The sequence below is a fragment of the Rattus rattus genome, chromosome 7 (genome assembly GCF_011064425.1).
Source record: "Rattus rattus isolate New Zealand chromosome 7, Rrattus_CSIRO_v1, whole genome shotgun sequence".
NCBI lineage: Eukaryota > Metazoa > Chordata > Mammalia > Rodentia > Muridae > Rattus > Rattus rattus.
The window spans coordinates 44,495,105-44,739,241 of record NC_046160.1 but is presented as its reverse complement, the minus strand read 5'-3'; the positions used below and the strand labels follow the sequence as shown (position 1 = coordinate 44,739,241).

The 244,137-nt window shown below is 44.0% G+C and overlaps 2 protein-coding genes and 2 pseudogenes across 2 annotated transcripts; 2 read left to right on the top strand and 2 right to left on the bottom strand.

Annotated features, from left to right (window-relative positions):
- The first annotated feature begins 20,636 nt into the window (after positions 1-20,636).
- Dld (dihydrolipoamide dehydrogenase) lies at positions 20,637-37,988 on the top strand. The gene is made up of 14 exons (XM_032907593.1): positions 20,637-20,774; positions 22,431-22,509; positions 26,853-26,932; positions 27,989-28,057; positions 28,606-28,675; positions 29,927-30,027; positions 30,400-30,543; positions 31,242-31,343; positions 33,861-34,051; positions 34,729-34,899; positions 35,459-35,648; positions 35,946-36,083; positions 37,101-37,190; positions 37,286-37,988. Exons 1-14 carry the CDS (start codon positions 20,736-20,738, stop codon positions 37,349-37,351), a joined length of 1,530 nt encoding a protein of 509 aa, XP_032763484.1. The 5' UTR covers positions 20,637-20,735; the 3' UTR covers positions 37,352-37,988.
- A 2,026-nt stretch (positions 37,989-40,014) lies between these two features.
- Positions 40,015-104,681, bottom strand: Lamb1 (laminin subunit beta 1). Its single transcript, XM_032907592.1, has 33 exons — positions 104,347-104,681; positions 103,038-103,213; positions 100,610-100,745; positions 97,516-97,589; positions 91,330-91,518; positions 91,181-91,244; positions 87,263-87,465; positions 84,190-84,310; positions 82,588-82,776; positions 82,159-82,338; positions 81,926-82,038; positions 80,862-80,941; positions 72,366-72,501; positions 71,176-71,334; positions 70,125-70,252; positions 69,853-69,976; positions 68,900-69,104; positions 67,363-67,506; positions 66,945-67,176; positions 65,464-65,627; positions 64,187-64,411; positions 62,984-63,198; positions 62,299-62,395; positions 50,815-51,184; positions 48,751-48,935; positions 47,507-47,748; positions 45,816-46,019; positions 45,148-45,292; positions 42,997-43,204; positions 42,666-42,807; positions 41,582-41,758; positions 40,420-40,579; positions 40,015-40,300 (listed from the first exon to the last, which is right to left on the bottom strand). The coding sequence occupies exons 1-33, from the start codon at positions 104,525-104,527 to the stop codon at positions 40,164-40,166; spliced, it is 5,505 nt and encodes a 1,834-aa protein (XP_032763483.1). The 5' UTR covers positions 104,528-104,681; the 3' UTR covers positions 40,015-40,163.
- Positions 104,682-127,507: 22,826 nt separating this feature from the next.
- LOC116904982 lies at positions 127,508-127,701 on the bottom strand (annotated as a pseudogene).
- Positions 127,702-179,805: 52,104 nt separating this feature from the next.
- Positions 179,806-180,444, top strand: LOC116906044 (annotated as a pseudogene).
- Positions 180,445-244,137: the final 63,693 nt, after the last annotated feature.

Sequence of the window (244,137 nt, the reverse complement as noted above, 5' to 3'; positions counted from 1 at the left end):
AAAGTCATTGTTTTTGATAGCGGAGTAGTATTCCATTGTGTAGATGTACCATATTTTCTGTATCCATTCCTCTGTTGAAGGGCATCTGGGTTCTTTCCAGCTTCTGGCTATTATAAATAAGGCTGCTATGAACATAGTGGAGCACGTGTCTTTTTTATATGTTGGGGCATCTTTGGGGTATATGCCCAAGAGAGGTATAGCTGGATCCTCAGGTAGTTCAATGTCCAATTTTCTGAAGAACCTCCAGACTGATTTCCAGAGTGGTTGTACCAGTCTGCAATCCCACCAAACAAATAGCGAGTGTTCCTCTTTGCTCCACATCCTCGCCAGGACATCTGCTGTCACCTGGAGTGATCTTTATGCCATTCGGACTGGTGTGAGGTGAAATCTCAGGGTTGTTTTGATTTGCATTTCCCTTATGACTATAGATGTTGAACATTTCTTTAGGTGTTTCTCAGCCATTCGGCATTCCTCAGCTGTGAATTCTTTGTTTAGCTCTGAACCCCATTTTTTAATAGGGTTATTTGTCTCCCTGCGGTCTAACTTTTTGAGTTCTTTGTATATTTTGGATATAAGCCCTCTATCTGTTGTAGGATTGGTAAAGATCTTTTCCCAATCTGTTGGTTGTCGTTTTGTCCTAACAACAGTGTCCTTTGCCTTACAGAAGCTTTGCAGTTTTATGATATCCCATTTGTCGATTCTTGATATTAGAGCATAAACCATTGGTGTTTTTCTCAGGAAATATTCTCCAGTGCCCATGTGTTCGAGATTCTTTCCCACTTTTTCTTCTATTAGTTTGCGTGTTTCTGGTTTGATGTGGAGGTCCTTGATCCACTTGGACTTAAGCTTTGTACAGGGTGATAAGAATGGGTCAATTTGCATTCTTCTACATGCTGACCTCCAGTTGAACCAGCACCATTTGCTGAAAATGCTATCTTTTTTCCATTGAATGGTTTTGGCTCCTTTCTCAAAAATCAAGTGACTATATGTGTGTGGGTTCATTTCTGGGTCTTCAATTCTATTCCACTGGTCTATCTGCCTGTGTCTCATAATCTCCTTATAACCATGCTGTCGCTGGAGTTTTTGATCTAAGCCATTCTGACCGGTATGAGGTGAAATCTCAGGGTTGTTTTGATTTGCATTTTCCTGATGACTAAGGATGTTGAACATTTCTTTAGGTGCTTTTTGGCCATTCGATAATCCTCAGCTGAGAATTTTGTTGAGTTCTATACCTCATTTTTTAAATAAGCTTGTATGATTCTCTTGAGTTCTTTGTATATATTAGCTATTAGTGCTCTTTCAGATGTAGAATTGGTAAAGATCATTTCCCAATCTGTTGGTTGCCATTTTGTCCTAATGACACTGTTTTCTGCCTTACAGAAGCTTTACAATTTTGTGAGACCCCATTTGTTGATTCTTGATCTTCGAGCATAAGCCATTGGTGTTTTGTTCAGGAAAATTTTCCCAGTGCCCACATAATCGAGGCTCTTCCCCACTTTTTCTTCTATTAGTTTGAGTGTATCTGGTTTGATGTGGAGGTCCTTGATCCACTTGGACTTGAGCTTTGTACAGGGTGATAAGAATGAATCAATTTGCATTCTTCTACATGCTGACCTCCAGTTGAAACAGCACCATATGTTGAAAAAGCTATCTTTTTTTCCACTGGATGGTTTTAGCTCCTTTGTCAGAGATCAAGTGACCATAGGTGTGTGGGTTTATTTATGGGTCTTCAATTCTATCCCATTGACCTACATGCCTGCCTCTGTACCAAAACCATACAGTTTTTATCACTATTTTACTGTAATACAGCTTGAGGTCAGGGATGGTGATTCCCCCAGAAGTTCTTTTATTGTTGAGGATACTTTTCGCTATCCTGAGTTTTTTTATTATTCCAGATGAATTTGCAAATTGTTCTTTCTAACTCTAGGAAGAATTGAGTTGGAATTTTGATAGGGATTGCTTTAAATCTGTAGATTGCTTTTGGCAAAATGGCCATTTTTACTATATTAATCCTGCCCAATCCATGAACATGGGAGGTCTTTCCATCTTCTAAGATCTTCAATTTCTTTCTTCAGAGATTTGAAGTTCTTGTCATACAGATCTTTCATTTGCTTGGCTAGTGTCACACCAAGGTATTTTATGTTATTTGTGACTATTGTGAAAGGTATCATATCCATAATTTCTTTCTCATCCTGTTTATCCTTTGAGTAGAGGAAAGCTACTGATTTGTTTGAGTTAATTTTATATCCAACCACTTTGCTGAAGCTATTTATCAGGCTTAGTTGTTCTCTGGTGGAACTTTTGAGGTCACCTAAGTATACTATCATCTGCAAATAGTGATATTTTGACTTCTTCCTTCCCAACTTGTATCCCTTTGACCTCCTTTTGGAGTCTGATTGCTCTGACTAGGACTTTGAGTACTATATTGCAGAAGTAGAGAGAGATTGGGCAGCCTTGTCTATTCCCCGATTTTAGTGCGATTGCTTCAAGTTTCTCTCCATTTAATTTGATGTTAGCTACTGGTTTGCTGTATATTGCTTTTACGATATTTAGGTGTGGGTCTTGAATTTCTGATCTTTCCAAGACTTTTTAACATGAAGGTGTGCTAAATTTTGTCAAATGGTTTCTCAGTGTCTAATGAGATGATTATGTGGGTTTTTTTTCTTTGAGTTTGTTTATATAGTTGATGGATTTCCATATATTGAACCATCCCTGCATCCCTGGGATGAAACCTACTTGATCATGATGGCCGATTGTTCTGATATGTTCTTATTTTCAGTTTGCGAGAATTTTATTGAGTATTTTTCTGTGGGTATTCATGAGGGAAATTGGTCTGAAGATCTCTTCTTTGTTGGGTCTTTGTGTGGTTTGAGTATAAGCATAATTTTGGCTTTTTAGAAGGACTTGGGTAGTGTTCGTTCTGTTTCTATTTTGTGGAATAGTTTGGACAGTATTGGTATGAGGTCTTCTGTGAAGGTCTGATAGAACTTTCCACTAAACCCATCTGGTCCTGGGCATTTTTTGGTTGAGAGACTTCATAACTGCTGGTATTTCTTTAGGAGTTATGGGGTTGTTTAGATAGTTTGTCTGATCCTGCTTTAACTTTGGTATCTGATATTTGTCTAGAAAATTGTCCATTTCATCCAGATTTTTCCAGTTTTGTAGTAGGATCTGATGATTCTTTGAATTTCCTCAGATTCTGTGGTTATGCCTCCCTTTTCATTTCTGATTTTGTTAATTTGGATATACTCTCTGTGTCCTCTGGTTAGTCTGGCTAAGGGTTTATCTATCTTGTTGGTTTTCTCAAAGAACCAGTTCCTGGTTCTGTTGATTCTTTGTATGGTCCTTTGTGTTTCTACTTGGTTGATTTCAGCCCTGAGTTTGATTATTTCCTGCTGTCTACTCCTCCTGGGTGTATTTGCTTCTTTTTGTTCTAGAGCTTTTAGGTGTGCTGTCAAGCTGCTAGTGTGTGCTCTCCAGTTTCATTTTGGAGGCACTCAGAGCTATGAGTTTTCCTCTTAGCACTGCTTTCATTGTGTCCCATAAGTTTGAGTATGTTGTGCCTTCATTTTCATTAAATTCTAAAAAGTCTTTAATTTCTTTCTTTATTTCTTCCTTCACCAAATAATCAGAGTTGAGCATTGCTCAACTTCCACATATATGTGGGCTTTCTGTCATTATTATTGTTATTGAAGATCGGCCTTAGTCCGTGGTGATCTGATAGGATACATGGTGTTATTTCTATCTTCTTGTATCTGTTGAGGCCTGTTTTATAACCAATTATGTAGTTAATTTTGGTGCAGTGAGGTGCAGAGAAGAAAGTATATTCTTTTGTTTTAGGATGAAATGTTCTATAAATATCTGCTAAGTCTTTTTGGTTCATAATTTCTGTTAATTTCTCTATGTCTCTGTTTAATTTTTGTTTCCATGATCTGTCCATTGATGAGAGTGGTGTTTTCAAATCTCCTACTATTATTGTGTGAAGTGCAATGTATGCTTTGAGCTTTAGTAAGGTTTCTTTTGTGAATGTAGGTGCCCTTGTATTTGGAGCATAGATATTTAGGATTGAGAGCTTATCTTGGTGGATTTTTCCTTTGATGAATATGAAGTGTCCTTCCTTATCTTTTTTGATAACTTTTGGTTGCAAGTAGATTTTATTTGATATTAGAATGTCTACTCCAGCTCGTTTCTTTGGACAATTTGCTTGGAAAGTTGTTTTCCAGCCTTTCACTCTGAGGTAGTGTCTATCTTTGTTTCTGAGGTATGTTTCTTCTATGCAGCAAAATGCTGGTTCCTCTTTCTGTATCCAGTCTGTTAACCTATGTCCTTTTATTGGGGAATTGAGCCCATTGGTGCTATGAGATATTAAGGAATAGTGATTGTTGCTTCCTGTTATTTTTGTTGTTAGAGGTGGAATTATGTTTGTGTGTCTCTCTTCTTTTGGTGTCGTTGCAAGGAGATTACTTTCTTCCTTTTTCTAGGGTGTAGTTTCCCTCCTCGTGTTGGAGTTTTCCATCTATTATCCTTTGTAGGACTGTATTTGTAGAAAGATACTGTGTAAATTTGGTTTTGTCATGGAATATCTCGGTTTCTCCATCTATGTTAATTGAGAGTTTTGCTGGATATAGCAGCCTGGGTTGGCATTTGTGTTCTCTTAGGGTCTGTATGATAGCTGCTCAAAGTCTTCTGGCTTTCATAGACTCTGGTGAGATGTCTGGTGTAATTCTGATAGGCCTGCTTTTATTTGTTACTTGACCTTTTTCCCTTACTGCTTTTAATATTCTCTCTTTGTTTTGTGCATTTGTGTTTTCAATATTATGTGACAGGAGGAAATTCTTTTCTGGTCCAATCTATTTGGACTTCTGTAGCATTCTTTTATGTTTATGGGCATCTCTTCCTTTAGGTTAAGGAAGTTTTCTTCTATAATTTTGTTGAAGATATTTACTGGCCCTTTCATTTGGGAATCTTTGCTCTCTTCTATACCTATTATCCATAGGTTTGATCTTATAATTGTGTCCTGTATTTCCTGGATGTTTTGGGTTATTAGCTTTTTGCGTTTTTATATATATATATATATATATATATATATATATATATATATATGTGTGTGTATATGTGTGTGTGTGTGTGTGTGTGTGTGTGTGTGTGTGTGTCAATGATGTTTTCTATGGCATCTTCTGCCCCTAAGATTCTCTCTTCTATCTTTTGTGTTCTTTAGTGATGCTCGCATCAATGACTTGTGATTTCTTTCCTAGGTTTTCTGTCTCCAGAGTTGTGCCCCTTTGTGATTTCTTTATTGTTTCTATTTACATTTTTAGAACCTGGATAGTTTTGTTCAATTCCTTCATCTGTTTGGTTGTGTTTTCCTGTAATCCTTTAAGGTTATTTTTGTGTTTCCTCTTTAAGGGCTTCTACTTGCTTACCTGTGTTGTCCTGTATTTCTTTAAGGGAATTATTTATGTCCTTCTTAAAGTCCTCTATCATCATCATGAGATGTGATTTTTAAATCCAAATCTTGCTTTTCTGGTGTGTTTGGATATCCAGTATTTGCTTTGGCGGGAGAATTGGGCACTGATGATGCCAAGTACTCTTGGTTTCTGTTGCTTGGGTTCCTGTGCTTGCCTCTTGTCATCTGGTTGTCTCTGGTGTTAGCTGGTCTTGCTGTCTCTGACAGTAGCTTGACCCTCCTGTAAGCCTGTGTGTCAGCACTCCTGGAGACTGGCTTTCTCTCAGTGGGATCTGGGTACAGAGAGTTGTGGCACAGGGTCATCTCTGGGCATAGGCAGAAACCAAGAAGGGTCTTGTCCCAGACTACTCCTACGTTCATGTGTCCTGAGGGCTCCAGGAGGGTCCCTTGCAGCAGAAGTGGTGGTCTTACCTCTGCTCTCAGGTGTGTCAGCGCTCCTGGAGACTGACTTTCAGCTCTGGGGGCAGGCAGAGACTGGAAGGATCCTGTCCCTGACTGCTCCTAGGTGCCTGTGTCCAGAGGGCTCTAGGCCGGTTCCTCTTGGGTCAGGAATGTGAGCAGAAGTGGTGGTCTCCCCTGAGCTCTCAGGATTTTCCTGCACTTCTGAGAGTCCAGCTCTGTCCCTCACAGGATTTGGGTACAGAGCGCTACCTTTGTTTTTAACTATTTGTTTGCCACTCCATTAATGCCAAGGTGTACTAGTTAGGGAACTTTCTGTTGCCATTGACAGAGTTCCCACCCCCTCCCATCTTTTAGGCAAAACGATGTGTTAGCTAGTTAGAACTGAATAGTGCAGAGATAGAACCAAGCACAAGCATGGCTTCCTTTAGGACTCTGAATTATCACGATGCCATATCTTTCTTTGGATTTGCTCTAAATTCCTTTTAATTTAACCTATTCTAATGATGCGCTTGGAGCAAAACAGTGCAATGTCTCTCATTTCTGCAAATCTAAAGAGAATAAACATTTCTTCTTCTTCTTCTTCTTCTTCTTCTTCTTCTTCTTCTTCTTCTTCTTCTTCCTTCTCCTTCTCCTTCTCCTTCTTCTCCTTCTCCTTCTTCTCCTTCTCCTCTTTCTTCTTCCTGTGTTTTAAGTCTGTGAACTAATGAGTGTGGCCATGCTTGAGTAACAAGTAACAAGCTCTACTGGTGTAAGAATGATACCCTGGACACAAATAGTATGCAAAAGCAAAGTGTTTTATTCCACAGAAGTCCAGCATGCTGAAGTCTACCATTACCATAATGGAAGTGCCCCAATGAGTGCATTGTCCTGATTTAAAACACATTAGGGGAATTCCAGGGATGGGTAGGTGACTCCCATCTTAACCTTTTGGCTCCATCTCTAGAGATTTTCCAGAACCATTGTTGGGATGTGGGTGGTGGGAAATTGTTGCTGAGGAAGTATGGAAACTGCTGCTGACCCATTGGCCTTGCCTTAGGCCAGCAGGGCACGGCCTGGACTTGCCCGGATTTGCCCATTTCTTGGAAACAGAGATGTAGGCCTAGTCTCCTGAACTGCCAATTTGAAGCCTGTCATGGAGTTAGCCTGTCTCACCCATAGTTTTCAGAGCAGAGATGTCCAACTCAGATAAAGTGATAGCCACAGATGAACTGACAGATAAAAGCCACATATATGAATTTAAATTATTCTAACTGCCATTTTTTTTTTTTTAATAAAAAAAAGTACGGGGTCTTGGGTGTTTTTCTTTTCCTTTTTTTTTTTTTTTTTTTTTTTTTTTGGAGCTGGGACTGAACCCAGGGCCTTGCGCTTGCTGGGCAAGTGCTCTACCACTGAGCTAAATCCCCAACCCCCTTGGGTGTGTTTTCACACGTGTAATCACTACACAGCATTTGGGAGGCTGAGGCAGGAGGATTATGAATTCAAAGCCAATGAAGGCTACACAGCAAGATGTATGCGCGTTGGGAAGGGGGGAGATTTTTAACTAATTAAATACAATATTATTATTTTAACATGTAATCAACATTTCTGAGACATTTTACATTACTCACACTGAGACATCCCAAACCTATCATCTTAACTGAGCTTTCAAACCGCAGTCTGAGGATATGAGACATACTTTGAGAAACAGTGTCCTCGAGACACCTTTACCTCGGTGCTTCCACTCACCTTTGGAGTGATCAGAGGAGAAAGGCCTGATGACAGGTTTGAGCTGTCAGGAGTGAAGGCCAGATCCGCCCTGGTGAAGCCCAGGCTCTACAGAGCCTGCTGTTACTGCTACACTGCTGCCCTCTGCTGGTAATAATACACACACACCCATATAGGGCGTTCAGGATCCCTTGGTGTTTCTGGTATCCTTCTTACACAGGCTCTTGAAGTGACCTTCTCTTTGGAATTCTGATGCATCACAGAGCGTGGGAAATCTTCATAGGGTTATTGTGGATAACCCCATGCCCATCAGGGTTCCCTCCTGTGAGTTACATCAGTCCTTCAAACCCACGGTTCATGTCAATCAGCAGTAGCTGCAAGTTTCTGTTTTCTGCCTATTTTCTACTTCTTCTAAAGCATACAAATGGAGCAGAGTCTTTTACACCCTAAGCCTTACTTTCTTCAGTCGTTAAGTACTGGATGATAATCTCACCTCAGTGGCTTGTAAAGACACTGCTTTGTGTATTTGAAGGACCTTGTAATGTTATAAAGCAAATCTTAAAATTTGAACGATGACACATTATTTGCTGACATGTAAAATTTAAAGTTTGTGCTCTTTTTTTATAAGTCTGGTTCAAAATTCTTCCCCTTTGTAGTTGTATCCTGAACTGCTTGTGCACAAAAGGTCTGATGACTGGGATTTCCCCCAAAACAAAACAGGAGGACAGCTACAGATAGTGGCAAGATGAAGAAATATTGGTCACAGTTTAGTCACTGTTGAAACTGGGGGAGAGACGCAAGGGACCATTATGCTAGTTTGTCTCTTCGAAGTATGTTTTAAATTATCCCCAAACAGTAAAAAAGCAACAAAATGGCATATTCTTCACAGCACTCTGTGCATACTGTGCACACTGTGGCTGCTACATGCTGCTCTGTTAGCTACTCCTGGGTTAGAACTCCATCGGTTCAGGGCAGGTTATAATTGCCTTCTTAGAAGATAAACTCAAACTTAAAAGACAAAGAGGGCATGCTGGCTCACTCCTGTCACCCCAGCATTTGAAAGACAGGAGCAAGCAGAACACTGCAGATCTGAGGCCAGCCTGTTCTACACAGTGAGCTCCAGACCAGCTATGGTGACATAGTGAGTCTCCATCTAAAGACAGAAAACAACACAACAAAACAAAAACAAAAAACAAAAAGAAAAAAATCCAAAAAATCAAAAAAACACCACCAACAAAAACCCAACAAAACAAAGCAAAAAGATAAACTTAAAAAAACATTGTCAGGGCAGGAGAGATGGCTCAGAGGATAAGAGAACTTATTGCTCTTACACAGAACTCATGTTCAAATCCCAGCACCCACCATATGATGGCTTACAACCATTCATAACTCCAGTTGCAGGGAGTGTAACAGACACGGTGCACATAATTCACATGCAGGCAAAACATCCATAGCATAAAGTATGATGAATACAGCCTTAAAAAGTAAAATAAATAATTGGCTATGTGCACTTACAGGAAGTAATTAGGAACATATTCAGTCAGAGACATAGACATCGAGGGGACTGGGTGGAGTGGAACACTCGGTGAGGCACTTACTGAGCGAGCATGAGAAACTGACTTTGGATCCCACATAAAAGCCTGGGCACGGTGGCATGACCAGCAATCCTAAGCCCCATTTTCAATCATGACTCATAGTTTCAGAAGTTTTATATTAGAAAACCCACTTAATAGCCCCAAGAAGATGTGTTTCTACAGTAGCTACAGCTCTCATATTGCCTCCATTTAATCTAATTCCATCTCGTTACCTTCTAAACATGCTCCTCTGTTCCTCTTTAAACCCCATCATGTCAAGAACATAATAACTTTTCTCTTTTAGAAACCATCATCACCACCATCACCATCATCATCACCACCACCACCATCATCACCACCATCACCATCATCACCATCACCACCACCACCACCATCATCACCACCACCATCATCATTTGGATGAGCATTTGCATGCATGCATGTTTGAGCACCAAGTACATGGCATGTCCACAGACATCAGAATGTCATATCCTCTGGATCTGGAGTTACAGACCACTGTGGTCTGCCATGCTGGTGCTAGAAATGGAATCTTTTGGAGCAGCCAGTGCTCTTAATCACTGAGCCATCTCTCCAGCCCCCTAATAGTTTTTCTGATACTTCCATTTTTCCTACACTATCTCTAGTTCCACTAATCCTGTGCACAACAATAATTGTCCAGTCTCAATGGTCATTTACTTATTTGTGCGACCCTAATGGTTTGATCATTTAACTTCATTTTTCCTTGCAGTGTCTTGGTGGCTAGGAAGAGCCCCTTCCCTGGACCATCACATGAAGCATACTGAATGGGAGAAAATAACACTCACTTTCAAGGGATTTACCCTCAAGTGCCTTTTCCACTTGGAGAGGTTTAATTCTGTGAGGACAAAGACTGTGAAGAGCCAATTCTTCCTAAGCTGGCAGAAAATGGTGTGAGAGACACACTTCAGTTCTCCAGCTCCTCTTATCTCCGATTTGCTGAAGGGTAGTCAGATTGGCTCTTTTTCAGTGGATGGAGCCGACCAACAGTGTAATTGTGTTGCTTCAAATCTCACGGGGAAAAAAAAAATGGCCGTGCTTGGAATCTGAAACCCTGGCTATGAAGTTGGCGTTAATCACTTATCCGACTCGAGAGCTTCAAATTGAAGCTTAATCTTATAAAAGCAGATGTCTCTAACTTTATTACCTGGGCTGATGATGTTGGCGGCAGCAGCACTGTGCAGACCGTGGCTAGTGTCTGCAGAATTCCACCGGCTGCTCTGAGCCCCCCCCCCGCCCCCGTGTAAACACGCTCATCTTTAGAAGCCCTGAGGGCCCTGCACTTCACAGCCACCCCCTCATCCTTTGTAGAATGCTGGCTACAGGACACCTGCAGAGAGAGACTAGTCAAGTGACTTAGGATTCACTTGGTAAACACTTCAACCAACCTGTTTGACAAGTGCCCACGTATATGATAGCCCTGCAATAGTAGCTTGTTTTTAAGCCTTTGTTTTTCTGAGTCAGATACATCATTTGTAAGCTTTCTCTAATTCTTCTAATTCTCTTTGATGGAAGCATTCGTATCATCACCATCACTACCACCACCATCATTGTCATTGTCATCATCATCATATCATCATCATCAACATCATCAATAATACCATCATCATCATTACTGTTATTATTGTTCATCATCATCATCGTTGTCGTCGTCATCATCATCATTTAGAAGGGAATCATTTAGAGAGACAGACAGACTAATCCCAGACGCAAGCGTAGAGATTGCAGGAAGTATATTTCTAGCTGCTGGTCTGATTGGAATGGCCATAGAGCTTCTTGTCTACCATGCTGGAAATTCGTATGCCCGTGCGCCTTACTTCTGTTTTCCTCATGCCTCCGTGCCTCAGATGCCACATTCATCTTGGTGTTTCTTCTCCATCTAATGAAACCCGTACCACCCTTCAAAGGCCTTCAGCCCATTGTGCACTTCCTATTCACTCTCATTCATAAGCCAGTTGTTTAAAACCTAACTGGGTGGTGGAGGGGAGGGGGGAGGGGCTCACTGGCAAGATGTCTCTGAGTAAAGACTCTGTAGCCCATCCCGATGGCCTGAGTCCTATCCCCAGAACCCAATGGTATAAGGTGAGAGCTGACTTTCACCAGTGTGCCTTCTGATCTACACATGAACTACACACAGCACCTCCAATAAATAACTAAAGTTTTTCAAAAATAAAGCATGCAATAAAAAAATGAGGATTAAAAAATGAATGACGCAGGATATTAGGAGATAATGATTGTCGTGGGAAAAGAAGCTGCAGGGCAGGGAGAGTGAGAATGCAGGGCAGAGACAGGTGTGCTGATCAGAGTGGTCCAGACAGGCCTCCCTGAGAATAACGAGGATTTGGGGCGAGGCTTTAAGAAGGTGGCAGTGGGGAAAGGGGCTGTAAGATGTGGCTCAGTGGTTAAGGCACTGGCTGCTCTTTCCAGAGGATGGACATTAGATTTCCAGCACCTCATGGCAGCTCACAGTTCTGAGAAATCTATTGTCCTCTTGTGTGCAGAAACACCCGAGCAAGCAAAACACGCCTATACACATAAAACTTTAAATGAAAAAAAGTCTCCAGGGACTAAGCCACTACCCAAAGACTATACATGGACTAACCCTGGGCTCCAACTGCATAGGTAGCAATGAATATCCTAGTAAGATCACCAGTGGAAGGGGAAGCCCTTGGTCCTGCTAAGACTGAACCCCCAGTGAACGTGATTGTTGGGGGAAGGGTGGCAATGGGGTGAGGATGGGGAGGGGAACACCCATATAGAAGGGGAGGGGGAAGGGTTAGGGGGATGTTTGCCTGGAAACTGGGAAAGGTAAAAACTATTGTAATGTAAATAAGAAATACCCAATTTAATAAAGATGGAGGAAAAAATGCTGTTACTGAACTTTTAAGTGGGGATTAAAAAAAAAAAAACTTCTGAAAATTAACCAAAATAAATTAGGAAAATTTATACATATTAAAAAAAAAAGTCAAAAGGAGCGAAGAAGTCAGTCACTTGGGCAATGCTGGGTGGAGGAGGATAGAGGGGTAGTAGCGTGGTTGGATGAGAATCCCTGCCCAGCCTGGCACACTGTCTGATACTCTAGACTTCTCGCAGAGATGACTGTCTCCTCAACAAGACTCTGAAGTCAGGGGGACTTGTTGGTAACGTTCTTGCATCCTTGACTCTGAATAGGACTTGTTGGTAACGTTTTTGCATCCTTGACTCTGAATAGGACTTGTTGGTAACGTTTTTGCATCCTTGACTCTGAATAGGACTTGTTGGTAACGTTTTTGCATCCTTTTCTGTGTGACAACCTACAAGATGCTCGGCAAGTGCCTGGCAGTTGTTGGTTTCTTGATTACGGCGTATCAGTAGCCTGATGTCTTTGGTTCTAGAATTATTTTGAAGCCTTATGGTAATCCTGTCCGAACACCAGCACACACGGAGTTGCTTTTTGAAGCTACTTTCCCTTCAGCGGTCATAAAGTGAACACATGGTGGAGGAACACTGCCACCTCCTGGGAGGTTAGTGCCATAGCCTTTGGCTAAATTCCCACTTACATGCTTAGACTGTTAACATCGTACTTATTTGGTCAACCAACCACCACTGCTTAGATTATCATTTTGATACAAATTTTCTTTAAAAAATTAATTGAAAAAGAGAAATATCTCAGGAAAAAGGAAAACGCTTCAGACATGAAGTATAATAAAGCTATCAGATGCACAGAACAGTGGGCTAGGTAGCAATTAGTCTGAAAGTCCCTGGACCTGTTTGTTTGTTTGTTTGTTGTTTTGCTCAAATAGGTGAGAGATATTTAACCTTGGTAAACCTGTGCTACAGTTAGGGTAGCTCACGCACTCAACTGAGAGCTCCAGGGTGAGTGAGAGGCCCTGTATCAAAGCAGAAAATAGACAGTGATGAGAAAGATACCAGATATTAACCTCTGGCCTCCACATACATGTGCATATGCCGCCCCCCCAAGGGGATCCAGACAACTGTGTTGCTTAGCAACTAGAAATGTGTCTGGCAAGAGGAACCAGAACATAGACTTGTTGAAAGAGCTGGAGCAGATGCACTGGAGTCTGACCTTCGCTGACCCACAACCTTAGGTAAGCTTTAAAAGTTCACCAGGCTCCTTTTTCCTCTCTTATAAAACAAGGTTAAACCATACTTACCCAGCAGTTATTATTTTAAGAGCAGCATTTCATGTAATGCTTGTTATATGGTAGCCTTTCCATAAGTGGCAGAATTGCCCGTCAGAATTCTGGGTCACAAATGACTTCTGAGAGATCATTTCGAATTCACTTATGAACAAAGGGGATAATTTATTGGTGTGTAGGGGTTGCCAATAACTACAGAATCGGTGTGAAGATCTGAGAAGTAGGGCTGTCAAACTGGCAGAAGTTGAATGTCCTGCGAGATTTTCTACAGGAAGTTTGGATAAGCCATTGTTCTTGCCCCATCAAGCCCCTGCCCTAGGATTTCTGCTGCTGCTAGCATGAGGTCTAAGTTGGCCTGATTCCTTCAATGTTTTGTGCATATGAGTGTTGGGGTGTGTGTGTGTGTGTGTGTGTGTGTGTGTGTGTGCGCGCGCGCGCGCGCGCGCACAGTCATAAAGGCTAGAGAAATGTAGGGTATCAAGCATCCTCTTCCATTGTTCCCTACCTTTCCCCCACTGTGATAGGCTCTCTCGCTGACTCTGGAGCTAGGCTCAGAGCACCAAGTCGCATGGACGGTACTGTCCATGTGTGTCAGTAGTGCTGGGCATTTGGATGTGTGAGGGACCAGGCTAGCTCTTTTGACGTGGGTTTGGGGGATTTAAGCTCAGGTCTTCACGTCTGCGCAGGGAGTCACTCAGCCATCTCCCCAGCTCCTTTCTGTGCTACACTCCTTTGGGTTCTGGTAAGTACATCTGATTGGTAGAGCCTGCCTATCTGCTGGGAATACTGAGAACCAGTGATGGCCCGCAGGGCTATATAGTGGAGTTTGTAATGAATTCCACCAGTAGCTAAAGTGGTTCCAATAGAAAACTCTCAAATATGGGGCTGGGGCATGATTTCAGATCCCCAGCACACATGTAAAAGCCAGGTGTGGTGGCACACGTCTGCAACCCCAGTCAGTGCTGGGAGGTGTCCGAGAGTCTGCAAAGCAAAATGATGGCTTGTTGTAGACGGCACACAGAAAACGATGGAGTGGCAAGACCAGAACTCAGGTCTCCATCCTTCCAGCATCCTTACAACATTGCTTCTCACTGGGATCCCCTCTGGGCAATGGAGATGATAGCAGTGTTCCTGCCCAGAACACCGCCTTCACCCTCCCTGCCAAGACAACCACGTGCCTGTTTGGATACCAGGTGTAACTTTCTGAGGAGAGCCAGCCACCACCAACTTGATGAGGGAGGCCCATGCTCTTCTCCCTGTCACATCCCGGAAGCATCTCATTATGGAACTGCATGCCCACTAGGCTCTAAATGCCACAGGGGCACAGCGTGGTTCTCTTCTGCTTCTCTGATCAGTGCAGGAGTAACTAGAGAAATGAGCTTGCAAACAATAGGGGACATTCAAGCTGTTGTCAATGTTGTCAGCACTCCTCTTGCTATTGGAACTCAAACTCCAGACAACTGTAGGGCTGCCCACTTCATCAGGCAGGGCACTTCATCAGTCTGGCTTTATTTTTTTTAAAGATTTATTCATTTATTACATATAGGTACACTGTAGCTGTCTTCAGACACACCAGAAGAGGGCACCAGATCCCATTACACATGGTTGTGAGCTAACATGTGGTTGCTGGGATTTGAACTCAGGACCTCTGGAAGAGCAGTCAGTGCTCTTAACCACTGAGCCATCTCTCCAGCCCTCAATCCAGCTTTCTATGACCTCCTGTCTGGCTCCTTCTTTTCTTTATGTCTATGCCATTTACCTGATGTACACTTGACATTCACTCTGCTCCATTCCTCCCACCCGAAGCCCAGGACAAGCCCTTCACTCACCCAGATTTTATTCCCTTGGCCAACCATCCTGAAGAAAATCCACTGATAAGCCATTACACAAGAAACAAACGATAAAGGATAAATACCCTCTGGCAAAGCGCTCAGCACATCTGCTCAACAGATGCTCCTTCTATCTGCCTCTTTTCCCGAAAGGAAAACTTGGAGCCAGCCACTGGACTTGAGAGAGAACATTTGGGAAGGAGCAATAGGAATGACTTTCTTAACGGGACGATTTCAAGATAGGAATTAAGGACAAGACTGGGTGGAGTAGAACTATTTTGGGCCAAGGGTCATGTAGGGAATTCCTCAAGTTCCACAATGTGGGCATCGCCTGTTCTGTCTTTGCCCACGGAAGCTTGTGTAACTGGCTTTCAAGGCCTTGTAGCTGGCTTGGGTGTTTCTGTTCTACATGGACGAGAACTGTGGGAGGGCCAGAAGCTTTTCCAGTGCTGGGAATGCTAAGCTCTTAAGTGCCCAGGGCCTAGAGGCTTGATGGCCAGACCCAGAGGCTTATAGTTCCTAAGAGCTAGGGGCCAGTATTTCTCCAGGCGTTATGCCAAACGCTTCTGCGTCTCTGAACTCAGAGACTTGGAGTCTTATTGTTTTGTTGTTGTTGTTGTTGTTGTTGTTGTTGTTGTAATTCTTTTTTTCAGAGCTGGGGACCGAACCCAGGGCCTTGTGCTTGCTAGGCAAGTGCTCTACCACTGAGCTAAATCCCCAATCCTGAGTCTTATTGTTTTATACTGTAGTCACTCACTGGTGCTCCAACACTCTCGGCTCACAGATCTCAGGTGATCCTTAGCTTTAGGCCGTTGTGCATGGTGGCAGCAGACAGCAGTACCCTACAGCAGGTAGCTGCTTCGTCTGTCAGTGCTTTCATACAGCCCTGAGGAGCTGGGACCCTCAGCCCTACAACAGCAAGTGTTACGGGTGCTGGATTCAGGGTTTTGTCATCCTCAATCATTAATAGCAGTGTGCCTGAGACTGAGCCCCTATGGCCTGGAAACCCTTCCAGCCACCATGGCCTACACTTTCTCTTCTCTTTCCACACAGCCTTTTATCTTTCTTCAGCCTTAAGTCTCTGTCCTCATCCCGTCTACTCCCGACACTCTTTGTCGCCTCGGCTCCTGTCATTAATGTTTCCATCCTGGCTGCTCTCTGAACTCGCCAGCTGCCTCCCATCACAGCTGGCACTGTAACCTCTCCCTGTCTCCACCGCTGCTTCTGTTATCCGTCTCGCTTTTCCTGTCACTCCCTCCCCTGCTTCACTAAGGATGAAGAGCAAAAGTGGGCAAGAACAGAACACTCCAGAGAGGTCCTCTGTTAGGCTGACATCGCAACATCAGAAAGGGAGTGATCATCCACGTTTGTAGCCAGATGGGTGTATAGCTAGAGGAGGTCTGCTCTGCTACTAGGAGAATCTCTGGCTCTGGCCTGCGTGGAAAAGGCTGGTGAAGGGGAAAAAATCACCACCATGTGCTATTGAAACAGTTGTGTGTGTGACGGTGCCTGGAGGAGCCAGGGTTGTGTTTCACCAGGAGTCAGCAACAGTGCTGCTCTATGGCTGGCTCCCTCGGGACACCTGTGGAGTGTTCAAAACTGCTAACACTGATACATGAGTAACCTGACAGGCGAGATTAAAATAATCCCAATCTCCAACACTTTACCTTACTAAAAGAAAAAAGTAGACATTAAAAAGGGTCATTAGCAGGATGCTGTAGCACACGTCTGTAACCTCCACATGGGAGGCTGAGGAAGAAAGGTCACAAGCTAATGGCCTGCCGGGACGACATGTGAGTTTGAGGCCAGCCAACACCACAGAACAGAACCCTGATTCAAAAAAACCAAAACCCAAACAAGGCAGTGGGAAGCACCTACTGAAGGCTACATGGTAAGATGACTTATGAGCTTTAACGCTGTCCTGATGATGTGTGACTTCTGCCCAGGGCCATCCGTTCAGCAAAAACCAGTTTAAAAAACTGAACAAACAGCAGGTGGGACTTTCTCTGAGCCTAGCGGTGTGCCAAGGACACCATCTCTTTTCCCCGTCCTGCGTAAGCCCCGCTCCCCTTAGGTGCTATTTTATTCACTTATTCTTAGATCACATGATCCAAATATCAGCAAACTTTCTATTTTAGTGCAATCTCCCCTTTGTCTTTCTGTAGGTGTGGTACGAGCGTGGGTATGGGTGCCCACACACAGGTCAGAGGAGGATGCCGAGCGTCCTGTCCTATTACTGTCTGCCTTATTCCATTCAGACAAGATTTCTCCCTGAACCTGGAGTTAGGCTGGTCACCAGCAATCTCCAATGATTCTCCAGTCTCCACCACCCACTCAACCGTGCCTGGATTCTTCCTCATTAATTGACTAATTAATTCACTTTACAGCAAGATTGAAGCCCCGCCCCCTTCCTCCTCTCCTCCCAATCGCACCCTGACACCCCTCCCCCATTCTCCCATCCTCTCTTCCTCAGAAAAGGGGAGGCCCCTTATGGGAACTAACCTACTCTGGTACCTCAAGTTTCAGCAGAACCAAGTGCATCCTCTCCTACTGAGGCCAGACAAGGGATCCAAAGGCAGGCAGGCAACAGGGTCAGAGACAGCCCCCACTCTAATTGCTAGGGGAAGTCACATGAAGAACAAGTTGCGCATCTGCTACACGTGTGCCAGGGGACTAGGTCCCGCCTGTGCCTGCTTTTGGTTGGTGGTTCAATCTCTCTGAGCCCCCATCCTACCGATCTTTGTACTGGGTTTCGCTCTATCCCAGTCATATAAAATAGCTCACCTCATAATTAGTTTTCGAGATACAAAGGTCACCGCTTGAAGGAGAAGAGTAGGGTTGGTGAAAGTCAGCGGTTTGAGCCTGTTAAGTCGAAGGATGGCATCGAGAGACTAAGGATATAAGGTAAACCTCCAAATCAGCGATTTTAAAAGTCCATCGAAATCAGATAAAGCTACAGAGCTGTATGTTCACAGGACAGCCATCTGGAGACAAGAGATGCCAGGCGCAATCTTGATAAAGGCAGAGCCAAAAGAACACAGACGTTAAGGAGCTCTCCAAGGGTCACATCTGCCAGAAATACCGGTTTAGGCTTTTATATGGGAAGAAATTAATCCCTGGGTCATTATTCTGGGAAGCTGTCTTCTAACTGCTGTGTCTTTATGTAAACGGAATTTGCATAGTCCATGCTGCTTTGGTGGCGGAATGTCAGCAGCTGTGGGGGGTGAACACTGTCTTTGTAACGAGTAGTGGCAATGGGACTGGCACCACAAAGAGATATTTTAATAGCACCAAAGGAGAGGGTGAGAGTAAGAGGATCCACAGTGGGGAGGAAAATCAGCTGTAATTACCCTGACTGTTGGGAGAACGTAAGGGCTTCATCTATCCTTCACTGTACAACAAACTGTCCTGAAAAGCTTAGTGGTGAAAACAATGAAAATATTTATTTTGTTCATAAATATGACAATTGAAAGGACTTAGGTTAGAAAAACTGCCTGCAGGGAGAGGGGTTAGGGAGAAAGGAGGAGGAGAGAGGAGGAAGAATGAAAGAGGAGGGGCAAGAGGGGGAAAAGAGGAAAGGGGGAGAGAAGAGAGGAGAGAGGTGGACGAGAGACAGATGAGGGCAGAGAGGAGAAGGAGCAGGGGGAAGAAGAAGAGGAAAAGGAGTAAGAGAAGGAAGAGTAAAAAGGGAGAGAAAGGGCAGAGGAAAGGGGAAGGAGAGGAAAAGGAGAGAGAAAGGATGAAGGAAAGATGAAGGAAGAGAGGAGTAATAAAAAGGAGGAGGAGGAGGAGGAGGGAGGGAGGCAGAGGAGCAAGAAGAGGGCTTCTGTCCCTAGCCTGAGAGTCACCCAATATCACTTTCGCCGTATTCTATTCACTAGAAGAAACATTTGCCTAAGGTTGGTCCATATTCAAGAGAGGGTGAAATCGAGTTTACATTTTAACTTGAAAAGTGTCAAGCTTTGGACTTGGTTTAAGTACACTGCAATGAGAGTTATTCCATCAAAGGTTGTCAGAAGCAATCTCACACACGCAATAAATGGAGAAGATCATTGGCCAGTATTTGATCATATGCCTACCTGTAGCTGTATAGAACCTGGAAAAGGTTGTTGCTGTTCTGAATACCTATCTGTCCAGAGGAACAATCTCTTAGTATATGGAAGGGAAAAACAAGGGCAGAAGATGTAACTTAGTTGGCAGAATGCTTGCCTGGCATACTAGAAGCCCTCAGCACTCCATCCCCAGCACTCAGCAACACATAAAATTGTGGTGGTACCTGCAATCCCGGCCTCAGGAGATGATGGTAGGAGGACTATAAATTCAAGGTCTTTCTAAGCTCTATATTGAGTTTGAAGCCAGCCTGGGACACATGAAACACTCTCTCAAGAAAACAAAAAGGGAGTGTGGGTGGGGATAAACATTTGGTGACAGCTAGCTCTCTTCATAACATTTATTCATGTCTTCTTCCCTGTAAATGGGCATAGATAGGTAAGGGGTAGTATTTGTCTAATGCTTAACTCTATGGAGCTCCGTACACTGCTTGGTCTGTAAACTTTTGAGAAGTGTAGACTTAAGGTTTACTTAAACTAGAGACTGGATGCTGGAGAGATCTCAGCGATTAAGAACACTGACTGTTCTTCCAAAGGTCCTGAGTTCAATTCCCAGCAACCATACGGTGGCTTACAATCATCTGTAATGGGATCTGATGCCCTCTTCTGGTGCCTCTGAAGAGAATGACAGTGTACTCACATACATTAAATAAATAAATCTTTAAACTAGAGATTGTTATTACAAAGTGGGAATCAGGCCCTAGACCGCCCCCCCCCGTGCTCAATCTTATAGATAATAGTTAGCGATCTTTTAGGTGCACACTCGATGAAAACCTAACATTTCACCACCCACTATCTCAACCCTTCTAGCTTGTTCTGCAAGAGAGGCGTGCTTCCAAAATACAAAAATAAAAGGTAGTTTGTTTTCTATACTTCTTGTTAAGGTAGTTTTCAGAGCAGGATGTAGTTGAAGAAAGGCTCAAGACTGTGGCCCATCTACCCTTACATTGCCTTTGAGGGCAGAGATTATACATCAGCAGTTAAAGCCAAAACGTTTGTCCATAGGGCTGCAGTTACCTCTCTTTTGCTATCTTCGTTTTAGCTCTCAGGGCTTCATCCAGAAAATGGAAACACTTCGTATAGTTTTTGCAAAGCTAGATAAAGCCACGAGTGCCTAGCACAACCATGAGCTAAAGTCAGACTTTTCTTTCTTTCTTATTTAAGCTTTACTTTCTGTAGGCTTTACAGAACAAACAACGTTTTTATTTAATTGGCCTTTCAATAATAACTTGCAACTCTCTACTCCAAACACTTTGGCAACAGTCCCCAATTCCCCAGCTGCCACAAAGCGCAACGCCCTTCACGACCTCGCACGACGCAGCGACCAGAAAGCCTCTGCCTCTCGGGCCAATCGCGCTGCTCCTCGGAGATGACGCGATGCTGTTGCGCACGCGCAGGGTGGGGAGACCTTGGATAAGTCTACTAGGCGTTCTGCGGAGGTGAAAGCCCTGGTGTAGGGACCGGAACGAGGGAAGATGCAGAGCTGGAGTCGTGTGTACTGCTCCTTGGCCAAGGTGAGGGCCGTCTGCGTGGCGGTGATGCTAGACTACAGCTCAGAGACACTCGCTTGCGGGCCCGGACGCCGCCGCGGCCCCGCCTCTATGCAGGTTCAATCCGGCCTTCCGAGGCAACGGGGAGCACAAGCCCTGGCTAGGGAGGGACCTGCTGCGGAATGACTGTCCGCTGCCCCACACGACACTTCCGGGCGCGGGTCGTGGGGCTTGGGCCTTCACCCGTGCACGGGGACGAGTAAATCACCCTTGCCACGCGCGACCTGCCACTTCATACCTTTTGCCTCATCCCAATGACCCGGGGATGGCCTACTTTCGTACGGTGGGTGAGTAACCTTGAGGCCGGACTGGCCCAGACGTGGTCAGCTCCAATGCCCAGTCCTGCGAGTTCCTCCAAGGCTCTCTTCATTCACATCTCTAAACTAGTGCACTCTGCCATCAGTCAGGCCCTGGGGCTTATATTTTTAATTGCAGCGGTCTATCGTCCAAACAACTTTCCCGTTTCACCTGCCAATCAAATTCTGCCAAATTGAATGTATGAGGCTTAGCGGCAGGGTAGCCTGAGAACTTTAGGGACACTACAGAGATGAGACTCTTCACATCTGAATTGTCTATGTCCTTAACGTAACACACACAATGCTATCGTTTTAGGAAGAAGGTGAGCTGGGACTGACTCTCAGTACAGACAGTTCTTTGTTCCTCTTTGGCTGGCATGTCTTGATCTCAGGTCACACAGAAGTTGCCTTCAAGTAAAAAACATTGTTGCCTTCCATTGTTTGCTCGCTGTGATAGGAGCTGGAAATCTCTAAGTGGCCCTGGTCTTAGGAAATGGTAGGCACAGGGCTAAGAGAATGTGAGACTATGATGCAATTTGTGAAACTTCCAGAATGTGGGGACACTGCATCGGTGGTACATTTTCCTAGTGTAGTTTTCTGACCATAGGTGGTGGCTCAAGAACATCTTTATAGATGTTATTAAGTGATTACATCTGTTATAATGATTATAGACTGTTAGGAATGTGATTACAAACTTGATTCATTAGGAAGTATATTACAGATGATGAATAGCATTAAATACTCAAATGTGTGAACTCACAGTTTCAGGATTTTTATTAAAATACTAAACTGACCCTTGACATTAAAATTTACCTGTGCTTCCTGAAGTTTTAATAAACCTGTAAGCCAGTGAGTATATTCTGACTAGGTCTAATATGAGATGGTTTGTTGAATGTTCATAATAATAAGGCAGATCTGGCAAGTTAAGATTGTGATAGTTTAATATTATGGACAAAAAAGTGAAATTGAAAAAAAAAAAGGTGAAATTGTTAGGTTACCCCTTTGTGGCACAGAAAGTCCGCAAGGTATTAAGTGTTTGATACATTTGCCCCAGTTGTCATCGACCTTTTAAATTGCATTTATTACTTCCGTACATGCACATGTAGGCATGAGCATGCAAGACAGAGTTCATGTAAGAATGCCAGAAGACAGCTTGTGGGAGTCAGTTCTCTTCTACCATGTGGAACCAGGGAACCAGGGATTGAACTTGGGAAGTCAATCTTGGTGGCAGGAACCTTTACCCAATGAGCTATTTCACCAGCCTGTTTTTAAAATTATATTTTACTTAACAGGAAAATTTCTTTTGCCTTTTTTTCTATTCTAGAAAGGCCATTTCAATCGGCTGTCTCATGGCCTACAAGGGGCTTCTTCAGTTCCTTTAAGAACTTATTCAGATCAACCAAGTAAGTACTTGATACTGCAGTCTTCAGTCAGATTAGCTGACAGTTCTTTCACAATTTTCTGTGAAGGAAAGTGAAGTTAGAGTAGCTGTTCATCTGTGCTCGAGTTAATCTATATGCCTGTTTACTGTTGATTGAACGCCCGTATGTTACAAGAGGTAAACATAGCCAAGCCCATTCTTAGGACAGAGGCTGGTATTAAAGGGCAGACAGAACATAGGTAACATAAGTGGAGAAGAAACTGAAAATTAAAGCAGGTTACTTGGAGGCTGGGAAAGGATGTGAGGAAAGCCTTTTGAGGAGATGGCGTCTCCTCAGAGGGAGTGGGGGTATAAAAGGTGCTTCAGTGAGAAAGGTCTCAGATGAACCTTAATTTGGGAACCTCCAGGAAAAGCCAGAAGACGAGGTGGCTGTGCAAAGTCCCAAGAAATAAAATCAGAGTGGTTAAGGGGATCAGATCATGAAGGCTTTCTAGGCCAGACAGTGTGGGTTTTCCTTCACTGGTGATGGAGAAGCACAGGTGGCTTTTGAGTTGAGCAGTTTTGCATATTACAGCTTTTAAGAATTAATTTTGTCCACTGAGTCAGATTGTGCTGGTTGTTTCAAAGCTGTGATGATGATTTTCGAAATCTTGCATGAAATTCTTTAAGACTACCATTATGTACATAAAAGGGAGCTGTGAGGTATATAATTTCCTTCTTAATGCTTTCTTAAACTTTTGAATTTTCTATAAAAGATACGTTTTGTTTTTCTTTAAGCCCTTGGAATGGGATAAATGGGTTTTTGATAAGGTATTTAACTTACAAAAAATGGAAGTCATCTATTTACCGTACCCCTTAAAATCTATATTTAAAAGTATTTTACTCTTTAATTTTGATCTGTGTTGTGTGTATGTTTAAGTGTATGAGTACCTGTGTGGAGATCAGAGAACAGCCTTGGGTGTCATGTAAAAGAATGTTATGCTATATCCAGAACCTTCTATTTTCAGTCTTTGCACAGGCACTTAGATTGTAAGTCATGGAGTGAGTCCGTGCTGGTTAGTTCTTGTCTACTTGACATAACGAGGGTTGCCTGGGAAGAGGGACTTATTTGAGAAATTCTTTCTGTCAGCTTGTCTTCTTGATGGATGATTGATGTGGAAGGGTCCAGTCCACTGTAGCAGGTAGCCTGGGCTATATAAAAAAAGCAAGCCAAGCAAGCTAGTAAGCAGCATTCTTCAGGGCTTCTGCTTTAGTTCCTGCATTCAGGTTCTTACATTGGCTTCCCCTGAAGATGAACTCCTTCCCTAAGTTGCTTTCAGAAAAACAAACTAGAGACAATTAGCTTTAATCAAGGGGTTTGGGTGTCTCTTGACATTGTTAAATTGTAAATATAAACTTATTATAATTTTAGGGTACATAAAATAGCAGTAACTTTATATACTTAACATGTAGCTGAATTATTTACTTAATAGCTTTTCCTTTCAAAGCTAGAAGCTTTATGTGGGCAAAAACTGATATTTCTTTAGTACCTAAGATGTCAGTAGGTCCTCCCTGCATGCTTTACTGAATAAAAGAATACTGAGGTTCTGTCCGTTTTAGTTACTATATCACAGAATATCCAGTATGGTCACCATACAAAACAGTACCAGCTAAAATGCCAGTACTGTTATCTGACATATGCAGGGCCTAGTTTTGTTCCAGACAGTCTTAAATTCTCATGTCTGCCCTACTTTGGCCATACCTCTTTGTTAGCTTTCCTGTGCTATGAATAGAGAAGCTCTTAGAGAAGTAGGAATGCTTTTGACACTTGACCCACTGTTTTTATTCTGCGTTCATACAAGTGTATTGGCTGACCAGCTTGAGGAACTCAAAGCTTGTGATGGGGTGTCTGTTATAACACCTAGGAGATGTTTGAATACCCTTATAAAGCACATTCATCAGGCTGTGCGAGGTCTTGTTCCTGTTGATAAGGAAGGAGCTTATGGTTCACAGCAGACAGATGTGTGTCAGTCACATCAGTCCCTCACTCACTGTCTTCTCATGTTCATTATTCCAGTGAGTATTAGTTACTGTCCTGTGCTGAGTTCTTTGGCTAGCTGCTTGGATATAGCAGTGATCTAAACAGACAAAACTAGCTTCTTTGGATTTCACAGCCTTCCTGAAGAAGACAAACATCCAGCAGATACGTGTAATCACGATACACAGTCCAGTGGCTGAGGAGAGGGATTTATGCACTCTGTGTGGATAGGAGATGGTTACATAATTCTTTCTTGAGGATGTTGTGTTTGTATGTGTAATGACTGTTGTTAATTGTTAACTTGCCTGCACTGGAGTCACCTAAGAGAAAAGTCTGGGGATTTACCCACGAGATTAAGTTAGCCTTTGAAGATCTCTTGACTACATTAGTTGATTGGAAAAGTTCATTTTAACTGTGGAGGGGAATTACTCCCTGGGAAGGGAATCGTAGACTATGAAATAGAGAAAGTGAGCTAAGCTCTGCTCGCTGTTCATGGGTGTGATGTCCTCCGCTTCTTCAAGCTCCTGCTATCCCCAGCATGATGGACTTAGAGTACCTGAACTGTGATCCTAAATAAACCCTTCTTTAACGTTGCTGTGCTTTGTCACAGCAACAAGAAAAGAAACCCAGACATTGTCTGAAGAGGGACGGATGGAAGTGGGTGACTACTGTAATGTGGAAAGAAGCACAGTCTATTTAAACTACTGGAAAAGTCATAGGGCCGACACAGTGAAGGTTGAGAGTTGGTTTCTCAGACAGGAAGTGTGGAGTCAGGAAGGCATTTTAAGCAGAGCCTTCAGAGGGATATTTATTTTAAACATCATTGCGGTGCAGGTTGGGCTTTGGGTAACTTTTTACTTTTCTCTGAGCAGAGTATAAGAGGCAAGGTAGTTTTCATGTGCATATATGTTTCAGGAGCTTAGTGTTGGACTGAAAATGCATGCTGTAAGTATGTAGTTTTAGATAATGAAACAATACATATATATATATATATGTATATATATATAGAGAGAGGGGGGGCTAGTATAATTCCATGCATAACTACTGAAGCTTGGTATTGAGGGTATGCAGAATGGAGTGGGAGATGAGATTGGAGAAAAACTGAAAAGATGCAGGTGCTATTCTGATAAGGTGGATTGTTTGAGTAACAGACAAGGGGATTAATGAAGACTGAAAAAATTAGATCTGAGCTGATTTGTCGGATCTGGCACAAACAGCAGTGTAGGCTGTTGCCAGTATGGGACTGAGGCTGGGTGCTCATTCTCTAAAGTATGGCCTAACAGAACCTGGTGGCAGATCTAAGGAGGAAAGCAGTGTTTCCTGAGCTTAGTAGGCACCCAGCACCTTCTGGGGTTCTTGACATGTGTTTTCTTTGGCTGTTAACAACTTTGGACTGTAGACATCATCACTATTATCCATATGTCGTATTTGTGCTCAAATAACTGACTTTTTTTTTTGCTTAAGTACAGTTATGATTGGAACTTATGTCATATACAATTAAGGTTGTATAGTTATTAAATAGATTTGTTTAAATCCTTATTTTATTCATAAAGATTAAAAGTTTTTAAGATTGTGATCAGAAAGTAAATTGTTTCAATTTAAGATTTCAGATAATGAGCACTTTTCGATAAGAATGAGTATAGCATATTTATGGGAGAAGTTTGCAAAATAGCTTGGAGATTAAGGCTAGTGACAGTTTAAACCATTTTCAGTCCCCAACATTCTGTATTATGACTATAAAGGAAGGTGTGTGTGTGTGTGTGTGTGTGTGTGTGTGTGTGTGTGTGTGTGTGTGTGTGTGTGTGATTGCAGATGAGGGGCTAGAGTGAAGTAGGTCAAATTATTCACCCAAGGTCACCTTGTTGGTGGTTTAAAGCTTTGTTCTTTGGGATTTTAATATATGAAGGCTGAAACTAAAGAATGGGATTGTATTAAATAAAAGGAAGAGTACCAGAGGCAGAGTCAGAAAGCTTAGTTTGACTCTGCTGTTTAATGACTAGATAGTTTAGACTAGTCAGTTCATTTCTGAACCTTTTGTTTCTTCTTGGAAATGTTATGTGTATGTCATCCTCGTCCTCCTCATGGTACAGGAAAGTTATGTCATCTGATATATGATAACCAGTAAGTAGCAGCTGGATATAGGGTTCATGTTCTAGGACTTAGTTGTATTTACATATCTTATAATGACTAGAAGATAAAAGTGGGATTTCAAATTTTGACCCTTTTTTAGTAGCATCAGAACACATCAGGTCTCTTACACAATAATGCTGCGGTGAACATGCCGATGATTTGGAATGCTTTGGTTAATGACTAATTTACCATTTTATATCAATCTGTTCTCGTTACAGTTGATGCTGATGTGACAGTGATAGGTTCTGGTCCTGGAGGATATGTTGCTGCCATCAAAGCTGCCCAGTTAGGCTTTAAGGTAAGATAGATGCAAAGTGGAGTGGAGGTTGCTTTGTTTTATTATGGGTCAAGTTAGTTTTAGTTACAAAATGCTTTGCAGGTAAAAGCATGGGAAATAATTTTATATATATCTTTTTTCTTTGTATTTGGTTGTTTTATATGCATCCATGTATGTTTGTGCACTGTATGCATATAGTGCCTAACACGAGGCCAGAAGGTGGTGTCAGGTCCTTTGGGACTGGAGTTACAGACAATTGTGCATTGCCATGTGAATGCTCAGAATTGAACCTAGGTCCTTTGGAAGAGCTGCTACTTCTCTTAACCAACTGAGCCACCTCTCCAGCTCAGGAAATTATTTTTTTAACTATTGACTATTTGTAAACCTGAAATTGATAGGCTTGATTCTAGTCTCCTAGTATAGAAAAGCCAGCTATTTTCTTCTGAAATACTTCATTTTGGTTTATAAATACATTTTATATAACAGTGTTAAGAGTAAAACACATATATTGATGTTGGACAGAATTCTTTTTAATAATTCAGTCTAGAGGTAGCCTAGTTTTTATTATTCAGATGATAGAATTCAGAGTTCTTTTTTAAAAAACTTTTTATTGATTCTAAATGGATTTTACATCATGTACCCCAATCCCACTCATCTCTCTTGTCCCCCCTCTGCCCTTGCAACCTCCCCCTAAAAGAAATTGAAAAAGAATAAAAAAAGAAAAAGAAAAACATACTGTGTCACAGTGTGTCCCACAGTATACCCTTCTGTCCACACATCTTCACTTGCAGATGATCATTGCAATGAGTTATCGGTCTGGTTCGAGGCCTCTGGCTTCTGCTACACTCTATACCAGAACCTCACCAAGACTCCTCTCAGATATCCTGTTGTTGCCCTGTGTCACTGAGATCCTGCAGCTTTGGATCTGCAGGATTGGCCCTCAGAGGGTGCTTTGAGTCTGAAAACACAGAAGTTGAGTAGCTTGCTGTGCAGAGCAATTAAGACATGTATTTGGGATCTTAGTGAAGTGAAACATGCATGTTACCTGTTACTAAATAATGCTGTCTTTGATTGTAGACAGTCTGCATTGAGAAGAATGAAACACTAGGAGGAACATGCTTGAACGTTGGTTGTATTCCTTCAAAGGTGAGCATGTGTTTCAAACACTGCAGACATTGCTTTTGATTAGCTGCTGACGGCAGAGGTTGTCTGAGACTGACTTGGTAATCTAATGCAGTTCCTCATAAAGAATCCGAATGTGTTATAAGACTTTTCCTGTGTAGACCTTGTATGCTGTGACCGTCTAGAATGTCATATACTCTGGAAACTCTCCTGTCCTAGACTCCAGTGTTTTAGTTTTGTTTTTGTTTCCTCTTTAGCTTTCCATTGCACTGAAAAGATAATTAGGAAAATTGTTGTTTTTAAAGTTCTTGCCTGTGAAAACAGGTCTCTTTCAACCTGCCACCTTGAAATGTGTTCTTACTGTTTTATTTTTAAAGAAAATAGCTTCGTTTTGTTTTTTATTCTTGTCTATATTTTATGTCAGTATTATTTATCTTAGGTTAATTGTGAGAGAAGGAAAGATGAATCTGTATGGTAGTGTGTACTATTTTAAGTAGAAATGTCATTTGGTAAGTGCTTTTTTGTTACAGCCTGTTTATGAGTATTTGGTAAATTTGCCTTACTTCTTTTAGGCTTTATTAAATAATTCTCATTATTACCATTTGGCCCATGGAAAAGATTTTGCATCTAGGGGAATTGAAAGTAAGTATACTTTTTATAGTTAGTACCATACGTGCTTGACTCTTCTTGCTAAATACTGATGTGTGTGAACGATGTTTATTTAAGGATACGTGAGATAAAAATCTTGAAATTTGGAGAGATTTACATGGGAGTTTCTAGTTCAGATTTCTACCATGACAGCTTCTATGCCTTTGCAAGTTTTTACCTAAGTTCTGTTTTTTGGGTGTCAGTGAAGACTCAGTGTTTTATTTCCCTCACAACTGCCTAGATTCCTAATTGCTGTGCTGTTGGCAGGTAAGACCGGAAGGAGGCTAGCAGCCACCTGAGTTGTGGAAAGAGCAGAGAGAGGGAGCGGGAACAGGGAGAGGCTCCATGAGAGACCATTCATAACATTTGCATGGAGTCTGCATTGTCTTCAGCCACCATGGTTTGGAGGGACTGCTTTTATCCTTTTCCCCTGTCGTATTTGAAAGACACTTCCATAAGACGGACTTAATGCATTTGTGGCATTATTTTACAGCAGTGGGTTTCTGAAAGAGGCTGTGTAAGCAGTCCAGTCGGCGTGTAGATGGTGTGTCTGCCTTACAGCAAGTATGTCACACCCCGTGACAGTACCCTGCTGTTAGAAGACATTGCAGTGTCAGGAGACATGCAATGTAGGCAAGCCTTACCTGTTAGCTTGGTGGCTTTTGTCAGTCAGAAATGTCTAAGAGTCTGTCTGTGTGTTGGCCTCATGGACTGATTGCTGTCTTCTTCTGCAGTTCTGTTGGTTGGTTACATTGTTGCTTTAGTGTTCTGAGTTAAATGAATTTAAAATCTAGTTGATTAAACTAAACTTATTAAGTTTTTTTGTATTGTGGAATGTTTAAATAGATACTTAATTGTTTTTGTTTCATGAAATTTTAACCTTTGTCTTTATTTATAATTTCAGATGATATTCTACTTTGCCATTTTTATTTTATCTATCTTCCAAACTATCTTCCAAACATCATGAAGTGTTTGTAGACTGTGCTACAGTAGAATAGGATATTTCTATTTTGGACTGTATTTTTGGCACAGATGCGCATTTAACAGTGCTTGATAATTTCTGTTACCGTGACCTGATGATGTGGCTTTGCTGGGTGTGGCTATGACAGTCATTAAGTTTTAGAAGTTAATGCTATCTTTTTCATAGTTTTATCAACATTGAGATGAATATTTTCAGATCTTGGTAACTATCACATATTACTCTCAGAGTTTAAATAATAAAAAGACTTATTTAACAAATTGCAGTACCAGAAGTTCGCTTGAATTTAGAGAAGATGATGGAGCAGAAGCGTTCTGCAGTAAAAGCATTAACAGGGGGAATTGCCCACTTATTCAAACAAAATAAGGTTGGTGTTCAGTGCTCAGATTTCTGTTTTATTTTACATATACATGAAATAATTGTTTTGTGCTAATAGCCATGTTTTATGATCTTGGCCTGCTGTGGGATATTGACTTAATTTAAAATAGTACTAAAACATTTAAAAAGTAATGTAATGCATTTATTATTATACAAACCCTACAAAGAGTAAAAGCCAAAAGAAAATCCAAAATAACACTACCCTGAAACAGATGTCCCTGAGATAGTATTTTGACTGCTACATGCATTGTATATTTTAAAGGAAGCATTTCATGTTCTGTGTTACCTAGAGTATTGTTCCTGTTACTCTTATCAGAAAAACATTTAAACATTGTGAATTTGTAAATATTGCTTTATAAAGGTTGTTCATGTCAATGGATTTGGAAAGATAACTGGCAAGAATCAGGTTACAGCTACAATGGCCGATGGCAGGACTCAGGTTATTGGTACCAAAAACATCCTTATAGCTACGGGCTCAGAAGTTACTCCTTTTCCCGGAATCACGGTATTTATGCTTTCTAATTCATCTCTTACAACCTTCCTTATAAAACAGGGTTTTATAAATTTATCCTGTTTATCAATGTTGACTAAAACACTAATTTGGCAGCCATTTATCATTTCAGTTATTTCTCATTATTTTGCAGTGATTATGATAAGATATAGAACACTTTATAATATATTTGAGTTCACATTAAGGTAAGCTAGGCACAGTGGTGAGTGTCTGTAATCCCAGGATTTGGGAAGCAGAAGCAAGAAGGTTGTTATACGGTCAGTGGTTAACAGGTTTGGAGCCAGGACTGCACAGGAAGACTGTCTCAGAAAAAGCTGGTGAGAGCCGGGCTGATAAAGTACTTGCTGTCCACCTGTGTGAGCACTGGGCATGGTGGACCTGTACTCCTAGCACAGCTGCTGAAGGATGGCTACGGTTGACTTTGTGCTTCCACACATGTAAACACATATACACACTTACACAACAACAATAAAACACAACATAACACAGAGTTAAAATTAACCATTTTAATTTCGAAGGTCAAATGGTGAAATTTCAGAGTAGCATTTTGAATGAGAGCTAAAGAAATTGTGATATATCTATAGATAACATTAAGCAAATAAATGACATAAAATTTTATTGGATAAGATCAAAATAATAACACACTAGGTTTCCACAAGTAATTCTGATTGTTGTTTTTGCTTTTTTTATAGATTGATGAAGACACTATAGTGTCGTCTACGGGAGCTTTATCCTTAAAAAAAGTTCCAGAGAAGTTGGTTGTTATTGGTGCAGGAGTAATCGGTGTGGAATTGGTTAAGTGTGATCTTCCTTTTATTGCTGCTGTGGGGTTGAAAGGGACTTAAAACTCTTCTTGGAGGCCAGAAAGATAGCTCAATGGTTAGCAGCAGTACTGTTTTATCAGGGGACTCAGGTTCAGTTCCCAGCACCCATATCAAACTTCTCCGAATTACCTGAGCCCCAGGAGCTCGCCACCTGTACCCACATAACCCGTCACATACCCACATGCTGCAAAGAAGTAAAGAGAATCTCTCTTTGAAAAAAGAGACAAGATTGAGAAAGTTTCAGGTAGTGTGTAAAAAGGAGAGATAGCTCAGTGCCTAAGAGCACTGGCTGCTCTTGCAGAGGACCAGGTAAAGTTCCCAGCACCCACAGTGATTTTCAATGCTCCATAGCTCCAGTTCTAGGGAGTCCGTACCCTCTTCTGGCTCTGAGGACACCAGACATGTATATGGTGCCCAGACTCCATCAGACAAACACCCATCTATATAAAATAGAAATAAGTCTTAAAGCAAAACAAAAATTAAAATAAAAATTGGTCTTAAAGCAAAACAAAACAAAAACCCTACTTGTATTTGATTTTTTGTATAACATTTCAGGTCAGTCAGTATTGAGTTCTGCTTAAATCTTACAGCAATAACAAATACACCTTTTCTTCCAACATAACGTATTTAGGTAAATCATTAGTCTTTAGTATGCCCTTTGTTTTATAGTCTGCTAAAAGGTTCTTGTTAAAGTCACAGCCCTCGTCATGAACCTCAGCCTGGCTGAGTACTGGTCTCTTCCAGGGCTGCTTAATTCCCCACTCACATTCTACCTGACTGGCACGGTGTCTCTCCTTTCCTCACGCGGAGCTTCCTGAGGAACAAGCAGGAGAAAGCACGGGCTGGACAGGACTCCCTTGCCTCGTGCTCATGCTTCAGATTTGAAAGTACCTTTGCCTCACAGTTCTCCTTTTGTTCTCCCTGCTACGGGGAGAGTATCACTTTCCCTAAGAGTAATGTCTTCACCTACTGTCACTTTATAGCATGTTCGTCTGCCATCACAGTGACTTAGTTCTGTGATGTTTGTTTCTTTTTTTTAAACTCATCTGCTTTCTACCTGCTATCCTCCCACTCCCTTTTTTTGAGAGAAGGTCTCATACAGCCCTGACTGGCTTAGGACTGGCTATGTAGATTAGATTGGCCTTGAACTTGCAGCAGTCCTCCTGCCTCTGCCACCTAAGCTCCTGTTTATTTTCCTTGTGACTCATAGTTGAACATGCCTGTTTATACCTCGGTGTCTCACATGTTCAGGTGCATTTCCTTACAGACACATGCTTATATTTATGTCAGTAAGCCTTGTCTGAGCCTTTTCCAAGTTACTAATTTCCTTCTTTCTTTTTTCCATCTTATGCTGGATTTACATATACCTTCTGAGTTACCTTTTTTTTTTTAAAAATTGTATATTCAGATTTCTTTCTTTTATTGAGAATTTCTTACATGCTATTATTTTCATAACATCCACCCTCCATTCTTTCCACTCCAGATTTTCCCCTCCCCCTCCTACCACTTTCCCCTGTCATCTTCATATGTTCTCTCTTTTGACTCAGAGTCCATTTAGTGCTGTGTGCATGTGCATGGGGGTAGGGCTATTTACTGGAGCATGGGTAGTTTTTTGGTACTCCATTCCTGAAGAAAATTTACCTCCCCAGCACATCAATTGCTAGTACCTTCTCATCTAGAGGTGGGACTTTCTTAGTCCCTCCCTGTCCTTGCTAAGATATTGGTGGTCTTAATCTTGTACAGATCTTACACACGCAGTCACAGCCACTATAGGTTCCTAGTGTGCAGTAGCCCTGTCGTGCCCAGCAAATACTGTCTGTCTACTGCCTGTGGCTCTTACAGTCTTCTTGCCCCAGCTTCTGCAGTGACTCCTGAGCCCTGGGGAAGGACATGCTATAGATTAAGAGTTGGGCACTCCATAGCCTCTCATGTTTTCTGAATAGTGACCTTTTGTGTGTTTCTGTATTAGTCACTGTCTACTGCACAAAGAGGCTGCTGGGATGAAGCCAGTGCAAGATCAACATCATACTTCTTCAGTCTTAGGACCTTGTACTTCTCCTCTGCCATAGACACTCTCGTCTCAGTCACTGCTGTAGTTGGTTTTCTTCACTCCCACGTAAATGTTACTTAGACGGAAGCCTGCAGTCGTGCTATCTCAGATGGCCCTGGATCTGTTTTCTCCTCTTTATAGCACTTTGTTATCTTCCAGCATGAAGTTTATCTTTCCAGCATGTTGGCTTCCTCTACCATATTGTAAAATTTCCAGGGACACACAATTTTGTTTAATAACAGGCCTAATGGTTATAGTGGACCTGGTTATAGTAAGTAAATGTGGAATAGATTAATGAATAGTAGATAATCTTAAACGAGTTTCCTTTTAAACACTAGAGCTTCCCCTAAACATTTGCGAAAGAAGACAATGTTTGAGGTAATTAGTGAATGTCGCTATGGAAACTTAATTTTTTTTTTCTTAAAAATTAATTTTAGGGTTCAGTTTGGCAAAGACTTGGTGCAGATGTGACAGCGGTTGAATTTTTGGGTCATGTGGGTGGAATTGGAATCGACATGGAGATATCTAAAAATTTTCAACGTGTTCTTCAAAAGCAAGGATTTAAGTTTAAACTGAATACAAAAGTTACTGGTGCCACCAAGAAGTCAGATGGAAAAATTGATGTGTCGTAAGTATGATGCGTTTGTTTGGCAAGCCATCCTTGCTTTCAGATTAGCAAATGTAGTCTAGACTTTATAACTTAGAGTCATCTTAATGCTGTGTATTACACAGTATTGCCTATCAAATTAGCCAGTTAAAATTTGTGAATTAGTTGATGCTAAAAAAAAAAAAATCTTACCAGATAGTCTCAGTGATATATATTTTTCATTGTATATATTCATAAAATTTGAAGCCCCTTGCATTTAGAACAATTCATTTAGCATTTTTGTACAGACCATGGGGACTTTGATGATAGTTTACTTAAATTAATAATAAGTATCTGGCACTCATTAAGTATTTACCTAATTAACAAAGTAACTTCACCTTCAGACAGTCGGTAAGAGGCTTGAGCATGGATCTTTCTGAGATCTTTGGTTTTTTTGAGGTCCAGGGGACCAAACCCTAAAGATGTCATGCACGCTAAGCAAGTTTTCTACCACTAAGCTCCATCTCAGCCGTGAGACTATGTCCTTACCACTGTGTTACACTGCCTGGTTTTATGAGAGTTTAAGAAGAACTTTCAAGAATTTTTATGTTTAATTGTATGACTCATGTGTATAGTGAAATAAAGACACTAGAAATGTCATGACTGCTTTCAGCTGTTGATGGAGGTTGTGTTTAACAGTTAACACTGTGATTGTCTAGTGTTGAAGCTGCGTCTGGTGGGAAAGCTGAAGTCATCACGTGTGATGTACTCTTGGTTTGCATCGGTCGACGGCCCTTTACGCTGAATTTGGGACTAGAAGAGCTTGGAATTGAACTAGATCCCAAAGGTAGAATTCCAGTCAATACCAGATTTCAAACTAAAATTCCAAAGTAAGTTGAATAATTACCTGTTTTCTTTTTAAAAATGTAATATGGGTGATATTTTTAGCTTTCTGTAAAGATAAAAAAATGACACATTGTGAGGCAGATGTGCAGTAAAGGAATACCTAGCATTTCTATCCTAGTAATTTGATCAAGGTTGTAGAAGTGATAGTAAGGAAGACAGTTTTAATTATTCCTGGTTACTAATAACTAATCGAAAGTGTTTTATTTGCTAATCAACTACCTATCTTATTTAGAGATAAATTCTGCTCTATGGTCCAGGCTAGTCTTCAACTAGACTCAAGCGATCATTGTAACTCTCTCAGGCTCTCAAGTGCTGGGCATTTCCAATAATTTTAAATTTATTGTAGATACTGTTTTGAAAATAAGCTTGTTTAAATTAAATATAAGTAATTGAATTTTTCATGGCTCTAAGATTAGATCTTTAGCTCTGGTTTCTAAAGAGCTGCATTTGATTGACTGTGGCTTCCTAGTTAGACTGTGCTTCTGTGGTATAACTAAATTTCCTTTGCCGTTAGAAGGTTACTGTGTTTCTTTTTTCTGGTAGTATCTTTGCTATTGGAGATGTGGTTGCTGGTCCAATGTTGGCTCACAAAGCAGAAGATGAAGGCATCATCTGTGTGGAAGGAATGGCGGGTGGTGCTGTGCACATTGATTATAATTGTGTGCCTTCAGTGATTTACACACACCCTGAGGTTGCTTGGGTTGGCAAATCAGAAGAACAGTTGAAAGAAGAGGTAATCCTAAGGATAGGCAGATCTCCTCCATCATGGGATCTGAGCTAATGGCACCGGTGGCAAGAAAGCGTCTTTGCCTTTAGTAACTCTGTGAACATTACAGCTTGTGTCTGTTTGACTCTGGAATATGGCAAAATGGCGTTTGTGCTTGCTTACATTTCTTCCCACACTAAACTTTATTCTGTGTAGGAATAATGTCTGAACAATGACTTTTGTGGGATTTTCTTTCTAACATTTGGGAGATGATTTCACTAATGGGAACAAACTTACAGAACGCTTAATATATGTTCTCATCAGGGTGTCGAGTTCAAAGTTGGAAAATTCCCATTTGCTGCAAACAGCAGAGCTAAAACAAATGCTGACACAGATGGCATGGTCAAGATTCTTGGACATAAATCCACAGATAGAATACTGGGAGCACATATTCTAGGACCAGTAAGTATTGCAAACTCAGAAACCCCCATAAGACTTCTGGGAGTCATTTAAGAGATTGAATTTGGTACATTGCTGTTTCTAATCTGCTGGTGGTGATTATTGCTGAAGAAAGTGTGAGTGAGAACATTGCTGTGTTGCTCCTAGCAAGGTACCACAACAGCACTTGCACAGTCTTGCCTGCCACATCATCTGCTTGCACACTGCCTAGTGCACCACTAGTGCCAGGAGTGATGGTTGACAGCCTCAGGCTGTTCGGATGACGTCCTGCTGACTCTGCTCCCACTCTCTCTCCCTGCACTTCTTTCTGACCTCATCTTTCTGCTCTTCCTCTTTGCTCATTAATTTTTTTAAATGTTTATTTTATTTTATGTGTATGGGTGTCTGCCTACACTCATGTCTGAACTACATGCATAAAGAGGCCAGGAGAGAGCCTCGGATCCCCTGGAACTAGAGTCGTGAGCTACCATGCGGGTGCTGGGAGCCGAACCTGGGTTCTCTACAAGAGCAGCCAGTGCCATCTCTCCAGACCCACTCTTCTTTTCATAGCAGGCCAGGCTTGGTTTATAGTTTGGGGCCTGTACACGTGCATATTGTGCTCGTGGTGTAGACCACTCTGCCTCCAGACTTGTCACCTGAGGGAAGGCTTAGTTAGACATTACTGAGTCTGAAGTCCATGTCCCTGCTGTGCGGTAGAACAGTGAAGTTAACAGTATCTAAGTGCTTGCCGTGACACGCGTTATGACTTAAAACTCACTGTTCACAGGATTGTGGGAGAGCTGCTGTTTTTCAGGCAAGCATAAAGCATAGAAAAATAAAGTGTCTGCAGAGTTCAGGCTTCTCCTCTGCTACATCTTCTGCTAGGTTTTCCTTGACTGGGAAACTTTTGTGACCTTCTTCAACTGTTGTGATAATAGAGGTTTAAGACAAAGTGTGAAAGCCTAAAAGCCTGATTTATTATTTTTTTAAATCATAGCATGGAGTTATTTTTGCCTTAAAAACATATTTTTCATTTTCAAGGGTGCTGGAGAAATGGTGAATGAAGCTGCCCTGGCATTGGAATATGGAGCTTCCTGTGAAGACGTAGCTAGAGTCTGCCATGCACATCCGGTAATTATTACCCATGTACTCAGGCTTAAGGGTTACCTGAGTTTTCTTTTGATCCATAACTATTCATGTTTAATTGTCCATTGCTTCCCTTGCAGACCTTATCAGAGGCTTTTAGAGAAGCAAACTTGGCTGCATCTTTTGGCAAACCAATCAACTTTTAATTAGAAGATTGTTTTTCTTAAAACCTGGAAGCTTTTGTCAACATTACATTTTTGAACAGGATAATCTCCCAGGTCCAAGAATTTGTAGGATGAAATTATGAAACTTCCGGAAGGTATTTAGTAGGTTTGAACAGAATGGAATAACCTTGTATACCTGTATTTCAAGTATTTTGTTCCAGTGCATTAATGCAAACAGAAAGCTACATAAAGCAGCGTCCTGGAAAGTTTTTGACCTGTTTTCATACAGTCTACGAGATTCGACATTACTGAATTAGCAATCACAGATTTTACCTCTCATCTAGTGGAGGTCAATCTGTTGACAAGGAAGGAGGTGGAGAATACATGTGAACAACTTGAAGAAAACTGGCCAAGTTACTTTAAATTTGGTTTTCATATTGGAAACGAGTCAGTGACTAGAACAAGATTCAAATATGTACAAACAACTTATGTAAATAAAAGTGATTGTCTCTCATTTTATTTAACTTCCAAATTCCTGGCAGTTTAGAGGTAGAATTACATGTTTAAACATTGAGGCTATAGGTCAGTAAGTCTAAATGAAGATTCTGTCCACAGAACTATTAAATGGAGACTTATGATTATACCAGGGAATGAAGATACCAAAATAAATATGTCTTAAATATTTATTTACTGGTTATTCTGAGTGCGTATTAAGATGATTCTAGTTCAGGGTTGGAGATTTAGCTCAGTGGTAGAGCGGCAAGGCCCTGGGTTGGGGTCCCCAGCTCCAAAAAAAAAAAAGAAAAAGAAAAAAAAAAAAGATGATTCTAGTTCTTAACTACCTCTGATTACCTTTTATTTTTAATTGCTACATCTCTACCACTGAATGTTTTCACACTGTACAGCTGTATTAAGGTATTTTATGGTCATTACCCTTTCACTTGTTTTACATATAACTGTCCAATTTTTAGGCTGTACCTTTAGGAGTGTAAGAGAATCTGTAATGTCCTTTGTTTTCCTATGTAGCTTTCCTTGGCTTAGTAAATAGTCTACTTTTATGTAGATGAGTACACTGTAGCTGTTTTCAGACACACATCAGATGCCATTAGATGATTGTGAGCCACCGTGTAGGTGCTGGGAATTGAACTCAGGACCACTTAACCATTGAACCATCTCTCCAGGCACCCCTTTTTAATCTTTTTATCCTTAGTAAATGGTCAGTTTTTGAAAGCGTGCTTTGAAATTATATTTATTAATGTTGTTGAGTTCTATAATGTTAAAATGACTATCTCAACAAAGGCAATGAACTAAACGCTAGCACTTTATATATTACATCTAAATTTTCATTTCAATAAGAGGTACTGAATAAATGCCTGCTAACTACTTAAAATATGTGTATTCACTTTACTGCAATTTAAAGGATATAGTTTTAAGCCAAGTGGGAATAATATTGATTCTAACAATATTGTGTAAAGTACAGGCTAAACACTTAGCTATCTGTAAAGAAGTGGAAGGAGAGTGACCACTCAGTGGTGCTTTAATATTGTTGCACAACTGATCGTGGTTCAAAGGGAAGACTTTACTTGTTTCTAGACTTTAATTACCTCTATACACATCTTTTTTTTAAATCAGACAGTTAAATTGGCTCAACTCCAAACCGTTTTTAACAGTTTGCAGCTGAAATTGTTTTAGTTTGTCTATGCCTCAAGTCTGAGTTGGTACTGTGCAGTACCTTCATGGTTTTGTTTTTTTGTTTTGTTGTTCACACCAGGAGGGTTGGTGCTGTATGTGCTAATGTGTCATTAGTGGACGTGAAAACTGTATTTTTAAAATCTAAAATGTCAGTTTTAGGTTGGGTGATGGTTGATTTAAATTTCAAGCATGCCCCTCCTCTCTGGGAAGTCTGTAATCTAGAAATAGTAAAACATAATTTTATGATCTCCTACCTATGTAGACACACAAAAACAGCAGCTGTCCAACTGAAGGGTTCTCATTCAGTATGAGAACACAAACACATGCAAGGAGCTTGTAGGAACAATCCTAGAGCGTCTGCAGTTTTTTAAGATTGATGAACCAGACATGGCATGTGTGTTGTTTTGGTATTTACTCAGATTCTTACTTAGGTGAAAGGGGGAAGCGATAGCTTTAGATTAGAAGTTGCCTTGTTTTAATTATAGCTGTTTGTATAACCTGCCTCCCAGCCAGCTTCTTTTATACCTGTGTTGAATATTGGGGGGTGGAGAGGGGGCGTCTAAGAAGAAGGTATGAAAGCCAGGCTGTTCCACTGATTGAGCGGTCATTGATAGAACCTAGCATTTATATGGAGACGACCTTCACTGAGTTCTGCACTATACCTGATCTTGAAGTTACACTCATTCCACCGGCATGGACAGCCTAAGTCACCACAATTCTGGCCCTATTCTAGATGGCAAAATGTAGCTAGGGTTCTCCTTTTGATTCTTAGAAATGGTGGAGCAACCAATAAGATGCCATAAACTACCGTCTGTCCTTCCTGCTTAACTTCCTTCCACCAGGGATACCCACTGGGGCAATTAAAAGGAATATAGCTTTAGAAGGTAGATTTTTGACCCAACAAATGGGTATTATTAGCTTGTTCATGCATATAATAGAAATTAGTATTGTCTAAAGTGCTTTACAAGTTCATCTTCACAGAGAAAGTAACATTTAATAAAAGAAACATAGTATGTTTATATAAAACCAAGGTATTTTATTTAACTCCATACAAAAGTAGGTGGTTAAAGACATTAAATGAGGATGAGTTATCTGTAGGTCGCGGCAGCAGTTTGCGCATGTTTACTTTGGTCACTGAGCCACCCTACAGCCCCATCCTCTGTTATAAGCAGGTGCTGTAAACGGCAACTTTCTCACTTATGTCCTTAAGGAGTGAGCGCACCTCTCCTTCCAGTCGCACCAGTTCTTGAGCTTTATCTTCTAAGTACTTTTGATTGTCCTCATACTTCCTTTCTAAGTCTGTGGAGATAATAAAAGCAGTAAGAATGAGCTGTTTATAGCATATGATCTTAAAGTAAGACCATGGAAAACGTAAGTCTTTACCCTTATAAAAAACCAATTGGGAAGAAAAGACCCACCTTCCAACAGCTGAAGTTTGCTGTTGGCTTGGGCCAGGAGTGTTTTTGCTTCATTTTGTAGCAGCTCAGCTTTCCTCCTGGCATCTGCTGACTCTTCAGTTTTTTGGGCAATTAAACTCTCTACCTTCTTATATTTTTCATCAAGTTCGCCATCTAGAGTCTACGGATCCAATTTAAGACAGAAAGGTGAAACTGTTATGTCAGTAATTACATTCAAGAGCCTTAGATGAAAGACATTTTTTTTTCCCGGAGAAGCCAAGCATCTTAGATTAAGGAATAGCTTCATATTAAATTGTAATTTTAACAACAATGCAAGGAAAATTAAGAATTACAAGCCTGTTACTGTAGCACACAGGTGAGTGGCCAGCTGTGGTGCGTGCACACACTTTAATCCAGGCACTCTGGAAGGGGGAGGTGGATCCGAGTTAGAGGCCAGCCCAATCAACACCGCCCCCTCCCCTCCAAATAGAGAACACAGGGTTTGAAACAACAGGTACAAACTGATTATGAAAAATCACTTCTAGAGGTTTTAAATTTTTCAATAGTGTCATTTTTTTCCAATGCCTGTGGTAAACAGGTCAGGAAGAGTAGTCTCACACTGGCAGATGGTTTTCCTAGGGTTTGCCTCTCTTCCAACCCAGGGTGTGCTGAGATTATTCGTATGCACTACTGGAAAGCCATGACAACTTACACACTTCTCATGTGACAGACTTAACAATTCTGACTTCACTCCCAAGTTTAAAAAGCTGTCTTTGGAAGTACATTTAGAAATGAAATGTGTGTCAAACATAAAATTGCTAAACATAGTACCTTCCCAGTGAGAAACAAAAGGCAGCGATTTGATTTTCTACTAGCTACTCTCTGTAAGGGACTCCTAGGCTTTTCCCATCCCGTCTTACATTGTTCTCAAATGGGTGTGGCCAACTGCTATGCCAAAAAGACCTCTCTGTGACCCTACAGTACAGGATTACCAGTTGAGTGAGTATACCTCATAGTATCTAAGTGGTTACAGTTTTACCCCATAATCCAGTCTTTATTCATGTATCCAAAAGACTTTGTAGGTCATTGGACTATTCGTATCTTAACTAATGTCAAGGAAGGTAAAGAAAAAACTAGTTGCCTACTCATCAACTTAGCCATGAAGTTACAAAGATTTACTTACCTTCTTAACCTCGTCTGCACTCTGTTTTACACTATATACGACTTTTTCAATATAGTCTGCCTCCCCAGAGTTCTGAGCAGCTTTACGCTTAAGCTCTTCCACATTCCTCTCAAGCTTGCTGATGCGCTGGGAGGCGTTGGTCAGGGTTTCCTCAGACGCTGCTGTCTCAGATTCAATCTAAAGGTGTAATGTTAACCATCCAGACTTCGTTAGTCAAGTTCAGGGGAGGGGAGGCTGCCGTGCTAGTAGTCTGCACTAGATCAGAAGCACTGACAGAATTAGGACAGCTTAGAGGAGTGGTTCTAAACCTGGGGTTGTGACTGCTTTGGGGGCTGCATATCACCTATTTTCATAACAGTAGCAAAATACAGTTATGAAGTAGCAACAAAATAATAATATGGTTAGGGGCCACCACAACATGAGGAACTGTATTAACGCGTGTTAGGGAGGTTGAGACTGCAGCACACAACATCCTTACATCTGCTGTCTAAGCTGTGTTTAGCTAAAGAACATTCACAAAAGAGCCAACTGTGAGGAGGAGTTCCATTCTGTGGAAAAGTAAACCAGCAACTTGAGTCACCATTTTAGACAGTCCTGTCAGCTCCATGTTAGACTCTGGTAGTGAGGGGGAATTAGCTTGAACATGTGAAGACTCAGGACACTAGAAATACTGAGTTCCTCCCAGAGGAAATGCAACTGATAAGCGTCTATAGTTGGTCTCCTTGGAAGGATAGCACTGTCTTAAAAGCTAGCTCTGAGTAAGTGTCTGGCCTTTAGTTTCCCTTAAAAGTGAGCTTCACGGATAGGTATGTTCCACAAAACTACCTGAATAGCAAAACATTTATCAAAGCTAATGTTGGGAGAGACACAGGCCAAAATTTGTAAATCAAGCCAAAGATTCTCAGCCTCTTAAGTGTACCATTAACCTGGAAAACAATTGTGAATAATTAAAATTAATAATAAAATTGTTTAAGCAATACTGCTTAATCTCTGACACACTTTCACTTTAGAAAGTGCTAAGAGAAACAGTGTTAGAATAATTTGCAGTGTTACAGGGACTCTGTGTGTTTGCGCCGCACCTTACCGATGTTAGCAGGTTCTGGGTCCCCTGGATATCTTCATCAGCTTGTTTAATCGCCTTCTCTGCTGCAACCTGGGCCTTTTCTGCTTCTTCCAGCGCCTCCTTTACCATGTCTGCAGTGACCTTAACATCTGTTGCACTTTTGCTGCGCAGAAGAACAAACAATGCTTTTAACATGAAACCATTTTTCCCTTGGAAAAACAGCATGTTCTTTGAAAGCATGTCCACCTGAAAGGCCCTTTGTTAGTTAAAGAAGACTCTTACAGTATGCTGGCTACAGCAGGTAGCATCCCGCCCCATCAACCCCAGGTCGCCAGTGTGTATATTCAGATACCTTGCTCTCTTAGCTTCTTCCAGCAACAGCTCAGCTCTGGCAATGTCAGCAGCACTCTGCTGCAAAATAACTTCTACTTGGGAAAGGGTTTCAACTCGTTCCCGGATGTCTTCTGTTAGGTTCTGCAACTGCTGTGGGGTGCTAGGCATTTCCATCTTCAGTACTTCGTTCGCAACGGCTTCAATACTGTCAAGATCAGCGCTGTCCTCTGAGAAGCAGAGACCAAAACACCACAGAGCTGATTCACTCAGCCACATGCCAAGCCCTGCCATCTCAAGAGACACACCCTTGCTATTTAGAGACAAGCCCTTGGAAAAGGAGGTGCCAGTAGAGTTTGCTGTAGGCTACAGAGATCACATAAGATGGGGAACCAGGCAGGTTTTGAAGGACAATTCAGGCAGAGAGGGGGCAGACAGCATGCTGTACATGCATAGTTGTGGCTTCAGGTTACGGAAGATGAGAGCCCAGCATTTAAAGCTGGAGCTGCAAGGGAACAAAAAACCTTTACACTTAATGAGGTTGGTATACACGTTGTCCCAGACCAAGGGCAGCTGGGTCTACATAGTGAGTGGGGATAACTAGGACTACATAGAAACCCTATCTCAAAAAGGAAAAAAAGGATTGGTATTCCTTATCAGTTACCTATGTTTAGGGAATTCTAGAAGAGATTGGGTGCAGTAAGAACCAAGACTGTACCATCAGTAGAGGTTCAGATCTCTTTAAGGTGTTTTCATTTTTTTGACTGAAACATAAATATGGACCCCAGAGCACTTAAGCAGGGGAAAATATATGGTCAAGTCATGGCTTCCACATCTTGTTTCCAGTTGTCATTGGAAAACAGATCTTATAACTTTCTGTTAACAGAATATTGGAAAATCAGGTAAAATCACCGTCGGCCAGTTTTTATAGGCACATTCCACTTTCAGTGGGCATCTATGTATGGACTGACTAATTCCTGGCCAGAGGTGCATGGCAATCCCTGAAGGTTTCTATCCTCCTCAAAGGGTCTAGCAAAGGAGTAGGGAGGGGTCCGCTTCCCTCATCAGACACTGTCTTCATGTCAGACTACAACTTATGATGGGGCTGCGTCAAGAATGAAGTTGATAGGCTTAATACTGGCAAGAGATGTGGCAAAGCAAGTCCCAGACCCATGACATTACACTATTTTCTGGCCTGGCTATGTGGTATCATAATACCCTTCTTGACCAATTGATCCCCTTGGGACTTTTCTGTGTCTTCCACCAGTAATATCCATGGTGATAGTATGTACACTATAAACAAACCTTAAAAATCTAAACCAGACTCTAGAGATTTCTCCACAGAAAATGCTAACTGCTAGGTTCTGAACATAAAGCCGTGGGGCTACTGCCAAAGAAAACTCCTTCAAGATCCCCATGATAGAAACTCTAACTCAGTTTTCAGAGTAAATGTTTTGACTTCTGAATAGGCTGCTCAGACCCAGCAGGTATGGCAGTGCCTGCCCAACATCTGGAAAGTAATTCACAACATCTATTTCAAGAAAAGATGGGCGGGGGGCTGGAGAGACGGCTCAGTGGTTAAGAGCACTGACTGCTCTCCCAGAGGTCCTGAGTTCAAATCCCAGCAACCACATGGTGGCTCACAACCATCTGTAATGAGATCTGATGCCCTCTTCTGGTGTGTCTGAAGACGGCTACAGTGTATTCACATATAATAAATAAATACATATTTTAAAAAAGAAAAGAAGGGCTACAGAGAGGGCTTAGTATCAAGTACTTACTGGCCTAGCAGAGGACCAGAGTCTGGAGCCCAGCATTCACTTGGGCAGCTTACAAATGCCTGCAGCTCCAGCAGACCTGACATCCCCTCTGGTGTCTGGGCACCTTTGTACGTACATGTGCATACACAATTTTATTTTTCCTTAAGGCAGCCCCGGGTCTCCTCTAGTCTTTTTATCACTGATGCCCGATTTTGCTGCTTCTACCTTTCAACTACTAGGATTGCAGACATGCACCTACAAGTTCAGTTTGAAATGAAGATATTTCTTAACACTTTCTGTTATTTTATTTCTTGCCAGAAATTCACTTTACCTACATTCAGACAGGACTTCTTGCCTCTCAAACAGAATCTTGCAGACACCAGTGTCTGAAGGAGAAGTAAACCACTACTGACCGGTCAGAAAGTCTCTGATTTGCTTGATGAGGTTCCTCAGGTCCTCGTTGCTCCTGTCCACTTTCTCTCTGGTGGCATTTGTTTTCAACAGGACATCCTGAGCATTCTGCTTAGCCTCGTCCGCTCTCACTTTTGCTTCAGAGACCTAAACATGAAGAACAAGCCATCTGTGAAACCAGCTTGCTCTCTCTAAAGCAAGCCCAGCACTCTATCAACAAACTTAGAAACAAACTCCTCTGTTAAAAAGCATTAAGCTTTTACGGAGACTTAAACGCTCAGCATACACGTTCCTGTGGAATATTCTTAGCACTAGCATTTGAAATGTTTTCAAAGCTGATTTTGGCTCTAAAGCACCTGGTGGTCTAAGAATGCATCACTTTAAAACAGTGCCCAAAATTTTGTGTGGTAAAACAATTACATGTTCTCTCAAACTATTATTCATCTAAGATTTATGCTGCTTTCTCCTAACATAGTGCTATTCCATGAAGAGAAAGCAAATTCTTAGTCTGAGTAACAACCTCACCATCACCTTTTTGACCACACACAGAAGCATCAGCTTTTACACTGGACAGTGAATTCAGTCAGCATGTGGAACTGACTCCTTTTCAGAGCCTCCCTACAACTGCAAGCCAATAAGGAACAAAACCTAAGCCCATCCACTGACTTACCATCTTGGAGAGCTGTTCTACTTCAGCCAGGGCATTCAGGACATCACGGTCAAAATCCATGGCTTTCTGCCAGGCACTATGGGCCACAGTGACCAGACCGCCACAGCCAGGCCCTCCACACTTCTTCTCTCCTTCGTCAGTTCTGCAGTTGGGGCCGCCACATTCACTTTCAGAACAGTCAGCCCCTGGAGGCGTCCCACAGGTCTGTAGTAAGCCAAGGGTCAGGAACAGGGTTCAGAATAAATCAAGAAGGTGGCCCAGAGAACAAAGGCGGATAGGATACATTAAAAAGTGTTCAGAGATGCACGAACCATCCAGCTTGTTCCCACTGAACTTTACCATCTACCCAAACTCGGAAGGATAGCATTATCTGCTTTATCAGGTTCTGCCAACGTGAGAGTTCAGCAGCAAGTGCTCTGGTGAATGTGGTCTGCTGTCTGGTATGGAACTCATAAAGCTTGCATCATCCATAGGTGAGATGTAGGGAAAGATCTCTTCACAAGAAAATGGCAGTCGAGAGCCCACAGGAATAATCAGGATAATTAAGACAGTGAGAAAAAACAAGAAGCCGTCTTACAGAAAAGCCTGCATAGAGAGGGTACTCATCTGTAGGGCCAAAGCCACTCCTCCACACCCATGTCTCACTCTGAAGTTGCACTCTGTTAAAAACAGAATGAGTGTGTCCAAAAAACTGATCACAATACAGGACAGGTAGCACTCTTTTCTCTATTTCAGACTGCAAATGTGGTGGGGGCTAGAGGGGCGATGGCAGGTTCAGAATAACCGGTTAATAGAGTTTTTCCTATCTCCAGGACGCCACGGTTCTTAAGTGAGAAGCAGTTCAGCTTGCTAGGGAGTGGGCTGTGCTGCTCTACGGTGCTGTTGGGGCTCTGTGGAGGCATTCATCCTCTTATGCCTTGAGAGAGACCTAGAAATACTTGGTGCTACTCTTCCAGGTACCTCGGGCATAGGGCCCAGGGCAGTATAAATGAATGTCTTTGCAGGCTTTCCACCTGATCCTTAAAGGTTCCTCTGTCTAGGCTGAGAAAAACTAGAAAGTAATGTTGGTGTATATATACAAATACATCTCGGTTCTCTCAGGTTTCCTCCTATGAAAAACAATAAGGAAATTTCAGGGGAAACCTGGCTTGCCTTCCTTTTGGCCTTCTGCCTGATTTTCACTAAACTCACTACTCAATTTCATCTGGCTCCAGAGCTACGTTTTAAAAGCTTCTAAGAAATTAATATGCTTTTTAGGCCAGCTCAGGCCTTAATCTTTACCAGGTAATATTACTGGAACAAAGGAACATTTTAGCAAACACCAGAGGAGAGTCTGTCTCTGAACAATTTTGAATTCTTCCACTTGGATGCTGCCACTCAGAGCAGAATAAGCAAGTTTTTTTGTTTAAGGCCACACTATAAAAAGAATCTAGTTTCAGAGAGAAGTCCCTCCGCAGACACAGGAGATGGGGAGCGGCTGCACAGACGAACAGCTGGAGGTAGGAGCAGGCTGGGAAGCACATACTCTGTTCCCCGTGCTTCCCTCAAGCTTGGCTGTGTAGCCCAGCACCTTGACTGACTGGAGTCACCCCTACAGGTCTGCAAACAGTAATACTGGAGCAAGGCAGAAGGTTTGTGCTTGTTTTGTCTCCTAAAAACCACAGAAAAGGAGACCAAACTCCAAGCCTCACCATCTCTGCAGCAGCCGACAGATCTAGACTTTGCAGTTTGCCCGCCAGTTCATCCAGAAGGCGGGCCTGCTCCTCCTGCTTTTCCTTGAACTGAGACTCTCGCTCCAACATCAGATCTTCCACCCTGTCTCGGGTGAGGGCTGACTGCTCCACAGTGCTGTTGGGGTCTGTGGTGGAGGCGTTCACCCTCTTTTCTGCCTCAAGAGAGATCTGGAAATACTTGGTGATACTGTCCAAGGCACCTAGGACAGGAAAGGAAATTGCCCACAGTTAACCTCCTTGTCTCTGGGTCCTCACCAAACAGTGCCCATATTTGGTATCTTGTCCTGATTTGTACTGTAAGGCTTTAGGAGTCAAGGGGAAAAAAACTATGGAAGCAGAGTTTCCATAATGAACAATGAATCTCTTATGTCCCATCAGCACCTGGTCAGAATCTGGAGGACAAACCTGGTGTGAAAGGAGGAGTCAAGCCATTATGCACACGTTGTTTCTTTATTTAGGCAAATATCTAAATCCTGGTGTCAGGCAGCCTGGAGATGTCCAGGTGACTGCTTCTGTTTATCTGCTTGGGTCCATTCAAACAATTATTATATACATAAAAAGCACAGTACATTTTGGCTGTAGGGACCACTAAGACAAAATGAATAATGTATTAATTGTGTCGTTAACGTATTGCACCTTTGCTTTTGGGGGAGGAGATTATGCAGCCCGTGATATTAATAATTAAAATACTTTCTGGGACCAACGAGATGGCTCAGGGGTTAAGAGTGTAGACTGCTCTTCCAGAGGTCCTGAGTTCAATTCTCAGCAACCACATGGTGGCTCACAACCACATGTAATAGGATTAGCGCCCTCTTCTGGTGTGTCTGAAAACAACTTCAGTGTCCTCATATATATATAAATCTTTTAAAAAATATTTTCAAGGTACTTTCTAAGCAGCAGTAGTAATCTCAAATGCAAAAGGACTTGTGGAATTAACAAATTTTAGTAGTCACGGAGCCTAAGGAAAGGCCAGGGAGTTACACTGGGAAACGGACCACATTATAGCGCAGCTGGGCCTCTACTCTGTCTTGTCCCCAGGTCCCACTCTGGAAAACCAAGAACTTTAAGCCGCATTTGTGCCAAAGATTCAAACAGTAAAGACTTAAAACTTGGAACACGTTTTTAGAAAATACAGTTTTAAGAGGGTACACACAGGGTTATTTATTACTGAGGTTTGAGGACTCTGCACAGAAAACTCTCACCCTGAATGTCGGAGTTTTTGATAAACTCTAGCTGTTCTGCCAGCTCCTTCACGGTCTTGTCAAGGGCCCCTGCTTCTGCCTGCAGTGCGTCCAGCTCTCCGGCTGTGCTGTTACTCCGTGAAGCCGTGTCAGATAATTTCACTTCTACTTGAGCCATCTTTTCTGTGACATCTTTGGTTAATTTCCTGTAAAAAAGAAAAGTAAGCTTACCTAAAACCAGCCCGAACCGTCAAAGTCTGACATGTAGGTTTTCCACGAGTACAATCCCTCGCCCCTCATCCTCAGACTAGCCCAGGTACAATCCTCAAATACTTTGAAGAAAATTACCAGTGAACCCTCAGCTGTGCATGTGTGTGTGTATGTGTGTGTGCATGTGTGTGTGTGTGTGTGTGTGTGTGTGTGTGTGTGTGTGCGCATGTGCGTGTACATGGAGGTAGTCTAAGCCTCTGAGGTAAAATGAACAAGGGTGAGTGCAGGCTACCAGCTCTCAATGTAGGCAGCTGCAAGCCCAGTAAGCCCCAACTCAGGCCTCCAGTGTAGGACTGTCTCCCAGCCAACTGCCAAAAACCTTTCCTCTCAACCTCACCTCAGGGCTCTCCTTCAGACAACACAATGCTGCAACCCACCATAGAGGCAGCATCCTGTCAGATTCTATGCCAAGCAAAGCTGCACCAACTCCTCCTTCCACAAAACCACCGCCCCTTTACTTAGAAAAAGGCTGAAAAAGGGTCACAATCTCCAGTGAATGAAACACGTGGCCTTTACAGTGTTTCAGTTGGAATCTAAACCCCTCCTCTCCTTTTTCTTCCATGTCATTTCTCTGAGACTGAACTTAAGGAGTGTGTGTGTGTGTGATATATGATACCTGTGTGTACACATGCCACAAAGGAGCGTTGGAGAAGACCTGAGGGCTGGGTTTTACTGGTTTTAAATGCTCCTGAAGCTGAGAGGATACCACCGATGACCCAACACAGAGAACAGGCACTAAAAGGGGTTAAGGGATTTGGTAGAACTGAGTATATACAATGATAATTTTCTCTGAGTTTCACTTTTATTAATTGACTGATTCAAAAAGGCTTTCATTTCTTTTCAGATCTCAAAAATACTGCAGTTAAGAATAATGTCTAGCCTGGTGGTGGCAGCACGCACTTTTAACCCCAGCACTTGGGAAGCAGAGGCAAGCAGATCTCTGAGCTTGAGGCTAGCCTGGTCTACACGAAGAAATCCTGTCTTCAAAACAATGAAACAAACAAACAAACAATAAAGTTATCGTCTGTCTGGGGCTGGCGAGTTGGCTCAGCAGATGAAAAGCTGTTTGCTGCTAGGCCTGATGGGGACCCATCTTTTGATGCCAGGACCCACACGGTAGTCGGTAGACTTTCCAAGTTGTCCTCACTTCCCTTAAGTGTACATCATAGCAGGCACACGCCTACCCACATACAAATCAACGGTTTTTAATACACATGTAATACGTTTACTGGATTGGGGAGCAAACCCAGGACTTGATGCACTTTCAGTGTGTTAACTGGTAAAAACTAGCAGTATTAAAGAAATGGATACCCAGAGGAAGCCCAGCGAGGAAGCTGTTTCCATACAGACATTTCACGATGTTACCAATGATGCCTTCCATGAGACAACAGCTGAACAGTTTGGGAATGAGGGTCCTATTTGTGGTGATGGGAGTTCCCTAGTAAAGTAGCAATACTTAAAATGACAATCCAGTTTCATAATTTTTCTTAAGTGTAATATCCTTGTACTACACTTGTATTACAGTAAGAGAGAGCACCAGGAATCAACGTGCCACCAAGTTCAAAGCCTCACATGTGGCAAAGCCGAGACTCTGTGGATCATCCGTCAATCTCATTCCAGTTCTGCTGCAGCAGAGCAGGGCGGAGCACTGAGCCTCACCCTCTACCCTGCTCACAGCCAACACCGTTGACAAACAAGGGGCCCAGAGCCTGTGTAATAGACTAGAAAACCTAGCAGAGGTACTGCTCCAGGAAATCTTGGCTATTCAAAAGTTAAAAGCCTCCGTGAGTGGTTTTCAGCTCATTAACTACTTACTCTGCCTCCTCAAAGAGAATGCCAATGTTTTTCAGTGGTTCCGCTGCTGGGCTCTGGGCCAGGATGTCTTTTATTTCATTTACTTTCTTCTCCACAGAGTCCACGGTCTCTCGGTAGGGACCAATCACACCACTGATTTTCAAAGCCTTGGCTTTCTCCAGGAATTTGTGGGTCCTGTTGGTCAGCTCACCAATGATCACATCCCAGAGAGCAAAGCACTGGTGGCAGGGTGTGCAGTCAGGGAAGACCCCCGAGTACCCTCTGGTGCACTTGTCACAGCGTGAACCCTCAACACCCTCCACACAGACACACTGGCCCGTGGACTGGTCACACTGCGGTGTCTCAATGCCCCTGGGATCACAGTCACAGGCTGCAAGGGAAACAGAAATGCTAGTTGACTGACGACATTACAAGCTTTAGTGACAAGATCTGGTATTTAAAATCCCCAATCACGGTTGCAGCCTACATGTGGTTTGCACTAGCACACATGGCTTAATTAACCCACTGACCCTTTCTTAAGAGTAATGGCAATTTAAAAGGTCAGTAGATAAGCCTGCCTAACCACTTACTTTGTGCCAAGCACTGAACATCATTCAGCCCTCATACCATCCCTGTGTCTAGGCAAAATGGATACCAAGGTAGAGACATCGTATGGCCTGCTCCAAGTCTCACAGCAAGGAAATGATTTAGGAGTCTGCATCTCCAGAGCCCATCTTGGCCTCCATATCCCCACCTATGCTTCCAAGTCTGAGCTCCCACATAACACAACAGTCTAGACGGCTCAGACCGCAGGAGTGAGCCCTTTGCCAGAAGATACATCCTAAAGGACTGGCACCTAACTAATCAAGTCCACCTGCCCACAAAACGAAGTAACACGTGCTTGGTAAGGTCAACAGAAAACCAAATCTCAAGGGAATATGACTAAACCAAAGTCTCCAGCTTAAACACTTCCACTGCAGACAATCCACCTTGTGTCTGCCATTGTGACTAAATCCTCCCACTTGGTCCTTTTTCTATGACCGACTCAACGTAGTTGGTACCTCACCCACAGACAAATGGCAGAAGATGAAATCCTGCCAGGCACGGGAAAACCAGCATTTCTGGCCAACAGCTGACTGACATTGCTTATCATACATATGCCTCTCGCCCTTGCTTAGAATTCTCAACCACAGGTCAGAACCACGCCATCTGTCCATCAACACCTGCCGTGTCACAGAATCTGTAGAGTTTGAACAAGAATCTGTACAAAGCCTCCCTGGCCTTAAGCCCATTCCGGGTAAAGGTGTGGAAATAAGATAAATATGCCCTCTTATTTCCCTAGGCAGAGTGTGGACTCCCAGGGAAGAGGCCCGGCTGTCTTAAGTCATTTTCCCACACGGCACCATGCCGAAAACTAACTTGTACTCAGGAGTTCAATAGCCTTTACCAAATGAGCTCCTAACGTCACCTATTCATTCAAGAGGCATTTCACATATCAGTACGAGAAATAGGCAGTTAGAGCAGCAGTGCCTCTGTGACAAAGCACAAAACCCAACTTTCTCTACATCAACAGCTATGCTTTGCCACGTAAACGCTTTCTCCTGGAGCACCATCCAGATTCAGTTGGGCTGGCAGTCCCGAGGAGCACGTATGTCCAACTCCTCAACCCACAAAGGTGTTTGCAGCCTGGAGGATTTGGCTGGCACTTGCCACAAGGTGCTTTATATTATTCCCTTATCTGTCTATCACACTTAACAAGGAAGCCAAGCCAGCACCATAGAACAGAATGATGGGTGGAGGCTATAACTCTTGTCTTCCCCCAAACCCTTTGTGTCCTAGGGCAGGGAAAGGGGAAGGACAAAGGGGAAAAAATCCAGTCCTGGAAAGGAGTTGGGGCTTCCACATCTGTAAATTTTCTAAACCACTCATGAGAGCACTCCGTACATAGCAAGAACTCTTTACTAAAAGTTCCACAGCCACTTCCCTTGTCCCTCACTGTCCCTACGTGTTTGTGGTCTCCTCTCCAAGGTACCTGATCACACTTCCACTGGATAAAGGGAGAGACAGACAGACAGGCAGAGAGAGCCGAGAGAGAGAGAGAGAGATAGACAGACAGACAGACAGACAGATATTATTTGTCTTGGTTTTATTTCTGTAAATTTTCCAATAATAGCTCATTCAAAAATTTAAAACTTAGCATATTCTAGTAAATTTCAGGACTGTAAAATATGCTTTCCTTAGTGTACTTATGATTTAGAACTAAACCTTCCAAGCACCAGGCATTTAGCTTTTCCTGGTTTTGGAAGGCAACGCTTTATCAAACCAAACGTCACTTAAGCTGCCGAGTGATCTGTATACCAATTTGTCCTCTAGGTTCCTCGAAGGATCTCGTGCCGGGGTCAATCTGTGAGTTTATCTCCCCTTAGAAGAGTAAGGAGAGATTTCAGTCAAGTGTGGTGGTGATATAGACCTTTAATCCCAGCAGACAGATATCGGAGTTCCAGGCCAGGGCTACGTGGGGGGCTGAGAGGGGTAACAAGCAGCATATCAAAGTCACAGAGGACTGCAAAGGCCAAGCTCCACTTCGAATTTCTTTCACAGTGGGGCGCTGTAGTGGAATGTGCAGTGACAACCCAGAGAAATGAGGGAAAGGCCTGGCTCTGTCAGCTTTTCAGTGAGCAGGAAGAGCTCGGCTAACAGGGTGGCTGAAGAGCTTGCACTGTTAAGGTTTAAGAACGAGTTTATTTCATGTGGTAATTAATATGCAGCTGTCCCCCAAGCTCAAAACGACCTAAACACAAGAACCAAAATGAGCTCGTGTTTCAAAAGGGCCATATGAATTGTGGGTTTTGGGTGGGCTGGTGACAGCACAGCTGTGATGACAGAAAGTTCCTACTGAGAAAAGTAGTTAGAGGCTTTAATTTTGAGCAGGTAAAGAAGAAAATGTTTAAATGACAGTATCAAGAGTCTCCAGTAGAGAGGAAGAGACCAACTAAATACATGACTGCTGTCATCACATGGTCTACAAGAAGTCCAGCTTCTCATCAAGGATGGGTATCATCTGGGAAAGTCCTTTACTGATGGTGTAACTAAGTCACAGCCTAGGCCAGCAGATTATCAGCGTAAGAGTGTCATGGGTATTTCTCAGATGTCCAAAACTAAGTAACAAACAGAGGAACTGCTAGAGACACTACCGAACACCCACCAAGTGATGGCTGTATTCAAACATTGACATTTCAGGCTCTGGTTTCATTAAGAACTTTGGTTTCTGAACAGCTGACCGATCTCTTGGTAAATGGAGTTCAACCACCTGCCCCTAGAGAAAAACTGATTGGTGTTTCCCAGCACAGCTAGGGAAGCACGTGGGACACCTCCATTCCTCTATGCAGAGAGGATACGTGCTGCCTCTTGGAATCTTCAAGAGACTACGCCATGTAGGATGTTAAGGGACCATGAGACATGCTAATTCATCACCTGTAAAGTTTTACCCCTGTCTGGATACCTTCAAGGGCCTTTAAAAGGAAACCACACCGAATCCATCCATATACACCATACAAAGGTATGATACTCTGTAGAAGTGTTCCAGGTCACCAGAGAGAAAGTGTATTAGGTAAGTGCTTGCTGCATAAACATGAGGGCCATCTTTGGTCCCTAGTACCCACAATGAAAAGGTCCAGAGTGATGGCAGAGGTCCTAACTCAGCCCTTGGGAGGTGAGATGACAGCCCCTAGAGAACTATAGTGAGCTCCAAGTCAATGAGAAAGAAATCCTGTCTCAAAAAACGAGGTGGACAGCTCCTGAGAAAGAGCAGTGAAGGTTGTCCCTTCCCACATGCACGCCCACACTTGTGTCTGCTCCAAGGAGTACATAAAACGCTATGACAAACTGAACATCAGAGAGAGGGAATCCTTTAATCCAGATAGGATGAATGAAATAAAGAAATCTGAAGATGGATTCATGGAAGGTGGCGCTGAATCATGTCAATCAAGACTGTAAGTATCATGTCAGTTAGTCACAGGGGGTCTTACCTATGATACAGCTGACCTGGCTGCTCTTTAAAAAAATATCACAAAAGCCTATTTGAGGAACAAGCAGCTATGGTCCTCTCGGTGGCAGACAGTGGATGAGCTGCACTTCTAGGTAGGATCTGCTATTGCTCAAGTGACTGCTTTTGAAGTCTGACTCTTAAAATAACTCTAGGGCTTGCTCTTGTATGGTACCAGGGGATAAAGCAGTTTAAGACACATTTAGAAGGACGGCAGCAGCCCACAGTCTTGACTGTGGAGGAGTTTAAACTGCGCAGACATCTGCTGCCTGTAGCTATTTCAAAGATGCTGACCTTGCCCATAACCAGTTAACGACTGCATCTCCTTCGACAAAGGGCTGGACGAGGATCCACTGCACGCCTGTCATGACTGAAGAAGTCTGAAGAGATGCTCACACAGCCCACAAAAACAGCGTTTTGTACCACGAGAAGGAAAGGAATGGCACCTAGCAGTTTTTGCTTTCCATAGATTTTTGCAGAAGATTTTAGATGATATGTTCTTTCATGTTCTCTACTGAGTACATTTATAAGCTGGCAACTACTTCCACAGTATTCCCTGACAGCCGCTATCATGTGGAGAAAGGCTGACCTGCGGGGAATGTGCCAAGAGTGAAGGTGTGGTAGGTGTTACTATATGAGGTAGTAGCTGTTGTCATAGGTAAGGTTTCAATGTTCTGGGAGTAAAACCTGCTCAAAGGATGTAATCTGAGTGAGTGAGTGAGAGAGAGAGAGAGAGAGAGAGAGAGAGAGAGAGAGAGAGAGATATATATATATATATATATATATATATATATATATATATATATATATATAGAGAGAGAGAGAGAGAGAGAGAGAGAGAGAGAGAGAGATATCCAACTGGCTATTATTAAAAAAGTTTTAATCATGCATATATTTAAAACTAGTAAATATCATCATCATCATCAACAACAACAAAAACCCAACTCTTATTATTTCTAAATATTTTTTGTTCTGTCACTAAGGTTTTGTTTTCTTTTGTTTTTTAAAATCTACAAACAATATTGCACCAACTTCAGTACCTCTGAAACCCAGAGGAAGCACTAGCCAACTGCGCTCACAGTGGGACTTCACCTACACAGCTGTTTCTTATGCATGTGATGAGGTCCCTGCTTCCTCACAGCCTTCCCTTTCTTCTGGGCCTCCTCTGCCCACTGCAGAGTCCACCCTGGCCAACCTGGCTCTAAGACTTCTCGCTATCTGCGGGAACTGAACCTCCTCGTAACTCAAGCTAAAATTGTTTCCTGGGGGCCTCTCTCCATGGCACACTGTGACCTGACTGGTGTCCGTGCCTTCTAGCTAGGACAGTCATTTCCTCTTTCAATGTTGGCTGCCAACAGGAATGCCAGGCATGAGGCAAGAGCAAGGCCTGGGCCTGGTCTCTGGTTCTGCCCTTATTAGAGGCATGGCTTCGGGTAAGCTACTTACGCTCTGAGCCCAAGATCTGTCAGCAGTGACAAAGAAGCTATTCATCTGCACTGGTTATTTCACACATCCATAAAATTAAGAATATGTGTATTATATACCTAAAAAGTGATCGGTATTAAAAAGGTTCTCTAAAAATGCATGTGCCTCGTTTTCCCCGAATAACCCATCAAGTGCTTCTGGTTTAGGAAGGAATACCTTTTGAGATAAGGTCTCTTTTTTTTTTTTTCCCGGAGCTGGGGACCGAACCCAGGGCCTTGCGCTTGCTAGGCAAGTGCTCTACCACTGAGCTAAGGTCTCATGAAGCTCAAACTAGTTTCAAACTCATGTAGTGAATGAAGGATGGCCTTGAATCGCTTGGCCTCGTGTCTTTACCTCCCAAGAGCTAGGGTTACAAGTATGTACCATTAGGTCTAGCCTACTCACTTTCCACTGTACACCTGTAAGAACCTATAAGACTGTTCCCCTTTGCATTTGGAAACTGAAATCTGATTTTGAACACAGAGATGATGCAAAGTAAAAATCAGGTCATAGGTTATCTGCTGCTCCAACTTCCTACCATGACCCAGCCCATGCTACAACGGCAATGGCTTGCTCGATGAGGGTTGGCATGAAAATTTCTATTTCACTAAAAGGACGGGTATATAGGAATGACCGTGAGTTTCATATCCAGAAATTGTATGACAGAAGGCCTGAACAGACTCCTGTAAGTTGTCCACCAACTTCCTTAATATTAAGTTTCAAATTTGGGACAAATGGCTGAAGTACCTGCCCATTTAGCATATCAAAGTGGACCTGGCCTTCGGGTTCTCCCAGCATTCCTCAGTTCCTATTACAGGATATGGCTGGCATAACCCACTTTGTACCATGAGATCTCCAGCCCAGTTCTTCCTGATATAATGCAGCCATCTGGGTCATCTGCCTTTTTGTACCTTTGGCCTCCTGACTGCCAAGCCTGGTTTCCCTCTCTCTTTCTTTCCCTTCCTTTCCTCACATGGCTCAGGGTCATGACCGCAATGGGCTCTCCCAGATGTCTACGACTCTGGCTGTGCTCTCCCTTTTACCTACAATAAACTTTCTCCTCCACCAAACCTAGGAGCAGTCATGTGTTTTCCCTTTTAGTTCTGTTTTTCATTCACTTATGTGTGCCTTAGCCACCCCCAAATATTAAAAACTGTTTTGATAGCAAGGAAATCTTAATTCTTTCATCCTCTTATAGACAGCTTACATTTTTCTGACATTCCTATCCCTTCCTCTTTTTTTGTGACCTTGGCTGCAAAACTTCAGTTCTGTAATGAAGGCTAAAGGAGCCTGACTCGGTCCCCATGCTGTCTCTGGTCCACAGCTTTTAAGTGGAGACTGAAGAGTCCGCACGTTAGGCTCTGCTGCCTGTCCTGACTATCAAGACTGGCACTGGAGAACTAAGGAGCCATAGACAACCTCTCAGGAAATGAATGCAAAGCTCACACTCTGTGGGTCACATGCTTGCTAAGCTCCACACACGGGACATCCAACCCTAACTCTGTCAGTATACAACCAACTCCACCAGGGGTTGGGGATTTAGCTCAGTGGTAGAGCGCTTGCCTAGCATGCGCAAGGCCCTGAGTTCGGTCCCCAGCTCCGGAAAAAAAAACAAAAAAACAAAAAAACAAAAACAACCAACTCCACCGCCTGCTCTCAGGGACCTAGCCACTAGGTGTGCCGGATGTGTGCTGTGGATAAGAGGCCCCACTGGCTATCCCAGATCCATCCATCCATTCATCCCCCCCTCTCTCCCTTCCCTCCCTCTCTCCCTCCCCTCCCTCTTTTCTGCATGTGCTGTCTTTGTCTCTAACCCCAGTCTGCATGACAATATTCCTGGCCTCATTTTCTGAGACCAGTGAACCCACCCAAGAGCTGCCTGCAATAAACCTGCTTTTATACTGTTAACTCAGCTTGAACTGGCTTGTTTTGTCAACTCTACTAATGTTATTAGGATTATACAGGACTGCTTGTTAACTGGAGTTACCGTTCTTGAAAAGTTCCAATGCAGTCTTACTTCCTGATAACAATGAAAATAACAGTGGAAGTTGGACAGGCTAGACTTGACAGTGTACACCTGCAACTCTAGCACTTGGGAAGTCAAAACCTGGGGATGAGGAGTTCAAGGCCAGCCTGGACCAAATGAATTTCTATCTCAAAAAGGGCAGAGGGAGCAGGAGGCAGAGGGATTGTGCATTTCAACCCCAAGAAAAGAATGTAGGCATTCTAAAGATGAATATGTAGGCAAAGAATGTGTGGCTCCCCCCCACCCCCGTATTGAGAAATGGGTCCTCCCATATGGGAGGCAAGTACTTAGGTACAGAGTCACCCAGCCCACCACCCCAAGCCCTCACCTATGCCTTGGTGTTGTAGTTCTGCCGATTAGAAAGCCATTGGCCTTTCAGGGAGCCTGCGGCCATACATGGGCACTGCAGTCTTCCCTCTGCCATCTATGAATGGACAGAAAGATTCCTCCTGTGACCCCAACCCCTACAGGGCACAGAACAAAGCTTCAGGCTGAAGACTGAACCGGCTCGTTCAGCACTGGGTAGATGAGACTTTCCATCCCAGTACAGTGGTGGGCTTGTTCGGACTTGGCACAATAGGCCGAGAGCCCCACGCTGCCTGGACAATAGCAACATTCAACCGTTTGTATGCTGGAGGCTCCAAGCATTTGTCTTTCACATAACTGCATTTTTTCCCATAAGGAGACTACTTAGCTATGACCTTAGTCCTTCTATAAGCATACTGTTTCCTGGCAGCAGAAAGTCTACATTTGTGCCCTCAACAAACCATTTCAACTGAAAATATATCTGGCGATTGATTCATTCCAATGGCACTTCTTGTCCTAGCTGCCCTCTGGGGTCCTCCCACTGTCAAACATTTCAGTATAAACAGAACTCTGAGCTATGCCTTACCCTGTAGCTGTCCATGCCCTCAGCCTTGTTGCCACCCAGGCCACACACAACCCCAGGGCTAGCAATGAATCCCTTTCCCTACAGTTTCCAGTCTTCTCTATGGGGGCTTTGTAAATTCTGCGTATTTCTCATAGAGTGTCAACAGCATTTGGGGCCCAACATACTCTTGTTTAAAGGCCTAACGAGGGCCTACACTCTTTAGAACATGCTTTCCAGCTCCCGGACACCAAGTTCTAGCAGCAACTGACCCATCATGGTCATAAGCTCAATTCTCCCTTCTACAAATTTCCAAAACCCCTTCCCTGTCTAGCCTCAGACACTGAGGGGAGACAACATAGACCTTAATGTTCAAGATAGTGTGACATTTTATAACCAAACTGCCAATGTGGACAAGCAGGTCAAGGTCTTTTACCCTACCCTTTAATACGTTAGGAAACGGAACTTCCCGGCCTCCATCTGAAATAGAGGTTGAAATGATGGTATGGTTTAGGAGGAAGAGAGGAGGATCAGAATGTCTACCTTCAGGGCCTATCAATCTCAATTGGGTGTTTTTCCCTGAGCCCACATCCTAAAGAAATATTTCCAAGGGGCTTGAGAAAAGCTGTTTCGTGTTGGGCTGAAGGGATGGGAATCTAAGGGTGAAAATATGGAAAGAGCGGAGAGTAAACTTTTAGAAGCAAACTCTATGTGTATTATATTGAAAACCATGTATGTATAAGATGCATATATGAATGCACAACTAGAGAACCAGAGAGATGAATACCATACTGAGAGAGGTGCATGTAGGGTGGGGCAGAAGAGCCGGGATTCTCTTCTCCTAATATGGAGGCACTACCTGAATTGAAATCAGGAAGCTGGACCAAGAAACCCACTCTCTGCCCTCAATCCCTCCATTTTCCTGCCTTCCCGCTGTACTGGAGCCGCTGGGACCACCCCAGAACAATGATCTCTGTAGTTTCTTTATGAGTCTGGTTACTTTAAAGAGGAAAAGGAAATAGAGAAGGAACAGCAGGCAGGACAGGTACATCCCGTGACATGTTACAGTGGCTGGTCCTACGACTTTCAGGCCCTTCTAATGGAAGTGAAAAGTCACACTTTCTTACTAGGAAACCACACAGAGAACTATCACCGGAAATGTACTTACTGATGGGTGCAATAAACATCACCCTGTGTGAAACAGACTGTGTGACCTAAGATGCCCATATAAACCCCCTGCGAGCCTCCCTGAGAAATCAGAGCAGGAGCAATTTGTTCAGGTCCCTGCCACTGGTTCCCTCTCCTGCTGTTAAGGCTCCAGCTTCTGTCAGATACTGAGTGAGCTCGAAACTCAGGGGAGATCTCGTATTTCTTGTTATTGTAGCCAAGAGAGGAGAAGGTTATTCCTATATTTTGAGTTAAACAAGGACCTACAAGAAAAACATACCAAGGAGCATGTACGAAACTATAGGAAATATTTACCCAAAGATAGGCTTAAAAATAAGGAAGAAATTACCTAGATGCCCAGAACACATGAAACTCAAGAAGGATGACCAAAATGTGAATGCTTCACTCCTTCTTTAAAAGGGGAACAAGAATACCCTTGGCAGGGAATAAGGAGGCAAAGTTTAGAACAGAGGCAGAAGGAAACACCCATTCAGAGTCTGCCCACATGTGGCCCATACATATACAGACACCAAACTAGATAAGATGGATGAAGCAAAGAAGTGCAGGCCGACAGGAACCCGGGATGTAGATCTCTCCTGAGAGACACAGCCAGAATACAGCAAATACATAGGCGAATGCCAGCAGCAAACCAGTGAACTGAGAACAGGACCCCCGTTGAAGGAATCAGAGAAAGGGCTGGAAGAACTTGAAGGGGCTTGAGACCCCATATGAACAACAATGCCAACCAACCAGAGCTTCCAGGGACTAAGCCACTACCCAAAGACTATACATGGACTGACCCTGGACTCTGACCTCATAGGTAGCAATGAATATCCTAGTAAGAGCACCAGTGGAAGGGGAAGCCCTTGGTCCTGCCATGACTGAACCCCCAGTGAACGTGATTGTTGAGGGGAGGGCGGCAAGGGGGGGAGGATGAGGAGGGGAACACCCATAGAGAAGGGCAGGGTGAGGGGTTAGGGGGATGTTGGCCTGGAAACCGGGAAGGGGAATAACAATCAAAATGTAAATAAGAAATACTCAAGTTAATAAAGATAAAAAAAAAAATAGGGAAGAAAGAGAGGGAATGGGTGGGAGATGGTTTAAGCAGTGTATAAAATCAATTCCCTGGTTAAACAATGGCAACAGTACAGAAGGTAAGCAGTCCTTATGACTTACAGGGTTCAGTAAGCTGGGCTGTTTGTTTTTGCTTTTTGAGATAGGTTCTTGCTATGCTGACCAGCCTGGCCTAGAACTTCTGCTTTTCCTGCTTCAGACTCCTAAGTGTTAGCATTTACAGCTGAGCCACCACACCCAGCAGGAGGTTTGTATTATGAAAAAAAATCCCGTTTCTCTCAGCCTAACTGAGAATCTAGGCTTGAATCACACCGAAGAGAAAAGACTGGGAACTCCAACCATATCCACTTCACGCAAGGCTCTAAATCGCCCACTCCCTCCTAGTCTTGCTGGTGTGAACACTGCATTAGCATCCTGCTGCCAAGAGCCTGCTTGAGTTGAGTTGGCTGATCTTATTCGAGGAACCATATCTGTACATCAAGGAAGCCACCCACAGTACATCGTTCAGAGAAAGAAACAAATCAGTTGGCTGGCACGACTCATATAGCTTCACTTTGCTGAAAATCACTTTAAAAAATGGCTGTGTGTACTACAGAATGTGCACACGTTCCTGACTGACTGTGTGCCCAGACAAATGCCTCTCCTTGGTGTGGGGTTGAAGAAATGAGCACATCTTCTGTTTTAGTAGTCACATTTATCCAACAGGCTAGATGAGAAGTTCTGACCACCCCTAAAATAAGCACAACCTTGTGATATCATTCTGACTACACTTTATAGAGTTTACCAAAAGCCCTTGTGGACCTAAGGCTCCTCCTGGTCTCACCCATCCACCAAATCCATCAGCCTGGGGCCTGGCCTCACCTCGGCACTCCACATCGGGGTCTCCCCAGAAGAGCTCCTGGCACTCGCTGCAGGTTCGGCCTCCAAAGCCCGGCATGCACTGGCACTGCCCTGTGAACTGCAGTCCAAATACAGACCTGTCAGGTGGTCTCAGTGGAGAAGCCAGTTGGAACTTGCCCCAGCCCAGTTACCGGACACAAGTGGAATCTGGACACCTGTGGTGTAGACAGAAGAGGGCGCCACACCAGCACCTCCTAGCTGTTCTCTCACAAGGGGCCTGGAATAGATAGTCTCTAGCACAGCAGGATCCCTGCATCCCTCACTTTTAGTTTCACAGACTGAGATCAGTCCTCGGCCACCTCTGGCTCATCTAACTCTGGGCCAGTGCCACTTTTAGGCTGGGTCAGCGATCCTGAGAATGGCTACATAGTTTCTTTCAAGCTGAGCAACTGTAAGAACCATTTGATTTGGGGGCCAGAAAAGGGAAAGCAAGTAACACTTGAGTCTGCATCCACGGCTGGACACTGTACTGAAACGCTATGCATGGGTTAAATGAGGACTCCGTGCACAACAGCACCGCCTCAGTCAGGAAGGATGAGCAGTCTACACTCTGGCCTTCCTCCAAAAGGGGCAGTCACCTGATGAGCCAGCTCTCCCTGAGCCTCTCAGGGGCACCGTCCCCCGGCCACAGCCCCTCACCCCTCACCTCATTGCAGGATGGCCCGAAGGAATGCACAGCATTGCAATTGCACGGCTTGCAGCCAGTCCCGCTGGCCAGCTGCCAGGTATGGGGCGCACACCGATCACAGTTCTGCCCGATCACATTCGGAAGACACGAGCACTGACCGGTGGTTTTGTCGCAATGGCAGTCAGAACCGTTACAATGCTCCCTCACCGTGCCCAGGTAATTGCAGACACACTCTGAAATAGAACAGCACGATCCAGTTCACCATCTGGTCCCATTCATGGACACACAGCATGCAGAGGTTAGCGCCATGCCAACAGCTAGGCTTCTCCTTCTCCAAATCTCAATGTTGATGTACAAGGAAAAAAATTTAAGTAAAAAAATGCTACGATTGCCATTCCTTAGAAGTTCTCATGATACACACCGTGTATCTCACGCTTCCCAGGCAGGTGGCCTGTTCACACAAGCTACGGCTGCTTGCGTGTTTTGATGATACACGGACTCAAATGGGAGCCATTTCAAAAAATTTAAAAGCTTAACTAGAAATTATAAAAACCCACCAGTGGGGACTGAGACATCCAGTGATTTCAAACTCCTCACAGGAAGCAGCTATGGCATATGTCAGAAGCAGGAGCTAGAAACCCTATAAGCTAAAAAGACTTTAAGGAATCCAGTCCTACGAGTCCCTAACATTCCACACGTTTATAAATAAAAACAGAGGCCTGTGGGCTTTGCCGCCAGTAAAGCCTGGCTGATCTGATAAGACAGAGATAATAACGTCTGAAAGAAAGCTTTTACCCCTGTTAAAAGCTTTGTGTCTCTGCCTGAGGAGAGAGGCTGGATTCTGCCAATGACATCAGAAAGGCGAAGCCACCCACAGCGGGAAGTCAGGTCTCTTAAGACCCACCCAATCGGCAAGCTCGTGGGGAGAACACATCACCACGCACTCTACTGCCTGGCATTTATCTTGATGACAGCCACAATTTCCCCTGGCATGGAGCCACATCTTGAGACTTGTCTTGCTCAAAGAATGAAGATTTAGAGATTAAAAAAAAAAAAATTCAGTCTCATCTTTCATTTGCTGACTTGAAATTTTGCCTTGCTGAACAAGGGTTTCTCCCTGTCAAGTAAGTACTCCAATAGCAAGGTCCTGATAAAAGGGCGGGGGTGGGGGATGGGGTGAGAACCATCGTGGTGTGCACGCTACACGAACATTCGTCTTACTTCTACAGTCTTGTCGAAGAGCATCGCCGTAGTACCCATGCTGGCAAAACTGGCAATGGTCCCCCTCTGTGTGGTACAGGCACTTGAGACATCTCCCAGTCTCCTTGTCACAGGCTTCTGGGTCGGTAGTGTCAATGTTGTGGTGACACTGACAGGGCTGACATGAACCCCCAAAGTCCGAGGGATTGCCAAAATACCCAGAGGCACAGCCATCACATCTGGAGCCTATGGGAAGATAAAACCAAGCAGCTTAAGCAAGTCCCTTAAGTTTGAATGAGTTCACTCTGTCTAAAAGCCTGCTGACCAGCCCACTGGCATTCCAGTCCTGGGGGCAACCACGTAATGATTTGTTACTTTCAGTCCATAATTTACCAAGTCCAGTGCCCCTGATCTCAGTGAGGAGGAACAGCTAGCCTCTCGCTGTGAAGGAAAGGTATGAAAGGTATTCTGTGCTACCGACACTCCTACAGCAGCCTCAGAGGCTCCAGCTACAGTGGGTAGGAGAGCCTTAGCTTCTAGTCATAGTGGGTGGAGTAGGCCAGGAGCTGAACAGAGGTGAGATCACATCCATGTAGCTGGGTGCTAAAATCCTAACCCATGCATCGGCCATAAAGGGAAGAATCAGAGATCCTTTGTGAATGGCCAGGAAATGGAGCACCTCAGGGATGAGCCAGTTTCCTAAGAAACCCTAAAATCTCATGCATGGACTATCTCTTGGGCTGTGCATAATAGGTCTATCTAGCAGTCAATCAGCCGCTTCATGGCTAGAATAAAGGAGCCCCCACCCCCACCCCCCATGCACACAAATGGCCAACTTCACTGAATGTTGGCAGAAAACTGAGTACACATGGTAGGACATGTTCAGCTATGACCCATCCTGCTCTTGGCAATTCCCCATATGATCTTTTCTTTAGCCTACTGCAGGGCCACCTCACAGCTTCTAGACACTTGCTAGAGGTCAGGTTATAGGAAGAATATAACAAGGAAATTAATTTCACTTGTATTTAAAAGTGAGGAACTATTCCCAAAAGATAGTCATGAGTTCAAATGCCGGTGATCCTGTTGCTTTAACTCCATTATCTTCCGTATCCAAGGACTGACTCTACCCACCCATGCTACCAGGGAAAGGGCAGGATCGTCCTGAGTCCCTCAAATTTTAATGAAGGACTGCAAAGGTGAATTTAACTCGTTTGCTCTTCATCTTTTCCTCACTAACAATGACCTCAAAGACACATCTTCTCTCTTCTGACTCTTTGCTTCTTAAGTGCATGACTTACCAATGTACCCAGGATCGCAAACACATGCAAGTTGGAGAGTGACAGGATCTTGATAACAGCTCCTGGCAAACTGGCGTCCACTGTCAGGACCATCAGGACAAGGACAAGGGCGACAGTGGTCTCCTGACCCAATGATGGGATCACCATAGTAACCAGCCAGACACCTGCCGTGGGTGTAGGAGACAATGAGCCATGACCCAGTCGTAAGAAAAGGCTTAGAAACTGTGTCATTCTGCTGGAGGACATGATTCCCTCCACAGGACTTTGCAGAACAGCAACAAACATTCTTAAATTTTAGTCAGAATCCCACGAAGGACGTGTTTCAATAGGTTTTGGGGTTCCTCTACCAAATATTTTGATTAGCAAGGTTTTTGGTGTTGCTGATGCTGGCTGATGTGGGCAACACTTGCGCCCTGAATCAGTGTGATGGTCCCCCTTTACTAACTGTTCCTCAGAGAAATAGTTTTCCATGTGGACCTCCCTGCCCCATGGCCTGCCTACCTGCTCTGGCCATTGGACTTTATGTTCTCTTTGCCTTAAGGAAATGGGTTTCTGTTTACCCAGCTTATTCTTCTTAGCCTGTTTATGAATATGAACAATGGGGGGAGTAGAGGAAATGTACTCATGGCCATGGGTTTAAGACATCCGCTATCCAGCCTTTATCCAACAACACTGATAGGGATGCTCTCTACAGATGTGACCTAAGTTCCAAACCTGGACAGGGAAGAGGGGTGTTCGTAGCTCTCAAATATATCACATCCTGGTTTTTTTTTTTGGAGGGTATATTTATTTATTCATTTACTTATTTATATATTTTTAATTTGGGGCAGGTAAAGACTCTTACCCCATAAAGCAGGCCCTAATGTAGGTCACCTTTCTCAGTCTGCAATGAACAGCATATACTTGCACACTTTACAAATGGACTGAAACTGCTAGCATCGCTGGTGGCACACCCCGTGTCCTTGCCTTAAAAAAAATCTACCTAGGGTGGTGTTTAGCGTCCATGGTAATTATTAAGTTAACATTTGCTAACAGGAGGATAGCTTTACTTTGCTCATTTTATGTCTCTGGGAAACTGAGTGCATACAATGTTTTCAATAACAAAAGCCATTTAAAGTGACTAGTCCAATTTGGTTGAGGTTTCTGCTTTGACCCAAACTGGACAACAGTATTTCTCAACTCTCATCCAAGCCAGAAAGTACCAATGTGGGTGTTTCCTCAGTCCAAGTCACACATGTACTGGATAAATGAGTAAGTGTTTAGAAAATGCTGGGGTAGTCAAAAATGAAAGAGCTATTTGGAGCCCACAGGAGATTAATTCTGTGGTTTTTCCGGGATAATGTTTACTTGGCCAAAGATGAAGTCATTCTTTTCTTTTCTTTCTGAGACAAGACCTTACTATGTAGCCCAGGCTGGACTCGAACTCCCGATCATCTTGCCTATTCTATTATCTTTACTTTCGTGAGGTGGTGTCCACAAACCTTTCGCAGTTGTGGCCTGTGGTGTAGTCCTGACAGCTCAGACACTCCCCAGTCACTGTGTCACAGTCTTCAGCATGGCCATTACACTGGCAGGGCTGGCAGCTGGGAAAGCCCCAAAACCCAGGGAGACATCGGTCACACTGCCGAGCATATATGCCCTGGAAACAGTGGCACTGGCCAGTGACTGCGTCACAGAAGGCACTGACAGATCCTTGTAGATGACAGTCACAAGCTGCAGACAAGGCAAACAAAAACTCGTTAGCTAGATGGACGTGCCTTCATGTGTGCCCAGCCCCATTCACAGAGCCCCAGGGCTCATGCCATCCGGTTCAGAGCAGAGTTCTGCCTTTGAAAGTCAGGGATTCCCCCCCCCCCCCCCATCACCAGAACTCATCACAAAGTCTCTGAGGACACCTACGTTTGCATCCGTTGGGGCCAAACCCGAAGGTACCAGGTGCACACCGATTGCAGGTTCTTCCGACCACGTTAGGGCGGCACTGGCACTGGCCTCCGTTGGGGTCACACACAGAACTCAGAGAACCCTGAGGGTCACATTCACAAGCTGCAGGGAACAGAGCAGTGAGGTTGTTGCCAGAAGCAGGACATCACACCTCCTTGTAACTGGTCCTGTCTCCCTTTCCTACCCGGCTCTGAAAACTACAGTTTAAAAACATATCACCCCCGTGCTGACTGGGAGGGAACAAACCAGCTTCCCTGGAAGATCAAAGCAGTTTTCTAGGCAGGAAGTCATTAAAGTTTTCTCCCCTTAGCTCCAGAGCTCAAGTCTCTGATGACATTAAACCCCTGCGACCTTTGAAGCGGGTCTAATCTTTCCTAGAGAAGACTTTCAGTTAGCTAACGCTTCCCTGAGTCTCAGTCCTCGATGTCAACAGCCTACAGACAGGCGACATGCTCATAGTGTGTCTAATTACCTCTTGTTGGCATTTAGTCTAGGCTCTGCCCCACAGTTACCTGGCAACAGCCAGGTGTGCTGACTCACTATAAAAGGGCTGCTTGCCCCCTCCTCTCTCTCTTGCCTTCTTCCCCTTGCCCCTAACTCCCTCTCTCTCCAATCCCCTCCCACCCTCCATGTGCTCATGACCAGCTTCTGCTCCTCTACACTGACCCCCACCCCGTGTGCCCTCGAGCACGCGCTCGCTCGCACTCTCTCTCTCTCTCTCTCTCTCTCTCTCTCTCTCTCTCTCTCTTCCCTCCCTTCAACTCCCCTCCCCATGCCTGGAATAAACTCTATTCTATACTATACCATCATTTAGCTGGTCCCTTAGGGGTAAGGGATACCTCAGCATGGACCCCCAGAGGAGGCACCCCCTTTCCCTATACCTTACCACACCTACAGACATATTCCTTCCCTCTTATCTTTTTTTTATAACACAAAACACCTCTCTTGTATACATTTAAGATTTCTTAATTATTTTTAATTATGTATATGTCTGTATAGCTAAGAACACCATGAGATGAGTTCAGAGGTCCACAGAGTAGGAGCTGTTGGACCCCTGGGAAATGGAGTTACAGGTAGCTATGAGTTACCGAGTGTGGGTGCTGAGAACTGAACTTGGGACCTCTGCAAGAGCAGTGTGTACACTAAACCACATCACGTTACCCCCTTTGTGAATGTCTTCAATGCGGATTCCATCTTACTTTATTTTTCAAAACAAGGTTCTGCTATAGAGTCCTGGATGGAACTTGCTAGGCATACCAGGCTGGTCTCAAACTCAAACTCACAGATAATTGCCTGTCTCTGCCTCTCGGGTACTGGGATTCAAAGTGTTCAACTACCACCCCTGGCCCACTAAAACATTTATGACAATAAAGACAAACTCAAGATTCTACATCCCTCATGCTGGTGTGTATCCCGCTACACCTCCTAGTGCCTGATACGCTGATCTTTAACTGTACGCTCTCACTGTAGCCTCTGCGGTTGCTCCATCACCTACCGAGGCCTGCCTGGTGGATCAAGGCAGAAATGCTGAAGATGATGTTTCTGCAGACATCTGTCATGGGTGTTTTCACCACACTCCGGCTGTTCTCCAGACACCGGTAGCGCTGGAAGGTTTCCCAGGCACTGTTGGTGACCTCCCCATCTCCGGAGCCTCCAACAGTGAAGATGTCCAGCGACTTACAGTAGGGCATGAGAACAAGCTACGAGGGAATGAGAACCGCACAATGACCCCATGGATGTGCTCACATCGTCAACCACGGCAAGTAATCATGCCAAACCAAACAGCCTTCTGCTTTGGGAAGAGAAGCTGACGACACTCAGGACTTAAGGCAGAGAACCCTTCCCTAAATATTCTGGCCAGAAAAGGTTGAGACAGATTTCGTGCTGCTTGGTGGGGCTCTGAGACAACTACTGCTGAAGCCGTTCACAGATCTGTGGGGGAATGGTTTGAGCACAACCTTCCCAGAAAGGTAGAAACCTATTGTAAGTGTTATAGTCCTGTGAGGGAAGCGTTTCACGGCTTTGAAGGAAAGGTTTCTCTGACAGAGGAATTACAGTTCTAAAGGAAAAGGTATCTTGGTGGCTGGGAGCCAAAGTCATACTGCAGAACGTACCTCACTCAAGAGGTTTATTGTGGGAGACACAAGGTGGCAGCCGCTGCTTTGGGGAGAAGCGGTGGGTTAACTGGACAGAAGACAGGCTTATATACAGGGTTTGCAGGGAAGAGTTTTCCAGGGTAGAGACTCCAGGGTGAGAATTGGTAGGTTTTCATGTTCAAGGACTGGTGGTTTTTGGTCAGGGATTTTCTAGCTGTACACAAAGAAGCTCTACAGGCAGAGAGGGCCCATTCTGCTTCCCTGCCCAGCTCTGTCCTTCCACACAATACCTGGGTGGTGGCTGGGCACTTTCTACTATGCTCTCTGGTTTGGACAGGAGCCTGGTACTCACTGAGTCAATGAGAGTATAAGGGCTCTCCACATCACTGCCAGATGCCGTATACTGGGGCAGCTCCAACCGCACGGTGTAGTTCATCCCCTTTTCAAAGCATACTGGGCGAGGGAGGACAACGTATCTGTCCCCCAATGAGAGAGAAACACAAGAAAAAAGGCAGCGTTTAGGCTTCCAATAATAGCAACGGGAAGAAAAACAAGAGCTTATGGTGATCGTCCAACAGACAGCCTTCCATAGCCAGTGACTCAGTCTGTAAGACCCCCACTGACCTTGAGCCCGGTGACAAGGACACCACCTGGTTGTCATCATCAGGAACAGTGTTACCACATCGGCTGCTGGTTGGAATCCTCCCCGGCCGCTGTACGGTGATGACAGCTTTCTCCCAGTGGTCCGGCAGCTAGAGCAGGGAAACAGAAGAATCAAAAGGAGTATCTGTGTTAGCCCACTGCAACCGGTCCAGTTAGGAAGACCTCTCTCTCCACAGAGACTAAGCTTCATTAGGAGCCAGACAGTTTGCTTTCCGTCCCTAATGCTTCCTGTTACTACCCAGCCCCAACCCTAACACCTGCTTCCTCCCAATGAAGCTCATACAAGGACAACCTCCTGCTCAATACACAGTTGGAAGCCTGCTCTGATCCTGGTCCTTTCTCCAAGAGCAGCTCTGACCATATCCGCTGTCTAGCATTAGGAGTGGCTCTCAAAACCCTCCTCACATCTCCTTTCTGCCCTTCGGATCAGTTGATCACAACCCTGCTTTGCACACATCTCCAATCCCAGCACTCAAAGAGGCTGAGATTTGAGTTCAAAGGTTAGCCTCAGCTACAGAACAAGAAAAACACAAAACAAAACAAACAAAAAAGAGTTAACAAAAATTCCCACTCATAAAAACAGGCCGAGATCCGGGAAGTCCCAGTCCTGCCCTAGATCTGGGTCTTTAGGAAATACTCTGGAAGCCCAGGCTCAGTGTCCCTGTACATGACTCTCCCACCTTCCAGTGCCACTCTTCTATTATAATGTCACCTTGGGCCTTTTACTACACTAGGGGGAACAGCCACTGGGCAGCAGGCCTCAGAGGGAAGAAAGCTTTTGATACACGACCATTATATCCTTAACTCAGCAGGAAGTGTAAGGGACTGAAACAGGAGATCGCTGATTGAGAAGCTGGATTCAAAAAGGTACATGGAGAAGGTTAGAAAAACAAGTGGCTGGTACCTATTTCAATGCAAACTCATCGTCACAGAATGTTCTAGGAGTAACTTTTTTTGGTAACAACCCCTAGTGCCCCCCCCCTCCATGATATGCATTGATGGCTTTCTTCACCTGTGGTTCATAGCGAATTAGGATTTCATACTCCATGGAATATGGTATATTGTCAATGAAAAACTCCAAGTAAGCCCCCTCGGGCACTCGGACGAAGCCAGGTCCTGTCCAGGAAGGAATGCGGTCCTGAATGTACTGCCTTTCCACCACGACGACCCCCTGGGGACAAGAGGACACTAGTTACTCTTTGTATGAAATGGGATTCACCTACACCTCATAGCCAAAGAAGTCCAAAGATTCAAAACCATGCCTACATTCTGTCTCCTAGTTACACACTCCCTTAAGATAGTGAGTCATCTTTAGGTTTGTTATCCTTGACCCTCACATACACAGGTAATCGCTTTGTTTTTACTTTTGTCATGGAGTCATCTTGTAACGTTGGAGATGGAAGTCAAAAGTCTAGGATGCACCTTCCATGACGTACCAATAGCTAAACAAAGGGAAGAACGAAACAGCTTCTGGGCATGTCTGGAAGTGGTGAGGTACTCCGGCATCTAGCAGTTTCCTGGGCAAGACCGTCTCTCTCCTTCCCTCTTGCCAAGTACACAAAGGGAGTGTGATATGCTGGTGAGTCCTTCCTAATGAGGAGTCAGTCCATTCTGGTGCTGTCTGGTCATCTCCAAAGATGGCCACCACCGAGCCCTTAGCGTCTATGAGGAGTTCTGCTCACCCAGAGGCACTCCCCGTGAACAAGCCTAGGAACTTGTGACTAAAGAATATCAGGAGATGGCAGCCTAGGACTTTAAGAGTTCTGGCAGTTTCTTTCTTCCCTACTGCAAGTCAGAAGCCATGCCGTGAAGATGAGCAAGTCAACGAATCATGTAGGAAAAAGACCCAGAGCCAGCCCTGCAGCCAGTTAGGCTACAGGCCAGACACACATTCACATCACTCAAGTCTGGGATGGTAAGGGAAGTAAGCCTGAGCCTACGGGATGTCAGATCTACAGCAAACAACTCTGGAGCACAAATAGAAAATTCTTACTCTTGTAGACACACCAACCAAGAGCTTTGTAGGAGAACTCTCCAAAGTCTACTTGCGGGTTCCAGATCAACTTACATTTTAAGTATCACGGCATGGCCCAACCTTATTTTGGGCTGACGAGATCTAAAGGATACTTAAGGGACATCTTTACGAAGTGTGTAACGACTCCAAAGTGCTGTTCCACCAAGGTGCCGAAGCTCCCTACTTACAGGCCCAAGATTGGCTCCCTCAGCTTCGTAGATGTAGTGGTCCAGGGTGGTGAAGTAGTAGCCAGACTCCACCTCGTTACACTGCCGCCCAATCATGTGGGGCAGGCAGGAGCACTGGCCGGAGTCCTCGGAGCAGCTGAGGACGAGAAGGCAAACACTCATCAGGGCTCAGGGCAGGCAAAGACGAACACACTACAGGTCCTTCTGTGTTTATATTAGCCTTTTCATGGGTCATTATTTTCATATTTCATTCAAAAAACTAAGGTATGTGGGGGAAAATAATATCTCTAAATGAACTGCAAATCTGTCTAAACACATGGTCCTGAATGTTCTCTGGCCTGGACTCTCACTTTCTCCTCTTCCTGTAGGCTCCATCTACACCACATCAAGACTTTCTGCAGACATTACAAAACTGTTTGCTTTGGAGCCTAACTTACACTGTTTGCTTTTGTCGTTGTTGTTCCTTCATTTTATTTTATGCATATGGCTGTTTTGCTTGCATGTATGTTCGTACCACATACATGCATTCATGGTACTGAAGGCCAGCAGAGAGTATGGGATTCCCTGGGAGTGCAGTTTAGACAGTTGTGAACTGACATGTGGGTGCCGGGACTTGAACCCAGATCTTCTAGAAGAGCAGCCAGTGCTACTGACCTCCCAGCCATCTCTCTAGGTCCGCTTTTGCTTTGCTTTTCATTACAACTCCTTCCGTGACCTCGGATCTAAATACCCAACTCGCCAATGGACATCTTTGACTCAGCTGTTCCAGAGTTTCCTCAGAACAATAGGTCCAAAGAGGTCTCCCTCCCCTGCTGTGTTCTCTACTAGGCTGATGACATCCCACCCCACACTGAGTCTCCAAGAACCAATCTTTGTGTTCTTCCCTCCACTGGCCATGCTACATCTCTCAGTCAGCAAAGGCCAGTTTTCTAACTGGTATCCTTGTCAATTATGGAACCTCAATACAACTCTTCCACACATCTGTCCCTCACCACCTGCCTACAAGGAACCAACAATGTCATTTCCTGACACAACATACAAATGCAGGTGGGCTACCCCTTTAAATCTGGTCCTTGTCAGCGTGCCAACCAATCTGCAGGGCTTGCAATTTTCAATGCAGTAGTGACTGCGACCCCTCCTTTGGCTCGTGCTGTTCCTTCAGCCTGGATGACCTCTCTATCCTAGCAGAGTACCTACAGATTCAACTTCCCTGCTGTGCATTTCCTGACTGACAGCCACCCGTACCCCCGCCCCCCAATTCAGGCTTTCTCTTGCATGCCACTGCCTTACTTCTGTATGCTTACTGTTCACAAGGAAGCTTGCCACTTCCCTAAAGTTGAAGGCACTGAGCCCTCCAATCCTACTTCTCAGAGCCTAGACCAACTTCTAGAAGGCCTAGTTTCCTCCTACCACGGTCAATGGCATGTTTTGAGAATGTGATTCTTCCTTACTTGCATATAAAACCTGTTTGCTTTCTCCCTCAGCACTAGCAGATCTCTAACCATCAGCTGGACTGGAGACCTCAGGGCTGGGACCGAGCTGTCCACACCTAATTGCCCACATCTACCCACACCTAATGCTCTACACAGGGAGTGTACTCAGTGACTGTGGATGGACAAATGAAAGAAGGAAAGTTAGAATGAACAGAGATTTAAGGTAGATAAATTCTTACAATGTATTATGAGTCTAGATAATAATTTCATCTGTATAAATTAATGCGTTTGTTTTCCTTCGCTATTATTTCTTTTAAACTCTTCCCATGCTAGCATTTTATGAGTCAGGTAAAACCCAAACACATATGCATCCTCTTGTTGGCTTTATTTTCCTTAAGATGGGAGTCTCTGTAAATAGCTCATGCTGGTCTGGAAGTCATCATCCTCCTACCTCAGCCTGACTGCCGGGATTTCAGACTGAGACACCTGGCTCCAGGCATCCATTTCCACGCCAGTAAACGTCAAAATGTGATTTATAACCCTACTTAAGCCCACTCCCAAAGTCTAGTGGAAATCAAGCTCCAGGCAAGCTGCACAACTCCAGCGGATGGAACAGGCCAGGGCTTGATTGAAACACCTCACCTGGCTGTCACGGGCCAGTGGACATCCTTGCTTGCATAGCAAGTCATTACCCCAGGGGAATGGAGTTCTTAAAGCCACAGAACCAGTTCCCAGGAGAGGAAGGCCTGTTCTAATTAGGATCCATCCACACTTTTGGCCCAGGCCACCAACAACTGTCATCTTCAGAAATTCAGCCACCAGACATTACATTGAATGGACCCACTTCCTCTACAGCAGATGTGCCCCGAGGAACTGAATGACCCACCAAAAGTGACTAGCTCCCACTCTCATTAGAAAAAAAATCAATGGGAACAGACGAGGATGGAGATACTGGCCAACTCTCGAGTTGCTGTTACTGGGTAGCACAATTCTAAATGAACAACGATCCCAGGAAGACATGATGGCATGCAAGGAAGACCTTGCTTCTCACGGCTCTGTGATCGATCCCACGTCTCGTGACACACAGACTGCAGAGCTTCAACCCCACACTCCTGTTTCCAGAGCCTCCCTGTGCGGAATCTGGCCCCTCACAGGTGTTCTTCATCCTTACACTCAGGAGCCCGACTGATAACGCACGTCTGTCATTCCAGCCTCAGGTACGGCTCTCCCAGCTGCACCCAAACTCCTGCTGCCGCTCACACCACCTTCTCCTTCTTTCTTTCTTTTTTTTTTTTTTTTTTCGGAGCTGGGGACCAAACCCAGGGCCTTGAGCTGCCAGGCAAGCTCTACTGCTGAGCTAAATCCCAACCCCTTCTCCTTTCTTAAACACTCAGATTTTAAATCCTTTCTCATGGTGTTAGTTAACACTTCATTCTTCCTCAACCCAAACATGTAATCTTATTTCAAGATGTCCCTGAACTTAGCAGCCTCCTCTCTCCAGTCACTGTCATCATCTTAGACCACAATACCACCATCTATCTTCTAAATCTTTCCTCACCAACCTCTCCTGTGCTACATCGACACCCAGCCCACCTTCCCACCGCCCTGCTTCCACAGCCCCACAACGGTTTCTTCTCTGCACCTTATCACGCCCGTGACGATGCCTCTGCCCGGCTTGCCGCCGTTCCACAGCCCACCCTCTGTAAAGCAGCTGCTACTCATCCTGGCCCAGCCCTGTGCTTTCAGAAGAGCCACACTCCTCGTACTCTTCAGCAAATATTTACTGAACAAATATTGTCCCTAGAAACTGTGCATGCTGGCATGAGTGCCCTCACTCCATTCCGACTTGCTTATCAATCAACCCTTGCGCTCATCTGGTGAGGCCATTATTTATGGGTAAATAATACGGGTGGAGCATCGAGGAACGTCTCGCTCCTCAACTTAGAATTTAATTGAGAAGAGAAGCGATGAAGCAATTAACTTAGACAAGATGTAGCCGGGAGCAAAGCACTCTGGGTGTCTGATGGAGAAGATTAAGGGAGGCTTCTTTGATGATGTGGCCCTGAAGCTTAGAGGATGGTTCTGATGTGCAAGGGGAAGATTCGAATGATGAGAGCAAAGAAGTAGAAGAACATGACCCTTAACATTTAACCTCTGACCCATCCATCCCCACCCCCTAACCTTTACCTTCTGACTCACCCATTCCTCACCCCTTAACCTTTACCCTCTGACCCCACCCATCCCCCATCCCTTAACCTTGACCCTCTGACCCACTAATCCCCAACCCTTTAACCTTTACCCTCTGACCCATCATTCCCCACCCCTTAACCTTTACTCTCTTTCCTCCCAGCTAGAAGGCCATCAACCTTATTCTGCTTTCAAAATTCATTCCCAAATCCAAGTTCTTCCCCAACAGAAGATGACATGTAGCCATTCTTTACCAAGCTATATTAAAACCAGCAATTATCACCCGTCAGAAATGATATATGGGTTTTCACACTCCCACGCAAGTTTTCCTGTAACTTAAATACAGAGTCTATGTGTTGAATCAGTAACAGAAGATGACATAAGAGAAAACAAAGGCTCTGAGCCACCGGCTGGCCTCAAAAGACATCTGTTCTCCCTGGGACCTGCTGGTCCATGACCTCACATGGCAAAAAGCAGTTTGCAGATGTGATGAAGGGCAGGAAGCCTGAAACAGGCGTGACACGGTCGTGGATTATCTAGGTGGACTCAGTCAGTCCAGCTACATGGGCTCAGGGAAGTGGGTTAGAAAGCTATGGCGTCTGTGGCTTTGAGGAAAGAGGGAGGGGGTTGTGAATCAAGGAATGTGGATGCCTTTAGAGGCTGGGAACAGCCTGGCCTTTCTGTTACATCCAGCAGAAAACAGGATCACCTTATGACTTCAAGGAAACCACCTGAAACCTGAGTAAACAGGAACCCTTCTTCCCCATTGTCCATCGAAGGCAGAGCCAACACCAACACGTGCCTGTAATCCGCAGACGGCTGCCCCGCCCAGCCTCGGGATAATAAATCCAGCAAGTCTCAGCCACTAAGTGTGGTCATTTGCTCTGGCAGCCATCAAAAGCTAATATAGGCTCTAGGCTTCCCAATAGGTCATGGTTAAGATTATTTAGCACAGATTACTCACACACACAGATATTTAAAAGTCCTAATGGAAACGTAATTGCTTTCAGTTACAAATGAACGAGAAGGAAAAGTCAGACGCCAGCTCTTCTCTATAACAATGAAAACTTTTAAAGTATTAAAAAGTAACATTCAGAGAGAGCCAACTGCTGTATTCAACGCCTTCGACTCCTTCGTGATTGATTCCAAGTAAGAGCTGGTTCACCTGTGAGACCATGCCAGCCACTCCTCTAGGGAGTATCGCCTCCACTGTAACTATACTCCAGGAGGTACACTACCCTAACCCCCGTAGTGTCCACCCCTCACAGCAACTAACAAAAAGCTAGATACACGGCAAGAATTTAGAGAGCTGAGGAAAGTGTCTGGTGACCTCTGCTCTAGCCTCAGTCGGTAAATTTCAGTCCTTCGCTCATGGATGCACGCCTCACAGCGCTGGTGTCTCCAGGGACATGGTGGGTGGGGGTGGGGGGACATGAAGCAATATAAACAAAAGAACACCAGGTGAGTGTTGGGAACCTAGAGTAGGATACACCTTCTAAGACACAATGGAGGATGGAAGCTATACCTCTGAGCTCTTGCCAAGACATAGTGGGCCACAGGCCAGATACCCAGGGCCAACTCAAGGGCCAACATTTAACCTAGAACATTTGGAAAGCTGTTACAGAGATATTTTAAAGTACTGTTTTAACCACTGCCACTAATTCTTATTCACTCTTTAAAGCAAATAATCTGGACAAAAATTCACTAGCCCGGCTTTGGTTATATTACTTAAAACAATTAGATCTTAGTCCTTGAAATACTTAAAAATTCAGATTATTTGTCAGCATACTAGCTGTGGATGACTGAGTCTTTACTGTAACGACTCAAATTCCACTCGGCTAGCCATACAAAATGTTTTAAAGTGTCTTTTACTTGATTCTGCCCCTAGCTAAAGTAACCAAAGGGTGTCTTGAGTTCTATTCAGAGACTGCTTCACCTGAAACGTTATGTACGTAGTTACTAACATCTTAAAAACCCTTTAGCTTCTCGGGTTCTCTTACTCAACCAACCTTTATTCGATATTATTATGTGTCCACAGAAAAGGGAAAGGGACTGGTCGTGTGGATCAGGGGGTGGGAGCCTGCTGACCTGAGAGCCATTTCTGGGACCTACAGGTGGAGGGAGAGAACTAACATACCGAGGACCGTATGTGCGGCCTACACACAGGGGCAGAGTTTTAAGGGACAAGCCCAAGCAACTCCTTCAGAACTCCTATTGGAGGAAACACTGAAAATGACCACCCCAGGACTCTGTAGGGCTGTGGGACTGGAAAGTATGTATCGAACAAGGCTTCTTTCCCCTCACCAGGACAGTGTGTCTCATCCCTCTTGCTATCTCAGGGACCCCCTGCTATAAAATCCTCACTGAGAAAGAGCTTTTTGATGAACATTGTTCTGGTGTTTGAGATGGGCCAGGGTGGAGATGGAGATCAGACGTGTGTGTGCAATAGAGAAAAGCAAGAAAACAGAGACCGTGCAGGGAAAAGGAGTATCGGGCACCCCTGAATTAAGGGGGCCACTTCTATCTGTTCAGGAAGGGCTTGGCTGACAGCTGTGAGTGGAGGAGTCAGGATGTCACATGTGTCAGACCATAGTCTTCCCTCCCTACACCCAGGGAACCATCTCAGCTGCTTCCCCTCAGGAGAGTCTAAGAAAAGAGTTCTCTGGAGGAAGAGACCACAGGCCATACATACTGCATCCTCAGTAACTCTGAAACAGAACCCAAATAATGAGGCCGAAGGGAACACATTCTTGAGATCTCCTGTCTCAGGCCTTCCTAGCAGACTATGCAGCTGGAAATGAACTTGTCGGAGAGTCAAGTTCTGAGCACATGAAGGTTGCTCAATCAATCAGCATGTTCTCTAAGGGAAGACTGAGGCAACAAGGAAACATCTGTCCCTGCAGTCGCTGACACTCTCCCCGCCAGATGTTGAGTTTGGTTCAGTGACAGAGACAAAAGTTCTTTTTGGACTCGATTATGGTTAACTCAACTCCCACAATAAAGAACAACAACCAGCTAAACACTTATTATATATTTCCATAGAGACTCACACGTTTTATCAATTCAAAGAACACTAGCATTATTTCAGGAACTTACATATAAAAATAGTATGTAAAACTTGTGAATCGATTAAAAGTTATAAAGAAAAAAAGAACGAAAAGATTCTCACAACCAAATGAGAATCAATTTTCCGTCTATTAAATTAGTGAAAAAGAATTGCTGTTGCTACAGCTGAGTCTGGGGCCAGGGAGCCAGTGCTGCCGTGACAGACAGACAGAGGGAAATCAGCTGGTTTAATCTGTCCGGGACAATAGGACACTCTCTGGAAATGAAAACATGGACGGTCTCTGGCTCAGCAGTTTCGTTACTGATAACCTCGTCTACAGAGTCTACGCAAGTTCTCATCAAAACATGTCTTCAGAGAGCTTCCCTGCAGCACATTTAAAAAGGGAAGACGAAAATTACCAGGCAGACACTATTTTTCCACCCGACAGATATGAAAGCCATTGAAACTAGAGATGGGTATGAGTGTAAGACAAAGGTTCTACAAATAGAAAAGCTCCAAGTTTCTCATAACATGTTCAGGGCTGGCCAGATTGTTCCATAGGTTAAGGGACTTGCTACCATGTACTGGAGTCAGAGACTCAACTCCCTCAATTGTCTTCGAACCTCCACATGTGTGCTATGGTGTGTGCATACTCATGGAAACAAGTAAAGGAAAATAAAGGCAAGTGGAAAGTCATGGGCTGGTTTTCCCTTTGAAATTGTCCATTAAAACAAGCAAGCATACATGCATGCATACATACATACACACATACAGGGCTCAGTACTATGCAAGAGGACCTGAATCTGCATCTCCAGAACCTATGTAAGTGCTTGGCAACCTACCTGGAATCCTCGCCTCATAAGTCAAAGACGGGATCCCAAGGCAAGCTGGCTGAGGGGACTAGCCATATAGGTGAGCTCTGGGTTTGACTGGGAGAGCATGCCTCAAAAGGGATGGAGTGGGAGAGCACTCATGGAAAACTCCCAGGGTCAAATCTCAGGCTACCATTCCTATGTGCACACAACATACATATGACAGAAGAAGAAGAGGAGGAGGAGGAGGAGGAGGAGGAGGAGGAGGAGACGACACGACGACAACGATCAGACAAAGAAGACAACGAAGACGACGAAGACAACGACAACGACGACGAAGAAGAAAACAACAACAAGAACAAGAACAAGAGAAAGAAAGCAACAACAGATAAAACCTAACATTATTTAAAAACAGATGAGAAGAGAACATTAATTTTCAACAGGCATACTCCACTCTACTACTAAGTTTTAGGGAGCAACAAGAAGTTGCTAACAGAGGCACTTCTAGGAGAAATGTGAATAAGAGAACAGGAAAAAATATGTGTTTGCATTTCAGTTTATAGTTCTATGACCTGCCCAAACTATTCTTTTTAAAACTGTGGCCATGCATGGCTTCCATAACTTAATAGATATGGAGAAATAAAAGTACAAAACTGAGTAACAGAGTTATTTTTTTAAATTAAGACAAATTTCCTAGATTAAAAAAAAGTATCCTTTTCTGAGGTTTTAATTGTGTGTGTGTGGTTGGGGATTTAGCTCAGTGGTAGAGCGCTTGCCTAGGGAAGCACAAGGCCCTGGGTTCGGGTCCCCAGCCCGTGAAAAAAAAAAAAAAAAAGAACCAAAAAAAAAAAATTGTGTGTGTGTGTGTGTGTGTGTGTGTGTGTGTGTGTGTGTGTGTGTGTGTGTGAGATTGAGACAAATGATTGGCAGGTACTAAAACCAAGGATGAACATACTTTATGAACTTCCTTAAATGACTACAAAACCTTAGACTTCCTGAAGTTGGACATTCCACTTACCTATTGTTCAATGCCCCTCCAAGGTCACAGTCACAGGGTCGACATCCGTCCAAGTCATTGCTTAAGCCCCAGTGCTGCGGCTGCAGATCAAACGGTTAAACATGAGAAGGTGGTTCCTCTGACGGCACAAGCGACCCAGCACAGAACAAGCTTCAGCAGGCCCGGGTTATTCCAAGCCTTTCTTTCAACCAAGGAAACAGACCGAAGGTAGGAATATTCTCATTAAAGAAACTCAACTTTGTGTCATGTGAGAGAAAGAACTGCCCGGCTCTGAGTGAGCAGTAGAGATCACTTTCCTTCGTTCAAATGGCTCTGGCAGAAAAAACAATTACGGCCAGTATTATTGGTGTACTTCCTCCAGACTTTTGCCTGTCTTGATGAGATTTTTTTCCTACATAAAGTGTTATTCACACCGCAAGTCTGTTTTATCTGTTAATGCAAAACATCGATGTAAACACTTCCTTGCTTTAATGTCATTTTCCACAACTGAATATCACATTGCATGGAAATCCCCGAATTTATGCAACCATTTTCCCACTGTTGATGACAAGTTTTCTGCCTTAATTAACAAGGGTGCAACAAGAATCTTCTGGGAATGCAGTGAGGTCACTAGGTTAGGAATATTCCATTTTTATTAGCTCTGAGACGTCTCTCTGAAACACTTTTCACGGAGTTGACCTGTGTTCCTGTTAGTAGTTAACAAGTCCTAAGTCATTATGTCCTCACTAGCTGTTAGCAATGCCATTTAAAAAAAAAAAAAGACGAACTTGTTCGATTGTCTTCATAAGTAGTATTCAATGCAGTTTGGGCAAATCACTAGAAATACTCATTTTGACTTTTCCCCTTGGGTCTCTTAACATTAACATGTAAAAATGATCGTTTAAAAAAAATAGGAAAAATTCCTTATTTGCCAGGTATGGTGGCACATACAAGGACCTAGATGGCAGGGTTGAGAGGATTATGAGTTCAAAGCCAGCCTTGTCTATATACTGAACCCCTACATCAAAAACAAAAGCATGTCATGGTCACTACCTTCTCATCCTCGGAGATTAGGAGTTACCTACCAGGCACTGGTCACAGCGCTGTCCTGTCACCAGACGTTTACAGTAGCAGTAACCGGTCTCAGAGTCACAAGGATTCCCACCAGGAATTGTTCCCAGAGGATTGCAAGCACACGCTTTATGAAAAACACAAAATGAAGCAAAGAAACACAAACCAAGTGAGTCCAAAGCTGTGGTTTAGCTTGGGAATCGCAGTGGGAACCGAATCCCCAGGAGAATGCCCCACACAGACTTACATTTACAACCGAACGGGTCTTCAGCACTCAGGTCATAGAAGCCTTCTTTACAGACGTCGCAGCGCTCTCCCTCCACGTGCAATTTGCACCGACACTGACCAGCAATGAGACCCACAGAAAAATCAGTGTAACCGTCACAGATTCCTCCATTCTCAGAGCCAGCTGGGTCACAGGTACATGCTAAGAAGAACAAGTCCAGGTTAGAGGCATCGGACATCAGGCCTCGTTGTTTGCTTAAACACGAATGTGTTCTCTTCTACCTTCCAAACCCAGCGCATGAGGACTGAAGGCCCGACCAGCAAGAAAATGGCCCTCCCAGCATCCCGAACAGCAACTAGCTAACGACGCTGGCTACGATGCTCAGAGTCTGCGCTCCGAGAGAAGGATGTTAACAACAAACTATTCCATGAACGCCACTTCCCAACGTACGTTCGCAGAGATTGGGGTCCCGGATGTCCCTCTCGGGGTGCTGGAAGTAGAAGGGTTTGCACTGTTCGCAGTTGCGCCCCATGGTGTTGTGCTGACAGTTATCACACACTCCCCCGCTGACGTTGCCAGTAGCCAGGAAGACCGCCATGTCAAAGTGACACGAGCTGGAATGTTCGTTGCAGTTACACTCTGCATGACAAGACCAATGTCAAGAAGAAGAATTTTAAATCTGTTTACCAACGGAGGACGGAGGGGTCGGGAAGGAAGATCACTGAACAGAGTGGGGGGTGAGTCTGAGTGAAATAGCAGCAACCAGTGAGAAGCCTCTGGTGATGAGAAGCTAACCTGATTTGAGGTTTCAATGGGCAGGGCTACACAGAGAAACCCTTTCTCAAAAATTAAAATAAATAAATACTGTTATCATAAACAAGAAAGTCTTGGACAAAAATCCCCTAGGAATAATAGGACAAGGTTCATGTTTAAATGGCTGGGTTGGGAAATGACCAGATCATGAAGGCCCTGGTCCATGGGTTGCTTAATCCCCTGGTGGACTCATAATTTAATGGCGTTACTGGAAGAAAGTGAGAACTAGGTGTGGTCTGCCTAGAGAAAGTAGGTCCTTGGGGTGACCTCCAAAAGCTGTCTCTCTCCCAGCTTTACTCTGCTGTCTTCTACGATGCTTCTGCTTTCCCATAGACCTGAAGCAGCACAGCCAAGCATGGATCTTTCCCATTTTATGTTGATTTACTTGGCTATGTTATGAAAAGTGACCAACACGGGAGGAGGGCTGCCATTCTGCTGCTGAAGGTAGCTTTGGCCCCACCCAGGGAAGAAACTGATTGACTTTCTACTCTAAAGGATGTGCTGGTTGATGGATTCCTAGAAAAGCCTTTTGGGTTGGCTATTGGAAGACTATGACAGGATGTGCGGGGATGACAGTGGCAGGCAGGTGACACACCCTGTATTTCAGGCACGTGGGCAGCTTAGCAATGAGCCAGACTTCATTCCTCCCCGTGACCAAACACTTCAGGAGAACGACTTAAAGGAGGGTTTCCTTGGAGTCCACAGTTGGCCAGCTCTCGTTGCTGGCTCTGTGATAAGGCCAAATTCGATGGCAGAAAGGCATGGAATCGCAGTCAGGGAGCAGAAGAACAGTCAGAAGGGGTTGGGAAGAAGAAGCAGCATCAAAGGCGGACCTCTGAGAAGCACCTCCTCCAGGTGGGCCTAACCCAGTCAACCAGTCAGCTAGGAACTCACCACTGAACTAACCCACTGATCGAGTATTTTGGAGACCCAATTACTTCTCAATAGTTCAACCAGCCAAGTGCATGAAAGGCACTGTAGCTGTCTTTCACTTGCCCTGTCGTCCTCTTGTCTTAAAAGCAAATATAAAGTCACGACACCATTGCCATTTTCCCCAGTCAATGCCAAACGCACTAATTTTTATTACTTGACCCCAGTGCATACATATTATTGCTCTGGGACAGACACAGCTAGGAGAACAGCACAATGCCCCTCCCTTCTGCAAACAGTGTAATCAAAGACGACAGCTCCCCAGAAAATGGACCCCCTGCCTCCAACAGCCTGACCACTGCCACTTACTTTTGCAGGCGTTACTGTTCCGACCTTCGGCAGGTCTCCACGGCAAATCGTGGTAGAAATCCATGCACAGCTCACAGTTCAAGCCTTTAGTGTTGTGTCTGCACATGCAGTGGCCATGAACCTGGGGAGTTGCAAACCAGGACAGGCCAAGTCAGAAGCATACGAAAGGGGCACACTTTCTCCACAGTCTCCACAGGCAGAAGGTACCTTCTCCTTTCTCACAGTGAGGAACTGTCCCTATCCTCCTTCCCCGACTGAGCAAGTTCTAGCCAGGTAAGTTCATGGCTACCATCCTTGTCTCTAGGAGAGTTTCTATGATGTAACGGTCATTCAACTGAATATCAATGCAAAGAATCTAATGAGCAAAACTAACAACTTAAGAATTCTTTTTTAAAGGACTGCAGGGACGCTGACAACAGAAGTTGGTCTTCCCCAGGGAAGAACACACTAATTGGTTACCCAATACCAAATGATCATACCTGAAAACACACATACAAGTTAACATCATAGAGACTGAGCAGGTTATACTCAGATATTTAGGAATATGCATACATACATACATACATACATACATACATGTATACATACGTGTATGTATACCTATACACACATTCACATGTGTAACTACAATTAATGAAAAAAAGAGGCTATGTATTTAAGAGAGCAAGAAGGTTTTGGAAGGAAGAAGAGTGAAGTAATTATAATCTAAAATAATTAATTTACAAGTAATTATTTAAGAATTACAACAACCACCACCACAAAACTGCTGCTGCCCTGAATACCTGCGGTGCGTTTGATTCCCAGTACCCACGTGGAAGGAGAACCTGACTCCGTCAACCTGTGCTCTGACCTCCATACGAACTCAGTGGCACATGTGTGAGGACGCTCATACACACAAGATAAAGGGATTGCAAAGTGTAATAATATTTAAGAATAATTTCTGAAAGCTAGGAACCTGTAAGTCGGGGCTAGAGAGATGGCTCAGCGGTTAAGAACACTAACTGCTCTTCCAGAGGTCCCGAGTTCAAATCCCAGCAACCACATAGTGGCTCAAAATCATCTGTAATGGAATCTGATGCCCTCTTCTGGTGTGTCTGAAGACAGCAACGGTGTACTCATATATAATAAATAAATAAATTTAAAAAAAAAAAAAAAAAAGAAAGAAACCTGTAAGTCTTAATGGAGAACTCTGTATGCACTGCTCCCCGAGAACAATCTGTAACTAATGTGTTCTCTCCACTGTGCCAGGTGGTCATTTTCCTTGAAAGGTTTCTGCTTTTTTTCCCCTTTAAGCCCAGCACTTCATTTTTCTACACTATAATTAAAAAACATTTCTTTTAACCATTCACCATCTGTTTTCCTTCAAGGAAGGAGATGGAACTATGAGAAAGACACAAATTAATTTTCCTTTAATTTCCTTTGTATTTTACAGCAAGTTGTGCTTAAGCCCCTTGCAGCCCGAGAAGGATCAGCACATCAATTCTACCAAACAAGTGCGAGCGTACATAAGCCCTTCACCTTAACCCTCATTTCTACCAACTGGAATGCTGGAACAGGACAAACAGGTCCCGCCTCTCCTGCACCTGTCTTGACAGGAGCACACTTAGGTGGAGATTAAAATCCTCTCATTGCCAGCCGTCGCGCTGAACTGAAGAGCAGTCAGTCTCCCAGCCCACACAAGACACGCAGCATCTGAGAATGGCTTGGTGTCAAGTCACAAAGGTTTGTTACTCGGCAAAGTCAAGTCTGTCTGGAATTCTCAGAAAGATGTACCGATTAGAAACATATCCCTCCCTTCGGGCAGTTAAAAAGCTGACTTGTTTACCCAGGGAGACTTCCAGCTGGAGGAAAGGGTAGGCAAAGGCTTTAGAAGGGCAGTGTTGAGATCTTGCACCCTTTGGATGCAAAGACTTAACAAGTTATGAAGAGACAGACAGCAAACAAGCAAGGCATACCTGTTATCAAGAGATGCTCAGAGACTAAGGGGCAGAGGTAGGGACTAGGTTTGAAAGCCCAGCGCTAGTTACTCATTTACTAATTGCTAACTTTTAAATCTCCTCTCTCAAGGTTGGCTGAGTCCTGCCAGCTCCAGAATCCTGTCTGGTATTAAATTCCTAAGGGTTCGAAGAATTTTTCTGGCAGCCACTTAAGTGGATTAGAGTACAATAGCCTGGCTTCTCTAATTGCTATAGTTTGCTTCTCTGTTGTTCTGACCAAAACCAACTTGGGGAAGGCAAGGGTTTATTTGGCTTACATTTCCAAGTCTCAGTCTATCAACTGAGGGATGTCGGGTCAGGGACTCAAGCAGAGTTCATGGAGGAAAGAATGCTGCTTGATCCCCATGGCTTAGCTTGCCTTCTCCAGACTGCCTGCCCACAGGTGGCACCACCTACAGTGAGCTAGGCCCTGCACATCAACCACTAATCATGACAATGCCCCACAGACTTGCCTACAGGTAGGTCTATTTGATGAGACAGTGCCTCGATGGAGGTTCATTCCTTCCAGAGGATTCAAGTTTGTGTCAACTACTAGACAAAAACTAGTAGTTGTTTTAGCAGCACATTACTAGCAGTTGGAGAGGACAGAAAGAAGGCTCCATCTGATCTCTAAGTGGTGGCTCTAAGTGGTGGATGACAACTTCCAGTCTCCCTGAGCTGAGGCCACCTTGCCCTTGCCAGCATGAAGACTGGGTGCTTGTGGTTTTTAATCTTTCTTACAGGAAATACAGTCTGGATTGTTAGACAACTTTTTAATCCTTGGTAACTAAAATACATCCACAACATTCTGTAACAAGAGATTCCAAAAACAAATTCAGAATCTAAGAAACTAGTAGTCTCAGGACATGTTCTCATCACCTAAGCAACTCTCCAAGAGAGAAAAATCTGCATTCAACCACCAATATGTACCAAAAAGCAAAGTCTATTTTGGTAAATTAAAACCCCTAAAAAAAATACCGTGTCAGTCTTAAGGACAAGGTAGTGGGGGGTGTGTTCTTTTTTTGGGGGGAGGGTTTATTTGCTTCTTTTGGCTTTGCCTTTTAGATCTCCTGTATAAGCTCTCCCTGGACACTCACCATTCCTTCCACTTCTTCGTTGAATCCATCCACGGGGGCACATTCGCTGGCATGACCGTAGCAGAAGCAGTTCCCTCGAACCACCATATCATAAACAGCGTAATAGTACTTCTCTCTGATTTCCATTCTGGAGTCCAAAAGGTTATCTCCCAAGGTGTGCAGTTTCACGAACTTGATTCTCAAGTTGGTGATTTTTAATAGATCTATAAAGGTCACCAAGAGGAAAGGTCTAATCAGACAGGCAAGCATGCTGTGGCGATTCTACGTTAGGACTGTTCAGGTGAAGGACTGGACACATAACAGTAGCCCAAGTAAACTTCACCCCTCTTGAATGAACCAGATGATGGTTGTAAGGATTAACACAGGGTGACAGCCTCTGGAAGCAGGGAAGGCCACCACAATCTCCTCGGATTAGTAAGAATGTCAGTCATGACCAAGGAGTTCCAGAACCCACTGCCCCTTAATCTAAAATACTGCCATACCTCTGGCTTCCACAACCACTGCTGTCAAAGTCAGAAATGATTTTCAGGTAGAAAAAGATATTTATCCCAGGTGCCAATTCTAACTGTAAAAGGGACAGTTATGTGTTTATTTTTGAATGAGAAAACACTATTTGAAATTTCCTTCTACTTAAATCCAAGTTACCAGAACATTTAATAGAGAAAAGCCAACTTTCTAAGGGAAGAATGTCTCAACCAAGCTTGCCTTACAGTAGTTTTTAATTGTATGTATGTATGTATGTATGTATGTATGTATGTATGTACTGTATTTCTATCATCCCTCTCTTCCCTCCCCACTCCCCATCTCTTCCCTAGTCCTTCCCAGATCCCTCTCAAATTCACGGCCTCTTTCAAGCAAGTTTTAAGCAACATTGTAGTGCACATACTTTTGCAAAATGTTTTCATATTTATTAATTCAGTAGAGAGACATGAGGACAAAGGGGCTTAGTTCTAGGTTGCCAGGCAAATTGTTTCTCCTACATAACAGTTTCTTAGGAATCGGGTCGTCTCCTTTCCTCCTCCTCCCCTGGTCTGTAGGCCTAAGCTTATTCCAGAAACTGGCTGTCAGTCACATTCTATAACTAGACAGACCAAGGGCCAGTCAACCTGCTACTCAGGTGTCTTATCCTTAATGGCCAAGCAGTTCCTACTGAAGTGAACCCCACCAGATCTCGTCAGCCCATCAGCCCGACTCTCATTGCCCTCTGAAATCGCCCGCTAGTTTGACTTTCGTTTGTGCTAATGCATATTTACAACTTAGAACACAAGATAGAATGGTAGTAGCCCAGTGCACCAGGTCATTTCAGACACCAAATCCACATTTCAAACAGTTATAACACATGCATAGTTTTCAATGAAGACTATAGAATGGCTGGGGCTAAAAAGGGACAGTCCATGCATTAAACTTAGGCTCTTTGTAAAAAAAGTCAAATACAAAACAAAGAACCCACAATCTTACAGCGAATGGCAGCTGGGAATGGCAACATCTGCAAACCTCTCCCGCACACAGTGAGTATTATTGACTAGAGGCTGGAAACCGTGGAGGGCGGCTGGAGTATTTGGAAGCCCTTGAACTTCACAGAGCCCTCAAAAGAGCAAAGAGCTTCCCACTCTCTCCCTCCACAAGGAGCAACAACAGAGAGAGGCTCGGGCTGCCTGCTCTTCTAAGAGGCACATCACTTTGAAGTGAGCCTCCAAGGTCTCAGTGATAGAAATTCTGTTCCCTTGATTAGTAAGGAAGTCAAAGGCATGATCATCTAACATGGCCACTTCCTAGAAACAGGTCTCCAGATGCCACCGAACAAAAGCCACGGGGATTTAAGGCCACGAATTGGATACATTCTTCAAGTGCCACACGTTTCACCTGTGGAGCAGATGAGCCTTGGGTATCTTTCACAACCAGGTTTTGAGACCTAAAGAAAGAGCCTCGTGGCTTGCTCAGAGACTTCACGGACATGCCATTAAAAATCTGTTTTACAATAGAACGAATGAGTAAACTACAGACCCTAATAGTCTGGGCCACATTAAAATTAAGGTAAGTTGGAAAGCAGACTTTCTGTCCACATTCCCCGGGTTTTCTTCTACTCTGACCTCCAGTGTAAAAGTTCCATGAGACCTTGGTTAAAAGTAGGGTTACACATGACAAAGACCAACAAGAACCAGACCTGCCTCTACTCACTGATTGCGACCCCGTAGCAAGGACAAACAAGGGAGGCTATCCCCCTCTTGCACCCCGACACTGTGACTTTCACTCTGACAGGACAGACTCCACACAAGACCTAAGCTGCAGTTGTTGGCATCCACAGCTTCGATCAACCGCACACTGGGCTGCCCATTTATACGACTCAAACACCCCTCGGGTTGGTATTTCTGTCTCCAGGTAAAAATGGGGAGAGGGAATGGAAAAGTTTTAAAGGCACTGGGTCATGGAGCTGCATTGTGAAAGAATCAGAATTTAAACTGAGGTCTGACCTGAAAGCCAGTGAGTTTAATCTTGGAACATTCCACTTCCCGAGACTTACAGGTCGTGCTACAGTAACACAAACGATTGTCCAACAGTAGAACAAGCACGGAACTAAGAACTGCTGTGAGCCTAGCCTTTAAGGGCTGAGCCATCCCTCCAGCCCCTGAGCTAAGAACTATTACCATATGAGCTCCAGAATCACCTGCCGTTTCATCACCCCATCACCTGGTAGGCACGACTCTGCACTCAGGGTGTCCTCATCTGTCAAAAGGCTGCACAGGCCTCACCTCCCTACACCCCCTTGTCATGACGGGCACTTCTGATTTTTCTCAGTGTTGTTGTTTCCCATCGCCTGTGGATGAGAGCTCTTGCCAAGAGTTTTAGCAGAGCACAGGCCATCTTGCCAGAGACATTTCCCACCCAATATCTTCTGTTCTCCAGCTACGAGACTAATTATAGCAATACACAGAAGTGATATGACAACCTCCGAGTCTTATCTTTACTCTTGACCTCTACAGATCAAAATGAGGACAGGGATGGCGTGCTAACTCTGCTGGCGTAGACCATCCTAGGAAGAGGGAGAGTTTCATAGCTAGGATTGGCAGATTCAGCAAAGAATAAAGGATGCTCAGTTTAACTGAATTCATGGTAAACCCTCAGCTTAGGTCTAAGGCAGTCCTAAATAGTATACAATAAAAAAAAAATTATCCTAAGCGTAAAGCCATCTATATTGGATGGGACACACTTGTACCAGTTGAAATGTTACATGGGGTATTAAAAAAGAACATGTTATTCATCTGTCACTCAAATCTAACTGGGTATCATCTTGAATGAAACTAACGATGGCCAACTGGGCTGTAGTTCTTTGAGAATCCTTCCAAGCGCTGGAGAAATGGCCCAGTGGTTAAAAGCACTGGCTGCTCTTCCGAAGGACCTGGCTTTGATTTCTAGGCTACACAGTGGCTCCCAACTGTCTGTTATTCCATTTCCAAGGGATCCAATGCCCTCTTCTGGCCTACCGGAGCACCAGGCATGAACATGGCGCACATACACGCAGGTAAAATACCCATATGTGTACAACTAAAAATCCCTCCTGCTGATTTCATACAAAGGAAACATCTATTTCATTTCAGAAACTATATTTAGGAGGTGTTTTATTTCACAGCACTCTAAACTGCACTCTAATTTACATATTGAGCATCAACAATAGAAGGTGGCATGGTCAGTATAATTGTTGGACTTCTGTTGACATAGTCAAAATGTGTTCCTTATCAGCGAAGACTGACTGAGTACTGGTCATTGAAGCGGTTTTTTGGAAGACCACAAAGGGAGGAAGAAGATCTAAGTGAATGTAGGACTGAGTATCAAGATGTCGGGTAACACGGCGCTGGGTAGGATGAGACCCTCCATGAGAACTGTTTCCCACCTCAACATTTATTTTAAAAAGAAGCTTACTCTGTATCCTTGGACTATAAGGATCTTCAATTTTGAAAGCAGGATCTAAGGCACGAAATATCACCTAAAAATAGATAAGAGGGTTGGTATTTTTGCAATGATCAAAAAGCAGGCTAACAAGCAGAGAACTGAATCAGAGGCACACAAACCTCTCCTTCTGTTGAGGGCTCAATGTCGGAATACCGAGAGTCACAGATGATGTCATCCACCTTCTTCATGGGGCCAGTCGAAATGCCGGGGAATGAGCTCTCACAGTCGTAGGCGAAGTATCTGTACACGCCCCAAGTCTTCCCAAAGTCAGAAGACCGCTCTATCAGCATGGCCGCCGGACGGAATGTCTAAAAGCAGGAGAAAAGCCTCACTGGATGTTTCTGGTGGCTAATCTGTCCTTTTCAAAAAGGTCACTGAGTGTGCCTCAAGCTGACCTTATGTGGTTGCTTTTTTCAGACTGTGGCTGGATTTCAAAACCTACGTGCTATTCTGTGGAAGCTGCTCTTGCAAGGAAGCACTCGTACCACCTGGTAGATCAGCAAGCTGTTTCTCTTTGAAGCTGATTGATTATAATAAACAGGCATTTGTAACAAACACACTTTGGTATATTAACCACCATGCCCAGGAGAGAACTAAGTTTGAATGCTTGCTTTCTCACTTCTTTATTTAATCATTCCGTAGATGCATCAGCCAGTGGCTTATATAGCATCTATATGCTGTAGTCTAACACACACACACACATACACACACAGAGACATAAAAATCATAGTATAGTATGTCAAGCGCCAAGAACGGTCACACGAAATGTGAGAAAACAAGCAGCACTGTACACAAAACCAAAGAGTGACAACAGCCAAAGCACCTGTTAGCTGGTAAAGAACAAAATGTGAGTCTAGCATTACTGTCCTCCAGGCTCTACCCTGCAACCAATGGAAAGAAGCACAGAGACCACACTGTTAGATGGAGCTCGGAAGTCTTGTGGAAGAGGGGGGAAGGATTGAGGGACCTGAAGAAGATAGGGACTCCACAGGAAGACCAATAGAGTCAACAACCTGGACCCTTGTAGGCTCCCAGAGACTGAACCACCAACTAAAGAGCCAGCATGGGCTGAACCTAGATCTCCCCACCCCCCACATATGTAGTAGATGTGCAGCTTGATCTTCATGTGGGTTCCCCAACAACTGGAATAGGGGCTTCCCTGAACTTGCTGCCTGCCTGTGGATCCCATTCCCCAACTGGGCAGCCTTGTCTGACCTCAGTGAGAGAGGATGCACCTAGTCTGGCAGAGGCTTGATGTGCCAGGGGTAGGGAGTTCGGGGTGGGGATAGGGATGGGAAAATGATACTCAGAGGGGACCTCTGCCTTCTCTAAGAAGGGGAGGGAAGAAAGGCAGGAAGAGCTGGGGGGCTGGTGGTGGGAGGAGAGAGTGTATACTGGGATGTAATGGGATGTAAATTGAATAATTAAATACATTAATGAAAAAAGAACAAAACGCAATAAATACAGTATATCTTAGTGGAAGAGTAGATAGGAAAGAAACACAAGGCCCCAAAGCATGGGTGTCTGTGTTGAAAATGACATGGACGAGCCTCTAATGCTCGTTTGGGCCCAGTTATAGAAGAGCATGGCATTCAGCTGTGCAACGTGGATTTGGAAGTCACTGTGATCACTTAATACTTGAATTCCCTCCAACAAAGCCAATGGCAAGAGAAAGGTCAGCACTCTAGGAAAATGCCCAGCAGGCTGGACACAGGAGAATGGGAGCCGGCAACAGTCGCTGGCTTTTCCTTCTGCCTGTGTGCTCACGAGTGCATACCTTCCTCCAAGCCAGTCGGTGACCTAGCGGAGGAGTGAACAGGCAGAAGGTCAGGGAAATAGGAAAAAAGACAAAACCCTCAAAACATGGCGAAGACTTCAGGAGGCCATGAGGGACACAGTGAAGTGTAAATAAGAAAGCAGATGGAATTCTAGAAATGGGCCACGGGCAGATGCTTCACAGCCATGAACATGCTGTGTGCACTTTAGGAAGAGGAAGCCGGACTGCTGTGGAGAAAAGTCAAAGGAAAAGTTCAGCCAACCTAGAAAACGGAGTTTAAGTAAATGTGAATGTCTGAATTAAGTAAAGTCATCACCTGGCTGCAGGAACTTTTGCAGAGGCTGATGTTACAAACTAGCAAAAATCCGCTAACCTACCTGTTAGTGTCCTTGATAACCCAGACTGACAGATGCAAAGTTGCTTTTCTGCCTATCCAGGCACAGAAGAAGACAATGTTTTTTTTTTTTATCAAACTGCAGAGAATAGTAGACTAAGGATTTTAGACCAGGAATGGAGAAGTGCCTTTGACCACCTGAACCTGGTATGGCTGGTGTGCGGGCATAGCCAATCCCATGAGGCCAAGCACCCAGTTGGGAAGCCTTAAGAGGAGGCTTAGGGAGGGGCACACCTAGTCTGATATCTCTGGATCAGCAGGCAGCAGAGAAGAAACACACAGAAGCTTGTCCTGGCTGGGCTTCCTTGTCTCTCACTTCTGGAAACTTCTAAATCCCAGGGGCCGCTGACCAGTCATCTAATTTCCTGTGGAGTTAAGAAGCTGCTGGAAACCGGAACAACACACTTCACCTAAAGGACGGAAGCCTCTCCCCACTCCCACCGCCCTGCTTAGTCATCAACCTTCTCAGGCCCCATATTGCTGCACAGGGACTGCTGAATGCATGATGAACAGAAGAGACTGGAAAACATCTGTCTATAACAAAAGCACACTGGCACATGCACATAAGTGAGCTTTTCTAGTCTAAGAAAGCCAATCCACCTAGTAAGCAGCCATCTCCAGAGCCAGCTTGGCTGAGGATACACATGAGTTCTTCATCTTTGTCCCTGCCTCTGCTTCGGGCTTTGTCTCTGCTTTCCTTTACAGCGCTGCTAAGGAGACCCACATCTTCCTAAGGACTCAGACTTCTAGGCTATTTTGGACGCGGCCCTTTCCTTCCCCTGACCTGCCTCCGAGCTTTCTCCACTTCAAGGCCAGCCTTTGATTCTAAAGCACCCTAGTGACCATTCTCCGGAAGTAGGGCCTCCTCCTCTCTGCAGTGGTTCTCAAAGCAGCAAGGGCAAAGGGTAGTGGCGTGTAGAAGCACGTGAATACATAGTAAAGTGTTCCAAGGACAGGTGAGCTTCTGACATTTGGAAATTTAAAATGCTCTATAATCTAAAACCAAACAAACAAACAAAAACAAAACAGCTATGTATCCTAGTCTAGCCTGGAACTTGCTTTACAGATCTGGCTGGCCTTGAACCCACGGAGACACAACTGCTGGAGTGTGAAACTTGTGCCATCATGTGGGTTTCCTTGAGAAACTATTTTTGTGACCAACAGGTCAGTGGCTTCCTACTGCCTATAAGGTTTCCATTCCTCAGCAGAGTTGAGGTCCTACTGACTGAGACCTGGTTCTCACTCTCACTTCCCTCACTTGACCTTGAGACAAATGGATGCAGTACTTAATGAACAAGCCTTACACAAAGATCACATCAAGGGTCCACTGCTCTCAGACCAACGGTTGTTTTCCTTTATCTCTTCCCTCTGATAGCTTTCTCATCTCTCCTATGCCAGGTAAAGGGCAGGACTGGTCCCCACTCCTGAAGTTTTTTCATTATGACAGGTTTTGTGTAATACTTGCCTCCCCAGATTTAAACGCTCCATCCTGAAGGTAGTTTCTTAAGCAGGAAGGTAAACAAGCAACTCAAAACAGCTCCAGGAAGTCCCTGAAACTGATCAGATCCTCTAGGTCCCAATATAAGTTGAGAGGAGGAAGGTAAGGTGCAAAGAAAACTCTCAGACAAGACCAGCTACCAGATAAGCAGTAATTGGCTGAGCTGCCTGGGAGAGTTTTAGATCAACTGAGGCACATAGAAAAGACATTCTCTAATTTGCTGAGTGGCCTACAGACTATGCAGTGTGCTCCAGGTCTCCCAGCTTTTGTGAACTGTCACCAATGCTGAAGTGGGCCTTGGAGACGCAACTGTCTGAATCATTTCTGCTCCTGTAAGTAACCCCTCACCCATATTCCTATTAAGTAACTGATACTTGTTCATTAATTCCTGTAACTCCAATAAAACTCATCGGTTCACCAACGAATTGGATTTCGGTAGCGTCAGCATTGGTTCTTAGTCTGTCGGGGGTTTCATATCTGGGGTATGAGTAGTTGAGTGTGTTTTGTTTCACTGGGAAAAGTTTTCTCACAATATAAGCTAACATTAACATCACCACCTTCTTTTAAAGAAGAGTGAAGGGACTCTAGGCAGCCCCGAGCATGGCAAACATGGCTCTGGCAGGCCTTGCCCTCCTCCCCCATTCCGTCTGCCTTGTTAAAAACTGTTACATTACATTCCTAGAGCTGGCCACACCAAGGGCCATTCCCTTATTTGGGTCACTTCCTCCTCCTGAGGCTGACGACCAAGGTCCAGCTATCAACCTATTAAAGTCCAACAATCAAAAGCCCCCTTTGGTTCACCTAATTAACCTGACCAACTAAAATTAAACCTCTTATACTAACATGGGGGTTTCCCCTTTTCTCTATGACTGTCATTTGCCTATGGCCACATCTGTCTCCTCTCTATCCAGAGGCAGTCCTTTGTCCCCCTCTGGGACAAATACCCCTTCCCCCTCTCTCTTGTCCCCTTTCCCTTTTCCCTTGTCTTCTATCTCCTGTCTTAGTCTCTTATTCCCTGCCCTCTGTCCCTCTGGGGCAAGTAACTCTTTGTGCTGAGAACTTAGTCTTGGGGGTCCTGAGCCGATATCGATCTCTTCATAGAGAGCTTTGGAATGGTACCCCAAGTCAGAAAGGTTACCCCTGTTCCCTGAGCATGAGAAATTGCCACACAGCCTTTTGATACACGTGTTTTCCTTCCCATTCTACAGCGAGGAAGCCAAAGTTCTAGACACATATGCCAGGAAATGGCAGAACACAAATTAACACCAACCCTGCCCTAACCCATGGACTCTGTTGTCTCACAGAAGCTAAACCTGAAGGATGAACCTTCTCCCATATGCTGACATCCACATCTTGGACCCAGAGTTCACATCTCAGCACCTTCTCAGCCTAACCTTCAGCACCTAGGTGTAGAACAGAATTCCATCCCTGGCCCACTATTCCCTTGAACCACAGAATATGCACTCATAGGATTTCATATGTAAATGAACTCAGAGCCATCCATGTCTGTGGATGCTCTCTCCAAAGTAAGATGGTGCCACAAACATCAATAAAGAAGACTGTAAATATTTTAGAGGTCACGTAACATGAAGATGACATCTTTACATGAGGCAGTTTGAATTTAACCACTAAGGTTGAGTGTGACCAATGAAAGGCGAACCTAGGCAGCAAGGAGTCCATGATAAGCTGGTAATAGCCCTTATCCAACCACTGTCAGTATTAGTTGTCTCTATTACTCTTCCCGCCCCAACAGTCACAGTGGGTCATTTGGGGGACAGTAAATGGGTGAGCAAGGTACACAGGCCCGGGGACCATGGAGCTTGATGCCCCTCCCAGTCGCATTCTGACTCCTGTCCCTGCCCTGGCTCCTTTGCTTCTTGGGTACCAGATGGAAGCGAGGCTTCTGTGGTTCCTTGCCAGTGAGGTAAACCAATCCCCAGCCCTTTTCCTACCCTGAGAGGATGCCAGCAAGGCCCCAAGTCCAACTGAAAACTACTCAAAGGTGGTTTTAACCTGGGGAGCAATAAGTAAACTATGAGTTTTGTATGTGCTGTAAGCCCTGTGAAGTCTCATTTCCATCCAGGCAGCAGCTTAAGAAACAAAGGCATTTTGTACAGAGACATTCCCTAGCCCCAGAGTCATTTTACATCTTGAAAAGAAAAATGGAGAGAGAGAGAGAGGGAGAGAAAAAAAAATCTACATTTAAGAAGGCAGCCATGTTTCTTTAGGAACTGTAAAACTCTTCCCACGGTTTTTGCAAAACCTTGGAACCTAAGTTTTGCAGCACACTTCGTTTTCAGTTACCAAATTCAGCCTTAAAATATAAACATGAAGGATCAGAGATGCAAAGGTTTTATTGTGGTTTGGAAGGGAGTCAAACACTGCCTTTCTCTATGGCAGAAACACAGGGATCTCTAATAAGTTTATAGATAAATTAGGATGGAGACTCTACTTACTGACAGGAGGCATGTGTGAAGGGCAGTTATTCACATCCCTGTTGTAAAAGCTCCACCATCATCCCAGCTTATGACGTCAATAACATTTACGTTCTCGTTCTGGCCAACTCATTAGAGTTGGATGTGGCAGTCACAGATCTCTTGAGCCTGCATCTATCTGAGACGGCAGGGATTCCTTACCTTGAAAGTCATGATGAGATGCGTGAAGTGGAATTCTGCTTCCAGGTCCAGTTGGACAGTTACGTTCTCCACACCTGGATTTTTACAGCAATAAAGGAAGCGGTAAGACCAATGGGGCATGTCTCTGAACAGCTGACTCTCTTCCTAAGTGGGCGTTAAGCTCCTCATACAAGTTCCCTCTTGTGTCTGAAAGCTGGAGTTGACATTATTAAGGGGGGTCCTTTGCACTTATTTTAGCAGTGAAGAGCGAGTCAGAACAATTCTTCATAAATCACCCCGGAGTTCTGCTTACTGGGTTTGTTCGCTGCCACAGACACCTGGCAGAAGAAGGCCTCTCAATGCTGTTTGCACAGGAAGCCATAAATAACCACTGCCCCCCAACCCTCCAAGCCAAATGCAGCCCCTCCCCCAACACACACTTGCAGCACGCACAGTAGGGGATCAGTTTGCAGAGACATATAAAAGAATACAAATGATTACTTTCTCCCCGCTAATTGACAGCAAAGAAAGCAGGTGAGTATCACAAGTGTTAATATTTGCCAACTCAGGGAAATTCATCCATGATGGAAGCGGCCTTTGGCTACACTTCTGCATCTGAGGCAAAGAACCGGTCAGATAAATAAACCTGTCCCTGAACAAACAAACTTCTTTCCTTCCAGGGGGAAAGCCTGCACAAACAAAACTGCACAGTGCATGGTGCCCCAAGGGTCAGAGACCCACTTGAACACACTAAAAAAGACGCAGGAATTCCAGGGATGAGAAGCACCTCCCCCAATCCCCCAGAGACCTCTAAGACGCCTCCCTGGGTGAAGAGACTGTCCCTGTAGGGAGATGCCTTAGGGCCCATCTTCCCAAGCAAAGAAGCCTGGAAGACAGGAATGTGTCAGGATGAATCATGTTACAGCTGGTATACTCTCAGGAAGTCAGTAGGACCTTTTGAAATAAACTTGCCTGCTGGAAAACAGCCAAGTCGACTGAGGGGGAAAAGTGGTCACTGGAACGGATATGAGTTAGTTGGAATGTTAAAGAAAAACACCGCACTCATAGCATCCGAGCCTTATCTAATTCGCTAAAAAAGAACCATCGAACAAACTACTCTGGGCAGCTCCTTCTGAGTGAAGTATTAGCAACTACACATTTCTCCTCTTCTAGGCTTCTGAAAAGCTGTGATGCTTGTTCAGAACTAAGAGATAAAGCGGGAAAGCACAGAGCAAGACGAGCAACATTTCTGTAACAAAGGAACTGCATCCGGTATCCCCCAAAAGCCCATTCCATTTAGATTCACAGCCTAATAAAATTGGGCGTTTTCCTCTTACTATGGGAAGGAAAAAAAAATCTACAGAAGAGACTAAGATTATTTTACGGTGTATGACTTGTCATATCCAAGAACAGAACCCTGAGAAGAGTGAGTTAAAAGTCACTGGGCATTCCAGGCCAGTCCCGGAACCTGAGCCCTTGGATTCAACCTCACCCTTTAACCGCCCAGCTCCCACCCAACACTCAGAGAGGAGATAAAGTCAGAATCACAGTCTTCAATGGTGAGTGATCAGACAACAAGAGACAACAAGGTATAGTAACAATGGGGTGACTTTCTGGATGCCAAACCCCATCTGTCTAATCTCATCTGTGACAGAGCTCAGGCCCCCACTGTTTGCAAAATCTTTCTGGCATCTGGGACCTTTTGTTCCCCTCAATGCTATTGAAACGAATGAACTCCTGACACATGGAAGACTATTTTAACATTTCTTAACTTAAATGGGGCCATCCTCCCGATGTCCAGGAAGCAATGTATTTCTACTTCATTGCAGGGGTCACTCCAGAGGTCAGGAAGAGCGCCTACACTCTGCTCATGAAAAGGTTTAGACTGTTTCTGCAGTCCCTGTGACTCACACGGGTAGTCTTCCTTCATACTGAACCATATCACCTTGTGTGTTCCCTTGTAAAAACTACCCACCCTGAAAAGTTAGCTGCATGCTTTCAGAGGGGGCAAGTATGTATCCAATAGGATTCTCAAGACTGACCAATAAACCAGACTAGAATCAGAGTCCTTCTAAAAAACCTGCAATTCACAGCCAGTTACTGAAAGCCATAAAGGAATTCCTCATAACAGAGGGATGAATGACAAGTGCCAGCCTGTATCCGAAGATACAGGACAGGTAATGAGGAGATCTAGCTGTTTCCAGGTTGTTTACGGTCAAGCTTACGTTCACTTCCACAGGGACTCCTTCTATAATTAAAAAAAGAAAAGAAGATGTAGCGAAGTCCAGCACACGTGGCAGAATACACCTGTAATCTCAGGTTGGGAATCCAATGTAAAGACTGAGGTAGGGGGTTGGGGATTTAGCTCAGTGGTAGAGTGCTTGCCTAGCAAGCGCAAGGCCCTGGGTTCGGTCCCCAGCTCCGAAAAAAAGAAAAAAGAAAAGAAGATTAAAAAAAAGACTGAGGTAGGAAGGCTTCAACTTTGAAGCCAACCTGTGTTTCACATAAAGCAACAGGCTTTCAAAATGAAAAAAAATCTAAGATCCACGTTACATGGTTAGAAATAACCAATACACCACTGTACCTTTATTCCCTAGATTTCCGTCTTGGTTTTATACCAACATTAACATATCTGATTGACTCATTGATTGACTAGGAGGCACACTGCACAGTCTCGTCACAGTTCTTATTTTATGGGCCTATCAGTTGTTTCATGAATCTTCTTGTAGCTGGAAGGTGGGGGAGGGGATGTGTGTTTTTTGTTACCCACCCCCTTCCTTGAGGGCTCACAAAAAAAGTGCTATGTTCTTTCTGGGGAAGCCTGAGGTATGTTAGTCTTCCCATGCTCTCTCCTGACTCCCTTCAGTACACACCCATTCCCCTGAAGCCCCCTCAGGGCGAGGCCTGCAAACTCCTTTGGTCTAGCATCAAAGGGTGCCTCCAGACAGCAGGAACTTCGGGAAGGAGGGTCAGATTTGACTAAGCAAGTAATCCTGTCAGGGTCTCTAATCAGAGGACCCGGAAGCAAATCATAGCCACGAATACCCATGCGAACTTCTTCCCAGTTAACACTCAGACACACTCCACGAAACCTGTTCCCACACTAATCACGTACCATTTTCCGATTGCCACCAAATCTTAAGGCGGTTAGGAGCAAACGTCGTGACCACATTTTCAATGAGATGGCTGTCAGGATTGAGGGTCTCGTGATAAGGATCTCGGGAATCACATATGAAGCATTTCTTGTCCTCCTAAAAACAAAACAGTTGCATGAGCCTATGAAGCAAGGTCATTTAAAAAGAAAAATGAAGCATGAAGAACAGAAAACAAACAACCACGTTCAAGAAAGATGAATGTGGAAAAATTATACAATGTATGGCCCGTTTCTCACTTTTAAACTTACCGAACTTGTCTAAAAAACCTCCAGAAAACTACTACTTCCTACCTCGCAATTTAAGATCAAGAGTAAAATAGGGCATGGTTTCCATAAGCTACTAACTTAATCAAAATTAAATGTCTAGGCCTACATCTTGATCTCTGTCCTCAGCTTTCTCAGAAGTCAAATGCAGAAGAGGCATCAGAGAGCTTTGGCGGACTTAATGCAAACTGAAAAGGAAGGGAAAACGAACAAAAGCAACAACAAAACCCAAAAGAACAGAAAACAATTCAGCCGACCTGATTTTCTAGAGCCTACAGGAAGCAGGAACCATAGATGAGCAAAGGCATCCCTGGGAGCCAGGTTCTCAGTTTCTACTTTGTCCAAGGTTGGGAGACCAGGCTGACCTGCAAACTGCTCATTGTATCTGGGGCAGGAAGTCCTATGCTGGGAATCACTAGAAACTGAAGGTACTTCTGAAGATCCCACATGAGCATACGCTAGAATGAGGACAGACTCTGGTTTCCATGAAAGTAAATTCATTCCTTGTTTTCTCTTTTTTCCTCTAAATGGCAGCCACAGCCACTCCAGCAGAAGATCTCTCCTCTTCACAGCATGTCACAGAGAACCATAAACAACACTTAAGGGTTTCTGTTCCCATATGGAGCTTGGCTCTGTGCCTATGTTTTTTGCAATACAGATTTTTTTTTTACATCTAGAAATGATGTTAAGAATGAACATCTACAGACCAATAACATATCTTATAAACAGAATTTGGTCAGAGGTAGCCTAATGCCAACATAATCTGTACTTTTACATTTGCATTTATTTAATTAACTTCTGGTCGAAAGAGATTCAAAGATGGGGGTTGGGGGAAGGACCCCTGGGGCAGTCAGGGTGGAGGTACAAAGGGATCAGGAACTACAGTACCACCCTGTCATTCTATACTCCTCAGTGCTTCTCTACAATGTCACAGCTAATCATACAAACCAGGGAGTCGGACTTTACTTGCTTTTAAGTGAAGTTTTCACTGTGTATGAAGCTGCTTTCAGGATCTGGTGACTCACTGACAAGAGCACCCTGACCTCTGGAGTAAATGTTAGCAAGACGTTTTAGGTGAAATTAAAATGCTAATATTAGAAAAGGTAACATGAATTGCCTTCATTAACTTGTAGTCAAGGAAACTAGTTCTGAAGAACAATTACCAGAACTACAAAAAAAAAAAAAAAGGTTAATTATAGCCTCCCTTCTAATCAGGAGGAAGCAGTCTAGACAGCTCTGTATAAACCTGGAAGCAAATGAGTGGAATCCACTTTACCATGCTGTGGCTCCATTATGTTACATGTGCAAAGCCCAGGTCACCCCCACGCATGGGTGGACCGAGGGGGTTCTGCATGCCATCCTTGGAAGTTGCCCTGCACATGAGACTAACACCTGTCACTGTCAGAGACCCCATTCCATTTCCAGCCTCTTTTTATTTTTCCCAGACAGTGGGGGTAGGTGGTGTTGGGGGATGGAGATAAGACTGAACAAAAAGATTCTTCTTTGGAATACTGTATGACTTTTCCCCCTCACATTAGCTCTTATCTAACTAAATATGACCAATGAAATCTAAAAACTGAGACCACTTTTAGAAGCATATACTGCTCGGAAACTTCATTCTGGTCTTCCACTACCAGGATGCCATGACAACCAGAGCATTTTTCAATAAGGAAGTATGTCTGATCCTGATGGAATCTCCTTAAAAGACTTCAGGGTCTGAAGCGTCCTTCAGGGTCTCAAGCATATGATGGAAAATCCAGCACCAACGATCAAAGAAGAGGGCTGAACCATCTTCAACACCCAACTTCAAAAGGGGTTGACAACAAAACAAAACACACAGGACCCTACAGAGCACAGGACAGGAACTAAGTTCATCTGTAGCCTGGGCTTCTCCTATTGATGTTGGTGGTAGGTGGCAGGAAAATGTTTGGCGGATTCGACCGTGTAAATGGAGAGATTGGGATGGTAGGGTAAACTACGAGCTTAATCCCAGGGCTCTCTCTGCTGGTTGTATTTCCCATCTGGATTGACAGCAGGATGTAGAGTCTCCTGGGCAAGCCCCTTTGATCGGCCAGGAGGAAGAGGATGCAGTCCACAATACATTCACTAGCCAGACTCGCCTCACCTGCAGGTGGCTGACAATGCAGTAGGGCTCTGGTTTGTGCAGTCCGCATGTCGAGGTCACTGAGAGCTTTTGAGCTCGGCCGATGAGAAGGTCGCCAGTGGCGGGGTAGCAGCTGCCTTCCGCGCAGCCATAGCTGAACTCTGGTTCCTGAGCGCTCACTCCGGTGCCCCATAGGGCTACAGAAGAGAAAAGCAACAAGGTTAGGAGGAAGGGAGAAGAAAGCAACGGACAAGCCGGAGCAAAAGAAAAACAGCAGGAGGGGCAGGCAGAGGATTCAAGAGAAAGAATACATAGAAAAACACAATGGAGAGATAGGCGCAGAAGAGGCCTGGAAAGCTGGGACCAGGAGAGAAGGATGGGGGGGTGGGGTGGGGGAGGGACGGGACCCAGACTAGTCATTAGGTTTGACTAATAGTCGTCAGCTGAGCGCAGCACCAAGGAAATCCAACTGACTCTCTTGTCTACTCTGATCTGCCCCAGCCGAGCAGAGCCTCTCTATGAAAGGTGGACGTAGTGACCCAGTCACTTCGACGTGCCTGGATCAGGGCACAGTGAGGTTGACACCGACACACGCAGCACATTCGCTAAGGAGAACCGGCGTGCAAGCGGCAGTAGGTGCATCCTCGGTGTGTGGGAAACCTGTGGGCATGGGGGTGGGGTGGGGGCACAAAAATATGTCCGCGTGCTCGTGCCAGGGTCACCGGCGATAGCGCCGGGATGAGGCATCGTGTTTGCCACAGAAGCTGATTCCACGAGCTAGAGACCGCTGGTGTGTCTCTGTAGCTCTGTAGTGGCTTCAACGCTTCGCCATTCCAGCAAAGCACCCGGCCCAACTGTTCGTGGTGCCACCCAGAGACAAACAAGGATGGTTAATTAAAGCCACATGGCCCCAATCTGTTCCCAAGTCGAAGCCTGCTCCGGGCCCCTACACTTTTGTGCGTAATTGGTTTTTCCAGGACCCTTCGCTGCCTGCCCAGCCACACCAGGGAGCATGCCTTCCACGGAGGGGAAACAGCGTTTAACTGGTAAATGTGCAAAGCCCCGGAGCAATAGCCTCGGAAGCCAGCAGGAGCGCGAGCTCTGTGCGCAAAACCCAGGGGATGCGGGTCCGCGGAGCTCCGCGTGCGCGGTCCCCAGCCACCACCGAAGGAGAGCGGTGGCGATCGATCCCACGGCGTTATTTCCAACCACCTCTCTCTCCTCCGACCCCCCAAGATTCCTTCAATGCCGGGGCAAAACCGGTTTGGGTTTTTTTTTTTCCCCCCACCGCCCGAGCACACCCCTCCCCCCAACCCTTAGCTTGAGTTACCTAGGACACCAAAGGCGAACACCTGGAGCACCCCCATGTCCAGTCCTTGCAGGCGAGGGGACGCGGCACGGGAAGGAGGACGCGGCAGGCAAGCTGCCCGTCTTTTCTTCGTGTCTTCCTTTCTGGAGAGGTAGAGGGGGGAAAAGGCAAATGTTGGGAGAGAGGAGAGGGGCCTTTCCATTTCCTGCCGCTCCCACGGAAGCGGGGGCTGGGCCCAGGAAGGGGGTCAAGTCGCTTAAGTACTTTGTTCTCCTCACCCGGCTGGGCGAGCGCTCTAGTGGCTCCTGGCAGCCCACCGGCCCAAAGAAGGGAATTAGAAAGTTTCGCCTAGGGAGGAACCGAGGGAGGCGTCTCTGCTCATGCGCACATGGAGAGCGGGGGCGGAGGGGGCGGGAGACAGCAAGTTGGCTGAGGGTGGGGGTTGAGGTCCAGGTCCCACCTCCCCAGGCGCCTCTTTTGTTTTAAGGCAGTTTCTGCGGACGCTGTAGGGCTTTGGTACTGAGTTCCCTGCATGGGCTGCAGGGTCCATTTCTGGTCGCGCTTCCTGAGCGGAGCCCGTTGGGGAGGGATGCGTTGGGGCTGGTCCCAGAGGTAGGTGTGTAGATCGGCCGGTAAAGGGGACCGGTAGGACCTACCGCGGACTCATATTTTAACGTTTATAAGTAGTGAGTCACGAAATGTGCTCAAGGCTAGGAACTCTGGCAACTAGCGCTGGAGGGAGGTGAGTTGGGTTAAGCCCTTAGAAAGAGGGTCAACCTGTCTGGTTCTTAGGAACTTGAGCTCCCTACACCACTTCTCGGGATCAACGAGCTAGAGCTTTGCGTGGGTGGGTCCTACCTGTGCGGTGTCCTCATATTTCATAGGAAGGACACAACTAGCTGCTTATTCTTTGCGCACGAGTTCACTCGGGACGTACCTATAGTCTCTGCTACCCAGGAAGGCATGGCTTGGAATTCTCTCTTCTGTTCAAATACACACAAAATAACCTATGTGTTACCTGACCCGAGGTAATTTCTTGAATTCCTTTTCCCACCTCACGGTGGAAGGCCTGTGTCAACAGCCTGGAAGTTGGTGATTTTTGATGAGACGCCCTTCACCTCACTACAGAGTCCTGCAAGTAACTCCACCTTAAGCCTATAGAGAGGGGAGGGGCTCTAAGGAAGCCTCTCATAGCGCCGCAAGGTTAAATGGGGGTGAACAGAAGGTCCCCCGTACTGGGGGACCTTAGAAAGGAAAAAGGGGCTGGGGACCAGACCCCAGACCTTTGTAAGAGCCCAATCCGGTTGCCTTAAAGTGTTCCTTAGTCTGTCCCTGGAACGAGGGAGCTTAAGTCAGTTGTTAGACCAGTCAGATTTGATTGTTTTCCAGCCATCCCCAGGAGAAGGGATTAAGCGGCTGATTGGTCAGTTTTTAACTTAGCTGAAATGAAATTGGGCCTAGGGAAGTTTATAATCACTAGACCATAGAATACGCTGCCCTTCGAGTTTAGAAATGTGTGTTAATTATTCTCCAAATCAGCATTTGCCCTGGTGCAGTTTCTCCAATATCTTGAGATTCCCAAGGGCTGGCAGCACAGCCTGCAGGGCATTGAGAGCATGCTACTGTTGAAAGAGTATGGATGTCTATAGACATTAATAATAATAATAATAATAATAATAATAATAATAATAATAATAATAAAAATGCAAACCTCTTTTCTCAGCCTTTAGGGCCCTGAACCAAAGTTTTATATTGGTTGCAAATAAGTTGCAAATTCCATTCAACTCCTGTTTTCTGAGACTGGCCTTTGCAGACAAGTCCTCCTGGCCACCTGCCCCTCTCTTTGTAAAGGGTTAGTCTTCAGCACTTCTCAAGAGTGTGGCTGCTCTCCTGACCACCTCGCTCCAAGGAACCAACACTACTAAAAACAAAAACAAAATAAGGGTTTTAACATTTGCGTGTGATGCGTATGCGTGCGTGGGAGCCAGCAGTTGATGTCTGGCGGCTTTCTCTGTTATCCTCCTTATTTATTGAGACGGTGCCTCTTTGAATCTGGAACTCACTGAGCCCACCTCATACTTGCCTCCTCTCCTAAGAGCAGCAGGCTCACACAAAAACCTGCTGGATTTCTTTCATCTTAATTGGAAGTAAAAGGAGCCTTGGCTTTGCCTTGCCTACCCTGTCCTCCATTCCTTTCTATAGCCCAGGCTCTTGTCCTTAGGTTCTCCGCTTCCTCACAGCTCCTCATAGCTCCTCCCACCACAATCCTGCCTGCTTCCATCTCTATCATAACTCTTAGCTTGTCCAGCAACACACACACACACACACACACACACACACACACACACACACACACACACCACCTCTTTGACCCCTTAGGGACATAAGCTTCAAATGACCACACCCTTCCTCTTCAAGACCCCTCTAGTCCTGGCATCCAGGACACAATTCGGAATATTTCTCCCTGGATTTGACCTCTTCCATTTCTCTTCATCATCTCTGATCCCATAAACACCAGTGTTCCCAAAGGTCATATCTTCTCTATCCCCCACCCCCCACACTCCCCCCCCCCGCCACACACAGTCACCCACATCCAGGGGCTCCACCAACTGGCTTCATCCCCCTCCCTACCCACATCTGCATCCTTTATCTGACTCAGAACGTTCTAACAGGCCAACGTAGCTCCCCTTCGCCGATGAATCGAATCAGCAGGCACACACAATCGCTGCCTTCCCACCCGCCCTTAGAGAGCAAGGCGAGTGAACTTTCGTGTGGATTATTGGTGCCGTGGTTCACCGCTTCCCTCCAGATAGAAAGCCAGGGACTTTCATATGCTCTGGCATGATTGGTGGGGAACAAATTTGGAACTCCATTATTGTTAATAATGACAGTGACAGCAGAGTTACATGTCAATGAAGCCATCCCAGCTTGCAAATCATGGATACGTCTCCTTCGGCCACTCCTTTGAGCTAATCATGGAGTCCTGCTCTGGTTTCCAAGCATCTAGCTGCCATCTCCCCCACTCCCTGACATTCTTTTTTTTTATGATTTATTTATGTATATGAATACACTGTACACTGTCGCTGTCTTCAGACACACCAGAAGAGAGCATCAGATCCCATTACAGATGGTTGTGAGCCAGGATTGCTAGGAGTTGAATTCAAGACCTCTGGAAGAGCAGTCGGTGCCCTTAAGCGCTCAGCCATCTCTCCAGCCCCATCCCTGACATTCTAATTTCCAGATCTTGTCCTCTCCAGTCAGCTCCTCCCCAGGACTCACAGGAGTCTTCAGAGGTACAGCCTTCATCATCCTATTCTCTCGTTTAAAAGCTACACTGTATATCTTCATGACTGTTCCTGGGCCCCTATAGGGACTCAGTTGCACGTCCACACAGTTTTTTCCACAGCCTTTCCCGCTTCCAGCATTAAGCCTGATGCAGCGTATGTGACACAATGCTCTAACTATGTGCTTATGTGCTTATCTCTCCCAGGGGACAATGAGGCAAGGACAAGCACAACGTTTTCCCCACCCACCCAGACGCTGGCTAGCATACCACCAGGTCCATCAGAGGTACTCAGTAAATTGTGTTTGTATCCAAGTTAAGGCCACTCTCTGTTTTGAAAATATCCTTAATTCATGTATGTCTGCTTTCTAGTTACCTACTATGAATTTGTTTCTAGTCAGAGGACGTCACTACCCTATTGAGTTCATTTTAGGAATCCTTTCCAATTTTACACACGAACAAACTCTTGCAGCTTATTACATTTTATGCAACTTCCTCTTTTTTTCCTGAAAATGTTGCAAGTTGGGGAGGAGTGGTTGCCTTGTTAGTCAGCCTGCTCAGGGCTTCACTCTGGCTGGCTAGACTTTCACTCACACTCACCCTGGAGAGCTCTCTGATTTGGAATGGGCAGGTGGGATTGCAAATTATTGGTTATTGTGTCTCAAAGAATATGGGGCGGTTATCTCTTGGAGGCATTTATTATTCCTGCTTGAAAAACTTCCACTGAGAACCATTTTCAAGGTCATCCTCATTTCCCGGGACTTAAATGCCAAGTATGCGTCTCATTTTACATTCTGATTAACAGTGAGGCATCAAGGACTTTGCATTCAAGACTTTGATCTTTAGATCGGAGAACCTGACTGTTTACACAAGCTTGCTCTCTAGAAAAGTATTAGGTTTTGGCTGCTTTGAAAATTAGGTTGAAGTGTATTTTTCTGGAGATTCAGAATTGATCTCTTTCTCTCTCTGTCCTGTGTGTGTGTATGTGTATAAATTCTTACGTCTTAGATGTCTGCTTTTAGAAGAAAATTTTATGAATAATCACACTTTCTCTGGTTAAGGAGAAAAAAACAAACAAACCAACACTACCCGACTTAGTTCATTTCAGGAATACCAGAATTTCACTTACAAACCAATTCTTCTTGTGTATTGTAGTTCCTACAACTTCCCCCATTCCTGAATGTGTTGCCGAATGTGTTTGGAAGGCAACGGTTGGGTGTCTCAGAGTACCTTTGTGTACCTTAAAGTGTTTTGAATAAGAACATCTTCCGGGCTGGAGAGATGGCTCAGTGGTTAAGAGCACTGACTGCCCTTCCAGAGGTCCTGAGTTCAAATCCCAGCAACCACATGATGGCTCACAACCATCTGTAATGAGATCTGATGCCCTCTTCTGGCGTGTCTGAAGACAACTACCGTGTACTCATATACATAAAATAAAATAAATCTTTTAAAAAAAAAAGAAAAAATATCTTCCATAGACTTAAGTATTTGAACACTGGGTCCCCAGTTGATTGTCCTGTTTGGGGAGATCTTGCCCTGAACTCTGAGGAGGAGACAGACACATGAAAGTGAGAAGCCACGTGGCATGCTGAGAATAAATGATCATCAAGATGTGACCCAGTCAGGGAACAGAGCCAAAGCTATCGGCCTAAGCGTTTACTCTCTGAGTCGTTATTTCAGGGAACAAAGGTGGGAAGACGTGAGGTTAAGGATGACTATAAGCACATTCCCCCCACTTCCAGTTCCCTCTCTCTACTTCCTGATTGGGTGTGATTTGTGAGCCCGCTGCTCATTGTGTAGGTCCCCCGCCATGACAAACTCTTATCCCTCTGGAACCCTAAGCCAAAATAAACTTTTTTCTTGGTCATGATATTTTATCACAGGAACAGAAAAGTAACTGCTCTGCCCTGTATACTACATAGATCAGTACTCCACAGTTCTGTACTAAATGGTCCTGTCCCTGATTAACAATTTGAAAGCAATATCTGTATTTTGTCCAACTTTGTTTTCCCATTAGGGAAGGGATTCTAGTGTATTGAATATCATTCTAGATATTGAATATCATTTGTCTGTTGGGTGAATAAACAAGATTGAATAGCCTTTTCTTTGCACTGCTTACCAACCACACAGGCACATTACTGTTACCCTCCATCATATGGAAACTGTAGACCATGGCACGCAGTGCTATAGATTTTATAACAGAAGCTGTTGTTTGTGCTTGCATTGTAACGAACGTCTCTATTCCTCCAGTACCTTCCCTTGGATTGCCTCGAGGGACTAGTCCTCTTCATTCCAACCCAAATGTTCCAATGGTGGTCAGCCATTACCACCTCCCTCCTTCCAGTGAGCCTGCAATGGTGGGGGCTGCTTGAGCTTGGGGGTCAACACAGAAGAACGAACAAGGTATATCATTAGGACCTCCTTGGAATGTCACGATTCAGCTGAACCGGAAGCCAGATGTCTCCCCTAAGCTGGTTGATATGTTTGGATGTGTAACGTGAGTGACACATAACTTTGGTCTTAGCCTAAGGCTTAGGCAGCTCTCTTTTACTGAAACAGAGTGGCGTTGCAGTAACGACAGCCGAAGCTGTCAAGCCTTTATTAACACTTCCTTACAAATGGTTACCCATCTACAGAGCATTGCCAAAGAGGTATCTCAAGGGAGAGTTCCCAAGTCTCTACTGATCTGCTTTAAGACAGCCACTAAAGGCCATTTAGATCCCATCCAAGTGTTTCAGGCTTTGGTAAGTCTACAAACCCATTGCGTTTCACTTCCCAAGAAGATGGCAAGACCCAGTCCAGAGTAACTTTATTTTGGTCTTATTTTTCGAAAAAGATTGATTGATTGATTGATTGATTGATATATCTATGTGAGTGAATGTGCACAAACTCTAGCACTCTCTGCCCGTTAATTTGAGGCAAGGTCTTTCCCTCATTCCCCCCCAAGCCCCCCTGTTCAACTCAGAGCTAACATTTTTCTTGCTGGGCAGGAAATTATCAGGCCCTAGCAATCCCCCTGCCTTGGCTCTCCACCAGGCTGAAGTTACAGGGATGGGCTGGAGTTGTCTGGAAGTAGGGATCCTGAGGTCTCCTGATTGCACCGCAAGCTGAGCCATCTCTCCAGCCCACTTTCACGGCTTCTAACAGTGAATTCTATCACACACCCCCGCACCCCTGCACCTCCCCAGCTGAAAGTTCTAATCTTATGTTTACCAAGAACACCATAGAAACCCTATTAATGGGATGAGTTTCTTCAGTTCACTGTTTACTCTTTGATTATGGATTTAGGCACCTGGTTGCTAAGTTGGCTCTTTAAAAAATAAGTCACAGGGACTGGTGTTTGAGGTGCGGCTGGATAGCTGCAGGAAGCTCTTTTAAGAACAGCTTTAAAAGTAGATTCATAGCAGGATTAACGTAAACGTAGCCAGCTGAACACTTAAGACATGAATACAGCCATCAGCCCCGCCTTCACGTTCCCTGGATTCTATCCTTGCTCTTATGAGAGACTCTCCATGCTAACTGAGAAACATCCTCAGGAGGTCGAGCAGGCGGCTGAGTGTTAGTAAAACCTCGGATGCTAGGTTTTATAGAGGAACAAAAGCAACATAAAATGAAGTTTAGTGATGTTACCTTTTAAAACAATCCACCTAAGTTTTCATTTTAAGGGTCGTTTCCAAAATTTTTATTCTGGTTGATGTGACCTGCCTTTCCCAGCTCTGTAAGATTCAAAGACTCAATAAAAGCCTGAGGAGAAGAGGCCGCATCTCCTTATTTTCCTGTATTTAAAGTTTTCATTTTTCCTTTACTCTGCATTTTAATCCAGATCCTGTCTTTACTTGAAAGGTCAAGGCCGGGCTTCCCATGAGCACCTAAATCCTCCCCTCCCCCCTCCCCACAGCTTCAACTGCACAGAGGGAGAACTTAGAAATGCAAACAGAATTTAAAAAAAAAAAAAAATCTGCCTATGGTTTAAACTAGTTGTGTTCAGGGCATGTCTTTGTCCCAGAGGCTCAAAGTGACAGGTTTGTAACCAGGAGAGTAGATTAGACCGCCATGGAGCTCTGGTTTGTTAATTATTACCTAAGGTCATTCAGGAACTGGATTTCATTAACAAGATGAACACTGTGCTAAGAGTTTGTGGCTTCTCACAAACAGATTCTAATTCCCAGTCTAGTAACTGTTACCTGGGAGAGCAGGATCCCTGCCCCCAGCGTGTGTGTGTGTGTGTGTGTGTGTGTGTGTGTGTGTGTGTGTGTGTGTGAAGTGATGGAGGTGTCAGTAGTTCCTTTCTCAGGCATTGGTAGTCCTGTATCCTTTCCCTTCCACCACAATGTCCTCTCACCTTCTAGATGAGTCCAGACCAACCACAGTTCACCTGGAACAAAGCGTTAGCCCTCGGGAAAGAGTTTTCATTCACAAGTGATCTGCTTGTTCCTGCTAAGGCTGCTAATCAGACTAAGGAAGGGCAGCCCACCTCAGCCCAGTGCATGCATTTTTATCTCATCAGAAAATAGCCGCACCTGTGTTTCACCCCAGGGTTAGGTGCTGTTTCAAATACCGGCCTTCTGCTAACCCAGGATGGCACAGGGCATCTTCACCATAGCTAACAAAATACCTCCATTCTAGAGAGGGTACGACTCACTGACGTCTAAATGGTCCTGTTTGGAATCATGAAGTGTGGTGCTCATAATCCAGTCATCTACAAAGAGGTCCACCCTCCCCTGCCCCTGCCCCTGTAAGTGGTGATGTCGTCTCTATTTGGCTGACCTTTAGCTTTGGAAGCTCTGCCTACCTGGTTAGCACCTTAAGTCTACCAGAAGTGGCCCAGCTATCCTTGCTAAGAAGGCATTTCTTCAGCACCAATTATGATTGCTATACACTGCTATATACAGTGGCAGTCTATTCATAAGGAAGACCAGGCTTACTTTTAGTGTGTGTGTGTGTGTGTGTGTGTGTGTGTGTGTGTGTGTGTGTGTGTGCATATATATATATATATATATATATAATCAGAAAAATAAACAATGGCTCAAGTTTAAAATCATCATCTTAATTTAATGTAATCTTAATCTTAAGTAATTTTAGAAAGTAAATTTTTTTTTCAAACCTAGGGTTTCATTCGTGTTAGGCAAGGACATTACTAGTGAACTAAAAACATACATTTATATAAGAACATGATGTTAAAGGAGACACATTAAGTGTCAAGGCCTTTCCCTTGTAACTTTGTTTCTAAGCAGGGAGAATGTGTTTGTCTGAACCGGTAAAAATCAAAGAAAAATTCTAACGAGAAAGTCTGTTTCCAAGTAAAATAGTTGTTATACTTTGAAGGAAGTGGGCTAAGTTCTTACTCTGAAGTACAGATCCAAAGGCCCATGGAATGGAAGCGCACCAGTCACTACGAGGTGCCCTCACATCCACGCACATCAGTTCCTTTATCTATGAAACAGCACAGAGTTCAGATTCCTTCATCAGTATGCAGGCCCCTAGGGGTTGGGGATTTAGCTCAGTGGTAGAGCGCTTGCCTAGGAAGCCCGAGGCCCTGGGTTCGGTCCCCAGCTCCGAAAAAAAGAAAAAAAAAAAAAAAAGTATGCAGGCCCCTGAAATCTGGCTTTTCTTAGTTTCTCTATGGTCCCCACATTCCCCATGCCTCAGCCTCCCCTCCACCCAGCTTTACCTTCCATCACAGGCAGCTAGTAGCATTCACTGCTCACAAAACTAGAACCCTGCTTTCACCCTTCCCATTCCTTCCATCCTTCTTTCATGTGAAGGCTGCTCACCGATAGGCCTTCTCCGTCCTACCCCAGGCATAGTAAGAACCTGGTCGTATGCTTATTGGAGAGAAACGTTCTGGGCAGGTCTAGAACAGATGAACCATACATCCGGGAGTCTTAACCTCTGTTGTTCACTGTGATGTCCCTGGCACTAGCACGGGAGCCTAGCACACTACAGCTGTGCAGTGCGGATCTGCTAACTTGTCGGGTATCGTCTGAATACGGTGTTCTATGTGTTATGTTTTACGGTTTTTCTATGTGTTATGTTTTACGTGCCCTGGGAGCGTCTTAGCATAGACAGTGCTGTACATCCGGCTGTCGCCTGACAGATGCTTATCAGGTATTTGTTGAGAGCATTCAGGATGAGGAAATAAGTGCCTGGGGCTGTAGCCATGGAGCTTTCGGAGAAGTCCTTGACGGATGAGTCTTTCACCAGAACATACCATGGCGATTCACGGAGAACGATGTTTAATGCGTAGAGCAGATTCACTTCACGTAGTAGGACGGACAGAAGGCAGATCATTTGCTCTGATTTAGATACGCGGCATGCGAATGTGTGAACTGTGAACTCAGCATACATTTGTTCAGGGACTACTCAGTGCTGCACTGAAGAGAGTATAGGGTCCATGAAAGCTACTAACAGGTAATGTGGTCATTTTAGAAGCTCCCGTTGTAGCAGGTTCGTGGTAGGTCAGTGTTCCCAGGCACCAGCTGCTTTGTCTGTGATGAGGTTCACAAGGAAAACAGTAGAAACAGTTATGGACAAGATTAAACTATGCTTCCCAGGAAGGCGATCTGAAATACAGGTTCATTTAAAATGCTTTAGATCTGATCGGGGAAACGCACCAGATTACGCCTACAATATTGTTCCAGTACAGGAAAACCAACTAGTGCAAGCTGCCGATCATTAGTGGCTCATATCAAATAACTAAGTAATAGGTTATGCAACAGTTGCCGAGAAATATGAGACCTGTTTCCTTAAGAAACAAAGTAGCTCTCAATTGTGGAAAATGCTCAGTTCATGGTGGATTAAAGATAACCACGCCTGGGGTTGGGGAAATGGGTCAACCGTTAAGTAGAGACTCTTCTAAAAGACCCAACTTCTGTTCCCAGCATTAAATCTAACTCCGGTGGATCTGATGCCCTCTTCTTGCCACCACAGGGGCCCACATACAGATGGCGCATATATACATAGACAAATAGAAAAGCAAACAGAATAAACAAAAAAAACTTAAAAAAGAACACACCCCTAAATTTCTATATAGCCCCCAAATGTTAAATGATACCTGCTTACTTCTCCTGACTTCATATTTTTTCCTGCAGTGAAAACGTTCTAATGATATATTATTTCAAAATTAAAGCAAGTTCCTCTAGTGTTGTCTTAGAAATGGCCATTTCTGTTTAGAAGTGAGGATGACTTTGGAGATATTAAGAGAGCTCACATCTGAGAGGAGAGTCTGTCTTCTGGCCAGATAAAGGTAAAAGAAGACGTCAAGCTTGCTGGCGTACCTTTAAAAATGCCAGTACTTTTCTTTTCTTTTAATAAAAATTTGAGTTCGAGTATGGAGCGTTTTGGTCTGCTTTGGTTTGAATGCAGCGTAAATGTAGCTAAGATTGATTCTTGATGACTGAGTGTTTCACCTTATATTCCAGTCAAACTATAGAAAGTTGGGGTTAGAGCAGAGGCAGATTTTTCTTCTGCTCTGGGAAATATGTAAATGTAAATATTCAAATCTTTCATGTTGTTTGTAAATTAGTACTGCTCCCAAGGTAGGTTAATAGGTTTTCTGTTTTGTTAAGGAAATAAAGTATAGAGACATCTATACATTTCTATATATCTGCTCTATAGCTTGTACTAAGGAGACTTGATTATTCTAAACGTCAAGCCTGGAGCTAGGAGGACAGCAATTGTTTGTCATGCATGAAGCCTTGGGTTTAATTTCCAGCATGACAAAATAAATATACACATAAAATCCCCAAACCTAGGCGTTGAAGTTTGGTCTGTTGCTTTGTCTTGTAATGCTAAATTCTGTATTCCAAGCTCTACCTCAAGATGGGTGAATTCTCATGGGTGCCAGCTTTTGTTGTGAAAACCTCGATCCTTAATTTAAACCTATGGGTTGAATAAAGACGCCTGTAGCTGGGCAGAAGAGAGGTAGGCTTTGGTTCCTGGGCTGGGGGTCTGAGGCAGAGACCACAAGAGAAGGGAGGAAGAAGGAAGAAGTTGTCTTTGGTTAGGCGGATGGTGAGCAAATGGCCTGAGGACTAGCCTGTTGGAATAGGAGGGCCCAGGTAGAACATGGCAAGTGATATCTTGGGTTATTGACAGGGAAGTAGACAAAATAGCACAGAAGGTTGATATCTGCCCGGCTCTAATGCTCTAAGATATATACATATATATATATATATATATATATATATATATATACACACACACACACACACATATATGTGTGTGTGTGTGTTTTGTGTCTTTTATTTGGGAACTAAATGATCTAAGGTGGGGTAGAAACCCTCAAATATTATTTACCACAATAATCAGGTCAATCATGTGTAAAGAGATTGATTTAAATACCAACTTATAAGAAATGTTAACTTCCTGTTTCCAGTGAAAGCAGCTGCACTCTTAATCCTTACTCTGTCTTTTCCACTCACGATTTGCCTTCCTTAAATGAGTCACAATGCAGCAAGACCGACACAAAGCTGAACCTGGATGTCATAAAGATCCCCAGCTGTTTATCTCTAGATACAGAATGTTTATACAGCTTTCCCAAGCTTCGAGTTTCTTCCCATGGCACATATCTCTGGAATTCCCAAACACTGGCTTGGTTGTCAGATTTACAGGCTCCAGTTAACGTCTAGTTCTTTCCAGAGAGTTCAAAAGAAAGCGATACTTTAATTGGCTCAATAAACTAAGACTCAAGAGTCCGATTCTTTTACAGAGTCATAATCTGGATTCCTGTTTGGGTTTTAAAAAGTCCTAGGGATTTGTGCACACGATACATGGCTGCCGTGGGCTTGTTTTTGGAGACAGGGTTTCTCTTGTGTAGCTCTGGCTGTCCTGGAACTCACTCTGTAGACAAGGATAGCCTCAAACTCACAATTAAAGGCATGTGCTGGTGTGCTGTCACGCCCAGTCCGAGCCACTGTTCTTAATCAAGTAATTTTCTTAGTAATTGTGTGTGTGTGTGTGTGTGTGTGTGTGTGTGTGAGAGAGAGAGAGAGAGAGAGAGAGAGAGAGAGATCCATTGGACCAGGCTTGAGCATTTGAAACCCAAAGCCACTCCCAGTGACACACTTTCTCTAACAAGACCACACCTACTCCAACCAAGCCACACTTCCTAAACCTTTTAAATAATGCCTTTGAGCCCGTGGGGGGCATTTTCATTCAATCCCCCGCAGTATGTATGTGCACCAATACAAGCCCCGATGACCCAGGAGGCCAAAAGAGAACACCGGATTTCCTTGAACCAGAGCCACAGACAGTTGTGAGTGGCCATGTGGATGTTGGGAACCAAACCTGGGTCCTTTGCAAGAGCATCCAATGCTCTCACACGCTGAGCCATCTCTCCAGCCCCCTGCTGCTAGACTTTTAAGGGTTCTTTCCCCCACACTGGGAATGTTTTGTGAGCTAAAAATCTTAGGGTTCACTGTAGGAAGCAGAGGCTGAATAGCATACATGAAAACTGTTTTATTCCCAGCACTGCAAAGGAGGTAAAAAATTTATCTGTACTAAAGCGTAGTTTGTTTGTTTGTTTGTTTGTTTGTTTGTTTAAACTGGTGCCATGGGCAGGAGGTCTGGAGAGAGCTTTGGAATGCAATGTGTACACTCTGCTTCCTCAATCAGTGGTCACCTGTTGAGGGAGGATACAGTGCAGCCCTTCCGTCCACTGCCCTTTTGCATTTGTGAGGTGGAACCTCAAGACTTGACTGTTGCAGTAATCTTAGTAATCCTAGAATGTACACAATCACAAGGGTCAGAAACTCTGCATTCCAATTCAATAGGTTTGGTAGAGTCGAGTGTGTCGCTAAGGGTGGCAGGGTAAGCCCAGACAGGTTCTTAGAGAAGCAGAGCCCCTGGAGTGGTTCACTCACCATTTAGTGAGTAAAGCAAGAGATGACTGTAGGTTCAGGTTTCCTCCCTAAGAGAGATGCTTAGTGCTGATGGATCAGTGGGTGTTGCTTTCTGTTGCAGAAGTTGTGGGGTAGGATCACTTTCTTTAGCCAAGGCCTCCTGGGGAGTGTGAGCCTGCAGTTCCAAGCTATGTCAAGGGACTCCTGTGAGGCATTTGGTTGCCAGGGTTCTTAAGTTCGCTCTCTCTCTCTCTCTCTCTCTCTCTCTCTCTCTCTCTTTCTATCTTCCTTCTTTCTTCTCTCTCTCTTCTCTCTCTCTTCTTTCTTTCTTTCTTTCTTTCTTTCTTTCTTTCTTCTTTCTCTCTCTCTCTCTCAGGACTTCTGGAAGAGGAGTCATTGCTCTTAACCACTGAGCCATCTCTCCAGCCTGGCTCTTAAGTTCTTTACTCCCGCAAAGCAGCAGAATTAGGACTGCAAAGAAGTCTAGTTAGCTGTCCAGTGAGAAGGAACAAAAATAAAAGCATTTTATTGGTTTTTGATGGAGTGGACGAGTGAATAGGAGTGTGTACCCATGGTGGATGCACACAGAGAGGCTTGACCAAACTCTGTGTCAAACTTTACGGCTAAAGTCTACCGAGAGGCCTGCGTCTTATATTTATGTATGTGTAAACTTTACATGAAATCTTATAGGCATATGTAAATTTAAACCCTTGTATTTATAAATGTTTTAGATATGTCCTTTAATTTTCTTTTTCTTTGCTGTATAGGGCGATCCTTTTCCAGGATGGAGGCTGGGAATGGAAAGGAAAAGCTATCCATCCTGTTGGCTCAATAAACTCAGCCCAGGAAGTACAGCTGGAGCCTGTCTGAGGCTGTGACCTTGCCAGGGAACAGCTCCCCCTCATTTACAGTCAAGTGAACTGGGAAACAGCAACGGCGTGTTCACTTAACATACAGAGCAGTGGAGGATGAGCTGGCATCACGGGAAGAGGCTAGATCTGGGAAGCAAAAGGAAAAGGAGCAAGATGAGGACTTGTGTGGGCTTGGTCTGTGTGGGCTTGGTCGGGACCTAGAAGAGGGGATTTCAAGAAAAACAGTATTGTTGTGTCATCGTTGTCGTCGTCGTCGTTGTCATCATCATCATCATCATCATCATCATCATCTTGCAGGTGCATAGTACTTGAAATCAGGACCTGCACATTCTAGGCAAGAACACTGATTCACATCCCCAGCCCCAGGATAAAGGACATTTTCAAATTCCATCAATCTATTCAGCTATCTATCCATTCATCTATCTATCAGTCATGTATCTGTCTATTCATCTATCTATGTATTTATCTACCTATTTCTCAACCCACCTATCATCTATCTTACTATCCTCTATCTATTCATCAATCTATTTATCAATCTATGTATCTACCTACTTATCTATCTATCATCTATCTATTCATCAATCTACCTACCTACTTGCCTCCCTCCCTCCCTCCCTCCCTCCCTCCCTCCCTCCCTCTTTAGCTAGCTATCTAGTTTTTCAGTGTTGGGAGCTGAACCTAAGACTGGTGCTAGGGAAGTGTTCTAACAGTAAGCTATATTCTGAACCCTAGAAGAGAAGATTTTTAAATGGCTCCTGTAAGGCACAGCTTTTTAAATTGTGGGTTCCCACCCCATACAGGGTCATGAAATTGAATGTCACTATGATGAAAACTGAATTCCTGGTCAAACTCATGGTAAACCGAGGTGCTTCTGGCAGTGCCTCCCCATGTTGCATCACGCAGCTTCCGTGCGGGCTTCTGAATACGCACCATGTGCAGTTTACACTGTACTTGGCCGCACTCTGCAAGGTTCAGGACGCTCCCTGGAACACCTGGCCCAGATGTGAGATTGATGTGCATCTCAAATTGTTTGTGTGCTTTTATATACATGCAGGTTTTCTTAAATGTATTCATGTGTGTGTACGTGTTTGCATGCAGCCCCCCCACCCCCCAGGTATTTGGTTCTCTTTTGCTACCATGTGGGACCCAGGAATCTATCCCAAGTAGTGAGGCTTGACAGTTTCCTAGGCTGGGCCACCTCCTCAGTCCCGTACTAGGTCTCCTTCCTTAAAGAAACAATTGTTTAGTTATAAAAATAAAGACCTTCGCCATTTTCCTTCCCCATTCTTGAGCATGCCAGTATTGATTTGTTCCCATTTGGATTGCTTTTGCTAGAATGCTTGTGTTTAACAATCGCTGTTTGATTTGCACCCTTGAATGTCACGGGATATCTTTAAATGGATCTTGACTAGAGAATTGGAACCGGATTGGCAATAAATTTTGAAATTTTGAAAAAGAAGTAAAGTAAGTGTCTAACCATGCACTGGCCATTTTATCCCATGGATTTGTGAGAAGCGACATTCTCAGCAGTGATGGTTAAGAGTGAAAATATTGATCATCTCTGAAAAAAGTTGATGACTCCCTCTGCCCTGCAGTAGCACATGTTCAGCTGACATTCAACATTTTCCTCGTGGGTGTACGTGAGTGCGGGTGGCATTTGTGAGTCAGGTACATGTGAGTGTGTGTGTCAGGTACATGTGAGTGTGTGTGTCAGGTACATGTGAGTGTGTGTGTCAGGTACATGTGAATGTGTGGCATGTGTGAGACAGTGTGCCTTTGCCACCCTGCATGAGCAGAGGACAGCCTCATCCTCCACCTTGTTTGATTCAGGGTCTCTCCTGCTCATTGGCGTGTACACCAGACTACCGAGGCCACTCTGTCCTCGTCGTCTCTCATCTGCTGGGTCTGCAGATGCCTGCATTACTATGGTTAGATTTCCCTGTGGGTTCTGCAGACCCAAACTCAGTCTGTCGTGCTTGAATGGCAAGTGCTTTAATCTCCAAGCCATTATCCCCTGAGCTCACATTTAGTTCTTTATGCAGAAATATAGAATATATCTTGATAGTATTTTAATACTAATTCCTTTAAGATTTATTATCAGTAAATGTTTAATTTTTTGTAACTGTTTTATAGACCTGTATTCCCAGGGTTGTGTGAAAACTTCTTGGACACAAAGGGAAAGCAAAAAGGTTTTACTTATTGAGATGGGGGACATTTTTTGCCTTACCCATATATTCGTTCACACTTCACACACTGTCTCTGAGTGCTGAGAGGTTTTAATGGTTCTCAGTGTATAGAGGGACCGAAGCATGATGACCAGGTTCGTGGGACAGTCGAACATTTTGTTCATTGACAGTCTGAGGGCAGCCTGGCTCGCATCAACTTGTGATCAATTTCTCTAAGTGATTACCATCGCGTTAGAGTGCTCTGTGCTGACCTAACTTCTATAGGGGACCAAAAACGTGACTGAACACATGCCCTGTGTTATCTTGGAGCTTACTATCTACTCAGACACATCAGCCAGGACAATGGAGAGGGTTAGAGGCTTTGTTAGTTACTCAGTTGAATGCAGTGGCTGGGGTTTTCCAGGGCATTTTCTGTGGGGGTAGGTTTGTTAGACTGTAGAGATAGAGACGGGGACTACGAGAACAATAGCGTCAGGCAGATTCCTACTCTGGGTGTGAGTTACACTGTGTAACAATCGTGATGACTGAGGACCTCAGGCATCCTCATTCTCCCCAAAGCCTATCACATGGATTAGCTGCTCAGTCACCCTGGGATGGGACTGGATAGCATTTTCCAGCTGAAGGAAACACAGATACACAGGAGCCTCTGCTTCACCTGAGATCAGGGGCAGATAATCTGGCCCTAGGTCCACCATCCCCTCCCTCGCCAGAAGCAGGGAAGAGTGAAGAGCGTATGAGGCCCCTAAGACCCTGAAGAGACTCATGAAGATGCTGCTGTGGCTTTCAAAGAGAACAAGTCATGCAACCTGAGTGGGAAGTATGTTTTTCTCTCACATGCAAGCCTGCAGTGTCTGAGGGAGATTTAACCCACGTGTCACCAGGTCTCTTTTCTTCACAGTCCTGCTCTCTGCCTAGGAAGGCTGATTTGCATGGAAGAATCAGTCTGTAAGAGACTGAACAAGAGAGGGCATCCTGACCCCTGTGTGTTTTTTTATTGGATACTTGCTTTACTTACATTTCAAATGTTATCCCCTTTCCTGATTTCCCCTCTGAAGTACCCCTATCCCTTCCCCCTCCCCCTGCCTCTGTGAGAGTGTTCCTCCACACACCCACCCACTCCCTCCCATCTCCCCACCCTGGCTTTTCCCTACTCAGGGGCATTGAGCCTTCACAGGGCCAAGGGCCTCTCTTCTCATTGATGCCCAATAAGGCCATCTTCTGCTACACATGTGGCTACAGCCATGGGTCCCTCCATGTGTATTCTTTGGTTGGTGGTTTAGTCTCTGGGAGCCCCGGGGGTGTCTGGTTGGTTTAAAAAAAACAAGATGGACAGCTCGTGAGGAACAACACCTGAGGTGGACCTATGGCCTCTACATGCATAAGCTTGGAATCCTCAGGAAAGGTTTGAATCACCTGATCCAGTGAAGAGATGCTGGCTATAGATGGAGGAGCATAAATAAACAAAAGATCATTAAGCAGGAGCTAAAAGGTTACAGAAACAGCTACAACCTTGTCAGTATGCTACTTGTATTTTTGCTTTTTATGTAAAAGTCGTCTTAATTTCATTTTGTTTTCCTTCCTTCGAGAGTATTCTATAAGTCCTGCTGTTTGCTGGTGGATAACTGTACAGTGTTGATAATAAGGTGTGCTATAGACAGACACCTGTTACAGAATCATGAATGGGGCACAGACCTGGTCTGGGGAAGGAACCATGAGTAGTGAGTCTGTGGGTTGGTTTTCCTAGAAGATTAGGGGTGGGGGTCAAGGATACATCTGGTATGGTGGCAGGCATATTTACTTATTTTAAAAGTGAAAATGGGATAAAAATGTATTTGGCTTTAAGGGGGATATATATATATATATATATATAATTTTTTTTCTTCTTCTTCTCCTGATTTATAATCTCACTATGTAGCCCTGCCTAGTCTGGAACTTGTCTTGCACGTCAGACTGGCCTTGAACTCACAGAGACCTGCCTACTCTGCCTCCCTGCCTTCCTAGTACTTGGGATTAAAGGGAATGCCACCATGCCCCAATGATATGTGTAAATTTTTGGTGTCTGGCATGCATCAAATCTTTCTTTGGAGGATTCTAAAGACGAGTGGAAGCGATGCTCCCTACTACCATGAAAGTCAGAAGAGCCACCCGGGCACAGAGGGAGATGCAGCCGACTGGATGCTCAAGAATGTGTGGTCAGAAAACAGGGGCATGCATGGCCCACGCAGCTGCAAGTTACTGAGAAGATAGACAGTAGCCAGGACGCCATCTTTGGTGGCCAGGTGCGACCTTGGCTATATTCCCAGATGCACAGTTCTCCTTAGCTATACTTCCTTTAGCCATTCCTTTGGCTTTGTGTGCTATTAAGTCTTTTCAATTGATTCCTCCTTGCAACCAAGAACCAAATAGGCAGCATCTTAATATTTATCAGCTATTTTTACATTTTAATATAAGGAATATTGTAGTGGATTACCTACAAAACAATCACCCCTGTACTTAAGATTGTTTTTACTCAAGTTAGCTTATCAACCGACAGGTTTCACGGTGGCATTTCCAAACACACGTGTTACTGTCCTCTGTTCTTATTTACCCTCCTCTTTAAGACCATCTGTGGGTGTGTTCATGTATGTGCAGGTGCATGCGCGTGTAGGTATGCACAAGTGCATGAGTGGGTGGGGAAGTCAGAGGTCAGCCTCTGGTGTCAATCATCAGGTTGCTACTTACTTCGAAGAACTCCATGGCTAGTTAGTTTTGTCATCTAGCAAACAGATACTCTCTAGCTGTTCCCATACTCTGTGGCCTATTCCCCATGTAGACTTTGATCCCCGTAAAAGAAGGATAATGGAATAGTGCCATTGCAAACAAACTATTTTTAAAATAAAAATGCTTATCGCATTGTCTACAGTGGGATACCCATGTAAAGGCAGGTACCGTAAGGAGGAAGCTGCAGTGGGTGCTACCCTTACCACTGGAGTAAAGGATATAGGTTTTTCCTGAGGGCTGAGGACCTAGCTCACTGGGTAGAGTGTTTTTCCAGCATGCACAAGGCTCTGCGTTGTGTCCCCAAGCCACGTGTGACTGGCTGTAGCGGCACAGACTTGTCATTCCAGAACTCTGGAGGTGGAAGCAGGATGATCACAAGTTCAAGGTCACTGGCTACAAAGCAAGACTCAGGGCCAGCTACACTGCGAGAGACCCTATCTTCAACCAAACAAAAACTCCGAAACTCAAAACAACTTAGATCAGCGGAGATGGCTTAATGCAGTAAGCATTTGCCATGGAAGAGTGAAGACCAGTCTGGACCCCTAGAACCACGTAAGTCTGGATACAGTAGTATGTGGGTCTGCAATCCCAGTGTTCCTGTGTTAAGGTGGGAGACAGAGACAGGAGCAACCACGAGGCTCACAGGCCAGCTAGCCTGGTAGTGATGAGATTCTGACTCAAGCACAGCAGAGGTGAGAATCAGCATCTGAGGTTGCCTGTGACCTCCGCATGCATCATGGTAGCACAGGATCCCACACTCCATCAACACTGTGCTGGCTAGGATTGGTCCATGTGAAACAAGCTAGCATCATCAGTGAGGAAGGATCCTTGAGTGAGAAAATGCCTCCATGAGATGTGGCTATAGGGGGACAGAACTAAACAAAGGATTCTCAGCTGAGGAATATCAAATGGGTGAGAAGCACCTAAAGAAATGTTCAACATCCTTAGTTATCTTGGAAATGCAAATCAAAAAAACCCTGATATTCTACCTCATACCAGTCAGAATAGCTAAGGTAAAAAACTCAGGTGACAACAGATGCTGGTGAGGATGTAGAGAAAGAGGAACATTCCTCCATTGTTGGTGGGATTGCAGACTGCTACAACCACTCTGGAAATCACTGTGAAGGTTTCTCAGAAAATTGAACATGGTACTACCTGAGGACCAAGCTATACCATTTCTGGGCATATACCTAGAAGATGCTCCAACATACAACAAAGACACATGCTCTATTATGTTCATAGCAGCTTTATTTATAATAGCCAGAAGCTGAAAAGAACCCAGATGTTCTTCAACAGAGGAATGGATACAGAAAATGTGGTATATGTACACAATGGAGTACTATTCAGCTATCAAAAACAATGACTACATGAAATTCTTAGGCAAATGGATGGAACTAGAAAATATCATCCTGAGTGAGGTAACCCAATCACAAAAGAATACACATGGTATGCACTCACTGATAAGTAGATATTAGCCCAAAACCTCAGAATACCCAAGATACAATCCACAGACCACATGAAGCTCAAGAAGTTGGAAGACCAAAGAGTGGATGCTTCAGTCCTTCTTAGAAGGGAGAACAAAATATTCACAGGAGGAAATACAGGGACAAAGAGTGGAGCAGAGATTGAAGGAAAGGTCATCCAGAGAAGGCCCCGCCCAGGGGATCCATCCCATATACAGTCACCAAACTCAGAAGTACATGCTGACAGGAACCTGATATAGCTGTCTCCTGAGAGGCTTTGCCAGAGCCTGACAGATACAGAGGCAGGCGCTTGTAGCCAACCATTGAACTGAGAACAGCGTCCCTAATGGAGGCATTAGAGAAAGGATTGAAGTAGCTGAAGGGGTTTTCAACCCCATAGGAAGAACAACAATATCCACCAACCAGACACCCCCAGAGCTCCCAGAGACTAACCAAAGAATACACATGGAGGGACCCATGGCTCCAGCCACATGTGTAGCAGAAGATGGCCTTATTGGGCATCAATGAGAGGAGAGGCCCTTGGCCCTGTGAAGGTTCAATGCCCCTGAGTAGGAGAAAGCCAGGGTGGGGAGATGGGAGATGGGAGATGGGAGATGGGAGGGAGTGGGTGGGCGTGTGGGGGAACCCTCTCACAGAGGCAGGGGGAGGGGGGAGGGATGGGGGGACTTCAGAGGGGAAATCAAGAAAGGGAATAACATTTGAAATGTAAGTAAAGGGGTTGGGGATTTAGCTCAGTGGTAGAGCGCTTGCCTAGCAAGCACAAGGCCCTGGGTTTGGTCCCCAGCTCTGAAAAAAGAAAAAAAAAATGTGACTACAGGACATTTTCTTTCTTTTTTGGGGGGAGGGGACATTTTTCTTAATTAGTTATTGATGGGGAGGGCCCAGCCTATTGTGGGTTGTGTCACCCTGGATTGGTGGTGTTGGGTTCTATAAAAGGCAGGCTGAACAAGCCATGAAGAGCAAGCCAGTAAGCAGGATCCCTCCATGGCCTCTGCATCATCTCCTGCCTCCAGGTTCTTGCCTGGTTGGAGTTCCTGTCCTGACTTCTTTGATGATGAACAGTGATGTGGAAGCGTAAGTCAAACAAGCCCTTTCTTCTCTAAGATGCTTAGATTGTTACGTCACAGCAATAGAAACCCTAACTAAGACAGAGGAAAAAGAGGGGGCGGGGGAGGGGAGGAGAGCAAGAGAAAGGGAGGGGGCGGGGGAAGGAGAGGATAAAAATCAGACTTCATGGCAGTTATACTTTTTGACTCTCTGGGCATTTTGACAGTCCTTTTTTTTTTACATCTTCTTTGAATTTAATGAGTTTACATAAAAATATTAAGTAGTCATTTTACCTCTAAGGAATAAAAAACCTTTTAAAAACTACAAAGAAGGAAAGGATTTTTAAACAAGTTTACATTTCTTTTGGCTGTGGCTCTGAACAGTTCATTTCATTGTATCTTATCACAATGTGCAAATGCATTTCACAGCTCCTGTGACAATCATCAAGTTAACTCTTAAGCATATTCTCTGTCAGTATCTCCTCAGAGGAAACCATCTGCCTTCTAGGAAAAGCTCCACGGTACACCTCAGCATTACTCAAGGCCACCAGTCACCCATCCTCACAGGAATCGAAAAAATTGGTTGGAAATACGTCCACATAAGAAGTTAATATCTAAAAGGTGAAATGCTCCTTGTATTAATGTTAGTGAGATCTTTATTTTCTCGTCCCTAAGAAACACTTTGACAGGTTTAGAGCAAAAGCTGTTCAGGGTCTAGGGAGCTAAAGCCATACTCCTGAGGCCAAGCTTGCAGATGAATCTGTTGTAAGTAGTTCTCGAAGGATCCTCCCTCCCATCCCCAAGTTCTGCATTGTTTCTTACAAAACTTTGGTCAAGAGTAGAAATATATCCAGGCAGATGTATATGGCATACGATAGCAAGAACAGTAAAGCCCAACTAATGACCTCAGGTTTTAAAAATAGAAGGCAATTAAGATGTAGTCAAAGTTACATTAAGAAAAGCTTTCACTGGATAATATTGAAACAGTCACAAAGGTTAAGGAAGTACTGATATCAAAGTACATGTGACTACAATGTTAAAATAGATAAAAAGCTGTCGTGTTTATAAAAAGATTGTGATTGGTGGATGTGTAGTCAGGTATGGGGGAGGGGGTGCCTCCGCGGGCATGCTGAGGCATCCCTTCCCCCTGAGGGACCAGCCACAGGAGGGTATAGTATAAAATAGAGTTTACTCAGGGCATGGAGGAGAGTTGAGAGGGTAGTAGAGGCAGAGAAAGGGAGAGAGGAAGGAGACGGGGAGAGGGGAGAGGGGAGAGGGGGAGGGAGGAGGGAGGAGAGGAGGGAGAGGAGAGGAGGAGGAGGAGGAGGGAGGGAGGGAGGGGAGGGGGAGGGAGGAGGAGGGAGGGGAGGGAGGGAGGGAGAGGACACAAAGGGAGCCAGAAGACAAAGAGGAAGAGAGAACTGAGGAAGCTAGCAGCCCCTTTTATCAGGCACGCTTGGCTGTTGCCAGGTAACTGTGGGGCGGAGCTTAGACAAAATACTAACAAAAGCTGCCACGTAAGAGCCTCTTTTAAAATCAAAAAGAAGGAGCACAAGACATGAATCAGAGTGATTTTTCCTGTTCTACTCACGAGGTTTAGTCTCTGTATTTGTAAGGTTGGTTCTGTTAGCCTCCACAGAGCATCTGAACATCTGATGAGGTCTCATTCCAACTTCACAAGGAACCTCTGGATCCTGGCCAAATCTTCGTCACTGTACAATTTCAAATTAATGCAATACTGCCATGACGTACTCGGGCATGAAGATGTAGCCAGTGCACAACAGAAACCAGCATCAAATTGAACCCGGTTGGCTCCCAGCCTGTAGAGCTCAGTAACCAGCAGGTACTGGTAGTGGAACCAGGACATCTGCTTCCATGCTCGCACCAGCGCCATGCCCGCCATGCACCTCCCGCGATGCATCAGCGTAAGGCTGGGCCCGCACCGGCTCACCTCCTCCAGTCCAATCTATTATACTAAACAATAAGAACATGACTGCTACCCTTCATTTTAAAGCAGCAGATTTTTATAGCTACAGGAAAATTATGAAAAGTAGTTCAGTATTTACGTTCTTAAAATATAGCTCCAGTGGCTTTTTGGAGAAAATAGAATCCTCTTATTGAGAGGATTAGTGACTAGGGAAGTGTGATCCGAGGTACATTTTGAATTTCATGCATTTTATTTAGATTACAGTTTTAGCAGTAAAAAGCAAGTCCGAATAAACAGAAAACTAGATAAGCCACATATTGCATGGGTTTCATCCTAGCATTAGACATCTTTACTTAATGTCTTTCTCGCTCAATGGCAATGATTATTGGTAAGTAGAGAATTTACTTGGATTTTTACTTGGCAGACGAACCAATTGTTTTACGTTATGGAAAAGAGGAGAAGGCAAAGAGGGAAGGTTCTGGAAGCCAGAGACAGCCTCACTTTTTGTCTCTCTCTGTCATGAAATGACCTTGATCTGGCTTTGCTCTGACAGTCTTTTCCTTCAGTCGCACTGAGCAGTCCTGGTGGGGACAGCGAGGAGGTTGACCTTGGTGCTCCACCAGTTCACCACAGCTCTCGGGTTTGCCCTTAGGAAGCCAGAAACACAGTCACAAAGCTCTTGCACCTGGACTCCGCCTAATTATAGCAGGTGGCATGTTTCCTTTCTCGTCATTTCTGATGGTGACAACATGACTTCCAGTTGTCTCGGTAGGTCAGCCTTTTGTCTGCTCAGACCCCACATTTCTATCTTCTTTTCTAACTCTGAAAGGTGAAAAAAAAAATGATATACATCTGCTTCATAGGTCCTTCCTGGGCTTTATCATTATAAAGACAGATTCGTGTGTCTCTTCATGATGTGTTTTGATTCAGTGGGTATAATAAAATCTTTTTTTCAGCAGACTTCTCAGAATTTCCATATAAATCAGAGAAAACTGACACTTTTGTCCAATTTTTTTGCATCAAAAGGCATTTAAAGATGACATTTATCATTAGTCTGAGTTGATTAGTGTTGCACCTCGATACTTAAGGTCTAGGTCTATCATATCCTGACAGCTCCTCAGAGCTTGGCACAAAATGGAAGACTCCCTTTTCTAAGAGGGTATTCCTCTTCTCCACCCGTCTTCTACCTGAGGAATGTCACATAGTCCTTGGCAAACCAAGAGGTTCAACTACACACACACACACACACACACACACACACACACACACACACACGCATAAGTATTGGCCCAGTGGGGCTGGAGAGATGGCTCAGTGGTTAAGAGCACTGACTGCTCTTCCAGAGGTCCTGAGTGCAAATCCCAGCAACCACATGGTGGCTCACAACCATCTATAATGGGATCTGATGCACTCTTCTGGTGTGTCTGAAGAGAGCAACAGTGTACTCACATACATAAAATAAATAAATCTTTAAAAAAAAAAAAAAAAAAAAAAATTGGCCCAGCAAGTGTCTGGGGTTCCTGGAATGCCTCTCCATGCAAATGAGGCATTCACAGTGCTTTAAACTCCAGCCAATGGTTTTACACTCACCCTGAAAAACTGCTGTTTCCCACCCTCCAAGGTTCACATACAGCCCTTGATCACCCCAAATAAAGTGTGTGTACACCAGCTGTCTCACTGAAGATTGTCTAAGAGAGCAGTTTCTCTGAGAATTGTCTAAAGGAGTTAGAGCTGTTACTCTCAATTCCTCAGAGAAGCCAGCTCCCTCCCCCCAGCACACGAGCTCTCCCCGCTGGACCAGGATCCTGCAGACCCCACCCGTTCTGAACTCTGCTTCAGCCTTGCAGCCTGGTATGCAGTGTCACCTGGACACCCTGGGGGAGGAGACAGAGTACTCAGACCCACAGCTGGCCCCCAATACCCGGACCACAGATTGGAAACGAAAGGCCTTAGAGTGCACCTGTTGCTGTTTTTCCAATTATTTTGGTTTTACTACTTTCACTTGATAGTAAACAGGAGATCGTTAGAGATTTTCAATCTTTCAGAAATGTCCCCAGGACTGTGACTTTTTTTTGACTGTAACCATACTCATTGATCAATTCATTGTCAATCGATCCATCCATCCTCCTATCTATGAATTCACTTATCGTCCGTTCAATGAGGAATTACTTGGGAATTCTAATAAACCGTAATGAAGAGCCTACAGCATAAGGGATACAGGGAGATAGAACGCAATGGCTGACAACCTTGGGTAGCAGCAGAGCTTCCAAAAGCAAGGCAGTCAATGTGCCTCACTCCGTTGTTCAGAGAACACCTGAGACTGGGCTAGTTTGGAGGGATGCTAGTCAGACCAGCATGTGGGGCCAGCTATGGAAGCATCAGAAACTGTTCTCTGCACAAATGCTGCCATGATGTTTTATGTGGAGAGAGAGAAAAAAAAGATCCCTAGCATGTGACGCAACTCTTTCGCCAGTATTTGAGAAAGCAGCTTAGAAACCAGACAGAATATGATCTCTGTCATCCTGAAGAAAAAACTGAAGGGCAGCAGACGGATGTTTGATGAAGGAAGATCTTGTCTGTGTATATATATATATATATATATATATATATATATATATATATATATATGTATGTATATGTATGTATGTATGTATTTTGCCACTGCTACTCAAAACTAAAGAGCTGGTGTGCAAGTGGTGAGTGCTCTGTCACTATCTAGTTAAAAGGGGGACGTGTCCCTTTCACACTGTGTTTGAAAAGACATCCCTGGGTTTCTACATTGACTGAGCAGCCTACCTTTCATTCCCCTAACAGATCCAGTCTCCATCTTGTTCAGTGTCTCTGAAAGCCAGCCTCCATGATGACCCATCCGGCTTCCTCTACCTCTGCTTACAGCTCATCCAGCTGGAGGAATGTGCTGACGAGGGGTCATACAGAGACCAGCAGTCGGCCTCCACCCCCATTCAGCACCCGGCAGCTCCTTTCTCTCTCAGCTCCAACTCTTCCTGAAATGCCAGGGTTCATAGGGCTCCATTATCCAGTCCCCTGGGTTCTTTCATAACCTTTGTAGTTCCAACCTACAACCAGCAAGATGACTCAGCCCACAGGGGCACTTGCCTGCACATGGTAGGAGAGGACTGGTTCCCGAAATTGTTCTCTGACCTCCACATGCATCCTGTGACACTACCTCTCCTGCCTCCACACGCATGCGTGACTACATAAATACACGCAACAAAAATGTAGAGTTTTTGAAAAGATGCAGAATCTATTTTTCTTTCCCGCTCTTACACTCTTGAAGTCTGGGTTGACTTCGGGAGTTGTCGTGAGCAGTGGGAGCTGGGATAACGGTGTTGTTGGGCCTGGGGGTGGTGGGCGAGCAGCTTTGCATCTTCTGTGCTCACCCTCAGGGGATCATGAACCAGTCATGCTTGGATCCTAGGTCAGCCCCTGGTGTAACTGGCCCTCTGATCCACCGACTGATCTATTCCTGTATTCCGGATGATTCCTGCAGAACAACCCAGGCAACCCACTGGCAAGAGAGACACCGCTGCCGGTTTAAGCTGGCAACCTCAGGCTGTGGTAATGCAGTGAGTAGCTGACAGGGTGAGTCGGTTTTAAGTATCTCACTTGGGATAATGGCGCGGGGGTTGGGGGGGTGGGGTACTTTCTGTCTCTGGCTGGGACACTGGCTGCAGTCCTGTGGGCATCTGCTTCTAATGGGCTCATAGACCCTTCTCTAGTCCCAGGATGGAAAAGACAGGCAAATCCCTATTTTGTTTTCCTATTTGTTGAGCTGTATAAGCCTTAAGGAAAAAATGAAAAGGAAATGGGATGTGTTATCTCAGGTCCCTGAGAAGTCTGAGACCCTTAGATGCTCAGGGAGGGCACTCATTCAAGTTTCTCTTCCAGCCTAATTTCCTGAACTGTGAGTGTCCATCAGTATAGGTGAGAGAAAGCAATTGGACACGAAACAGAAGTATGCTTCCCATGTTTTTGCCTCGGTAGTAAGAGCTAAGGTCTGAGAACGTCTGAATTGACTTTCATGATATTGGCTACACAATGTAAGGTACGATGTCTCCTCCCCATTTGAAAACATCTTAGGAAACTGCTGAAAATGGTTAAAAAACATGAAACAAAACAAAACAAACAAACGAAAAAACCCAGAAACACTGCATTTCAGTAAACTTCAGTTTCCACTTCACCTAAATTAATTAATTGTGGTAGCTTAGTATTTCTTAGTTTTCCCCCAACAGTTATGTTGCATTTTAATGTTATCCGTGTCGTAGCAAGATATAAGTAGCTATAATCCTCGTTCTGTAATAAACATGTACTTATAATAAAGGAGTCCTATCTAATTCAACATTTTGAGAGTTGCTCATCCTGCAAAACTATCGTTAGTTTTAAAGTTTGGGGAGACCATAAATATGACCAGGGATACAAATAGTACACTGTGCTCATTTGATATGTTTTTTAGTTCAAGTATTTTAGGACTATCTGGAAAAATCACAACTATCGGGTGTGGAAAAGAAGACTATATCTCCTTCCTTTCACAGGTGTGTGTGTGTGTGTGTGTGTGTGTGTGTGTGTGTGTGTGTGTGTGTTTGGGGTACACCTAAGTGTGAAGGATTGATGCTGTCCTGTCAGGTCTCTTCTTCTGTTGCTTACCACATTGGTTTTTTTTTTCAACAAGTTCACCTAATGAACTTGGAGCTTGAGATTGCCTAGGCTGCCTACCCCCTTCTTAAGGTTGCAGGCAGCTGTCAGTGCCTGGCTCTTATGTGGATGTTTGGGATCTGAACTCACATCCTCATGCTTAGATAGGGTAGGAAACACTTGCCTGAACCATCCCCACGGCCCAGCTCTCTCCTGATCATCTTCATACATCAAGGCTTTCACTTCGATCAAAACCTTTTTCCAGAAAAGTATAATTCCTTCTGGATATCTACCATAGTCCTACGTTTGGTGATTCATGCCTAAGAATCTAGATAATTCGAAAAGCAAAAGAGACACCCCCCCCCGCCTCTTTTTTCCATAAGAGGGAAAATAATCATAACAGGTGAGCCCACGGGTGTCTCAGCCTCACGCTCCAGATGCAGTCAGCATCAGTGTCTGTTTTGAGGAGTTTCCTTGTGTTTCGTTTGTTTGAATGACAGCCTGGCCTCACCTTTGCCATGAAGCCAAGGATGACCTTGCATTTCTGATCCTCCTGCTTCTACCCTACACGGTACAGCCGTTTCATGCAGTGCTGGACATTGGACTGGGGTTTCTTGTGTGCTTAGCTAGCAGTCTACCAACTGAGTTGCATTTCCAGTCCTCGTCCTGTCCTGCACTTTGTAACAGCCTCAGCAATGTCTCTGACCTCACAAGCAAACATATCTTAAAATGTCTCAACTCTAGCTGGGAATACTAAACTGAAGAAAGGACATTTCAAGGAGACCCAGGTGGATTGCAGTTCTGACCAATCAAGGTAGTTTCTCATTCAAGCCTACATAAACCCGCACAGGAGGCTCATTACTTCACAGCCTTTCAAACACAAGACGAATGCACACTTTACTCCTCGGTGGACTAATGTGAGGCTAAGTCATGTTAATGGTAAATGTAAAATGAGTGTAAGTTCTAGCAGAGAGATTACTTACCATCAGATTGGAGTGTGGGTGAAAGGCGAGGTACCTGTTACCCTCCTTCTCTCGTCTTCTGTATCTCCGGCCGTCTTCTCTGAAGGTTCTTTAAGCCATCTCATTCTTCATAAGGTTTCCTTTGTCTGCCTCACAGATCTTGTCTTACGTTGCAAAAGAACATACTGATTTTTCAGCTCAGCAAACTCCTGTAACAGAACCATACCCGGTCATCAGGAAGTGCTCATAAAGCATGCCCTGTGCATGAAGAGTCTTCTATTACCTCTAGAAAAACACAGGAAACGCTAGTCCAGAACGCCAATGTTTTCCGGTCCTTCGTGTTTTCCTTTTTTTCTTTCTTTTTTCTTTCTTTCTTTTTTTCTTCTTTTTTCTGGAGCTGGGGACCGAACCCAGGGCCTTGTGCTTGCTAGGCAAGCGCTCTACCACTGAGCTAAATCCCCAACCCCTCCTTTTTTTCTTTTTTAAGATTTATTTATTATATATAAGTACTGCAGCTGTCTTCAGACACACCAGAAGAGGGCATCAGATCCCATTACAGATGGTTGTGAGCCACCGTGTGGTTGCTGGGGTTTGAACTCAGGACCTCTGGAAAAGCAGTCAATGCTCTTAACGGCTGAGCCATCTCTCCAGCCCCCTTGTGTTTTCTAAGAATGTTTTACTTGTATGCTTTTTAAAAAACAGTTTGGAAAAAAACCCCAGCTTTAATTAAAGTAAATGTTTTAGTTATAAAATATTAATTCTTATTGCATACTGAAGCGCTATCAATGGGGCACCAGTTGTTGGTTTGTGTCCTTCGGTATTTTATAGTGGGCGACACAGAACATGGAAGGACCTAACCTGTGCTTGACCAGTGTCTGGTTCAGTTCTGTAAACAGTCCCACGTCCAGGCTGAAGGAGGGAACAATGAAGGTTTAGAAGCAGCAGTGTATTTATTATTTGGTTGGCAAATGGTAAAGGAGAACTGTGGGAAGGTAGGAGACAGGAAGGAAAGCAGGGAGTGGGTGGCATGAAGCTCTGTTGCAATTCAAGTGGACATCTTTGACATAGCCTGTATGGTTGATAACCCAGAGGCAAGAGGGTGAGCGAAGGCCGAGTCGGGGGCGGAGGATGGAACTGGGAAAGCAGATGAGCTGAAAGCCCCTCTCTCAATGTCTGTTCTGTAGCAAACGCTCCCAGCCCCTCTAGCAATGGAAAGTTTATCCTGCGTGTTAGGAATTCTAAGCAACCGAACAGAGCAGCTGTAAAACCCCCAACATTTTCCTTCTGTGTAGGCTACCGTATTCACACAGCCAACCGAAGATTTCCTACTAGGAAGGTGAGTTGACAGGTCCTTTCGGCAACCTAAATGAGTGGACACTTTCCACAGGCAGCTAATTAACTCTCTCTAGTGCTTGTAACCGGATCTACTCTTCGGGGGTGGGGGGGTGACTTTCCTTTACTGTCTTATTCTATGCTGTGGGATTGAGTCAAAGGGCAGATGCACACAGTGTAGATTAATAACACACAATACTAAGGTTTGCACATTCAGGAAAACTGCGACAGATGGACTATGTGACTAGAGTAGCATTAAGCATACTAGGACAGGAGGGTGGGAAGAAAACCTCCCAACAGGATTTGGTCAGAGGCGGTTGTCTTCCAGTACACAAGACCTTCCCTATACTAGACACCCGTGAACACATACCATTCACTGTGCATTGGCAATAAAGGAAATGTGGGGTAATGGCCCAAGGATTAGACTGCAAAGAGGCAGGGGAGGTACTGGTGCGACTGGTAAGAAAATGAACCTTTTAGTGCCTGCAGCTGACAAACAGATTCAGCCTGAACCTTCACCCTGCTGGCTTACTCCTGCTTCCTGTACCACGTGGTCCACCCCAGGGAGACTCCGTTCTTCAGCTCTCTGCTTATTTTGTTGTTGTTGCTGGTGGCGGTGGTGGTTTGGTTGGTTGGTTGGTTGGTTGGTTGGTTGGTTGGGTTTTGGACTTTACTAAGTCCAGCTGAATCTTCATTTTCCTGCCTTCAGTTTTAACCTGTTGTTGGGTTAAAGCCCAGAAAGAAATTTAAATCTCTTTATGAACCAAAGCACCCAAACGAAACCATTTTATACAAAAGCATTAAAACAAAACAAAAGAACGAAAAACAAAAACAGAACAAATATCTGTCCCCGCCAGCAGTCAGTTTAGGGATATAGCGCTGACAGAGAGACGAACTCTTGGAGATCTGCTCCCACTTTATCTGCTTCCCGACCCAAGGCAACCAGCCCCTATGCTGAATTACATTCTTGTCATTCTTCCACACCCCTGCAGGCTTTATGTTGCTCCTGGGCCAGTTTCCTAACCATATTTTGTATTTAGAAGTATTCTGTTTCTTTCTCTTTGTTTTGTTTTCTAGATATGGCTGCATTTTATAGCTCTGGCTGTCCTGGAACTTGCTCTGTAGACCAGAGATCCACCTTCCTCTGCCTCCTGATTGAAGGTGTGTACCACCACAGCAGGCCAGACGTTTTTTTTTTTTTTTTTTTTTAATATTTTATTTATTTTTTATATTTGGGTACCCTGTAGCTGTCTTCAGACACCAGAATAGGGCATCAGATCCCATTACAGATGGTTGTGAACCACCATGTGGTTGCTGGGATTTGAACTCAGGACCTCGGGAAGAGCAGTTGGTGCTCTTAACCACTGAGCCATTTCTCCAGCCCCAGGCCAGACGTTTTAATCCTATGCAAAACATAATGTCGCATACCTTGTGTAACATTCTAATTCACAACTATGCCCGTGTGGTAGGTTGGATGGGTTGGGTTGAGGGTTTAGTCAGTACCGTGCTTGTAGCACACGCTTGAGGGCCTGAGTTGGGATTTTTACATTTTTGCCTACATTTAAAGCTCTGTGTGGTTATCATCTCAGTGCTGGGGAGGTAGAGATAGGAAGAGCACTAGAATCCACACAGGTTAGCCAGCATAGCGGAATCCATGAGTTCTAGTGAGAGAGGTCAAAGGGAAAGTGATTGAGGAAGATAGCTGATGTCAATGTCTGGCTTCCACATGTATGTGCACGCATGTGCATGTACACCCACATGCACAATTGCACGTGACCACACAACGAATGCACACACATATAGTGGATAACAATGAATATATATAAAATATTTAAAAATATATATTTATATTTTTATGTATGTATATAGATGAATGAATATATTTCTAATTTATTCATTTTACCCATTTTAATATATATAGTGTTTGAATAAAGATTACATCCGGTCCAGGCAGCATCCACATTTTCCTATACAACATTATCGAATATCTTATGTTTGACTCCCCTTACCCCTCCACCCCCTACACACACACACACACACACACACACACACACGCTGACTATATCTACAGCTCTTGTTTAATTGATTTGGAAATCCTGTATTCTGTTGAGTGGTCGTACTCTCTATCTTCTTTGATTCTAAGTGGCGTGGTTCAAGGCCCTTCAGAGGACATTTCTGCTTGCCACTGTCAGGCACCTGAGGACACGAACCAATCAGGACCATTTCTGTGACATTTTTACTTTAGGTTTGGGGACTACTTTGGTATGGTGATATGAGAGCTGTCTTAGTTACTTTTCTACTGCTCTGATGAGACACCATGACCAAAAGCGACTTGGGATGGAAAGACTGTATTTAACTTACATATCCTGAGTCATAGTACATTGAGGGAAACCAAGGCAGGAACTCAAACCGGGCGGGAACCTGGAGGCAGGAGCTGATACAGAGACCATGGAGGAGTGCCTCTCACTGGCTTGCTCTTCATGGCTTGCTCAGCCTGCTTTCTTACAGCGCCCAGGACCATACCCTAACAGTGGCATGACACTACTCACAATGGGCCAGGCCCTCCCTCATCAACTGTTAATTAAGAAAATGCCCTATAGGCTGGCCTATAGCTGGATCTTAGGGAGGCATTCTCTCAATCGGAGTTCCCTCCTCTCAAGATAACATTAAAACCTAACTAGCATAAGAGCCAACTGTGGATAACAATTCTTATAGGAGAGTGATTTCAGCCCTAGCCACAGGCAAGTTTATTGGCTAGAGAGAAAGGGGGAAAGAGAGAGATTGAGTTTGGCAGATGCCTTCTACCCTGGTCAGGGGAGTGCTCTCTTAGCTCTCTGGATTTATGTTTGTCTGTCATTCTGTCCTCTGTTACTAACTACATCCCATGCAACCTTTTTAGTTCTTTTCTGCTAGGAACATTCCTTCCGGTCTACCATCTTCTGATGTGAAAACCTACACCCTTAGGTGTATGTGGGAGTTCTTCTACAGGCAAAGATTGAGTGCTATAAAAGGGGAGGTGGCAAATGTTTTGTACTTTGTGGTCCGGGGAGCCCCTGTGGCTACTCTCTGACTCTGGGGCATTGCAGTACAATGCAGCCACAGGCAACACGGCCCTGGCTGTGTTTCTGACTTCTGTTCTAGAGTGTGCATCTGGTAAAGGAAAGCTGGGCCTCCCTTTTCCGCAGCTTCTTCCTACATGACCATCTTCATTCACGGTCTGCCGCCTCCAGCTCTCTTCTCTCCTGCTTTTCTTCTCAGGATGCTGGATCTATAAATACAACTGAGACAAGGGGACCCAGCAACTCTTACCTCTGTAAGGACGGACATAGGACAGAAGGTGGAGGACCCATTACACCATGGGGTTAAGCCTTCCTCGTCCTGCGTCATCCCATGGTTGAAACGGGGCTTGCTTCTATGAGAGATACCCTTTTAGCTTTCCTCAGGATAAGACGCAGCAACCTTGTAGCCAGGAGCCCTGTTTGGTAATATGATTGTGACTTTTCAGGCTTATTCTCAATCAGAACTCACAAGCCCTGTCCACAAGTCTACTGCTCAGTAGCTGTGTGACCTGAGAGTCACATAACTTCTCTGAGTTTTCATTTTCCTAAACTGACGGTAGCACCAGCTACATGCGTCCCCTGGCCCTGTCTCCGGTTCCGCTTAGAAGGGTTCTGCGGTCCAATAATCTGATGCATAATTCCACCAGTAACAACATTATCAACATTAATGTAGAACATTAAGTAAGCGTACAATCGCACCAAAATATCAAGGTTTCCTCATTACAATTCTATCAGGCGGGCGGGGCAAGAGTGCTATTCTCTTAGGCAAAGACAAAGGTGCTTCCAGGTTCGGAATCCACGGTCAGGTTAGGTTGGAGAAGATAAGATACCTGCTGGACATTCTTCTTTAAGTTTGTTATCTCAGCAGTCAGCTGTGTGGTAGGCGAGTTGGCCCGCCTTCGGAGATTAGGGCTTGCCGCAACAGTGTTTCCTCAAGTCTCAGCAGACCGTCAGCTGCTTTCCTAAGGTGAGATATTAACATACCAGATTAGATAAATATGCCATCCTTCATTTACTTCACCTCGAGGATTCCAGGGACCCAACCAAAGCCTTTACTGAATTATTTATGGTCAATTTAAATTCCTCTCAAGCAAAGCAAAGTGCTGAAGTGGTCGTTTTGAGAAATAGGATTTCTATGTAAACGCCATTAGCGGCGCACATATATATCCAGGATGTATAGATTTCACCAGATACAGGACACTTTGCACATAAAAGTCAGTTTCTGCACTCTGACTTTTCCTAGGCATGCAGTACTCTCTAGGTAATATTGGAGTTGGGGTAGGAGGGTGGAGAGGCCTCATGGAGGCTAGGAACAGGATGGGGGGTGGGGGGATGGAGGGTGGGGGATAGGGTGAGGGTAGTGTGTTTGTTCAGGGTTCTTTATCCCTGCTGACATTCCAGCAGCTCAGGGGCCCCAGTCAGAGGTTAAAATCACAAGCATTCCAAGTTTTACAGACCATTTTCAGAACACCTCAACACTCACCAGATACTTCAATGTGGGAGCTCAAAATAACCATGGGCAGCCCATTCCAGCTGAATGGAGCATGAGGCAGACAGACATTTGCAAAGTAGAAGTGTAGACTTGGCTGAATCTAACATACCTCCTGGTCACAACCCATTCTCTAACCCAGTGGCTATCTTTCTTCCTTTCTAAACTTCAGAAACCCTCTTACTTCCCAGTGTAACCCATCTTCCCACATTTCAGTAACATTCCCAGTGCACTAGCATTTTACACACACACACACACACACACACACACACACACACACACACACAGAGACAGAGAGAGACAGAGAGACAGACTTATATGGACATAGAGACAGAAAGCATGAGATAGAAATATACACAAAAAGAGACAGAGAGGAGAGATTACATATACAAGTTCTTTAGATTTTCAAAGTACTGATTATCATAACAAAATTTTAAGTACCCAACCTGTAAATATGGTAAAAAATTTACCACTAAACTTAGCACCTTTTGATCTTTTGACCCTTTGACTTAACGTCGTCGTATTCTTTCCATGGCTGAACTCTCCTCCAGGTAAAGTCTGTGACCTACATTACCATTCACTCGCTGCACCTCTACATATTAAAAAGGAATCTCTCAGCAGCCAAGTGCTAATAAACAGCTCTGCCATTTCACCACCTAAGCAATCTGCTTCACTTTAAAGACTAAGACCGGGAGGGGTGGGGCTCCCTGGGGCATTTAATCTGTCACACTCACACCACATTTGTGCAGTGGGTGATGGGGCAGTGTGTGTGGGTCCCGTCGTCTTAACTCTGCTCAACTTCCAAAAATGGTGGGTGTTTGGGCGTGGTGGCACACACTTGGAGGGCAGAGGGAGGACCTCTGAATTCGAAGACATCTTGGTCTATGAGGTGAATTCTGATCTGCCGGGGCTACATAGTGAGCCCCTGTCTCAAGACAAACAAAAATAAATAAAAAAAGAAACCCAAAATGCCAAAGGATGTTCCTGTTGCCAGCATCTATATCGCAAGAGGACTCTGACCCCCAGAGTCCCAAGCTCGTTAGAACATGGAGCTCATTAGAACCTTTGCTTTTGTTCAGCCGAGGAAGCAGGCTGAGTTAACTCTGTTCACCCTCTTACTCACATCCACCTCTCCTATTCTCCACAGTTATACTCACTTTTAAAATTGCCTTTTTATTAGTTTCAAAGTCAGCTACACAGGACTGGGTTTCATTATGAAGTTCTCCTACTTATGTGCCGTTCTGTTACATCCCTCTGTTCACAGCTGTTGTCTTCCCCACTGCCCGGCCTGCCTCGTGCCCTTGGTTCCCTTCTTTTCCAGACAGTCTCCTCTACTGCCTTCTTGTTACGTATAGAAGCTGGTGAGCCAGCCAGCCTGGCACAGGCACGTGAAAACAACAACAAAAAGGCACTCTGTCTTAAACAAGGTGGGAGAGACAAGGACCAACATTTACGGTTGTCCCCTGACCTCTGTGCGAGCCTGGGTATGTGTGCCCCTGCACTCACACGTGCAAACACACAGATACAAATAGGTAAGGAATGGAAAAGCACACCACACCCCAACCGCCTGTTAAAATGTTGGCATCTGAGTAGGTACCTAACATTTTCCTGGTACACACTGATATTCTGAAGTTTCAGAACACTAGAAAGACATTGTTTTGGTTACTGTTCTATTGTTGTGAAAAGACACCATGACCAAAGCATCTTATAGAAGAAAGTATTTAATTGGAGCTTCTTACAGTTTTAGAGATTTAGTCCGTGATCATCATAGACACTGGAGCAGTGGCTGAGAGATTTACATCCTGATCTGCAGGCAGCAGGCAGAGAGGAGAGAGAGAGATGGGGGGGGGGGGGAGGGGGGAGGGGGAGGGGGAGGGGGGGGAGGGAGGGGAGGAGAGGGGAGGGAGAGGGGGAGGGATATAGATTCTGGACCTGATGTGGGTTTTTGAAGCCTCAAAGTCCACCCCAATGACATTTCTCCTCCAACAAGGCCATACCTTCTTCAACAAAGTCACACCTCTAATCCTTCCCACACAGTTCCACCAACTGATACCAAGGATTGAAACATATGAACCTATGAGGGCTATTGCCATTCAAAGTACCACAGACATTTAGAGTCAGAGGAAAACAGGTCATGAATCCCTGCACTCTGCCTTCCCAGCAGCCAGCATTGTCTAGAATGAGTTCAGCCTCCAATATGGACCTGGAGCTCCTGCAGAATAATTCAATTGCATGTTATAGCAGCCTGGCCATACGTCTTCAGTTGGCCTCTTAGCAGATGATCTGTGGATGAGAGGCAAGAGTATTAACAGGGGATTTAGCCACGCTGTGCTTCACTGGAAGCGTTTGGGCTTCCCCTTCAGCTTTGGTGAGCCTCTTCTTATTTGTCCTGTTGTCTCACAGAGTTTCAGGAGTTTCTGTATTTTGTCAAGCCTGCAGGTTAGAATTTGTGATGCCATGTACATGATTTTCAACCTTCTCTGTGTCTTCTGCAGGCACACTTTCCTCTGAATAATAAGGTAGGGTTTAGAAACTCATGTTCCCTTAGCAAGCACTGCTTTTAGCAATGGAGGGAGATTGAGTATGTCCCTGAAGGCCTCTTCACTTTCAGCCACCCCTTCTCTCTGTGAGAAGAATTGTTTTGTAGTGCAGAATACTTGTTGAACAAATGCCTGTGAGACGCATGGAAAACTAAAGGCTTGGAACATAGCTATATTCTCCAAATGTCCTCTGAAGAACATAGATGTTCACATTCAAAATCAAAGGGTTGAGAGGCCTGCCATTTTAATCTAAACACTATAAAGGAGAATCGTGCATTTTAAGCTGACACAACTCCATTTTGACCCAGCACCACCATTAAAAGGTTTGCGACCTTTGTTTATCTACTCAACTGGGTAACAATTCTTTTTTTTTTTTTTTTCTCGGAGCTGGGGACCGAACCCAGGGCCTTGCGCTTTTTTTTTTTTTTTTCTTTTTTTTTGAGCTGGGGACCGAACCCAGGGCCTATTTTTTTTGCCTTTTTTTTTTTTTTTTTTTCTTTTCTTTTTTTGAGCTGGGGACCGAACAGGGCCTTAGCGCTTCTTCTTCTTTTTTTTTTTTCTTTTTTTTCTTTTTTTTTTTTTTCGGAGCTGGGGACCGAACCCAGGGCCTTGCGCTTGCTAGGCAAGCACTCCACCACTGAGCTAAATCCCCAACCCCGGGCCTTGCGCTTCTTAGGCAAGCCGTCTACCGCTGAGCTAAATCCCCAACCCCCTGGGTAACAATTCTTGATTCTACTCTCAAAGGCCTATTCTAAGAAAGCAATGTGACCACTAAGAATAACATAAAGACAGTTTCAAATCCAGGTATACCCTTGTGTGTGGTGCTACCCCTCCCCCGCCCCCCCGCCCCGCCCCCCCGACCCACCCCCAATACCATCAACCTGCCCAGATCTGCCTGCCTGTGGTCTCAAGGTGTGGAGGAGTTGGGGAGCATGTTCTCTGGGAGCACAGTGAGTATGGCAGGTATAAATGACCCAGGAGACTGTGCCAGAGGAATTGGCCGCCTTACTGAAATGGCTGCTTTGTGTATATGGTTCGAATCAGCCCAGAGGGGAGGAAAAAAGACGAGGGAGAAGATGCACTTAATTTGCATATGCGGACGTGATTGAAGGCGAACGTTAATGCTGTACCAATTCAAATTCCAAAGCTTAGTGGAGAGGCAGGGACTTTCGAAGCATACATCGATTAAATTAGCAGACAGCCTGTCACAGGATCTCTGAGAAGCCAGTTCCCTGGCGGGAATCAGGCTGGGGCAATCGGGACCTGGCTTTTGTCTCTATGGGGTGGTGGAGGCCCAACCTGCTTTGGGTAGGGAGTGGCCCCACTCCTGCCCTGCTCTCTGAGAGCTTGTCCCAGCTATGGGCAGCACTCTGCAGTCCCTCATCTGATTTGGGAACCTACGCACCTGGCTTTTCAGAAAAGTCAAACTGGCCCTGTTTGAAAACTGAAGTGGAGGACAGGCTATCCCTCCCTCCCTCCCTCCCTCCTCCCTCCCTCCCTAACTCTGGCTGGCCTGGGACCCACTATGCTTGCTAAACGTTGGGATTGAAGGCATGCACTTCCATGCTCAACCTATTCGTTTTTGTGTTTTGAGATGGGTCTGTATAGCTAAGATTGGCTTTGAGCTCACAATCCTCCTGCCTCAGCCCCACCCCTCCCAAGTTGAGAGTTTTGGCATTTGAGTGATATAATCTGAGTATACAACAGACCCTTTATGAAGTCATTTTTATTAGTTATTTTACTTAACAAAAAAGGAATATTTTATTTTTTGTTTTTGATATGGACAATAACTTTTTTGTGAATAAATTAAAACCAATTTTAAGCAGTTATTACTTTTTAAAGAAAGAGTAACTTTTAATTTGAAATTAATTCCAGTGGAAAGTGTACCTAACTGAATCTCTCTTTCATCAAGTGTGTTTTGCATTTATTATGAAATTAGAGATTTGCGCTCTACCACTGAGCTAAATCCCCACCCCACCCCCCCTTTTTTTAAATTGTTCTCTTTATGCCGAGTTTTAATAATTGTTATCTGTGCCTTGAATTAAAATAACCTGGTCACAGACTTTTTTCAGTTCTTCTGGATCAATCCATTGGACTTATTCAGGAACAGTAAGGATGCAGACCCAGAAGCTAGTAAGTTGGAAGGGAAGCAGACTGTCTCTTCTTCCTCGACTCCATGCTACCAGTTCATGCAATGAGCCTGACAATTTCGATCATTTGTTTTGGTGTTTGAATAGGCTTGCATCTGCAGAGATTCCCAAAACACTTCTCAATCCAAACTGTCTTGGGAACTGGGTTTAAGCCAAGCCCAGTCCTTTAGACTAACTCGTTGGCTGATTTTTCTTTTGAATAAACAGATCAAGAAGACTGCTTCCGGGACATTCGTTTCAACTGGTTGTGGGTCAAAGCTCACTTCTGCCTGATTTCTTCTCTGAGTGCTCATGTGTGTGCATGCATGCAAGCGTGTTTACATGTGGAGGCCAGAGGTTAATGTCAGATGCCAAGCATCCTCAGATGCTCTCAAACTCATATTCTGTAGCAGAGTCTTTCACTGGTTTGACTAGACTGGCTGGCTGGACAGTGAGCCTTGCAGTCTTCCTTCCTATGTATCCCCAGTGCTGGGGTTATTGTATTCAGTGCCGCCTTATCATCGTCGTCGTCGTCGTCGTCATTATTATATGAGTGTTGGGGATCTGAACTCATGTCTTCATGCCTGTATAAACAGCACTTTGCCCACTGAGCCATCTCCCCAGCGCCTGATTTCTTCTTATTGTAAAAACTTGAATTAGAAAATGCTAGTATGATTTCTAGAAACATGAAGCAGGAGAAAGGACTTGGGTCCTGAGGTCTCTTTAAGCATAAAAGCTCCACAGGTTACTAACTGACTGCAGGCCGTAATGGATACTTCAGTTGTCCAGGAGTCCACACAGAGAGTACTAAGCACTGAATGGGGAAATGGCTGTGGAAATGGAGGTCTAAGGTTTATCCCATCCCCTGATGTACTGAGCCTGCCTGCCTTGCTGGTGTGTGGTTTACCTTTCACTAACAGTTCTCTCAAGTTCAAAGCAAGTCTCTTCCAAAACACTGTACAATGAATACTGATTCTGTTTCTTTTCAGTCACAGCCAGCCAACTAGCAACTTGAAATACTCACTAATAAGAAGAAAAATTGAAATCTTCAGGCCATCTCATGGCAGTATTTGACATTGGCCAAAATTTGGCAAGTTTTGCTCTTATGTCATCTCTGTGACCAAAGAAGGTTAATGAATCTTGATATTAACACGTTGAACATTTCTTAAAGTAACATTAAATAAAGTCATTTGATTTGAATTTTAACTGAATTCTAGTATTTATTACTAGATATTGCATTGAAAGCACTCTGAGATTACTCTTCTTAAAGACTTTTAAGACTAACTGATTTAATTTTGTTTTCTGAGTTACTGTGTAATTTCTAATTATTATAATTTGGGATGGTTATGAATTTTGAGTTTTTTTCCTTTTTTTTTTTTTTGAGACAGGGTCTCACTATATATCCCTGGCTGGCCTGGATTTAGCTATGTAGACCAGGCTGGCCTTCAACTCATAGAGTTCTGTCTGCCTCTGCCTCTCAAGTACTAGGACTAAAGGTATTTGTCACAATTGCTCTGAGTACATTTTGCCTTAAAAAAATGACAAAACATATGTTCATTTAAAAAGTAATTTAATAAATAGTTTTCCACTTTTTTAATTACAAGATTCATTTGTTCTTCCTCAAATTCACTTTGTTTTTTCCTTTTTTTGACTTTCTTACTTAGCTGTAAAGAATTATTTCTGGAGACTTCCACAAGTTTGCTTCTCTCTCTCTCTCTTAAAAGATTTATTTATTTTATTTATATGTGAGTACACTGTAGTTGTCTTCAGACACTTCAGAAGAGAGCATTCCATTACACATGGTTGTGAGCCACCACGTGGTTGCTGGGATTTGAACTCAGGACCTCTAGAAGAGCTCTTAACCACCGAGCCATCTCTCCAGTCCATCCATTTCTGATCTGGAATAAGAAAAAACCAAGAAGGAATATACACAGAAATTAAAGAAGTTCAGTGAGAACTATTTGCTTGGCTGGGTCAAATAAAACCATCATTAAAAAGGAGATACAAGTCCACATAACCAAGCCACAGATTCACTTGAAAGGACTCTTTAACATGTTATGAATGCTAATTTTTTCATTATCATGTTTTCATAATAATGCTAATTTACCTTTTAAAAGATAGTTACTGATAGAAATCATTACTTGACTACACACTGACCTAACAGTATGTGTAAATTGTCTAATATAAATCTAAAACACAGACTTAATGACTAGGCACTGCTTACTAAGTGGTGGCCATTTTTAACAGGTTGAAACTAACGTCTATTGTATCCGTTAAATAGTTACTCTAAACGTTCCTCAAACTAAGCAATGCACTTTCTTTGAAGGCTAACAAGAAAGTATTTCTCCTTTCATCAATGAGCAGAGCTGAGAGCAGGCTGTGGAGAGGACCCCCTCACCCTAACTCGTCCTTGGGGGAGGAGCCGAGCTACTGATACGCTAGTGACAAGGACTGCACATTCTTAGTTGTGTGATTTGGAAAAGGTCACGGCTTCTTTTCCAACAAATTTGAGGCAGTGAATTAGACAAGATGGATGAAGCAAAGAAGTGCAGACCGACAGGAGCCGGATGTAGATCGAACCTGAGAGACACAGCCAGAATACAGCAAATACAGAGGCGAATGCCAGCAGGAAACCACTGAACTGAGAACGGGACCCCCGTTGAAGGAATCAGAGAATGAACTGGAAGAGCTTGAAGGGGCTTGAGACTCCATATGTACAACAATGCCAAGCAACCAGAGCTTCCAGGGGCTAAGCCACTACCTAAAGACTATACATGGACTGACCCTGGACTCTGACCTCATAGGTAGCAATGAATATCCTAGTAAGAGCACCAGTGGAAGGAGAAGCCCTGGGTCCCTAAGACTGAACCCCCAGTGAACTAGACTGTCGGGGAGGCGGCAATGGGGAGGGTGGGAGGAACACCCATAAGGAAGGGGGGGGGGAGGGGATGTTTGCCAAATGTACATAAGAAATACTCAAGTTAATAAAAAAAAAAAAAAAAAAAAAAAAAAAAAAAAAATAAAACAAGTGAAAAAAAAAAAAAAAAATTTGAGGCAGTGGAGGTGAGGTCCACAGGACAACATTGCTAAGTCGAGCCTTGTTGGGTAAATTAATTGTGACAGAAGAAGGGCTAATTAGGAGCAAACAGAATGGGGGGAGAGATCCCTTTTATTTCCCTACAAAAGTGACCTGCTGAATCCGAACCACACAGCTTTTGTGAAAAAAGAATTAAGTTGTAGTCATTAGCAAGTGCTAAAACAACAAAAAGACATCTTTACGTGTTGAAATCATGTGTCTTAACTTTCTGAAGAGTTTGTACAAATTCTCTAAAGCAGTTAAGATCAGAGAGTGGTCAAAGGAAGAGCCCAGACAGGAGCCCACGGGATACAAGGGAAATCTCAGAGCTCAGAGGACGATGCCATACTCAGACTGACAGAGGCATATGTATAAATGGGAGGGAGTGGGGTGGGGTGGGGGGGAGGGGGAGAGAGAGACAGAGAGACAGATAGACACAGAGAACTAGACATAGAGACCAACAGAGAGAGACAGACACACAGACAGAGAGGAGAGAGACAGATACAGAGACAGAGAGACATAGACAAAGACAGAGATAGAGAAACAGAGACAGAGACAGAGGGACATAGAGAAACAGAGATAGAGAGACAGACAGAGATAGAGAGACAGAGACACAGACAGAGAGGAGAGAGATAGACAGCTACAGAGACAGGAGAGAGGCAGAGAGACATAGGCAGAGACAGATAGAGAAACAGAGACAGAGACAGAAAGAGATAGAGAGAAACAGATAGAGAGACAGACAGAGATAGAGACAGACACAGAGACAGAGAGAGACAGACAGAAAGGCAGAGACAGACAGACAGACAGATAAAGAGACAGAGATAGGAAGAGACAGATAGATACAGAGACAGATAGAAAGAGGCAGACAGAGGAGAGAGACAGAGAGATAGAGAGACAGACATAGAGAGACAGACATAGAGAAGGGAGAGAGAGAGAGAGAGAGAGAGAGAGAGAGAGAGAGAGAGAGAGAGAGAGAGAGGAGAGAGCTGGGGGCATAAACTGAATTTCTTCACTTTACAAACATTTCTGCACTCCATCCTCTGTCTCATCAGATTCCTGAGACTCTGGCATTGTTCTGCCTTCTAATCAGGAGAATAATAGGCTATCATTTTGCCAGCAGGGCAATCTTGCTCTCATTCTTTCCCAGCTTCTGACTTACATGTGCTGATTAATCCGATTCTGTTACTGTGACGTTATCTCTGAACACTGACAGGCTACGTCATGATCTACTTAATGAGAAGAACCTAGCAGCAGTCAGGGCTCCTTTCAACATTGTGAGAAGTCTTGTTCTTGAGAAAGAGAAGAAGAATCATTTAAATATATCAAGAAATTGAGGACTCTTAACCACTGAGGTCTAAGATGGAGTTTTGCTCTGCTAGGATTTCCAACTAGATCTGACACACAGTAGGGGCCCAAGTTCTAGATCTACATCTGACACACAGTAGGGGCTCAGCGTGGATTTCTGAAGCAAGGGAAAAGTACATTCGAAGGCCAGGATAGTTAGAAATACAAAACTGATATCTTCTAAATAAAAATTTCAACATTTAGTATTGTGGGGATAGTTTCCAGATTGGCTCATCACAATCTGGAGTCAGGAGTAGGTATTCTCTTTCCTCCCACTCTCTCCTCCTACCTTGCCCCTTCCTTCTCTCTGAGTGAGTGACTGTGTGTGTGTGTGTGTGTGTGTGTGTGTGTGTGTGTGTGTGTGTGTCTTGGCTGTGGTCTTACCCCATTTCCACACTTGGCTTTCTATCTCTTTCTTAGTATAAGACCGATTTCCCATGTATACATTTGCTTTTTGCTTGAGCGTTGACTTCTATTCCCTAAAATTTTCTTTTAAGCAATTGTTCATTTTTATTGTTTGAGATTCACAAAACAACAACAACATACGCTGAAGAGTCAACCCTTGAATTTGTTCTAAGCATACTGTTGAAAAAGCAATATTTCATCCCTGTGTTTTCAAAACCAAAGAATACAGTCCATATTGAAAGCCTAAAGGAGGCCTGGAGGTGTGGCCCAGGAACAGAGCCCTTCCCTGGCTTCTGTGAGGCTCTGAGTCTGACAGCATCACTGCAAAAAACTTGAGACCTTAAAACTTTACAGAAATCTAAGTGATTAAAAATGATGCTCATTTGTAAACATAACCAGAAAAGTACAGTAAATAATTTCAAATTATTACAGATTCAGCAATAAGATTTTTCTTTTGAGACAGGGTTTCTTGTGTAACCCTGGCTGTCCTAGAACTCATTCTATAAATCAGGCTGGCCTCAAACTCACAGAAATCTGGCTGCCTCTGCCTCCGTGGTACAGAGATGAAACACATGCCTCACCACTGCCCAGCATTTAAATACTTTAAAGCATGTCGAGGAGCTGGAGAGGTGGATCAGTGGTTACGAGTATTTTCTTCTCTTCCAGAGGATCAAAGTTCAGTTCCCAGCACCTACATCGGGAAGCTTGCAATTGCTATAACTCCAACTCCAGGGGTCTGGTACTTTCTTCTAACCTCTGCAGGCAGACACACACCATACATTATCAACACCACACCACCACTACCAACACTACCACTACCACCAGCACCAGCACCAGCACCAGCACAAGCACCACCACCAGCACCACCACCACAACCACCACCACCACCACCACCACCACCACCACCACCACCACCACCACCACCTTAATTGTTAGTCTGTGGAGCTAGTTCAGTCTATAAAGTGCTTGCCATACAAGCATGGTGACCTGAGTTTGATTCCCAGGACCCAGTGAAAGTTGGGCAGAGTAGCATACACATCTCATCCTGGTGCTGGGAAGGTGGAGACAGGAGGCCCTCTGACTAGCCTGTCTAGCATATTTAGTAGGCTACATACAAACCAACTACTTGAGAAAGCAAGATGGAGGCCGTTTGGAGGAATAACAGCAAGATTGTTTTTATTTTTGTTTTTGGCCTCCATACACACTCACACGTATGTAACACAAGCATGCAAACTCATGTGCATGTCACATGAAGGTGCAAAGTGAGTTAAGAGCTCCTGCTGCTTTTGCAGACGACCTGTTTGTTGTTATTGTTTTTGGTTTTCCTTTTGTTTCCCCAGAGGTTCTATTCCCAGCATCCACATAGCAGCTCACAGCCTGCTTGTAAGACAGTTCCAGGGGATGTGATCTTTGTGGGTACCATGATGCACATGATACACACACACACACACACACACACACACACACACACACACGGAAGCAAATACTCATACACATGAAATCAAAATAAATCATAAATGTTTTCTAACAATTTCCTCCTTTACTGTTAATATCTCTGCATATCAGGCAAGAATAGACAGTATCTGATTTTTCAATAAATTTGGACTTTAAAAGACTCACTAGAATTTTTTAAACTGTAACTCCTTAGCTTAGGAGCTAGAACTCCAGGGACCTGAGCTTTATTTTCTGTAGAACCATAATTCATGAGTGAGACATCTGTGCCCTATGTTTAAAGCCCCTGACCCCTACACTGTCATTTTTAAAGTACATCGTGTTTTGCATGGATCAGGAAAACAGTCTAACAAAAACATGTTCCTATTGCTTGAGATTACTTTCTGATTTCATTTGTTTGCAAATTTCTCTCCCTTCCATCTGTCCCTAGTCTATTGCTATCCCGTCCCTGTAGTCTTTCCTAGCACAGCCAGAATGCTTGACTTACAACTGTGCTTCCAAAGAAGTAGTTAACACCATGCGCCGTGTTCCACCTCCCACCTCTCCCATGGCAGGAATAATGGAAGAACAGGCACTCACTGTACTCATTACTCATTTCTACTGCCCAGCACTAAGCATCTTAAAGATATCTTAGGAATCGCTGATGGACTGCAAGCTAGATAGAATTAGTATGGGACAGCATCACCTTACTCTGTTTGGTTTGGTTAACCTCAGATGGACCTTGAGTTCTTTCAGTGAATGCTTGGCTCTGTTACTTACTGATCACTGGTAAGAGATCATTGGAAGAATCTATTTTACTGGTTTAGGTATTCCTTTAGGGGAAAGGGCATTTTTTTTTTTTTTAAAGATTTATTTATTTATATATACGAGTACACTGCAGCTGTCCTCAGACACACCAGAAGAGGGCATCAGATCCCATTACAGATGGTTGTGAGCCACCATGTGGTTGCTGGGAATTGAACTCAGGACCTCAGGAAGAGCAGTCAGTGCTCTTAACCGCTGAGCCATCTCTCCAGCCCGGGAAAGGGCATTTTAAATTGCTATCTAATACATCTTTTTTTTCTCTTTGAAAGAGAAATGTATAGTAAGGCAGAGCAGCCCATAGTTAAGTCTCTACACGGGTTTGTGTCTTTTCCCCTTTACCCAACTCAGCAGGGTATGCATAAACAAACTCCATCTGCCTCACTTGGCAGCAACGGAGGTCACCTTAAACACATGAGCTAATCAAGAATTTCTCCAGACTTCCATTTCTCCTCCAACTTAGCCTTGGCTTTCATGTGGCTTAAATTCAGTTTTGAGAACTATACGCTATGCATTAATGATTTCCAGAATGCTGTGTGACTCCAGTTGCAGCAAGGTCTTATGGGAAATGGGGTGCTTAGCTCTTTTCTGCCTTTGCGTTTGTGGTTTCTGGAAGTGGTTGCTGGAAACGCGGCAGCTTCTACCCGGAAAGCAGAGAATGGAAGCCTTTTCATTGCTTGTGGGCACATTAGCGTCTCTCTAAATTAGTTTTCCGGGGCTGGGAATTGAACCCAGAACCTTGCATATGCTAGCCAAGCTCTTTGTGACCGAGTTGGCTTCCCATCCAGACAACTAGAATTACGGTTACTGACCACTCCTCGCAGGATTTAGCATTAGATTAGTTTGGGTGTTACTATTTGTTTAGTACCGGACATTGTTATTTTTATTTGTTATTTGGGGCAAATGTTATCTAGGCTTCCTATTGTTTAAGAAGTTAAGATGTTTCATTCTTCTGCTTGTGGACGCCCAGTTTTCTCAGCACCATTTGTTGAAGATCCCCCTCTCTTTTATCTAGCTTACGTTTTTTGGCATTTTTATCATGTATCAAGTGTCTGGAAGAATGTGTATTCATGTTTGTATTTTCAGTGCTGTTCCATTGGTGTGCACAGCTGTTTTGGTGCCAGTATCATGTTATTTTTAATACCGTGCTTTTATAATATATCTTAAGATCTGGGATGTGATCTCTCCATCATTGTCTTTTTGCTGAGGACTGTTTTGTCTATGCTGAGTCTTTTATGGTTCTGTACAAATTTTATTATAGTTTTTTTTTTCTATTTCTGTGAAGAATGACTTCAGGGAGGGTGGTGGTTTGAATATGTTTGGTCCATAGAGAGTGCTACTGTTAAGAGGTGTGACCTTGTTGGAGGAAGTGTGATACTGTGGGGATGGGCTTTGGAGGTCTCCTCCCATGCTCTGGCTCCACCCGTTGCAGAAGAAAGGCAGCTTCTTCCTAGCTGCCTGAAGATGCCTTCCCTGGCTGCCTTCAGAACAAGATGTGGAACTCTCAGCTCCTCCAGCACCGCTCCTGCCTGGAGGCCGCTGTGTTTCCCACCTTGATGATAGGAGGTCTCAAAGCAACCCAGTTTAGACTCCGTGCTGTGTTTTACTCTCATGAAGAATGTTTTGATCAAGTGTAGCCAACTTAGAAAGAATATTCTTGGTTCAAAGAATAGAGAGACACCAGGAATCAGAATCAAACTGAATCCTGTGTTCAAGGATAAAGAGATTAAAGGAGTGTTGACCTTGGGGCAAGATCCCGCCCAGCTAAGCATGCCTTTGCAGCTGTATGAGGGAGAGTTATATCGTGTTGGGTGTTATTATGACCTGGTTATTGTTTTCACTTGGATATAAGGAGACACGATTATGTGTCAAACTGACACGTGATGGATTGTGATGGCTGTTCTCAGTTTCAACTTGATTAAGAGCTATAATGAAAAGCTTAGGTCCAGGCATGGTGGTACATGCCTTTAATCTCATGCAGATCTCGGAGTTCAAGGTCAATCTACAGAGCAAATTCTAGGACAGCTAAGCTTAGGCAGTGAAGGAGTTGGAAAACAGAAAGCTGGTGATAGTGTAGTAGAACAAGGGGGCCATGTTCCAGCTTCAGCAAGCAGCAGAGCTCAGCAGCTTCAGCCATGTGACTCTGGCTTTAGAGTCAGGAATAGAGGGGACTATTGGGATAGTTGATACTGGTGAGCTGGAGCTAAGACATTAGCAGTGATTAAGAACAGACCAGTATCACTGAAGTGAAATCTTCTAGCAAGTGTTTTCTGAAAGCACAAAGAAGCTGTGTTCCAGAGATAGCCAAGATTGTGTCTTGTGCTGCAGCTGAACTTGGTAATGTGTATGAGTCACCCAGGTGGTACTGGTTTTGAAGGCATGAAGGGGTCATGGAGAGCAGCTGAACCTTGACCCTGAGAGAGAGGAGGGAAGGTCATTGGTGAAGGTACAGCCTGAGTTGCAGTTGAAGGCTCAGGATGAAAGGGTTATGCAAAGAAGTTGAGGCTTGGCACCATAAAGGGAGCCCATGAGAGGCCTAGCTGTAGTAGAAGACTTCATCAAATTGGAGACGCCAGTACTATGGGATGACCACCAAGAACAGCAGCAACAGTGGAGTGGAGTCAACCACAGAGCTTAGAGCGCTCCAGAGGGCAGAGCTCCAAGTGACGCAAGCCCTTAGAGGAGCCCAGACACTGGAACAAGAATCAGTGAAGTTGATGTTCCCTTGGAGATTCCAAGATGTTAGAGATGCCAGAGCCATGGGCTACTTGTCGAGGAAAGCTGCTAACAGGGGGCGGGGTCAGCCCAAGAGAAGTGTGTTGCAGTCATCAGGGTCAGACATGGAGATGCAGAGTTTGGAGTTTGCCCAGCTTGTTTCGGGTCTTGCTTTGGTCCAGTATTCCCTCGCTATGGCATTTTGTAATGTATATCCTGTGCCATGATATGTTGGAAGTATATGATCTGCTTTTCGATCTTATTGAGATTACAGTTAAGAAGAGACTATGAACTTTTGAGTTTTAAACATTGATGAGACTGTGATAGACTATGGGGATTTTTGAAGTTGGACTATATGTGTTTTGCATTACGCTTAGGTATGGCCCCCATAGACTCATAGACTCATGTGTTTGAACAAGCCTATGGGGGCCAGGGGTTGGAATGTAACAGATATCGGTGTGGGAAAGAACTTTTAAAATAGGACTCCATTTGAAGAATTAAGTTCAAGAATTGGTAACTAGAACTTTGTAAAACTAAAAAGCTCCTGCACCGCTAAAGAAACAACTAAGTGGAAAGGAAGCCATAGAGTGTGAATCTCTCAGCTACATGTCTAAATAAAAATTAATATCCAGGAGATATAAAGAACTCAAAAACCAGAGTCAAAACCACCAATGACCCATTCCAAGAAAGGGACCGGGACCTGAGCAGAGTATTGTCAAAAGAAGAAAAAACTGTGTTAGAAATATCTCAAAAAATGTTCATTGTCCCTCATAATCAGGGACATGAAAATCAAAACAACTTTAAGACTTTGTTTTACCTCAGTCAGAACGGCAAGGATCAGCAAAACACGCAACGCCAAGTGCTGGAGGGAGGTCTCGTCCACTGCTTGTGCGACTGCAAACTGCCCGGCCTTTCTGCAGATCAGTGTGGAGAATCCTCAAAAAATCTAAAAAGAAATCTCCCATAAGGCCCAGTTACATTGGTCTTTGGCTTCTGCCGAAAGGACTCAACAGATTACTCCTCAGATCATCACCCAGCCACGTTTGTCGCTGCTGTGGCCACAGTAGCCTGAGAAACAACTTATTTGTCCCCCATCCATGAACGGACAGTGAAAAAGTGGTAACACAAACTATGGAATGCTGTTCAGCTGTCAAGAAAAATGAATTCATTAACCGTGCCGGCAGATGGATGCAGCTGGAGAAGATCACGTTAGTGAGGCAACTCAGACCCTGAGAGACAATGCTCTCCCTCATCCTAGGCTCTTGGCTGCTGGTCTTCAGTTGTAAGAATAGTCCTCACTCGTCATCAGAGAAATTTCTCTCTGCAACAGATGGAGGCTACCGCAGAAAACCACAACCAATCAAAACGCAGAGTTGTGGATCCCAGTTCCCAACACAATCTAAACACAACTCTTGTACTTGAGACTCGGGGATCATTTTGGAAGGGAGAGAAAGCCAGTAAACACCAGAGGAACAAGGAGTTCGCTGGAAGATGGTTTCTCTTAGGAATGTTGGAAGCTGCACCCATAAAGTCTTACTATCAGGAGCAGATGACACCCTAGACCATAAGGAGCTGAAAGCATTTTTTGCTCTTACTCACGGTGCTTGCTGGATTGCACATCAGTTTCCTCCTGAAGGTCTTGGAAGTCTGTTTCATTCCTCATTCTCGCCAAGTTTCTTTCAGATGTTGAAATCCGTGCACCATTTTTAGTTGCCCACTTAGCAGCATGATTTGATTTCCAATGGGGAAAATGAGGGTACATGCCGTTAAGTTTGATGCATCAATGAAAACAAATGCCACAAAATGATCCTCATTGTCAGGTGTCCTCACTTAGGAGGGACCCCTCTCCACAGAATTCTTCATCTGTGTTTATGATTCTGTTAATGGCCCATCCCTTTTTTTCTTCCTTTGGCTGCCTGGAGTATTTTATCACACATTCAAGCTATAGCCAGAATGCACATATATACATCCTAGCAGAATAAACACACGCATCTTAAAGTATGTATGTCGACATGGTTCATTTAGACCAAATCTAAAAGATTTCTCTATTTGGTGTTCAATGCCTGCTAAGACACAATACTGGACTCAGCCTCGGGTAAAAGCAGTTCTTCAGCCAGACGACATCTGCTGTAGGTGAAAACGCAGGCATGGCCTGGCTGCCAGCCCACTTGGCACATCACAGTTCTAAATAAGAAGCACGGCACGCTGTGCCCCAGAAGTCAGCACATTGAATTCTGATGTAGTGCGAGCAGCCAGTAGCTGGCCTGCATCTGCCATGTCTCCATTATCCTGCCTCTTCCTGGCCCACCATCCAATCCAAGATAATGTGCTGATTAATCAAGGTCGATAGGCTTCCAGTACGTAAGCACTTATTCACAGGTGATACAGCAAATGCTGTTCTCTGAAACCATTGCCAGAGTGGTTTATCTCTGCTCCCTCTGCCAGTCCATGGGCTTGGCTGTCTTGGGGGAAGCCCCAGTAACAATGGCAGTCTGCCTTGGTGTCCTTAGTGCTACTGCTGTGCAGCCTTTTAATTTCCACGTATGGCAAGAAAGTCTCCTAACTGGTGAGCAGATGCTAGTTCTTTCCCCACTGGGCTGGCTGGTTTTGTGTGTCAGGTTGACCCAAGCTGGAGTTATCACAGAGAAAGGAGCCTCCTTTGAGGAAATGCCTGCATGGGTTCCAGCTGTAAGGCACTTTCTCAATTAGTGATCAAGGGGGTAGGGCCCAGCCCATTGTGGGTTCTTGGGTTCTATAAGAGAGCAAGCCGTGCAAGCCAGGGGAAGCAAGCCAGTAAGTAACATCCCTCCATGGCCTCTGCATCAGCTCCTGCTTCCTGACCTGCTTGAGTTCCAGTCCTGACTTCCTTTGGTTGATGAACAGCAATGTGGAAGTGTAAGCTGAATAAACCCTTTCCTCCCCAACTTGCTTCTTGGTCATGATGCTTGTGCAGGAATAGAAACCCTGACTAAGACACCCCCCACCCCACACACTTCTCTTGACTGGGTCCAGCATGTTCCTTCAGCTCAGGTGGGTAATGGATGCTCTCTTTCTGATGGGAACAATACACGGACAATTTAGCGGTGCAGCTGGGGCACTCTGAACATTAAACCATGCATCCTGGATTTTCTTCTCTTCCACAGACTTTTTTCTTCATTCTCCTGCTTTCAAGCCTGTACTTCTTCAGGCTAACAATACTAACAATAAAAGCAGCTACAGCTATTGTGACCACTTATGCTCCTCTGCACTTTCTTCTTTTTTTTTTTTTTAAAAAATACTTATTTATTTTTTGTATATGAGTACCTTGTAGCTGTGCTTCAGACACACCAGAAGAGGGCAGTGGATCCCGTTACAGATGGTTGTGAGCCACCATGTGGTTGCTGGGAATTGAACTCAGGACCTCTGGAAGAACAGTCACTGTTTTTAACCACTGAGCCATCTCTCCAGCCATCCTGAGTGCTTTCTCTGTGCCAGGAACCAAGCTTAGTGGCTGGTCTTGAGCAAGAATCCTGTGAAGCAGAGGCTGCCTTCCTCCTGAGGAAGAAACTAAAGTCGGAGACATCGTTTGTTTGAGGCCACACAGGATAGATTGCACCATGGTGCCTTGACGGCTACATTTCAGCTCAGGGAACCCTCACTTCCCTGACCTGATCGTCCTTGTCGGTTCATCTAGCAAAGAGCTCAGAGTTAGAGCTGACCCTGGGAAACAATCACGTGGATGGGAAAAAGTTCTGTGTGCCCTGCTGAGGCCTTGGTGAATGGTGGTGAAGAAGACAGGAGTCTGTTTTCTGGGGCAACAAGGGAAGGCTGGGAATGGGAGATGTTTGGGTGGCCGTCACGCCACACTTGGACTTCTGCATGCTGTCTGACCTAGGCCTGTGGTTGGATCCACTTGGCAGCTACCATTTTCTTATCGCCTCTGGTTCATGGGGCCTTTCCTCTTGCTGTCCTCTTAGGCTCTGCTCAGCGTCCTGTAGTCTTCTTGTTCACAATGTCTCTGTAGCTCATTCTGCTTTCTTGGTGCCACTTTGACATCTTCCTAATAGCTATAACCAGAGAGCAGCCTAGAGTTCACTCTCAAGTGTGTTTTCCTTGGGCCACACTGTGATTTCCAAGTGACACCAAGTAGCTTCTCTACTTCTCAGTGGGGGCTATTTTCATGAAAATGTAAATGTCTTGAAAGGAAGGGCAACCTGGTTATGCAGGGCCCCACTTCTGCAGGGTAATAGTTAGAGGGTGGAGAGATATATGTATTCTCTCTATATAGCCATGTGATCTCCCTAGGCCCTGTTGATGGGCTTACCATGTAATGGGCCTCAGCTATGTAGGTAGGCTGTTTCTTTTTGTTGTACAACTTTTAAGCAGGCTGTTGGGAATTGGTTCTAATGCTCTGTCTTATTTTGGGTCCCAAAAAAGTTGAGCTTCCAGACCTGAGGGTCCCTTCCCACAGCTGGCTTTGACTGATAATAAAGAATTGCTGTACAGCCAGTGGCTGAGCAGAAAGATGGATGTGGGACTTTTAGATTGTGAACAGGCAAGGAAGGGAAGAGGAAGAGGAGAATCATCATGACCAGGAAGCAGGAAGATGAAACTTAAAGGCCTGCCGGCATGTAAGAATCCAGGAAAGTGGCCCTAGCAGCCATTGAGTCTGGGGTAGCAGAGATGAAATATAGATTTTAAAAGATGTTTATTCAGGAATACCAGAGAGGAGGGTTTGCTAGCTGTGGGGAGGTTTAGAAGCCCCCAGCCATTGAGTTAGTCAAGGCATATCAAAATTAGCTGGTGTGTGTGTGTGTGTGTGTGTGTGTGTGTGTGTGTGTGTGTGTGTGTGTGTGTGTGTGATTTGCAAATCCAGAGAGCTCTTGAGCAGGTGTGCAGGTGAGACCCAATGGGAGTTTAACTAATTTACTGCTACAGTGGGTATCATACATTTCTAGGCTATTTTCCTGTTGATAATGTTTGGCTTATGTTTACAACTGTGTTGTTTCTTAATTCAAGAATTTATTTATTTATTTATTTTTGAAAAGAGGAGATGTCTGGAGGGGGGCAGTTTTGGTAGACTCCTTCTCTGTGAAGGAGAAAATATACACAAGTCATGTTAGTTTTTGCTTGGATCGGGTTGGCAAAGGCAAAGTTTGCTGCAGGTTCCTAGTGTCTGTCACCACTTGGCAACTCAGCTACTACAGAGAGAGCATCCACCGGGGGCTGTCACACTGTAATACAGGGGGCTGTCACACTGTAGCACAGGGGGCTGTCACACTGTAGCACGGTTGCATTTCCCTAGAACTTCATCCACGAAAGCGTGTGCTGGGCTGGATTTGACCTGTGGGCTGACCCGTTTACTGAGCCCCTGGCTCAGAGCATCCAATGTAATCTTGAGGGTCAACTGACAAATTAGAAATGAGTTTGATATTAGATGATAAAAATGATATTGCATTCTGAAGGAACGGCCACCCTTGGTATAGCGCAACAAATAATGCGTAGCTTCTAAATAAATGAAGAATATGGGAAGATTTGGCAAAATTTCCTTGAATGCATCATTGAAAATATACCATTTGTATTAGAAAGTATTATACGCCTACTCTCCCATGTCATAGGTAGAATGGTGTGTCTTCAGAGTATAATGGCTATAAATATCAGTGACATGACTTTCAGCTCTGCTGGGTTTGGGCTTCTCAGTAAACCTATTTTTAATTTTTTACTGTCTTTAGAGTGCCAAGGCTTAAGACATGGCCTTGTTCATTCTCGGAAGCACAATACCACAGCTACACTACCAGTCCCCACCATTTACTTTCTTTTTTTTTTTTTTTTTTTTTAGATTTATTCATTTATTATATATAAGTACACCAAAGCTGTCTTCAGAGATACACCAGAAGAGGGCATCAGATCTCTTTACAGATGGTTGTGAGCCATCATGTGGTTGCTGGGAATTGAACTCATGACCTCTGAAAGAGCAGTCGGGTGCTCTTAACCACTGAGCCATCTCTCCAGCCCACCATTTACTTTCTAATAGCTGCGCTTTTATAAAATTTAATAGCATCTGGAAAAAAATTAGATATAATCTTAACTGGGCAAGAAGAAACAACAAACTCAATTAAAAGCCCACTTATGGATCCCCAGAGATGGCTCAGGAGAAAAAGTGCTTTACACTCAAGAGTGGGGTTTGGACCTCCAGTTATCAATACAGAAGCTGAATGGGTGTGGCAGTTTGCCTTATTTCTAATATCAGGAGACCCCTGGGTCAAGATGGCTAGCTAGACTTCTCAAATGGGCAAACTCTGGGTTCAGCAAGAAACCTTGTCTCCTTTAACGTGGAAAGCAATAGCAAAAACCATCTGAAGTCAATCTCTGTCTTCCACACGCACATGCACATGCATGTGTCTGCTTGTATACCTGCACACGTGTCAATATCTGTCTTTCACAGAAACATGCACACATATTCGTAAACTGTACCCAGACCACATACACAAGCAAAAGGGAAAGCCTGGTTATCAGCTGAGCAATGATCAGTTCTCATAGCCAACAATTTCTAAGTTGAAGGTGAAGGATGTGAAACTCCAGCAGTAGTCAGAGGTCAACCTGGAGTTGGCTTCTCTTTTCCTTGAGTATAAATCTTACCTCACAGACTCTCACATTTTTCTGACTTTCTCGACAATTCAGAGAACAGGTTGTTTCAAAAATCTTCTCTGTGGTTCTCTGAGATCTTTGAACTCCACCTCACAGTCAGACTGGGTCTCTTTTATCTTCCCTTAGGGCAGACAGCCCAATTAACCCTTGCACTGCCTTGGAGAAGGAAGACACATACGGTCCCAGTGATCAAAGCACAGTTGACATTAAAGACAAGCAGGGAATTCCTGGCCGTGACCCCGGTGCCGAAATCACATCTATGGCCGATGACATCCTCCAGGCAGTGGCACATGCCAGGGTCCAGGTCACATACAGTACTCTGGGCTCCTTCCTTGTTGTCACTTGCTAGAAAGGAAGAGTGAAGAAGAAGAGAATGTTAACCAATCTATTTGTTCCTAGCTTAAAAATCAACCCTTCCCCCCTCCCCTGGGATTCTCCCCAATCCATGTTTCCAAGGCAACGATTTAAAAACAATATGATTTCAAAGATGTGTGCAAGAACATTAAAATACAACCGCCTCTCTCCGTTCTGTCAGAAAGTCAACTCATGGTTTCTAATGGAAAAATTAAATGCAGCTTTTATTGTGAGTGTGCACGTGGGGTCTTTATCGGCATGAATGAGGCCTGTGGGTTTAATAGTGGCCATCACAGCAGGACTAAGAAGTCCTATGGCCACACTGAAAATCCTGCTTGGGGGCGCTGGCCCTTGCTGTTTTTCATTTTACATGATTACTTTGTTCTTTAGGAGATGGGAAAAGGAGCTTTGTCTCTGATCTAATAAAAGAAAATGTCTGTGTTACACAGCACTTCATTTGAGCAGGTTTCTGGTCAAGACAGAGCCATTGATGTTGCAAGTCTAAAAGATTAGAAATTACTAGCTGAGGCTTTTGGAGTCACTGTAGTAGACATGTATATGATTTAAAAGGCGTTGCATAGATTGCATACAAACAGTGCCAATTATGAATTACAGAAATGATCCCTGAGATTACAGTCAATAATGTCAATTGCAAATAAAACTGCCTAACACTCTAGGCTCCGCTGGATGTCATGGAACATGCCGATGGGTCCATGGGTCTTCATGGAGCACTTTGGAACAGTGTTACGCCACACCACAGATGCAGGTCAAGCTCTGCCCACAACGGCTCTTACCCAGGAACTCAGTGGGCTCTGTAGTCCAAGCCAAGCATTTGCTAAGTCTCCCCCGGCTTCACTAACAAATGAAGTGTTTTCCTGAAGGAAGATGATTTAAATGTCAGAGGGCACAAGGAAAGAGGATAACAGACTTTGATCTATAAGCGCCAACATCCTTCATTTTTTTCCCTTGCATGCTAGACAAGTATTATATCACCCCAACCCCTTCTTCTTGGTTGTTAATAATTTTATTAATTTTTAGTGGGAGTGTATGTGTGTGTACACCACAGTGCCCAGGTGGAAGTCAGAAGACAGCGTGTGGGAGTCACAGCTCTCTCTCTCTTCCTCCCATGTGTGTCCCAGGGATTGAACACAGGTCGTCAAGGTTGGCAGCAAACCCTTCTACTGGGCTGTCTCACCCTCCTTCCCTTCCTGGTTTTAAAATAGCCAGTCCTTTAGAAGATTTATTTATTTATGATCTATAAGTACACTGTAGCTGTCTTCAGACACACCAGAGGAGAGCATCAGATCCCATTACAGATGGTTGTGAGCCACCATGTAGTTGCTGGGAATTGAACTCAGGACCTCTGGAAGAGCAGTCAGTGCTCTTAACCACTGAGCCATCTCTCCGGCGTAAAAATGAGTTAAGTGGGACCCGGAGAAAACACTTAAGGACACGCAGTGGAATAGAGCAAGGACAGGGTGACAAGGTTTTAGCCCGAAGCGCACACTTGGATAGGAGACAATGTAGGCGTCACCCTGATCTGTAGTCCCATCGTGTTTGATTCTTCTTTACACTGACTTTCTTTGGAAGTGTATTTTAAGTCGATATGTAAGAATGATGTCTTCTAGGAGCAATGCAGATACCAAATTTGTGCTGCCTATGGTTCTCACCGTATTGCATTTTTTCATAATATTTGTGTGTACACATGTGATATGGTACACATGTGGAGGTCAGGGGACCACTGTGTGAGTCAATTATCTCCTACTATGTGGTCTCTGGGTATCAAAGTCAGGCCATTAGGCTCCATCTACTGAGGTACCTTTATCCACTGAGCTGTCTCACTGGCCTCCTAGGTGACTATTTAAGGTTAAATGAGGAAAATTCAGAAATGCACACTCCCACCCCTCATTAGCTTTTTAAAATTAATTCATTGACTTTACATCCTGATCACAGCTTCCCCTCCCACCCTCCACCACCCTCTCCCTATCTCCTCAGACAAGTGGAGGCCTCCCATGCATATCAGCCTACATATCAATTTGCGATAAGATCTTCTTCTATTGAGCCTAGATAAGGCAGTCCAATTCCCAGAAATAAACCCACACACATATGGACAAAGAAGCCAAGACTATACAATGGAAAAAAGAAAGCATCTTCAACAAATGGTGCTGGTCTAACTGGATGTCTGCCTGTTAAAGAATGCAAACGGATCCACATTCATCACCCACGAACAAAACTTAGGTCCAAGTAGATTGAAGAAAGACTTGAACATAAAACCGGATACACTAAATCTGCTAGGAGCCAAAGTAGGGAATTGCCTTAAACACAATGGCACAGGAGCAACTGCCTGGACAGAACACTGGCAGCTCAGGCACTAAGATCAACAATTAATAAGTGGGACCTCGTGAAACTGAGAGGCTTCCATAAGGCAAAAGACACCCTCAATAGATCAAAACAACAGCCTACAGAATGGGAAAAGATCTACACCACCCCTATATCAGACAGAGGGTAGATATCCAAAATACATAAAGAACTCAAGAAATTAGATACCACCACACCGAATAACCCAATTTAAAAAATGGGGTACAGAGCTAAACACAGAACTCTCATCAAAGGAGTCTCTAATGGGCAAGGAGCACCTTAAAGAAATGTTGAGACTCCTTAGTCATCAGGGAAATGCAAGTCAAAAGGACCCTGAGATTCCCCCTCACAGCAATCGGAATGGCTAAGATCAACGTCTTCACCCCCATCTGTAACACCTATACTCTAACTAGTGATTTCTTCATTGGGCAGCGTAGATGTTGAATGCTTTCCTTACTGCAGAGTGATGGACTGAGCAGGGCTGCTTTGAATCCTGCAAATGGAACTCACACATGGCTGAAAGACGTGGATCTCCATGTAGCATCCGCACTATGCAGCAGGCATTCTGTGAACATCTGTCCAGTCATAAGTAACAATGTCATAAGCCCAGAGACGTGACGCTCTGCTTCGATTTTCCTCCACAAGCTTCCAAATAGTAGATATTTGGCTCTAATCAGTCATGACCACTCTAGATGTCTGACCCATTGCAATAATTCAGAGAAATTTTTAATAAAGGCTAATATTTAACCCAGGCTAATAGTTTTCATGTAAGGAAAAGGTCTTTTTGTATGATTATGACTATATTGTTTTCATAACTAGAATTAGGCCATGTGTACCTTCTAAGTGCACATTGCTTTTAAAAAAAAATAATCAAATAAAAGAAACTTGTGGGGGTTGTATGTGTGTGTGCACGTAGCATGGTGGATCTGAATGACTGCACCTGTGTTTTTAGCATTCAATTACAAACGCATCTTCCAGATGGATGGCTGTGATAGTTTTCCACACTGTAGAGTGTCCTGCTATGACCCGTACGTAAGCTGTGAGAACAGTTGTGGGTGGTGAATGATGAATTGACAAGTTTTATGGCCTAAACAAAACCAAAACCAAAGAATACAACACGCAGTGCATTTTCATAGGAAACAGTTTTCTCTGGTGAGTTGGAGCACAGAGTTGAGCAAAAGTCGAAGGAGGGTGATTCCCACGGTCAGCAGCCACCTCTGGAAGTATCAGAATCATAAATTAATGTGTTTTGGCTTAGTGTTCTCCACCATACCGCCTGTTTCCAGCTGTTTAGGGACAGGTGGCCCTGGGACTCGGGAACATACACAGATGTAAATGGAAACAAAGCATGCATTGGGAAACTGGCCACATTCTTTAACTCCACAGTGATGGGAGTTCCTCCGGAACTGACAGAGAGGCACAGGCCAAACAAAGATGTGGTCTAGCGTTCATCAGGCACTCTGGCAATAATGTTACCAATGTAGGATACACAGTGTAACTTCACCAACTGGACCAGAGTTTTGTCCTACTTTATCATTGGTCGCTTTGCCATATTCGTGCTTTTGACAGGAGGATGAATGTTCTGGTACCTTCCCATTTGTGTTCTTGAGTCTCTTCTGAAGACTGAAAAGGCTGGAGAAAATGAGAGGAAAGTCAAACACAGGCCGCTTGCAGGAATCTTAGACTGTATTTGACCAAGTATGCTTACTCAGCAGCTCTGTAAGTCGCTTCCAGCGCGCGGGTAGCTAGGCTCATAAAAGGACTCCATGTACCAACCTTCTCTGCACCCTTGGAGTTCCCACTGGTGTCTGCACCAGTAGAGGGGATGACAGGAAGTTGTTACTCCTGAGGTGTGTGGTAATGATGGCCGCTCTTGATTATGGAGTAGTGCTTTCCTGTCCTTGCGCTCAGTTTGCTTCCTTGGAACTGGTTCCCATCACCCCAAGCCCTTTCTTGTGGAAAAATAGGCCATCTCCTGATTCCCCAACCAATTTTGCTTGCCTCCGCTTCTGTGCTGTGGGACCATCCATTCTAATTACTTTAGGCCAGTGGTCCTCAACCTGTGGGTCGAGACCCCCTTAGGGGTAGCATATCAGATGCCCTGCATATCAGGTATTTACATTATATGATTCGTAATAGTAGCAAAATTACTGTTATGAAGTAGCAATGAAATAACGCTGTGTTTGGGGGCTCCACGATGCAAGGAACTGTATTAAAGGGTCACAGCGTCAGGGAGGTTGAGAACCATTGGTTTAGGCCCTTAAGACGCGATCGAGCAGTTTTACTCAGTATTCAGGTTGTCTTCTTTTAGACACATCCTTTAGAAAGTGTATGTTAACTGTGCTGTAATTAGAAGAAAGGAAAATTTCCATGTCCTCATTTACATGTAGTAGTAAAGTGTCCATCTTAGAGGAACACAGTGTATAAAAGTGTCTGTCAGGGAAGGGAGAGGGAGGGAAGGATAGAATACAAAAACACACAGCAGGATAGGAGGAGGAAGGTCTAGCATAGTTTATAGTACAGTAGGATGACCATGGGTAAAGGTGACCTATTAGCCATTTTAAAATGGCTACAAGTGAGGCTTTTGAATGCTTTTCAACACGAAAGACTGATGTATAGATAGGCTTCTCGCCCTGATTTTGATCATTAAATATGCACCAAAACATCACTGTATACTCTGTAACCATGCAGATGAAAGCTTACATGAAACTTTAAAAGAGTGCAAAAATGCTCTGTTGTTCAGAGATGACAATAATGATCCCGGAGTTGCACAGCGTGTGCAGCCAGTGTTGGTGATGGTCCTGCAGCTGATCACAGCAGGGAGGCCTCTACTCCAGCCTGGGCGGGCGTCACGTCTCTGGCAGCCCTGGGCACTGCTGGCTCACTTGCAACTTCCCACAGTGAAAATCTCCAGCTATTTTCACATGAACTGGTGCCAAGTGATTACTCTCACCCTTATGCAAATGATTTTAAATGCCTAGTTACACAACTTTGCTTTTACCCCGTTAACATTTCTCATTGCTTCCCGCCTACGCTAGCGCCTGCTAGGCTATCTGGCCCTGTGTTCGGTCTTTAACATATTAGCTTACAGTTTTACAGCATCTGAAAATCTGAGAAACTTGTTTCTCCAACCCCACCTAAACTGTTGACCAAAATATGGGACAACACAGCACAGCTGGATCTCTCTGTGGGAATGCACTGGAGACCACCTCCTGGCTGACATGGAAATACTTATCCGAAGTTATTTAAACAGCTGGGAATGTAGTTAGCCATAAGTCTTCTCTGTACTCAAATGAAAGTGTTTCCTGACTGTAGAAAGCAACCTTCCTCAAGGGATTCCCTCATGGACCAAACAACTCAAAGTAGCCTGTAGTGAAGGGATTTTAATTAAATTAATGCTAGCTGAACTTCGAGGTCATAAGCTGCTCTTGGCCTCCATGGTTGAACTGTATGTTGCAGGCTACTACAAATATGCTTTCCCAGAGGTCCAAGAAGCCGGCCAGATAGTGATATCATGGATGGTAGAAGTTCTACATGAGTTAAGAAGCCAACTATTTGTATGGAGGCCAATCCGTCTATTCCGTGGTCAGTGGCTGTAGGTATAGAGAGAACAGGGGAACGTGTCAGATGGGTGTGAACACCTAGGACACACACCTTGGTTTTTAACACCGTTCTTCAATAAAGGAACCAACATTTGTTAGAGCTGTGTCTAAAAGTGGGGCAGGAGTTGTATGAGTCCAGAACATTTTGCTCTGACTATAAACTGAGAGGATACCTTGAGGAATTCTATAATATGTGAGTATGAAATAGGTATAAACCCTAACTAAAAGAACTTACTATGGCTAAAGCCCGAATCATTTCAACAATAAAATAGTGTTGGGCCATTATGAGTAGGATAGTAAAACACCCATGAATTCATCCTGATCTATATCACTATGTGTCTGTGGTCCCCATTTATTCAAATATATATTCAAGTATATATTCAAACACATATATTCTTTTGAATAAATGGGGACAATGGACACATTTCTAATACAGAATAAGCCCAATGATTTGTGGGATATGACGCCTTTACGGAGGTTGATAAAGACTCCTTACTCGTAAGTGTGGGATGTGCATGGTGATGCCCCTTTCTAAAAGTGCAGTATGGAGTGAGGAAAAGAGTAACTGTATAGCATAGAAAACCTGACAGACACTTCTATAAAGCGACCGTGATTCACAGTCTGTGATTAGTCATGTTAGTCTTATGTGATGGGTCCCTGGTCATCTTCGCATATCCCAGAACCCCAGGCTAATGAGAAAAATCTTTGTGAAGTGAAGCACATTCGATAGATATTCTAAAACCTGTGACAGTTTTGAAAAATGAGGAAAGGTAGGAGGAGGCTAAAGAGACTTGGTAACCTCTTGTAAAGAGCTCTGGGTAAAAAACAGCATTCCAAGAAGATTATGAAGTGTAGTTAATGATAGTATATTAATATTGGGTTATTACTGTGACAAATATACCAGCCGATATAAGATGCTAAGAAGTGGGTGTGGTGGACATTTTCTTGGTACTATCTTTATAATCTCATGATATGTTTGTTTATTTAAAGAGTTTGTGCTTTTGCAAAGGGGGCATGGTGTATTTGTGTGGGTTGGTTAGAGAGGGTTGGAGCAGAAGCAAGGGAAGGGCAAACACATTCTGTATAGATGAGTCATTTTTATCAGAGCACGGTGGTGCATTCCTGCAACCCTGGCATCCAGGGGCCCATGGCAGGAAGACTGCAAGTTCCAGGCCAGCTTGGACTACATAGGGAAATCCCATCTTAAGAAATTTACTTACATAAGAGTTTGCCTTTGGGTAACAAGTTCAACAGTGGAATTGAAGTTAGAGATCATTCTCATGCTTACTAATGGAAACGGCTCTGGAAGTTGTATGTGTGTATTTATTTGTTTTGGACACCAGGCCCCATTTTATAGCCCAGGCTAGCTTCCAGGTCTTTCTGCTTCACTCTCCTGGGATTCCAGGCATGCAACTCCAAACCTGGTTTAAGACTCCAGTTTCTTAAATCAGGGTTTTGATTTCAATAAACCTGTGTTCCTACACCATTGAGTTGACTTTTTGCAAAATTTTATATTGTCGTATTTGTCTTCTCCCCATCTCTTTTCACATGAAAAGTATTTGAGAAAATACATTAATTAAGGGGAAAAAAGAGGAAACAAAACTACTAAACAGCTTTTCCACAAGTGGGTAATTTTACAGTATTTAACATTTTTCTGTACCTCTGGTCTGGTCGACTATTACAGGGGCTGTGGGTAACACTAAGTGTGCATTGAGCAGTGAATCATAGCCCATTCTCTTTAGGAGTCATCCGTGCTGGTCTGGAGAAGGTAGCCTAATGATTGCCACCGGTGATGGCCACACCATTTAAAAATGGCCTCGTGTATCTGGAGTCACCTATTTATTGATTATAGCTTCTGATTAGTAATTGTTCCTTGGCTCTTACCTGGGACTGTGTATGCGAGATAGTGTGTGTGTGTGTGGGGGGGGTTGGCTTGTGTTTGGCTTTCACCGTGTGTGGAGCCTGACTTCTCAGGCTTAGAGAGGCCTAGAGAAAACTGAGGTAGGCAAAGCTTAGCCCTGAAGCTCTCAGTCTCTTTTTTTTGGGCCTTTGATTCTTGGGAAAATAAATACCAACTCTGTCTTGTTTAAGGGGAGTCAAGTTTAGAACCACTGACCCTCCACAGCAAAGAAATAAATACACCATCCACAAACTTGAAAACCATGCTTCACCATCCATTCTTATTCCTAGTATACTAGAAAGTTCCAAAGTGCCTTGCCTAGTCACAGAGGCTACCTTGAGAGGGTGAGTCATAGTCACATTACTGACACACCTCCCAGGGATCAGATTCCAGTATCCATCAGTGCAATGGTCACAGACAAAGTCTGTGACCTGTGGCAGACAAGGGCATGCTCCTATGACAGGATCACAAAGGCAAACTTCCCCACCCAGGGGATGTGCAGTGACACTCACTCCAGAAGGAACACCTGAAGTAATAAAACCGTGGTTAGAGGTAGATTCCGTAACACTGGCATTTAAGGAATTGTGGAAAAGGCTTTAGAGAGATCTCTTATATGAGTTCTTTGAAGGACCCAGCCCAGAAGCTCTCTGGGCAGCATAGGCTTTCTTGAGGCATCCTCGCTGGTGCAAACCTCCAATCAGCTTTGATCTTCCCAAACATCAGTCTCACATGATGACTTACATTTCTCTTAAGCTCTTTTCCAAAATTAAAATTTAAGTAATCTGAAAAAAAAAAGTCTTTCTAAATTAGCGTGGATAAACTGAAACACTGGAAATATTCCCCTGGATCTTAGCACTTCCCTCCTTTACCCTTTACTTATTAGACCTTTGCCTTTCACAGCAGCAATGCTCATATTCCTGTGTGAAATCTGTTCATGAGTGTCTTACAGATGCTGGGGATTCTGATTCAGTGTGCACAGAGTACAGCCCAGGAATCTTCACGTTAACAATGACTATCGTGGTCAAAGAAACAGTCACAAAATGCAATGCTGAGGAGCACTGCCCCCCAGCACCTAGACCAGCCGCTACACCCAGTGAGCAACTGCCCCCCAGCACCTGAGACCAGCCGCTACACCCACCCCTCTTCTGCTGACAATTTTCATTCAACAACCTTCTCTCTTAGTGGGTGCTGCTTTTGCTAGCAAGGATCCTCCCAAATGAAAGCAGCCTAGGACAGCTAACACCACATTCACAAACTGCCAACTAGCAACCGGGTCCTCCTTGGGAGCTTTGTGAACTCACTTTTGCAGGTCTGATTGACGGCAGATCCAAAGTGACCGGGTTTGCAGGACTGGCAGCTTCGGCCCTGAGTTTCATGCAGACATGTGAGACATTCCCATTACCGGCTGCAGGATTCTGGGTCTGTTATATCTATGTTGTTGCAGACACAGGGCTGGCAGGGTGCTCCCCATATTCTTGGATTGCCATAGAATCTAAGACCACATTCTTCACACTAAACACTTGGAAGAAAAGAGAAAAAGAGGAAATGGAGGGAGGGGTGGGTGTTGGGGTGTGGAGGGGTGGGTGTTGGGGTGTGGAGGGTTGGGTTGGGGTGGAGGTGGGTGTTGGGGTGTGGAGGGGTGGGTGTTTGGGGTGGGAGGGGTGGTGTTGGGGGTGGAGGGGTGGGTGTTGGGGTGTGGGGGTGGGTGTTGGGGGTGTGGAGGGGTGGGTGTTGGGGTGTGGAGGGGTGGGTGTTTGGGTGTGGAGGGTGGGTGTTGGGGTGTGGAGGGGTGGGTGTTGGGGTGTGGGAGGGGTGGTGTTGTGGAGGGGTGGGGTGTTGGGGTGTGGAGGGGGGTGTTGGGGGTGGAGGGGTGGGTGTTGGGGTGTGGAGGGGGGGTGTTGGGGTGGAGGGTGGGTGTTGGGGTGTGGAGGTGGGTGTTTGGGTGTGGAGGGTGGGTGTTTGGGTGTGGAGGGGTGGTGTTGGGGTGTGGAGGGGTGGGTGTTGGGGTGGGAGGGGTGGGTGTTGGGGTGTGGAGGGGGTGTTGGGGGTGTGGAGGGGTGGTGTTGGGGTGTGGAGGGGTGGGTGTTTGGGTGTGGAGGGGTGGGTGTTGGGGTGTGGAGGGGTGGGTGTTTGGGTGTGGAGGGGTGGGTGTTTGGGTGTGGAGGGGGGGGTGTTTGGGTGTGGAGGGGTGGGTGTTGGGGTGTGGAGGGGTGGGTGTTGGGGTGTGGAGGGGTGGGTGTTGGGTGTGGAGGGGTGGGTGTTGGGGGTGTGGAGGGGTGGGTGTTGGGGTGTGGAGGGGGTGGGTGTTGGGGTGTGGAGGGGTGGTGTTGGGGTGTGGAGGGGTGGGCGTTTGGGTGTGGAGGGGGGGGTGTTGGGGTGGGGAGGGGGGGGGGTTTGGGGGTGGACGGGAGGGTGTTTGGGTGTGGAGGGGTGGGTGTTTGGGTGTGGAGGGGTGGTGTTGGGGTGTGGAGGGGGTGGGTGTTGGGGTGTGGAGGGTGGTGTTGGGGTGTGGAGGGTGGTGTTGGGGTGTGGAGGGGTGGGTGTTTGGGGGTGAAGGGTGGGTGTTTGGGGGTGAAGGGGTGGGTGTTTGGGTGTGGAAGGGTAGGTGTTGGTTTGTAGACTAAGGCTCTAACAGAGAATGATTGGTCTTTTTCTGGGGGACAATGTCAAAGAAAAGTAGGAGTTCAAAATTTAAAAAGTATTTATTTTTATCTCTCATTCACTGAGAAAACAAAAAAGGTATGCTAGATAGTTTATGTCAACTTGACACAAGTTAATGTCATTTTGGAAGAGGGAACCTCAACTAGGAGAATATTTTCCATTTGCCAGGGCTGGGTCTTTCTTTTAAAAATTTTTTATTAGATATAGTTCTTTACTTACATTTCAAACATTATTCCCCTTCCCGGTTTCCTGTCCATAAGCCCCCCATTCCCTCCCCTCCCCCTCACCCATATGGGTATTCCCCCTATACATCCCCCTTATTGCTCCCCCCATATCCCCCTGCACTGGGGATAAACCTTGGCAGAACCAAAGGCTTCCCTTCCTCTGGTTCCCCAACAAGGTTATTCTCTGCTACATATGCAGTTGGAGCCCTGGGTCAGTCCATGTATAGTCTTTCGTTAGTTTAGTACCTGGAAACTCTGGTTGGTTGGCATTGTTGTTCTTATGGGGTTGCAAGCTCCTTCACCTCTTTCAATACTTCCTCTAATTCCCCCCAAGGGGGTCCTGTTCTCATTTTGGTAGTTTGCTGCTAGTATTGACCTCTGTATTGGACATGCTCTGGATGCGTCTCTCAGGAGAGATCTATATCCGGTTCGTTTCTGCATGCATTTTTTTAGCTTCATCAATCTTGTCTAGTTTTGGTGGCTGTATATATATGGGCCACATATGAGACAGGCTCTGAATGGCCATTCCTTGAGTCGCTGCTCTAAATTTTGCTTCCAAATCCCTTCCTATGGATATTTTTTTCTCCTTTTAAGAATGAGTGGGAGCACCCGCATTTTGATCATCCTTCTTGAGCTTTCTGTGGTCTGTGGATTGCATCTTGGGTAATTTGAGCTTTTTGGGTAGTACCCACTTATCAATGAGTGCATACTATGTATTTTTTTTGTGATTGGGTTACCTCACTCAGGATGATATTTTCTAGTTCCATCCATTTGCCTATGAATTTCATGAAGTCATTGTTTTTGATAGCTGAGTAGTATTCCATTGTGTAGATGTACCACATTTTCTGTATCCATTCCTCTGTTGAAGGGCATCTGGGTTCTTTCCAGCTTCTGGCTATTTTAAATCAGGATGCTATGAACATAGTGGAGCATGTGTCTTTGTTGTACGTTGGGGCATCTTTTGGGTATATGCCCAAGAGAGGTAGAGCTGGGTCCTCAGGTAGTACAATGTCCAATTTTCTGAGGAACCTCCAGACTGATTTCCAGAATGGTTGTACCAGTCTGCAATCCCACCAACAGTGGGGGAGTGTTCCTCTTTCTCCACATCCTCGCCAGCATCTGCTGTCAACCTGAGTTTTTTTTATCTTAGCCATTCTGACTGGTGTGAGGTGAAATATCAGGGTTGTTTTGATTTGCATTTCCCTGATGACTAAGGATGTTGAACATTTCTTTAGGTGCTTTTTGGCCATTCAATAATCCTCAGCTGAGAATGTTTTGTTTAGCTCTGTATCCCATTTTTAATAGGGTTATTTGACTCTCTGGAGTCAAACTTCTTGAGTTCTTTGTATATTTTGGACATTAGCTCTCTATCAGATGTAGGATTGGTAAAGATCCTTTCCCAATCTGTTGGTTGTTGTTTTGTCCTAATGACAGTGTCTTATGCCTTATAGAAACTTTGCAGTTTTATGAGGTCCCATTTGTCGATTCTTGATCTTAGAGCATAAGTCATTAGTGTTTTGTTCAGGAAATTTTCCCCAGTGCCCATGTGCTCGAGACTCTTCCCCACTTTTTTTTCTATTTGTTTGGGTGTATCTTGTTTGATGTGGAGGTCCTTGATCCACTTGCACTTAAGCTTTATACATGGTGAAAAGAATGGATCGATTTGCATTCTTCTGCATGCTGACATCCAGTTGAACCAGCACCATATGTTGAAAATGCTATCTTTCTTCCGTTGGGAGGTTTTAGCTCCTTTGTCAAAGATCAAGTGACCATAGGTGTGTGAGTTAGGTGTGTGGGTTCATTTCTGGGTCTTAATTTCTGTTCCACTGATCTATCTGCCTGTCTCTGTACCAATACCATACAGTTTTTAATCACTATTGCTCTGTAATACTGTTTGAAATCAGGGATGGTGATTCCCCCAGAAGTTCTTTTATTGTTGAGTATAGTTTTTCCTATCCTGGGTTTTTTGTTATTTCAAATGAATTTGCAAATTGCTCTTTCTAACTCTATAAAGAATTGAGTAGGAATTTTGATGGGAATTGCATTGAACCTGTAGATTGCTTTTGGCAAAATGGCCATCTTTACTATATTAATCCTGCCAATCAATGAGCATGGAAGATCTTTCCATCTTCTGAGATCTTCCTCAATTTCTTTCTTCAGAGACTTGAAGTTCTTGTCATATAGATCTTTCACTTTCTTGGTTTTTGTCACACAAGATATTTTATATTATTTGGGATTATTGAGACGGGTGTCATTTCCTTAAGTTCTTTCTCAGCCTGTTTATCCTTTGAGTAGAGGAAGGTTACTGATTTGTTTGAGTTAATTTTATACCCCAACACTTTGCTGAAGTTGTTTATCAGGTTAAGTAGTTCTCTGGTGAAACTTTTGGGGGTCACTTAAGTACACTATTATATTATCTGCAAATAGTGATATTTTGATTTCTTTCCTTCCAATTTGTATCCCTTTGACCTCCTTTCCCTGTCTAATTGCTCGGGCTAGGACTTCGAGTACCATATTGACTAAGTAGGGAGAGAGTGGGCAGCCTTGCCTAGTCCCTGATTTTAGTGGGATTGCTTCAAGTTTCTCTCCATTTAGTTTGATGTTAGCTACGGGTTTGCTGTATATGGCTTTTACTATGTTTAGATATGGGCCTTGAATTCCTGATCTTTCCAGGACTTTTATCATGAAGGGGTGTTGAATTTTGTCAAATGCTTTCTCAGCATCTAATGAAATGATCATGTGGCTCTTATCTTTGAGGTTGTTTATGTAGTGCCTTACATTGATGGATTTCCGTATATTGAACCATCCCTGCATCCCTAGGATGAAGCCTACTTGATCATGATGGATGATCATTTTGATGTGTTCTTGGATTCGGTTTGCAAGAATTTTATTGAGTATTTTTGTGTCAATATTCATAAGGAAAATTGGTCTTAAGTTCTCTTTCTTTGTTGGGTCTTTGTGTAATTTTGGTATAAGAGTAATTGTGGCTTCATAGAAGGAATTGGGTAGTGCTCCATCTGTTTCTATTTTGTGGAATAGTTTGGACAGTATTGGTATGAGGTCTTCTATGAAGGTCCTATAGAATTCTGCACTGAACCCATCTGGACCTGGGCTCTTTTTGGTTGGGAGACCTTTAATGACTGCTTCTATTTCTTTAGGAGTTATGGGGTTGTTTAAATGGTTTATCTGTTCCTGGTTTAACTTTGATACCTGGTATCTGTCTAGGAAATTGTCCATTTCCTCCAGATTTTCAAGTTTTGTTGAATACAGGCTTTTGTAGTAGGATCTGATGATTTTTTTTAATTTCAGATTCTGTTGTTATGTTTCCCTTTTCATTTCTGATTTTGTTAATTTGGATACACTCTCTGTGACCTCTGCTTAGTTTGACTAAAGGTTTATCTATTTTATTGATTTTCTCAAACAACCAGCTCCTGGTTTTGTTGATTCTTTGTATAGTCCTTTGTGTTTCTACTTGGTTGATTTCAGCCCTGAGTTTGATTATTTCTTGCCTTCTACTCCTCTTGGGTTTATTTATTTCTTTTTGTTCTAGAGTTTTTAGGTGTGCTGTCAAGTTGCTGATGTATGCTCTCTCCTGTTTCTTTCTGCAGTCACTCAGAGCTGTGAGTTTTCCTCTTAGCACCGCTTTCATTGTGCCTCATAAGTTTGGGAATGTTTTATCTTCATTTTCATTAAATTCTAAGGAGTCTTTAATTTTTCTTTATTTCTTCCTTGACCAAGTTGTCATTGATTAGAGCATTGTTTAACTTCCATGTATATGTGGTCTTTCTGTCATTATTGTTGTTATTGAAGGCCAGTCTTAGTGCATGGTGATCTGATAGGATGCATGGATTATTTCTATCTCCTTGTATCTGTTGTGACCTGTTTTGTGACTGATTGATTATATGGTTATTTTTGGAGAAGGTTCCATGAAGTGCTGAGTAGAAGGTATATCCTTTTGATTTAGGATGGAATGTTCTATAAATATCTTTTAAGTTCATTTGGTTAGTAACTTCTGTTAGTTTCTCTATGTCTCTGTTTAATTTCTGTTTCTATGATCTGTCCATTGATGAGAGTGGGGAGTTGAAATCTCCTACAATATCGTGTGAGGTGCAATGTGTGCTGTGAGCTTTAGTAAGGTTTCTTTTATGAATGTAGGTGCCCTTACATTTGGAGCATAGATATTTAGGATTGAGAGTTCATCTTGTTAGATTTTTCCTTTGAATATGAAGTGTTCTTCCTTATCTTTTTAAAGACTTTTGGTTGAAAGTCAATTTTATTTGATATTAGAATGGCAACTCAAACTTGTTTCTTCAGGCCATTTGCTTGGAAAGTTGTTTTCCAGCCATTTACTCTGCGGTAGTATCTGTCTTTGTTTCTGAGGTGTGTTTCCTGCATGCAGCAAAATGCTGGGTCCTCCTTATGTATCCATTCTGTTAGTCTATGTCTTTTTATTGGGGAATTGAGTCCGTTATGTTGAGAGATATTAAGGAATAGTGATTGTTGCTTCCTGTTATTTTCGTTGTTAGAGGTAGAATTATGCTTGTTTGTCCCTCTTGTGGTTTCATTGCAAGAAAATTATTTTCTTGCTTTCTGTACAGTGTAGTTTCTCTCCTTGTGTTGGAGTTTTCCATCTATTATCCTTTGTAGGGCTGGATTTGTAGAAAGATATTGTGTAAATTCGGTTTTGTCATGGAATATCTTGGTTTCTCCATCTATGTTAATTGATAGTTTTGCTGGATACAGTAACTTGGGCTGGCATTTGTGTTCTCTTAGGATCTGTATGACACCTATCCAGGATCTTCTGGCTTTCATAGTCTCTGGTGAGAAGTCTGGTGTAATTCTTATAGGTCTACCTTTATATGTCATTTGACCTTTTTGCCTTACTGCTTTTAATATTCTTTCTTTGTTTTGTGTATTTGGTGTTTTGACTATTATGTGATGGGAGAAATTTCTCTTCTGGTCCAATCTATTCGGAGTTCTGTAAGCTTCTTGTATGTTCATGGGCATCTCTTTCTTTAGGTTAGGGAAGTTTTCTTCTATAATTTTGTTGAATATATTTACTGGTCCCTTAAGTTGGGAGTCTTCACTTTCTTCTATACCTTTTATCCTTAGGTTTGATCCTCTCATTGTGTCCTGGATTTCCTGTATGTTTTGGGCTAGGAGCTTTTTGCATTTTAAATTATCTTTGACAGTTGTGTCGATGTTTTCTATGGGTATCTTTCTAGGGATATCTTCTGCTCCTGAGATTCTCTCTTCTATCTCTTGTATTCTGTTGGTTATGCTTGTATCTACGGTGCCTTGTCTCTTCCTTAGGTTTTCTATATCCAGGGTTGTCTCCCTTTGTGCTTTCTTTATTGTTTCTTCCATTTTCAATTCATTCACCTGTTTGGTTGTGTTTTCCTGTAATTCTTTCAGGGATTTTTGTGTTTCCTCTCTAAGGGCTTCCACTTGTTTACTTGTGTTTTCCTGTATTTCTTTAAGGGAGTTCTTTATGTCTTTCTTAAAGTTCTCCATCATTATCAAAAAATGTGATTTTGGATTGGCAGGATTAATATAGTAAAAATGCCCATTTTACCAAAAGCAATCTACAGATTCAATGCAATCCCCATCAAAATACCAATCCAATTCTTCAAAGAGTTAGACAGAACAATTTGCAAATTCATCTGGAATAACAAAAAACCCAGGATAGCTAAAGCTATCCTCAACAATAAAAGGACTTCAGGGGGAATCACTATCCCTGAACTCAAGCAGTATTACAGAGCAATAGTGATAAAAACTGCATGGTATTGGTACAGAGACAGACAGATAGACCAATGGAATAGAATTGAAGACCCAGAAATGAACCCACACACCTATGGTCACTTGATTTTTGACAAAGGAGCCAAAACCATCCAATGGAAAAAAGATAGCATTTTCAGCAAATGGTGCTGGTTCAACTGGAGGTCAACATGTAGAAGAATGCAGATCGATCCATGCTTATCACCCTGTACAAAGCTGAAGTCCAAGTGGATCAAGGACCTCCACATCAAACCAGACACACTCAAACTAATAGAAGAAAAACTAGGGAAGCATCTGGAACACATGGGCACTGGAAAAAATTTCCTGAACAAAACAGCAATGGCTTATGCTCTAAGATCAAGAATCGACAAATGGGATCTCATAAAACTGCAAAGCTTCTGTAAGGCAAAGGACACGGTTAGGACAAAACGGGCAACCAACAGATTGGGAAAAGATCTTTACCAATCATACAACAGATAGAGGCCTTATATCCAAAATATACAAAGAACTCAAGAAGTTAGACAGCAGGGAAACAAATAACCCTATTAAAAAATGGGGTTCAGAGCTAAACAAAGAATTCACAGCTGAGGAATGCCGAATGGCTGAGAAACACCTAAAGAAATGTTCAACATCTTTAGTCATCAGGGAAATGCAAATCAAAACAACCCTGAGATTTCACCTCACACCAGTGAGAATGGCTAAGATCAAAAACTCAGGTGACAGCAAATGCTGGCGAGGATGTGGAGAAAGAGGAACACCTCCATTGTTGGTGGGGTTGCAGACTGGTACAACCATTCTGGAAATCAGTCTGGAGGTTCCTCAGAAAATTGGACATTGAACTGCCTGAGGATCCAGCTATACCTCTCTTGGGCATATACCCAAAAGATGCCCCAACATATAAAAAAGACACGTGCTCCACTATGTTCATCGCAGCCTTATTTATAATAGCCAGAAGCTGGAAAGAACCCAGATGTCCTTCAACAGAGGAATGGATACAGAAAATGTGGTTCATCTACACAATGGAATATTACTCAGCTATCAAAAACAACGAGTTTATGAAATTCGTAGGCAAATGGTTGGAACTGGAAAATATCATCCTGAGTGAGCTAACCCAATCACAGAAAGACATACATGGTATGCACTCACTGATAAGTGGCTATTAGCCCAAATGCTTGAATTACCCTAGTTGCCTAGAACAAATGAAACTCAAGACGGATGATCAAAATGTGAATGCTTCACTCCTTCTTTAAAAGGGGAACAAGAATACCCTTGGCAGGGAAGGGAGAGGCAAAGATTAAAACAGAGACTGAAGGAACACCCATTCAGAGCCTGCCCCACATGTGGCCCATACATACACAGCCACCCAATTAGACAAGATGGATGAAGCAAAGAAGTGCAGGCTGACAGGAGCTGGATGTAGATCGCTCCTGGGAGACACAGCCAGAATACAGCAAATACAGAGGCGAATGCCAGCACCAAACCACTGAACTGAGAATAGGACCCTGTTGAAGGAATCAGAGAAAGAACTGAAGAGCTTGAAGGCTGAGACCCCATATGTACAACAATGCCAAGCAACCAGAGCTTCCAGGGACTAAGCCACTACCTAAAGACTATACATGGACTGACCCTGGACTCTGACCTCATAGGTAGCAATGAATATCCTAGTAAGAGCACCAGTGGAAGGGAAGCCCTGGGTCCTGTTAAGACTGAACCCCCAGTGAACTAGACTTTTGGGGGGAGGGCGGTAATGGGGGAAGGGTTGGGAGGGGAACACCCATAAGGAAGGGGAGGGGGGAGGGGGATGTTTGCCCGGAAACTGGGAAAGGGAATAACACTTGAAATGTATATAAGAAATACTCAAGTTAATTAAAAAAAAAATGTGATTTTAAGTCTAAATCTTGCTTTTCCAGTGTGTTTGGATACCCAGTATTTCCTTTTGTGGGAGAACTGGGCTCTGATGATGCCAAGTAGTCTTGGTTTCTGTTGCTTAGGTTCCTGCACTTGCCTCTCGCCATTGGGTTGTCTCTGGTGTTTGCTTGTCTTGCTGTTTCTGAGAGTGACTTGGCCCTGCTGTAGGCCTCTGTGTCAGCACTCCTGTAGAACTGTTTTCCTGTTTTCTTTCAGCCTTTCCTGAGAACAGGTGCTCTGATTTCAGGTGTGTCAGTGCTCCTGGAGACTGTCTTCCAGCTCTAGGTGTGGGCAGGAATCAAAGGGTCCTGCCCCTGATTGCTCGTGTAGGTCTGCGCACCCAGCAGGCACAGTTGTCACTATGCGATTCCCTCTTGGTTCTGTACTATGGGCAGAAGATAGTCTCCTCGGACTTCTCAGGAGTATCCACACTTCTGAGGGTCCAGCTCTCTCCCCTATAGGATTTGGGTGCAGGGAGCTGTTTAGCTGGTTCAGTTTGGTCCTGGGTACAGACCAGAACTGTGGGCACTGGCGGCTGTCTGTTTGTATATCCCTGTATCCAGAGGAACTGTGCAGTTTCTCCTTGGACCAGGGATGTGGGCCAAGGTGTGTAGAGGTGGCAGTGTCTCCTGTGGTCTCAGGATGTCTGCACTCCTGGGTGGTCTGCTCCCTTGGGTCTTTTTCTAAGCCAGCCTCTGTAAGGACAAGGCCATGTTCAGCTCCACCACCAAAACTGTGAAGCCCAGTGGTGAGAAGCCAGATGAATTTGCGTCTGGCATCTCTCAGGTGAGCTTGTATCCCTAATCTCCTTGGTCTCTTGGCTCCCAGTCTCCTGACCTGGGCAATATGCCCATATTCTCTGTATTTATAGATACTGCTTGAGCTGGAGATGAATTCAAATCTCAAGGTTCAGCATCACCATGGCCAAGGAAATCAAAGTTGGTGGTCAGAAAGCTATCATAATTTTCATACCAGTTCCTCAGCTGAACTCATTTCAGAAAAATCCAAGTCTGGCTAGTTGGTGTATTGAGAAACACGTCTTCATTGCTTCGGGGAGGATTCTGCCCATACCAACCCAGGAAAGCTGTGTGAAAAACAAGCAAAAACACACAGAAGCAGTGCCCTGACAGCTGTGCACAGTGCCATCCTTAAAGACGTGGTCTTCCTAAGGAAATTGTGGGTAAGAGGATCTATGTGGAATTGGATGGCAGGTGGCTCATAAAGGTTCATTTAGACAAAGCACAGCTGAACAACTTGAAGCAAAAGATTGGAACTTTTTCTGGGATGTATAAGAAGCTCATGGGCAAGGACACTAATGCCCAGAGTCTCAGTTGTAAAGAAAATGACTGAATAAAGTGTCATTCATAGAAAAAAGAAAAAAAAGAGAGAAGAAAAAGAAAATTTTCTCACAATATTAGCCTGTGGGCAAGCCTGTGGTACATTTTCGTCATTGATAATTGGTGTAAGCGGGCAGCCACCCCTGACCTGATTGTCCTGTGTGCTATAAGAAAGCAGGCTGTGCAAGCCATGAGGAACCTGACAGTAAGCAGCACTCCTCCATGGCTCTTGCCCTGTTCTTGCCCTAGCTTTTTCTAATAATGGACTGTGATGTTGAACTGTAAGCTGAGAAAAACCCTTTCCTCTCCAAGTTGCTTTTGTTCATGGTGTTTTATCATAGCAGTAGGAACCCTAACTAAGATAAACATTATTTAGATCTAAAAAGCCTTTGGTCAAGAATGGATTCTACTCTGTCTTTAAAAACTATGGAGTTGGGGCAAATGACTTCTAGGTCTTTATGTAACTGGAGTCAGTCTTCTGGGTCTGAGGATCAAAAGCTGATCTGAGTCCCCATTCTCCCTGGGGAATCTTGGTTTCTATCCACCTTACAGATGAACCATGGTGTAAATGAAGCAGCCATAGTGGATAGTACCTAGCAGCTTGAAAGAATGCCTGAATGGATGTAGGCAGTGGGCTGATGCTAAGGTCCTGTTCCCTAATTGGTTCTTGATTGATCAATAAAGATGCCAGGGTCCAATTGCTAGGTGGAAGGAAAGAGGTAGGACTTCTGGTTCCCTGCAAGCAGGCTATGAGAGGCAGGAGGAGGAGAAAAGAATTTGCCATGCTTTGGAGGGAGAAAAAGCAATGAGTCATGTGAAATCTAGGGTGGGGTGACCATTGGCCACTTCCCCAACTGGGCCTGGGGTAGCAGATAGGATATTTTAAACATAATTAAGCTGAGGGCAAATACAGAGGGCTGAACAAGGAGAAGGTGACTGAGCAACTGAAGTTGAGGGCAGATTTAGGATGCTGAGCTGGGAGTGTAAAGAAGGTCGAAAGATAGCCGAGGGAGGCTTAGAAGAGCCCAGCATTGAGCCAATAAGGCAGGTTGAAAAAAGGGTTGTGTGTGTGTGTGTGTGTGTGTGTGTGTGTGTGTCTGTCTGTCTGTCTGTCTGTCTGTCTGTCTCTCTCTCTCTGTGTGTGTGTGTGTGTGTGTGTGTGTGTGTGTGTGTGTGTGTGTGTGTGTGTGTGTGTTTTATCCACAGATCCAAGGGAGCCTGGGTGGGGCTGCAGTATACCCAGAGCTTAAAGTGGGGTAGCAAAAACTACATGCTACAAATGATTCCATGCTAGTGGATTTCAGAGTGCAAGCCCTGCAGTATTTCTGCTGAGTCCTACATCAAAACACCATTGTTCTCCCCAACAGTTTTTGCCTTCTACCCTAAAGGCAGCTACAGTTCTTTGTGGCCCAGATGATTCTATTCTCCAAATTTAGCCCATCAACTGAAAATACTCTTAGTCTCTAAAACTGACCAACCAAGCCAAACTGTGCTACAAGAAAAGAGAAGAACAAAGATTTAACTAAAGCTATGTTGTAATCTTGATATAACAACCAAAAGAATCAGTCAGTGATTTGTGATTACAATGGTAATTACTATTGAAGGAAACAATGTGTGTAGTTTGCCATATTTTCTTAGTGTGAGTAAAATCAAGTAGACCCTAAAAGCATTCTAAATTGCTTACATTCTATACTCATAGTTGTTGGGGTCTGAGAGTTGCTCTACAAACCACAGGAACACCGATATCAGTCAGACAGTGATAGTTTATTGAATGCATACGTTATATACTGAGCAGATTAGGAATGTAGCTCAGAATTATCTAAGCTATGACAACAAACATTTCTCAGGGCAGGTTTATGAAGAAAAAAACCATGGTGAGCTCATATGCAGGTGCAGGAAGTGCTGGCCAGCAGTCAGCTCTGACTCAAGGTATTTTAGACACAGCAATTCATATTGACCTTTAACTTGATGGTTCCTATGTAAAGCTTTGTGGAATTTCTTAATATTAACAAACCTCAAAGAGAACGCACAGAACATAACCAGATATGTGATCAGCACCACCTTGCTCTGAGTCAAGTTACTTCTCTATGTTAATGACTGGTAGGGATTTTTCAGCAACAATATGAAATAGCTGGCAGGCATGGAACAAAATGGCTGCAGGTATGCTGCAGGCTGGGGTCAGACCACAACATTAGTCATGCTTAGGCTTTTTAAAATAAAAATTGGAAGCCAAGCAGTGGTGGCACATGCCTTTAATCCCCGTACTAGAGAGGCAGAGGCAGGCAGGTCAGGTAGGCTAGATTGGTCTAGAGAATGAGTCTCAGGACAGCCAGGGCTACACCGAAAAACCCTGTCTCAAAAACAAAAACAAAACAAAACAAAACAAAAATATTGATTGATTGAGCAACCCATGTAAATTTTATATTAAGACATTTGCAGTATCTACACTGTAGTACCCAAATCAATGTTTCAATAACTAAAAAGTTAGTTACATTTGTGAAATATCAGTTAAAGTGTTTAGAATTATGCAAAGGGGCTGGGGATTTAGCTCAGCGGTAGAGCGCTGCCTGAAGGAAAGTGCAAGGCCCTGGGTTCGGTCCCCAGCTCCGAAAAAAAAAAAAAAAAAAAAAAAAAAAACAACTAGAATTATGCAAAGAAAAGTACTTGGCTGATTAAAATTTTAACTTTTTATATAATTAATATGTCTGTAATATGATACTTGTTCATATATCTAACGTGATGATTATATTTTTGAATGACTAAATTTGACTCAATCTCTCTTGGTCAGTTAGTTTTATAAAACTTGAAGACAATTCTTTTTTTAATTAGTTATTTTATTTATTTACATTTCAAATGTTGTTCCCTTTCCTGGTTTGCCCTCTACAAATTCCCCATCCCATCTCCCCCTACCTTTTGCCTTTATGAGGGTGCTTACCCACCCACCCACTCCCGCCTCACCCTTCTACTATCCCCTTACACTGGAGCATCAAGCCTCCACAGTACCAAGGGCCTCCCCTCCCATTGATGCTAGATAAGGCAATCCTCTGCTACATATGTATCTGGAGCCATGGATCCCTCCATGTATATTCTTTGGTTGGTGGTGTAGTTCCTGGGAGCTCTGGGGAGTCTGGTTGGTTTAACATTGCTGTTCTTTCTATGGTGTTGCAAACCCCTTCAGCTCTTTCTTTCCTTCCCCTAACTCTTCCATTGGGGTTCCTGGACTCAGTCCGATGGTTGGCTGTGAGTATTAGTCAGGTGCTGGAAGAACCTCTCAGGGGACAGCTATATCAGTCTCCTGTCAGCAAGACAATTCTAATTCAGTGGAACGGGTATGTAACTATCATTAGTTTTCTAGCGATTCAAAGTTTTTATTAAGGTAAGCAGTAACCAAGGTGACTCTGCCTTGTGACCAGTAACCTTGGCTCTGTTCTGCTCACCTGATCATTTCCAGATCATAGTGCGAGATGAAAGAAAACATGACTTCCATGTTTAAGATATGACATCTTTTTGGGTCCCCATATTGAAACCCATACTCTTTAAGTATCATTTCTATATTTGTAAATTTTCATTTATGAGTTCTATGATGTGGTCTCTGAAAGACCAAATAGATTTCTATTTCTACTTCTTATATTTTAAGTTCATTGTGTCTACAGATTGTTAATATTGTAATTTAATGTAGACTTACTTTGAATAAAACTAGTTTAATTGGCAAAAAAAAAAAAGAAAGAAAAAGAAAACATGACTTCATACCCACATAGACCTGAATACAACAGGCTACATCTGAGCTCCCAGAATTCTGGTAACATGAGTGAAGAAAATACAGTTTGTTTGAAGGAACATCTGAAACAGGAATGGGTGACAGGATTGTCCTGAAGAAGAATTTTCACAGTAACCATCAATGCACTTGTCAAGGCAATGTTTTTTTTTTAAACTGAAATGTTCCCAGGAAAAGCCCGTGTGTTAGCCAGTGTGTGTTTGGATGCTTTAGGACAGTGTAGCTCAAAACCGAGTATTTCAGATGCTCATTGATCCATAAGGACCTTTAGAAGTATATCGAAGGTCTCTAAGATATGCCTTTAAAGCTCAATATAGTAGCCCTGCATGATACACGTGTCAGACCTGGGGATATAGATGCGTGGGCAGGCATGAGTTACCTACTGATCTAATCAGACATTTTATGACTCACAGGATAATTTTGAAGGCTGGTGGAACAGTAAGCTTCCCACTCACAGCCATCATTCTACAAGTAAATACTGCTGTGCCTTCCCTCAAAGGCCTTCCATTGTGAAATAATGTAAAAGTCTCAAAATGCTCATGGATCCAACACCCTCCACAGTCTATTCTGGTTGTAAAACCTTCACAATTGAAGCTTGACCCCGAGTTTGCACCACAAAGTCCAGCAAACCAGTCATAAGGGCAAAGGTAGCCTCTGAGAAACCCAGAGTAGCCCGATACCCACTGATCACAATGGGGGCCAGTCACCTCCCTGTGGCAGGAGCACTGACCAGTTATTTGGTCACATAGGGTGTCCTTAGAGCCGCAGTGATGGCAGTGGCATGCTGGGTAAAGCAAAGAGAACTATGCTGGTGCGGGGCAAGCGTCACGATGAAACGACTCTAACTCTGATTCTGGAGTCCCAGCCCTAACTGAAGTCAATGAAGTGGGTTTGGTATGTGCTAAGAACAAAGTCTGGCATTAATGAATGCCGGGCTAATGTGGTAACTGATGACTCATCGATTCACTCAATAAATAGCAGGTTGTGGCCAACTGGGCTTTATGCTAGTTTGCGCAAAGAAACTGAACGAACAATATATTTTCAAAGACTTACACTCCCATGTATGGTGGCTCAAAAATGTAACTTGGAGATGGTAAACACATTGAGAACCATCTCAGGGTGTCCACGGTTTCCTTTGTCCTAGGCGAGGCAGAAGAGACAGTCTTCCTCTGTTGTATTGCTCAGTTCCTTAAGCTCATCTTGATAGAGGCATAATTGCTCCTCTGAGTCCATATGTGGATCCCGAATAGTTTGTAACTTAAAAGAGGAAGCAGAAGGAGGAGAGAAGCAGTAATGACCTGGTTAAGTACTATTTGCTCAGTAGGCAGCCAGACTCACTCACTGGCTAGGAAGAAGTCACCTCTGTGGACCGTGACTGAAAAGGTGTGGTCACTGCTAGAAAGAATTGGTTGACCTCTAGGTTTCATGGCTCCTCAGTTAGGTATCTGTGGGGAGCAACACTATTACTAATGTTTCCTTTGTGGACATAGACTGTGGCAACCATGGGAACTGAATTATCAAGGTCAGTTGGAGCTCCATGTTAGTGTTTTTAATGGATGTCTTAAAAAATGAGTCACAAGGCTTTGTGACCCTGACATCAGAATGGGTAATACCCCAGTGGTGGAGATCGTATGTGTAGTGACAGTGTTGTCCCTTTCTTGGTCTCCCAATCTAGCAGTTGGCTGAGGCTGCCTAGACACTGACTTTAGAAGTTGGAATAGAAAGCTAGGGTGCATGACCAACTCACTTCTTGGTGTTTCCATTTTCCCTGGAACCCTTTTCCAGTTACTCTACATTGCAAACTCCCAGAGGCATGGGTCACCTTCCTTCATCCTTTATGAGCCCTGAATAGAGCTCTGTAAAGTCAATACCACCTCATCAGGGGATGAATGAAGCATGGTGGGAAACAGTTCAGGTTATTTTATATACATAGTTATAACAAAACAATATATAACAATAGTCAAATTCCCAATACCCTCCTTTTAAAACCTCCGAATTTCCTTGCCTGCTTTTAAAACACCAACACTGTAAACCATCGTTTTTCTCTAGTCTTTTTTTAAACCATATACCATGACAGCCACAGTTTACATTGACACTGGCCTCCAAACAGGCTGCAACTGGACCCAACTGGACCCTGAGGGTAACATTGGAAGGCTTCAGGGAACAGAGGAAGGGAGATATTGGTCAGGGAGGGGAAGAGGAGTACCTTGATCCTTACTGGCTTAGTTCACATCTTCTGCATAACACGAACCTGGCATCTCTCTAATCCGTCTCAACTATTAGATCAGGATTTACACATGGGAACATGGGTAATGTTCAGAGGCAATATTACCTGTGTAGTACTTAGAACAGTGATTGGCATGTGGTAACTGCTCAATAAACATTGCTGAACAGCCTAATTAAAGGCTTAATAAGTTGCTTTAACTAACTGATTTCTTTTTTTTTTTTTTTCTTTTTTTTTTCTTTTTTTTTTTTTTTTTTTTCTTTTTTTCGGGGCTGGGGACTGAACCCAGGGCCTTGCGCTTGCTAGGCAAGTGCTCTACCACTGAGCTAAATCCCCAACCCCAACTGATTTCTTGAATGTTACTCTTGGAGTCAGTTACTGATGTGTGTGGAGCAGAAGCATACATTAATGGTATGGATTTGGAGGGCCTGGAATAGGCTTACATGTTGAAGTCTAGGTTCCTATTGCAGCATTACAGAAAGTAGGGATTTCGAGAAGTGATAGGATCGGGGGTGGGGAGGGCTCTGCCTTCATCAGTGAATTCCTCCACTGGATCTATAATTTGATGACAGCTATGGGCGGTGGTAAAAATTAGGAGGCAGGGTTTGGCTGGAGGAAATAGGTACTAGGAATGTGTCTTAGAAGGGCACAACTTTTTCTTGGGCCCTTTCTTGTCTCTCTGCATCCTGGCCACCACAGAGCAAGTAGTGTTGTTTCACGTCACCCTCCTGTCATTTTGGTTTGTTCCATCCGTGTCCCAGAAAAAATGGAACTAGCTAATTGTAGACTGAAACCACAAGCCAAAATATACCCTTCCTGATTTTCAAGTTATTTCTTTCAGGAATTTATTATGGTGATAAAAATTAACGCACTCACGCAGCGGCAGCTTTTTATCACCTCGGCTCCGTGAGTTGCAGGAGACAGTGCGCTGATCCTCGACATAGCTGTCAGTGGATATGTCTCCATTTCAGGCTGAGTTCACTCTTGAGCAGACTTTTGGCAAAGTTAGGACACATTTTTGGATGCCACAAGGCAAACTCCCTTCCCTCCACGCAAAGAATTATCCAGTTCCAAATCTCAGCAGATTATGTAATCATCTTGGGCCCTCACACCATTATCTGTTAAGAGAGAAATACCTTGGTTAGAGTTCATCCAAGACCCCAAATTCTAGGATTCCAAATACATGTTTTGGACCATTGCCCCAGCGGCTCACTCCAAGTCTCGCAGTGCAGGTCCTCATTGTATGTTTACCACACCGAACAGTCTGATTCTAGCATGTCAACAGACTGCAGTGGGCATCTAATTATTGGCTGGTGGGAATGTTGTTCGGAATGGGTGCTAAAATTGATCTATTAGCCCACATTCCAAAAAGCATCTGCAGGGCTCAGAGAGCCTCAGCAGAGCCATTGAGGACACTCACCCAGGGCCCCATTGTGCAGCTGTGTGAACATGCTGACCAAGAACCTTTCACACACAGCTGGGAGCAGTTGAGGTCCCACCCCCGAGGCCATTTCAAGACAGTTTTGCTGCTCCTACTCAGCTACATCCTGCTTGCCGCAGAAATCCCCCGGTGAATTGGTGGGAACGAGGCCAAGCTTTTGAGATAATGAGAAAAGAAGATGCATGTTCAAACTCTGCTGTCTAAGAGCCTCGCTGCGTAAACAACTGACCTCAGAGCGGTGGCTCAAAAAAGACACTCAGCCCAGTCTTTCAAATTGTCTGGGACTTTTATAATTTTATGATCGTCAGTTACTTAAGCAATCTTTAGGTGTTTACAGTTGCTAACCCATCATGGCAAAGAAAATAAAAAATTTTTATTGATTTATTTTTTTATTATATTTTTACTTTCCAAGCCAACGAAGCATCTCTTGTCTCCCACATGTATGTGTCACTCAGGGTTCACATCAGCCCGCCTTTCCGTCCACATTCACTTCCTTGGAGTCTGTTAGCTTATGTCTCTTGCACATGTGTCTGTGGATAGCTGCAGGCCTACCTGGACCCAGTTACTTATTGGTTGTCCTACAGGAACCAGCACCCACACACATCCAAACCTGTTTTCCTTTCTGTCCATATCAGGTATAGAATCCCCCTCCTGGAAGGCTGCCTTAGATCAACAGCATCGCCATCTTGTTGTGTTGCTGGGTAACATCATCATCTACTGAGCTCTGAACGGAGAAAGCCTTGGCTATCCTTGACTCCGTTGGTCAGTGATGCTCTCCACGTCAGCCACAGTTCCACTCAGTTCTCCCTCTTAAATCTGTCTAGAGTATAACTAACTCGTCACCCTCTTGCTACTTTCCTAGAGTGGTACCCATAGATGTTCTAATGTCTATTTCCCCATCTGCTGGTTCTCTATGTTACCATCATAAAGGCCCTATCCAGGGTACTTTGTTCAGATAATCTGCTGTACTTGGATAAAACCCACACTTCTCTTTCCACACTGTGTGTGAATCTCCATCCTTTAAGACCAGAGCTTCTTGATGTGGAAGGCACCTCCATCTGGAAGCATTCTAGAGGTTCACAGGAGTGGTTTAAGTCAGCACAGTGCTTGGGTATAGTGAGTTATGCGTTTAGTGGATGGGGATCAGAAATACTAGACATCCTCATAAAATGATGTAATGTCTCCCACAGCTTGTAAATGTTCCATTGAACAAGCATAAAGGAAAAAAAAAAGAGCCTTGACAGTACAACGTAACTTGAGAGACTAAGTCCATGATTTTAAACACACTAACATGTTCATAATACACCTGCCTCTATGGCTGTCTCGTGCTTAGCATTTGCATACATAAGCATATTTTTACTTCATTGTATCTTCTGGTATATTCATGTTTCTGTACATTCTTTGTTTATCAACTATGTTTCTTTTATTAACATCAGCACATTATACTACTTCGCTTGGAAGTTATGTGTGTGGATGACTATATTGACTATACATTTCATCTCAAAAAATATTAGAAAATGTGTTGTAAAAACGAGAGACTTGGGTCTTAAGTATTCCCCAAAGGTCTATACATTGAAGTCTTACTCTCTAGAATAGTTCTATTGAGAGGTGTGTGAGGAGTGTGTTTTGATCATTGGGAATATGCCCTCAGAGGGAACGGTTGGGACTCCAGACATTTCTTCTTCTCTTTCCCTCCCTGCCGTGAAAGGTGAGTAGCAGTGTTGTATTATTGCTCCTTAGCATGATGCGTTACATCATTACTGCTCCCATTACATTAGGACTACCTAACCACAGACTTAACCCTATCAAACAATGTGACCAAATAAACCTTTCTCTCTATAAGTTGGCCTTTTAAGTGCATTTTGTTACAGTAACAGGGAAGTGTCTCACATTGGGATGTTGGATTAGATAAGGCCAAGAACCACGATATAATTTGCACTGAGGTTTCTGCACTGCTGTAGCTCTCAGGATTTGAACCCTGTGATGGTCAATCTCAGCTGTCAACTAGGTGACATCTAGAACCACAGGAAAGATGGATCCCCGGCATACTTGTAGGGATTATCTTGATTAGGTTGATTGAGGTGGGACAATCTACCCACTGTGGATGGCATCATTCCCTGGGCTAGATCTTGGACTGTAGTTTGGAGAAAGTGAGTTAAACACATGTATTCATTGCTCTCTGCTTCCTAACACAAGTTCTTACCACCAGACCTTCTCCACTGTGACAGACTGTATCCCTGAACTGTGAGATATAACAAATCCTTCCTTCCTTACATAGCTTCTGTCAAGCTATTTCATCACAGCAACAGGAAAAGTAATTGAGACATATTCCACACTGTTGTTTGCCTGTCTCATTGTCCCGTCAGAGAGTAAGCCTCAGAGGCATGTCTACTACTAACTAACTTACAGTAAGCGCTTCATAAAACATCATTTGATGGAGTATATTTATATCTACCATTATAATTTTAAATTTAATCTAAAATGGCTGCATTCTTCAAGCAGAAAACAGGTGGGAAGAAACACAAGACAGGGAGATGACTTCAGGATTGGGGTCAAGCTAGACAACCAGAGATGAGTTGACAGTTCAGAGTGCGAGCCAGTTCCCAGTTGGCCACTCCTGGGAACAAGCATGTGGGCCAATCGACAATAGTCCCTCAGTTTAGGATTCTGCAGTGCCTGCCTTGCTTCTTGTAGAAACATCTAAAGATTTACATTTACCAAGTGTAATGCATTCCAGGTTTAAAAAAGAAGAATGGCAATTTGATATTACAGAATGCCTGACATACTTTTGATCCTATGCAGTTTTATGGAAACACGTACTATATAATCTAGGTGACTGAAATGAAAGCTTAAGGGCCTCACTATGCCAGACAAATAAAAGGCATTTGTGCAGAGCAGCACAAACCTTAGTCTGCTTTTCATTGGCCCTGCTCTTAGATGCATTGCTCATTAGGGTTTTTTTTTTGGTCAACCCAGCAAAAACTGGGGACATCTGGGAAGACACCTGTGGACAGGTCTGCGGATGCTTTCAACAGTAACTGATATGAAAAGAGCCAGGCCATTGAGTGGTGACATCCTGGCCAATGATCTTGGGTTGTATAAAGTAGTTGGAGTAAGGCACAAGGAGCAAGCCAGTAAGTAGCACTCATCCATGGCCTTGCTTCAGTTCCTGCCTTGAGTTTCTGCCTTGACTTCACTTCCTGATAGTTTCTGATCAGGACATCAAAGCTAAGTAAACTGTGTCCTCTCCAAGTAGCTTTTATCCCAGCAATAAAAGCAAACTAAGACAGATGCCAAGGATAATGTGACTGAGGAGGAGCACACAGACTTGGGGACAGCTGGGATTCACATGGTCAGTTCTTTCTTTCCAGAGCAGTGAAGTTGGTGGTATGATGTTGAGCTCACTAGTGTGCAATAAAATGTGCAGGGACTTTCCTCCTCTAGACATTCTGCGTCAGGGACTACATGGACCATGGTACTGAGCCTGGATCCTCTTTTTGTTAGACTGTTGTTCCTGCCCTGCAGCTGCTGTGCTATTGACTTCTCATAGCAATCTCAAAGGGCTCATAGCTGTCTTCATTACAAAATAGTACTCAGCCACATGGATGAGGGACTTATGCACTCAGTGTCAGAGGTTAGCATGACACGTGTAGAACTACTTCCTTGCCTCCAGGTACATTTAGCTCTACGCCTGGTGGGACAAGATGGAAGTCTTCCTGCAGTTGAGGCTGTGTCTTGGTTCCTTGCCCTCTCATCTTGTTTATTCCTCTTTTTTCTGGAGTCGTACTCTCAATAAATCACATGCCCTTGAATCTTTGTCTCAGCCTAAAACATGGATCTAGAGCTTCTTTTGATGTTTTTCAGAGCTGGCCAAGACAAGCTTCTCTCTTAATTTTGATTCATAGGCCAGGGTTTTCCATAGCTACATGTAAGAAAATGAATCAAATGAATATATTATAAAATTAATTTTCAATTACCTACTTACTGCACCTATCAAACATCTTTTTGATAGTGTGACATATATGTCTATATTTTGTCTTGAACTGAGAACTCTTTGAGAGTAAGCACTATATTTTAGATGCAGGAACAATGCAGTGCTTGAACTATACAAATTCAGATAATAAATCACCCTCTATAATACTATGTTATAGTCCTTGGAATGCAAATAATTAGAGGTTTTTAGAATCTGGATTTGAATAACTCTTGAGTGTCAAGATTGTCATTAATAATATCTTTTAGAGGCCTACAACTTTGTTAGTTTTCTATCCCCCCCTCTCTCTTTTTTTTTTTTCTTTTCTTTTTTTCGGAGCTGGGGACTGAACCCAGGGCCTTGCACTTGCTAGGCAAGCGCTCTACCACTGAGCTAAATCTCCAACCCCTACCCTCTCTCTCTTTTAACTCCCCATTGGAGGTGCTATTATTTTTTAATTTTATTTTTAATATTTGTTTTATTCTTGTCCCCAGGTATGCGCTTGTTTGTTCACAGAAGTCCAAAGAGAGAGTCAGATCCCTTGGAGCTGAAGTCTTTGGTGGTTGTGAACAGCCAGATATGGGTGTTGGAATCTGAACTCTGGTCCTGTGATTCAGCTGTAAACATTCTTAATCACTGAGCCATCTCTCCAACCCAGATTCAACCTTTTAGACAGGATTTTCTTCCTTTTTGTAACTCATGAACTCCTTTATAAGCACAGTCCTAGGTAACACTCCTCAAGGGAAAAGACAGATATTTTTATGGGTAGGGAAAACATTATTGTTTGAATTTCTAACTTGAGAATTAGTTTCTACCACAATACAGTAGAATCTCATGTCAACTATCAAGCGGTCCTCCATCTGCAAGCCTGAACCAGTTTTGATTAAGGTGGTCATATAAAATATAGATCACCCAGGTAAAATAAATGTCATGGAAACTGAATTTTTTCATATAATTATATCTAAGGTAATGCTTGAGACATAGACTAAATATTTGTTATTCTTGAAATTAAAATTTAACTGGGTACAACCTCTGCCTCCTCCCTCCCTCTCTCTGACCTTCCCTCCCCCCTTCCTCTTAAAAGATCTTGTCAGTCTACTATGGTTAAATGGTCCCCAAATATGCCTTGAGGTTATGATGGCTGAAACTTGTTGACATCCAAGACACGCATGCCTGGGTTAATGTGTAAGCAGAAATACAGCTAAGTTCAAGGATTTAAGTGTCTGATTGTTAAAGTTGAACTTTTAAGGCATAATTTATAAAACTTAAGTATAGAACTCATTAACTCAGGGGTTAACACACTGCCCAAATATAGCCAGACAGTGAATATTTGACCTTGAGGCTATAAGATCTCTGTGAAAATCTTCAACTCTTCTTGCAGTCAAGAAGCAAATATAGGTAATATATAAACAACTGGACCCAAGGTCTGGCAAAGCTCTCTAGGGCGAGCGTGATAATTAAACCATGAAATTAGAATACTCCCACAAACATTCGAAAATGCAATTTCAACCGAGCAATTTGAACTTTATCCAAAACTTACTCTAGGCCATTACTAGGGCATGTTGTACTATCCAATCAATATCAGCTATTTGGCAGTTGGAATAATTAACAGATACATTTGGGTAACATCCCACCAGACTCTGAAAGTAGCATTGTAACAGAATTCTGTTCTGATACTTACAGAACCAGCCAGGATTTGAGATTGAGCATGGGATCCTCTTCCAAGGGCTGAGAAAAGGTCTTGGAATATGGCACACCATGTCCTAAACAGATTGGTGTGGGAAGCAGCATAGCTCTGTGTTGAGAGACATAGAACTCAAGTGCAATGATAAAGGCACAGTGATGTTGCCTGAGTGGCTACAGTACCTGGCAGCCTCCCACCTAGGCTGTGAACACTTCCCTGTGGAGCTCAAGAGAGGCGGAAGTCTACACTAGCCAGGGTCGGGGAGTGTTTACGGCCTCTGCCATGATAGTGCCGAATGACTTCCTTGGAGACAATATGGGACAGATACTTTCTGTCCTAGCTAACATGGCCATACCAACAGGGTCTCCTTCCATTTTGCTGTCATCTCTGATGAGGCAGAGTGAGTGGCCTTTACATCAGTAACTTTCGCCACCTTGACTCTAAGCTATGGAGAGTCAGTTGACTGTTTCAGGCTTGTAGCATTTGTTACATTTCAGTGCCATCAGAAGAACGGAAAGGGAAGTTAGAGTTAGGCTATCTCTGGGCTGCAATCCCGGTTCTGTGTATAGTGGAGAGTCTCCTCAATTCTCTCTTCATCTGATAAGGACACAACCAACGTCACTGAGCTGTTAGGAACATTAAAACGTGATTTTGAATACAAAGAATAGTGTAGCGCATAGCTATTTCTATTTCTCCATTTACATATCCTTGGTTGCAAAGTTGATGTATGGTCCAGATCCTCAGAGACCTTCTATATCTAAGGTTGGATCCCATGCATATCTGGCAAAAGCTCCTTGTGACTATTACGTGTACAGTGCTTGTTTCCTTCAGGGATGTTGACTATGACCTGGATAGTTCAGCCAGCTGTGGACTAGACAGGAAGAAATCAAAGAATGTCAGACAAAGGGTATAGGAAACAATTTCCCTCATCCTCACATATTACATATACATCCTCATATACCACACTTATAACAGAGAGTGCATGGAGTTGAATTTACAAGTTTTAGTTCTCTTCGAATAGTGTTGGAGTAAGTGGTTCTCTTGCATATGTATAGATTGTGACCTAGTCGGGAAGAATATTTTTCCCCATAGGCCTGGGGAAATTTCTAACCTTCTTGTCAGGTCTAATCATCAACACATTTCTAAAAGATGTGATCAGTTCATCGTGGCCATCATCAGCCCTGGACCGCAGAACCAAGGCCGACAAGTTGGAATCCCTCAGAAGATGTTATGCACACACAGGGGTAGGGGGACAACATGCAGAATAATTAGCTCCATTTGTAAACCTTACGATTTGGAAAAGGTTTTGTCGCTGCTGTTGGTTTTATTTCGAGAGGTGAGGAAGAAACTTTATGAACAAATCCATGTAATTTTCTCTTCTCAAATGGATCTTAGGTTCATTCGTCTTTCATTTATAAGAGAGAGAACTGCGACCTATCGAGAGTCTCAAAATGGGTCACCAGCTCTGGCTACGTGACACGCAGTGGCTACCTCCAGAATGTGGTCTCCTGAGCAGCCTGGAGGCCTTTAAGACCACTCCCACAGGAAAGATGGTTGCAGGGAGAGGACTGGATGTGGGATCAGCACAGAAAGTGTTAGGAAGCTTCTTTTTCTAATTGGCATCTATTCTTTCTCAGCTCTCCTTCAGGAGGTGAGGGGGTGCGTGGTTTGGTGGGGGGGTGGGGAGAGACCATCTGCTTAAGAGTCTCTCGCTGTGGGGTAAGAGCTGAATACAAACAAAAGCCTCTATTGACAAGCCTCCGATTGAAAAATCTCTGCACACATGTTAGTAATTAATTGCTTTTGGAGAAAAAGCCCCAGGAGGGAAGAGTTTGTGTTATTTTTGCTGTTTATTATTGTTACACAAACATTCAGTGGCTACTTCCTCAAGCCTAGCCCCTCAAACATATCACTCGAGCTTCTAGCGGCTCGCCCTGGATAAAGCGCATGCGCACACGCTACGCAGCCCCAGCCTTTGGTTTATAACGCTTCCCAGATGTACTACTTCTTGAAAATCGGTTTCTGATGACCTTCTTCTAGAAAAGCTGATACGAAAACAGGTCAGGAATATGTTTCTCCCTGCGTTCTCCCCTTGGGAGGTAGGAGTTAATGGGTACCTGGGCTTCAGAGGGAGCAGCTGTGGTGAAGTCTCTGAGAAAAGGAATGTTATTGATGATAAACCTCAGGCCGGTCCCAGGGAGAACCCTGGCAAATCCAGGTCCGGTCCACATAACTGGGCTCCCTGGTAGTTGGGTCTCACAAAATAGTGACCATAGCAGACACCTGGCCAAAAGTCACAGGGAAGAATAATTTGCTTACCTTACAGTCAAGGCCGGGAAAAGTTCAGAAAGAAAAAGAAAGGGGTTTCCTGGTGTGTATATTAATTTGTCTGAGTCACAGACAAATTAATCCAGCCTGGATACAGTCCAGAGGCGCGCCGAGCCTCAGCCTTGGAACCTGTGCTACTTTCAAGGATGAAATTGAAAGCAGACTGTTCACTTTAAGTGACTCATGTACCGACGAACAGAGCATATTCCATATAGACAGTCTTGGGTTTCTCACAACTGTGAAACTCTGTCCAAACATGGAGGGAAGAGAATATTTTGTATGTACTTTAGGGATTCTGTCTGTTCATTACAACGGAAGAACAGACATTCGCTTGTTTCCCCACATCTATTCTGTCCAAGCATGAGAAAGGGATACCCCTCTTCCGTCTCCTCTGGGCATCTGAGCACAGAACTCCTAACACACTTGCCAGACTCCAGCTCCACAGTCTCTACGCTGGGCATGAGCCTGGGGCCATCTGGACCCTGGGGATAATAACACACACTAATTATCTTTGTGTCCTCCCCACCCCGGACACAGCCTCTGCTCATTCTGCTTCATGTTACTCTGCCTGTGTTCCTGCACGAGCTCCTGGGTGTTCTCCTCTTTCCGCCCTTGGCCCAGTCCATATTTCATACCTCTGCCAACAAAGCCTTTCAAACACGTCCTCACTGCCAACAGAATAATACTCAAAGTGTTTAGAGTGCAGTTCAAGCTGCTCTGCGATCTGCACGGAACTGGATCTCTGTCTGGAGAACGCTTGTTCCGTAACAATTATGCATCAGCGAGGTACACGGAGAGCAGGCCAGGGCCTCTGCTACAGAGTGGAGCAGAGTCTTGCATGGGAAACAGAAATGTAAGACACTGCCCTACCAGGTCAGGCTCTGAGAGGTCTATATTTAAAGTCAGTCCTGGGCAGTGCTTTTCGAACATTTGAAGAATATTAGTAGGCCATATAGGAGAGCCCCTCCCAGCTCCTTTTTGCCTGATTGGTGCACTCATGTCCCGGTTGTAGCTACTTGCTCTTAGTGGTCCCCCATATAGAAAGCTACATGCCTTCATCTCTCTCTAACCCCGCCACAGCCCCTGGAGAGGCCTAGAGCCAATGACTGACAGATACTGGGGAAGGGGGGTGGTTGTTAGAAAGGGCTGGTCTGATGTCTCAGGAAGCAGGATGCCTGTCTAAAGATCATGTTCCTGATCACCTCCTAGGACTGAACCATACGTCAGCTATGACTTCTTCTTACACTGCAGTTTGTTCTCGTCTTTCTCTGCTCTCTGGGTTTCCCTGAAGACTGCTGATTTAATAAACCCCATGCAGTGGACCCCTGGCTCAGGTTCTGTGTCTAGGGCATCTGGCCTGAGACAGTTGGGATTGGTTTACTAGTTTAAGTAGACCCTATGATGGAGTTCAGGAGATGAATAATTTGCTGTCCCAATGGCAATGAGAACGCTGTTCTGATGGTCCCTGGCAAGGCATTATGGTACAACTGCTAAAATTATCACCCGCGTTCACTTAAGATGGGTGACAATGTGTGTCCATGGTCTGCTAGCAGACTGTGTTAGGTTTTTTTTTTTCTTTCTATAATCATATAAGTCTAAAGGTCTGGACAATCCTGACATTCTACAAACTACCACACTGATCCCTTAAAGGGAGAGATACTGAAGTGTGTCTATTGGCCAAACATGTATCTGTGTGGCGTATACATGTATCTATAACCACCAACTGCCGATGTAGACATAAACACAAGCTTTGTAATTCTGGCGATTCCGAGTGTGACTAAAAGGTCCTTATGTTTCTAGCTAAGATTAGCAGTCACATGATACAAAGATGAAAGACAAAATCCATGTTTACTCAGTTAAACTTTCCTATGCCTTTAGTAAGAATCACATTGAAGCCAATAAAAGAGAAACATCATGGAAGTTGGAAAAAAAAAACCATGAGAGAAGTAAAACCTTTCTGGTTTCGCAGTAGTGCTTTTAATGCCCAATCTGAATTGTGTCCCAAGGCCCAGGCCATTTTTACTTTGCAGTAGGCCCTGATCCAGGTGAGAGTACACAGGAGTGGGTTTGAGCAGAGGCTGAGGGCGTGATGCCTGTTTTGTGTGCCAATACCACAAGTGCCCCCTTATCTTAAGAGTGTCTGTGGGCTGGTGTAGACACCTCTTCTAGAAGGCTCTGTACTCACAGCCAACTCCTGGCTGTGAGGATGCAGCAGCCCAGCCCTGGCCCTCATAGAGGATGACTCTGCTGTGTGACTTACGCTTCCACTTTCCTGAGAGCTTAGGCCAAAGCTAAACTTAGCCCAAGACCCCACCTTTCCCTAACTTTCCCCTCCTCATTAATCGACTTCCAACATTCCCTTATAAGATTTTTGATGAATGATTCTCTAGTAAAAAAAAATATGCATTTGAATTCCCATGAAAATCTAGTGGATTTAGTGTGACACTGATAGTATGTATATGTGCATATTTATAAGTGTGTGATACGTGTGTGTGTGTGTGTGTGTGTGTGCGCGCACGCATACACGCACACACCTACCTCTGCAAAACAGAAACAAAGCTCATACAAAAATAAGACCTTATTAATGTATTCTTTGGTTGTGCTCAACCCACGCAATTGACTCTGTGATTTATTTACTAATAGATGTCATCTTCCATTTGACGAGTGCCCTATGGTACCCCTGAGATGGAAGCCATTAATTATATTTTCCTGTCAGAGTGCAGACTACCAGAAAAAGACATGTCTGCATTGAATATAAAGGGACAAAGTGAGTTTTTTATGTCCGCTACACAGAGATGGCCATTTCTGCCAAGAAACAAAAGATGGTTGCTCAGAATGGGTCTCTCAAAAGTGTTGTCATGGGCCATCTGGGCCAGAATCATTTTGGGGTACCTGGTCAACATGCAGATTTCTTGTCTGGCCCCCAATCTCCTGATGTAGCAGGGGTAACTTTAAACAAACTCCCTCCATGAGCAAACACAGTACAAGAGGAGGACCTGCCCTGTGCCCCAGGGATGAAGGGAGGAGGGCAGCGGATAGTTCTTCCTCTTCCCCCCTGGGGAACCCCAGGTTGAAGAGAGACTTTCAGCCCAGGGTCAGAAAGGTTCGTGGGATGTCTCATGAACACAGAGGCAAGCAGTACAAAGCAGTCACCACCCTGGTGCTCACAAGCCTGGTAGAAGGAGCAGGAATTCTGAAGCATCTCTCACGCTCTTAGGCCGCGTCTTTCCCTTCAGCTGCACAGCCCAGCTGTTTGTGCACACGGTTCTTCCCTCCACAGAAATCCGTCCAAGTGTTCTGTTTCACCTGCTCAGCCATTTCATTCATGCACAAAGCTCCTTCACTTTTCAAGTAGTTGCACAGCACTGAGGCAGGAAGATGGCAAGTTCCTGGCCAGCCCGGGCTACACAGTGAGATTATCTAGCAACAAAACTCTTTAATGGTGTATGCGGAGCTGCTTCAGAAGCTGAGTTTGTTAGCAGGGTAGCCCATTTGCTTCCATTTGCTCCTGCAGTGTGCCCACTCACGCATATGCACACACAGATGCTCAAATAGATTTGTGTAATGAAGAAACAAATGAGCAAGCAAGCCAACAGAGGCCGTCGCTCTGAGTGAATCATGTTTGGATGACCAGGTATAGTTTGGGTCTTTTAAAGTCCTTGAATTCAGGGCCCAAGGAGGTTCTGATTATCACTGACCAACAGGCACCTTGGGGCCTACAGCACCACCGTAGGGCACATAGCATCCTCTTCTTTCTCAGCTTGGAAGAAAGTTTCTCCTTACAACCCACTCCCTCTTGCAAACCTGACAAGGAATTATGGGTTCCCAGGCTGGACACCTCACAACTCCAGAACCTTTGAGGTTCTTAAAGCTACTGTTTCCCCAAGACTAATTACTCGCAACACAGTTCTCCCTTCCCCTGTCTCTATTTAGAAGGCGTATCTGAGCTTCCATGGTCAGCGTCTTCAGGGCCATGCAGAGTTCTGAATGAGTGGACCTGCTTTCCCCTTGTGGTGCAGGATGAGAGCCACTGAGAACATGGGTTCCTCTGCTCCCACCAGTACAAGGGCTTGGTTTCCAATTTTCCTTCGGTGTTATATTCCCTCTGTCAATCCTGAAATAATTTCCTTGTTGCCGGAAATACACATCACGTGTTGGCAAAGCTGTTGCCAAAATCTTAAAAAGAATACAGGTGCCAGTTTAGCCAACCAACTGCACTAGTCCTACCTTACTTCAAGAGTTTCTGCTGTGCTGTCCTGTGCCAGGGAACTATGATTTACTCAGTAGCCTCAAGGAGTTATGCAGGAGGCCAATGTTTCTCTGTCTCTACCTCTGTCTGTGTCTTTAGCCCTATCTATCTCTGTGTCTTCTCTTTATATTATTTCCTTCGTAAACTTTGGTTCTTCTAATATCTTGTGGTATTGGGTTTCCTTTAAGAAGATGCTATGCTAGCAAGAGCCTAACTGACAAAATATTCAATTCTTGTTTACTGTGTTTTTATATGTGTGTGTGTGTGTGTGTGTGTGTGTGTGTGTGTGTGAGATATGTGGCATATAAGATATATAAGATATATATATATATATATGTATGTATGTATGTAATTTATTTAGTGTGTGTATACTTGTCACAGAGTGCCCATGGAGGTCAGAGGACAACTTGAGGGAGCATATCCTCTCCTCCTTCCACATGGGTCCCAGGGACTAAACTCAAATTATCAGGCTTGGCAGCGGGCACCCTTGCCTGACCAAGCTTGCTGGCCCTTATCCCTGACTTTGTGGTGCTTAAAATGGGCACCAATGCTGTGTCTTTTCAACACTTTGTCCTTGAAGTTTCATACTTCAAGGTGTAGAGAAAACATAAACTATTTGGGGTATGCAGATTCAATGAATTCTTACACATATCGACTTTGGATGGTCTTCAGATCAGTTGTTATTTGTTCTTATGGCTTGTAGACTCTGTTCTTACAAACTTCTCCTAAGGGGCTGGAGAGATGGCTCAGTGGTTAAGAGCACTGAGTGCTTTTCCAGAGGTCCTGAGTTCAAATCCCAGAAATCACATGGCTCACAAACCATCTGTAATGAGATCTGATGCCCTTCTCTGGTGTGTGTCTGAAGACAGCGACAGTGTACTCAGGTAAATAAAATTAATAAATCTCTAAAAAAAAAAAAGAAAAAGAAAAAGTCCTCGCAAGAGGCTAAGCCACAGTAGCCATTTTTACCAGTCAAACTGCATCGGAGAAATGATATCTATGTAACTCCAATTTCCCTAAAACTACAGATATGGTTTTATTTTTTAATTTGTAAAGATTTATTTATTATGTATAACAGCATTCTTCCTGCAGGCCAGAAGAGGGCATCAGATCCCATTGCAGATGGTTGAGAGCCACTATGTGGTTGCTGGGAACTGAACTCAGGACCTCTGGAAGAGCAGTCAGTGCTCTTAACCACTGAGCCATCTCTCCAGCCCACCATGGTTATTTTTATACCATTTTTTGGCCATTCCTTTGCCAACCTAGCTAACATTTTCTGGTTACCCCATCTCCAAAGCCTTGTTACACCCTGGGTTCACTTGATCCATGTCTCACTGTCGATGTCACACGGCTTTCATTTCATAGGCGTCTCGCTCATTCAGCAGGAGCATGTGGCCTGGAGGTCAGCTGTGACCTGCTTCTGGGACCCTGTTTATTTGAGAGTGTCACTGTTGTGATCCTTAGCCATGTTCGCCAACCAGGCCCTGCCTTTTGTGATGAGGCCCTTTAGGACAAGCCCCATTGGGATTTCTCGATTTATCATTTTTTCTTCATTAATTATGTTCATCTTGTAACATAAAATTGACCATTTTGCTAGCATTGTACAGAGAAAATTATGGAATTATCATTAGCTCTTATACTGCATTAAATTTTATATTTTATCAAATGTAAGCAGTATCAAATGTGACTTTAGGCTGTATTTTCTCCACTTAAAGGCTGGTGGCTCATTCTCTCCATTCTTCTATTTTAAGTCACTTACAAAAGAGAAGTGGGGCCTCTTTAAAATGCAGGAGCATCTCCTGCAGACACTGTTGAAATGCAGACCTAACAGTGTAAGTACCTCAGATGGGGCTGAGCTTCTAATGAGCTCTCAGGTGATGTCTGTGTCATGAGTGCACACTACACTGTATTCTGAGCCACAGGGTGTGTGTGTGTGTGTGTGTGTGTGTGTGTGTGTGTGTGTGTGTGTGTGTGTTTCCTGCTACACCTCAAGGCTAGAGTTTAGTCTTTGAAGTCCATTAAAATTTTCTAAGCAGGAAAATGATATGCTGAAGATTATCTCCAATGCTCCCCCAAACACTCTAGCAGAAGAGAGAAAAGAAGTCTGCAGTCATGCAGATAGAAGAGTCAGTCTGTCTGTCTGTCTATCTATCTATCTATCTATCTGTCTATCTATAATGTTTACAAAATATATAAATATTTGTCTTAGTTAGGGTTTTATGCTGTGAGCCATGACCAAGGCAAATCTTATAATGACAATATTTCAGTGGGGCTGGCTCACAAGTTCAGAGGTTCATTCCATAATCATCAAGGTTGGAGCATGGCAGCATCCAAGCAGGCATAGTACAGGCAGAGCTGAGAGTTCTACATCTTCATCTGAAGGCTGCTAGCAGAATACCGCTTTCAGGCAGCTAGGATGAGGGTCTTAAAGCCCACACCCACAGTGACACACCTACTCCAACAGGGCCACACCTTCTAACAGTGCCACTCCCTGGACCGAACATATAGAAACCATCACAATAATATATAATATAGCTTATTTAATATACCTTATAATTACTAAATTTATAAAAATATAAATATATTTATATGTAATAAGTCTTTAAATACATAAGTATATAAACATAAATATATAACATATATAATACAGAATATCCCATATATAAAAATATAGATTTATATATAGTCTTTTACAGAGATACCAAGAAAGCTACTTGCAATTCTTAGCTCTCTAATTAGAATACTGAAAGGACTTCCTAGCTGTTGTCTTTGCTTATGCCCATTTGTGTTTCCATCTCTGGTTCTCCTTGGCTACCTCTGAACTTCAGACTCTTACTCACTCCCATGTGCGTAACTGTAGGCTCCTTTTCTGTCTTAGGAGTGTTTGGAGGAACACTGAAGACAACCTTCAGCACATCATCTTCCTGCTCAGACAATGTCAGTGGACTCACCCATGAAGACTAAACTCTAGCCCTGAGGCGTCGCAGGAAAGCGTGATTGTATTTTTCATTCTTTCTTCCCTACTGAACTCCATGTTCTACTTGCGAATCTACCAGCACTCTGAATTTTCCCCTCTAAAACATTATTTTTAACTTTCTCTGGTTAATCTGTTGTCCTAGTTGGTAGTGATGGTCAACTCCACACAGTAAAGTCAAGGAATACCTTGACTGAGGACTTGCCTGTGGGAAAAAGGCATTCCATTGTAGGTGGTGCCATATTATGTAGGAAGAGAGCCAGCTACGTATGAGTCAGCAAGCAGTGTCCCTGAGTGGCTTGTTTTGAGCTCCTGTGTGAATTTCTGCCCTGCCTTCTCTTAATAATAGACTGTGACCTGAGAGCATAAGTTAAAGAAATCATATATTGTCTGCCCTGTTTTGTGGTCCTGTCCTCATCTTGCTCCATCTTGAGCTAGCTATGTTAAGATACTAGCTAGAAAAGAGCTCTCAGGGCCAGGAACCCTAACTCACCCCTTTCTACACTGTCCTGGGGCTCCACTACGCACAATGTTGAGAAGCATCTTTATGGTTTAAGATCCAGAACACTGGTGCCAGATGCACCTTGATGTCAGTTCAGCCTTGCTGCCCACCGCCCTCCGACTTTGGCCATGATTCTAAGCCTCTGGATGTTTCCTTCATCTGCGTGATAACACTTAGGGTGCTTATTAAATGTGATAATATACAGGGAGCAAAGAGCTTTGAATGAATGGAAGTGGTCTTAGAATTATAGCAGTGCAGCAAACACACCATAAAGATGTGCCAAATGAATGAGCAAATAATTGAGTGGTACCCAGTTAAGTTTTTCCTATTACACTTAAAAATCTTGCCCACAGTATAGGAGAAAACGATCTCACTGCTGTGCTTTACTACTTGATATCAGCCTTACTCTGGGTTTTCTGTGAATGACGGCATTCCCTCACCATCACAACAAGCATTCTTTTGGCCATCTACTCACAAGCTTTGCTTCAGATCCATAATATTCATGATATTAACTCCTTTCATCATTTTTTTGGTGCCCACCACGTGGCAAATAACTCTTGTTAAGTAGAAAACTGGTGCATGTGTTTTAGATAATGCCTGTCTTGTGTTTTCTTATCACAGACGTAGTTGTTGTATGTGAATCCCTCCTACCTTAGTTTTATGCCAGGGGCAGTGCAAGTCTTCTGCCTCAGTTCCCATCACCCACGCAGCAGATCTCAAGCCTCCTGAGGAACGCTGTCATTCTTTCATATTGAGGGACTGGATAAAGGACACATTCCAAGGAACTGTGGGACCATGGCACCTGCTCTCCTTATCTAATACCACCCCAGAATGGTTTTCAAATGTCTTTTCTCCTTGAAGATTTTCACCCCGAGTCATTCTTTTCTTTCCCTGGTTGGGAGTCATGCTCTTGAGAACCTTCTACGTTTATTCATCTATTAGGAGAAATCCATGAGCTTCTTACTATGTGTCTGGCCCCGTGCTAAGCACAGATGCAAGCTTGGTGAATGTAATAGACACTGCTTTGTGCTTTGTACCATCCTGGTGGCGACAGAGACCCAGGCTTCCAAGGAACTCATTGCATGAGTCTGCAAGAGCAAGGTAGTCCGATTTTGTTTTTGCCACAATTTGTTCTGATTTGTATTTATTTGTCAAGTGCTGCGCCATAACTGGGTACAAAGATAAAACACAGACGCAAACCTCAAAAAGTATATAACCCATGGTTGCATGATAAAACAACCATGGCTCTGACCTGAATCCCTGGGCAGAGGCATTCTGTCCTAGGTGCCTTGGCCATGATTCCAGGCTGTAAGTGTTTCCTGACATACTATCCAATCAAGTCTCTGGGGAGAAGACAGGGGATACTGTAGGTTAATGTCATTATGCAGGTGAAGGCAGACACAAGATAAAAACGAGACCTGTCATTGGATGAGAAGGAAGGGAGGCGGGAATAGAGGTTTCAGGAGAGGGAGAAGCAGAAGGAGAGAGACAGCATGGAGGCAGACGTAAACGATCCTCGATGCTTCTCTACATAGGTACAGGTTGTTGTGAATATTTCTTGAGGGATGGATTCTACAGCTCAATTTATCTTATCTAGGTGGGTGGTTTATATTTTTATCACTTGGTTGTTGAGTTTATTGTGTGGATGTATTGTGGACTGAGAATTTAACATATAAATCTGATTGATAAATTACAGCTTATTGAGTCATGATTTTACCAAGTAGCTGGAACCAGAGAGTTCGCAGCTAGTAGAAAGCTGCCGGGAGAGATACTAACCAGAGATAAGTTAGGGTTAGTTCCATATGGCCCCACGGGACTGGAACTAACTCTAGAGATGAGCATGGCAAGGTGACACGCTGGAACGGCTCCACGGACTGCCTTGCTCTGAGAGTACTTGGGGGCAGCATGAAGCTGTTGAGATAAAAGTACCCCACAGTGCCATGTGGCCCTATGGTGCCAGCACCAGTGTGGGTTAAAAGGTTACCCTTTTTTAATATTTACTGCAACAGATACTGTAGTGGAATTCCAGTAGTATCATTGTATCAAGGATAAACATCACGATGAATAGTTGATTTCTAGAAGTACTTTGACTTGAAGAAATCACCATGGAGAACAATGACTGTTATCTATAGAGTTGTTTTTTCTGAAGGAGCACAACTTTGATCACAAGAAGGTCCTGGTATACCTTGGAATGTCTTGCAAATATTGCGTATTAATCACATTGAATGTGATTGAAACAGCAAAAGTAGTCAGTTTTTGCCCCAATTTGCTCTGGTTTGCATCTATTTGCCAAGTGCAATGCTGTAACTGGAACAAACATAAAACACAGACTCAGACCTCAGAAAGCATAGAACCGGCGCCCACAGGCTAAAATAAGCTCGGCTCTGTGCCCAAGGACACAGTAAGGACTAATGGTGCAGAGAGGTGGTGTTTTCGTTCATAAAACATAGATTAGATTAGAGGCTTTGGTATGAGGAACTTGTTTTACTCAAACCACAATTTTTGTGTAATAATCAATAAGGCTGTTGGAGGTTCAATTCATCAGAGCTAACTCCCCCGCCCCCAACAAAAGCCATAATACATCCTGCAGTGTCTTTCTCTGATTGTCCTGTGTAACTCCGAACACTGACAACATATGAGCCAAAGATGTTAAGTCCTTGGAGTGGCCAAGCTTCCTCTGCTTCATAGAGATAAAACTTCAAAGGGACAAAGAAGTAGTTGGGGGCAGGTTCTGTGCAGGTGTGACTGTTGACATGTGGGTGTCATTCACGCTCAGTCAACCACCGGAAGGAGAGAATCTAATGTGAGGGTATGTGAAGGACTGAAGGTGAAATGGGGCATGAGGGGTGTTGGACCAGATGCTCCAGAGTCTATATTGACTCATTATTCCTGTGGGGAATACTGAGAGGCCACAGACCTAATCTGACTTGTCCTGAAAAGTGCATTAGAATCCAGGGAACTCAGCCTCTTCTTCCCTTCAAGACTCTCTGATTCTACTCTAAAAAACAGATTTTCAGGCATCCACTGACCATGCTGGGGTGTGGGGTGGGTATGTAGGCAGGACTCCTAGAAACATTTGGGGCAAAAGAAATCAATTAGGCTGTTGTGAAAGGTCACTGCTTTCAACATCCTTTCCTATTATGGAATACAGTCTTCCCCAAGAGAATTGTGGGCAGTGGACCATGCCACCAGACAGAGCTGGTAAGGTTGAAGCAAGTTCAGAACCCTGGTAAATCTCCTAATTGAGAATGGCAGGTTCCTGTCCTGGAGCACATGATCACAACATTCCACTAAGAGGATCATGACAATCTATCACATCGCAAAAAACCTAGAGTTCTCCACACTAATGAGGATCCTAGTGTTTAGCCAATGAACTTCCCTTCCTGGGCATCCCTTCCTGCAAAAGGTATTTAATTTCTGGTTCACCCTGAGTAAGATGTTTACATCTTCATCTGCCATGAATTAAACAGATAGAACAAGCAAGGACAATCTCCTGCACCAAGGATGGGGGAGGGGAGCTTTGTCCTAAAGAATGATGTCTAGATCTCCTGTAGAAAGCCTCTCTTCTGGATGAAGCAAAGAAGTGCAGGCTGACCGGAACTGGATGTAGATCTCTCCTGAGAGACACAGCCAGAATACAGCAAATACAGAGGCGAATGCCAGCAGCAATCCACTGAACTGAGAAGGGGACCCCTATCGAAGGAATCAGAGAAAGGTCTGGAAGAGCTTGAAGGGGCTTGAGACCCCATATGAACAACAATGCCCACCAGAGTCCCAACCAGAGCTTCCAGGGACTAAGCCACTACCCAAAGATTATACATGGACTGACTCTGGGCTCCAACCTCATAGGTAGCAATGAATAGCCTAGTAAGGGCACCAGTGGAAGGGGAAGCCCTTAGTCCTGCCAAGACTGAACACCTAGTGAACATGATTGTTGGGGGAGGGCAGTAATGGGGGGAGGATGGGGAGGGGAAGCCCATATAGAAGGGGAGCGGTAGGGGTTAGGGTGATGTTGGCCCAGAAACCGGGAAGCGGAATAATAATTGAAATGTAAATAAGAAATACTCAAGTTAATAAAGTAAAAAAAAAAAAAAAAAAGAAAAGAAAAGAAAGCCTCTCTTCCAGCCCCTCAGTACTTTAGCACTCATTGGAGCCAAGCTGGATTCTGCTCCATCCCAGGCTCAGCGTAGGCCTGCAGACTTGTTCTCAACTCCTTGCCTCCCCAGGTACACAGAAGTTTGAGAATCACAGCACTCATCCCAGATCTCGTTGTTTCTTTCCAGGAAGAACATGGACTTGGACTTTTATCTTTGCCTGTGTTCTGCCTTCCCTAAGCAAGATTCTGGCGGTGTTCTAGTCCCCAGAAGCAAGGCAGACATATAGCCTGTCACCCATGCATTTCACCTCCCTGGAGTAGCATATCACCTACATTCCAGCACCCCAGCAGCAAGGCAGAACCACAGAGCAACTGAGAATGAGCAGATGAGATCCGAGTGTGTTACTAGCACATTAGAGTAAACACCTCCAGCATCAGTCACAGGGAGAACATCAATGGATGTGAAATCACGGACCCCAGTATCCAACAAAGACAGATAGACTCAGATGTCTGGCTGTGAAGCTCTGCACTGCTCCAAGGTACAATATAGAGATCTCAACAATGCTATCACATAGAGCAAACAGCCCACCACCCTGATCAGCCTCTCAGTAGCCTTCCCTGCCCTTGTACAATGGACACCTCTCTCCTACATTCAGCAGCTGAGTATGAGCTGAAGGAAATGAAACAAAATTCTATTATTTCTTCCCACAGCCCCAGAATTTGCTCAAGGTTAGTCCTTCAGGATCTCACTGAGAAGTTGTACCAGTCTACCTGCAATGATTTTAATAAAACCTATACATTTCCTACCACAATGATCTCTAAGGGTTTATATTATGCTAAAGTAATGGGAGTTGGGTGGCTAATGAGTTGAGCTGATTTGAATGTATTCTATGGAATATTTGTGGTATTCTATGGTCTCCCCAGTTCAGGAGGAACAATTGCATATCAGCCAGCATTTCTGGTACAATGTGAACCTCATGAGAGTCAACTCTGTGTTCCAAGACTTTGTCATTGCAACATCTTGACCTTTAGACAACATAAACAGCTGGTGTGGCTAGAAAAGGAAAAACTCTGGTAGTATAAAATGCTCAGAAGAACTCTCAAGTCTCAGTATAACATACTCTGATAAAATTTATATTTAAGAGCTGAGACTCTTGATTGGAATGCTCTCAATGGTCTCTGTGTTTGTTACCTCAGTAAATTTTATGTCTAATTTTACTCAAACAGTAATTTAAACATTAAACATTGACATAATGGTCAGAAAACACAACTAAAGCTTTTTGATATTTTTTTTTCTCAAACCAAATGTCAGCTCAAGGGGAAAAAATGTGCAATGAATTGCTTCACTCCGGATGTGTCTGGGAAAAGTCCTGTGGGCCAGAGTTCATTTTCATGTTGCTCATCCATGGTAGTTCAGGATATTGTCACCCCTGTGAGTGAGGATTATCATCTGGGGCTTGGGGTTATCTGTGATTGATAGTTCCCCCCAGAACAACCTCTTCTCAGTTGTCCTCCTCTTGATTCTGTGTCCCATGCAAGCCATCTGGTCTACCAGCACAGCAACCCATCCTGGGTCTGAGGCTTTCCCACAGTGATCTGATTCAGGGTCTTCAGTGATGTGGTTGCATGGGGTGTGCCATTTTTTTTTTTTACTTTGCTCACATACATTTCCCTTCTGTGTCAAAACACGTGACATGGCTGACTGAGTTGTCCTTCACGTTTATTTTCTTATCTCCTCCACCTGGTTGTTTCTAGTAAAGTGATTTAAAATTTTAGTCCTAAACTATTTCCTCAGAGGCATATGTTTCTTATTTACTAGCTACATTTCTTTAGACACATCAAGGTCACTGTTCTTTTATTAGGTTAACTTTTTGTTTTTCTCTGTCTAAAATATCATGGTGGGCTGCCAAGAGTTGAGAACAAAGAAAAGAGTTGGGTTTAAACTTCCCAATTGCACAGTACGGTTCTTATAGAGTAAGAATGTTTAATTTAACTAATTTTAGAATATAATGCTCATATGTTTAGTACTGTCTGTGAAAAATTCAAGAGTTCATTTCCCACAGGAATCTAAAATACATCTAAATCCAAGTTGTTACTGTTTTTATTAAGAGGTCATTTAGACTATTTTTAGTCAGAGAGAGGTAGGGGAGCTGATGTGGATTATATACACGAGATAAAAGAAAGAATATGAGACAAAATAGTGTGTGTGTGTGTGTGTGTGTGTGTGTGTGTGTGTAAGAAGTTCTACTGCCTTCTACTCTCAAGACATATCTCATTGACACTTTGGCTGGGTGTGTTTACTCTAATCCAGTGGTGTGCTGGTAAAGTAGACCGACAGTTCTTGGGGAGAAGGGAAGCTGGAGGGTGAAGGATGATGTTTTGTCCTTGCTAATTTCTTTCGTGTGTGTGTGTGTGTGTGTGTGTGTGTGTGTGTGTGTGTGTGTGTGTGTGTGTGTGTATGAGTGTATCTATGTGAGTGTGTGTGTGTGTGTGTGTGTGTGTGTGTGTGTGTGTAAGGAGGGGGCATGACTTGGAAGAAATCCACAGGGAGGTCATAGGACAATTTTCCAGAGTTGGCTCTTTTTCCACCATGTATGTTCTGAGATCAACCTCAAGTAGTCAAGCCTGGGCACAGGTGCCCTTAGTGTGGGTCTTCTCTCAGGCTGGAATTTGCCACTTTCTGTGCTGTGAGGGCTCATGCTACAAGGCACTGAACAATAAAGAGCACCATTTCAAGTCTCTTTTAGGCAATGGCCACAGAGACCCATGTATTGCCACAAAAGGGGGTTCCTGGCAAAGATGCACAATACACTCTTCAAGGCACAGGCTGATGGCATGGGTGTGGCAAGAACATTGACCCATTTCCACGTCATAGGTGGATAGTAGTGGCAGACTCCCAAGAGGGTGACAGTTGAAGTCTGAAAGCATAGCACAGAAGTTCATAGTTACTTTTAATCCCCTACTCTCACAAACGCTGTTCATAGCTCACATTGAACAAAATGCACAGTTTAAGAACAAGGCGGCTTGCCTTGCACAATCCACTGTTTGTCTGGACGTGTGATTATCTACTACATTCAGCTTCACAGAGAAAAATCTCATGCCAGATGCTTCGGAATCCCCATGTGGTTCTACTAAATGGCAGTTAGGCAGAGCCAAGACGGCGGGCGCAGGAGAGTGTGTGAGCTGGGGGACTGGCTTGGCTTCTGGGCTCTGACTAGACTGGTGACTCAGGCAGGCCATTGCCAGTGCATGGCTATCACAACAGCTCCCTCTCTGGCACATACATCTGTCATCCCTCTCTGTCTCTTTGTTACTTTCCCCTCCCTGTTCTCCACCTTCTCATTCTCCTCTCCCCCACAGACATTTCTTAGACCCGCTTATGTTGGGAATGCTGAGAAGTCGCCACAGAAAAGCAAAGCATACCCTCCTACTGCGGGAAAATCTTGTGTTCAAGGAAACAACTAAAATGCCCAACAAATAAAGAATGGGTAGTTATACAATGAAATACTTCTCAGTAATTAAAAAGCACTGAGGATACAGTGGGATGAACCTTCAAAATATTAGCAAAAAAAAAAGAGTCAGAGACAAGACTGAACATATGGTTCTTTCCTGAAATACCTCTAATAAGTGAATCCATAGAGAGAGAAAGCAGGTTAGTGCTCAGATCGAGGTGGGGATGTGGGATGGTGGGGATGTGTCAATTAAAAGGAGGGTAGCCTTTTAACTCTTCTCTATTCTCTTTGGCAATACACACATTACAAAATTTACCATCGTAACCCTAGTTCAGTGCATCAAGTAATTCACTCAATTGTGCAACAAACCTCCAGAACCTTCTCTCTCTTTCTTGCAAAACTGAAAACTCTGTATCTGGTAACTAGTAATGCTCCAGTATTTTCCCATCAGCTCTGATAACTATCATTTCCCCTTCTGTCTCCATGAGTTTGGTATCTCTAGCTAGCTGCCTCATGTAAGTATAGTCACATAGGTTTGGTCTTGTTTGTCTCACTCATTTCACCTTCTATAATACCCTTACGGCTTATTCAGGTTGTGATTTCTAATATTTTGCTGATCCATTTATCTTTGGTTGGATACTTGGGTTACCTCTGGCACCTGGTTATTTCTAAGGGTCCTGCTATGAGTAGCAGGGTACAGACCTCCTTTCAAAACTCTGCTTTTAGTTCTCTTCAGGTGCATATCCAGAAGTGGGAGTTTTATTTGAGGTGAAGAAAATATGTTAAACTTACTTGTGTTGATATTTACACAGCTTTTGGTAGAACCCAAACTATGGATTTGTACTATCTGTCAGTACGTGAATTGTGTCAACAAAGTCATTACACACAATACAGACATGCACTTACACAGATACATGCATGCATACACACATGCACACACACATGCATGCACACTTATATAAGCTCACACATAAGCTCACATGTAAACACACACACACACACACACACACACACACACAGAGACATGTGCATGCACACACACCTAAACAATGCCAATGTCCAACCTGTTCTCTAAGGGCATCATGTTAGTCAGTGCAGGGAGAAGCCTGATGTGCTGAAGAGTATGTGGAACCTGGCTTGACTGCATCACTGTAACTAATTTTCATGACCTTTACATTTTCTTTAAACCTACAAAAAGCATCTCTGGCAAAGACTCAGCTTGTGCTTGTGAATGCAGATACCCAGGCTCACTCCCTGGACACAAAGATAGAGCATGATGTTGTGACGCAGAGGAAACCACTTACCAGGATTCTCAAGGCTTCTACAGCTCTATGAGTACTTGTGGAGCCCAAAGGTCCACTGTCCCAAAGCCAAGCATCTGCCCATTTGGTCTGAGAAAAATACTGATGCCCTCGCTCCCTTTCACTCCTCCCTTGGTTCCACTTCTTTCTTGAATTGATTCCAAATCAGTGTTAGAAGGGAATTGAAAAGAAAAGGGTAAAGTAATTAAAAGTAAAGAGGGCTCTGGTGAGATGTCTCAGTGGTTAAGGGTGCTGGTCACCACATCTGATGACTTGAATTTGATCCTTCAGACCCACATAGTGAAAGGGGAGAACCGACTCCTCCATATTGTCCGCTCATGTCCACCAGTGTGCACACATATGTGCATGTGCTTGTGCACACACATGTAAATAAATGCAAGAAAAATAAAGAAATCACCAGTTGAAAATCACCTCAGAGTCTGTCATCATGCATATAGTTGCATAATAAACTTGTAAATTCTAGTATCAACTGTCTTAACAAGGCAGGCGCCTCTACCGGCAGCCTTCTACATGAACACACCTTCAAAGCGTCCTCTCCCTTTGTTTCAGTTAAAAGTTCTTGAGAAAAATAAAGTGAGCATACTCAGAAGTGTTTCTGTCACAGGAACTTTTCAGACGTGTGCTGCACGGCCTTGAGCTAAGCACAGCCAGAATGCATTTGCCACCGTCCTTGAATTAGAAATCTAAAGTGAGCATGCCCAGCAATGTATACTTTACACTGAGCTTGCTCAGGAGTGTGCCCCACCCCCACCCCCGAGTGGTTTCCTTTATGAAGATACATAGCTTCTTCTGATTCCATACTTTACTTTTGGAATAACTATGGCATTCTCCGTATCTGTGATAGACACAAGTCCTCTTTCATTCGTTTGTCTACTGGTTGTATTTATTTGCTCTGTAAGAACCAACGAGGTTCTACTGTACTCTGTTACATTAATAGACATTATGGTTCCATGAGTTTCACAATTTGCAATGACATTTTTTGGTATTTCTTTGGTTTGCTCAGGTAGGGGGCGGGGGGGGGGGAATATGAGTACCCCTGCTGGTCATTTATGATAACCTCAGTAAGCCTCAGAGAAAAGCTGTCCACTGACTTCCTAGTTTGTGGGGCGTGCACAAGCCTCTTTTTGAGTTTTTAATGAGGGACTCTGAGGATTGAGACAGCAAGCAAGAGTCAACTTTAATTTGCACCCCAGTTTACCTTCCTGCACTTTCCCTGGTAACCAAAAGGGTCAAAGCTACTCAGTTCAAAGTGGTTGTTTGTACTGGTCACGGTGACTCCTTGCACATTCTCTTTGTAGAGGTACTGCTCTTGTCAAGTAGGCAGGTCAGTCAGATAAAAACGAAACATAAATGCAGATGCTAACTGAGGTCATAAACCAAATGGCTCTAACAGATATTTACCGAACACTTTACCCAAACACAAAAGAACAAACCTTCTTCTCAGCAGCTCATAGAACTTTCTCTGAAATTGACCAAGTACTGGAACACAAAACAAGTCTCAATAGGTTCAAGAAAATTGAAATAATGCCCTGCATCCTATCTGACCACCATGGATTAAAGCTGGAAAACAACAGCAATAGAAACAATAAGAAGTTCACAAATTTGTGGTGATGGAACAATTCATTACTGAATCAGAAACTGAAGTGTTTTGAACTCAGTGCCGAATAAAATAGGAACAAAATCAATAAAAACGCAATGCAAAGAATCACTGAAACAAAAAGTTAGTCCCTTGAGAAGAATCAATAAGATTGACAAGTCTTTAGCCAAGTTAACTAAAATGCAGAGAGAGAATGCAAATTAACAAAATTAGATAGGAAAGGGGGACACAACACAGACACTGAGGAAGCTCATAAGAACATACTTTAAAAACTGTACTCAACCACATTGGAGAATCTAATAGAAATGGGTAATTTTCTTAATATATACCATGAACCAAGTTAAATCAATATAAGATAAATAACTTAATTCGACCTATAACTCCTGGAGAAATAGAAAACATCTTTAAAGTTCTCTCCCCACAACCTAAAAAAATGCCCAGGAACAGATGGCTTTAGTGTAGAACCCTACAAGACTTTCAAAGAAGAGTTAATGAAAATACTCCTCAAATTATTCCACAAAGTAGAAACAAAAGGCACATTGTCCAATTTATTTTGTGAGACCACAGCAACTACAATACCTAAACGACATAAAGACCCTACCCAAAAATGTGAATTATGACCAGCTTCCCTTATGAACATAGATGCAAAAATTCTTAATAAAGTGCTTATAAACCAACTCCAAGAACTTATCAAAAATATTTTCTACCATGATGAAGTACACTTCATCCCAGAGATGCAGGAATGGTTCAACATATAGAAATTGGTAAGTGTAATCCACCATATAAACAAACTGAAACACAAAACCACATGATCATCTCATTCAATGCAGAAAAAGCCTTTGACAAAAATCCAATACCCCTTCATGATAAAAATCCTGGAGAGATTAGGGATATAGGGACATACCTCCACATAATTAAGGCAGTTTATAGCAAGTCCATACCCAACATCAACCTAAATGGAGAGAAACTCAAAGCAATTCCACTAAAATTAGGACCAAGTTGAGGTTGTCTGCTCTCCCCATACATATTCAGGATAGTATCTTAAGTAGTTAGAGCAATAAAAGACCTGAAGGAGACCAAGGGGACACACATGGAAGCAAGGTGTCTTTATCTTTGGATGATATGACACTATATGTAGGTGTACCTAAAAATTATACCAAGAAACCCTTACAGCTGATAAACACCTTCAGCAAAGTGGGTGGATACAGGATTAACTAAAAAAAATTAGTAGCCTTTCTATATAAAATTAACAAACCGAGAAAGAAATCCAGGAAACAATATCCTTAAAAACAGCTTCAAAAAGTTATAAAATGGGGTTGGGGATTTAGCTCAGTGGTAGAGCACTTGCCTAGCAAACGCAAGGCCCTGGGTTCGGTCCCCAGCTCCGAAAAAAAGAAAAAGAAAAAAAAAAGTTATAAAATAACCGAACAAATGAAAGATGTGTATGATAAAAACTTTAAGACATTGAAGAAAGAAAGTGAATAAGATATCAGAAGAATGAAAATCTCCCATGCTCGTGGATTGGTAGAATTAACATAGAAAAAAATGACCATTCTATCAAAAGCAATTTACAGATTCAGTGCAATGCCCATTAAAGTTCCAAAGCAAGTCTTCACAGACCTTGAAAGGACAATTTTCACCTTCATACGAAAACACACACACACACACACACACACACACACACACACACACACACACACACAAAACTAGGACTTCTAGAGGTACTGACATCCCTGACTTCAAATTGTACATAACAATAAAAATAGCATGGCATTGGTACACACACAGAAAGACACATTGATTAATGGAATAGAACGGAAAACCTGGACATTAATCTACTCACCTATGGAGACCTGAGTTTTGATAAAGAAGCCAGAAATACATGCTAGAAAAATAAGACAGCATCTTCAACATATGGTGCTGTCAAACTGGATGTCTGCATGTAAAGAATGCAAATTGATCCATACTTATGACCTCCCACAAAACTCAACTCCAAATTGTTTAAAGATCCCCAAATAAAACCAGATATACTGAATCTGATAGAAGAGAAAGTGGGGAAGAGCCTGGAACTCATTGGAACAGGAAAAGACTTTCCAAGCAGAATACCTTTAGCACAGGCACGAAGACCAACCGTTAATAAATGGGGCCTCATGAAAATGAAAAGTTTCTGCAAAGCAAAGGACACTGCCACTTGGACAAAGCAGCAGCCTACAGAAGGGGAAAAGAGTACCCCCTCCCCCCAATCAACTACACAAATCTGGATATCAAGAAAACAAAAGGACTCAATTTAAAAATGGGGTCAAAACAGATCTAAACCAAGAAGTCTCAAAAGAGAAAACTCAAATGGTTGAGAAACCCTTCACAGATGTTCAGCTTCGGCAGTCATCAGGGAAATGCGAGCTACTTCGAGATTCCACCTTCCGCCCATCAGAAGTCTCAGAAGTGAGGAGTAAGGACAACACTTATCCACTGCTGGAGGAAATGCAAACTTGTATGGTGCTACTATGGAGAGCCCCATGGCAGTTCTTCAAGAAGACCCGAATCTATGTCCCCCGTTATCTAGCTGCACCACTTTTGGGCATACATCCAAAGGACATGTCATCCTACCATACAGACACATTTGCTCAGCCAAATTCACTACTTCTCTATTCAAAAGAGCTAGAAATTAGAATCAACCTGGATGTCCCTCAAGAAATGAACACATATAGATAATGTAACACATTTACGTAACGGCGCATTACTTAGCTGTTAAAAATGAAATAATGAAATTTGCAGGAAACAAATGGAGCTAGCAAAAAAAGAAAGAAAGAAAAAGGACACACTCAAAAGGACAAATATGGTATGCATTCGCTTATATCTGGATATTAGCTGTTGAGTCAATGTTGTAATTTACAGAACCACAAAAGTTACATATAGAGTATGTACATAAAGGACCACGAGGAAGAAATAGATCTCCCTAGAGAGGCAAACACACAGCTATATGGACAGGGTGTAGACTGGAACTGGAGAATTGACGAGGGAGGGAATAGTGGACAGACAGCTAAGATCAAGGGCCATTTGACTGGCAGAATGGAAACCTAATACAATAGACACTTCCTAAAATACATACATATATGAAAGGTACCTAAATGAATTTGCTGAATAGTGCGTGAAACAGAGCCAGCCCCAAGTAGACATTTCTGATCACCAAACGAAGCTTCTAGTACTGGGAATGGGTTGTATCTCAGTACATTACTGGCCAGAGTCCACGGGAACTCCTAATAACCCTGGCTGTTGCCAAGGTTATTGGTTGCTCTCCACAAACCTATTGCAAGGCCCTATTGATGAAGACAACACCCACACTACCTAGAGTCATTACCCTTTGGGCTAGTGTTCGTGGCATGAGAAGGTGCTTTGAATGCTACCAAATGAGAATGTAAACACCAACCCCTCTATGGACTCTTCAGTCTACAACCATGTCCTGCCTGGAAGATGCATTAATGCAGTGGTGGCACAAGGCTTGTCAGAGTAACTAACAGCATCTGGCTTGATGTAAGGCCCACTCCTGAGGAAGATCCCATATCCTACACTGCTTGAGTGACCAAGAACTTAAGACTAGATAGCCCAGGGACGTAGGGGAAAATCAAACACTACTGTTCTGCTAAAGGAATGTAACAATAAAACGACTCCTAATGCCTTTCCTCTATACTGCTACACCAGAACCTTGCTCAGACATCATTAGAGAGCTTCCTCCTGCAGCGGATTGGAACAAACGCAGAGACCCACAGCCAGACCATATGTGGAGAGTAGGAGACCTTGGAACGTTCAGCCCTAAATGAGGTGTCTCCATCAAATCACTGCAGGGCGCAGAGAACCCTGCAGAAGAGGGGGTGGAAAGGGTGGAAGAACCAGAGGGGACGGAGGACACCAAGGGTGCAAGACCTAAACACAGCATGGCTAACGCAGGTGTCAGCTCACAGAGACAGCGGCATGCACAGAGTCCGCACAGGTCTGTACCGGCTGGGGTCCTAGATATGAAAGAAGCAGACACGTGTTCCCCTCTCTGACCCAGAAGCTATCTCCACCTGATAACCACATGCAAATGAAAATTTAGTTTTCTCTCAGAGAGTCTCTCGCTGGGGAAACAAATCTTAAGGGTGGGCCACATGCCCAGTTGTAGGTGGTCAACCAAAAGTAATCTTCAGAGCATCTTCGGAGTTCCCTGTCTCCTAATATATCCTGTCAGGTCTTTTCAATTTTTTTTATTTTAATTTGTATGCTTTTTTTTTTTTAACCCTACAGGTCCTTTTGCAGGTATATTATGGCTTTTGGTCACGTGTTTTTATGGGATTCCTGAGTGTGTGAACAAGTGGTCTGTTTCTGCATCTGTTTCTTGTGCCTTGTCTTGGGCTTTTCTCCTTCGGTTTGTTTTGTTCTATTTTGATTTGCTTGTATTATATTATATTATATTATATTATATTAATTATATTATTATCGCTCAGAAGCCTGTTGTTTTCCAAAGAGAGACAGAAAATAAGTGACTATGGTTAGAAGAGAAGGTGGGAGGAATGTTGTGGTTTGCCCTGAAGTTACTGTATTTTGATGCTAATTCCACTGCCCCAAGGACAGCTGCCTAGTCAAGGACTCAGAACTCAGGTGACTTCACCAGAACCACCTCTCCATTGAATTTGTAAAGTACTGGTGAGGGGCAGGTGCCGGATAGAAGGAGGAGAAGAAAGGATGGGCGAGAGAGAAGTTTGAAGGAAGAGGAGGAGACTAGGGGAGAGAGGAGAGACGAGTTGGAGGAGAGGGAGAGAAGCCATGGCAGGTGACGTTAAGATTCTGCTCTGTGAAAGATTAAAACAGAGACCGAAGGAACACCCATTCAGAGCCTGCCCACATGTGGCCCATACATATACAGCCACCCAATTAGACAAGATGGATGAAGCAAAGAAGTGCAGACCGACAGGAGCCGGATGTAGATCGATCCTGAGAGACACAGCCAGAATACAGCAAATACAGAGGCGAATGCCAGCAGCAAACCACTGAACTGAGAAGCAGGACCCCGTTGAAGGAATCAGAGAAAGAACTGGAAGAGCTTGAAGGGGCTCGAGACCCCTTATGTACAACAATGCCAAGCAACCAGAGCTTCCAGGGACTAAGCCACTACCTAAAGACTATACATGGACTGACCCTGGACTCTGACCTCATAGGTAGCAATGAATATCCTAGTAAGAGCACCAGTGGAAGGGAAGCCCTGGGTCCTGCTAAGACTGAACCCCAGTGAACTAGACTGTTGGGGGAGGGCGGCAATGGGGGGAGGGTGGGGAGGGGAACACCCATAAGGAAGGGGAAGGGGGAAGGGGATGTTTGCCCGGAAACCAGGAAAGGGAATAACATTCGAAATGTAAATAAGAAATACTCAAGTTATTAAAAAATAAATAAATAAATAAATAAATAAATAAATAAATAAGCACAGAAAAAAAAGATTCTGCTCTGTGTATTTACAGGTTGTTATTAATGTTCTCAAGGAATGGATCGTACCAGGCATTGTATGTTTAAGTGGGCAATTATATCTTACCAATTGGATCTAAGATTATTGTGTTGTGTGTTCTTTTATGTGAGGGTTTGAGTGTAGGAAAGTGTGCGGCTGGGATGTGTTTCCGCCAAGATATCTAGCAGATATCTTGGGGTACCATGGAGTGGGCCTAGCGGGATAAAAGACTTAGATCATTATTTTTATATTTTTACAACAATAGAGGAACTGGTAGGAGAAGAAGGAAAAGAAACCATAATGAGAATATATTGTATGAACAAAAAAAAATCTATTTTCAATAAAAGGGCAAAAAGAAAGAAAACTCTAAAGATGAAACTAAGTCCGGCAGATGGAAGTGACTGTGATGATTTCTTGTTTTCTCCCAACAGGGAGTGAGGAAGGAAGGGAGGATGTGCCCAGTCCCTGAAACACAGTAAAAGAGACGTCCGTCCTTCATGCCACAGAAACAGCACATCAAAGGACAGCCCGATGTTCTCTTTTATTTTTCTTGAAACATCTACAAGAGAGAAAGAAAGGAAACAGTAGACATAGCCAAATCCTTGTTTTCTTTTTATAGAATTCTGTTGGCGAGGCCAAAGTATACATGAAGAGATTCTGGAAAATAGGATAAATGAGCAAAGGCATCAACTTTAAAACCATGGATAAGTCAAGGAAGAGGTGCCCCATGGACAGCAACACTGGGTGCACCAACTGTACTAACAAGTGGAGAGATGCTCTGCGGGGCGAGCTTGACTAAGGGAGGGAAGACACCCTGACCGTTGTAGTGTGGCCCCCTCAGGAGTGGGCTGTCAGGTGGGTAGGGCAAGCAGCATTTGTTGCTTTGGGATGAAGGGCCACTATGTCGCTAGGCATCAGGTCACCACCAAGAACTCCTGCTGTGCTTCTGAAGGGTTCTGCTTTTAGGGAATGCAGTAACATTTAAAAGAAAAAAAAATCCACCTTCTAGGAAATCATAAACTAAACATTTGAAGTACTTGAATAAAATTTATTCCATAACAACTAGATGATATTAACTTGATAATTCATTGAAGGAGGGACAAAAAGAAATCTAGCTCCTGAAAGGACAAGTTAGTCTGTAAGCCCCACTTGCCCAAGGACAGATAACCTCCTGGAATGCTGGGGCCATTGTTCATGTAAGACAGTGAGTTACATGTTTTCACTCCTGTAAACAAGGTTGGTTGCCCCAACTGCACAGGATGTGCTGTTCACATGTAAGTGGGAGGCACATAGGCAGGAAGTACATCAGGATGTATGTTTGCCCCATTGGACCATAGAGAAAGAACCATAACCTTATGGGTTCTGCTTTTCTGAGTACCTGACGAACAGAGTCCATTGTCATTCTCTGGGAGTCCCAGGCATGGACTTGGCCAGAATTAAATAAACCTTGCTTTAATCGGACAGTTGTGGATGTGTCTTTCTCCTCAAGATTTTCAGGTTTAATAGTACCCCCAAATTGAAATTAGAATATGGTTCCTTGCAAACAAGTTTCCCCATGAGATGCTATAACATGTACAGAGTTTTCCTTTGGATCAAGCAGAATAAAACCCTCCAATCTAAAGTTCTGTCTATACAATACCAAGTAGTTTAGGGAGTTCAGGGTGGGATGGGGTACTCTAGTCAGGCCAGTCATTTGGTGTCATTAAAACAAGTGCTGGGTTGTCTGTCAGAATCTCTCAAGTTTTTATTGCTTATTATGGGATTGTGACTAGTGACAAAACTCTTATGGATGAACAACATTGAGTTCTGTTTACTTTGGAAGGGATTATAAAGAAAACATTTTTTTTTTCCTAATCAAAACCAGTTGCTTCCAGAAAGGAAAGAATAAAACTATATCCATCTAAAAAGTAGCCAGAGGGGGAAGCTGGTCTTTATTTGGGTCCTACACAGAGGGTCGGCATGGAGTTGTAGAGTGTAGCTCAGTTATGCACAGAAGTAGTCTTTGGATGGGCCAAGTGGGTAATGACTCTATTTTGAAATGACCTAACGTCTCAGTCTTTGGAAGTCCCCCAAAAGCCTTAATGTCGCACAATTTAATTCTAGCAAACTAAATTAAAGCCGACAAATCTTTGTATCAGATTTATCTGTATCTTAATTGCAGAAGAATTAAAAATATCTAATGTTTATGACTGAAATTGGTTTCTATAAATATTTAGGCTCAACTGTGGACAGCTGAAAAGCAAGTTATGCAAGCATGGTACACACAACAAACACAGTGAGTGAATGGACACACCGAGGAGTATCACGGTGGGGGCTGGTCACAACGCTCTCATCTGCTTCCCTCGAGGAAACTTGTTTGTAAAAAACGGCTTCTCCATTTCCTTTTGGGGGTATTGGATTTCTTTCTTTGCCCTCCTCAATGTTTTATCAAGCTAATATCATCTACTCATTAAGGGATAAACTTAGTTCAACTATTTTAAACATTTAGCTTACTATTTACAAATCACTGAACTGTTTTAAAATATTTGTATTTCCCAGATTCTACCCAAGACAGTTGCTGTCTCCTTTTATAGGCAAATAGCTTTTAAACCATTAAAGAGTAATGAGTGGGACACACAAGCATGTGTGTGTGTGTGTGTGTGTGTGTGTGTGTGTGTGTGTGTAGATGGGGGTTGCTATGGTTTGCTGGCTACCCTGTCTCAAGGGAATCAAGGGAATAGGACAGGAAGTGATGGAAAAGGGCTCTGGCAGCCTCCTCTGTTCTAGTATGAACAGATATGTGGGAATTTTAAGATACTTATTTCAGGATACTTAGGTGAATTTTCTTAAAATATATTTTCTGGAAATCTCTTTCTTTATGCCAATTTTGAAAGGGTCATGAAAGGCTCCTAGGGCATGGACACCACCCACAATGGGGCAGACAGGCACCTGGGCATGCACAGCCCCACTGTGGGGCAGACAGGCACCTGGGGCATGTACAGTACCCACTGTGGGGCAGACAGGCACCTGGGGCATGTAGAGTACTCATTGTGGGGCAGACAGGCACCTGGGCATGAACAACATGCATGTTATATATAGAATTCGTAAGGGCATCAGGATAAGTTACTTGCATTTGATAAAGCAGGACATAGATGCAGGTTATCATTTTGTAAACACTAGAGCAAGCACATTTTTAAAGGTTGTAATCAAAATAAACAATTTTACCTGGGCCTGGTCACAACTTCAAGACCCTCCTGGCCTGAAGAATGACTTTAAGACTGACTTGGAAAGTTTAGCAAGACCTGTCTCAAAAATGAAAAACAAACAAAAAACTCCAAAACTTTAAGACAATGACACAAAGGTTAGGGGATTTGCCTAGCATGTGAGAAGCCTAGGTTCACTCTCCAGCCTCCCTGCCTGCCCCCAAAGATTTTATAATATTTTATTTTTAAAGCATCCAGGTGATACCCAGTCTAATTCATCGTAACAGCAAAATTGAATTGTATATAAACAGTCAAATGCTTTGGCCACTTTCACTATTTCCCTAAGATGATTTTCATGGAAAATCTTAAGCTATCAACTCCTCTGGGAAGATCCAAAATCTACAACCCTGCCTTGCTGCAAGACTCTTAGGCACGTCCAAGATCATTTGGCTCCGTTTGTTTGAGAAAGAAACACTCCTAGAGAAGAAATGGTTTTGCACGCCATCTCCCACAAGGAATTTTGTCGACCCAGTTAAGCACGCATGCGAAAGCAGCTCCAGCAAGGTTAGGCTAGAATCTGCTCAGCCAAAGGGAAAAGGCAAGGCAAGGTGAGGTCGAGCCCTCACAAAGACACAGGTAAGGATGTGGGATGCACTAGAGGGGGTCCCTATAGAAAACATACTTGAAAAGGGGTCTGGGTTGGTCACAGTGCTGGCCCTCTATGCCCACACACACCTGGCTGAGGCCTCTGTTTGCGACATGCACAGCCATGTCAAAGTGACTGCAAACTGAGAAAGGACAGCATGGTGCCAGAGTGTCCAGCCTTGTACTGCTCTGTCCTTGGGCGCTTTTCCACCTTGCTCTCTGATTCATGGTTAAACCAAGAATACCAGGCCCTGAACTGGTGCTCTCCAAGACCTTATACTGAGTCTGTTCACAGACGCTCTAGAAAATGTTCTTTGAATGTTTAGTATGCAGTTATCATAGAAACAAAGTCCTGGTCATCTGGAAGCCACAACCGCAGTATGTGTGCTGGGGGTCAGTCAAAACTACTTTTACTCATTTGTGCTTTGTAAACTTGGTTCCTTTCCTTCCTTCCTTCCTTCCTTCCTTCCTTCCTTCCTTCCTTCCTTCCTTCCTTCCTTCCTTCTTCCCTCCCTCCCTCCCTCCTTTCCTTCCTTCCTTCCCTCCTCCTTCCTTCCTGTCTGCCTCCCCTCCCCCTGTCTCTCTCTCTCTCTCTCTCTCTCTCTCTCTCTCTCTCTCTCTCTCTCTCTCTCTCTCTCTCTCTCTGTCTCTCTCTCTCTGTCTCTCTCTCTCTCTCTCTCTCTCTCTCTCTCTCTCTCTCTCTCTCTCTCTCTCTCTCTCTCTCCCACCTGGAATATTCCGTAAGATGCTGGAGCTGAGCCCTGTTCAGCTTCCACGACAGTTTGATGGAAGAACTACAAGTGTGATGACGGCCATTTTATTTCAGCTGAGCCTCGGCTTGAGGACAAGAGAGCCTGAAGGTCTGTTGTGGTAGGGGTCTGGTGGTGGGGGTCAGGGGGTGTTTGCTTTGGTGGTAATGTCTGTGATTCTATGCTGGCTGCCTCATTTTTTTCTCTCTGTAAAGAGGCTGTGCTGGCTCTGCCTTGAATGTTGTGACTTGATTTTGGCAACTTCTTCTTCTTCTTCTTCTTCTTCTTCTTCTTCTTCTTCTTCTTCTTCTTCTTCTTCTTCTTCTTCTTTTTTTTCTTCTTCTTCTTCCTCTTCTCCTCCTCTTCTTCTCTTCCTCCTCTTCCTCTTCTTCCTCTTCCTCCACTTCTCCTCCTCCTCCTCTTCCTCTTCTTCCTCTTCCTCCTCCTCCCCTTCTTCTTCCTCCTCCTCTTCTCCCTCCTCCTCTTCCTTCTCCTCCTCCTCGTCCTCCTCCTCTTCCTCCTCTTCCTCTTCTTCTTCTTTTTCCTCCCTCTCTTCTTCTTTCTTCTCTTTTTTAAGCAGCACTGTTCTAGGGGCCTTTCATTACCTCATGTCCTTTTTTTTTTTTTGCTAAATCTGGGAAAATAAGTGGAATAACAAAGGTGGCTTGGAAGTTCATCAAAATTCAGAGGCAGCAGCATGTTAGTAAAGCCAACACTTAGTTAACTTACATATATTACTTAAGTAAACAGCGCAGCAACTCTGAACCCCCTTTCTCCCATGGTTCAAGGTCAAGGCCATGGGATGGCTGATTATGTAGCTGGTGGAGATCCCTGCACCAAACCCAGGGTTACTAAAGCCACCAAATGCTTGGACTCGGATTGTCTCTGGTTATTTTGTCACTTTCTCACTCTGTCCCACTCTGAAACTTGGCCACACAATATGCACATAGTTAATTTGGGATGTGACAGTTGGAGAAGCGGATTCTCCCATGGGAGATAGCTGAAGCAGTTAGAACATCACATCTGCAGCTGGGAGCCGCGGCTTCCCGCCCTTGACTGCCTGTGGCCTCACTAAATGGCCTTCAGGAATCTTGGAAGAAGTCCTTGCATCAACCCCTTGGAGCCTTCTGTACTGTGCTGACAGACAGTGGCCATGAACCTCGCTTGTGCAGTAAACAGTATTAAACTCTCTGAGGATGAAGAGCTCTTCAGATGGAAACTAACACAATAGGTTAGTTTGCTGCACAGTGGTGACAAGACCGACCTGTACTATTTCCATTACTTAAATTTCATAAGTTGAGGGAGTGCTTATAGAATTCTAGTTTGGGGCAACAAATTGCAGCTGTCAGTGTGATCAGGCATAGGATGGGGTGGGAGCACATGGAATTGTGTGTAACTGAGGGCATTCCCACCCTTGCATAAATTCCTTGAAATAGCTACTACGAGACTTCTTACATATGAATAAATGCCTAGACCAATAGCTTAGATTCGTTTCCCCTAGTTCATAACTCAGTTATCCCGTTTAATGTAGTCTACGTCATGCCCATGGCTGTTACCTAGTTCTCAGCTCCATGGACCCACTTTCTGTGTTCAGGTGACTCTCCCCGCCCTGATTCAATCCCAGAATTCCTCTCCCCTTGTTGGATGTCCCACTTCCTAATCCTGCCTCAGCTCATTGGCTAATCATCATTTTATTGACAGGTGAATGCTTTTACATAGCTCACAAGAGATTATCTCTACAATGGGGCATAGTAGAGTAAGGAACGTAAAGGAAAACAGGGAGTTAAGAATGGAAGCTAGGGAGAAATGAGGTTCCCTTGGATTTTCATAAGATGCTTTACAGTCAGAGAGGAGTTATTCCCAGAGAACAGAGCAGGCTGAGTGGGAAGGTGAGGCAGCCATCTCGCCAGGGCTGAGAAGACTGTGACTAATAAACAGATCGAAGCCAAGTGTGGTTGTGCGTACCCAGAATCCACAATCTAAGGAGGTTGGAGGCAAGAGGAGCTGGGGTTCAAGGCCAGTTTCAGGTACATATGGAGCTCGAGGTCAGATTTAGGAGGTCCTGTCACACATAAACAGTCACGCACACAAACACATACACACAGTCAAATAGATAAACACATGTACACACACATGCACACACAAGCACACACACACAAATAGAAACATAACCACACATAGAGAAAAAATGTACAAAGACATATACAAACAAACATACATACATACATGCAAAAACACACATCTACAGAAAACCATACACACATACACACACATAAACCACATACACACATACAATACAATCACATATATACACAAACACACACATACACACACAAATACACAAAACCACACACAGACATGTGCACATACACATGTAAACACATAATATATATACAAAATACATACATTCAAATACACATATACACATAAACACACACATATATACACACAAATACACTTATTCAAACATACATACAACACACAAACACACATACATACACACTTACAAACCACACACAAATAAACACACACAATCACACATATACACAAACACACACATACATACACAGAAACACACACACACACACACACAGAGTTCACATTGCTTAGCAGACACACCACTGCACGCACACACACACACACACACACAAAAATCCCCCAAAAACAAAAAACAAACCCCCAGTTCTTGGGCTGGAGTATATAGCTGAGTAGAAGGGCTCTTGGATTGTTCTAGATGCTGATTTTCATCTCCAGCATGAGTAAAGCAACACACAAAAGCAACCGTCCCATTGCTTCCGCATTCGAAGACCAGTCTCAAGGACGAGAGCAATCTGCAGTGATGCCAAACCTTTCAGAGCTCAGGAATAGCACGTGGGTTGCCCATTTTGCAACACCAGATAATTCTTAAACCCTCTTTCGCTTTACAGATATCTCACTTAACAGATCTTTAATGCCTTTTTGCGAGAGCCTAAGTGCAGAACTGTGGTTCATTCCTAGAAGTTCTCTTTATCCTAAGAGAATAATGAGAAATGGTGGGAGACAGACCAAAGCATAATGGTGCTAATTTGAAATCAGAGTTTAAGTTCTGTACACGAACTTAGCAATGCCCACAGGTGGCACAATCTAAGCACCACTGTGTAGGGCACGGGTTCTCAACCTTCCTAATGCTGTGACTCTTTAATATTATGACCCCCAACCAGAAAATTGTTTTCATTGCTGCTTCATGGCTATAATTTTGCTACTGTTATGAATTGTAATGTAAATATCTGACGGGGAAGAGGTCTGATATGCTACCCCTGTGAAAGGGTCATTTGACCGTCGAAGGGGGAAGAGCCACAGGTTGAGAACTGTTGGTTTAGAGGAACTGAGAGGCCTCAGGTGGCTTCCTTCACTGATACTTGCTTTCATACAAACCTGGTATTAGGATTTGATAATGGTCACATTATCGTCTGCATTTGGTACCAGAGGAGTAAAAGCCGCAGGAGAGAGCCAGCCACTCTCTTGGGTTAACAATTCATCACTCTTGTGCCCTCTGCAGAGGGTGGCATTCACTGGCACGGCCACTGCCAAAACAGCTTCTGGTGGGGTTCATCTTGTGTGTTAGGTAACCAAAATGCTATAAAGAATGCTCCCCATTAATTCCTGACTGGTTAATAAAAGACGGGGGCTTACGACTGGGCAGAAAGGATAGGAAGGCGGAACTTGAGGGCTCTCAAGACAGACACCATGAGGGAGAAGGAAAGAGAAGACAGAGAAGGTTGCCATTAAAAGGATGGACCAGGAGCACGTGGCCGAGAGAAGTGCATCCCGAGGACAGGCTGATGGAGCAGAAGCAGCCTTGGAGACAAGTTACTGGCATTTGTGTGGGTTTTAACAGGTGGAAGGATTAGAATAGCTCAAAACCTGCCCAGCATAGTGCTTACGGCTTGTCTATATATGTGTTTGTGTGTATTGTTTGTGCATTGTTTACTCAGGATCTATCCAACCAATAGTGGAGTAGAAACTCCCAATAGTTATTTAGTAATGAAAAGGGGAATAGCAACTCCTCAAGAAAAAACAATTTCTAGCTTTAAGCGTCCCAGACAATCATCTTGTAAAGATGACTAACAGCCCTTACCGAGGGAGCCATTTTGTTTCTTCCAAGTGAAGTATCCCCAGGGGTGTGGAGCTTGATAAAGTTTTTCCTCAAGTTCGTTAATATCACGAGGTGGAGAAAGGAAAATGTAACATGTCAATGTGCACTCGAGCGGCGTGGCTTCAAGGTGCTTTCTGTGACTTTCCTCCCAGCACGCCATGGAAACGCAACGGCAAAGAACATTCCTGACAAGAAGCATAAAGAAATGAAAGATAACCCAATCCGCACCCCGGACATGGGCTCCAAGGGGTTTCCATGTCAAACCTTTAGAAACAATCTGCAAGACAAACATAGGTGACTTTAAAATTCAGCGTTCCTAAATACAATTATCTCCTTTTTCTCTTAGAGCAGCAATCTTGATTTTGTCAAAAGTGCTTTGCCTCTCAGATGGTGTTGGCCTTAGATTATCCCTGGGGATCTTTCTGAGAGGAAGTACCATCGGAGATGATTGTGTGATTCATCAGTATGGCCGCCTCTAACTGCGCAGGTGTCAGAAGCGAACCAAGCGGGGCTGAAGAAGTTCCCAGCTCTGTTTGAGCAGGCAGTGGGAGCACCCAGCCCAGGGTTTGCTACTGGCAGAATGGCTGCTTTGCAAAGCTTAGAAGCAGGTGTTACTTTTGCAGGCCATGATGCACAGTTGGGTTCTAGGCCTGAGCTTCCTCGGCTGAGCTCACTTGTGTAGGACGATTTCTGATACGATTTTTGTTTACGGTTCAGTTCCTATCAACTTAGACCAGTGGCTCGAAGCACATTTCAGCGGACACTATTTCAATTTAAGTTAAGCACATTAAAATGTTTAATTTATAATGAACTAAACCCAGAGGAAGAAGTGGTACCTAGACACCAGTTCAGGGTTCAGTGTCTGAGTATCCGGATTCACAAACCAGGTCTCCCATTTCCTGGGCCTGGCCTGCTTTGGTGCCAGGGGAGGAAGCTGCAAGCTGTGTTGTCTTCTGAAAACACTTGAGCCCTTTTCAGGTGCATCCTAAGTCTGTGAAAAAGTTTATATATCTTGCCCACAAAAGCAGATCAGATTATCTACTGTGAACATTTTCGTATTTTAAGTTCATATTATGCATATCCTTCAAAGTCTACAATTACAGTCGTTAGACCTAAATCTCACTCCAGGAAGTGGATATTCATTTATCTATGCACATTTCCTCGGAATCTAATGGTCCCTGGAAAATACTGCTGCTGTGTGAATAGTTAACAAGAGAAAAATGAATGGAAAAGTTAGTGACAATATTTCACAGCATTTTGTTACGGATTTCCTTCCCTCAGATGTTTTTCCTCAGGCGAACTCTTAAGCATACGTAAAAACCCATCTATGGGGTTCACGCCGATTGAAAGCCTGTTAATGAAGCTCCTTGGTATTCTAACTGTACTCCCATTTCTGCACTTTATGTTCTAATCCCCATTTATCTGTTGCATCCACGATGAGATGGTTAAGTTCTTTGTGGGTAAAGACTTGGAATTTTTTTTTCATATCTGTTCATTTTCACCTCCTATTTTTTTTTTTTTCCTCTCTTTTTACTACCGGTAAACTGATCCCAAGTCTGACCAAGAGCTAGATTCTCAATGGGTGATTCAAAGTGATTCTATGGAATGTGTATGTGGGGGAGGCAGCTTTGTTGGCAAAGTGCTTGCCTTGTAAACACAGGTACCAGAATTTACTTCCCAGACCACTATATATATATATAAAATTTATAGTCTCAGCACTGGGGAAGTGGACCCATGTGGATCCCTGGAGATCACTGGCTCACCAGTGTTGGCACGAGACAACCCCACACCAAGTTCTCAGCACAGAGGAGATGAATTTGACAGAGGGTCAAAGGGCAGGAAATAAGAGACAAAGACAGGAGAGAAAGGATGAGGGAGAAAGGAAAAAGAACAAGGGAGGGGGGAAGGGATATTTGCCTCTGGAGACAGCTGTGGCCCTTAGACAAATGGCAGATTATAAAGGGAAAAAAGAGAAACCCCACGTTAGAATGACTTGGTTTGTTTTGATTGGGAATGTTAATTAGAGTGGCCAAAAGGAGGCTTTTGATAGCTGGACCTTGGTGATCAGCCTCAGGGAGAGGAAGTGCGCAAAGGAGGGACTAGACCTTGGTGCCTAGCTTTAGGAATGTAATCTAACAGTTTAGCAAGGCTGAGTGGGGGAAGGGCAAGGCTTGCCAGAGCTGTGTTTGCCAAGGTCTACTAGAGCCCTTCGCCTAGCCTGCTTGGTGAGGACCAGTTCAGTGAGAGGCCCTATTTCAAAAACAAAAACACAAACAAAAACAAAACAAGAGATGTGAATATGTCAGGATGTCAGATGAAATCTCAGGCCTCCACATGCATGTGCACAAACATCACACATGCACAGCAACACACACACACATGCTCAGTAACACACACACACATGCACAGCAAACACACACACACACACACACACAGAGAGAGAGAGAGAGAGAGAGAGAGAGAGAGAGAGAGAGAGAGAGAGAGAGAGGCTGGAGTATAGTGACTGGCTCTTCGATGACCTTAGAAGACAGTAAACATTCATCTCCAGGGCCAGTCTTCTTTCTAAATGTTTCCAACTTCCGCCCTTTTCTCCTAGTGACTGTCCCCATCTGGTTCTTATTGTTGCTGTCACCCCAGTGTTTGACATTCCTCATCTCTGTCCTCTATAAGTTTTTATTAACCATGAATAACAAACAAGGTTTTCTGTTTTCAACTAATCCAAGAACAAAGCCCAGATGAGGAAACTTGAGTCTAGGCTTACTTTGGTTTCCACAAGGAAGCCAGGAAGCCAGATTTTGGGTCAACATGGTACATTTTTGGCTGTGAAGGGGGTGGCATGCCTGTCTTCTGTACCTTAAAGGTCAGAATGAGGTGGCTTGAGTGGAACAGCCTCTGGGTCCAATCTGATGCTGACGTGATCAAGACCTGAAGCAAATGCCATCAAGATGATTATTAGTGACAGCGAGAGACCTGCGTATCACGTTCAACTCTGCAATCAAAACCCTGTGCATTCATTCACACAGCTGATGGCCTGCATGCTTTCCCATTGTCTGTGCCTGATGTCACAGGAAATCCAGACGAGGGCAGTAAAGATTCCACCCTGCCTGTCCACGTGCACGGTTTGGTGGCAGCGCCACACACTCCCCAAGGAGTTCTTAGACACGTCCAGTGGGTGCAAAGGGAGCTCATTTTCTTGCACAGGTACCTAGAGTGCACGTGACTTGGAGTAGTGAGGCAGAGTACACTGAAAACCACCCACCCTCAGGTCCTAGCAGTCATTGGAGCTACATTTTTGTCACCTGACAGGAAACTTGAATTGGATTGATCCACCTTGGAATGGAAGTCTGTGGCCCTTTCGATGACTGAGGAGGTGACAAGATCCTGCCAGGACTTGGTAGTTAGCTAGTTAGTTCTAGCACAGACACAAAGCACCGGCCCTGTTCTGGCCCCACGGAGGCCCAGAGCTCTCTAGAACATCCATCCTTTGTTCCAAAGGAAGCAAACTATGAGTCCTGTGTATAACGTAAGAATGTCTAGCAGCTGCATTTAACGAAAGAAAAAAAAATGGCTGCTTGACTTTGAATCATACGTCAAGCCATATAAAATACTATTTCAATTAAAAATTATTAATGCTTCACTATATACCTTCTTCTTTGTGGATCAGCCATATCTTAAGTGCTCAGTGGCAATTGGGGGTCACTGCTGCACTGGGCAGTGCAGCTCTGGTAACAGTGGCTGTGAAGGAGGGTGATTAGCGCTCCAAGTGGGCAGCTTGGGAAGGTTTCACTTCGTGGCCACACTCCAGGTGGGGCTTTAGATCTCTCCACTAGGAGATCAGTTTCTCTTCTCTAAAGTGTGTTGTAGAGGATTTGCCTTCTGCGGATCAGCGCTGAGAGACTTTCCTGTTGAGGGTTGTGAATGAGTGCTGGGCCCATGGAACAGATTCAGTATTAGGCATAAGTGACATCGTTTGTCAGTGTAGGTGGGGCTGTGACAGATGCAGGAGGACCTGCTAAATGAGATGGCGTCCAGCACACACCATTCATGCACTTGTTAAGAGGATGACGCAGAGAGAAGCTTCATGGTACGCGTACCCTAAACCTTCTCATGTGGCGTGATTACCTCGGATTGCTCTAATTGGGCTGTTCTAAAGGAAGCATGCTTACAAGTCTGAAGAGATCAGAGATGCTGGGCCCCAGAGTGCCGTCCAGATGTGGTGCATGGTAGTCGGGAAAATGGACCAGTGTTGAACTGAGACTGTGAGGAGCGAGGAAGCCTCCGTGTAGAAGGAAGGCCCACCAGATCCTTGCCTGGCTTGTTGGGTTGACACAGTGAGACTAACTAACACAGAAGGTCAGGGCCAGTGTGGGCTCAGCGTCACCAATGTTTATAGACAGAGAAGGGCAAGAATCCAGGAAGGAAAGAGCTTCAGTCTGCAGCCAATCTTCCTTCCAACTCAAAATTTGTTTTAATCTTTGGCTCGATGATAGAAGCGCATGGTTCCATCTGTCTGTCTCCTCATGTGCTGACCAGGAAGAAGCCTGTGCTCATTCTCAGCCCTTCCCTGGCCTTTAGCATCTACGAGTATGTTCCATATCCGGCTCAAATCACCAATATGTCGTAGACTTACTTACTTACTTTCTTTCTTTCTTTCTTTCTTTCTTTCTTTCTTTCTTTCTTTCTTTCTTTCTTTCTTCCTTCCTTCCTTCCTTCCTTCCTCCTCCTTCCTTCCTTCCTTTCTTTCTTTCTTTCTTTCTTTCTTCCTTCCTTCCTTCCTTCCTTCCTTCCTTCCTTCCTTCCTTCCTTTCCTTCCTTCTTTCCTTCCTTCCTCCCTCTCTCCCTCCTCCTTTCCTCCTTTCCTCCCTTCTTTCTTTCTTTCTTTCTTTCTTTCTTTCTTTCTTTCTTTCTTTCTTTCTTTCTTTCTAACAAAGGAGGAAGGATACAGAACTGTTTTCTTCCTCTGCATGAAAAGAGTGCAGAGTTCTGAGTAATATGCCTGAAATACACTCTGATTTCTCTGAAGGGAAACAAATGATCTTTTTAAGTGAGAAAATACAATTTGTTGCTAGAGGACTCTCTCCAGTCTGGGTGGATAACTTCATACGATGACATCACTGGAGCCACACAAGGAGAAAGGAATCTTATTGAAACAGGAAGAAGAGAAGAATCAGAAAGGAACGTTGTTTTCAGTTGTCACCAATTCTTTTCTCTTCCTGGTCTGAAACTTGTAATTACGTCCTCAGTGGCGCGGCTGCTGGGTGGGGCCCTGGAGCCTCTGACCAAGCGTTTCTGCTTTTCCTGGAAAACATCGTTAAAATTAAAAAAAAAGATCAGAGCTGATCTGAATGGAAAGCAAGCTGTCCCTACTATATTTACTCTTTCAATCTGGCTAAAAATAAAGAGCAGAGGAAATCGCAGAACGTCACTGTTTTTAAAACATAATAGCAAAGTAAAATGTGAATTAGAAATCTCATAAATGCATACATTTGAAAAAAAATTCTCGAATTCACATTGAGCTAATTTCTCATATTTGAGAGGAAAATACTTTGGAGTGGTTCTTTTGGGGTTCGAATCATTTCCCCCAGACAATGGAAGGGATGATTGGTAAGAAATAAAGGAACTCCTTGGGTCCTGGCTTATCTGCTTCTCTCATTCTGTTCCTCTAAGATGTTAGAGTTTTATTTGGTAGGAAAGATTCCCTGATAAATATCTTCACGCCACTCTTGTAAACGTAGGAAAAGCACATTATTCATCGCACCACAGCGAGTCTCCAGTCTCATTAGTCGGCTGGAAGGAGTATTACTTAGCTGGGGATTCAAAGGTGCTGACAGCCAAGCCTGCCCTTTAGGCTTGCTTTAATGAGTGTGTCCAGTTGTGGCTCTTCCTAAATACCTAAAGAGCTCCACAAGACTTTCAAAGCACCATTGATGGACTGATCAATCGCTCTTGACTATCTCTGGTGGCTGCTGGTTGCAGTCCTCTGTACCAGAAAACATAGACAACAGCACTGGTCTTGGGCAGATATTCAGCAAACATGGTTTAATTGTATTCCCTTGCTGTGGTTTCCAGGCCCAGACCAGATCAGGCCCGGTGTATGATGCACATCCTCAGATGACAGGAAAGGAGGTTAGAAGGTTGAGAGACTTCAAGGAGACTTTATGCATTCAATTCCTGATAAAGGCTTCCGCTGCTAGATAGGCAACCATTGTCAAGCATCCAGATGCATGCCAGTTCATTTGTGCTGCACAAGACCAGTGACCCACAGGCCACACAGTGGTAGGCCTACAGACTTACAAACACACAAAAGCAGGCTGGCAAAGGCAAAGGCCTGGTCTCTGATAGCAAGGCCATATTGATGTAGAATCACACAAAACCCGCACTCTACCAAAAATAGTTCTAACACAAACTATATAACTGTTTATTTTGGGATTCTCCAGATATCAGGTATCAGGCATTTTGTGCTGACTCACAGATTTCCCCATCCCATCATACCCTGTCCATGCCCTTGTCAGTCATGCTTTTGCTGACTCGTAGCAGATATTCACATATGTATTTTGTTTAAATGTAGATGAGTCCTAGGGTTTTCTGTTTCCCACACAGGACCACTTTGCCTTTATTCTTGCCTGTGTCGCTTTGTTCTCTGGCCCCTTGCTACATTTCATTCTTGTTCCTCTTCCAGTATAGAGTCTTTCTGCCATGGAGTCTTGGTACAAGCAGATCTCTACCTCGATCTCTCTCCTTTCTCTCGCTTACCGGTCTCTCACATTCCCATTTACACAGCAACCCCTCAAGGAGACTGTCTAAAATGCCAACACCTCTCTACTCCATGGCCATCTGCCATACTCCATCTGTCACCTTATTCTATCCATTCTGTGTGTGTGTGTGTGTGTGTGTGTGTGTGTGTGTGTGTGTGTGTGTTATATTCACACTTAAGCTCAGAGTCTTGTCCATGCTGGGTCAGAACCTTAGGGTCATCTTCAGCTCTGTTTCCTAAATCTTTATCAGTACTTCAAGACCACGTTATACAGGAGTTCACCTACCACCTCCAAAGTTAGAATTTAAGCTCAACAAGGACTTTACTTAGTGGCTATGTCCTTATTACTTCCTTTTGTCTTTACTATTGTGGTTGCTCAATAGAATATTCTGGTTGAAATTAGTGATGGTTTGAATGAATATTTCGGATAGAGTCTTCCAAAGCAAACCGATCCTTTAAGAGGTCCGTCTAACAGCCAGAATACAGCAAATACGTAGGCGAATGCCAGCAGCAAACCACTGAACTGAGAACGGGACCCCCGTTGAAGGAATCTTAGAAAGGACTGAAAGAGCTTGAAGGGGCTTGAGACACCATATGAACAACAATGCCAACCAACTAGAGCTTCCAGGACTAAGCCACTACCAAAAGACTATACATGGACTGACCCTGGACTCCAACCTCATAGGTAGCAATGAATATCCTAGTAAGAGCACCAGTGGAAGGGGAAGCCCTGGGTCCTGCCAAGACTGAACCCCCAGTGAACTAGATTGTTGGGGGGGAGTGTGGTAATAGGGGGAGGATGGAGAGGGGAACACCCATACAGAAGGGGAAGGAGAGGGGTTAGGTGGATGTTGGCCGGGAAACTGGGAAGGGGAATAACAATCGAAATGTAAATAAGAAATACTCAAGTCAATAAAAGATGAAAAAAAAAAAAAAGGTCCATCTAATCATCTTATTTGAGTCAATGTCTTAGTACTGAAGAAATAAACATCCTTTTAATACTACAGCCCAGTGGATGATAGGTCAATTCCACATATAAATACACTTGTCCCAGATCTGCCTAAGAAGAGCAGCAGGAGCCTCTGACCCAAACAAAAGACAGCGTATCTTCAAAGAGGCATAGTCTCTTGTCATGGCCAATGGGTCCCACAGTGGGGTCTCATCATGGGTGATGCACAGGTCTGATTGGATTGATGTGTAGCTTCTGGAGAATATGCTTAGCCTGGAATCTCTTTCATGGACAACTGGTAGGAGGCCACTGTGTAGGTCACACGAGTGGTCATTTAGGCCAGTAGCTGTAGCTCCGTTTACCATCCATGTCAGTCAAATATGTTAAGGGTTTCCTTGCTCTCAGCTCCAAACTGCCTCAGACTTCTGAAAATTTCCAGTCAACAAAAACCAAGCTCTTACTTTTAGTTCCCTAACCTCGAGTATTTCATTATGACCAGACAAGGAGAGCAGTAAGCAAGGCCGGGGCTGAAGAGGCGGTGAGGCTAGTGTTAGATAGCTTCTAACAATAGAGTGGAGAACTGCTTTTCGGTTTAGAGGCCCTGGACTTAGTTAAAAGTGTAAAGTCACCATCCCACATGGCCTATAGTTGAGCAAAATTTCTTCCAAGTAGCTTCCTTGGGCCAGTAGAAAATTCATTTTCTTATAAAAATACTTCCCAAACTTAGAACAGTGTAAGAACCCAGGCACTATCTTTTGCTAGAACCCAATTAGAATACAATGCATTTCCCAGAGACCCAAACGAGGTGCTTTAAATAAACAATACATGGAAAAGCTCAGGTCCTAATATCAGGCTTACATCCAACTTCCTTCCTGCACATCCTTTCCTTTAAGGGGTGGACGTGAGAGCCTCGGGGGTTTCAGCAGGTATGACACTCAGATAACCTTTGAGCTTGTTCTGCAGCTGGTCTATGGGGAGGAAGCCCACTGAAAAGCTATTAAAATGGGTCTTTAAAGGGAAAGAAGACAAAAATAGGTTCACAATGGGAATTGATGGTTTTTTTGGTAATGTGGTTCTAAGTGGTATAGACTGGTGTACATTCTGTTCAGAGTCCCTTCCTGTGTGCTAAGACAGAGTGACCAGGCCTCTGTAGATTATGCTGAGGCATTAAGGGATCTTTTGTCTTCACCAAAGGAAACAATTATGTTTATTGTCTGGTAGTGGTTAGGGTAGCCAAATAGAGCAGTAGGTTTTATAGTAATTCCCTTCAAAGACTGACCAAATGACTTTCCTGTCTAATTCTAAAGGTAACAGGAAATAGGAATTGGGCAGATATCCATATTTTCTGAGTACTCAGGATTTCTCAGACTTTGAGTCCCATTGCCTCCTGTTGGTTCAAGGAGTAATAGCTTCTCCTTTCTTTTGGCACAGTAGTCTCAGGTATATAGAAAACATTTTATTATTATTATTATTATCTTTACTCTTTTTTACAGCCCAGTCGTTATTCCCCTTCCATTCTGCGCTCCACAGTTTCTCATTCTAGTCCTCCTCCCACACTTCACCCTCAACTCAAAGAGGATGTCCCCACACCTCCACACCCTGCCAGGCCTCCCACTCCCTGGGGCCGCAAGTCTTTCAAGGGTTAGGTGCATCTTCTCTCACTGAGGCCAGAACAGGCAGTCCTCTACTGTATACGTATCAAGAACCTTGTGTTGTTGTTTAAATATCAGCCTGCGTCCGGATAAAGCACACCAAACTAACGTGGTTCCATGTGGAGAGGTTTAATGAGAGAAGAAGAGGAGAGGAGAGAAAAGGACGGCCATGGGCATGTGGAGAGAAAGGGAGGGTGGATGGGTGGGGAGAGAAGGGACAGGGACAGAGAGGAAGAGAGCAGAGAAGCAAAGAACAAAGAGAAAGCAAGAGGGGGAGGAGGGAGCAGGCAGCCCCCTTTATAGTCAGGCACAGCTGGTTTTTGCCAGGTAACTGTGGGGCAGAGCCTACCTGGCTGTTCCCAGGTAGCTGTGGGGGTGGAGCTTAGACAGTATACCAACATCTTGGACCAGCTTGTGTATACTGCCTGGTTGGTGGCTCAGTGTCTGAGAGATCTCAGGAGTCCGGGTTAGTTGAGACTGCTGGTCTTCCTATGGGGTCACCCTCCTCCTCAGCTTCTTCAAGCCTTTCCCTAATTCAACCACAGGGGCCCTCAACTTCAGTCCATTGGTTGGGTGTGTATCTGCATCTGTCTCGGTCAGCTCTTGTTGGGCCTCTCAAAGGACAGCCATGCTAGGCTCCTGTCTGTAAGCACACCATAGCATCAGCAATAGTGTCAGGCCTTGGGGCCTCCCCTTGAGCCGGATCCCCATTTGGGCTGTCACTGGACCTCCTTTCCCTCAGGCTCTTCTCCATTTTTGTCCCGACAGTTCTTTTTGACAAGAACAATTCTGGATCAGAATTTTTCACAGTGGGATGGCAACCCCATCCCTCCACTTAATGCCCTGTCTTTCTATTGGAGGTGGACTCTACAAGTTCCTTCTCCCCACTGCTGGGCATTTCATCTAAGGTCCCTTCTTTTGAGTTCTGAGTCTCTCACCTCCCAGGTCTCTGGTACATTCTAGAGAGTCCCCTCCTCCCACCTCCCACCTCCCACCTCCAGAAGTTGCCTATTTCCATTCATTCTGCTGGCCCTTAGGTCTTCACTCCTGTCCCTACCCCCCATACCTGATCATGTTCCCCCTTTCCCCTCCCCTCTCCCACCGGAATCCCACCCTTTCTCTGCCTCCCACAATTATTTTTTTCTCTCTCCCAAGTGTGATTGAAGCATCCTTGCCTGAGCCTTTAGGCTTGTTAACCTTCTTGAGTTCTGTGGATTGTATCCTGGGTATTCTGTACTTTTTTGGGCTAATATCCACTTATTAGTGAGTATGTACTATGTGTCTGAGTTACCTCACTCAGGACAATATTTTTCAGTTTCATCCATTTGCCTGCATTTTTAATAGCTGAGTAGTATTTCATTGTGTAAATGAAACACACTTTCTGTATCCATTCTTCTCTTGTGGGACAGCTGTTTTTTTTTCCAGCTTCTGGCTATCACAAGGCTGCTATGAACATAGTGGAGCATGTGCCCCTGTGGCATGGTGAGGTATCTTTTGGGTATATGCCCGGGAGTTGAGTGTAGCTGGGTCTTCAGGTAGATCTATTTCCAATTTTCTGAGGAACCTGCAGATTGATTTCCAGAGTGGTTGTACCAGTTTGCAATCCCAGCAGCCATGGAGGAGTGTTCCTCTTTCTCTACATCCTTGATTGCATATTCTGTCACTTGAGTTTTTAATCTGAGACATTCTGATTGGTGTAAAGTGGAATGGAATATCAGGGTCATTTTGATTTGCATTTCTCCAACAACTAAGGACTTCAGACATTTCTTTAAGTGCTTTTCGGCCATTCTAGATTCCTCTGCTGAGAATTCTCTGTTTAGTTTTATACCCATTTTTTTTAATTGGGTTGTTTGGTGTGTTTGAAGTTATCTTCTTGAGTCCTTTATATATTTTGGATATTAACCCTTTATCAGATGTGGGGTTAGTGAAGATCTTTTCCCAATCTGTAGGTTGCCGATTTGTCCTATTGATTATGTCCTTTGCCTTACAGAAGCTTTTCAGTTTCATGAGGTCCCATTTATCAATTCTTGATCTTAGAGCCTGAGCCATTGGAGTTCTGTTTAGGAAATTTCCCTGCATGCCCATGAGCTCGAGGCTCTTTCCCACTTTCTCTTTTATTAGATTCAGTGTATCTGGTTTTATGTTGAGGTCCGGAGCCATTGGGATTCTGTTTAGGAAATCCCCTGACTCCTGTGCCCATGAGTTTCAGGCTTTTGCCCACTTTCTCTTCTATTAGATTCAGTGTGTCTTGTTTTATGTTGAGGTCTTTGATTCACTTGGACTTGAGCTTCATACAAGGTGACAAATAGGGATCTATTTTCATTTTTCAACTTCCAGTTAGACCAGCACCATTTATTGAAGATGCCTTCTTTTATTTATATTGTGTATGATTGATTCAGTATACCATAGCAAGTAAACAAGAACCAACTCACCTCCAGGTAGCTGAGTATGCAAAATTTCTGAGCTCCATTTAGTCCACCAGTAGAAGGTGCTGTAAATTATGTACTTTGTCCCACAAAGAGATTTCTGGGAACAGAATGGCAGGCATCCCAGCTGCATTCATCTTGGGGTCCCAAATAACTGAGTCAGCCTTGAATGCCACAGAAAACACTATGGAGAAGAAGGTAGGTAACCCCAGGATTGTCAATGGCTTCAAAAATCAACCCATTATGCTGACTATTAACAGTTCCTTTATTTTAACTTTAAAGGGTTATTTATTTACTTGTAGATCATGTATGTCTGCAAGCCTGTGCATATGAGTCCAGGTGCCCGTGGAGGTCAGAGGTGCAATGGCTTCCTCTGAGGCTGAAGTCAAAGAGGGTTGTGAGGAGTTGTGTGATACAGATGCTCAGAACAAAACTTCAGTCTGGTGCAAAAGCGTTGTGTGCTCTTAACCACTGACCCATCTCTCCAGTCCCCAGTCACTTTACTTTTAAAAGGGATATGTGGCTCTTCAAGTCCCTGGTAGTCGGTGCTGTTGATGATCGAGGCTGATAGGAATTCCTCATCATATAATCTCCATGACCCCAGCAGCCTGCAGCTGATGACTGATAGATACAAAGTTAAATGTTTATTCAGCTTTGAACAAATATATACTAGGCCATTGCATTTATTAATATGTGAAGGCAGTTCCTAATTTTGTCCGCTGGGTGGAATTAGGCACCATAATTTAAAAGTCCCAGTTCAGCCAAATTATAGATTTGAATGAAAGGCAATGGCTTCTAAAATGCAAATTGAACTGTGCATCAACAGGATGGTCCACAGGGAAATGACACTGACCACACTGGCCCAACACTTCAGTGTATTGGGCAGGAGGGTTCCCCATTCTTATTATAGGAATAGACACACAGGGACAAAGAAAGTCCCTGACTTTGTCTATCTTTCTGCCTTCCTTGAATCCCTTCTTTCTCCTACCTTCTCCTAGAAAAATGACACCTAAGACAAACTATCTCTTTTGTACTTTGACTCTTCCCAGGTCAGCCATACTTCTGTAAATAACCCCTCCCCTACACTCAGAAATAAGCCCAAAAACCTCATTGTTCACCAAGCTGAACTTGGACAGGATCCTTACTTTGGTCTCTCACTGGTGCCCAATGACTGATGATTTTTCTCATCTGGGCAGGAAAAAAACAACACAACACTTACCTACTACAGCACTTACCTACTACAGCACTTACCTACTACAGGACACGGGGCTTTGTGCACAGATACTAACAGTGTTTGAGACCCATCGAGTTAGATGAAGGAAGCAAAGGGAGATCAGCACCAACTGATGAACCTGAGTCACTTCTAGTTAGATGTTAAAGCTGGGGGTTGGGAGTCTGACTTTCTTGCCATTAATAGGCTAATTGAGAAGCTGGAATAAAAGGAAACAGGGTTTCGCTGGAGTAAAGACCTAAAGTTAGCACATAAAGTCGAATGTGTAGACAGAGTCCAGTCAGTGTACTATTTGGTGGATAGCTATTTACAGAAATGATTCTATATATATATATATATATATATAAATATATATAAATATATATATATTTGGATAGAACAATGTAGTACTGTTTCTACTTCCACTCAAGGACTAGAGCCCAGAGAACGGTTCTAGGCTGGCTCCAGTGTTTTCGTGATTACAATTCAAAATACAGATGTGGTAATTTTACAAATATAAAATGGACTCCGTGGAAAACAAAAAGGGGGAAAGGACTTACTCTTTCTGTCAGAATGTCTCCCTTTATGACTGTAGTAACTCAGGCATTGTACTCTTAGATCATGGAATAGAATGCAGAACCAGGAATAGACACTGATTAATATGTCCCACACTAGGGGCAAAGGCAATGTAATGTGATAGAGGAAGGAAGGCCTTTTCAAGCAGTGAGACATCCCCCAGCAAAAGCATGAACTGACACCCAGCACCACACTTTACAAATACATGGGTCATGTGATTACATTGACACTGTAGAACTACTGTAGACCACAGGAGAACCTTCTGAGTCTCAGGAGCTGGCAGCTAAAGCATGGTCCACAGAAGCTTAGGGAGTAAGACTGGGTCAAAACTTCTCTTGCTCTGAGAACCCCTGAAGAGGTGGAAGGCAAAGATGGGAAAGCAGTGCTTCAATCCACATATTTAATAAAACTCCTCTGCCTGGAATGCGAAGAGCTCATTCAACTCGACATTAGAAAACCATTGCGACTCACTGGAGAGATGCTTGGTGAGTAAGTGTGCGTGCTGAGCAGTTACAAGGACCTGAGCCCAGAGCTGAGCATCCTCATAAAGAGCTGGGAGTGGCTGTGTGTGCTTGAGCTCTCTCACACCCCTCCCGTGTGTGTGTGTGTGTGTGTGTGTGTGTGTGTGTGTGTGTGTGTGTGTGTGTGTGTGTCTGTAGACAGGAGGATTTCTAGGGTTTGCTGGCCAACAACCGAGCTCCAGCTTCAGTAGGAAACCCTGTCTCAAAGGGATAAGGAAGACAGCGACAGAGAAGGGCTCTGACAGGCTCCTCTGGCCTCAGCATAAACAGATATGTGCGCCTGCACACATCCATCGTACACGCAATTAGAGCTGGGGTGTAATTCAGTTGCAGAATATTTGCCTAGTGGGTGGCTTTGATCCTTATTACTGTAAAAATGGTGAAGTGAAGGAAGGAAGGAAAGAAGGAAAAAAGGAAGGAAGGAAGGAAGGAAGGAAGGAAGGAAGGAAGGAAGGAAGGAAGGAAAGACCGAAGGAAGCCCAACAAAACCAACTGAGAAAATGCCAGATGACAGATATGTCAGATACACCGCACAACTACATGTGAAAAGCCAGGGAGATGGCTCAGTCATAGTTCCAGGAATACAGGGGCCTGAATTTGGAACTCAGCACCCATCTAAAAAGCTAAGTACGGTTGCACAGGTCGGTAATACCAGGACTGGGGAAGGAGGGAGGAGACTGGCGCATCCTGGGGCTCATGGGACAGTCAGTTTAGCCAGTTAGAAGTCAGTGGGAGACCCTGCTTAGAAACAGCACAGGATGGAGAGCAAGTGGGAAGACACGTGACCTCCCTTCTTAGCCTTCATATGTAGGAGACACGTTTGCACACAGGTGTTGCAGTAAATACTATTCGGGGGTTTCTACCCCATATTAGGTCATTTAGTTAAAAAAGACACAAAACCGTTATATTTATGATAAGCCTTAAAGCTTTAGAGCTGGGCAGATATCAACCCTCTATGCCATTTTTTTTCTATTTCCCTATCAATAATCCTGAGATATCACTTGCCGTGTCCCGCCTGGGCTGCTTCTGCTCCAACAGGCTGGTCCTCAGGGTCATGCCCTCATGATCCACCTGCCCCATGGTGGCTTCTTTCTTCCTGTCCTCTCTCCCTAGTGGTCCCTGTCTGAGACCCCCAAGCTGGGAACTTCACTGTGCCCCCTCTCTTCTGCTCTGCCTAGGCCATAGGCATCGTTATTAACCAATCAGGGATAACTTTCGGGCAAGGTTCACAGAACAAAAGCTGGTATACCTGAGGATCTCCTAGTGTTGGAGCAACCAGATCTTGGGGTTCAGAATTTAGCATTTGAATATGTAGCAGCACCAGACCGACTTGCTATGCATAGATACACAAAAGCAAAACAAAGCAACACATCTCTGATGAAGTCCAAATAAGGCAGTGGATTACATCAGCCACAATTTCCTGACTGACACTGTACCAACGTTACAAAAGATATCGCCGTTGGGGAAACCTGGCGAAGGCTGTACAGGATTTCCCTGCACTATTTCCCACTGTTGTGTATGGACTTAAAATGATATTGAAATAACAAGTAGAAAATCCCTGCCCCCCCCCAGCAGATCTCCTGGGGGGCGGGGGAGGGTGCGATTCATTCCATCGGCCTCTGAATGGAAACACAAGTAATTCCGATACCGTAAGGTCATATGCTCATCCAGTTCTCTTAGGCGCTTCCCCCTTGAGACATGAACACTTATGTTGTTTTATTTCAGAAGACAAGAGCCAGAGGGATGGGCCTATAATGAGAAATAACTACCATGCTGGCGAACGCCTCTCTTCAGACTTCTCCATTGTAAAATAGAAGGAG

Bases quoted from the DNA above. Each gene is read 5' to 3' on its own strand.
- Dld (XM_032907593.1), top strand. From the start codon at position 20,736: ATGCAGAGCTGGAGTCGTGTGTACTGCTCCTTGGCCAAG. The intron at 28,058-28,605 runs GTGAGCATGTGT...TACTTCTTTTAG, and splicing joins TTGGTTGTATTCCTTCAAAG to GCTTTATTAAATAATTCTCA. The intron at 31,344-33,860 runs GTTAAGTGTGAT...AATTAATTTTAG, and splicing joins GAGTAATCGGTGTGGAATTG to GGTTCAGTTTGGCAAAGACT.
- Lamb1 (XM_032907592.1), bottom strand. From the start codon at position 104,527: ATGGAAAGGCCCCTCTCCTCTCTCCCAACATTTGCCTTTTCCCCCCTC. The intron at 103,214-104,346 runs GTAACTCAAGCT...TCTCTTCTGTAG, and splicing joins GTTCGCCTTTGGTGTCCTAG to CCCTATGGGGCACCGGAGTG. The intron at 72,502-80,861 runs GTAAGTGGAATG...TCTCGTCCTCAG, and splicing joins GGAGGGGCATTGAACAATAG to CTGCTCCGAGGACTCCGGCC.